At 43.5% G+C, this 284,852-nt stretch overlaps 1 protein-coding gene and 2 long non-coding RNA genes across 4 annotated transcripts in view; 2 read left to right on the top strand and 1 right to left on the bottom strand.

Annotated features, from left to right (window-relative positions):
* The first annotated feature begins 58,108 nt into the window (after window positions 1-58,108).
* On the top strand, window positions 58,109-234,926 carry LOC149437107 (uncharacterized). The gene is made up of 3 exons (XR_016308189.1): window positions 58,109-58,332; window positions 119,208-119,498; window positions 234,150-234,926. It is a non-coding gene; the product is annotated as an uncharacterized LOC149437107 (long non-coding RNA).
* Window positions 234,927-263,584: 28,658 nt separating this feature from the next.
* Window positions 263,585-270,765, top strand: LOC149437106 (uncharacterized). Its single transcript, XR_016308188.1, has 2 exons — window positions 263,585-263,998; window positions 270,484-270,765. It is a non-coding gene; the product is annotated as an uncharacterized LOC149437106 (long non-coding RNA).
* A 13,099-nt stretch (window positions 270,766-283,864) lies between these two features.
* OTX2 (orthodenticle homeobox 2) overlaps window positions 283,865-284,852 on the bottom strand; it is a 6,455-nt gene continuing 5,467 nt past the window's right edge. For both annotated transcript variants that reach the window (XM_089661145.1, XM_089661144.1), the window contains one exon: window positions 283,865-284,852. This exon is cut by the window's right edge and continues 613 nt beyond it. In XM_089661145.1, the coding sequence (XP_089517271.1) occupies window positions 284,845-284,852 (8 nt within the window). In that variant the 3' untranslated portion in view covers window positions 283,865-284,844.

Genomic DNA, 284,852 nt, shown 5'->3' with positions numbered 1-284,852 from the left:
CATAATGTGAACTGGCGTATTCTCTGCTTGCTGCTTTGCAGTGCTAAACAATGGTTGTGCTTGACTGCTCCTTCCCACAATGCAAGTCTATAGGTCTCCTGACTGAATGAAAACAGAGCACTCCCTGTGTGACTGATATCTTGTCTCAACAGTTTTTCAACTGCTTCCCGACCGCCCTATAGCAGAAGTACTGCTACAGGGTGGCAGGGCTGTGCAAAATCATGTACGGTATATATGCGTGATTTTGTATTTCCAGGTAAGGGGCGCAAAGGCCACCATTGGCGGCTTCAGTTGTTGATCACCGAGTCCCGGCTGGAGATTCCCCGCCGGCCACCCGGCAATCGCCGAGGAGAGTCTGTATGTAAACAATACTGATCTCTCCCATATCAGCACCAGCACGCTGCATAGCAGAGCAATAAAAACAGCATGCTTACACAGTAAATCACACACAGAAAACACAGTAAAACAGCACACAGTTAACCTTTTGATCGCCCCAGATGTTAACCCCTTCCTGCCTAGTATCATTAGTACAGTGTCAGTAGTTTTATTAGCACTGACCACTGTATTAGTGTCACTGGGGATGTCTGTGACAGTCAGTTCTCCCCCCATTTCAGAATGCCCGCCACAGTCCCATAGTCCCACTATAAGTCGCTGATCGTCGCCATTACTATTCTAAAAAAAAATAGACGCTATAATTTTCACATAAACCAAATCATTTACATGTATTGGGATTTTTTTGTTAGCAAAGACATGTAGCAGAATACATTTTGGCCTAAATTTATGACGAAATGTGATTTTTAAAAATTTTTTACTGGATAATGTTTTATAGCAAAAAGTCAAAAATAGTTTTTTTTAAAACGCACAGGCAATCAAATACCACCAAAGGAAAGCTATATTTGTGGGAAAAAGGAAAAAAATTTTTATTTGGTTGCAGCGCTGCATGACCGCGCAATTGTCAGTTAAAGTAACGCAGCGCCGTAATGCAAACAATGGCCTGGTCAGGAAGGGGGGTAAATCCTCTGGAGGGCAAGTAGTTAAAGTGATTGTAAAGGCTAAAGGATTTTTACCTTCATAAATCCTATGCATAAAGATAAAAAACATCTGTGTGCTGCTCCCCCACAACTCCCTAATACTCACCTAAGTCCCCTCTCGATTCAGCGATGTGCACAGAAGCCTTGGCTGTCCCAGGTCTCTCTCTCCTCATTGGCTGAGACACAGCAGCAGCATTGCCTCCCACTGTTGTCATTCACAGCCAGTGAGGCAATGAGGACAGAGTGGGGGTGGGGCCGAGCCGTGGCTCTATGTGTCTTATGGACTCACAGAACAGGAGTGAGCATGCACCAGTGCCCCCATAGCAAGCGGATTGCTATTGGGGGCACTGGTCAAGAGGGAGGAGCCAGGAGCGCTGATGGGGGACCAGAGAAGAAGAGGATTGGGGCTGCTCTGTGCAAAACAGAGCAGGTAAGTATGACCCGTTTGTTCTTTTTTTTTAAAAAAAACCTGTGATTTACACCACAGGCTGTACTCAAGGAGGTAAGGAGGTTAATTTAAAGTGGAAGTAAAGGCTAACAATAATTGTTGTTAAAATGCTGCCCCCCCCCCTCTACCTATCTACTGTATGCTGAAAAAAACTTTATAAAGGACATTTGTGGAAATACCAGTACAGTCACATAATTGAGAAAATCTGTCTCGCCAGTGTCTGGGAGCACTTGAGAATGGCTCTAAATTCCCAGGATATTGCCATCACCCGCTGCCTCCTATTGCCCCCTGTTGTTGGCGCTCTCTCCACAGCAGCAGCTACTCAATGACATGAGGGAGCCAGAGCTTCCGTATCATATGACTCCAGCGTGGTCATATTAAATCACATTTAGCTACAAGCAACCAGGCCCTATTCCAGTCCTCCGGATCCACAACCACTCCCAGGTCTCACTCCCGCTGAACGACATATGATAGAGAAGTATGCGACGAGCGTTTATTCAAAGCTCCATAAAGAAGGGAAATAAGGCCTGGGGCGCCCGGCCGCTGTTGGCAAAGCAGTTCAAAGGCAGGTTTCTGGTACGGGAAGACAGAAGTGCCCCGCAAAGAGAGCAGCCAATGCCGCAATTGAAGGTAACGAAAAAATTCCGCCGGAGGGACATCCCGTGACTCCCGAAGAGAATTCCAGGTAGGGAAGGACCGAGAGGTCAAAAAGTGTCGTACCTGTGAAAAACCATTGGTCACCCACCAAGAAAGCGCCCTTGGTTGATCCAAACCCGGTGGGAAGAGGGGGTTGTTAGTGATTGGGAGAAAAGGAAAAAAGGTGACATTAGGCCACTGGAGTAACGTACTGAGTCCCACACTTGTAAGCCATTGAGCAAAATCGGACTCAGTGCCGTGGGGCGTAGGGCAGGGGGAAGCCATAGAAGTGTCGATATCGCAATAGGGGCACAATTAGGTAATTCCAGGAGAACCCCGAGAGGTATGTCTGAGGAAGCATGCAACATAGATAGCGGGGCGATCTGGCTCACCTGATAATATTTAGTAACATTGGGAACCCCAAGGCCACCCTGGAGTCTATGGACAAAAAGCGTAGTTCTGGAAACTCTGGGGCGTTTATCAGCCCAGATAAGAGGCATAATCTTTATCTGAAGCAACCGAAGGAAATGAGGAGGAACCCGCACTGGGAGGGTGCGAAAATAGTATAACAATTTCGGCAAGATGGTCATTTTCACTGAATTAATCTGTCCTATCCATGACAGGTGCGGAAATTGCCAAGAATGCATAAGAGAGGACACAGAGCGAAGCAATGGATAGTAATTTGCAGCAAACAGTGAGTCTTGGATGTGGGTCAAGCAAATGCCTAGGTATTCAAGAGAAGAAGAAGCCCATGTACAGTTGTGTCCAAAATTATTCAACCCCCAATGCTGTAAAGGGGTTTAGGGACTATAGTGTACATTTGGAATTGTATTCAGAATCAAATCCTACAAGGACGTTGTAACTACCCAAATGCAACTAAAATGACATCAATTGTTTATGTAATACAGTAGTAAATGGTTCTTATGTGGTTTCTTCATTGCCACAATTATTCAACCCCTTAAAGACTACCACTCTGAAGAACAGAGGTTCATACAGGTGCTTTCCATCAGGTATTGAAAACACCTGTGGATGTCACCGAGCAGCAATCAAGCATAATAAGCACCAATTAGGCAGCTTTAAAATGACTGTGATACTCAGCTCCTTCTAGACATTTACTGGTGTGGTTACAAACATGGTGAAGGCAAGAGAATGGTCCAGGAAGACAAGAGAAGAGGTGATTTCTCTTCACAGGAAGGGCAATGGCTATAAGAAGATTGCAAAGATGTTAAACATACCAAGAGACACCTTAGGAAGCATCATTCGCAAATTCAAGGCAAAGGGCACTGTTGAAACGCTACCTGGTCGTGGCAGAAAGAAGATGCTGACTTCGACTGCTGTGCGCTACCTGAAGCGTAGAGTGGAGAGAAGTCCCCGTGTGACTGCTGAGGAACTGAGAAAAGATTTGTCAGATGTGGGTACAGAAGTTTCAGCCCAGACAATAAGACGCACACTGCGTAATGAAGGCCTCCGTGCCAGAACTCCCAGGCGTACCCCCTTGCTGTCTCCAAAGAATAAGAAGAGTCGACTGCAGTATGCCAAAAGCCATGTGGACAAACCACAAAAGTTGTGGGATAGTGTTCTGTGGACTGATGAAACAAAATTAGAACTGTTTGGGCCCATGGATCAACGCTATGTTTGGAGGAGGAAGAACAAGGCCTATGATGAAAAGAACACCTTGCCTACTGTGAAGCATGGTGGAGGGTCAATCATGCTTTGGGGCTGTTTTGCTTCTGCAGGTACAGGGAAGCTTCAGCGTGTGCAAGGTACCATGAATTCTCTTCAGTACCAGGAGATATTGGATGGAAACGTGATGCAGTCCGTCACACACCTGAGGCTTGGGAGACGTTGGACCTTTCAACAGGACAATGATCCCAAGCATACCTCCAAGTCCACTAGAGCATGGTTGCAGAGGAAAGGCTGGAACATTTTGGAGTGGCCATCGCAGTCACCAGACTTAAATCCGATTGAGAACCTCTGGTGGGACTTAAAGAAAGCAGTTGCAGTGCGCAAGCCTAAGAATGTGACTGAACTGGAGGCCTTTGCCCATGAAGAATGGGCGAAGATACCCGTAGATCGCTGCAAGACACTTGTGTCAAGCTATGCTTCACGTTTAAAAGCTGTTATAACTGTAAAAGGATGCTGTACTAAGTACTAAGATTGAATGTCACTTGGGGGTTGAATAAAACTGATAATGCTGTGAGCACAGAAAAGACATTTGTGGTTATTTCATTATAACTGTTATGTTATATTTGTCTGACCTACAAGTGCCTCTTTAATGTAAATGTAAGCAAGATGACTGAATGATCAAAAGCAATGTCAAACTGGCCAAAACACTCAATTTCAGTGGGGGTTGAATAATTTTGGCCACAACTGTATAAGGGAAATGGGACTGTAGGCGCGAAACCAAATCTGAGGCCAAAGTAATATTAGCACGACAGTCTTATCCAAATTGATACAGAGACCCGAAATCAAGGAGAAGCGCTCAAGAACCTGTTGCAAATTTGGAAGCGTCGTCAGGGGATTAGTGAGAGTCAAGAGGGCATCGTCTGCAAAAAGGTTCAACTTGAACTCCTGTCCCGCGTATGGAACCCCCGATACATTACAATCAGTCCGGAGCGCCATAGCCAATGGCTCAAGCGCCAGGACAAAGAGTGCTGGGGACAGGGGGCATCCCTGTTTCATACCTCGCCAAATAGGAAAGGAATATGAGCAATACCCAGCGTATTTAACGGAAGCCAAAGGGGAAGAATATAAGGCTTGAATCCAAGAAAGAATAGAATCCCCAAAACCCCAATGAGACAGCACAAACCGCAGATAGTCCCAGGATAGAGAATCAAAGGCTTTATATGTGTCTAAGGACAGTAAGAATCTCGGTATTTTCCGCTGTTGTGGAAAATGTATAAGATGGACCACCTTACGAACGTTATCAGCCGCCTGTCTCCCAGGGATGAAACCCACTTGGTCCCTGTGAATCAGGCTACGCAAATACTTATTGATACGACAGCTAAGAATCTTGCCTAATATCTTCAGGTCTTCATTAAGAAGAGAAATGGGCTGAAAGGCTTGCAGTTCCTGTACATCATCGGTCGTCTTAGGAATCATAGAGATATGAGCTCTAAGCGTGTCTGGAGAGGGCAAGGAGCCCTGTCGTAACTCATTAATATAATCAGCCAAGAAGGGTGCTAACAGGTTTGCAAATTTCTTATAATAGAGGCCGGAAAAGCCATCTGGACCTGGGGCTGCGGTGGACCATAGAGATTTAATAGCTTGTAGCACTTCCGGTATGGTGACACCGGCATTGAGGGCCTTCTGCGCTGCCTCAGATAGTCCCAGAAGTTGGAGGTCTTGAAAAAAGGCCTCTGCCTGAGCCACAGGGAAGGGATCTGGTTTAGCGTAAAAGGCGCGAGAGAAAGTCCGCAAAACGGGAGACAATCTGCTGGGGATTAGAAGTACAGCCACCCATGGGAAGTCGCAATCGGATCGGTTTGTGGGGTTTCCCCACAGAATTAAGCTTCCTGGCCAACATCGGACCAGGCTTATTCGCACAGGAATAAAATTTGTGTTTTGTCCAACGCAGGGCCCGTTCCGCCTCTGAAGAGGCGAGTAGATCCAACTCTGCCGCCAGGGTGTCCCGAGCGCATTTATGGGCCATGGATGGGAATGACTTCCAACGAGCATCCGCAGAGGTCAAAAGAGAATGAAGCTCCAAAAGTCAGCGCCCCCGTTCCCGCTTCAGAACCGCCGCCAGCTGTATAACCTGACCCCGCATCGTGGCTTTATGCACCTCCCACAGGGGAACTGCCGAAGAAACAGATCCTGAGTTTTCCGCGAGGTATGTGCGTACGAAAGATTCTATTTGTTGGCAAGTGACCTGAGTGGTCAATAAGGAATCATTAATGCGCCAGTGAAAGGGGGCGCCGTACCGACCCAAAAAGGGCCAGGAGGAGTACCAGGGGATCATGGTCAGACCAGGGCGAGGAGGGAATAGTTATCTGCCTGACCAAAGAAAGCTTCTGAACATGCATGAATATATGGTCAATTCTATAAAAACTGTCATGAGGGTTGGAGTAGAATGTAAAGTCGCGCTCAGTTGGGTGAAGTTCTCTCCAGACGTCCGCCAGCCCTGCCGTCCGCAAGAGAGAGCGCATACGTTCCTCTAGCACTAAGTCGTGAGAAGGGGCTGCCCCCTTTCCCACCTTTTACACTGCCTCGGCCCCTGAGAAACACCCCAGTGTTTCTCAGGGGCTGAGGCAGTGTAAAAGGTGGGAAAGTGAGGCGAAAAATACCATGGACCGGAGGACTGAGAAAACCTGGTCTCCTGTAAACATACCACGTCAATTTGATGCGATTTTAGGTGATGAAAAACTTTAGCCCGCTTCTGAGGCGAATTGAAACCTTGAACCTTCTGTGAGTATACTTTCAGAAGGGGTGAGGCCATGGCGGTATCAGCACAGCACGCTCAGCACAAAAAGCATAGGTCGGCCACCAGTTACCACTCCCAATGGCGTTCGGACCATGGCATCCCGAAACTCTGCATGAGGATAAAACAAAAAAAACAGAAAGGAAAAGAAAAAAAGGGAGAAAAAAAAGAAACAAGAAATATATACAGCAGTAGAAACGTGTCACGTCAATGGTGACATGCATCCTCCTACACCTGAATGATACCGGTTGGGGGTGACTCTACCACCGGACACATGGCTATCAATGAAAACAGCAAAAACATAAGCCCCCAGGGGGCAAAAAGGCAATTAACACAGTATAACAGAACACCAAAGTAATAACTAAGAGTCCCAGAAATGAGCACATCCACAGCAACCTTCCGATAGAAAACCCAGCTAAACTAGGGGCCAACCCCCTCCAGGAGGAAAGCCACAGGCCGCCGCAGAATCACTACACAGCCCAAGTGGTCCCCCACCCACCTCCCAAAAAGGCCAACACCCGATCAGGCCAACCTCCCACAGGAGCCCAAGAGAACCATCACCCCATACCCAAACGGGAATCCGAACAACGGGACCTAGACCCGAGATAGGCCAGGACAGCAAAAAGTCATAATCCGCGAGTCCAAGAGGAGACCCTCCCCCCCATTCAGTGATGGAACCCAAGGGAGTGGGCTGGATCAGGCCTAGCCTGGAACGCTAACAAACTGGAAAAGCCCTAGGGGCCAAACTCACAGTCCCATCAGGAGAGTCCAACGGTGAAACACAATGCGGGAGATCCAAGATGCATCTTCAGCCCGGAGAAGAGCAGGATGGACTTGATCGTTGAGGGGTCTGAGGGAGGGCCCTCTTCCTGTTGGACGACCGCTCCCAGAGGCGGCCCGGTGGAAGCGGCCTCACTGGGGATCCATTGGAGTGAGCCGGGCTCTGAGCAGCGGCCCCCAGCGGAAGAAGGTGCAAAGATTCCAGGAGAGAATGGGCCTTCTCCTGCGTAACAACAGAGTGACTGCAGCCCTGGTAGTTGAAGGTGAGGTGGAACGAAAAGCCCCAGGCGTATTTAATTCTGTGGTTCACCAGGACCGAAGTGAAGGGCTTCAACTGACGTCGTCTCTGCAGAGTGGTCTGGGAGAGGTCCGTGAAGAGCTGGTAGCGATGTCCCTGCAATCTGAGGTCTGGTTTGTTTCTGGCTGCCAAGAGGATGGTTTCCTTAGTGCGGTAGAAAGTGAACTTGATGATGATGTCCCTCGGGGGCCCATCCGGTCGTCTGGAGCCCAATGCACGATGAATGCAAATTCAAGCCAGTCGATGGGAATTGCGGGCGTCAGCTCCTGAAACAGAGCAGTAGCGGTGGAGGTGAGATCTGTGATCGTTTCAGGTATACCCCTTAACCGGAAATTGCCGCGACAGGAATGGTTCTCGAAATCTTCAAGTCGGAGCAGCGCGTCCGCTAATTCTTTCTTGAGGTCACACAACTCCTGCACGTGACCCTCAATGACCGTGGCTGCCGCATCCATTTTATCCTCAAGATCATTCGTCTGATTGCCCAACTCTCGAATTTCACACGAAAGTCGGTCGGCAAGCTTGGAGGTAGCGGAGGACAGTTCCGACTGTAGCATCACCTTGAAACGGTGCAGAAGCTCAGCATCCCTTAGGGTGGAGGGGAAGACCGTAGGGATGCTGCTGATGCCAGGTCATCTTCACCCCTGGGATTCAGCCCACCCGCGGGTAGGGGCAGCGGGGGACCTGAAATCGAGACCAGGCTTCAACTGCGGTCTCCGGGGGAAGACTCGATCCTGCGACTAGGACTCTGGAACTCTCCGGTGGCAGGCCAAAAATCGAGGCCGCAGCTTCACCCGCGATCTCCGGCGGGTAGGCCGCAAAATTGAAAACGGCTGCTGGGCGCTGGAAGCGCGGGAGGCGGCTGTTTTTTTCCCCATCGGGGCACCAGGGGACAAGGGGCCAGGAGAGGTTGGAGGAGAGGCGAGAAACCCCCCCACGAGAGCTTAAAATCAGCCGATGTGCCGGTGGTCAAGCAGCCAAGTTTAAAGAGCAGCCATTCCTCAGGCTGCTCACAAGCGCCCCCCCCGTGTTCATTTTTTATTTGCTCAGCCAGTGGGCTGATTGAAAAAAAAAATGAACGAGTTGCCCTATCCACGTATCTGCAGAGCTATCCTCCCTGATTGGCTGCATGTGCTAATTGAATGAAAATTTAACAGCAGTCTTAATCGAGTCTTTAGATCGACTTCTTTTGAACGGGAACTGCCACAGATGGATCAAAATTTGACTGGTCCCTGCTGAACCAACCAAATTTCGATCCATCTCTGGCTAGCTATATACTGTAGTTATCCTTTACTTCTAGTTTAAGGACGACTGTACCATTGTTTACTATTTCCGACACTGAGATAATGAGCAGTGACACTGGCAATGGGCTATTATATATGCATTGTGAGTCACAACTCCATGTTTCAGTGGCAACTACAAATCCACAAGTAGATTCCACAATGGCAGCTTCCTGTGACACAGGGCAAGTGCAGGAGAGGGACCCCTGTAAGTTGCCATAGTGAGGGGTCTCCATCAGATCCAGTTTTCTTTGATACACAAAATCCTCCTAATTTATAGAACCACCTTAAATTCTGAGTAATGCTTTTCTTTGGTTTGTCCCAGGTGTGTGTTTTTATTGTAAAAGTACATCCACATTGTTGTAATTAAAGTGTTCCTAAACCCAGGACCCTGCATTCACTGTATCTGGTCTCCCACAGTACACACAACATGGAAATTCAATTATTTTAGTAAATATTATTATTATACAGTATTTATATAGCGCCAATGGGTATGCTCAGGGCTGTACAGTAGCAGGGGGGACAGAACATGAGACAAGACAGTAACAATACAATACACGAGGGGTTCGAGGGCCCTGCTCTTTCGAGCTTACAATCTAGGAATAAATATAAACTGCTAAATACCTTTTCTCATCAGCTGTTAGAGCAGTCTTGTGACTTCTATAAGTGTTCAGCAGAGCACATGGTAAAGCTTGTAGAAAGAGTTTTTTTTCTGCTCTAGGGGGACGCAGAACCCCTGACCTCTGTCTGGACAGCGCTGATTGGCCCTGTGCTGATCACATGCACTCTCCCAAAAGAAGTCAGGATCAAACAACCTTTTTACACAATGCAGAGGATTAACCCCTTAGGTTCCACAGTGAGTATAACAAGCATGCTGTACTGCATATACAGACTGATTTTACTGTTGTGGGTTTAGTAACACTTTAAGCCAAGGGTACAAATGTATTCTATTTGAAACAAATCCATGATTGCACTATAAATAATACATACAAATCAAATGCATTTTACATTGTGTTTTAGTACATATTGTAAATTGTTACTGAAATTTTTACCTTGAAGCAGATCTTCACCCTCAATCGGATGTTGTCTACCCTCCACCTGTCCTCCCCTCTGCTGTGCAAATTGGGGAGGGGACAGGGGCAAGGCCAGACAGGTCAGGGGGAAGCCGCCAGCTGAACCCACAAGAGCTGGAAGCTTAGCAATGACGTCACATACAGTCATGGCCGAAATTGTTGGCACCCTTGATATTTTTCCTGAAAATCAAGTATTTCACACAAAAAAGGTATTGCATTAACACATGTTTTGCTATACACATGTTTATTCCCTTTGTATGTATTGGAACAAATATAAAACAGAGGCAGAAAAGCAAATATGACATAATGTCACACAAAACCCCAAAAATGGGCTGGACAAAAGTATTGGCACCCTTAACTTAATATTTGGTTGCACACCCTTTGGAAAACATAACTGAAATCAGTCGCTTCCTATAACCATCAATAAGCTTCTGACACCTCTCACCCGGAATTTTGGACCACTCTTCCTTTGCAAACAGCTCCAGGTCTCTCTTATTGGAAGGACACCTTTTCCCAACAGCAATTTTAAGATCTCTCCACAGGTGTTCAATGGGATTTAGATCTGGGCTCATTGCTGGCCACTTCAGAACTCTCCAGCGCTTCTTTGCCATCCATTTCTGAGTGCTTTTTGACGTATGTTTGGGGTCATTGTCCTGCTGGAAGACCCAGGATCTTGGACGCAAACCCAGCTTTCTGACACTGGGCCCTACAGTGCGACCCAAAATCCTTTGGTAATCCTCAGATTTCATGATGCCTTGCACACAGTCAAGGCACCCAGTGCCAGAGGCAGCAAAACAACCCCAAAACATCATTGAACCTCCACCATATTTTACCGTAGGTACTGTGTTTTGTTCTTTGTAGGCCTCATTCCGTTTTCGGTAAACAGTAGAATGATGTGCTTTACCGAAAAGCTCTATCTTGGTCTCATCTGTCCACAAGACGTTTTCCCAGAAGGCTTTTGGCTTACTCAAGTACATTTTGGCAAACTGTAGTCTTGCTTTTTTATGTCTCTGTGTCAGCAGTGGGGTCCTCCTGGGTCTCCTGCCATAGCGTTTCATTTCATTTAAATGTCGACGGATAGTTCGCGCTGACACTGATGCTCCCTGAGCCTGCAGGACAGCTTGAATGTCTTTGGAACATGTTTGGGGCTGCTTATCCACCATCCGGACTATTCTGCGTTGCAATCTTTCATCAATTTTCCTCATCCGTCCACGACCAGGGAGATTAGCTACAGTGCCATGGGTTGCAAACTTCTTGATAATGTTGCGCACTGTGGACAAAGGCAAATCTAGTTCTCTGGAGATGGACTTGTAACCTTGAGATTGTTGATATTTTGCCACAATTTTGGTTCTCAGGTCCTCAGACAGTTCTCGTCTCCTCTTTCTGTTGTCCATGCTTAGTGTGGCACAGACAGACACACAATGCAAAGGTTAAGTGAACGTCTCTCCTTTTTATCTGCTTTCAGGTGTGATTTCTATATTGCCCACACCTGTTACTTGCCCCAGGTGAGTTTACAGGAGCATCACATGCTTGTAACATTCTTATTTATCCGCAGTTGTGAAAGGGTGCCAATACTTTTGTCCAGCCCATTTTTGGAGGTTTGTGTGACATTATGTCGAATTTGCTTTCTTTCCTCCCTTTTTTTGTTTTGTCCCAATACACACAAAGGGAATAAACATGTGTATAGCAAAACATGTGTTAATGCAATACGTTTCGTGAGAAATACATGATTTCCTGGAGAAATATCAAGGGTGCCAACAATTTCGGCCATGACTGTATATAAGGATGTTGGCATGGGGGGGGGGTAAGAAGCGGATCTCAGCAGGACAACACTGGATCCGCTGGGTAAGTTAGTACCTTAAATGTGCAGAACCTGTACCTAGTTGAGCAGTGGTCAACAAAAAGTGGAGGGGAGGGTGAAGATCTGCATTTAAGGTAGTTTTGGATTTGACTTTCATGTTTTTACCTTCTTGTTGTCATATTTCTATGAAGGGAAAAGTATATTTGGATTTTCAGATTTCCCTTTAGTGGTCTGAGTTCCGCTACAGTCATGTGGCTTCCATGAATAAAGTATATGTAAATGGTAAATCTGTTTTTCAGTATATTTGACCTCACTGTACAAAGTTTTCTTAATTAAATACTTTTTTGATGAATCTGTTGTTAAGTTTTTTTACCTGGAGATCTTCAAATAACAGCACTTCCGTTTTGCAGGCTGATGCTACGCCACTGTCTCACAATTAGCAGGAATGTTGTCAGCCTGCCATACGCACTTCTTCAGTTGGCTGTTGGGCTGCTTATATGATAGATCTGATAGGCAGGCTGCATGTGCAGCTCAGTTTAAAGCACTGGAGAAGACCATGGGCAAACAAGTAGTCATTTTATGGCAGAAGAGACAGTGCAGTCTCAGTAGAAGGAATCTTCCAATAGGAACACAATCTTGGATCACCTCCGAATCTGGAACGCTGAAGACATCACTTCCGGGTTCAGGGGTGTCCAAGATGGCCGATGACATCACTTCCAGGTTCAGGGGTGTCCAAGATGGCCGATGACATCACTTCTGGGTTTGGAGGCGATCCAAGACAGCTGATGATATCACTTGCGGTGGCCAGGAAGTGATGTCATTTCTGGAGGTAGGGAGAAGGGATACATGGGTTATTTAAGGGTTCCACATTTTCCAGCTTCCTGCCTACTGAAAAAGCCCAAATCTGGAGCAAAACATGTATAGTTTGCATTTTCTCCCTGTGTCTACGTGGGTTTCCTTCGGGTACTCCGGTTTCCTCCCACACTCCAAAGACATGCTGGTAGGTTCATTGGATCCTGCCTAAATTGGCCCTAATATGTGTATGTATGAATGTAAGTTAGGAACCTTAGATTGTACACCCCTTGAGGGTTAGGGACTGATGTGAATGTACAATATATTTGTGTAAAGCACTGCGTAAATTGACGGCACTATATAAGTACCTGAAATAAATAAATATAGGTGGAAGGAGCTGAGCCCTAGAAGGTTTGAACTGATGACCATCTGGGAGAGCAGGGTGGTGAGCCTTGTAACGAAATTATACAATATATGCTGGCATGTTTCTTACATTTGTAAGTGTTTTTAATCTGGGCACTATAAATCGTTTTATAAATAGAGAGCACTATGATTCCACTTTTCTTTTTTCCATAATACATATTATATGAGAGCATCAGCTGGAGTGTATATTGTGGTGGTGCCTGGAGAGGAGCTTGAGGAAGACCACAGAGGGTGTACACAAGTCTGTCTATATGTTGAGCGCATAATGACCTATTAATGAGGTCATAAAGTGAGGTGAGCAGGTTTTTCACCTAATGGTGGTGGCACGGTTGGCACATTGCTCAGTGGTGTTATAAGAGATTTTTTCATGGGACTTTGATTATTGTTTTTTTATATGAGATATTAGTTCATTGCTCTACACTTTATTGTTATTCAGTTCCAAATGATCTTTTGACCAGTGTATGGCCAGCAAAGGAGGGGATTTTTGGATGAATGGCATCACAATGCATTGTGCTATACCTAGTGCACTACTGAGCATCATGGTAACACACAATAAGATGGCATGAATGGGCTCATAATGTAATATAAGCACAGAGGCGGACTGACCATTCGAGCATTCGGGCACTGCCCGAGGGCCCGGGTCAGTAGGGGGCCCCATAAAATGCCCCTGGTACCTTTTTATAGGCTTTTTTGGGTGTGTTTTGAGTGTGGGCAAAGACACAAGGGCCCCACAATCCCCAATTGGCCGGGGGCCCCATGAGTTGTCAGTCCGCCCCTGTATTAGCACATAACAAGAGATTATGCTATAAGAAATCTTGTAACATTTTTGTTATTGCTCTCTTGCGGCCATATAGAGATCCAAAACGCTTCCTGGAATATCACCATTGAAGACTATGTGAATTCAGTTCATGGTTAGCCCTGTAGTGCTTTTCAAGGTCATGAAAACTGGAATTTTAATAAAAAGTGTGTTGTCAACACCAACCAGATTCTTTTCTATGTTTTGTTCATGTTATAAAATGAAAGTAGATATCAATCAGCAATATAACACTTTAACAAACCTCCGCATTAACTGCCTAGGTGGTGCCCCCTGGTGTTACCAAATACCCAAATCCACTTTTGTCTTTAGCCTGGCTTTAAAAACTTGTTGCTAAGTAAACTGGATCCTATATTTTACTTTTTACTTTTTGTTAATTACATTCATATTTATACTTTCAACATTTGTTCTCCTGTTGATCTATTACTAATAATTAGCCGGCTCCTGCTGCCGCTGTGTAAAAGGAGACTTCAGCGGCTACTTTCTGAATGAATGTCTGTTTCAGGCATCTTTTATATGTATTTGCTAAAGAGCGTGTACAAGAGAAAATGCAAATCATTGTTCTTTATTTTCTTATGACAGTTAATTAATGGCAACCTGTTTTAATGAATAAAGTCACTCCGAGTCCTTCAGCATTTCCTAAGTAGAAGGCAGAATCTGTAGGGATGCTTTTTCTTCCAATTGTATAGCTTGTAGACTCCAAGAACTGTATAGACCCCTGTATAGAAATGCTCACTAATGAAGAGGGAGGGCTAGAAGCTTGTCTGCATTCATAGATCACCAGTGAGTCATTCGGCAAGAAAGGGCCCCTTACCAGGCATAGTCACAGTTCCGTGGCATTGTGCTAGCAAAAAGACCCGATCAAAGGTCTCCTGTGGAGCTTGCATGGTTCCCTTTCATTCTACGACCATAATTAAAACCACTAATTCTCTTTTAAAATGCTGCAGGATGCCATGTAGGCATCTGTCTCGGGTGTCCTTTGTGATGTCATAAGCTGTTAAGGACCAGTGCCGAAGGGCTTTTGAACGAAATGCCGGTCGTGAAGGTGATTCAAGACAAGGGTGCGTCTAAAGACTTGACAAGGCTTTGACTGCACAATTCGATCTGAATTTGCCCCTTGTCAGCTGCCAGTAAATAAATCTTAAAAGGGAGAAAGCTGAAGTTTCATTACCTGATCCATGGTCCTTTGTTGGTTCTGGCATCACACAGGGTGAAGCTCTTGCCTTGCCTTTCTCTAAATTTGAAGATGGCCAGTGGAGCCTGCAGTGTCTGGACAAGGTTCAGAGTCGAACCTTTTGATGAGTGTCAATAGTTGTAACAGTTCAGCTGTTCACAAGACAAATACATGGAGGAGCTCATTAATTCCCCTTTTGGCTTTGACTGCCTTTTGCCCTTTTATCACAAAATTATTAGGCTCCTACTCATCTTGGAGAAGAAAAAAAAAGATTGGATAGAAGTTGTTGAGTGCTAATTGGCTAAGACTTGTATTGAAAGGCCAGGGACTTTAACTGGCTTGAAAGTAACTTCCCTGCAGGGGAGAGGGAAAAATATGGTTCCTCCCTAAAACAAAAGCATTGATGGTCCGATGGGGTGTACATATTGTTTTCTTCATGGATCCATTTAAGAACAGGGCTGCATAAAATATGTCCCCTATGATACAGGAAATGAAAGAAAAGAAAATTCTTGGTTGGAAAACGGAGGTTCCTGCTGGCAGGTTGTTGTGTATTTTATCACAGCAGCTGAGAACCAGCTGCTACCTTAGTACGGAGACCATTGTGAATTTAATTATTTCCTGCCCTTTTATTTGGGGAGGGGGGAATGCTTAAATGTGGTCACGTGATCAAAAGATTTTTGTATAAATACAACTAGGCGACATAAACAGACAGCGCCACTGCACTTTATTGATTTACATCTTGAACTTGAAAGGATAAAGATATGCGTCAGTGATGGATTTTCTTACATCACAATACATAAATCTATTTTGTGTTCTATAACTTTGTTTAAAAAATGAATATTAACAATTGCACAGTTGGACATATGTGTCGTTTAGAAGCCTCTAGTTCGATAGTAGAGCTCCTATATGCAATTCCTAACATAAATCTTTCTTACCTTACCTTTCCAAGCCGAAGCATAGTCACATATTTGCTGCAATTTGGAATGCTGATCCCCCTCCTTCGGCAGACGCCTTATGATCAAACAGCTATGCTTTTTTTATCACATAAACAGCTCATGAAGGAACCTGGAGCACTGTTTTATTCTGAATGGAAAATAGGTCAGACATTTTGGTTTGTATTTATCCTTCAGAGCAAGATTCTTTTCCACAACAGTTCAGGCAAGTAGCACAAACCAAAACATGCCTGGGACACTTGGTAGCTACTGTGTGTTCTGGCCATTGCTCACCTTGGTCCCCATACAGCTAAATACTGCACTCATTTTCCAGAAACCTATTTGGAACTTTCAGTGAAGCTGGATCTTTGCCACACAAACAACATTGTCAGGTGACATGCTACCTTTACACTTGCAGTTGGGAGGCATTAAAAACAGGTGATAGAGACATGTTTTTATAGCCCCCCTTAAGCTGCAAAGGCAGTTGGAGAGGGTAGTATACAGTTGTGTTCAAAATAATAGCAGTCCAACATCACTAACCAGATCAATCACTGTTTTGGTATACATTATACTTTTACATGGCAAATAATTTACTAGTAGGTATAGTAGAGTAATAGAAAACCAACAGACCCAACAGTCATAACATGCATGCTGCTAATTCTGTGTAATTGAATCATTAATTGAAAGGAGCATATTCAAATTAATAGTGTGGAGTTCAATTATTGCATCTGTGAAAAAACAGGTGGCCCTTATTTAAGTGTTAAAATGTTGTACATGCTGGGTATAGTGCATTTCTCTCTGAAAATCAGAGTAAAATGGGTCATCTCCAGACATTGTTCAAAAGAACATTGTACTTTGATTAAAATATGGATTGGAGATGGGAAAATATGTAAATAAGTGCAGAAACTGATAGGCTGCTCAGCTAAAATGATTTCAAATGCTTAGAAGACGCCTATGTGATGCCAAGCTATCGGCAAGAAGCCCCCGCAAAGTCCCACTGTTGAAAAAAACAACACGTGCTAAAGAGGTTACAATTTGTCAAAGAATACACTGACTGACCTAAAGAGAAATGGCGCAACATTTTGTGGACTGATTAAACAAGATTGTTCTTTTTGGGTCTAGTGGCCGCAGACAGTTTGTCAGACGACCCCCAAACACTGAATTCAAGCCCCAGTACACTGTGAAGACAGTGAAGCATGGTGGTGCAAGCATCATGATATGGGAATGTGTCTCATGGTATGTTGTTGGGCTGTTGTTGGGCCTATTTATCGCATACCAGGGATCATGGATCAGTTTGAATATATCAGAATACTTGAAGAGGTCATGTTGCCTTATGCCGAAGAGGAAATGCCCTTGAAATGAATGTTTCAACAAGACCACGACCCCAAATACACCAGTAAGCGAGCAGCATCTTGGTCTCAGACCAACAAGATTGACGTTATGGAGTGGCCAGCCCAATCCCTGGACCTTTATCCAATAAAAAACTTGTGGGGTGACATCAAAAATGCAGTTTCTGAGACAAAACCAAGAAATAGAGAAGAACTGTGGAATGTAGTCCAATCATCCTGGGCTGGAATACCTGTTCACAGGTGCCAGAAGTTGGTTGACTCCATGAAACACAGATGTGAAGCCATTCTCAGAAACAGTGCTTATACAACTAAATATTAGTTCAGTGATTCACAGGAAAGATAAATCTTCAAGCATTTTTCATTGTATACAGTAAATGTTTGAGTTTGTAAAGAGAAATGCAGACACTGCTATTATTTTGAACAGCCTAATATTCCTTTTTCTTCACTCTCTGTAAAGTAATAACAAATCTGTAACATTTTTCTTCATGTTTTGATTTGGAATAGAATGTGTAGTGTTCCCAATGCATTTGTGTGTATGGAAATAAAAGCTATTAGAAGGATTTTGAGCTTTATTCACTTTTATAAACACACTGATATAATTTTTAACACAACTATACTTGCTGCTACAATGCTTTGCTTCTTGGCATGGCAAGAATTATGCCCCCATCACCTTTGGCAGGCGTCGGATGATTCATTCAAATGAATGGAGCCATGCTGCACCTGCGTGTAATAGCACAGTTGTGGCATAGTGGTGTGGGCTTTCAGGGGTTAAAACAGGCATTGACATATCGCCTCCCAGCACTCTGTCAATCACCTTCTAAAAAGCAATCCACTGTGGAAAAATGCACATTGGCTAAGTGGTTAGCACTTCCGCCTGGCAGCACTAGAGTCATTGGTTCAAATCCCAACCACGGCACTACCTGCCTGCAGTTTGCATGTTCTCCCTGTGCCTGCATGGGTTTCCTCTGGCTACTCCGGTTTCCTCCCACACTCCAAAGACATGCTGGTAAGTTAATTGCCTCCTGTCTAAATTAGCCCTAGTATGTGTATGTATGAATATGAGTTAGGAACCTTAAATTGTAAGCTCTTTGAGGGCAGGGACTGATATGACTGTATAATATATATGTATATATATATATATATATATATATATATATATATATACTGCAAACATTGATGGCACTATATAAGTATCTGTAATAAATAAATAAAATGCTAATGTAAACTAGCCTTCAGTTCTTTGCTCTTTCCTGAGACGGCTTTCCCATGCAGCATATGGCAACCTTTCCTTCTCTACCCTACTGCTTCATTGAACAGCTGGATACAAAGAAAATAACTTGTACTTCCTGGTATGGGGAAGCATGTAACTCAGTGCTGGTGATTGGCTCAGGTAAGTCCAGTTGAAGTGTGGAGATAGTTCTCATCCCCGTGGAAGTCCTGGCTAGAGCGTCTTGGAGCTTCTAATGACTTCTTTTCTTCACTTGTGCTAGATGAATGGGGATTCTTGGGGGAGCAAAGAAAAGTGGTGTATATGTTCCTAGGGAGGGGGGCATTTAAGCTGGCCATACACGGGTCAAATTCTGAAAGAATTTTCTTTCAAAAATCTTTTCTAAGAATTTTCGTTCGAATTTCGCATCATTAGTGGGCCATCGCAATAGCCGATTTTTAAGTGACTGTCAAATTTGAGTGATCGAGCATGTTGGATATTGTTTGAAAAACAAATGAATTTCTAATCAAATGATGGGATAATCGTGCGGGAAATATAATCGAAAAAAGAAATCAGCATGAGCTGTGACCTGGAAAGATAAGAAAATTCTTGGAAACAAAAATTATTTCTGTAGCAACATAAGGTGAAATTAAAGGCTTGGTTGGTTGAATTTCTAAATCAATGGTGGCGCAGTCAGATTACAAAATGCATGAAAATTTTGATTTTCTAAAGAAAATTAGTTTGGAATTCGACCCATGTATGGCCTGCATAAGGCCTTGTGTGGATTCATAGATGAGACCATGTAGAGACTACCCATACAACCAGAGTGGCAGAATCATTTTTAGGAAGAAGACCGTAGGCCATGGATAGCTCCTGTGGCTTTGTAGATTGGTTTTCTAATTTTCTTCAGACTACTTGGCAATGAACGGCCACAAACAACAGCTAAAACCATACATTTTTAAATGATCTTGGCAATTAAAGAATACCACCTTCTGGTGCAAACAAGTAGTCTACCATTGATCAACCACTCAAGCTTGCAGGTCAGCATAACAATCAGGTACCTAGAGAAGAAGGTCATCAATGACAGCTTCCATACTTCTCTAGGAAACTGTTACCTGAACTCCAGGCAAATGGCTAAGTACACAGTTTATGTTCATATATTAGCACTCTTTTATGTGCCAAAGAATTTGTATTTTGTCCATCCAGTCTGTCATTCATCACAGCCCTTTTCGGTAGGACAGAAGACCAGATTTTATGCTGTTTAAGTTCAGTAACCTTTACAGTTCTTTTATCTCCCTCAACCAGTGACAGGACAGCGATGAACTAATTTCACAATCCCTCTGCTCTCTCCTTCTGTCGGCATGTCCCATATTAGCACATAAGCACTGCAGCACATCTGATTAGCTCCTTGTGCTGCTTCCTCCTCTCCCAGTCTGAGATCTGCTGTACAGGGGATTGGAAGGTTAAATTCAGGTACTTACATTGCTTGCATTTAAAAAATACATTTGGAAATGTATTATTTAATACAGAACTGCATTGATTTATGTATTTTATATCTGCCTGTAGTTCAGCTTTAAAGCTGAGCTCCAACTTTCCATTAGTATTGTGCAATTGTACAGGCTCCTCCACTGTATTGAAAATGCTTACTCTGATTTCACTGTGCACTGTGAGCCCAGCTTATTTTTCCATCTGGAGGACATCTAGGGGTTTATTTACTAAAGCTGGAGAGTCCAAAATCAGACTCCCTTCAGCATAGAAACCAATCAGCTTCCAGGTTTCATTGCCAAAGCTTCATTGCACAAGCTGAGGTTAGAAGCTGATTGGTTTCTATGCAGAAGGGAGTCTGATTTTGGACTTTCCAGCTTTAGTAAATAAACCCCCTAGTGTCATCTAGTTCTTTCTTACCCAACCTTATTGCTCGAAGCCCGCCTCGACCATTCATTTCAGATCATTCGATCATATAGGCTCAGCATTACATAGGGCAGTCTACATGCAAATACAGCCTGCATAGGAATGCCCACTCCTCTAGACTGACTCCACCATCAAGGCATTTAATATTTGCATAATCTCTCCCAGGTGTCCGTCCACTGCTTGCATCAGGGATGATGGTTCCTGAGAAGAATACTGAGTCGGGGTGCTGTGATGCTTTCAGGAAGCTATGTACAGCACCCTGCTGGCCCCTCCCACCAGTCTTGATCTATTTAATTGCTTAGAAAAGCACAGAGACCCAGTGATAACATCTCTGGGTCTCAAGGTATGTAATGAAAACAGAAATGTTGTCTTCAAAAAAGGTCATTAGCAAATTGATGAGGGGGTGAGGGAAGGCAGAACCAGGGAGGGCAAAACAGAAGCAGAATAAACCCCAGCTTTAAAGGACAAGAGCCTCTTAGAAAGTAGTAATTTCTTTCACAGAAAGGATCATAGTCTTCTAAAATTATACTGGTATGCGACCATTGAACAAAAAAAACCTTGAAGTTTTTAAAAATAAATACACTGTACAAATACATTGAAAAAATAATCCTTAAAATTATAATAATGTACCTTTCAACTAACTAAGCTGTAAAACTGATGAACTTGCAACAATATATAAAGCCTGGTGTTTATTAACTAACCCCGCTTGTAACAAAACGTGTAACCTGATGTTTACATTGAAAACCTTAATAAAGAACAAGAACTCCCCTGATACTACCGTGAACAATAATCACGCTAAGTAGATCTTAATGAAATCCCCAGAGGCCATGTACCTTGCAGAAAGTGCCTGTGGCTCTCGCCAGCACCTGCGACCCTTGCAAGGCTCAGGCCTATTCACCAAGCCCCTGTAACCAAGCTGCACCTGACTCTTTTCATTCCAAGCTGTCCGAATGCAACATATTTTCCTATTTTCACAGTCCTGTTTGTTTTCTTGTATGAAACTTTTTTTTTTCTCTTTGCCCGATTACAGTGTATTTTTTTTTGTTTGTTTTATCGGGCCGTGCGTTTGTTGCTCGTGTCACTAAGGAATTATTGCTTCATTAGCATCTGCGCTGTAAAATACATTTAAAGTGGTATTATGCTAAGTAATTACTCCTACAGGATGAAAAATTAAAAATTCTTGCACAGCATGGAATCATTCTTGGCAAGCATAGACTTTGGTAGCAGATTTTCAATAGGACCACTTAACAAGTATGCATGGCAAGGAAACCATTACCAAAGGCAAATCCTTAGAGCAATATACACTTTTTGGCTGCATGAAATATTAAACCTGCTACAACAATTTTCATGCTTTGCATTCCTAAAGCAGATGCAGTGCAGCGATGCCAGCATTTAATTGGAAATAATCGGACTTGCCTTGTGTACTCTACCCAGCAGAGGGCATAACAGTTAAATGCTGAATGTGTGCCTTATGAGACACTGATAAGGTTTGTCTGTTATAAATAAAATATCTCTGCATTGTGTGATCTCATATATTTTGAAAAAACCCTTTGAAAATTAGTTAAAAGGAAAACATCACTGTTAAAGTGGACCAGTGCTCAATTGTTAATTCTTGTTAAGCTGGGTAAATTAAAGCTGAAGGCTAGCAGCCTCTGCTGCTGAGAATGGTTGCGCCACTTGCCTGCCCTCTGCTGCCTTATCCACCATTCACCAACTGTATTACTGCTCTCACACAATGCATTACATTCTGTGAATGGAGGAGGAGCTGTTGGATGACAGGTGACCAGAATGTGATGCATTATGAGAGTGTAGTAATACAAGCAAGATGAATGGCCAAGAGGGCAGAAGAAGGCGAGCTGCACAACCTTTCTCAGTAGCAGAGACTGCTGTTAACCCTTATAGCATCAGAAGACAGGCATACAATGTAGCATCGGACAGTAGGTATGTAGTACTGTATATGTAGTATCTGTGAAGGAGACACTGCAGGGTTGATTGTTACTAGAAACAGCCACCTGCAGATAATGGGATACACACTATTACAGATAACTAATATACTTTATGCTGTATCCCAATAAAAAAAATATACTAAACTTCAGCTTTAAGGGCTCGTTCACACTTGACTGTTTTACCAACGCTTGCCAAATGCCCCTATAGTGTTTGGCAAGCGTTGGTCCGGCGTTTGCGGAGCGTTTTTTAAAGCTCGGCAAACGCCGCATGCGCGGTTTAGCGGGGGTTGCTAGGCGTTTGGGCAGCGGTAAAAACACTTCCCAAACGTCTCTCTGCCGCCTGCACACAACGCTAGTGTGAACGTAGCCTAAGTTTAATAAAAGGGTAGATGATTTATTTCCTGGCACAAATGCTGCTACTGGTTCTCTTCAGTACTGCTTGCATAACCACAAGTCTGGATATTCAGTCATTAATTGCTGTTGTAGGGGAGGATCAGAATTCAGATTGGCTGGTTCTGATCTTCAGCTGACATCTAACGCCTAGGCTTTGGTCACGTGGCCAGTAAAGGAGAGAACATTTTCTCCAGGTTAGCCCTTATATAATAACTATGATACTTTGTCCAGCAACTGACATCCTTGAAAAGTATGTTTCTGATCTTTAATCTATCATGCTGGCTGACAACATAACAAATGCATTATAGTACTGGGACCTTGCAATACATCATGAGATATTTTTTATCATGGTCCAGGCAGATTTTATCCTTAATATGTAGAGCAGCAGGAGTGATCACACTGGGAAATTCATTCTTCTCCATGTTTCTTGATAAGCACTTCAGATTCAAAGGAAGGGTTCTTCTTTAAAGCTCACCTGAATTTTCAGTTTAAATCAGACAAATGCATTGCAGGTGTATCAAAAGTTGCGGAAGTCTTATGGCTAGTATGCATGATAAGAAAATTGTACAAAAATGTTCGTACAAGGAATGATATCTGATCTGATTAGTATAGTGCTTTCGACAGCTGATTACGACTTTTCGGACGACAAAAACCAAGGGTGCAAGCCACAAAAATGTTATCCTACATAAACACAACAGCCGATTTTCATATAATGTGTACAGTAATCATATGGAAATAATTGAATGATCAGAATCATAGAAAAGCCTTATATTTCCTCCTCTACTATGTTTGTACATAGCTACGTTTTTCCGTTGTCGGCAAAGAATTTTCTTACAAGTCAATACCATTCTGACAACATCATGATACGCATTTTAGTGAAAAATTGGACGATCGGTTGTCCAATTTCCTCATAGTGTGTACTAGACTTTACGCTTTGTTTTTTTTTTTTTTTTGTTTTTTAGAAAGCAGCCATGTCCTGAGTACAAAAGCCTGTCTCTTGCTAGCATGTTGTAGAGAAGGAAACTTGTTCTCTGTGTGAAAGCAGTGGTCTCTCTGGAGAGGTATGACACACTGCTAGCGGAGTCAGACTTATCACTCTGCCATCTGCAAAGCTTATGATTCGTACAAGTTTTCACACACATGCTCCAAAATCTTGTGTAAAGCCTTCCTAGAAGAGTGGTGGATGTTATAGCTGCAAAGGGTGTGGGGAGAGTCAAGTCTGTAATAATGCCCATGGTTTTAGAATGTAGGTGTGGTGGCCAGGTGTCCACAAACATGCGCCCATGCAGTGTAGCACATAGATAATGAGACCACTGGCTTTAGTCGGCAATTGCCGTCTTATCACTTTTGTTTTCCCACTGAAGCTGGCTCTGGAGGTCTCTGCAGTACTACTTCCCTTTAAAGCAGACATATAAATGGCTGCATAACTGGCCAATTAGTCAGTCTTAAGCAGGGGCGGACTGACCATTTGGAAACTCGGGCACTGCCCGAGGGCCCGGGATCAGTAGGGGCCCCATGAGATGCCCCTGGTACCTTTTTCATAGGCTTTTTTGAGTTTGGGCAAGGACACAGGGGCCCCATGATCCCCTATTGCCCATGGGGCCCATGAGTTGTCAGTCCGCCCCTGGTCCTAAGGACAGTTCATTCCCGTGCTTGTGACCACCCTCTAGTGCAGTCTTTCTCAACTAGGATTCCTACAGAGTTTGAAAAGAGTTTCTTAAGCAATGAGCAGCTTCTGCCTCTCAGATAAGTAGCCACTGTAATTGGGGGGGATTCTTCTTAATGACCGCAAATGTAAGAAGCATTCTTCTCTGTGGGCATCGCACTAATGATGTTGTCAATATTAACAAGGGGTTCCTGAACTTGGAAAATTATTTCAATGGTTCCTTCAGGTTAAAAAGGCTTGTGACTAAACCACCTTTAGGGCTCATTTGCGGTTTGGGGGTAGGGTTGCAGTAGAAACACACTGTTGAGATTCGTTTTTAACTGCTTCCCCTAGTAGCTCCCTCTCAAGCTGCAAAGCTGTACCCATGCCATGGTCGAGATGCTTTGCTTTGTGGCCACAGCAAGATTTAGACCCCCTGTCGCGATGGGCTGGCAATGCCTCCTGCCTACGGAGACCCATTCTGATGTACAATGCAGGCAGCTACAGGGGGGTGGCGTAGGCTTTGAGACCCTGTTCACATTTGAGCACTTGCAGCTCAAAAACGCTCAACAAGCAAAAACCTATTGTTTTCAATTGTCCTTGTTCATATCTGTGAACAAATGTCCTCTCGCTTATAGCAAAATGCCTGTCGTTCAGAAAAGTCCATGAGCTACTTTTCATGTTTTTGTCCCCATAGACTTCAATGGATATGCCTAAAAAGTGCAACATGAGCTTTTTTCAAGTATTTTTTTTTTTTCAAGCATATTGTTGCGCATTTTCTACTCCACACCTTTTAGTTGAAAACACCTGACAAAAGCTGCAAAAACATGCAATTCTGCTAAAAAAAAAAAAAAACACTCAAAAGTGCTTGAAATAAACATTTGAAAATGTGACGCTTAAGGTGTAAATGTAGCCTCAATAGTTTTGAAGTAGCAACATTACACCTTCTTGCTGCCTGTCAAATACCACCTAAAAAGTGTTCCACTACGGATTGCCCTTCAGTTTATCAATCTTCTGGCTTGTATAACAGATCCTCTAAATGGTTATATTTTACACCTTTCAAAAGATGTTTTTCTTGTCCTTGCATCTCCTCTGTGTCTGTGCCTTCTACCTTTTTCATGTCTGGCCACACCTGCTCCTCTGGATTATTAGGCCGATGTGTAATTTTTCCCCTGCTGCACAGTGTATTGATTATTGGCTGTAGGGAGGAAAGCACTTTCCATGCTCTGTTCATATCCCATAAGCAGGATATAAGATTTGTAAAAAATAGCTTTATTTCCTGTTTGAAAATGAAGTTTCTCACTGTTATGTATGCCAGCTTCTCTTTCCAATTTATGTTACATGGCGATTATTTTTCTTTTCAATTTTTTTTTAATCCATTTGCATGGCCACTTTAATCTTGATGAGACAGGCTTTACCTAGCCGTGTAATGTATGTCAAGGACATTGGTGCAGTGTATTCATCTGCTGTGATTTCAGCCATCAGACAAAATGATTCTGTATCACTAGCTTACCACTGAGCTGGGAGGGGAATGGGGGGGGGGTAATAAATGTACACTTATTTGGAGCTGCAGTTTAATTAACAAAGCAGTGCACTCCTTTAAACTGACAAACTGCTAGAAATGCACCGATGATTAATTGTATCAATTTTTCCTAATGGCAGAACAGCAGGTGACCAAGGCCAGTAGTACTACATGTGATGGTAAAGCCCGAATTGTACAGTTGTCACCAGATCAGAAGGTGAAGAGAAACCTTCCAATGGAAACACTTGTTCCAGTGACAGGGAATTTCCCTTCACTTTGCTGAAATTTCTTCTGTCCTCCTGTCAAATCCCCCCAGTGAGACAAAACAGCAATATAAGGCCTCATGCACACTAAATTAAATAATTTATTCTGGCAGTTGAATTAAATTAGTGCTCAAGCGCAAACGTGCCTAGTGTATAGGCGCGTTTACACACGTTTAAGCATTTTTTTCAGCCAAAACGCTGATGCTCCGGGGTGCCCTGGCAATGTTTTTTTTTTTTTTTTCGTCTGCCACTAAACTCACCTGCCAAAAACTGCTGCTAAAATCCTATGTTTGCATGAACACATAGGAAAACATGCAGGGGTGTTTAGAGACCGTAAAAAATAAAATGCCTGTTGCACCTAGGAGCAGCTGTAAAAACATCCAGTGTGCATGAGGCCTAAATCTGACATGGGTTCCAATCATTCTTTACTCTGTCCAAAAATAAAACAGAAATTTTAAGCTTGTATAACACTTTTGGAGCAGTCTAGTGCCTAACACTCTTTCTAACTTCGTGTCAGCTGGTTCACTCTGTTAGGCAATGTACAGTTGTGTTCAAAATAATAGCAGTCAGACATCACTAACCTGATCAATCACTGTTTTTGGTAGAAATTATATTTCTACATGGCAAATAATTTACTAGCAGGTGTAGTAGAGTAATAGAAATCCAACAGACCCAACAGTCATGACATGCATGCTGCTGATTCTGTGTAATTGAATCACTAATTGAAAGGGGCATGTTCAAAATAATAGCAGTGTGGAGTTCTATTAGTGAGGTCATTCATTCTTTGAAAAACAGGTGGCAATTATTGCCCTTATGTAAGGAAGGAAGGCAGCAAATGTTGTACATGCTGGTTACAGTGCATTTCTCTCTGAAATTCTGAGGAAAATGGGTCGTTCCAGACATTGTTCAGAAGAACAGCGTACCTTGATTAAAAAGTTGATTGGAGAGGGGAAAACATATAAAGAAGTGCAGAAAATGATAGGCTGCTCAGCTAAAATGATCGCAAATGCTTTAAAATGGCAACCAAAACCTGAAAAACGTGGAAGAAAGCAAAAAACTACCATTCAAATGGATAGAAGAATAGCCAAAATGGCAAGGACTCAGCCAACAATCAGCTCCAGGAAGATCAAAGAAGGTGTAAAGTTCCCTGTGAGTACTGTTACAATTAGAAGATGCCTATGTGAAGCCAAGCTATCTGCAAGAAGCCCCCGCAAAGTCCCACTGTTGGAAAAAAGACATGTGCTGAAGAGGTTACAATTTGCCAAAGAGCACATTGACTGGCCTACAGAGAAATGGCGCAACATTTTGTGGACTGATGTAAGTAAGATTGTTCTTTTTGGGTCTAGTGGCCGGAGCCAGTTTGTCAGACGACCCCCAAACACTGAATTCAAGCCACAGTACACTGTGAAGACAGTGAAGCATGGTTGTGCAAGCATCATGATATGGGGATGTTTCTCATACTACGGTGTTGGGCCTATTTATTGCATACCAGGGATCATGGATCAGTTTGAATACATCAGAATACTTGAAGAGGTCATGCTGCCTTATGCTGAAGAGGAAATGCCCTTGAAATGGGTGGTCCAACAAGACAACGACCCCAAACACACCAGTAAACATACAACATCTTGGTTCCAGACCAACAAGATTGGCGTTATGGAGTGGCCAGCCCAATCCCCGGATCTTAATCCAATAGAAAACTTGTGGGGTGACATCAAAAATGCAGTTTCTGAGACAAAACCAAGAAATAGAGAAGAACTGTGGAATGTAGTCCAATCATCCTGGGCTGGAATACCTGTTCACAGGTGCCAGAAGTTGGTTGACTCCATGCAACACAGATGTACAGCAGTTCTCAGAAACAGTGCTTATACAACTAAATATTAATTAAGTGATTCAAAGGAAAGCAAAATCTTCACACATTTTTCAGTTTATATAGTGAATGTTTGAGTTTATAAAGAGGAATACAAACACTGCTATTTTTTTGAACAGTCTAATATTCACTTTTCTTCAATTTTGTTAAGAGGAACAACACAAATTTGATATATTTTTCTTCATGTTTTGATTTGGAATAGAATGTGTAGTGTTCCCAATGCATTTGTGTGGATGGAAATAAAAGCTATTAGAAGGATTTTGAGCTTTATTCACTTTTTTCACAACACTGCTATTATTTTGAACACAACTGAATGTGTATTGGTTTTGTACATGGTTTCCTAATTTACTATGGTCAGAAATAAAAAATAACTTTTTTTTTATTTAGTTAAATATGAATTGAATTTTAATATATCAATACTGCTTTTAGGCCATCTGGTGGGACTTTAGGCTTTAGATGTTCTCCAGGGGGTCTTTTGCCCCTGTGTTTTAAAAAGAAAGTTATTTACTGAGTTCAATAGCTTAAGCCAATATGCATACAAATGAATGAGCACTAATTAGTGCCCTGGTAGTTCACTGAGAACTACAAGCCTTCCACCGTGGTGGCAGATGGGTCTTGTTCATTCTTTCACAGAATGCTGTGAATGATTGATATGACTGCGAGGAGCCTCACAGATCCGCACTGTTTTTAAAATGTGACAGCGGTTGCAGGGAGAGGATCCCCTGACCACTGTCACAGAGGGGGATCAGGGAGTTAGTGGGGCTGCTGCATTACAAATATGTTACACGTACACCCTAAATAATGGTGTAACGTAACATTTTACTGAAGGGGAACTTATCCTTTAATGAGAAATCAACTAAATACAGTCCATGCGCATCAAAACTAAAGGTGTTCAGAGTCTTTGTTTTCTTTAAAAAGTAGCTACAGGAGGTGTAAAAGTCATTTCCCTGCCAAAAAAAGACTTGCTATCTTTGTGGAAATAGTGGGCTCTCTGCAGAGGTTTGTTATGAACTCTCAATTCAACAGAGAGTATGTGCTTTGCAGGTTTCAGAGCTCTAGAGGGTGTGCCAGATGCCTGCAAAGAGAACACTGCTTCCATGTAGAGAGCAAGAGTTCTTCTCTACAGCATGCTGACAGGGGACAGACTTTTCTACTCTGGCTGTGGTTGCTTTTTAAAGAAAATTAACACTTTGTGTTTTGATATGCCTGGAATATATTTAGCTGATTTAAACTGAAAATGCAATTGGGCTTTAAGGTGAAAAAGAAAGAATATGTAAAAAGTCATTGTCACTTGATCGCACATAGTATTGTAAATGCTAATAGAAAGGTGAACAGTTATATAACACAATCTTCTTAGGACCGGAAAGTAAATATTTATTTATTGCTGGCTAAGGTGAAAGAAAGCTCCAAGCATGAGAAGGTTAATAAGGTTGGCGTTGAGTGGATAAGTAAATATTTTTTCACAGAAATACCTGATTGGTAGTTTGGATCCACAGAATAGGTGGCTTATGATTCTACTTCTATGCACCAGGTTAGTGCAACAAACAAATAATTAATTGTATTCAGATTACTCCTGCCTGTGCCGATAAAAAATGATGTATACAGGTCCCATTGTTGTTCCTACATCTCTCTCATCTAAATGTCTCTTTGTGACCCTGGCTTTGGCAAGAGGACTTGTTTCCTTGCCAGCCTTAAGCCCCAGCCAGTTGGCAATCCTCTCTAACATATTTTCCTTGCTCCTCTTGTAGTGGGTATTGGCTGCAGCCGAGGCCGGCTTTGAACTTTTCTTTTAAAACATCCTCTGAATCTCCAGCTGTGATGGAACTTATAGTTCCACAGGAGCTGGGCAGTTCATAATTTGCCACTGAAATCAAAGCCAATGCTGTCCAGTAGAAGAGGGATAGAAAAGTTTGTGGTTGCAGTTGGGTCTCTGCTTCTTGAGGGCCCAATTGCCTACCTAGTCAGATGCAAATGCCCTCTCTGCCATCATCTTGAAGTATGATGTTCCTATGGGCAGAGATAATGTACTGTGGCTTTCTGTTTGGCTCACACAACTATCAGAGGGCACAAAGTACTCTTTCCATCTATAGAGGTGTTCTGAAGGAGAGGGGACATATTGCATAAGGCCCATGTCACAGTAGTGATCCTGGTGCTGGAGGCGATTCACAGAGTCATAAGAGCAGATACTTACCTAGGGTATCACTCCCTCGCTGGTCAAACCAACTAGGTGAGGCTCCATCACAGTTTCATTGAAAGTAAATTAAATACTGCAACAAAGGAGTGCTATTGTGATATAACTGTAAGGTGCATTCAGGAGGAGGGGTTAGATTAGATATAGAATAGGGATTATTAGCAGTGTACAGGTACAGGAGGTAATGGGGTTGGCAAGTTAGCTGCAGATAAAGCAGGTTGGAAATCTGGAGTAATGGGTACAGGACTGAAGTCCATGCTCAGATCTTACACTTGGGCCAAAGTGTGTCAAACATCTCCACTGCGAGTGGCTGAACTACATGAATGTAGTTACCTGTGAGCATTGATTTCAGTTTATTACAAATAAATGATTGCCAACATGAACTTGTTAATCTTTCCAAAGAGAAACAGGGAGTTGCTATTCTGGTCCTGAGCATTCAACATTTGCTCATCTACACAAACCCTAAAATTGATTAGCATCCTCTTATAGTAGGAAATAAATGCAATATGTGGTCAATGTGCCCTTCAGAGACTTTTGTGGTTGATGGGGGTATGGCAAGACTCTTATAGATCTCTGGCTGCTGCCTCTCAGGGAGTGACTGAGAGGTGCTCTGGGGGATGATATTGAATAGGTTTAGAGGTGTGCCGGGTGTAGAAGTACGTCACAACAGAGGTTGGATTTCAAGCAGTTTATTGAGAAACCTGGTTCACAGGCAAAGATCCAATGCATTTTGGGGGAATCGCCTCCCCCTTCATCAAGGCTGTGTAGGTTGATGAGGTCAGTGCAGGTCTGGAATCACTTTGGGGTTAGCCTTTTTGCTGTCAAATTGGTGCCAATTTGGTGCTAAGGTTATCACCCAAAGTAGTTTTCCAGTTCCAGACCTGCACTGACCTCATCAATCTACACAGCCCTGATGGAAGGGGAGGAAATTCCCCAAAACATGTTGGCTTTTTACCTGTGAACCAAGTTTCCAAATAAACTTCTTGAAATCCTAGATTGTAAGCTCCAAGGAGTAGGGCCCTCCTATCCCTCTTGTATTGAACTGTATTGTCTCCCGTTATATTGTAAAGCGCTGAGCAAACTGTTGCCGCTATATAAATCCTGTATAATAATAATAAATCCAGCTTCTGTTGTGATGTACCTTTTCAGCTGGTGCACCTCTAAACCTGTTCAAAATGTAAGTATTAAAAGAGACGCTTGGGCTTCAAAAAAACAATTATACTCACCTAGGTGGATGAAGGATTGGTCCGTTGCTGCATCTATCCCCAATCCTCCTCTGAGACCGAGAACAGAGAGATCAAAGACCACTGATTTCTCAGTTCTTGGTCTTCAGTCTGAAGCCCTTCCAGCACTAACTGGAGCGCTGGGCTGTGGAGGAGGTAGTAGCAGCTCGGTCATGCTCTCAGCGGCTCACTGAGAGGCTGAACCAGCTGCCTGCAGCCTAACAATTTGGTTAGTATCCTTACAGAGCCTGGACTGGTCTTGCGAAATCAACTGACAGCAGGCTTTAGCCAGCTGTCAGATGAAAACAGCTCACAGGGCTGCAAAACTAAGTGCACTTCTGTGATCCACAGGAGAAGTGGGGTCAACAGAGCTTTGGCCCTACTTTTCCTTTAAAGCAATTTTAAGTCATTTTCATTGTTTCCATTATTTGTAAATCTAAAGATTTAATTCTAATAACATCTAGTCACTCTGACATGGAGGCCCTTTTTCAGGCACTTCCTGTTTCTAGTTGACAACACTCTTTTCCTGTTTTTTTCCCAATGAATTGTCACCTTTTCAACTAGGCCTCTGACTGAGACTATAAATGGTTGCGTCAAAGCACATTATACAGGCTTGAACCACTGTGTTCATTACCATGAAATCCAACCTGAGAATCCTTCTCAAGTGCATAAATGGAGACAGGAAGGGGCTGCAAAGAGGTAGCTGGAGATCATTAGCACTGAGATGATACAAAGGATGGGAAAAAGGTGAAATTTTTTTTTTAAAAAAAGGTAATTAACTGTGATACAGTGTTTTAGCCAACTAAATGTAATTACAGTGAGTCTTAAGGCTTATTTTTTGTTAAGAAAAAATAACAAGCATGTCTATACTTACCTGCTGTGTGCAGTGGTTTTGCATAAAGCAGCCTGGCCCCTCCCTCCAGTCGGGTGCCCCCATAGCAAGCAGCTTGCTATGGAGGCACCCACTGCTCTGTTTGTCCATTCACACACGGAGCCACGGCTCTGCCCCACCCCCTCCCTCTTCTCATTGATTCACTGGCTGTGATTGACAACATTGGGAGTCAATGGCTTCTGCTTCTGTCTCAGAGAAGAGGGAGTCCTGGGATAGTTGAGACTCCAGTGCACATTGTTGGATCGAGAGGGGGCTTGGGTGAGCATTGGGGCTGGAGGTGATGCAACTCATAAAAGGTTTTTCCCTTCATGCATAGAATGCATGAAGGTAAAAAAAACTTTCAGCCATTAGAACCACTTGAACTTTGACTTTAAATTGACTTTAATATGTAATATTTCAAAAGAGTTTTTTCTTAAGTTGTATTTTGTGCTATAATTAAAAAAAGAGAAAACATGTTCCAAACCAGTATACTGTACATTCCCTTTACCTTGCCATGCTAAGAATAGAAGTACAACAGTTTGTGGAGTCTTGTTGTATTACTACAAGTGTAAAAAGTCTTCTCTTTTGTTCTTGTTATCTGCTGAACCCTTTAGTTCCACAACAGCTAAAAAAGCTGCAATCTATTCATTTCCAAATGTATGCTGTGTTGTGATACGCTGCAACAGATACCCTTTGAAATCTTTACCATTTGCTCAGGCATACGCTCAAAATGTGTGTTAGATTTCATGCTGCTATGTTGCCCAAGTTAATTGGAAATTTGGTAAATCTGCTAAAACATTTAGTGGTTTCAATTTTTTTCCTGTTCTGCAAGGAACAAAAGTGCCAGTTTATCGTGTGTCTTTCAACAAGTTTAATTTAATTTGTAGATTAGTATTGGAAGTTGCATTTCCACTCTGCTGCATACAGGGCATTATGCGGACAAAACGTCCATTGTTTAGGCTTCTGTAACTCGTAGCTGCAGGTTCAGTCTTTGCGCCTGACATTGTGGCACTGACGTCCTGGGCTTTGTATCTTGGGCTCCTGTAGTATAATTTTCTTGCAGGTAGAACACCTTCTAGATGACATAAACACACAAGTGAGAAGAAATTACTTCAGTTGATTAAAAAAAAACAAACACTTCCAGCAAATTCAACAAGTACATATTGTTTTAAAAATACATGAGCATCTTTTAAAGTGCTACTAAACCCAGGACCCTGCATTCACTATATCTGGTCTCCCACAGTACACAGAACATGGAAATACAATTATTTTAGTAAATATAAACTGTGAAATACCTTTTCTTATCAGCAGTTAGAGCAGTCTTGTGACTTCAATCAGTGTCCAACAGAAGAACTGTTAAAACTTGAGTTTTCATTCTCCCCTGATTGTCCTATGAGGCTGCAGGACCCCTGACCCTCTGTCTGGACAGCGCTGATTGGCCCTGTGCTGATCACATGCACTCTCCCAAGAAAAAAAAACTCTAGCAATTCACCGCAAACCGAGCAGGTGCAGCTGGCCCCCAAGACTCTCTTCAATCAGGAGATGGATTGGAGACAGTAAGAGAAGGGGAGGATCAGAGAAGACAGGATAAAACAGCCTTTTTACACAATATGGAGGATTAACCTCTTAGGTTCCACAGTGAGTATAACAAGCATGCTTTACTGCATATACAGACTGATTTTACTGTTGTGGGTTTAGTAACACTTTAAGTGTTTTTTTTTTTGATCGAGTGGGGAATTGCTAGAACCTCTAGAATTGGGTTTTGACTTCTATCCGTGTTCCTGCTGGGAGATTTAGTATTTGTTCTGGTGACCATATTCTCTAAATTTAAGGGTTCCCCAGGTATTCGGAAGGTAGCAAGGCATGGTCAGCTTACCTGGCAGCCATTATTGTCCTCACAGACAAAATATAGCACAGAAATTGACAACACAAGCACTCCATCTACTTGTAAAACATTTATTTGCACATATCAGGTAAAAGAAAGTGTCTACTTCTAATGTGTTTCCACCAATCCTAGCCTTAGTTGTAGCCAGTTGTTAGCTATGACTAAAGCCAGAACTGGTGGAAACACATTAGCAGGGAACATCTTTCATTTACCTGATATGTGCAATAATAGGTTTTACTAGCTCCTGAGGAAATGACATACAGTTGTGAAACATGTAGAGCCACTTTTCAGTTCAAGTTGTACTAGCTCTCTATTGTGACAGCATATCTGTGTTCAATCAACCACAAGGTCATCTTACCCATCAGTGATCTATCTCGGTACCTCTTAGTTTACACAGTCATTTAGGAGCGGTATGATTTACACAGTCATTTAGGAGCGGTATGATTTATGTACTGAGGTGCAATTTTTTTCTATCTTGTAATTGTGGTTCATATTGGTATCAATTTTAGGAATAATTGTTTCCATCTATGTGTAACCATGTGATATGTATAATAAAGAGAACTAAGATTTTACATTTCTGTTTGATGTTTAACCACTTGCCGCCCAGCCTATGGTCAAATGACAGCCGGGAGAACATATCGTCCCTCCAGGAGGGCGTCATATGACGTCCTTCCCGGATTGCATTGTGCAAGTGCCCGCAGGGCCGGACTGTGGCAAGATCTGTCACCGGTCGTGTACCTCGGACATGGCCGATGACAGATCTGTGTACCGACCCTGTTGCCAATACCATATGATCTGCTATGACCAACAGTTGTATACAATGGATGGCTTCCTTTCATGCCATCCATTGTATACAAGTGTGTCTGGCTGTGAATGGTCACAGTGATCACATGCACAGGCTGGGCCACTTACAGCCCATCTGTGTCATGTGATTAGCCATGGCCAACAATCACAATAAAAAAAACCTGAATGAATCGATTTCATTTAGTTAAATGCTTGCTTATAGCAAAGAAATTCTTTGCTATAAGCAATCAAATTGTGTAAGAAAAAAAAAAAAAAGTACTGATAACTTCCCCAAAGTAGTACAATGTTACTATGGTAACATTATACTACTTTGGTCATAGTGTAATATGAAAAAAAATCTTAAAAAAGAGAAAAAAATGTAATTAAAAAAATATTTAAAAAATTATCAATTTTCTTTTTTTCGTACTGTCACCAGTGTCCCTGATCACTGCCACACCAGTTAAATGATGACGCTGTACTGCACTGGTGACAGTATGTAAAAAAAAATTATGACAAAAAAAACTTCAGAAAACTCACCATGCCTCTTATAAAATATGTCGGACTGTCTACTTTGCAAAAAGGGGTCATTTGAGGGATATCTGTACTGTTCTGACATTTTTGGGCCTCAAGAAATTAGATTGGCTGTCAGTACTTCAGGATTGGTCAATATTCAGATATATCCCATAGTTTGTGAACTCTATAACTTTCCTACAGTCTAAATAATAAACACTGATTTGGGTTATTTTCACCAAAGAAATGTAGCAGAATACATCTTGGCTTAAATTTATGAAGAACAATTATTTATTTTCAAACTTGTATAACAGAAACAAATAAACGTGTTTTTTTTTCAAAATTTTTGTTTTTTTTTGTTAATTTAGCAAAAAATAAAAACCCCAGCGGTGATTAAATACCACCAAAAGAAAGCCTTAGTTGTGTGAACAAAATGATAAAATGTTAGTTTGGGTACAATGTTGCATGACTGCGCAATTGTCATTCAAAGTGTGAGAACGCTCATACCTGAAAATTGGCCTGGGCAGGAAGGGGGTAAAAGAGCCCGGTGTTGAAGTAGTTAAATGCCTATAAAGTCCATTGAGCTCCAACTATTTCTTGACTAGTCATATAGGATGTTGCACGGTCTATGAGTGGCGTATTTATAGTACCACCCTATGGACATACATTTTATTCAGGTTTTACATATGAATGGAATGCTCAGTTCTCAGCTATTCTAAAGATAAATGATCTTGCAGGTGCCTATTTTATGGACTTAGGTAGCCTGAGCCCACAGGTTTCTTTATAAGGACTGATAATAAATCCATCTCAGGGGCGGACTGACAAATCATGGGGCCCCCAGGCAATAGGGGATCATGGGGCCCCTGTGTCCTTGCCCAAACTCAAAGCCTATGAAAAAGGTACCAGGAGCATCTCATGCGGCCCCCTACTGACCCCGGGCCCTCGGGAAGTGCCCGAGTTTCCAAATGGTCAGTCCGCCCCTGATCCACCTACAAGTACTCTGCAAGAGAAGAACTGGTATACTCACCTGTCTGAACCTTTGCCCCCATTTCAGTGCTGCAGCCTTCACCAGTGTCTTTGGCATTCAACACCGATGCCTGGGAGCCTTGGCATGCATTGGGGGGTACATCATCTACCAGGTTTTTATTTTTGCCTATTTCTCCTTTGTGGAGTTTTTTCACTACATGCCCTGATTACTAAAATCCCCTTAACTGCTACAGCAACAGCAATAAAAACTGTACAGGGGTTCTAACCCTCCACTTTGTCCTAAACAAAACCATTTCTGCTAGAGTGGTGTCTTAAAGTTATGACAAGTTGGGGATTTTGTACCTCTTTGGTAGTGCAAAAAAACTATGTCCTCCATGCAAGAGGTACATTTCCGTGCTTTTTCTGCCCACTTTAATTAAAACAAACAAAAGCTTACATTAACCACTTGCCTTCCAGAGGATTTACCTCCCTTCCTGACCAGGCCATTTTTTGCGGTAAGGCGCTGCATTACTTTAACTGACAATTGCGTGGTCATGCAACGCTGCACCCAAATGAAATTTATGTCCCTTTTTTTCCCTCAAATGGAGCTTTCTTTTGGTGGTATTTGATTGCCTCTGCAGTATTTATGTTTTGTGCTATAAACAAAAAAAGACGGACAATTTTGAGAAAATGTTTTTTTTTTACTTTTTGCTATTAAACATGTCCACTTAAAAAATTAAAAAAATCAAATTTCATCATAAATTTAGTCCAAAATGTATTCTGCTACATGTGTTTGCTAAAAAAAATCCCAATACATGTAAATGAATTGGTTTACGTGAAAGTTATAGCATCTAAAAATGGTGGCATATACACTGGATTTTTACATTTTTTCTTTATACCAGTAATGGTGGCGATAAGCGACTTATAGCGGGACTGCGGCGGGCATTCTGGCACTGGGGGGGAACTGTCTAACTGCCACTGGCATCCCAAGTGACACTAATACAGTGATCAGTGCTAATAAAAAGCACGAACACTGTACTAATGGCACTGGGCAGGAAGGGGTTAACATTTGGGGCAATCAAAGGGTTAACTGTGTGCTGTGTGTTTTCACTGTGTAAGCACACTGCTTTGTATACATCTGTATGGTTTACATACAAAATCTGTATTGTTTACATACAGACCTCTCCCCCATCAGTGATTGCCGGGTGCTAGTGGGGAATCACTGGCCGGGACCCGGTGATGGACAGCTGAGGCCACCGCGCGGTTAGAGCATGTGCGCCCCCTACCCAGAAATGCAAAATCATATATATATATGTGATTTTACACAGCCCATCCGCCCTGCAGCAGTATGGGCATAATTCCTGTTATTGACACACCGAGCCACTAGTCCTCTTACTGACACCAACGATGGGGCACTATTCCTTCCATTGACACCAACAATGGGGCACTATTCCTTCTAGTGACACCAATGAAGGGACACTATTCCTCCCAATCACACCAATGATGGGGCACTATTCCCAACACTGAAACTAACGATGGGCTACTATTCCTCCACTGACACCAGTGATGGTACACTATTCCTCCAATTGACACCAATGATGGGGCACTATTCCTCCCACTGACACCAATGACGGGGCACTTTTTTCTCCCCCCAATGCCAAAAATGCACTGTTTAGTCCCATTGATACCAGGAACATTTCTACTCCCAATGGCCACGATCTGTGCCCCCCCCCCCCCAAAGACTGGTCCTTTGTTCAGAAAGTTTGCAGACCCCTGCTTTAGAGTTTTAATGGAGAGTGTTGCTGAGCTGAAATCAAGACTATTGAGTGCATTAGGCATTTGATTGCTCAGATATTGTTACAGACTTAGGCTATGTTTTATATTTCTGTTATGCATAGGCAGTACTGCCCGTCACGTGTCCATACATAGGTGCCACTTAAATCCCATATAAAGAGCCTGATAAATGCCTATTCTTTAACAGGATCATTTTAACAAAGTTTACACATTGCACTCAGTGTTGGACAGCTGTGTATTCCCAGTGATCAGAAATTGATTGCATAAATCACTGTTTCAAGCTTTTATTATACAGTAAGTACAAGTGAGTATTATACCATTAGTGTAGGGACCATGGCATAAGCTGGTGTGTCCTATTTCCAATTTAGTGGGCAGTTACGCTGTAGACAGCCTGAGCTCTGACCGTTTTTCGTTTCCTGCATTCATATGGTTTCCTCTAAGCCTAGGCCATTGTTTTCTTCTGCCTGATGCTGGGGAGTGTTTTCCAGCAGGTAGAGCATGGAGATCCAATGTTATGGGCTTAGAATGTTAATTTCACCCTGACCAATCAGTGGGAATATTATCCCATAATCAGTAGTGATGTGAGCTGGGGAAGGAGATTAATATTCGGGGAGACCTTGAAAGATTCTTCCCTGCCAGGCTTTGCTTGTAGAATGTAGGATCCTGCCATGGACTTCCAGGTCTGCTGTCTGGGGAGGTGAGAAGATGGGGCTCTTTGTCTTCTAGGCCTGCTGTCTGGGGAGGTGAGAAGATGGGGCTCTTTGTCTTCTAGGCCTGCAGTCTGGGGAGGTGAGAAGATGGGGCTCTTTGTCTTCTAGGCCTGCTGTCTAGGGAGGTGAGAAGATGGGGCTCTTTGTCTTCTAGGCCTGCTGTCTGGAGAGGAAACAGTTCCACAGCCTATTGCCAAGGATTGACAATAGGCCTATATGAGGGCCTGGAAGACAGGAAGGTGACTGTGAAGGGGATCACCTCCAAACAAGTTTGCTCAATCCATTGTCAGTCTTGGCTTAAAGGATAAGTTCACCTTTTGGACAAAAATAATGAATGCATATTTTTTTGCAGGTACAAAAATGTGCATTTATTATTTTGTCCAAAGGAGCCAGGAAAGCATTGCACCAGTGATCAGTAGATTGCTGATGCCATACAGGTCACCTGCAGACCTGTCAGAATATCTGCTAGCCGTACGGTATGAATGAATGAGCTACCACGGCACTCCACATTGCTGTTGTAGTTCATTGTAAACTACAAGTCAACAGCCGCTAAGGCTGCCGGGGACCTGCAGTTCACTCATTCACAGAGATGTGTGAATGAATGACACAGCCGTGTGGGTGGAGCCCGACGTGGCCGTGTGGGTGGAGCCCGGCACGCCCGCGCTGTTTTCAAATCTGACAGTCAGTACAGGGAAACTTCTCCCTGTATTATCTGTCAGAGGGAGGGGGTCGGCGGGAGCGGCTGCAGCTATGGGAACATGTTACATGTTCCACCCTTACTTCCTTGCACTGGTTCTTTTGGGTATCTTTTGACCTTGGTCGCTAGGTAGATAATCACATGGCAATAGTAAGTTATGATGTAAAATCCTTGCTCGGCCTCTTCCAGTTTCTGGTTTGATTTCATACACTGGACTGTCTGCACACTTCTTTTTAAGAACAACAAGTATGGTATCTTCCCAAAATGATCTCAGTTTTCCTGGACCTCCTCTTTCAGTAAGTTTTCTGACTAGAACTTTGCTACCGGGTGGAAGTACAGCTCCATGCAATTTCTTGTCATAGTGTTCTTTTCCTCTCTGTGCAGCTTGAGTAGCTATTTTTGAAGCAACCTTATAGGCCTCAGACTTTCTATCTGTCCATATGTTCACTTATTAAGAGTAGGTCTTGTATTTTTCAGTTACTGGAGTGTCAAACATACTATCAATGGGTAGTCTTGGAGACCTTCCAAACAGCAGGAAGAATGGAGATTGTCCTGTAGCTTCACTTCGAGTACAATTATATGCATGGACTACCTTTGCTAGTGAATTTTTCTAGTCCTTTTTGGAATCTGGTGACAGGGTACGAAGCATTGATAGCAGGGTACGATTAAACCTTTCAACTTGCCCATTACCTTCTGGGTGATATGGCGTTGTGTGAGAATTTTGGATGTGGCAGTGCTTCCCTAATGTCAAAAACAAGTGATTTTCAAACTCTCTACCCATATCATGGTGAATTCTGGTAGGAAATCCGAATTTCAAGGCAAAATCATTGAATATTTTGTCAGTAACAGTTTTTGCGGACTTGTTCTTGGTTGCATATGCCTGAGCAAATCTTGTAAAATGATCTATTACCACTAAGATATACTCATATCCACCTTTACATTTCTCGAGATGAAGAAAGTCAATGGAAACCATCTCAAAAGGATAAGTTGTCATAATATTGTTCAACGGGGCCCGAACAGGCTTATTTGGCCGTTTGTCTTTCAGACAAGTACATTGGCGGGTGATGTAATGCTCAGTGTCCCATTGCATATGTGGCCAAAAGAATCTTTCTCTGATTAAATTTACAGTCCTTTCTACTCCTAAGTGTCCCATCTCTTCATGTAACTCCTTCCGTACTAAGTGATGGTACAACTTGGGCAACACTAGTTGAGAACCAGATGATGTTTTCCGTCTCAAAATGTTATTGTCGTCGAGGTAGAGTTTGGTTCATTGTTTCATAAGTATGAAAAGATCAACAGGTTTACCTTGTCGTTCCTGTTTGGATGGAAACTTGTTTTGGCTGTTGTACTTCCATACTTTTCCAATCACAGAGTCTTCCTTCTGTGCGGTTCTTATTGTCTCTTTTGGTATTTGAGTTCCCTTCTTTGGTGCTGCATTGGTTGTATTGTCAATTGTCATTGGACATAGCCAAGGTATCCTTTATTTTTGATGTGCTTGAATTGCTTGGGTTATGGAAGTACTGACTTTGGGGTCTACTTCTTGTGAACATTGTTGCATGTATTGTTCATGACTCAATGGCATATGAGAAAGTACATCTGCATCAGCATTCCTTCTTCCGGGACGATATTTAATAGTGAAGTTAAAGTCAGCTAGTTCTGCAACCCATCAATGTCCTGTAGCATTCAATTTTGCTGTAGTGAGGACAAAGGTTAGTGGATTGTTGTCAGTATATACAACAAATGATGGACAGTAATATAGGTAATCTTGGAATCTGTCGCATATTGCCCATTTCATTGCTAAAAACTCGAGCTTCCCTGAATGCATGATGTAGTTTTTTCTCAGCAGGTGTGAGAGTTCTAGACCCATAAGCAATCACCTTTAGTTTCTCCTCTTCCTCTTGGTACAATACGGCTCCTAGTCCTTCTTGCGAGGGATCACAGTGAAGAACAAAGGGTTTGGAATAATCAGGGTAACCCATAACTGGAGGATGAGTTAACACTTCAATGAGCTGGTTCAGTACTGCCTGATGATGGTCAGTCCAGGCTATAGACTGATAGGATGGAACTTGATCTTTTGACTTGGTTTCCTCCTCCTCTTTGTCTGGTTAGCTGGTGTTGAGGTTGTGGTAGGTGTCAAACCTGCTGACAATAGTTCATAGAGAGGTTTGGCAATTCTGGAGAAGTTTTGAACGTAAGGGCGATAGTAGGAAATAAATCCTAATAGTTTCCTGAGTTCTCCGACAGTCTTTGGTTGGTTGTTTCTAGAGATGAGCGAATTTCTCAAAAATTCGATTCGGCTGATTCGGCGAATTCCAGTATGAAATTCGATTCGATGCGAATTAATTCGCTACGAAGTTAACTTATTAAAAGGGTTTCTAGGCTTCAGAGAGCCTTTAAATTAGTGCAGAACACTGTACCTTTAATTTAAATGCCCTTGGAGATGAGGAAGGAGAAGGAGAAGGAGAAGGAGAAGGATGAGAAGAAGGAGAAGGATGAGAAGAAGGAGAAGGATGAGAAGAAGTAGAAGGAGAAGGATGAGAAGAAGGAGAAGGATGAGAAGAAGGAGAAGGAGAAGGAGAAGGAGAAGGATGAGAAGAAGGAGAGGGAGAAGGATGAGAAGATGGAGAAGGATGAGAAGAAGGAGAAGGATGAGAAGGAGAAGGAGAAGGATGAGAAGAAGGAGAAGGATGAGAAGAAGGAGAAGGAGAAGGATGAGAAGAAGTTAACTTATTAAAAGGGTTTCTAGGCTTCAGAGAGCCTTTAAATTAGTGCAGAACACTGTACCTTTAATTTAAATGCCCTTGGAGATGAGGAAGGAGAAGGAGAAGGATGAGAAGAAGGAGAAGGATGAGAAGAAGGAGAAGGAGAAGGATGAGAAGAAGGAGAAGGATGAGAAGAAGGAGAAGGATGAGAAGAAGGAGAAGGAGAAGGATGAGAAGAAGGAGAAGGAGAAGGATGAGAAGATGGAGAAGGATGAGAAGAAGGAGAAGGAGAAGGATGAGAAGGAGAAGGATGAGAAGAAGGAGAAGGAGAAGGATGAGAAGAAGGAGAAGGATGAGAAGAAGTTAACTTATTAAAAGGGTTTCTAGGCTTCAGAGAGCCTTTAAATTAGTGCAGAACACTGTACCTTTAATTTAAATGCCCTTGGAGATGAGGAAAGAGAAGGAGAAGGATGAGAAGAAGGAGAAGGAGAAGGATGAGAAGAAGGAGAAGGAGAAGGATGAGAAGAAGGAGAAGGATGAGAAGGAGAAGGAGAAGGATGAGAAGAAGGAGAAGGAGAAGGATGAGAAGATGGAGAAGGAGAAGGAGGAGAAGAAGGAGAAGGATGAGAAGAAGGAGAAGGATGAGAAGAAGGAGAAGGAGAAGGATGAGAAGAAGGAGAAGGATGAGAAGAAGGAGAAGGATGAGAAGAAGGATGAGAAGAAGGATGAGAAGAAGGATGAGAAGAAGGAGAAGGATGAGAAGAAGGAGAAGGAGAAGGATGAGAAGAAGGAGAAGGATGAGAAGAAGGAGAAGGATGAGAAGAAGGAGAAGGATGAGAAGAAGGAGAAGGATGAGAAGAAGGAGAAGGATGAGAAGAAGGAGAAGGAGAAGGATGAGAAGAAGGAGAAGGATGAGAAGAAGGAGAAGGATGAGAAGAAAGAGAAGGAGAAGGAGAAGGATGAGAAGAAGGAGAAGGAGAAGGATGAGAAGATGGAGAAGGAGAAGGATGAGAAGAAGGAGAAGGATGAGAAGAAGGAGAAGGATGAGAAGAAGGATGAGAAGAAGGATGAGAAGAAGGAGCAGGATGAGAAGAAGGACAGTTCTGTGACAGTTTCTGTCTATTTCTGACAGTTCTGGGACATTCACTCCATACAGCAGTTTCAACCGCTGTATGGAGGGAATGTCATAGAACTGTCAGAAATAGACTATTTCTGACAGTTCTGGGACATTCACTCCATACAGCAGTTTCAACCGCTGTATGGAGGGAATGTCATAGAACTGTCAGAAATAGACTATTTCTAACAGTTCTGGGGACATTCCTTCCATACAGCGGTTGAAACATTGTATCTATTTGTTTCCATAAATGGATCCATTTATGGAAACAAATAGATACAATGTTTCAACCGCTGTATGGAAGGAATGTCCCAGAACTGTCAGAAATAGTCTATTTCTGACAGTTCTGGGACATTCACTCCATACAGCGGTTTCAACCGCTGTATGGAGGGAATGTCCCAGAACTGTCAGAAATAGTCTATTTCTGACAGTTCTGGGACATTCCCTCCATACAGCGGTTTCCGGCAAAAAGTGTATGTGCAGAGTTCCTCTATTCTGCAGATACACTTAGAGGAGCTCTGCAGATACACTTAGAGGAGCTCTGCACATACACTTTTTGCCGGCTTGGAATTATTCTTATTTTCATCCTACTTCTTCTTCTTCTTCTTCATCCTCATCCTCTTCTTCTTCTGAGGATGAGGATGAGGATGAAGAAGAAGAAGAAGTAGGATGAAAATAAGATTAATTCCAAGCCGGCAAAAAGTGTATGTGCAGAGCTCCTCTAAGTGTATGTGCAGAGCTCCTCTAAGTGTATCTGCAGAATAGAGGAACTCTGCACATACACTTTTTGCCGGCTTGGAATTATTCTTATTTTCATCCTACTTCTTCTTCATCCTCATCCTCTTCTTCTTCTTCTGAGGATGAGGATGAAGAAGAAGAAGAAGTAGGATGAAAATAAGAATAATTCCAAGCCGGCAAAAAGTGTATGTGCAGAGCTCCTCTAAGTGTATGTGCAGAGCTCCTCTAAGTGTATCTGCAGAATAGAGGAACTCTGCACATACACTTTTTGCCGGCTTGGAATTATTCTTATTTTCATCCTACTTCTTCTTCTTCTTCTTCTTCATCCTCTTCTTCTTCTTCTGAGGATGAGGATGAAGAAGAAGAAGTAGGATGAAAATAAGATTAATTCCAAGCCGGCAAAAAGTGTATGTGCAGAGCTCCTCTAAGTGTATCTGCAGAATAGAGGAACTCTGCACATACACTTTTTGCCGGCTTGGAATTATTCTTATTTTCATCCTACTTCTTCTTCTTCTTCTTCTTCATCCTCATCCTCAGAAGAAGAGGATGAGGATGAGGATGAAGAAGAAGAAGTAGGATGAAAATAAGAATAATTCCAAGCCGGCAAAAAGTGTATGTGCAGAGTTCCTCTATTTCTGACAGTTCTCTGACAGCTTCTTCACATGTACAGCGGTTGAAACATCTGTATCCTAAATGGAAACTAATAGATACAATGTTTCAACCGCTAAACATGTGTTCCTTCTGTCAGAGAACTGTCAGAAATAGCGGAGCTCACTGCAGGGACACTTTTGCCGGCTGATCGGGAAATATTCGATTCGCGCACCCGAAGTAGGCAAAATTTCGGATTCGACGCGAATCGAATATTTCCTGAAATTCGACTCGAATTCCAGTTCGCCTGGTTCGATTCGCTCATCTCTAGTTGTTTCCTAAGGCAAGAACAGGTGCCGTGTCTGCCGGGTCCATAGAGTGGCCTTCTTTTGACACAACCTTGCCCAGGAATCTGACTTTATTTGAAAAAGTTCACACTGGCTGTTAATTTGACTCCGTGTTGTTGGTAACGTTGGGAGTACTGACCGGACATGCTGCACATGCTCCACATGCTCCTGCAATGATTTACTATGGACGAGGTTGTCATCTAAGTATGGCAGGCAAATCTCATCTCTCAGTCCTATTAAACATGTCTCCATACTGCGTTGGAACTCGGCTGGTGCAGAGCTCAGACCAAAGGGTATTCGGATCCATTCATACAAACCCCAAGGTGTAATGAACGCTGTCAATGGTCGACTGGCTTCTTCCACAAATCCTTGATGGTATGCTTTCCCCTGGTCTAGCACAGAAAACCATGAACTTCCTCCTAGACTGTCCAGCATGTCTTGGATCCTAGGAATTGGATTACAGTCAGGAATGAACTTCTGGTTCAACTCACTATAATCGCAACACAGTCTTAAACTGCCATCTTTCTTTCTTTTACGCACACAATGGGTGAGGAGTATGATGATTTTGATTCTGCAATCCATCCCCGATTTATCAGATCCTGCAGATATTCCTTAACTTCTTGGTGCAGTGGTTTTGGCACAGATATGTAGGTTCTTGTGACTGGTGTACTGTCTTTGAGACAAATCTCTAACTGTAAAGAATGAATACATCCTACATCAGAGTCATCTTTGGCAAAAGCATTGCATTCTTCCCTTAGCAATTCTTTGATGATTTGTTGATCTTCAGGAGGGAGGTGTTTTCAAAGGCACTGGCGGGACCCAGCGCTCCTGATTGTCATCCCCCACCCGTGGATAAGTCTCATTTGGATTTCCAATTTTCCCTTTTGGTCCTGCCTTGAGTGTCTGTGGTTCAGAGGTCACCGAGTTAGTAAACACATTTGCTGATTGCTTCAATTTTACTTGAGCTGGATATGTTGTTTTTATGGGCTCGACACATCCAATCTTTGTTTGACCTGGTAACACAATGTTCCATTTAGTTGTATTCCAAACTGGAATGGTCAGTTTGGAGAATTGTCCTCTTTGAAATGAGACTAATGTCTCACCAATATGCAGTCGGTAGGTGATAAGCCTCACTCGGTGTAAACAAAACTGTCTGAGCCTGCAAGGACGGTTTGGTGTGAGCACTACACTGGATGTATGTTACAGTATTTGCAGGGATTCTTTGGTTCTTAGTACCAGTCTTTACGATAGCACCACCGGTTTCCCTACAGTTGACTTGTAGTAAGCTTACAAGGACTTCTGCTTTGGGGGTTGGCAGTTCCAAAGCTGTTCTTAATATGTCCACAAAATCTGGGATAACTTTCTTCCCATCAGCAACTGTCTCTTTGAATGTTTCTTCAATTATATTGTAGCCGATAATTGGCTTCTCAGCTACTTTCTCATCCTCAGAGACTACTAGTGGTACTAATAACTGCTTGGTAGCATTACTGCTCGATGTACGTAAGCTGAAAGGTTACCTCAATCCAACCTGAGAATGGAATCTCTGTCTCATTGGCTGCTTTCCCTTGGAGTACCCTTGGTCCCAGCAGTTCTTCAAACGATCGGACCACAGTGTGTGGCAGTACTCGCTGTCTCCAGCTCTCATTGATAATGCTAACAGAGTCAGTATCCCATAAGGCCTGGACAGACTATTTCACAGTTCACAAGGCATCTCTTTCCACAATAAGACCCAGTAGCTTGTTGTGCTGTTTCAAGGTGATGCCATTCACGTTGGTTGGCAATTTTTCAACTGTCAAGAATAGCCTTTGAGCAGGGCAGGTTGGTGTTTTTCTCCAGGGGTCTGCGTTTAACTTTCCAGCCGGGGCTCTGATGGTAGGTTGGGGACTGGTTTCTTTACTACTGATACGAGTTACACTTTGGGACACAGGTTTGGTTCTGGCACAGGTTACTGTCGGTCCCTTAACAGCAACCTTCTCCCGTTTAACTGATTTTGTTTGGCCGCTCTGCATTGTCTCGCCCTATGTCTAGCTTGACCACAGTTAAGACAATGGTCACATGCAGTTCTCTGATCAGTCTTTTCACAAGATTGAAAAGTCCCTGTCCTTCGACCAACAGTTGCTCTAGATCCTCTAAAGCCATGCTCTTGTCGAGTTCTCGAATCTTGGAGAAGTGTTTTCTTATCGAATATTTCTTGTTGCAACTGTATTACTATCTTTTCAAGGTCAGAGTTACTCTTTGAAGGCTGTTGGAATGCCAGACTACTTGCTTGTGATGGAGGCAAAGAGAGGGTGCCTGGTTCCTGAGAACAATGGAGGATGTTGGCCTGGCACTCTCTTCCTTTCGTCAGGTTACTGTGCTGAAATTTCTTTTGTTTCTGCTCCCTTTCCATCTCCATGTTTGTAGCCTCATTCATCTTTTCTATGAGCAACTCATCTGAGATTGTAGGATCATCCAAGTGTTGTTTTATTGGAACTTGCTATGTTCACTTCTCAGTCCGGTACCCACCGTCCTTAAGAATTTCTTTTGTATAAATTCAGTGCCGTAGTGTTCATCTGAACCTTCCCCTTGTGAAACGAACAGCAAATGGTTCTTCAATGCAATGGCCCTAAATAGGAAGTTTTGGGGAGTCTCTTTACTATTCTGTGATATATTGATCAATTGTTGGTATAGTTCGAAAGCATTCTCCTCTTTATGAAGGCTTTTTAGGATTCTCTTGAGTGGCACTAGGGTCAGACCACTCTTCAGCTCTAGCATGCCTCTGAGGCTTGACCCGGGACTAATGGCTTTGACCACAGCTTCCACAAGCTCTGACTCTGGATATCCCTTTTGCAGTCCCATGTCAATCTGGTGCATGAGGTTAGTATAAGACAGCTTGTCTTTCTGTTCCTTTTCACCTATCTGACCAGCAATTTTAAAGTCCTTTCTGATTGTAACTTCTGGAAAGTTAGTATGGGAAAGTCTCTGAGCAACTAGATTAAGCTCTTGTTTTGCAGGACTTTCTTTTGAGTCTTTGTCTTTAATGCTAAGTTCTTTCATCTGTTCCTCTATCATCTTGGCTGTTTCTTGAAGTTTTTCCTGTATACTGTGGTACTGCTGTTTTAAATCATATAACTGTTGTTCCGCTTGAGGGTCTTTGCCACTATCGCTTGGTGCTTCCATGTTATCTTTCTTCTCTAACTCACCGATGAATTTCTTAGTTGCCTGCAGAAATTGTGTCACCACTTCTTCACTTTCAGTCTCTACCAGTTCATCTAACACCTCATTCACTATCCGCATGTAATGGTGCCGGGTTTTTCCTTTTGCCATACTTGCTTCGGAGACCTTTATAAACTGGCAAGTCTCCATGAGATCATCGACTGTCATGTGAATCAGGGGTTCACTGATTTCGTCTTGCAACTTTTCGATATCCATACTCCTAATGTTTTTCTGTTACTTCACCACGTACAGTGTAGTCATTCCTTTTCACTTCTGTGACCTTATGGCGTTCCTCTCACCCGGCCCCACGTTGGGCGCCAATTTTGTTGCACATACGGTAAATAATTCCACTGTGCGAAGGATGGGTCGGGTGAAACCAGAAGTGCTTTATTAGGAATGGCTGTAATAAACACAGAAACTCTTAATTACATGTGACCGGATATGTTCACTGTAATCACTGTCCTCTATACACTACTAAACATTTCCATATACATTAATAAGTATTCTCATATGCATTAATAAACATCTTTAATTGCAATACTGAATATCTATACCTCTGCAAATATGCTAGTAAACTATTCTGCATAACATTCGCGTATTACAATAGAGAAATCACATTCCCTGTATCTTAGCGCCAAATCGCATAGCTGCAATATATATTCATATTCATGCTGCAAGTAATCTGATTGCATCATAGTAACAGCGGCATTCACTGATCACCAGGGCACATGTTAAGTCATTTTGTCCTATTTATCATGTTAAACAGTATCCCGCTTACCTGTAATAAACAAAGAAACTCTTAATTACATGTGACCGGATATGTTCACTGTAATCACTGTCCTGCCAGAAACAAATTGTTAGATTTTTAGTTCCCACTTCTGTGTCTTCCTATTATCACAGGAAGTAGTTCTGCCCTCTTGTGATGATGCAGTAAAAATGCAATCTCTAATATCTTCTTTTGACAAAGATAGATTACAGTTATATTAGGTATTAGGCTTTGGATTTTAATTTTATGGGGTTTCCTATTTTCTACACCTCTTACACGCAGTCATGTTGGAACAGGAAGGGGCCATCCCTAAACTGTTTGCAAAAAGTTGGGAGCATGAAATTGTCCAAAATGTCTTGGTATGCTGATGCCTTAAGAGTTCCCTTCACTGGAACTAAGGGGCCAAGCCCAACCCCTGAAAAACAGCCCCACACCATAATCCCCCTTCCACCAAACTTTACACTTGGCACTATGCAGTCAGGCAACTACCAGTCTCCTGGCAACAGCCAAACCCAGATATGTCCATTGGATTGCCAGAGAGAGAAGCATGATTTGTCACTCCAGAGAACATGTCTCCACTGCTCTAGAGTCCAGTGGCAGCGAGCTTTACACCACTGCATCCGACGCTTTGCATTGCACTTGGTGATGTAAGGCTTGGATGCAGCTGCTCGGCCATGAAAACTCATTCCATGAAGCTCTCTACGCACTGTTGTACTAATCTGAAGGCCACGTGAAGTTTGGAGGTCTTTAGCTATTGTCTCTGTGAACAGTTGGCAACTTCTGTGCACTAACAAATAAAAAAGTTAAAAAGTATGTATATTTATTGAAGAATTGTTATTTTATCAAGATTGTTTGACCTCACAGTGTATGATCTAAATTTGGGACATTTTATTTAGTTACGGTTTTTTGTACAGTGTGTCAGCAGGGCAACATCACTTGTGTGTTTATAACTTCTGCACACTGCACACTTCAGCCTGCGCTGACCCCGCTCTGTCATTTTATGTGGCCTACCACTTCGTGGCTGAGTTGCTGTTGTTCCCAGTTGCTTCCACTTTGTTATAATACCACTAACAGTTGACCGTGGAATATTTATTAGAAAGGAAATTTCACGGATGGACTTATTGAACCGGTGGCAACCTATCACGGTACCACGCTTGAATTCACTGAGCTCCTGAGAGCGACCCATTCTTTCACAAATGTTTGTAGAAGCAGTCTGCGTGCCTAGGTGCTTGATTTGTTACACCTGTGGCCATGGAGGTGATTGGAACACCTGAATCCATTGATTTGGAGGGGTGTCCCAATACTTTTGGCAATATAGTGTATGTTTGGCTGAACCTAGAAAAAAAGCTGTCGGAGCCAGTCCAATCAACTGTGGCCAGGGTATTAACATGCACGAAGTGGAGAGAGTGACCACATGATAATATTAAGTCGATGACATTGTGGTCATAGGAGGTCAATGATGTCACAAGCATCCCCGCTCCATGCAGCTGTGGGGTGGGTATTGCCCCGGCCACAGCTGATTGGGCTGACAATGATAGCTCCCTTCTGAACTCAAGCTCATGCCTACTCATAGATATGCCTTGTGTGACGGAAGAGCAAAGCTAACAATTTGTGTGTAATATCACCGATTTAAAGACAATTTACTTTAATCTGATCGTGCTCCCAAAAAAAAAGCATCAAAAAGATTTGAGTTTCTCTTTAAGATTTATATTTGCAGATCTGATAACACCCAGGTCCATGCAATTTGCACATGTGTTTATGTGGACGAACTAGTGATTAAACTGGAAATTCCTAAATGGCATCTGACATTCTGGTCTCTAATGTGCACATCATTTCCCTAAATTCCCCTTTGCATCAGTCCTAATCAGATGAAAATTGATGTGAGTGAAAATAAATTGATGACCTCCTCATTTTGTGTGCAATTAACACCTAATTACAAGCGAGCCTGACCTCAGACTGATAGGATCAATGTGCTGCAATGAACAGATCTTATGCAGAACGTCCTCGTGGCTTCATATGAGCGCGCTCTCTGAAGTTCCATCTCACTCACAGCGCTGCAAGACGATTCCCCGCTGAGATGCGCGTTTAATTTATATTTATGTTATTCATTACCTTTTTATCACAATAATGTGATCTTTTTAAGTTTGCTTTTCTTTCAAGCGGCTGCATAAACTGATTTATTTATTTATTTGCTGGCAGTCATAAATAAATAGCCTGCAATAACAGAAGGCAACGGCATTAATGTAATGGAGCTGTGAAGATAGGAATATAACCTTGTAACCCTTTCATTAACACCATTATATGGTCTACTACAGAACCCAGATGCAGACATACCCAGATTGGACAGCAGTGCCTGCCCCTGATTTATGTCTTTTGTTTACATCATCAGGTCTAGTTTACACTTGTGGCTGGTGGAAGGGGGGATGTAAAACTAGGCAGGTGCGCCAAAGTTTTACTGTCCCCTGGCCACCCCTCTTAATCTAACACAGTCGCCTGAGAAGGTTGTACACATGCTGTGGCCTTGATGATTGCTTAGTGGCCACAAGAAACATTATACCCCCTGTCTTATTCGGTGAACAGTACTGCCATCAAAAGCGACCCACTCAAATGAATGGGGCTGGGCAGCAACCTCCCTGCAACCCCATGCAATGCATGCATTTTCAGGGTTAAAACAGGCAGTGAGGAGACAATATAACATCTTCCAGCTGCCTGTCACAGACCTCTGAACAACAATCCAACATGGATTGCTCTTTAGAGGATAGTGGAAATGTAAATGAGCCCTATTCATCTAGATGCTGCATCCCAAAAAGTCTAGCAGAGGGGCAAGGACTAGTCCTCTGTATTGCCTATAGGCTTCCTGCAACACATTTTGTTTCCCCCAGATTTAATTGTAAATGCCTTGCCATGCCTTCATATTGCATTGTTGTGCTTAGTTATGTGGCCAGAAATGATCTTCACTATGGTCACCTGGAGGTGGAGGAATTGCCCAGATTAGCCTATAGATAGACACAACTGTTGGAAGTGGTATTTCTCTTGACAAAAATGTAAATGTAAATTCATAAATAAATTCTGAAGCTTAAAGTGGACTTTCAGGCTAGATCTAACTAAGCTTAAAATGGTTCCCAACCTCCTCCTAACTCCTATTTTCACTGCCCTGTAAAAGAAAGATGCATATGCTTACCTTTTCTCAGGGTGCTCCGGACCAGTCATGTGATCGGCTTCCAGCAGGCGGCTTCAGGGGAGAGGATGGACAGCTGAAGTCAGATGCCCCAAAGTAAGCCTATGGGTTATGTCATGGCTCAGGCATTCCATCCGTTGTCCGTGATTGGCCCAGAGTAGGGGGAAGGAACAGTTTTTTAGTGATTGTAAACCCATGTGGTTTTGCACAGAGCAGTCCTGATCCTCCTCTTCCAGGGTCCCCCAATGGTACTGCTGGCTCCTCTCCCCTGATAAGTGCCCAGCATAGCAAGCCACTTATTATGGTGGCACTCATGTGGGCTCACTCCTGAGACAGCTCTGTGTTTTCATAGACAGAAGGATGGGGCTGCGGGGAGCTGCACTCCTTAATGTAGAGAATGCATGAGGGTAAAAAACCTTCTGCCTTTAGAACCACTTTAAGTTTAGGTAGATCTAGCATGGAATTTCACTTTAAAGTGGTTGTAAAGCTCAGACATGAAATATGAAAAAAGCATATTCCTCTATAGTGTGTACATGTCTCTGTTAGGGGGATTTCTGATTGCTGCTTCTTCTGCTATCAGCATGAATCACTTCTGACAAGTTTTCCTAACACCAAGAGAAAAATTGTGACAGAGCTCCAGCAGGTTGACAGCCTCAGCTCTGTTCATGTGTGCTGTGTGGAGGGGGTGTGTCCATTCCCTCCAATCAGTTCTCAGAGATCTCCTCACTAAGCTCTGCAGTGTGTAATTTCAGCTCTCCATCCCCTTTTTTTCTGAACTTTCAGACAAGCATTACAAATCCAGCAGTTTGAAGTGATGTAGAGAAGAGAAGACTGCAGATAGACAGGTACAACTTATGTAGGAGAATTTGTTTAATCGCTGTGCATCACCTGAGACTATTCTCTTCACTGGGTGGATGTAAGGGTTTACAGTCACTTTAAGGTATAACCAAAAGCAAAACTTTTTAAAGTTTTGGATAGAGTGGTGAGTGTTTAGAACCACTGCCTATCTGAGAGTGGATTGCTCTCACTAATTAATCACACTGCACCACACCACACCAGAAGTAGTGCATGCACTATTTTTAGAAACGCACTGCAACCAGATTGCATGGTACTTTTGTGCCACATGATCCAGTGCAGGCAAACGCACTGTGCCTTAGGGCTGTCATTAACATTGCACTGGCATCTCCTGCAGATCGCAAAGGCAGTGCACTTTGAATGCGGTGTGGGAAGTGTGCATGGATCACCGGTTTCCCACACTGTGTTCTAGTGCAAACGGGCCCTCAGTATCAATTTAAGTTAGCATCCGAGTGGTGATTGTCCTGGATCCCAGAATTCAGTTTCAGGAACACTGGGGATGATTTACTAGAGTAGAGAATCTAAAATTCTCTACACAACTAAATATTCACTGAGCTCACCTATCTGTGTTCACTTTAATCATCCAAACATGTGCAAGCTAAAATCCTGATTTTACCTTTTTATTTTTTTTACTAAACTCAGTGAACATACAGTACATTTTGCTAAGCCTCTTTTACTTTAGTAAATCATATCCAATATCTGCATGGAGTTTGTTTATGCTTTCTATTTTTACATAGGTATTTATTGTGTACTCTGGTTGCTTGCCCCAATCTAAAGAACACACTGGTAGTGGTAGATTAATTGTTTTCTAACCTAAATGGGTCCTGGAGTCTGTAAGACTTGATTGGTGTAGGGGCATTGTTCATTGGGGGGGGGGGGGGGGTAAAATTGATTCTATCTAGATGACAGGTTTCATCCAGTGTAAATCTGACCTGAGCTTCCACAACTTGGTGCCTCCATCCAAAGAGGAGACATTCCCTCTATAGCCTATAAGCTATAAACCCTAATAAATAAAAAAAAATGTGTCAGGCATCATGGATCAGTTTTTTATTCATCTGATATTTATCGTTGAGCAATTTGAAGCCTTTTTAAATGTAAAGCTAATCCTTAAGCTGATATGTCAGTGTCAAAAGTGATAGGATTTTACGATTCTCATTATGACAATGCATTGTTCCTTTTAAAACCTCCATGTTAATGTGGCATGCAAGGAGACACATTTATGGTGAGAGCGACATAGCCTCCCCATACACGCTGTTACCACTTTCATTTACACCAAACCCGCCTATATTTCTTTCTTTCTTTATTTTTGTGAATGTCACATTCGCCATGTTTTTGTTTTTTATCATTGTTTTGTGTGCAGCGGTTTTAGGAATAATCCTAAAACGGGTTACATGGCGCTCTGTTCTCATTAGGTATTGATGTTTATTTTGTTTCAGTCTTTCGGGCCGTAAAAGAGAAGATAGATAAATAGTGAATCACTGGCTGTTATCTTATTCTGGCTAATGTATTTGACCGCAATTAAAATGCCCAGCGGGAGCCAAAAAAATCCTTTTGAGGATTTTTCCCTCTCAGGAGAAGGGTCACAACCTGGAGTGTGCTATACGTGCGTTTTGTCTTTTTCTGTCAAGCTATTTCTGTTGCTGTCTTTTTTTGTCATTTACAATCCTATTTTTTTGTAAGCTCCTTGGCAAAAAACTGTGCTGTGCGTAGTAGGATATGGAGATATGGACACAATGAGGGCAAGGCGGCAGCATGAGCACCTGTTGACCAGTCACTGAGAAAGCGACCGTATTGTAGGTTAAATGAATATTAAAATGTAACCCTAAGCAAAAAGCTCAATACGCAGGTGAAATACTTATACATACGGTAACTGGTATGCTGGTCAAATGATTTGTAATTCTGTGCGGTCACTTTTTTGTTTCAAATGCATTATCATGCATTTTGTCAATTTATGCATCGACATACCTTCATTTACCTAGTCTGTCTGGACAGTATGGTCACCTGCTGACTTGGCACCATCCACAGGCATCTTAATGCTTCAATAACATACAGAAGTTGAATCCAGGACAATTTTATTTCCGCCCATTTCAAGTGGTATAATAACAATGTCATGTTTACCTGCTCTGTGCAATGGTTTTGCACAGAGCAGCCCTGATCCTCCTCTTCTTGGGTCCTTCACCAACGCTTCTGGCTTCTCCTCCTTGCCGAGTGCCCCCCCAGAGCAAGCAGCTTGTACGTTCTCACTCCTGACTCCCTCTGTGTCTGTAGGACACACAGAGTGTGACTTAGTCCTGGATCCCTTCTCACTGGCTGTGATTGACAATGGCTCTCGCTGCTGTGTCTCAGCCAATGAGTAGACAGAGACCCAGGAGAGCTGCTGCTCTCGTGCACATTGCTGGATTGATATAGAGCTCAGGTAAGTATTAGAGGGGGCTGTGGTGGGAGCTGCACACTGAAGGTGTTTTATCTTCATACATAGAATGCATGAAGGTAAAAAAAAACGTCAGCATTTAGAACTACTTTCAGTACAGAGGAAAATATTTCCAGTCTGTTTAAATAAAAGAAGACAATGGCTTTCCTAAGCCCTGTTTCAGAGAAGAATTAACTTTGACTAAGGGAACATGGGAGAGACAAGGAGGGTCTAGCTAGGACAAAACTGACTAGCACTAAACATGAGAAGAAGACAGTAGGAGATACCAAAACACATAAGTAAACAAGTAATGGCCCTAAACTGTCACTAGGTGTCAGCATACATCAAAACAATAGTAACCTGATGCGATTCATCGCAACACAGCAAAAGATAAAAGTGGGACAGCCAACCGGAACGGAACTGCACTGCAGAGGTCCCCATGCTGTGCAGAGGTTCAGAAGTTCGAGAGTTAAAGTCAAGAGCACATTGGAGTCCGCACTATGTGCACAACAGGGTTCCATGCTTCTACCGGGACTGGGAGTGGGAAATGCTGGACAGATGGCTGCAGTCAGTGTTTGGCATGGCCCGCCTAATTGCAAGCTACAGTGGGAAGATGTATATTTACATGGGGCCCGAGAGTAACTAAAGAACAGTTGTTGTGCAAGTGTACATGGTGAACATTCATCCCTAAGAGTAGAGGCCTGCCTTAAGGTTGAGTATTCCCTGACAGCAACCTCAATCTTGTCTCTGGGTATTGGTGAAAATGGCACAGGGTAAAGGTACTCTGTGTGTGAAGCAGAGAGAGAGAGAGAGAGAGACTATACAAGATGCCTAGCGCAGCCCAGAAGAGCCCACCCCATGGTAGGCCTCTAATGTGACCCTTGCTTGGTGCCCAACGAGGAGAGAAACATGTAGGATGTGACAAACAACCAGCACCCTGCCCTTACATCATGACTGCAGCTGCCCTGAACCCAAGACAGTTTAGCTGTTCACTATTGCCAATCAGTAGGTTTGTTTGGCTGTGATTTTATAGGTGATCCAGCAAAAGACAAAAACAACCCTGGTGTCACTGAAACCCTGCAGGACTGACCATAGGAATACTGTATGTAGAAAACATGAGCAGAGCCAAATGACAATGCCATTTGATACAAAGCACAACACAATCCACCAAAAACTCACTCAACCTGCAGAGAACTTCTATAAATTGCAGTAATTCCCCTGAGATCTGGGATCCCCCTTGTTAAAGGGGGCTACCAGATTGATAAACCTCCTGCCCACAGACCCCCACAACCACAGGGCCAGGGTTTTGGGGAAGAGGCCCTTGTCCCTTTAACATGAAGACAAGGTGCTTTGGGGGAGGAGCCCCCCTGCCCGAGATTCAAATTGTTCTGAACATTTGGAATTCATTAGAAAATTACTAAATTAAATTAAACTAAATGAAAATATACAAATTCTGATATGAATCAATGAAACTGCATTAGTAACATAACAAATCTATCCTAAACGAAACTGAGTTTTTCTGTTCTGAACATGTCTACTAAAGTGTGTAGTTGGACTGTTATTACCCCTTACCATATGCATAAATGTGTCACTGCAGTGGTGGGCCATTTTCCATGCTGCCACGTACTGTATATGTTACATGTTGGAAGAGTGCCCCCCAGCACTGTAACTGCACATTGTAAAAAAAAAAGGGGCCCATAATAAAAAAAAGGTTCTGATCACCGCCGTACCCCATAGTAACATCCTGATCACCACCATAACCCCATACCAGCATCCGGATTACCTCCATACCAGTGTTCTGATCACCGCCGTACCCCATAGCAACATCCTGATCACCACCATAACCCCATACCAGCATTCTGATTACCTCCATACCAGTATCCTGACTACCGCCATGCCAGCGTCCTGATCACCACCATACCTCATACTAACGCCCTGACCACCGCCATACCACATGCCACCATCCTGATCATTGCCCTATGTCATACCAGAGTCCGGCATTTTAGGGTCTCAATTTATCAATTTTCAAATATATATTCCATAGATTGTAGACTGAGCAAATGTCACTCAAAATGTGATAGTGCTGAAAGCTGAAAATTGGCCTGGACTAGAAGGGAGTGAAAATGTCTGGACTTGAAGTGGTTAAGAGACTATGCTTGGTAGCCACATGTTGCCTTGATTGAACCACAGAGACATTACTGTAAAGAGTCCATGTTTTGCAGCTTTCATATTTTGCATTATTCTGCAGTGTATTCATGCTCTTTGCCATCTTGACCCTGTTTTACACAGATTCTACTGTTGCAGCTGTTTAGTAGAATGCAAGCTGCAGCTAAGCTGACCATACACAATGCAAATTTTGGCACTTTTATGATGAACTGGCTCAAATTCGAGCTGTGGGTGATCCTGTCGGTATCTTTCTTCCCAACATCTTTTGATCTGAAAACTGTCTGCCAGATAGTGGCTGCATCCAACCAAATGCAGCTACTGTTTAGGTATTCTGATGGCCATGTATACTGCTTGTCAGAATACAGTAGCTGGCAGGGGAGATTCTTTCATCCATGCTATTTAGCGTGGATAGGAGAATCAGTAGACTTCTCCTGTTCAGTCCTAAGGACCAAACATGGGAAATCTTACAGTCTGTTCTGTATGTCATATCATTGTGTTGAGCAGGAAGCTATCTATTGGGTGTTCACTGCAATTGCAGTCTATTCTTTTCAGAAACAGGAAACATCTGTCCAGAGCCATTTTACCTTCCAGAAGAACTCACCAGTGAAGGCCTTCTTTATCTCTATGATACACATATACTTGTAAGTCTATTTATCATTTGTTAAAGTCATATATACTGTATATCTGGATTGCACTTCAATGTATTTGTAGGTAGCTGTTTGCTAGAAATGTGTTCATTGTATGCATTTGTAAAAGACATGTATACAAGCATATTGTAACTTCAGTGTATGTGATTGTTTTGCAATTTTGCAGAACTGTTCACTGAAGTAAATTAAGTTTTGGAATGAAACACAATGCTGCTTCTGTCAGTTTTGTTAGCTAGCTGTCGGCTAACTGTTATTCGGACAGCATACAGTGTATGGCCATTTTTACTCTCTCTGTCTGATCATTCGGTCTATCACTCATCCTGTTACATCTGAACGAATCTATAGGTTAATAGGCAGCACTCCAAGCAGCTAACGTTTTGATTTTCATATATTTATGAAAGATAGCATCATAGAAAGACAAAGCAGTACAACAGATTGCATGCACAAGATCTCCCCACAGTTCCTCTATCTAGACAAAGACAAACTACTCATTTATTACTTATTGTACCATTCACCCCTCCCTCCTAGATTGTAAGCTCCAAGGAGCAGGGCCCTCAAATCCCTTTTGTATTGAACTGTATTGTTACTGTATTGTCTCCCACTATAATGTAAAGCGCTGAGCAAACCGTTGGCGCTATATAAATCCTGTATAATAATAATAATGATAATTTACAAGCAACATACAGCAAATATCAAACATCAATACACATGGACATGGATAGATACCAGAAAAAACCTTCAGCTGACATAAGGGTGCTCAGGATCAGGTGGAGGCGGGAATCATAATGTTTCATAGTAAAAAAAACCCTTTCTCAAGTGATTAATCCACCTGGATCTGACTTAAGAAAGTGGTTTTTACTCCTTTATATGAATATATGAAAATCAAAATGTTAGCCATTTGGAGAACTCCGTTACTTATAGATTATTATTCCTTTGTTTTTCTTGAGGAAACCCAATATATGGTTCCAGTACCCCTATTCATACGTTTAATCCCTTTTTTTTTTTTTTTTTTACTAATTTTCATCTGAAAGAATCTAACAGAGATTAGCAGCAACTGGACTGTGGGATGTTGGGAAATTCCATTCCAAGGCTCAGATTGGCAAATTACCACAAATGGAAGCAAAGCTGTGACATTGTATGCATGAATTAATGAGCTGATGATCAATTAATTAACACCAATTTTGGTAGAACATTATCCCAGCTTGGTTACCAGACTGTATTCTAACTCAGGAACAATTAGGCCTTTCAATAAGTGCATGAAAAACATGAGAAGTGTTGTAGTTCATAACAGCTAATTAAACATTTACCAGGACAAAAAGTGAGGTGAAATCACTCTAGATTGGGCCATCAGCAACTTGAAAAAAAAACCCTAAAAGAGCATCTAAAGATTGTGCATTCTATCCAAAAATTTTAAAAATGGTCTTACACATATAAGACTTTGTTCACCAAAGGCTTCTATTTTAGTTTTGGTAGAGTGTTCTGTATATTGTATATCATCATTGTGTTGAGTACAGAGCCATCTATTGGGCATTAACTGCAACTGCACCTGTTTTTAATATTTCTTTAAATATGAGCAGGAAGTGTCTCTGTTTGCTAAAATAAAGATTTCCTATCCACCACTGCAAAGCCATTTAGCTTCCTGAAGAACTCCAGTGAAGTCCTCTATTCTCCCTTTGATACACATATGCCTTTTTACAGAAATATTCACAGAAGTAAATTTAGTTAGAAATTAAACACAATGCTGCTTCTATCAGTTTTGTTGGCTAACTTTTGGCCAACCATTAAGTGGACAGCATAGTAAAAAAGCATACATATACAGGTGAAGATATAGGAATTCACAGTAAAGAGGCATCTGTATACAGGCGAAGATAGAGAAGCCTCAAAGTATTATTATTATTATTATTATTATTATTATACAGTATTTATAAAGCGCCAATAGTTCGCTCAGCGCTGTACATTACAAAGGGAGACAGAACATGTGACAGAACAATACCAATACAATGCAAAACATGAGGGGATCAAGGGCCCTGCTCTTTCGAGCTTACAATCTAGGAGGGAGGGGGTGGTGGCACAGGAGGAGATAGCTGTGGGGGATGGAGTGGTAGGAAGAGTGGAGGAGGGAGGCAAGTTAGCAGGGGGTGGGGTAGGCTTCCCTGAAGAGATGGGTTTTCAGGGTGCGCCTAAAGGAGAGGAGAGTAGGTGATAATCTGATGGGTTGGGGCAGGGAGTTCCAGAGGATGGGTGACACCCTGGAGAAGTCCTGGAGGCGGGCATGGGAGGAGGAGACCAGGGAACTAGAGAGAAGGAGGTCTTGTGAGGAGCGGAGTGTGCGTGCTGGGCGGTACTTGGATATTAGGTCAGTGATGTAGTTCGGGGCAGTATGGTGGACAGCTTTGTACGTCAGCGTTAGGATTTTGAATTTGATCCGTTGCGCAATCGGAAGCCAGTGGAGGGATTGGCAGAGGGGGGTGGCGGAGACAGAGCGGTTGGAAAGGTGAATGAGTCTGGCAGCCGTGTTCAGGATGGACTGAAGAGGGGATAGCCAGCGGCGAGGCAGGCCAGTGAGGAGGGAGTTGCAGTAGTCGAGTCGTGATATGATGAGGGAGTGGATGAGCTGTTTAGTGGTTTCTGGGGTTAGGAACGTGCGGATTTTGGCGATGTTGCGGAGGTGGAGTCTGCACGAGTTTGTTAAAGATTGGACTTGGGGCTGGAAGGATAGGTTGGAGTCCAGAATGACACCCAGTACTCTGGCCTGCAGGGCGGGTTTGATGGTAGCGTTGTTGGATGTGACGGAGAAATCAATGGGGGGTGGTGTCCGGGCTGGGGGGAAGACAAGAAACTCGGTTTTGGAGAGGTTCAATTTAAGGAAGTGGAGCGACATCCAGTCTGATATGTCGCTCAGTAGGTGTGTGATTCGGGCTGAGACCAAGGGGGTGAGGTGGGGGGTTGAGAGATAGATTTGTGTGTCGTCGGCATAGAGGTGGTAGTTGAAGCCGTGAGAGTGTATGAGTTGGCCAAGGGAGGAGGCATAGATGGAGAAGAGAAGGCGCCCGAGGACAGAGCCTTGAGGGACCCCAACAGAGAGGGGGAGTGAGGGGGAGGTGGTAGCATTATAGGTAACGCTGAAAGAGCGTTGTGACAGGTAGGATGAGATCCAGAAGAGAGCAGAATCTCTGAGGCCGAGGGAGTGTAGTTTTTTGAGGAGGAGGGGGTGGTCGACTGTGTCAAAGGCCGCAGAGAGGTCAAGGAGTAGGAGCACTGAATAGTGTCCATTAGCTTTGGCGGTTAGCAGGTCGTTGGAGAGTTTGAGTAAGGCAGTTTCGGTGGAGTGTAGGGGACGGAAGCCGGACTGTAGGGGATCGAGGAGGTTGTTGTCGTTGAGGTGAGAGCATAGGCGGGTGTAGACTAGGCGCTCGAGGAGTTTAGATGTAAATGGGAGCAGGGAGATGGGTCTGAGGTTGTTCGGGTCATTGGGGTCCAGGGAGGGCTTTTTAAGTATGGGGGTGATGTGTGCATGTTTCAGAGGGGAGGGGAAAGTGCCTGAGGAGAGGGAGAGATTGAAGATGTGGGTGAGGGAGCGTAGGATGGAGGAGGAGGAAGGTCGTAGGAGTTGTGAGGGGATAGGGTCGAGGGGGCAGGTGGTGAGGCGGGCATCAGAGAGGGTCTTGGAGACTTCCTCGATGGTAGTAAGGTCAAAGGTGTGGAGTGTTGGGGGAGCTTCAGTATGAGGAATGTAGGGTGGGGTGGAAGAGGAGGTCAGAGCAGTGGTGGGGTCGTGGGAGAGGGGTGATGAGGGGGTAGCTGAGTGAGGGTGAAGGGGGTTGGAGAGAGTTTGAGCAGCGACGAAGTCCCTGCGGGTTATGCCGAGGGGGAGGGGGGATAAGGGGGTAGCTGTGTGAGAGGGGACAGGTTGAGAGGGCGTGTGAGTTGCGGCAATGTCCTTGCGAATTGTGTCAATCTTGTTTTTGAAGTGATTGGCAATCTCAAGGGCAGTGAGTGAGGTGCTGGGTGGAGGTGGGGGTGGAGAGAGTAGAGAGTTGAAGGCAGAGAAGAGTCGGCGAGGATTGGAGGAGAGGGCCTTGATGAGGGTCAAGAAGTAGGCCTGTTTGGCAGCATGGAGGGAGGAGGTGTAGGTGTGGAAGGCAGATTTGTAGCGGGTGAAGGCTTGTTTGGATTTGGTTTTGCGCCATAGTCGCTCTAGGGCACGACTTTGTCGTTTGAGGGTTTTGGTGTGATCAGTCTGCCAGGGCTGGAGCGGTCGGGGTCTGGTGTTGCGTGTGGTTAAAGGCGCTAGTGAGTCAAGGGCTGTTGAGAGCGCATTGTTGTAGGCGGTCAAAGCCAAGTCGGGGCAGGACAGGGGGAGGATGCGGTCGTGGAGTTGATCAGCTGCAGAGTGGAGGGAGGCAGAGTTAAGGTTGCGGAGGACATCTGTATACAGGCGAAGTTTTAGGAACTTCACAGTAAAAAGGCATCTGTATACAAGCAAAGACAGAGAAGCTTCACAGTAGAGAAGTATACATAGACAGGTGAAGATAAGGAGCTTCATTTGTTAGTGAAAGAATCCACACGAAAAGTGTACTTGGGACTGTACGCCACTTTAATTCATACTTCATGAATCCAGATAGGAGTATGGACATTCTGCATCAAAATTCAGAGACCAGGTCTCACATGTCTGGTTCCAGATATTCAGTGCGTTCCAGCAGGTCATCAGCCAGTTCTGCAGGTCTCAGAGCAAGAGCAAAAGCAGAAGCAGGGCGAGCAGAGACCTTATGTGCTTAAAAAGAAGCTGACTTGATGAGGCAGATAGCAGAGTTAGAAGCCAACTTCTTGAGACAGAAAGCCAACTGCATGAAGCAGAAAGCAGAGTTAGAAGCCAACTCCTTGAGACAGCCAGCTCCATGAAGCAGAAAGCAGAGGTAGAAGCTGGTATGCATGTGTTGCAAGCTCAAAGAGCAGCAGCAGAAGCCACGGTATACGAAACTGTGATTGGTTCAGAAGGGGATCCACTCCAAGATCTTGAGGAAATATAAACTCATGATTTAGTGCTAAGGACTCAGGATAATGTAAATAACCATGCTCCACACCAAGTTATGACAGAGTATGTTTCTATTAAGCCTATATCCAACACATTTCCTGACTTGACATACCAACAGCCCTCATCAGATTTGCCTGTACTGTCCCCCGCTTTCCACATTAAATCTGAAGATTTCCCAGCACCAAGGGTACATGTTCAAGAAAACAAAGATGATGTTAGCCCTCAGCATCCATCATGCGACATGGGTTATCATGTATCTTCCTTCAGAAATGGCCCGTTAGGATCCTCAGGGACAACTAATCTAGCAAGGCACCTAATTTGACAAGAATTGGTGAGCACTGGGCTACTAACATTTGATGATTACCCCGGGAACTATTGGGCATGGAAGATATCAGTCCAAGGCACCATCAGAGATCTCAGTCTTATGGCTAGAAAGGAACTAGATTTGCTAACAAAGTGGCTCAGACCAGAGTCATCTCAACAGGCCAAGAGAATCAGGTCTGTACACATTCATGATCCAGCTGCTGGGGTTAAAGTGGTATGGCAGAGATTAGAGGACTATTATGGCAGCCCTGAAGCTATTAAGGACGCTCTGTTGAAGAAACTGGAAGACTTCCCTAAAATCTCTAACAAAGACAGCCTAAAGTTAAGAGGTGACATGTTGGTGGAAGTCAATGCAGCAAAGACTGAAGACCACTTACCAGGACTGGGATACCTAGACACAGCACATGGGATTAAACCAATAATTAAAAAGCTCCCATACAGTCTGGATTTCTCAAGGCTCTAAGTACAAGGAAGATCATAATGTCTCCTTCCCGCCATTCAGTTTTTTCACCAAGTTTATTGTTAACCAAGCAAAGATTAGAAATGGCCCAAGCTTCATATTCTCGACATGCAGTAACCAGATGTCAGAAAACGCAGAGCAGATAGGAGCAAAGCATGGCCACAGAGCATCAGTGTCAGTCTGAAACAGAGATGTCAGCCACTGATACAGCTTTACATCTTAACAACTCTGAAAAGAAGTCCATGGACCAAACGGTTCATGCTTAATCCATAAAAAACACACTCACTGTCAAAGTGTCATGGGATCAGAAGCAAGCACATGAATGTAAAGCTTACCTGAAGAAAAATGCTATCTGCTTCAGATGTTGTGTATCCACCAAATACACTGATAAAGACTGCAAAGTCAATATAAGATGCAGAGAGTGCAGTAGTGACCAGCATACCTCGACACTGCATCCAGGTCTAGCCCCTTGGGCAACAGACTTCGGTAAACAACAAAGAGCAAGACAGGGAGGAAGATGAACCAACCCCATCAACTGATGTATCCAAGTGTACAGAGGTATATGCAGAAGGGACGAGGCCCAGATCATGTTCCACAATTTGTTTAGTGACTGTATAGCCCTCTAACAAACCTGACTGTTCAGTGAAAATGTATTAAGTGTTAAATGATCACAGTAATTGCTCATTAGCCAAGTCAGAGTTCTTTGACCACTTTAGCTCCACCCTATAGCAGAATTACTGCTACAGGGTGGACTCCCTGTGCTAAATCATGTACATACTGTATATGTGATCCGCCATCATCACGGGCCAGGGGCGCGCACGCCGACCTCGAAGTGCTGTAATTCAGTTCTGCACCAATCATTCAGCAGATTCAGGCCAGTGATGTTCGGCCTGGATCTGCTGATTGATCACTGCCCTATCAGAGATCTTCCTGTACCTGTGTTTATAGAACACAGGCACAGGAAAAGATGCAATCTTCTCTCCTTGGGCACATTCCATTCCAGAGAGAGAAGAAAGCAGATATTTGTGAGCAAAAACAGCACACTTTTACAGTAAAAGTACAGCTAGGTCACATTAAACCCCCTTATCGCCCCCCAGTTAACCTCTTCACTGCCCTGTCACCAATGTCATTAGTACAGTGTACATATTTTTTTACTGATCACTGTATTAGTGTCACAGGCGACTTCAGATAGTGTTAGATTGCCCGCCACTACATCAGGCATCACATTTAACCCCTTGATTGCCAGGAACACACTCAAACACACAATATACCTCCATAGCTAGTATAGTGTCTGAATGGGTAATATCTTTGATCAGATCAGAACTATACCAGCGTTTACAATAGTATAGTGTCCCCAAAAATGCAGGATTAGCAGGATCAGCCCCTATGCTTAACCCCCCCCTTCTCCCCCAGCAAGTGCAGTGTCAGTAGATAACTGTCACTTGACACATTGTACACAAAACTGCAGTGTTAGCAGAATCAGGCTTGATCTCTGCTAGCACATGCAGGAAAATTGTTTTGTAGCGGTTCAAGCAGTCCCTGACAGCCAGGTGCTCTTTTTCCCAGGAGTCACACTAGGTACCTATCAATTTAGTGGCCAAAAGGTCCAACGAAAGGTACTCTAATGAAGAGGCCTACAGGATTCTGACCATGTCAGGTGAGAGATAAGGGCAGTCCTCACTGACAGAATCAGGCTCAGAATACAAACCTGTAGACAGCAGCGGCACCCTGGCAAATAGCTCTCAGATGATTGAGCAAGTCCCTGCTAAAGGTCAGGCGTACCTGACCCCATTACCAGGTTGCTGAGGTGGTACAATTGCATGATGATTCTCATATGCTGCAGAGTGCCAGTACTAGTGCCGTTCTACCTTTTGGTGAACTGCCAAGCACCAGTGACCTAGTACATCCTTGTCTTTTACATACCAGCACTGCACTATCACTTGGCGATGTGGTGAGTCTCATAAGTGCAGTACAAGCTGGTGCAGTGACTAGCACAAGTAGTGTCCTGCAGCCACTAAGAATTCGCACACAGGCTCGTAGAGCCCATAGTGTCCTTCCGGATGTGCTTGAAAAACCTGATTGGCAGCCCACAAATTCTGCTGCACCCTTACTTCCCCCATTTACTTCCCAACCTGGAATTCAGGTGGAAACAGCAAATTTAACTACTCCCCTTGATTTTTTGGAGCTATTTTTCATGGAAGATCAGTATGGATTGATTGTGGATTAAAGCAATTTATATGCACAATAATTTATCGCCGCCAACCTAAATTCAAACCTTGCCAGACCACTTGCATGGAAACCTATTATCGTTTCCGAATTTAAAGTTTTTTTGGGCTTAACCCTCAACATGGGCATTACTAAAAAAATGAATGGCAGTTGTATTGGTCCACAGACCCGATTCATCATATGCCATGGCCAGGCATAGATATATGAGAATATTATGCAATTTATGCATTTCAATGACAATACACTCTGTCGTCCTCAGGGCGACCCTGAATTTGACCAGCTCCCCAAAATTTGTCCCTTCGTAAATCACCTTAACCACAACTTTGCAGACGTGTATATTCCCCAGCAAAACATCTGTGTTGAGTCCCTCATTAGTTTTTCTGGCCATCTTGCATTCAAACAATTTCTCCCCAGCAAGCGTGCCAGATATGGATCAAGATGTATAAGACCTGTGAGAGGGCAACAGGCTATGCAGATTTATGAAGGAAAAGATGGTCACGTGGAGCCCCCCGGATGCCCAGACTATATGGGGAGCAGTGGCAAGATAGTTTTAGACTTGGTGTCACTTTTCTTTCCATATAGGGTACCACTTATACGTGGCCACTTTTTTACAAGCATGCCACTATTTGGACATTTATACAATCTTGGAATTGGCACATGTGGCACTATGTGACCTAATCGCTGGGGCTTCCCCCAACAGCTTGTGAATATCCCTCTTAGAAAGGGAGCTAAAGCCTGCTTAAAAAAATTAGGAATTGCTCGCAGTGAGGTGGAAGGACAAATGGGATATTTTGGTCCTGTCTTCCATTCACACATACACGACCATCTAAATTGCCATGGCAGCTGGTGTTGTTGAGAAGCCCTTCTGTGTCCACGACTATAACCTTAACATGGGAGGTATGGACTTCAACAACCAGATGATGACTTCGTACTTAGTTTCCCGAAAATCTAGACACTGGTACACATAAGGGTCTGTATATTTCAATTGGCTCTACATAACACTTTTGTGCTTTACAAAGCAACTGGATGAAGTGGATCCTTCCTAAAATTCCTGGAAGAGCTCACAGCCCTTTTGTATCCAGAAGGTGCTATGACCCAAACCCCCAACCCAGATGCAGTTATCCGGCTGCATGAAAGGCATTTTCCCGATGTCATTCCTACTACCCCAACCCAAAAGGCACCCCAAAAAGATGTGTCTGTAGCAGACACGGAATTAGGTGTGACACCCGCTTTTTTTGTCTTTCCTGTCCAGGCCAACCTGATCTCTGCCTCAAGGACTGCTCCTGTCGCTACCATACACTAGTGGGGCACATACTGTATATGCACAGTGTCTCGAAAGATGTTAGGTAGTCAGGAAACTGGCAAATCACATTTTGAGAGACCCTACCATGTGGTCTCTGGTCATCTAGTCTCTCTCCAAGTTAAAAAAAAATAATTAAAAATGAAAAAAGAACATAAAAAGTAAAACAAAAAAGGCTGTCGTTTTATTGTTGTCGAGTTACTGTTTTATTGTTAACCATTGCTGTTTTCTTTGCAGGAATGCCATTCAGCTGCAGCACCGATCTATTTATTCTGAAAGCAACAGGGAGTCTTGCTCTCAGAATATACATAAGTGTGTGCAGCACTGCTGGATAAGATTCTTCATCCACGGTTAAAAAAGAGCATACAGTTAGGTCCATATATATTTGGACACAGGCACAATTTTCATACTTTTGGCTCTGTATGCCACCAAAATAAATTAAAACAAAAGAATCCAAAGGAATTTAAAGTGCAGACTTTTAGCTGTAATTCAAGGGGTTGAACATAAATATCAAGTACAAATTATAGGAACTGCAATCATTTTTATACACAGTCCCTTCATTTTCAGGGGTTCAAATGTAATTGGACAAATGAATATAATCATAAATAAAATGTTCATTTTTAATATTATGTTGATAATTCTTTACTGGCAATGACTGCCTGAAGTCTGGAAACCCATGGACATTACCAAAGACTGGGTTTCCTCCTTTCTGATGCTTTTCTGGGCTCTAAGTGCAGCTGTCTTCAGTTCTTTGTTTGTGGGTCTTCCTGCCTTTGCTGCATTTCGCTGAATCTGGGCTGACAAAATATGTCTAAACAGTGCAGAATTAATCCAGCTGCTTCTGTCTTCTGTCACATTGTCAATAAACACCAATGACCTAGTGCCACTGGAAGCCATGCATGCACATGCCATCACACTGCCTCCACCATGTTTTACAGATGACGTTGTATGCTTTGGATCATGAGCTGTTCCGAGCCTTCTCCACACTTTTTTCTTCCCGTCATTCTAGTCCAGATTAATCCGTCCAAAGAATGCTTTTCCAGAACTGGTCTGCCTTTTTAAGATGTTTTTTGGCAAAGTCTAATCTGGCTTTTCTATTCTTCAGGCTTATGAATGGTTTGCACCTTGTGGTGAACCCTCTGTATTTGCTCTCATGAAGTCTTCTCTTGATTGTAGACTTTGACAATGATACGCCCACCTCTTGGAGAGTGTCCTTCACTTGTCTGGATGTTCTAAATGAGTTTTTCTTTACCACAGAGATGATCCTGCAATCATCCACCACTGTTGTCTTCCATGGACGTCCATTCCTTTTTATGTTGCTGAGCTCACCAGTGCGTTTTTCTTTCCTCAGAATGTACCAAACTGTTGATTTGGCCACTCCTAATGTTGCTGCTATCTCTCTGATGGTTTTGTTTTGTTTTTAAAGCCTTACAATGGCCCATTTCACTTGCATGGACATCTCCTTTAAATGCATGATGTAGATTTACAGCAATAGATTCCAAATGCAAAAACCACATTTAGAATCAACTCCAGACCTTTTACCTGCTTAATTGATGAAGAAATAATGGAGTAGCCCACACCTGGCCATGAAACAGCTTTTGATTCAATTGTCCAATTACTTTTGGTCCCTTGAAAAGGGGGGGAGGGTGGCTAATCTTAAGAGCTGTAATTCCTAAACCCTTCATCCAATTTGGATGTACATAACCTCAAATTAAATCAGAGAGTGTGCACTTTCAGCCCATACCCATTATATAACTATATATTGAATATGTTTTGGTAAATACCTGAAAAAAATAAAATTTTGCCTCTGTCCAAATAAATATGGACCTAACTGTATTTGCCCAAGCATGGGGGCCTGGGGCGGCCAGTGGGTGGATCACACGTATGCTTCGGCATATATATTTTACAATATTTTTTGGCACATATTTCAATAAAAAAGTTGTTTTATTGAGTTACTGTTTTATTGATACTGTTTTATTGTTAACTGTTGCTGTTTTCTTTGCAGGAATGCCATTCACCTGCAGCACAGATCTCTTTATTGTGACAGCAACAGGGTCTTGCTCTCAGAATATATGTCAGTGTGTGTAGCGCTGTTGGATGAGATTTTTCATCCACAGTTAAAAAAGAGCATATCTGCCCAACCATGGGGACCTGGAGTGGCCAGTGGGTGGATTGCCCCTATGCTTTGGCATATATTTTTTTAAAACTTTTTTGGCAGATATTTTTTCACATTGATTGATGTGAATAGAGGTATCTGTTAGAACATTTCATGTGTGCCCACCATTAGAAGTGGGTGGATGCAGGGCAGTATATTCTAATGGTGGGCATACCACACACATTTTCTGGCAGAGATTTCTTCTTTCCCACAGGTTGTATAAAAAAAAGAACATAGCATATATACCCAAAAAGGACCAGTGACGTACTGGTACATCACTGGACTTTTGAATGGTTATACCAGGACGATGATGCCTTATCCTGGTATAATTCTTTTCAGCCAGCGATTGGCTTTCATGTAAAAGCAATCCTAGTGGCTAATTAGCTGCAGGATTGCTTTTTTATTAATATTATTATTATTATACAGGATTTACATCATCAATATACCTGAACCAGCATAAAGCATGGTTCAAGTATTTGCTGAGGGTGTCATCTGAGAAAATGAAACGTTCCCACCCCCCCAGGTACAGATTGGCATATGCCAGGGCACAGCACGTGCCCATGTCTACACCCTGCACCTGGAGGTAGTGGGAACCCATAAATGTAAATCATTTGTGTGTCAGAATGTGCTGTAATAGTTCTAGAATGAAACCACAAAACTGCCATTACACACGGTCCTGCTCAAGCAGGAAGGATCGCTCTACTGCGACGCCCTGCTCATGAGGGATGCTGGCGTAGAGAGCCTCCACATCAATACTCACGAGGAGGGTGTCGGGGGTTACAGATATGCCATCAATATATTTAGGTATGTAGTTAACTCTCTGTGTGAGAGACACTTTAGACTTACTTGAACATATTGATGGCCTATCTGTATCCCCCAACGCTCTCCTCGTGATTATTGAAGTGGAGGCTCTCTACTCCAGCATCCCTCACAAGCAGGGCATCGCAGTAGTGCGATCCTTCCTGTCTTTGTGCTTGAATTCGATCTGTCAAGAACAACCCTATTTGTTATTGTCATTGCTATATTTACTTGTTTAAATTGGTCCTGGCTATATTTTATACTGAGTGGATGTGAGGTCCGTGGTCTTGTTGGCGGTGGCCCCCACTGGTTGAGTGTGCAGCCGGCAGGCCGCGGTTGATTCTGGGCCAGCTCATCCAGCCCCTGCACCATGTGAGGGGAGTGGGTGTTGCCGGTGTGTCCACCCACGGCTTAGGGGTCACTTGCGGGACGTCTAAACAGGCGCGGCCTGCCTTGGTGGTGCGTCACCGCACCATCCATGTGGATTCTCTGGCAGGGAGTTGTGCGCATGTGCTTGGGGCCCCGCAAATGCGCAGACGTCATAACCGGCTCGGGATAATGTCACACATCATCATAGAGGGGGTGCCCCCGGTTGGGGTGCATATAAGCAGCGTGGGCTGGTGGGACCATTGTTGGGACTCCTGAATATGACGTTGTGAGACATTCCATGGCTCCCCCATGTACAGTGGTTATTTTTATCACTCGGTATGTACTTTGGTACATAAACCCATTAAATGAAAGAAGTATTTGTGAGGTCAGATACTGCTGTTGTATGAGAAGACCTGGTTTGCAATCAGTGTTTCAATTCATTCCAAAATTGTTCACTAGGGTGGAGGTCAGGTCTGTGCGCTGACCACTCAAGTTCCTCCTCATCAACCCCATCAAACCTTTTGGATCCTTTGTAGTAGCAGGACTATTGTTTGTTTTGTCAAACCATGTCTCTATAGACCTGGCTTTGTGCACATGAACTCAATAACTTGAAGGGAATTCCATGTATTTTTGCCAATATGGTGTACAAATAAAATATCATTTTTGGGTGGACTGAGCCTTTAAGAGTTGCATTCCTTCTTGTAGAGATATTCCTTCCATATTTTCCCCTGTTCATTTCTATTGGTTTGCGATCAAGCAACAGCCACCATAACTGCAAGGGTAAATGTCCCATTGTATGAAGAAGATGTTGACAGTCTGGTATGTCTATCTGTGTCCCCTGTGTTGAAAAGTGCCAATACAATACTTATGCAGTATCCTGTTGCTACCATATTGGCCTTATTGAAATTCCTGTGCCTTTAAGTGTCCTGCTTATTACTCTAGAGACCTGTAGAAGAGCAGAACATTATGAATAATCTGTATTGTCCTCAACACAGCCTATTGATGAGAAAAATCCCAGCTCCCTATTGTAATATTCAGTCACACATTTCGACTTGTGAACCCTTCTTAAACATCTCTGATCTGCATCTTTTACCATCCATCCCGTCAGATGCTGCGATTATTAGTGCCGCTGGCATTCCCAATAAACATTTGTAAAATTCATTTCAAAAGATGTTAACACTGCCAAAGCCCATGAGGCCCAGAGGGATTATACAAATTTCCATGTCAAATATTTGAAGCAAAGCACTTATAGGGAAACAGTGTTTTTTAATGTTTTGATGTCTTTGATTTCCATAAACTAGATTACTTTCTGAAATTACTTTCACACAGAGAAGAGTTCTTATTGCATTCCAGTCAGTGAGCTAGTGGAAGTGTGATGTGAATTAAAACAGGCGGGCGTTTGCATTGTCTTTTCTTGCATATATTCATTTATTTTTCGTAAGAAAAGGGCACGTCAAGTTTACATTGAGAAATAGCTCCTATGCTAGCTTTCTGAGCCTCACAATATGGCTGAATGGCATTTTTGTTTGTAACCTAATGAGAATGCTTTCGTTGCCTTTGTATGTGTTTAATAATGCTTTTATCTCTTAGCTCTTAAGAGATTTTGTTGGCATGCAGCTGTTTTTCAATATGAATGATTTCTTACACAGAGAAGTTTTTATATATGTACTGCCAAAATTGCAAGTTAAAAAAAAAAAACATTTGATCCATGAAAACATTGTCCTAATTACTTCCAGCATTTTAAATTCAAGCACGCCCAATTTGTACTTAATACCACTTGAATTTCTAGACCCGATTTAACTCCTAACTGGAACTGCAGTTCTTAACATTTGTTTTTCAAGCAACTTCTGTGTCTTAGAAAATAGCCTACTAGGACATGATAATAACACCTGTGCCATTGTAAAGGCCATTGAAAGGACAAGTTTCCTTTATTAAAGTTGCCATTTGAAAGCTTTGTTCCACCCCCTCAGTGTAGTATAGAAAATACCTACTATAGCCCTGCTCTGGAGATCCTTACTGTGCGACCCTGCCTGGTATTGTGTAACCTTTGCATGGAAAAAGTCCTAGTCCCATACAGTGCTTACAGCCCCCTCATCTCATGGCCTAATATTATCCTATGGTCATACTCAAAGTGGCCAGAGGACCATCTGTAACAGTAAATAAGGTAAGCAATCATGTTCTTGGATGTACACCTGTCCAGGACTTTTTTTGCCCAAAGGCTTAGCAGGGCCATACAGTGAAGGTCCCCAAGGTTTATATCTGCCCCATTCTCCAGCATTACATACTCGTATTTGATCTGTTTAGCTTGACATAAAGTATTTGTACAAAATATTCTTGAACAAACAAATGTGTGTCTGTATTTATGTTTTTACAGGCTGTTTGCAGCTCTCAATAGAGCAGGCTTACATTTATACACACCAGGGAATATGTCTTTGGACCAGTGATGCTTAATATAAAGCCATGCTACAAAACATTCTTAAACATGCCTAATTGGTGTTTGTTTCTATGCCTTTACAGACTGTTGAAAAAAGTTTGTTGTTTGCAGATCTCAGTAGCTCAAACTTACATTTTTACATACCAGTGAGTACATGTTTGGACCAGTGACTTATCCTATATCAGACAGTTTAATCTGAAATTTCATTTAAGGAAACTGAACCTCCAAACATGTCTGTGATCCTGGGGGAATTTCACCCTTTCACCATTGTCACTAGGGCAATAAGTTATGGAAAATTCAAAATTTTGCAGCTCTCTCCAGAACTAAAGGTAAGGGGAAATCTTCCAGTGACAATAGCTGTTCTGGTGTCAAATATCCAATAGGAGTTTTCCTTCCACTTTGGAAATATCTTACTCCCTGTTTTGACCCTGGGACAGGATTTTATGCAAAATTGTCCCAATGAAACATATAAAATACTAAAAAAAAAAACACTGAGGGTTTTTTAAACCATTCCCAACTACCTATTCTCCAAACATTTTGCCTTTAGAAATCCCCCTAGCTACCAGTAATTCAAATTCTAAAATAAACCGACTTGTGTATTCAGAAAAGGCATCCAAAAATATATTGGTACTGCTCCTGGAGGTAGAGCCTGCAGTATACGATATGTACAAAGGATAGTGGACAGCTATGAAGCACAGCCTTTGGCTAAAGACTGATGGTTTTGTAGTTGGAGATTACCAAAGTGTTGCCATAATCTGTGCACTCCATTTTAAATCCAAGAGTGCATTTCTGTTTTATAACCTTCGTAATGCCAATAAGCAGCAGTAAAAGAAGAACTAACGGCATAGCCCAGACTGATATTCTCCAGAATGCACTCTTGTCATTTTTAAAGCAGTATTAAACCCAATTGTTTTACTTTCTGTTACTATCACCTACAGTAAAGCAATCCACAGTTTAAAAGTCAATTGTGGAAAAAGCAAATATTGTCTAAATCCAGGAAGCATGTGTATTCTAATTTGAATCCAGGTGTCCTTTATGTATTCCTTCCAGATCTGTGTAACAAAGACAAGTCACTGCTGCTCTCTCTCCTTGTGCAGGGTGACTGGTCTTGTATCCGCCCCCTCATGTAATGTTCTTCAGGCAGTCTGTAGTAGGAGGGTATGCTAGGCCCCTCCCACAGCTCTGCTCTTTGCGTAGGATATGTGCAGCACTGTGATGATAACACCACTACTTTTACAAGGAATTATCTGGGCTTGTATGTGCAATTATTGCACCCAAAATGGATTGAGATCCTTTGTGGCTATTAAGATATATACAGAACATAAATGAAAATTTTTGTGCCTGGAGTTCACTCAAGGAGTTATCACTCACTGATGCACGCTGACAATGCTAAATATAAAGCTGACCTCCAAGCACACAACCATTTAGTTTACATGTAAAATGTTGCCTTTTAGGCAACATTTTATGCTGGATTACTGCACAGATCCCGAAGAAATACACAAAGCACAAGATTCAAGTAAAACAAATATAAATGCCTTTTTTATTTAGACAATTATTGCTTATTCCAGATTTAAGGTTTTGGCATCTAGGCGTCATTAAACTCTGGTCGTAAGAGGGTTAAGCCAAAACCAGTTTTCTCTTTTGTATCTCTTGAAATTCAATTTGACCACTGTTTAAAGGACAACTTCACTTTTACAAAAAAAATAAAAAACCTACTTACCCAAGTCTCTTAATGTTCTAACCTAATTAAAACAGTACTAAACCCCAAACCAAAAATGCAATATATTGCATCTTACCAATTCTTAGATATGATTCTTGCATTCATTTTCTTTTTTTAGGCTTTCTTTCTTTTCCCCTGGTGATCTGGCCAGTAGGTCTGTTGTTGTTCTCACCTGCAAATGTATCAGCTAAGACGGTTGAGAAAAAACATTTACCACTTACAGTGGTGCTTACAATGATCAGCTTTTATTTATTCATGCTAAACCTTTATACCAAAATAAGAAATACTGTTTGCTGTAACTGCTTTTGTAACTGAAGTGTGAGCTGGAGTTTGGCTTCAATTTATTAGTGTATTTCACCACTCCAGCCATGGAATGTTTAAGGTTTTACCCCCTTCATGACCAGGCCATTTTTAGCTATTTGGCACTGTGCTATTTCAGCTGGTAATTGTGTGGTCATGCAACGCTGTACCCAAATAAAATTTATGTTTTTCCTTTCACGCAAATAGAGCTTTCTTTTGTTGGTATTTGATCACTACTGAATTTATTTTTTTCGTGATATAAACGAAAAAGACAATTTGACAATTTTGAAAAATAATATTTTGTTGTAAAACACATCCAATAAACTCAAAATTAGTCATAAATTTAGGCCAAAAATGTATTCTGCTGCATGTCTTTGGTAAAAAAAAAATCCCAATACATGTATACTAATTGGTTTGTGTGAAAGTTATAGCGTTTACAAACTATGGTATAAATTGTGGAAATTACGCAGCTTTTACTTTCTAACTGACATTCGCATTTCTTGAGGTACAGTAATGCCAGGACACTACAAAAAACCCCAAATGACCCCTTTTTGGAAAGTAGAAACACCAAGGAATTTGTTGAGAGTCATGTGAACCCATGGAAGATTTTATTTTTTTCACAAGTTTTTAAAAAAATGACAAAAAAAAAAGTTTTCCTTTTTTTTTTTTTTTTACACAAAGTTTTCAATTAAAGGATTTATTCCTCACACATGCCATGGGTATATGTGAAATTTCACCCTACAATACATGCTGATATTTGAGGATACTACATGTGTGAGACTCTTTGGAAGCCTATCTGTTTACAGGGCCCTAAAAGCTGAATTCTGGATTGGGCAGTGAATGGGGGAAGTACGGGTACTGCAGAATTTGTGTGGGCTGCCAATCAGCATTTGCAAGCATGTCAGGAAGAACACTATGGGCTCTACAGGCTTGTGTTTGAATTCTTTGTTGACTGAAGGATGTTACTAGTGCTGGCCACCACACCAGCTTGGATTGCACTTATGGGACTAGCCACATTGCCAAGTAATGCGGCAGTGCTGGTATTTAAAATCTCCTAGGCTGGTGCTTGCCAGTTCACCAAAAGGTTTTGCGGCACTAGTACTGGCTCCCTGCTGCATATTGGAGAAGTCATGCGTTCCTAGAACTTCAGCTACATGGGTTGGGTATGCCTGATCCTAACAGGGACCTCTTCTCCATCATTCAAGTCACCTGTCAGGGTGCTGCTGCTTTCTACATGTTCGCATTCTGAGGTGGATTCTGTCAGAGAGGCTTTCCCTTCACTCTCATGTGACATGCTCAGAATCCTGTAGGCCTCTTCACTAGTGTACCTGTTTTGGGACATTTTGGGCTCTCAATGTACAGGTACCTAGTGCGACTGAGAAAAAGAACACCTGGCTATCAGGGACTGATTTAACCGCTACCAATAAAATTCACCTGCTAGTGCTAGCAGAGATCAGGCCTGATTCTGCTAACACAGCGGTTTTGTGTGCGATGTATCAAAGGCGACAGTGATCAGAAATTACACTGACACTGCACTCCTTGTTTGGGTGGGAGTGGGGGCGGAGGGAAAAAATGCAAGTGCTGGCAGGGAACGGGGCTGATCCTGCTAACATTGTGTTTTTGGGACACTATACTAAGGGGGCAGTAGTATAGTTCTGTTCGTGATCAATATATTGATCCATAGAAAACATTATACTAGTAATGGCGATGATCAGCAACCTATGGCGTGAGTGCCATAGTGTACAGGTAATCTAACACTAGCTGACCCTGGCTGGGAGGGATGCTAACTGACCCTGACACTATCTGACGCCGCTAATGGCAGTAATACAGTGATCAGTGAAAAATACTATACACTGACACTGTAGTAATGGCACTTGCTGGGTGATAAGGGGTCATCAAAGGCTTAAAAAGAGCAATCAAGGGGTTAACTGTGTCTAACATGTGTGGGTGCAGTGTGCTGCTTTTTACTCACGTGTGATGTCTTTCTTTTCTCTTTGGAACGAAAAGGTTCCAGGGAGAGAAGCGCAAGATAGATCCTGTGCTTGTATTTACAAATACAGGCACAGCTCTGCTTCTCCATTCATTGTAGGAGATCAGCAGAGTCCTGGGCAAAAATCATTGGCCGGGACCTGCTGACAAACATCTTCTGCAGTAAATGGTAGGGGGGTGTCAGTGGGGGGCGGGCAGATGCGCTCCGTACTCAGAAGAGTACGGAAGAGCACCGCTCATCTGAAGTACAATGCGGGCGGGCAGCAAGTCGTTAAATATTATAATCCATCTAACACTCCCCTCTCCCTAGACTGATGATGCCGCTGTCCAATCTATCTTTGTTGCTTCTTCATCCAGAGTGGAGGCACTCTAATATAGGTGGTATAACTGGTCAGATTACCAGGTAAAACAGAGGGGAAAAAAAGCTTTAAAAAGAAAACTAATGCAGCCACCACATCCAATGATTGATAAACTGCAATACATTGGAGAGGGATTAGAACACCTGTCAGTTTTTATTGCTGTATGTGCCCCATTAGGGAGAATCACCCTTTCTGTTTGTCCTGTTTACCATTATCATTGAAAGTGACAGTAAAGAAAATGCCAAATTTTGGGCGGTGCCCAAATAAGTATTACAGGGGAAATCTTCCAATGGGGACATTAGTTCTGGTGACCTAGGGGTCCCCAAGGGATTCCCTTAACTTGCAGGGATTTTCTCTCACTTTCTGTTAGGCTATGAGACAGGAAGTAAAGGGACATCTCTGAAATGTGACACAGAGGGAGAAAAAAATCTGATCGGGGTTACAGTATATCCCTCCCTTACAATATCCAAAATGGAAAAAAAGGTTTTGCCTGTAGTGCTGCTTTAGAACTCTCCCCATCCAGGTGCTTACCTACTTCGCTGCCACAGTGACAGCCTCCTCCATTAACCACTTGCCCTCCAGAGGATTTACCCCCTTCCTGCCTAGGCCATTTTTTGCGATACGGTGCTGCGTTATTTTAACTGAAAATTGCGTGGTCATGCAACGCTGCACCCAAATGAAATTTACCTCCTTTTCCCCCCACAAATAGAGCTTTCTTTTGGTCGTATTTGATTGCCTGTGTGTTTTTATTTTTTGCGCTATAAATAAAAAAAGACCGACAATTTTGGAAAAAAAACGATATTTTTACTTTTTGCTATTAAACATGTCCAATAAAAAAATGCAAAAAATTAAATTACGTCATAAATTTAGGCCAAAATGTATTCTGCTCCATGTCTTTGCTAAAAAAAAAATCCCAATATGTGTAAATCAATTGGCTTACGTGAAAGTTATAGCATTACATGGTGGTGGTATATATACTGATTTTTTTTTTACTAGTAATGACGTTGATCAGCGACTTATAGCGGGACTGCGGCAGGCATTCTGACACTGGGGGGAATTGATTTGGTGTCACTGACATCCCCAATGACAACAATACAGTGATCAGTGCTAATAAAAAGCACTGACACTGTACTAATGGCACTGGGCAGGAGGGGGTTAACATTTGGGGAGATCAAAGGATTAACTGTGTGCTGTTTTACTATGAGGATGTGTGTGGTGTTTCACTGTAAGCACACTGCTTTGTATGTTGTTTACAGGCAGGTCTCTCCCCCTTCGGAAATCCTCGAGGTCGGCAGGTGACGGCGGGGAATCATCAGCCGGCACCCGGTGATTGACAACCGAGGCCACAAATGGCAATGTGGGTAGAGCGCGCGCCCCCTACCCGGAACTGCAAAATCACATATATATATACACGTGATTTTGCCCATCCGTGCCACCCTGTAGCAGTGTTTCTGCCATAGGGTGGTGCAGAAGTGGTTAAAGAGATTTCTTTACTGAGACCATAACAAATCCTAAACAATGTTCAACTACATGAAAATAAGTGCTACTACCTCTCAGTGTTACTATGCGGTTTTAGCTCCGGTGCTCTGGCAGAGGCAGCTGACTCCTCATCCACACAATCCATACAAGCAAAGAAAATCCGGAACTCTGGTGTATACTCTGCAGTCTTGTGTTTATTGGCGGACAACTGGCCTTATTCATGACTGATTCATGAATAAGGTCAGTTTGGCTGAAACGCATTGACATTTGTGGCTGGCAAATTGTTTGCCAATAAACACAAAATTGCAGAGTATATATCGGAGTTCCGGCTTTTCTTTGCTTTTATTCTAAACAATGACATGGAGCATACCTGCATGTAGACAGTTATTGGCTGGAAAAGGCTGGAGGAGATCACCAGCACTGAGATGCAACGTGGATGAAAAAAAATGTGAAAACACTATTTTATCAAATAAAAAAAATTAAATTTTTAGGAAACGTGATTTAGCAAATTAAATAGCTTCTATTTAGGGTTTAAATGTACTTTATTGTTAACATTTTACTCAATGATCTGTAAAATCCAGCAGCAATTTCATTGTACTGTCAAAATATAAACAAGCATAGAGTTTTGGATTTTTTTTCCCCTCCATCCAAAAGCAGTTTTACTGCTTCTAAAACTTGCAGACTAACTAGCACAATTGCTACACAGGTTTATGCAGTAATTGTAGTTCATGTTAAGTGCACTTTGCGTACCATTATGCTTATGTAGTGAGGAACAAATCCACAGGATTCCCATGCAGCCACACTCATAATTATAGGACTGTGTCAGAAAAAAAAATAAATATAAAAAACACATATATATTCTGCAGAAAGTTACAATAGAAACATATGCAATTTATTCTGTTTTTCAACCAGGGACTAATTAAGGGTCTATTAACCCAGAAGGCCTCCCATAATTACTTAATGAGAATATAATGGAAAGGAGTTTATATAATGATATATGTACGTGTTCTCTGCAGTCATCTTTCTGATCTGAGTTAATAATTCTGCAGGAGAATATTCAGTGAAAAAAAGTACTTTAATTTAATAGGTGGAGTCACCTTATATTCAGGTAATGAAAAGGCAAAATTCCAAACCATTTAACTTCCTTTTTCAATAGGTCTCTAATGTAGGTGGTTGAAACCCATGATTGACTAAGGTCTAATTTAGGCTAAAATATCGACTTGTGAAAATGAAATGTAGCACTGAGTTTTCAAAAGTGCCCCCATGTTCAATAATTAATGAGTGTGACTATATTCAGAACATATCTACATAATACTGTGGCTTAATATACAGTTGCCCGCTAGAATTATATGTTAGCAGTAATTTAAATGGAAGAAATGTATTTTAAGATGACTATGTTTGTTCCCAGTGCTGTAATTTCTCTGTAAATGGCCTGTTCCGTGTAGAACATTGATAGACTGTTAAAGGGACATTGTAAAGCAAGTGAAACAAACTAAAAAGCAAAATACATACATTATGGTCCTGGCTTTTAAGACTTAGCAGTTTTTTCTTAAAGTATGTAATATATTTTTTGCAAGAATAGTCACAAATGTGGGGGTCTATATGTACTGGTAGCGGGTGTTCGAACAGCAGTTTTGGATTCAAATTGGTTGCAGCCAACAATATATTGTGTCCATTGTCAGATATAATAATTCATTTAAAGCAAAAAAAAAAAAAAATATTGTAAAGATTAATAGAAATTGCAATTTTGCCCAGCACTTACCACAAAACCACTTTCTAACAGAGAACTGGATGTTAAAGTGTATGTTAACCTTAACAGAAAACCTCCCCTATTTGGTCCCTTTTGGTTTGTTTAATGTACTATTTGATACGTTTTGTTATAACTGTTTGATAAATTAAAAAAATACCTGTTGATCTTGCCAGAAATATTGTAAGCTGATAACTTCCTGTGCTTTATGCCTGTGTTGCACTGTTATTAGTTACATTTTTCTCAGCTATCTTCAAGGACTACAGAACCATAACTCTCTATATTATAGAGAATAAGAGAAGGGTGAAGGCATGCAATCCTTTTTCTGTTGCCCTAATAAAGAAGATAAAGAACAATCATAACAGTGGCAGTGGAGGAAGGCTTTAGGAATTACAGCTCTTAAGAGTAGCCTGTTGGATTTTTAGACACATATAATACTTCTTCTAGTGTCTTGAGGCGATTATGAATGAAAGAGCCATTGAAATAAAAAATGAAGTGTGATTTTATTCTATCACACAATGGTGTAAAATAACAATGTAAAGCGTATTATGAACAGTTCCATGTAAAATGACAAGCAAACGTTTAAAACAAAGTCACCATTATCTGTCATGGCTGTCCTTGCCATGTGCGTCTCATGTCCTTGTCCGTTCTCTGAGTCCGAGAAAGAAGACGGAAGTAGACTGAAGTGACGTTAATGACTGTCTTGTCTTGCAGCACCTGTTGCAGCTTCTCAGACGTGTGTATGCAAGAGTGTCATGTTAGCGTAAGTGTGTGTGTGTGTGAGTCTCTCTCTGTCCGTTATCCGATGGTCTTTTATGAGGCAAATGTACGTCATAGTTAGTGATCTTAATACCTTCTATGGAAAGTATTACTGCTTAGCAAAGCCATTTCATATAAGGAAAGGATGCTATACATATGATGTTTGATGGACAGGAACATATGTATGCTGATGTACATAATATTATAAGCTAATGACGTAAATGTATCAATGTTTAGAAACGTATACTAAATATACACAGATACCATTAAAATACGTACTGTAATAGTAAGTCCCTTCTAATAACCTTGACATAACTACCAAATACTTTTATGCCTAAATATAGCATACTCAACCTTCAACTGGTATATCTTTTGGTCTCAGCTATAATTGAAGAATAGTAAATACTACCATTTGTCAAAGACCACTTACACATATTAATATTAATTATGACTAATCATAAAAACCAAATATTTTGCAAGCTTGCCATCAATATAAATGCCGAATCATAATTTAGATTTAACATGTCCCCCTTATTATGATTAGTTCAGAATTAATGTTTATTCAATGCACACTTCATTCATGTCCCATACACACCGTCTTATACCAAATGATCGTATATATTCTTCATAACTGGACCAATCAAAAATAACTTTCCTTCAGAACTCTATACCTTATCTTTCAGTTAACTTACTAAACATTCTTAATCATAATGTTAATTGATATATGATAATAGTAATAATAATAATAATAAAAATAATTAAATGATGTAATAATAATTAATGTATTATATTTCCATATTTGTATAATATTTTAAGGCTCCGGAAATATACTTTCCATTCTAAAATGTGTCATAAGTTTATATTGCTCCTATAAGAGTAATATATTTCTTAAATCTTTTAACAAAAGATATTCCAATAACTGGAATAACTCTATGAAGTTTTAACCAAAAAATATTCCATATATGAATATGTGAAAAATAAAAAATAATAATAATAATATTATCCCAATATGGATGTAAGTATCGGAATAAAAGGATCATTAAAATGTATATGTGACCTATAACAATATTTTCAATAATAAATTGTTTTATCACTAATAAATAGATTTCCTCTTGATGAATCTTTTCTTCATGCAATGTCTATACAATATCTTCTTTAAGTTCTGTAAAGTAGAAACATTCTTGTTGAATGTGATAAATCAGTCACAAGTGTGAAGTATTAAGCTCTTGTTCAATCTTCTTCCATATGAAGATCTCTTCTTTAACGTCCGAATTCCTTAAAGTTGGCTTGTAGGAGATTGTTACGCTTCATATTTGATTTTAGATGTCATTTCTGTAAAGAAATGCAGTATCATTACTTTGGCACAAACATTGCATTAGTCTTGCACCTTTTTCAACAAATATGAAAGATTATGAAACAATCAGTGTATGAGTTTGAAACACATATTGTGAAGTAACATTACTTCCTATTTCCTTTTACAGAAAACCTCTATATATCAATCAAAATACTGTCCTAATCCTGTCTGAAATTACCTAAACTAGAATACAAAAGTAGTGTGTTATTTAGGTATGACAGGACGCAATATTTCATCATAGGTCATGACCGCAAAACCCTGTTTTATTAAACAAAGAAAGGTTTTGTATCACCCCAGAGATGACAAAGGTTTATGCCTTTGTTCTCATCCCTATAATATTAGAAATATGCGTAACTGTTTTCTGTGCTGATGTCATTATTCTGGTGTTAGAGTGTTCTTCAGTAATGCATGTGTTGCTGTGAATGTGAGGTAGAGACTTGTCTGATACAGCTGTACCTATCACAATGTGTTTGGCTAACAGTGCTCTTATCCACTGAGGATACCTTTCACGACATTCTCTGAATGTATCTTCCTCAAGAATTCTTCTTAGTGAACTGTCAGGAGACTGTAATATGATACTGTGTGACTTTACTGTGCTTTGTGAAGCTTTGATTGCATAAAAGAAACTCAACAGTTGTTGTGCCTCTGATGTAAAAGTTCTTTCCAATGGTGATAAATTTCTGGAGAAGTAACTAATTAGTCTCTCATTACCTTCTTTTAATTGAGACAAAGTTACTGAAATTGCATTATCAGATACTTGAGTTTTCACAACAAAAGGAGCATTGGAACAAACCTCAATTGTACTTAATGCTGGCGCATTCTGCAAATCCTTTTTCAACACTTTTAAAGCATTATTCTCATTTGGACCCCATTGGTCAACTATGTTATTTTTACTCTTCAAAAGATGATATAATGGCTTAACTTTCTCTGCGAAACCATGTATAAACTCTTTGCAATGATTTATGTTTTTCAAAAATTGTTGCAATGCTTTATGTGTTGTAGGAACTGGAAAGGCAGTGATAGCTCTGACTGTTTCCTGCAATAATTGTCTTTTTCCTTGACTAATCTGCATGTGAAAGCATTTCACCTGACTTTTCATCAACTGAACTCTGTCTGGGTTTAATTTTAGGCCTGCATCCTGTAACAACATAAATAACTCAGACAAAAGAGTAATATGTTCGTTAACATTCTGCGTACTTAGCATAATTGTATTTACATGCTGAAAAATGCATTCTGGCCTTGAAAATTGTGATAGAATTTTTTCTATGGACTCATGGACTACACCATCACTGATGTCTAAACCAGCTACTAATCGAGTGAATGCATAGGTCTCTTTCTGAAACTTAAAAGCTAACTTGTATTGACAACTTTTAGCTATGGGGATCGAAAAATGACTGTTATCGATTTCCAAAACAGAAAACACTTTGGATTCGGCCTTTAAATGTAACTTGTAGAATGATCAGGAACAACTGCTTTGTTATTTTTAATATGTTTATTCAGTGTCCTGAAATCAACTGACAAAGAATATGAATTGTCAGCATTTTTGATAGGCCAAATACAGTTATTTACTACTGATTGTGTTTTCTTTAAAATCCCAAGTTGTACAAACTCTTGAATAATGGCAGAAAGTGGTCCTATTGATTCTCGTGGTAATTCATATTGATTAAGGGGTATGGGATCTTTTCCCTCAATATTCAATTCTGTATCTTTCAATGTTCCTATGTCATTTTTAAACTTTGACCACAAACTTGGAAAACGTTGTACCAATTCTTGTAAAGCAGAATTACCATCAGTATCAGGCCATTTTTGTGCTATAGACATTTTAGAGTTGAAACCAACATCACTGTATATAGAAGGATCCATTAACATTGATTTGGGCCTAGAAGGATTCCTCCAAATAACTTTGGTCATAATATCAATAATCCACTTGCCAAGAATATTCTCGGTGGCATTACTATACCAAATATCAATGTTAGTTTTCACTAGCCCAGGTATTTCAAATGTTACATTAGGCACCTGTCTAGCAGTGGAATGACCTGTATTATTAAAACCTTTTATTTTACACATGGGTGAATTTGGTTTCACAGGTACGTTTTCTCTGGTCAGATTAATCTCAGATCCGCTGTCAATTAGGAATTTGATCTTTTTACCATTTAGTAATCCGTCTATAAAAGGCCTTCCATTGTCATCCAATACAATTGGAGCGACAAATTCTAACGATATCGGGGATGAATGTGGACGTGATTCTATTTTTGGAACTGGTAATAAACCATTTCTGTCAGTGACAGCCCTTCTCACCCTGTTGTCAGAACAGTTGTTTCTAGTCAAAGTGTGAATTTGTTTAACTGTTGAAGCATAAGGCAATTCAGTTAAATTTTTATCATTACACAACACAACAGGTTGTACAAAAGCTGCTTTTTCACTTTTTATTTCCAGTTTCTTTATTTGTGAGTCAAATTTAAACTTCCAACAATGGCGTCTGATATGACCTTGTTTATGACAGTGAAAGCATGTGGTATGCCCTTTATGACTCAGTTGCTTGCATCTGTCGTTGTCATGCTTACTGGGACCTGTAGTTCCTGGCATAACTGTAATCTGACTGTTTTTGTCACTTTGAAGCGCAGCTACCTCATAAGTGAAATGGTTGTTTTTCAATTTTCTCCGGATTCTATCAATGAAACTTACTATATCATTCAAATTTTGTTTTTCCTCTGCTATGACAATGGTTACTGGGTCTAAATACGTGAATTTCTTTACAAAAGCTTTGATCAAAGCTGAGTCTTCCTCATTTTCTACTCCAAATATAATTTTATATGCTTTGGAAAACTTGTTTTTAAACTCAAAAGGGTCTTCGTCAGCAGTGGTCTGAAGTAATTCTAGCATTTCTACAGAAGGTACGTCTTCACCTGTTGAACATAACAGCAATTGTCGCAGTCTGTCTGTCGCGTCATTATGTTTTTTCTGATCTTTATCGTTAACAACAGAATTTTTAATGCGAGACATAAATTTAATTGGTAGCCACATCGGAAATAAATAATTTATGTCATGATCTGAAATCTGATGGCATTTGACATGCATTTCATATATTTCCATGTTGCTATAAATATCTTTATCTGGATCATAAGCAGGGATGTCTTTTAAAACTTTCATTAATTGATTATGTATTTGCAACTTAAGTTTTGCAGTTTTACATAACAATTCTTTATGTTTAATTTGTGTTTCGTCATCAGAGTCAATATCCGAACTTTCAGAGATATCGGACAGCCGTGGCTCTGATTTTAAATCACTCTGTTTGCCATCTGTGTTTATCATGGCAACCTGTTTACTGTCATTTTGCAATCTTAACAAAAGATTTGTCTTTGAGTCAATTTGTTCCTCAAGATTCTCTACGTAATTACAAAAAGTGTCACAGTTTGGGCAACTAGGAGCATCTTGAGACAAATTTTCATGCGTTTCTGTATTCTGTACAGTGTTACATTCTGTCTGTTTTAATGTACAAGCTTTTTTAACAGGTAAATCAACATTCAAAATCATTTTGTTGAATATTCTTGCTAAATTTAAGATGTTAGATATCTTTTTACGTTGTCTGTGCACAGTAAATCTAGATTTATCTATCTGAATATTGGCCTGTAAACATTCATTATACATATAGTGCCATAGCTGACTGTCTTCAGGATATAAAGAAACATCCTTAAATTCTAACTTGCTTTCATTTACTAAGTCATCAATAAATTCCATAATTGTTACTCACCGTAATCAGAAGATTTTCTCGTTTGACCCGGCTCAATCACTGGACTTCTCGTCCAAGTCTGTTTCATCGCCTGTTCTGCTAGGATTTTTGCACCGTGTGTTTCCCAAGACTTGACAATCACAGAATCGTGCGTTTTCCCCCTTAGCAAGGCATGGGAATACTCGGCGATGGCTGGCTCACCAAAATGTTGGATTTTTAGACACATATAATACTTCTTCTAGTGTCTTGAGGCGATTATGAATGAAAGAGCCATTGAAATAAAAAATGAAGTGTGATTTTATTCTATCACACAATGGTGTAAAATAACAATGTAAAGCGTATTATGAACAGTTCCATGTAAAATGACAAGCAAACGTTTAAAACAAAGTCACCATTATCTGTCATGGCTGTCCTTGCCATGTGCGTCTCATGTCCTTGTCCGTTCTCTGAGTCCGAGAAAGAAGACGGAAGTAGACTGAAGTGACGTTAATGACTGTCTTGTCTTGCAGCACCTGTTGCAGCTTCTCAGACGTGTGTATGCAAGAGTGTCATGTTAGCGTAAGTGTGTGTGTGTGTGAGTCTCTCTCTGTCCGTTATCCGATGGTCTTTTATGAGGCAAATGTACGTCATAGTTAGTGATCTTAATACCTTCTATGGAAAGTATTACTGCTTAGCAAAGCCATTTCATATAAGGAAAGGATGCTATACATATGATGTTTGATGGACAGGAACATATGTATGCTGATGTACATAATATTATAAGCTAATGACGTAAATGTATCAATGTTTAGAAACGTATACTAAATATACACAGATACCATTAAAATACGTACTGTAATAGTAAGTCCCTTCTAATAACCTTGACATAACTACCAAATACTTTTATGCCTAAATATAGCATACTCAACCTTCAACTGGTATATCTTTTGGTCTCAGCTATAATTGAAGAATAGTAAATACTACCATTTGTCAAAGACCACTTACACATATTAATATTAATTATGACTAATCATAAAAACCAAATATTTTGCAAGCTTGCCATCAATATAAATGCCGAATCATAATTTAGATTTAACATAGCCATCCCCCCTTTTTCAAGTGGAGTCAGCGCATGCTGAAACCACAGTGCGCAGAGGTTGACAACTGTCTGCAGAGTCAATAGCTAAAGACTCTAGAGCAGTGGAGCCGTGTTCTCTGAAGTGATGAATCATGCTTTTCTGTCTGGCAATCCGATGAACGTGTCTGGGCTGGGGGTTGCTTGGAGATCGGTACTTGCCTGACTGTATTGTGCCAAGTGTATAGTTTGGTGGAGGGGGGATTATGGTGTGGGCTTGTTTTTCAGGGGTTGGGCTTGGCCCCTTAGTTCCAGTGAAGGGAAATCTTAAAGGATAAGTTTACTTTGAAACATGTTACATGTTCCACCTGTTTTTAGGGTGAAACATGTAACCTGCTCCCGCAGCTGCACCCGCAGCCTCCCCTCCCTCTGACAGATAGTACAGGGAGAAGTTTCCCCATACTATCTGTCAAATTTGAAAACAGCGTGGCTGTGCGGGGCTCCACCCACGTGTCTGCGTCATTCATTAACGGAGTTCTGTGAATTAATGAACTGCAAGTTCTGATAGCCTTAGCGGCTGCGGGCTTATAGTTTTTAATGAACTATCAGTGCCGTGGCAGTTCATTGAAGCTTCCTGTCAGAATATCTGCTTGCTTGTACATCCCATTCGGACCATTCTCTGTAAACCCTAGAGATGGTTGTGTGTGAAAATCCCAGTAGATCAGCAGTTTTTGAAATACTCAGACCAGCCCGTCTGGCACCAACAACCATGCCACGTTTAAAGTCACTTAAATCCCCTTTCTTTCCCTTTCTGATGCTCGGTTTGAACTTCAACAAGTCGTTTTGACCACTTACTGCCATGTGATTGGGTGAACAGCAATTTGTGTTACCAAGCAATTGAACAGGTGTACTTAATAAAGAGTCCGGTGAGTGTGTATGTATATATATTTGATAACTGGCTGCTCCCACTAAAGACGTTTGTTGCATTAGCCTGTTAAAAATATTTATATACGAACAAATTCTACACAGTACCAAAGAACCTCACCCAATGCTTGAAGGTGGAAAACACACTTAGAAGTATTTCTCATGTGTACTGTTCCATCAACACCATCTTCCATTGACCAGAAAATGCTTTTAATCCTTGGGGTTTTTTTGTTTTGTAAATTGCTGTCCCATGATTATCCTTCAAGCTACAAGTATCAGAGTGTTCATACATTACATTACATTACATTACATTACATTGAGTTTATATAGCGCCAAAGGGTTTGCTCAGCGCTGTACAATAGAGGGGGGGACAATACATGAAACATTACAGCAGCTACGAACAGCACACGAGGGGTAAGAGGGCCCTACTCTTTCGAGCTTACAATCTGGGAGTGAGGGGGTAGTGGTACAGGAGGAAGTGGCTGTGGGGGATGGAGTGGTAGGAGGAATGAAGGAGAGCAGCATACAATGTGAGGTTACTTTAGTATTACATCCAAAAATAAAAATGTATTACATTGTTAGTTTGTTTTTCTTTAATTTAACCTGGTGATCCTGCCAGTAAGTCTGTAATTTTTCAACTTACTTTAACCGATTCCATACTGGGCACTTTTACCCCCTTCCCTCCCAGGCCATTTTTCAGGTTTCAGCGCTCTCACACTTTGAATAACAATTGCGCGGTCATACAACATTGTACCCAAACTAAAATTTTATCATTTTCTTCACACAACTAGAGCTTTCTTTTGGTGGTATTTAATCACCGCCGGGGTTTTTATTTTTTGCTAAATTAACAAAAAAAGACTTAAAATTTTGAAAAAAAAACATGTTTTTCTTTGTTTTTGTTATAAGTTTGTAAATAAATAATTGTTCTTCATAAATTTATGCCAAGATGTATTCTGCTACATGTCTTTGGTGAAAATAACCCAAATTAGGATGTACAGTGGGGATCGAAAGTTTGGGCACCCCAGCTAAAAATTTGTATTAATGTGCAAAAAGAAGCCAAGAAAAGATGGAAAAATCTCCAAAAGGCATCAAATTACAGATTAGACATTCTTATAATATGTCAACAAAAGTTAGATTTTATTTCCATCATTTACACTTTCAAAATAACAGAAAACAAAAAAATTTCATTTTTTAAATTTTTTTTCTTTTTAATTTTTTATTAAATTTTTTTTCTTTTTTTTAAGATTTTTTTTTCATATTTCACTATGTCCAAAGTAGTACAATGTTACCATAGTGGTAAGTGATTGGGGAAGTGATCAGTATTTTTTTTTTTTACACAATTTGCTTATAGCAAAGAATTACTTTGCTATAAGCAAGCATTAACCTGAATGACATCGATTCATTCAGGGTATTTTTTTTTTTTTTTTTTTTTGTGCTTAGCTGTGATTTAGCCACAGCTAATCACATGACATGTGCATGTGATCGCTGTGACCATTCACAGGTAGACACTAGTATACAATGGATGGCATGAATGAAGCCATCCATTGTATACAACTGTCATGTGACCTGCTGTGATTGGTCACAGCAGCTCAGATGGTACCGGCAACAGGGGCCAGTACTCAGATCTGTCATCGGCCGTGTCCAAGGTACACGGCCGGTGACAGATTGCTCCACTGCGTGGCTCTGCAAGCGCGAAAACTGCGCATGCCCGGGAGGACACCATATGGCGTCCACCCCGGAAATCTACAGCATTTTGCCGGCCGCCAAACGGCTATTGGCCGGGCGGCTATTGATTAACCACTTGACCTCTGGAAAGTTTTACCCCCTTTATGACCAGGGCATTTTTTTGTTTGTCAGCACTGTGCTACTTTAACTGTTTTTTTTTTATTTTTTGCAATATAAATGAAAAAATACCAAAAACACGTTTATATTTTACAATTCTGTTTTACAATTTACGTTTCTGTTTTACAGTTCTGCAAAGAAATATTCTTTCTTCATAGATTTAGGCCAAAATGCAGTTCACTGCATTTCTATGTTAAGTATAGTTACATACATAGTTACATGGTTTGTCCAGTTGAAAAAAGACACAAGTCTATCCAGTTCAACCAATAAAAAGGGGGAAAAAAAATATAATCCCATATACACATTCCTATACCCGTAATTGGTACAGAGGAAGGCAGAAAACCCAATAAAGCATTATCCAATTTGCTCTAGCAGGGGAAAAACTTCCTTCCTGATCCCTCAAGAGGCAATAAGATATTCCCTGGATCAACTACCTATACATGTTAGTATCCAGTTATATTATGAGTATCTAGGAAAAAAATCCAGACTTTTTTTTTTTTAAAACAATCTACTGAGCTGGCCAGAATCTACTCTTGAGGGAGTCTATTCCACATTTTTACAGCTCTTACTATGAAGAAGTCTTTCCTTATTTTCAGATTAAATCTTTTTTCCTTCAGACGTAAAGAGTGCCCCCTTGTCCTCTGTGAAAAAACGTGCCCTAATAATAAAAATAACTCTACACCAAGTTAATTAAATGGACCACTTATGTATTTATACATGTTGACTATATCTCCCCTTAATCTCCTCTTCTCAGTTCCTCTAATCTTTCCTCATAGCCGAACTCCTCCATGCCTCTTATCAGTTTGGTTGTCCTTCTCTGTACTTTCTCCAGTTCCCCAATGTTCTTTTTGTGAATTGGTGCCCAAAACTGAACTGCGTATTCCAGATGAGGTGTTACTAATGATTTGTACAGGGTAATATGATATCTCTCTCTCTGGAGTCTATACCTCTTTTAATACAAGAGAGGATTTTGCTCGCTTTACAAACCGCAGCTTGGCATTGCATGCCATTATTAAGCTTGTGATCTACCAGAACCCCCAGATCCTTCTCCACCATTGATTCCCCCAGTTGTACCTCCCCCTAGTAGTCATAATGCATGCATATTCTTAGCCCCCAAGTGCAGAACCTTACATTTATCAACATTAAACCGCATTTGCCACATAGTTGCCTAATTAAACAGTACATTGAGGTCGGCTTGTAAGTTGGAGATCTCCTATAAGGACATTATTCCACTGCACAGCTTGGTGTCATCTGCAAAAACTGAAATCCCAGACCCTATATCATTTATAAATATATTAAAAAGTAAGGGTCCCAACACTGAACCTTGGGGTACACCACTGACAACCCTAGACCATTCAGAGTATGAATCATTAACCACTAATCTCTGAATACGATCTTTTAGCCAGTTTTCTATCTATTTACAAACTGATTTTACCAGACTTGTAGACTTTACCTTACATTAGCCATGTATCCCTATACTGTGTGAAAGGCGTTTGCAAAATCCAAGTATAATAAGTCTACAGCCACCCCTCTGTCCAAGGTTTTCCTTACCTCCTCATAAACTGAAATCAGATTTGTTTGACAACTTCTGTCTTTACCAGTACATCACTGTGCCGCCCACTAGCAGTATCTGTACTGTTAGTAGGCAGCAAGTGGTTAACAGAACAAGCTGTCCAGGCAAAGTAGCAGTTACGGGGTTGAGATAAACTATTTAACACTGACAGGGGTAATTACAATGGTCAGCTTTTATTTATTATATATAATATATAAAAACTTTATCCCAAAAATTTTAAAAGAACTGTGTGCTATAACTACTTATAAAGCTGGGGTTTAGCTTTATTTTGTTATTTATTTCCATCTAAATCTGCTGGTCTAACATTACCCTCTCCCCAGACTGATAATGCTGCTGTTCAAAGGTGTCTGCTTTACTGCTTCATTCAGAATGCAGACAACCTACGGCAAGCAGGTGTGTTACTGGCTGGATCACTAGGTGAAATAAAGGAAAAAAAGGAAAACTAATGCAGCCACCACATCTAAGGATTGGTAAACTGCAATATATGACATTTTTGTTTTTGTTTTTTTTTAACTGCTTTAATTTTTAATTCCACCGTGTTCTCACTTTTCCAGAAATACCCCTCAACCATTTGTCTTACTCCTGGTACTGAGGAGGTTAAATAGAACTGTGGACTAATTTGCATGTGATCATGAATAATTATAGAGATGGATACATTTTAATGAAAATATAATTCCACAATTGCCTTGTAACTGACCGTGCAATTATGTGATTAGTACAATGTAATAAGTGATTACATGCTGAGTCTCGTCCTCTAAACTCATGTGTTACTTTCACATATGAGTTGAAATGCCAGATAAACAATATAGTTGGAAAAAAACCTAAACTGCTCATTTTAGGTGTATTTTGCAATTGCAATAGGCCCCTTTATGAAACGTCTGTGTGCACTTTAGCTACTTCAGCTGCGTAGTCTCATTGGCCTGTAGGACTCTTGTCTTTGCAATGAAGACTAGATCAATCAAAACCCGACAGAGGCATGTCTTTCTGTAACAGGAGATGAGGCAAGGACAGGCACATTCACTTTACAGAATACCGTCAGACAAAGGAAAAGCAGGGCCAAGGGTTCAATAGACAAATGTTCCCAAAAAAATGTGAATCTGATAATACATCTAATTTACAATGTATTTCCCTGTCATCCACCTGATGGAGATCATACTGAAGAAGGAACTTCTCTTACACCCATCCAAGGACTCTAGTAGTGGTGGCAGGGTATGTGAGGACACAGAGTGGCATGAGGGCAGTTGTTGCAGGTAGCACCTGATCAGAAGGCAGGAGCATAGCCACGACACAAGCTGAAGGTGGTCAGTGGTTGGGCAATGAGGTACTGAATCATAAGGCCAAGACAGCAGAAAGATGCAGGTCAAGGTCAGCACCAGCTTGGCAGCAAGGTACAGGACCAGAAGGCAGAGGGCATCTCCAGATACAGGCTGAGGTCAATTACCAGGTGGGCAATATGGGTCAAATTCAGAAGAAAAAAGCAAAGTGCAAAATACAGACCGGTCACAATAGGCAGATAAGTATCTAAACACAGGTCAGAGGCATACACGGAAGGCAGAAGTGGCAGGTCAGGTCACAGGCAAGTCAGGAACAAGCTGAAGGCCACTCAGCAAACTGTCCATGTCACGCTCCAGCTTATATAGGCTGTATGGCACCAATACCAGTGCTGAGCTCACACTTGCTTTGTGCATGCTAAGGGCAGAGATGTGATGGGTTTACTGCAGTTTGCCAATTGTGGCACATCAAACTGTTCACTCTTTTTATATTTCATTAAATCCTAATGTTCACCGCGTGGTGCAAGGTAGTGGATTGAACTGCGCAATGTGATGGTGAGAACCTAGATAGACACATAGGAGACAAGGCCACAGGGACTGTGCTGAAATAGCTGCCTACTACAGTCCCACCGCACCTGGTGTAAATGGGCCCAAATACATCTGCGGTAATACATATCAGGTACTCATTTTCTGAAATGAACCGAATCTTCCTTAACCCATTCCCACCTGGCTGGGCGGGCCTCTCTTCCATCCGAGTGGATGTCATATGACGTCACCCAGTCTGCAATTGGTGGTGGACAGAGCGAATCATCAATCAAGGTAAAGAGTCAATGACAGCGGCTCTTTACCACGTGATCTGCTGTGTCCAATCACATGATGTCAACAAATAGCGGTAAATCTCTGTTACTGGCTTCTCTTCTTCACACACAGATTCTGTGTGAGGAGAACACCGGAACAGTGGTTTACCACTTTCACCCCTTCAATACTGTGCCCTGATTGCCTGATCAGCCCTGTAATAAGAGTACCTGTCACAGCAGTTGTCATCAATGCAGTCTGTCAGTGTATCTGTCATAAATCACCCATCAGTACAGCCTGTCAGTGTACTTGTCACAGCAGCAGCCATCAGTGCAGCCCTACTCAGTGTACCTGTCATAACAGTCCATCAGTGCAACCCTAATCAGTGTACCCCTAATCAGTGTACCTGCCACAGCAGTCATCAGTGCAGCCCTAATCAATGTACCTGTCACCAAAGTCATCAGTGCAGCCTACCAGTGTACCTGTCACTGCAGCCATCAGTGCAGCCTATTAGTGTACCTGACACCACAGCCATCAGTGCAGCCTATCAGTGTACCTATCATAGCAGCCATCAGTGCAGCCCTACTCAGTGTACCAGTCATAGCAGCCCATCAGTGCAGCCCCTAATCAGTGTGCCTGTCACCGCAGTCCATCAGAGCAACCCTAATCAGTGTACCTGCCACAGCAATCATCAGTGCAGCCCTAATCAGTGTACCTGCCACAGCAGTCATCAGTGCATCCCTAATCAATGTACCTGTCACCTCAGCCATCAGTGCAGCCTATCAGTGTACCTTATACAGCAGCAGTCAGTACAGCCTATCAGTGTACCTATCATAGCAGCCATCAGTGCATCCCTACTCAGTGTACCTGTCATAGCAGCCCGTCAGTTCAGCCCCTAATCAGTGAGCCTGTCACCGCAGTCCATCAGTGCAACCCTAATCAGTGTACCTGCCACAGCAATCATCAGTGCACCCCGAATCAGTGTACCTGCCACAGTAGTCATCAGTGCAGCCCTAATCAATATACCTGTCCCCGCAGTCATCAGTGCACCTGTCACCGCAGCCATTAGTGCAGCCTATCAGTGTACCTGTCACTGCAGCCTTAAGTGCAGCCTATTAGTGTACCTGTCACACAGAGCTGTCAGTGCAGTCTATCAGTGTACCTGACACCACAGCCATCAGTGCAGCCTATCAGTGTACCTGTCACTGCAGCCTTCAGTGCAGCCTATCAGTGTACCTGTCACACAGAGCTGTCAGTGCAGTCTATCAGTGTACCTGACACCACAGCCATCAGTGCAGCCTATCAGTGTACCTTATACAGCAGCAGTTAGTGCAGCCTATCAGTGTACCTGTCATAGCAGCCCATCAGTGCTGCCTATCAGTGTACCTGTCACCGCAGCCATCAGTGTAGCCTATCATGCCCCTAGAATGCCTAAAGGTTCTCCTTGGATGTTTGGCCTCTCTGTGGCTGGTATGTGAAAAGTCTCACACATATGGTATTGCCATACTCAGGAGGAGCTGCAGAATGTGTTTTGGGTTGTAATGCTTGGTATGCCCATGCTGTGTGTTAGAAATATCTTATAAATGACAACTTGTTGTAAAAAAAGAAAAGTAATTTTTAATTTTCTTTACGCATTTTCCAAAAACTTGTGGGAAAAAAAATTATATGTTCAAAAGACTCATTATGCCTCATAGAATATATGTTGGGGTGTTTCTTTACCAAAATAGGGTCATTTTGTGGGTATTTCTGCTGTCCTGGTACTCCAGGGCCTTCAAAGTGTGATAGGTAGTCAGGAAATTAGATGTGTCTTATCAGGAGATAAAAGGGGGACACTGGAAGAAGGGGAGGATCAGAGAAGTCAGGTTCAAACAGCGTTTTTACATGCAGAGGATTACCCCTTAGGTTCCACAGTGAGTATAACAAGCATGCTTTACTGCATATATAGACTTATTTTTTTTTATTGTTGTGGGTTTAGTAACACTTTAATTTCTTCATTTTCCAAAGAATTGTTGGAAAAAATCACAACTTCAAAACACTCATCATGCTTCTTACTAACTACCTTGGACTTTCTACTTTCCAAAAAGGTCATTTGGTGGGTATTTGTACTGTTCTGGCATTTAAGAAATGAGGTACATCAGGATTGATCAATTTTCAATGATACATACCATAGCTTTATAACTCTCACAAAGACTAGGTAATATACACTGATTTGGGTTATTTTTTACCAAAGATATGTAGCAGTATTTACTTTGGCCTAAATTAGGAAAATTTATTTTTTGTGCAAAATGTTATAAGAGAAACTAAGAAAAATGCATTTTTTTTCACACATTTTTGGTATTTTTTCGCTTGTATCATAAAAAATAAAAACCCAGCTGTGTTTAAATACAACCAAAAGAAAGCTACAGTGGGGATCGAAAGTTTGGGCACCCCAGCTAAAAATTTGTATTAATGTGCATAAAGAAGTCAAGGAAAGATGGAAAAATCTCCAAAAGGCATCAAATTACAGATTAGACATTCTTATAATATGTCAACAAACGTTAGATTTTATTTCCATCATTTACACTTTCAAAATAACAGAAAACAAAAAAATGGCGTCTGCAAAAGTTTGGGCACCCTGCAGAGTTAATATCTTGTACTGCCCCCTTTGGCAAGTATCACAGCTTGTAAACACTTTTTGTAGCCAGCCAAGAGTCTTTCAGTTCTTGTTTGAGGTATCTTTGCCCATTCTTCCTTACAAAAGTCTTCCAGTTCTTTGAGATTTCTGGGCTGTCTGTCACGCACTGCTCTTTTAAGGTCTATCCATAGATTTTCAATTATGTTGAAGTCAGGAGATTGTGAAGGCCATGGCAAAACCTTCAGTTTACGCCTCTTGATGTAATCCCCCGTGGATTTCGAGGTGTGTTTAGGATCATTATCCATTTGTAGAAGCCATCCTCTCTTTAACTTCAGCTTTTTCACAGATGGCATCAAGTTACCATCCAAAATTTGCTGAAATTTTATTGAATCCATTTTTCCTTCTACTCGTGAGATGTTCCCTGTGCCACTGGCTGCAACACAACCCCAAAGCATGATTGATCCAACCCCATGCTTAACAGTTGGACAGAGGTTCTTTTCATTAAATTCTGTGCCCCTTCTTTTCCAAACGTACCTTTGCTCATTCTAGCCAAAAAGTTAAATTTTAACCTCATCGGTCCACAGAACTTGTTTCCAAAATGAATCAGGCTTGTCTATATGTTCATTTGCAAAGTTCAAACGATGATATTTGTGTTGAGGACGTAGAAGAGGTTTTCTTCTGATCACTCTTCCATGAAGACCATATTTGTACAAGTATCTCTTTATAGTGGAATAGTGTACCACAACTCCAGTGTCTGCCAGATCTTTCTGGAGGGATCGTGCAGTCAAACGTGGGTTTTGAATTGTTTTTCTCACAATCCTGCGAGCTGTTCTGTGTGATATTTTTCTTGGTCTTCCAGATCTTGCTTTAACTTCCACTGTACCCGATGACTGCCATTTCTTAATTACATTCCAAACAGAGGATATTGACATCTGAAAACGCTTTGCTATCTTCTTATAGCCTTCTCCAGCTTTGTGAGCATCAACTATTTTCAGTTTCAGTTTTCTAGACAACTGCTTAGAAGAACCCATGGTGCTGATTGTTGGGGCAAGGTCAGATGAGTCTGGGCATTTAAAACCTTTGAGATTGACATCACCTGGTCTTCCCAGACGATGATTGAGAACAATCCATGACACTGGCAGGTCTCAGCTTGGCAAAGGGGGCAGTGCATGCTATAAATTCTGCAGGGTGCCCAAACTTTTGCAGACGCCATTTTTTTGTTTTCTGTTATTTTGAAAGTGTAAATGATGGAAATAAAATCTAACTTTTGTTGACATATTATAAGAATGTCTAATCTGTAATTTGATGCCTTTTGGAGATTTTTCCATCTTTCCTTGGCTTCTTTATGCACATTAATACAAATTTTTAGCTGGGGTGCCCAAACGTTCGATCCCCACTGTATATCTGTCTAAAAAAAAATATATAAAAATTTAGTTTGGGTGCAGTGTTGCATGACTGAGTGATTGTCATTCAAAGTGTGAGAGCGCTGAAAGCTGAGCATTGGCCTGGGCAGGAAGAGGGTAAAAGTGTCCTTTATGGAAGTGATTAAATTACCATAACTGTTTGTTACAAACTGCTTGTTAGTTGCCAAGGTTGTACAAAACTATTTGTAGGTAGAGCCATTATTGTGCAGAAATTGGGCCCTAGGCACTGAGGCAGCTTTGTTGTTCCCATCCCTTAAGTTGATATTGACAAGGACAGCAGTTGGTACAGAGAAGCCACCTCATTTGCTGTGTCTGTACTGACATGCCCTATCCTATCCTCCTCAGACACCCACAATCAGTACTTCCTTTGTGAAGTGGCAGCTCTGATCAATTGCGCTCAGTTCCCAGGTCCTTTAGCATACAAGGCAAAAAAGGCCAAAGTGTGCCCCTCCTCATGTGTTGTGAACTTCTTCAGCAGCAAAGATTGCAGGAACTCCCCTTTTGCACCCCAGTCCTGTTGAAGAGCCCAAGGCAGGTGCTTCTTCTGCCTACCACTTGGCCCTGGCCTGATTTCGCTATACACCTCCTGGAGCAGGAAGGTTGTAGCTGCCCTTGTCAGAGCCTGGGTCAGAACCTGGGCCTTCTGCGGTGAGTGGCAATGTTTCTTCTTGCTGAGCCACCTGGAATGCTGGACAGCTCCCTTGACAATTATTTGGATGATCCTACCTTGACCTTGTTTGTCATAAACCTTGAACCCCCCCTTGCTCCTCCCATGAACTTCCTGATATAAGCCATGTCTCTGCACTTCCTGTTTGCCAGCTTATTGTGCTCTCTAGTCAGTATCTTGCTCCTTGTCATCTCTGTTATTATCCATATTTTGCTACCACTAGTTATTAACCCTTGGCTTGTTCTCGACTACACTTCTGCCTGATCCCAACCTGCGACTGCTGATTACCAACCTTGGCTTGTTTACTGACCACGCTTCCGTTTGATCTTTACCTGCTTATATGCTACTGGACCTCTGCTTGCTCACTTCCTGGTGGGGTGATCCTGAGGACTGCAACCTGGTGCTAACATGCAGCAAAATCCATCTCCACCATCAGGAGCTCTGGTGAACACCGGTTGGTACTTAGACTCTGCACCTCGGGTGATCCCACTCCTTCGCCACTGTGACCTGCCTGTGTACCTATCCTGCTGGTTTCAGGTGAGCCTTTCCACTGCTATAGCAACTGGTCTTCTAGCCTGACCCCTGATCGTGACAGCCCCCTCCTGGAAATCCACTTGGCTCCAGAGTCCTGCCAAGGATGCCTTGAGTCTGATCTGGCTCAGCAAGTAAGAGGCTTTTCCTTCATGCATAACCCAAGCTTGTTCTGAAACAGAATCTGCAGAGACAGGTTTCTCCCAATATACCAATAAATTGCATCTATAACCAATCTAAAAGAATGGTGTAAAAATTCAAATACACCAAGCAGTGTGCAAATTATCTTCTGTGCAATTAATTCATTTATAAAAAAGTTAATTCAGCAAAGTCCCAAAGTTCATGAATAAATACATTTAAAAACAGTGTAAAGTTCATACAAAAATATTCATTCAATTGTGCCACAAAAAAAATAAAAATAAAGTGGATAAGGTAATAAAATGTTTTGTGCTCAAACAATCCAAACAAACTGCCACTGTGCAAAATGTATACAGTCATTGTAAATTCACCATGTGTCCTTTCATCGCACATGGAACACTCACCAGCTGTACTGTATATGAAACAAAAAAATGTCAACCCAATCAAAATAATTTGGCATCTATATAGTTAATCCTCCAAATGCTCCTCTGCAGACTGTTAGGGAAAGGTCAATATTCCAATAGTATCCGGTTTTCCAGGACCCAATCAGTTATACACTATATTGCCAAAAATATTGGGACATCCCCCCAAATCATTGGGTTCAGGTTTTCCAATCAGTTCCATGGCCACAAGTGTATAAAATCAAGCTCTTAGGCATGCAGACTGCTTCTACAAACATTTGTGAAAGAATGGGTTGCTCTCAGCAGCTCAGTGAATTCAAGTGTGGTACTGTGATAGGCTGCCATCTGTGCAATAAGTCCATATGTGAAATTTCCTTGCTACAAAATATTCCACGGTCAAATGTTAGTGGTATTGGAAGCAACTGGGAACAACAGCAAGTCAGCCACAAAGTGGTAGGCCATGTAAAATGACAGAGCTGTGTCAGTGCATGAAGTTGCCAACTGTCGGCAGAGTTAATAGCTAAAGACCTCCAAACTTCGTATGGCTTTTCATATTAGCACAACAACAGTGCGTAGATAGCTTAATGAAATTGGTTTCCATGGCCGAGTAGCTGCATCCAAACCTTATATCACCAAGTGTATTGCAATGCGCCGGAAGCACGCCGCCTCTGGACTCTATAGTGACAAATCACGCTTCTCTGTCTGGCAATCCAATGAATACGTCTGGGTTTGGTGGTTGCCAGGAGAGCAGTACTTGCTTGATTGCATTGTGCCAAGTGTAAAGTTTGGTGGAGGGGGATTATGGTGTGGGGTTGTATTTTAGGGGTTGGGCTTGGCCCCTTAGTTCCAGTGAAGGGAACTCATAAGCATACCAACATATTTTGGAAAATTTCATGCTCCCAACTTTGTGGGAACAGTTGGGATGGCCCCTTCCTGTAAAGCAAGGTCTATAAAGACATGGTGTTTGGGGTGGAGGAACTTGACTGGCCTGCACACCTCAACCAGTCCTCAACTCAACCCGAAAGAATACCTTTGGGATGAATTGGAGTGGAGACTGCAAGCCAGACCTTCTCGTCCATCATCAGTGCCTAACCTCACAAATACGCTTCTGGAAGAATGGTCAAACATTCCCATAGACACACTCCTAAACCTTGTGGACAGCCTTCCCAGAACAGTTGACGCTGTTATAGCTGCAAAGGGTGGGCCAACTCAATATTGAATCCTACAGACTAAGACGGCCGTTGAAGTTCATGTGCGTGTAAAGGCAGGCGTCCCAATACATTTGGCAATATAGTGTGTATGTGTTTGTGTATGTGTGTGTATATATATATATATATATATATATATATATATATAATTACAGCCAACCTGATACTCCTCCTGAGTATGGGTATTCCACATGTGTAAGACCTGATTATGTACCTGACATTGCATCATGTGTATCACAAAAATCAACCATCATAGTGTACTGTAATAGTCACCACTGTTTGAGTGGTCAGATAATATGGCATAGTGTAACTTCACCTACATCAGTTCCCTTTTCCTAAAGCCAAGCAGGCCTAATCTACTGGTACATGGCTGCCCCCATAGCATAATGCTATGCTCACAAGTCAGGATGTACAAGAGGCTGAACAAAGGGTTGTCTGCAATAGATAGGTGGGTTTGATGTCTCACTAAAATGTAGTCAGTAGACCATGCAAATTAGTCAGTACTGGTGGCAGGCAGAGCTGTGGTCAGCAAACAGGCAAATAATCAGTTCAGACAGCAGGAAGAAATTGGTTCAATTAACAGGCCAGGATCAGTTCAGGCAGCAGGCAGAGACATGGCCAGTATATAGTGTGATATTCTGGGGGTATTGCATAAGCATAGTAGTCTATTTGTCAATGGTAACTGGTACACATTGGTAGAGGCCTATTACCACCCAAAGCTCTTTGAAGCCTCCTACTCCAGACCCTGATCCAAGAATTATGAATCCCAGAGAAAACTAAAATGTTAGTTTTCTCCACTCTGAAACACTACTCTGGAGCCCCTCTGCAAAACTGAGAACCCTGTGTTGTATTCCATCCCACTATTAAAATAGCAGGCCTTGCACTGTCACAGCAGGCAAAAGATCAATCCAGGTGGCAGGCAAAAAACATTGTTGATAAACAGACCAGGATCAGTTCAGGCTGCAGGCAGAGACAAGGTTTGTATGCAGGCAAAAGATCAATCCAGGTTGCAGGTAGAAACATGATCAATTGATGGGACAAGGTCAGTTCAGACAGCAGGGAAAAGCATGGTCATTGTTCAGGCATAGGCTCGGTCCAGTCAGTGGTCTGAAAAGTGGTTGAGAAAACCGCAAATGGTCAGTATGTAGAAATGTGCATTGGGATTGTGCATTCTCGTAGAGGTGACATATGGTCCCACACAATTTTTTCCACTCCTTCCCATATAAGTTGGACATCCAGGGGGCTCCAGGTGGCTATCTTTCCCTTCATAAACATGGGAGTCATATGTGTACTCTGCGGCCCTCTCACAAAGTTTACCTATCTTCACCCTGTATCTGGCACATTTACTTAGGATATATTTTTTCATGCCCAGCCTGTCAGTAAAATGTATGAGGAACTCATCAATGCAGTTATGTTTGTCAGAAATATAAATCTGAGAAACCTTTGGGGATAAAATTGATAAGTGGCCTAATTTTGCAAAGCTTGTTACTGTATATGCAGGGTTATCTCGGGGAGGGCACAGAGAATTGCCACTAAAATGGAGGAATCCTATAAATGTTGAATAATATATCCTTGTTACAATAGAGGAGTACATTGGCATATAGTGAATGTGGTTTTTGGACCAATAGGTGTGAAGTTAATTTTTCTTTGTTCCATAAAGGTAAAGTCCTGAAAAATTTCAAATTTCTTAGCTGTGATGCGCTTCCACTCATATGGGCGGACATAAAATGAGAGATTATTGGCAATGTGCTGCTAAGCATACAGATTACATTGGACTACAATTAAATTGAATAAATCATTGGTAAAAAAACTGAATTTGTGTAAAATTTTTGGTTTCTGCCTGAATGCCTGGTTGTATTGTAAATGGGGGGATGATAGGTGCTGCTGAATTAGAGGGAAGCCATAAAGGATTTGAAAGTGCATCTGGGATACTAGTATAGGCCCTAATCCTATGTGGCTGATGTGACACCCCACTACTTGTACTTTCATCTGGTTGTACTGCACTGCTGGTGGTTGCCTGCTGCTGTTCAGTACAACTGATCCTTTTTGTAGGGACCCTTTCCTCTGAATCAGTTCCTGAACCGCAGCTGTCCATGGGTTCATATTCAGAATTCGAATCAGACAGTGGAAGTTCTCTGCTACTCTCATCTGTCATGCTAAGAATCTGAAAGGCCTCCTCACTTGTGTACATTGTTTTTTGAACATGGTGTTCAGGTTACGCTGGCTTTGATGATAATTTACTTGTGCGACAGTGATCAGAAATACTGTCTCTGAATCCTACACACCCTAACCTGTGGGAGGACACACAGTAGATTATATGAGACCGTGGGCCATTTTACTGATGGAATGCCCTTTCCCCAGTTGGGGATAAGGTTAACATCACTTTAGATATCTGAGCTGCTGAGATAATCGTAAGCCTTTGGCAATTCAATATCTATATAGGTTTTTGGAGTTCCTGGAACCTTATCAATACTGGACACTCCACTTTTGCCACCGTTCACTGGTCCATTCCCTGCATGGTGTAGTTTGATGTTTTACAGCAGTTGTGGCCACAGCGATCCCAGTATACACCAATTTTAAGACATTCCTGTGATGATATAAGGGTTTATTAATGGTTCCAGCAGTGTCCTCCTCCCCATGGATTTAGTGTATTTTTTAAAATTCTGTGCTCAAGTAGGAAACTCCATAGCGCCCTTTGTGCTCCAAAGGTCCAAACTGTGGGGACTCCCATTCTTGGAAGTTTGGTCATCCTAGTGAATGATGGTCTTACACAGCCGCTGATATACATTTTGATTAGATAGAGTATGTATAGAGGATGGCATTGTTAATGAGCCATCGAGATATATGTTTCACGGTGGTTAAAACATATGATTGCAAAATTTATCAGTGCTATATTTGTACTACAATATGCATGGTATTTTAATATAACAAATAAATATTAAAGATTTTATGCAATTACCTGTTTATGTGTTTGGCACCTTAAAAATCTCAATGATGTGCAAGAAAGTGTTGATGTTCCTCCTGCCGCAGTCAGAATGGACAACTGCCAGAGAGGTAAAGGGTTCCAGCACTGTCTAGTGTGAATTCACCCTAAAGGTAGCCTGAACTGAAAAAGGCAGATAAAGAAGGACTGCACTACATGTTTTATAACAGAAAATAATGAAAGCAGTTTTTTTTTTCAACATTTTTGGTCTTTTTCTTTTATATAGAAAAAAAAAACAGTGGTTATTAAAAACCGCCAAAAGAAATCTCTTTCTGTCTCAAAACAACGGTATAAAATTAATTTGGGTACAGTGTTGCATGATCAAATAATTGTCTGACAAACAATCGCAGCACTATGAACTGAAAAATGGTCTGGATTTGGGGTATTACATGCTGGTACTCACGTGGTTAATAGTAAAGTCAATTCACAGGGACTAGTACACAGTCTATGGGCTAGAAAATGAAAGCTTCTGTCTGAGGCTTTTCAAACAGACGTTTTGCATTGCAACCTCGACATTGGGCTGCATGCCGTCATTCAGGTGGGTGGTTGTGGGGTTAGTAAAACCATGGCTCATGGCTGGGTTTTACCACCCCCTAGCCACATGTGTGGACAAACCTTAAGGGTTGTTGTCTGCTGAAATTTGTGCATTCACGTTTTAACCTTCTTTTTAGAAAAGATCTTGTATATACAGTACTTTGTCTACTGTTCTATGTTTCAGGAAGCTTGAAAACAGTGAAATTTTAAGCAAAACAAAGGCAAAAAAAATGTTGTGCTGTCCAACTAGATTATTTTTAGTATTATCTACTATTTTAAAAATGGAGTCTCACATAAACTTAGAAAATATCAGAGGAGCCAAGAAACCTTGAATGGACGTTGCATTAAAGCGACATTTAAATGCATTGTCACTTAGACTTATTTAAACAACATAATATAAAACACTGAAATGACTCTCACTGATTAAAACTTAAGATTGGAAGTTTAATTTGAGGCAGGGGGTTAAGCGCTTTTTGCCGTAAAGGAGCATCTGGCTTATGCCCAATAGCAGTATGTAATATTAGCCCAGCACTTCCAAGTAAATATTAAACAACTTTTAAAAATCCATTTTTGCAGCTAAGTTCTCATAAATGAATTGACATTAAGATTAAATTAGCATGTCTTCAAGTCACTCCGAATATGAGTTATGAGATGGGCAGACTCTTCACGACTTATCATGATTAGGAAAAATTAGAAGGGCATTCCTTTCTAATCTGTTATTTCCATTACTGGTGGAGTCCAGTGTGCTGGGTCACCCACTAATCTCCTTGCCCTAATTCTTTGCCTCTTTCCTCCCTAGAGTTCCTGTTGCACTTCGAATGATTTAGAATAGGGTTGGGCTAGATGTTCGAGTCGAACATAAGTTCGACTCGAACATCGGCCATTTGTGTGTTCGGCGAACACACGAATGGTAAGGACTTTTAGCGTTCTGCCTGCCGCTCTCCACAATGTACTGCGCCCTGACAGTGCATTGTGATTGCCCAAAGCAATGCACTTGTGGTGCAATGCTTTGGCCAATCACAGCGCATGATGATGTCACAAGGAGGTGGGGTAACTCTGCTCCCTTGTGACATCATCACAGTATTTAAGAACTGTCAAGCCAATGCAGCTGTCAGATGCTGGGAGCCAGCGTTGAGAGCGGAGAGTTTTTTTTTTTTCTTTGGTTGGTTTCTGCAGTGGCTGTGGGCATCGTGCTTGATGTTGAATCTACTCCAGGGAACTTTTTTTTAATTTTTATTTTTAATAAAGGACATGTCAAAGACTGTCTACTGTCATTTTTTTATACTACACTTTTTTTTGTGAATGAGTAGCGTTACCATGTACCCCATACTCATTCACATGGGGGGAGCGGGATCTGGGGGCCTCCTTGTTAAAGGGGGCTTCCAGATTCCAATAAGCCCCCCAGCCCGCAGACCCCCACAGCCACCGTCCATGGTTGTGGGGAAGAGGCCCCTGCCAGACTGCATGCTCGGATAAGCATCGGTATGGATTTTTAATAAATTTTGGCATGGGGGTTTGCCTCAAAATCCATACCAGACCCAAAGTGAATGTTTTCCCTACTAAAATACAGCATTAATTAATAATATAACTCATGCAGTTTTTTAGTAGCTGTGAAGCATCTTACTGCATACTCAAATGCGGTAAGGTACCGCTTGGTGAATTTTCCCTGTTTGAAGTTCGCGGTAGAACTTTCCTTAGGTTTGAATGTTCAACCACGAACTTGAACAGGGGAGTGGTCGGCCCATCACTAGTTTAGAATGTACCCTTTGTAATGGTTGCAGTATTTATGGAGACCCTGGAACCATTAAGGGAATTATGGCAACTATGCAGGTTTACTTGTGGAATATGATATTTAGCTTTAACCACTTGCCCTCTAGAGGATTTACCCCCCTTAATGACTAGGCCTCTTTTTGCTACTCGGCGCTGCACTGTCAGGGATTGCAGGTCTCGCCGCGGCACACGGGTCTGCGCGTGCGCAGATTGCCTAGGCGCACCAATGTGCAGGCACTAGGACCTGGGCGCCCGCGGCGGCAATTGCAGCCACGCATGCGCACTCGCGCGTGCCACCAATGAAGGTGCAGGGCGCACTATTTAAACTAGCCAGGCGGTGTTCAGATTGCCGCAAGGTCTAGTTTCTGTTTCTGAAGTAAGATCCTAGTTGCCGACTCTGCCTGTCCTGATTCCTGCTGACCATCTCCTGCTCTGATCCCTGGCTCGTTCCTGACTATTCCTCTGCCTACCCCTTTGTTATTGGACCTCCTGTTGCTGAACCTTGGCTCGTGACCCGGTTACTCTTCGCCTACTGATCTGCCTCCACTGTTACCGACCCGGCTTGTCTGACCACGCATACTCCTGACTGTCATCCATCCATCCCGCACGAGTCCAGGACCTGTCAGCCCCTTCACGTCAGGCTCACCTCTGGCACATACCCTCCGCGGGACCCCTCTACCACAGTCGAGTGCACTCAGGGACCGCAACCTGGTCTCAGTCTTGCATCAAGTCCATCCCCACCATCAGGGGCTCTGGTGAAAAGGCAGACTGGGGCTTAGACTCCGCATCCTGGGGAATCTCGTTCTGTGGGGAACTAGAGATCCCGCCCGGCCGTGCCTGACATGCACTAATTCAACTGATAATTGCGCAGTCAAGCAATGCTGTACCCAAATGAAATTTACGTCCTTTTTTCCACAGAAATAGAGCTTTCTTTTGGCGGTATTTGATCACCTGTGCGCTTTTTATTTTTAGCGCTGTAAATAAAAAAAGACCAAAAATTTTGAAGAAAAACTATATTTTTTACTTTTGGCTATAAAAAATATATAGTAAACTCAAAGTTAGTTATAAATTTAGACCAAAATGTATTCTGCTACATGTTTCTGGTAAAAAAATCCCAATAAATGTATATTGATTGCTTTGTGTGAAAGTTATAGCGTCTACAAACTATGGTATAGATACTGCAATTTACACCATTTTCTTGCTATACAGAGCTGCACTATTTTAACTGACAATTGCGTGGTCATGCAATATGGTACATAAATTCAATTTATGTATAGAGCTTTCTTTTGGTAGTATTTTATCACCTGTGTGCTTTTCTCATTTTTGTCACAAAAAATATCCCAAAAAACTAAAATTTCATCTTAAATTTAGGCCAAAATGTATTTGTCAGGGATCTCCTCGATCCCTGCCGCGATGGTCCCGGCGCAGGCGCAGTGCACCGCCCTGTGCAGGGACACGGCCACTAGGTCCGGGCCGGCCGCGGCGTTCGAGTTCGCGCATGCGCAGTAGAAGCCGCGGCCGCCCGCTGGGCACCAATGGCAGCGCAGGGCGGGATATTTAAATGGCCCTGAGCTGTCATTCAGTGCCTTCTGGTCTTCCCTGCATCCTGTGAACCTGTGATCCTGTACCCCTTGTAAGTTTTGACCCGGATTGAACCTGACCTTGCTGCTTTCTCCTGCTCTGACCCTTGCTTTGCCTGACCTCTCTCCTGGATGCCCCCTATTGGATTTGACCTGCTGTTGCTGACCTGGCGTGTGACCCGACCATTCTATGCCCGCTGCCTTGTACCTTGCCGTCCTCTCTGTTACCGACCCGGCCCGTCTGACCTTGCTCATCCATCCATCCATCCCTTGCAGTGGGGTCTTCCGACCTCCTCACATCAGACTCTTCCCCGTGGGAGCCCCTTGTGCATACTACTACCACTGACGGGCGCACCCAGTAGTCACGACCTGGTCTCAGGGAGCTCCAAGTCCATCCCCACCATCAGGGGCCCTGGTGAACAAGCACCCTGGGACTTAGATTCTGTGCGCTGGGGACGCCTATTCAGTGGAGTGCTAGTAGTACCGCCGGGCGGTCCCTTACAGTACCAGAAGGCCATGACTGAGTCTAGAGGAGGTCCCTCGCCGCTTGAGGAGATCTGCAGGCACCTGTCTAATTTGACACAGGCCGTATCGGCCCTGCAGGATAGATGTCAGCAGATTGAAACCCAATTCCAGACCTGCACTATATCCGTTCCCGTCCCACAGGCCGCGGTCCCCGCACCTCCAGCTGTAGCAGCCCCTGTGCTGGTGTCTGGGGCATCCGCACCACTCCCGGCGGCCGACCCCCAAGTACCCTTACCGGAACGTTTCCACGGGGACCGCACACGCTTCAGATCATTCTGCGAGTCCTGCCTCCTCTATTTTGAGCTACAACCCCGAACCTTCGTGACTGAATCCGTGAAGGTGGGGTTCGTCATCTCCCTCCTGCAGGGTGAACCCCAAGACTGGGCCCATCGATTACGGGGAAAAAATGACCCTCACCTCAGTTCGGTTGTCAGTTTTTTTGATGCAATGGCCATCCTTTATGATGACCCGCAGCGGGCAGCTTCTGCTGAAGCTACTCTGTACACGCTCCGGCAAGGCCGCCGAGCGGCGGAGGAGTACGCATCTGAGTTTAGGCGGTGGATGGGGGATACTCGCTGGAACGAGTTCGCACTCCTGCATCAGTTTCGTATAGGCCTATCAGAAGGCCTGAAAGATGAGCTCGCCCGGGTGGAGGTACCTGAGACTTTAGAGGACTTAATAGCACTGACCATTAAAATTGACCGTAGACTGCGGGAACGCAGGTTTGAGAGGTCCGGCCAGGGTCATGGAAACCCCTGGGGATCATTTCAAGGTCCCAGTCAAACACCTAGGCCAATCATCCAAAACCGGCCACCTGGAGATAACCCCGAACCCATGCAACTCGGCCTGGCACGGCCTAAACTATCCCCAGAGGAACATCTGCGCAGACGATCCCAGAACCTGTGCCTCTATTGTGGCGAAGCTGGTCATATGGCACGTTCCTGCCCGCAGAAACTGAGTAAGTGCACCTCTTCTTCCTTATCCATTGGCAATGTTGGTCCATCCCAATACTTAGTGGTACCCCTTTCCTTTCAGCTTCCAGAAAGGACCGTGGAAGTATCGGCCATAATTGACTCTGGGGCATGCAGCTGCTTCTTGGATATTAATTTTGCTCACCAGCAGGGTATTCCTCTCCTATTGAAACAGAAGGGGTTGAATATTTATTTGGCCGACGGTTCCCGAATAAAATCGGGGGTAGTGAACCAGGAAACCCCCTCCATCACCACTGTCATTGCCGGCCAGCACCAGGAACTCCTCCGCCTGGATGCTATAGCTTCACCCCTCTTCCCAGTCATTCTGGGGCTCCCATGGTTACGGGCCCATAACCCCCAGATTGACTGGGAGACCGGAGTAATCACGTTCCCTTCCCCATACTGTCGGGTATACTGCCGCACTTCGGGCCCGGGGGCCCCCCAAATCCTCTTGTGCTCTGAGGGGGAAGCTGAATTAAAACAAGTAATCCCTGCAGTCTACCATGGGTTTCTAGATGTGTTCAGCAAACGGGGAGCCGATACTCTACCCCCCCACCGCCCTTATGACTGTCCCATTGACCTGTTACCCGGCTCAGAAATTCCTTTTGGGCGAATCTTCCCCCTTTCAGAGCCCGAATTGGGGGCCCTAAAGGAATATATCGAGGATAGCCTCCAGAAGGGGTTCATCCGCCATTCCACTTCACCGGCGGGGGCGGGAATCTTCTTTGTTGAAAAGAAAGACAAAACCTTAAGGCCGTGTATCGATTGCAGGGAATTGAACAGGGTCACGATAAAAAACCGTTACTCACTACCGTTAGTACCAGAGCTGTTCCAAAGTTTAAAGTCAGCAGTGGTTTTTACCAAGCTGGATCTGAGGGGGGCGTACAACTTGATTCGCATAAGGGAGGGGGACAAGTGGAAGACGGCCTTCCGCACCCGCTTCGGTCATTTTGAATATCTGGTCATGCCGTTCGGGTTGTGCAATGCTCCGGCCACTTTTCAACACTTTGTGAATGATATTTTTAGGGACTTTCTGGATGTCTTTGTGATCGTTTATTTAGACGACATTCTGATTTTCTCCCCGTCTTTGGGGGAACACAGAATACATGTAGCAAAAGTATTGGGGCGGTTGCGGCAGCATGGGTTGTACGCCAAGGCAGAGAAATGTTGTTTTGAACAATCCAGCATTGCCTTCTTGGGCCTGATTATCTCCACCGCGGGGGTCGCGATGGATCCCCAGAAGGTCGCTGCAATACTGGATTGGCCTGACCCACAGACAGGAAAGGCGTCCAACGATTCATCGGCTTTGCAAATTTTTACCGGAAGTTCATCAAGAACTTCTCGGGTCTGGTCTCCCCCATTACTCAGCTAACCAAGCTGGGAACCCGATTCAGATGGACACCAGAAGCGCAGGGAGCTTTCGAAGCCTTCAAGAAGCTGTTCACTTCGGCACCCATTTTGGGTCACCCAGACGCCGCCCTGCCCTATATCTTGGAGGTAGATGCATCGGAGAATGCGGTAGGCTCCATCCTCTCCCAACGAAAAGGCACCAAGGAACTGCTCCACCCTGTAGCGTTCTTCTCACGGAAGCTTACCCCAGCAGAGAGGAACTATGATATCGGTGATCGAGAGCTACTAGCGATCAAAACGGCGTTAGAGGAATGGAGGTACCTGCTGGAAGGTGCGGTGCACCCCATCTTAATATTTACTGACCACAAGAACTTAGAGTATCTGAGAACCGCCAAGCGTCTACGCCCGCGACAGGCGAGATGGGCACTATTCTTTTCAAGATTCAACTTCCACATTACGTACCGGCCAGGATCAAAGAACACTAAGCCGGATGCGTTATCACGGATGTACGAAGACGCCAAGGAGATCCCAGTACCCGACACCATCCTGTCCTCGGGTAACTTCTTGGTCCTTCAGTCGGACCTTCGTTCCAGGCTAATGGAGGCATCCACAAACTTCTCTACCCCAGGCGGAGGGCCGATCCAGAACAAGGGGGGACTCCTATGGAGGGAAGATCAAATTGTGGTGCCGGAAGAAGCCCGAACCCTGGTCTTGGGGCATTGCCACGACCACCCGATGGCGGGGCACTTTGGCCCAGAAAATACCCTGGAACTTCTCCGACGCTCATTCTGGTGGCCAGACATGGCTAAGGATTGTAAGGGCTATGTAAGGTCCTGTGTCACCTGCCAGAAGAACAAGCCATCAAGAAACAAGGTTTGGGGTCTGCTGCGACCCTTACCTATTCCTGAACGACCTTGGCAAAAGATCTCATTAGACTTTATAGTCGAGCTTCCGCCATCCCGAGACCACACGGCAATCCTGGTGGTCGTGGACCGCTTGTCCAAGATGGCCCACTTCATCCCGTTGAAGAAAACCCCCTCGGCGGCCGAGACCGCGCGAGTCTTCATTCGTGAGGTAGTCAGGTTGCATGGGGTCCCCGAAGACATTGTCTTGGACCGAGGGGTCCAGTTCACGTCCAGATTCTGGAGAGCACTGTGCAAAGCCCTGGACATCAAATTATCTCTCTCCTCTGCGTTCCACCCTCAAACTAACGGTCAAACCGAAAGGACCAATCAGACCTTAGAGCAATACTTAAGATGCTATACTTCGTTTACTCAAGATGACTGGCTGCCACTTCTACCTCTAGCGGAATTTGCGTATAACAACGCCCGCCACTCAGCAACAGGGCAGTCCCCGTTCTTTGCCAACTATGGCTTTCACCCAGTCTTCCTCCCGGATTTGGTTTCGGAATGCCCAGTACCAGCAACACAAGATGTGGTAACGTTCTTCGCTGCGAACAATAAGAAGCTTCAAGAGGCCATCAGTCGGGCCCAGGAAGACTACAGGAAAGCATTCAACAGGAAACAGAGAGGAGATCTGGTATTGCGGCCTGGGGAGAAGGTTTGGCTGGCGACGTCCAATTTAAAGATGCTTTGCCCGTCAAGGAAATTGGGACCCAAATTTATAGGCCCCTTCTGCATTAAACGGATGGTTAACGAAGTAGCCTACGAACTCGTCCTCCCTGACACGCTCAAGATCCACCCGGTCTTCCATGTGTCCCTGCTGAAGCCAGTGGTCCCAGATGCCTTCCCTGACCGGGAATCTAGACCCCCGGAAGCGGTAACGGTCGAGGGAGAAGAAGAGTTTGAGGTTGAAACAATCCTGAAGTGTCGAAGGAGGGGAGGCCAGACCCAATTCCTTATCAAATGGAAGGGCTATGGCCCTGAGGACAATTCCTGGGAACCAGCCCATAATGTCCATGCACCCAGACTTGTCCGGAGGTTTTTTCGCGATCACCCGTGGTGGAGAGATCGGGTGGGCATCCGGAGGCTGCCCGTAGGGGGGGGGCAATGTCAGGGATCTCCTCGATCCCTGCCGCGATGGTCCCGGCGCAGGCGCAGTGCACCGCCCTGTGCAGGGACACGGACACTAGGTCCGGGCCAGCCGCGGCGTTCGAGTTCGCGCATGCGCAGTAGAAGCCGCGGCCGCCCGCTGGGCACCAATGGCAGCGCAGGGCGGGATATTTAAATGGCCCTGAGCTGTCATTCAGTGCCTTCTGGTCTTCCCTGCATCCTGTGAACCTGTGATCCTGTACCCCTTGTAAGTTTTGACCCGGATTGAACCTGACCTTGCTGCTTTCTCCTGCTCTGACCCTTGCTTTGCCTGACCTCTCTCCTGGATGCCCCCTATTGGATTTGACCTGCTGTTGCTGACCTGGCGTGTGACCCGACCATTCTATGCCCGCTGCCTTGTACCTTGCCGTCCTCTCTGTTACCGACCCGGCCCGTCTGACCTTGCTCATCCATCCATCCATCCCTTGCAGTGGGGTCTTCCGACCTCCTCACATCAGACTCTTCCCCGTGGGAGCCCCTTGTGCATACTACTACCACTGACGGGCGCACCCAGTAGTCACGACCTGGTCTCAGGGAGCTCCAAGTCCATCCCCACCATCAGGGGCCCTGGTGAACAAGCACCCTGGGACTTAGATTCCGTGCGCTGGGGACGCCTATTCAGTGGAGTGCTAGTAGTACCGCCGGGCGGTCCCTTACAGTATTCTACTACATGTTTTTGGTTAAAAAAAAATCCCAATAAGTGTATATGTATTGCTTTGTGTGAAAGTTATAGCGTCTACAAACTATGGTATAGATAATGGAATTTACACAGCTTTTCCTTTCTGACTGCCCATCACATTTCTTGAAGTGCTAAAATACCGGGATAGTACAAACACCCCCAAATGACCTCTTTTCGGAAAGTAGACACCCTAAGCTATCTGCTGAGAGGCATATTGAGTCCATGGCAGATTTATTTTTTTTCCACAAGTTTCTGGAAAATTACACAAACATTTTTTTTTTACACAAAGTTGTCATTTAAATGATATATTTCTTGTACAAGCCATGGGCATATGTAGAATTACACCCTAAAATACATTCTGCTACTTCTACCGAGTATGGGGATACCACATGTGTGAGACTTTTTGGGAGCCTAGCCACATACAGAAGCCTGAAATCCAAAAAAATATGTTTTTGTTTTTTTCTTCATTTTCCAAAAACTTGTGGCAACAAACAAGATCAAAATACTCACCAAGCTTCTTATCAAATTCCTTAGGGTGTCTACTTTCCAAAAAGTTGTCATTTGGGGGGGTTTGGTGCTATCCTGGCATTTCAGGGCCTCCGAAACTGTGATAGGTAGTCTGGAAGTGTAATGAGGAAATAAAGCCCTTTAAAAGACTGAAGGTGCTTATTGGATTTTGGGGTCCTGTACTTGGCTAGACTGCCAAAACGTCTCTCACATGTGGTACCCCCATACTCGGGAGAAGTAGCAGAATGTATTTTGGGGAGTAATTCCACATATACCCATGACATGTGTGAGCAATAAATCATTTAAGTGACAATTTTGTGTAAAAAAACCCCGAAACTTTTTTTTTTTTCATTTTCCAAAAACTTGTGGTAAAAAAATAAATTCTTCTATTGATTCAACATGCCTCTCAACAAATAGTTTGGGGTGTCTACTTTCCAAAAAGGGGTCGTTTTGGGGGGTGGGGGCATTTTATGCCCAGCATTAGAAGTTTATGACACACATCACTCACTCTTCTGACCACCTGAAGATCAAGCCTTTCCGGACACTTTTTGTTCACATGAAAAAAATCAGTATTTTTTGCTAGAAAATTAATTTAAACACCAAACATTATATATTTTTTTAAAGCAAACACTCTAGTGAATAAAATGGTGGGTGCTGCAATTTTTTTCTGTCACATAGTACTCACGCAGCGATTTTTCAAACACAATTTTTAAAAAAATAAGACACTTTTTTTTACTTTTAATGCACAAAAACACAATATATTGGCCAATGATTTGGTAAAATATAAAAGATGATGGTATGCTGAGTAAATAGATACCAAACATGACATGCTTTAAAACTGTGCATGCCCTGTGCAATGGCGACAAACTGCATATGTTTTTAACATCCATAGGCAACATTTTAAAAGCCTTTACAAGCTACCATTTTAAATTTACAGAGGAGGTCTAGTGTTAGAATTACTGCCCTTGATCTGACGTTCGTGGCAATACCTCACATGCATGGTGCAACTGCTGTTTCCATACTGTCACAGGGTCAATGCTCACGAACGCAGGTGTGGGGGGGGGGGGGGTGACGGTACTTTTTTTTTTCTTTTTTTTAAGTTACTTTGATTTTTTAAATTATTTTTACACTCTTTTTTTTTTTGATCACTTTTAATGCTATTACAGGGAATGCAAATATCCCCTATAACTTCAAAGGGCATTGTCATATATTCTTTTTTCAGAAATCTGGGGTCTATCAGACTCTAGATATCTCCTCTGCCCTTACATTATCTAATCAAACCAAGATCGGTGTGTTCAGATGCTTTCCCAATTTTCATATGCCACTGTTTATATCCTGCGAAACTGAAGTGATGAAATGCTCGTAGCGTCTGATTTCTAAGGTATAGAAATGATTGGCACCACTCTGGTCTCTAATCAGCTCTATGGTCAGCTGGCAGAAACACTGGCTGCATTCTCAGGTTCCCCCGATGGCACGGGACTGCCCGAGAAGGACGTGGAAGGCAGAGGGGGAGGGGGGGCATTGTCTCCCACTGCTTGTAAAAGCAATCCTGCAGCTAATTAGCCACTAGGATTGATTTGACATGAAAGCCGATCACCAGATGAAAACAATGATACCAGGATAATGCCTGCAGCTGTAGGCATCATCCTGGTATAACCATTCAAAGTCCAGTGATGTACCAGTACGTCTCTGATCTCAGTGGGCTGAATGAAAAACAGAGAAGAAATCTCTGCCAAAAAAAAAAGTGTGTGGTATGACCACCATTAAAATATACCGCCCTGCATCCACCCACTTCTAATGGTGGGCACACATTAGGTCACACTTTGCCGCATGCGCCATTTCCAAGATTGTACAAATGTTTAAATAGTGGCACGCTTCAATAAAAATTGTCCACGTATAAGTCGTACCCCATATGGAAAAAGGATGACACCAAGTCCCAAACTACCTTGCAACTGCTTCCCTTGTAGTCTGGGCATCCGGGGGGCTCCACGTGACTATCTATTCTCTTGTAAATCTGAAACGTATAAGTATAGCCTGTTGTCCCCTCACAGGTCTTCTACATCTTGACCCCATATATGGCACGCTTGCTGGGGAGAAATTGTTTGAATGCAAGGCGGCCAGAAAAATTAATGAGGGACTCATTAACGCAGATTTTTTGGTGGGGAGTATAGACATCTGCAACTTTTTGGTTAAGGTGATTTACGAGGGGCTGAATTTTGTGCAGCCGGGCAAATTCAGGGTCACCTCAAGGACGACAGAGTGTATTGTCATTGAAATGCATAAAACGCATTATCCTCTCATGTCTATGCCTGGCTATGGCAGCAGAGAACACAGGCATATGATAAATCGGGTCTGTGGACCAATACAACCGCAATTCATTTTTTTAGTAATGCCCATGTTGAAGGTTAGGCCCCCAAAAAATATACATTTGAAAACCGTAAAGGGTTTCCATGCGAATGGTCTGTCAAGGTTTGAATTTTGGTTGGCGGCGATACATTGTTGTGCATATAAAATGCTTTGATCCACAATCAATGCATGCAGATAATCCATGGAAAACAGCTCCAAAAAATCAAGGGAATTAGTTAAATTTGCTATTTTCACCTGAATTCCAGGTTGGGCAGTGAATGGGGGAAGTACGGGTGCTGCAGAATTTGTGGGTTGCCAATCGGAAGGATACTAGGAGCTCTATGGGCCTGTGTGCGAATTCTTGGTGGTTGCGGGACAATACTTGTGCTCGCCACCGCACCAGCTTGTACTGCACTTATGGGACACACCACGTCGCCAAGTCATACTGCAGTGCTGGTATTATTATTATACAGGATTTATATTGCGCCAACAGTTTGCTCAGCGCTTTGCAATATAATGGGAGACAATACAGCAACAATACAGTTCAATACAAGGTTAGGAGGGCCTGATCCTGGGAGCTTACAATCTAAGAGGTATGTGAAAGACCAGGATGTAAAAGACCGCTGGTGCTCGCCAGTTCACCAAAAAGTAGCGGGGCACTAGTACTGGCACTCTGCTGCATATGAGAGTCATCAAAATTTACCGGCAAGTGCTAACAGAGATCAGGCCTGATTCTGCGAACACTGTGGTTTTGTGTGCAATGTATGAAGTGACAGTGACCTACTGACACTGCACTTGCTGGGGGAGAAGGGGGGGGTAAGCGTAGGGGTTAAATGCAGGTGCTGGCAGGTGCCAGGGCTGAACCCACTAACGCTGTATTTTTGGGGACGCTATACTAATGTGAACGCTGGTATAGTGCTGATCTGATCAAAGATATTTATCCTTTCAGACACTATACTAGCAATGGAGGTTTATTGTGTATGAGCGTCTTCCTGGCAATCGTGGGGTTAAATGTGATTACTGGTGTACTGACGGGCAATCTGATGCCATCTGGGAGGGGCGTGAAAACCACGGGAGAGCGAATCACGTATATATATGTGATATTGCGCACCTGTGCCGTAACAATATTTCTGCTATAGGGCGGTCAGGAAGCAGTTACATAAGCGGTTTGTGTTACAGCGCTGTGTTAATTTAACTGACAATTGCGCGGTCATGCAACGCTGCACCAAAATTAAATTTACATATTTATTTTCCCACAAATTGGGCTTTCTTTTGGTGGTTTTTGATCGCCTGTGCGTTTTTTATTTTTTGAGCTATAAAAAAAAAAGCCAGACAATTTTGAGAAAAAAAACAATATTTTGGACTTTTTGCTATAAAACATGTCCAGTAAAAAAAAATTAAAAATCAAATTTTGTCATAAATTTCGGCCAAAATTTATTCTGCGACATGTCTTTGCTAAAACAAATCCCAATACGTGTAAATTAATTGGTTTATGTGAAAGTTATAGCGTTTACAAATGACGGTATAGATACTGGATTTTTTATACTAATAATAATGGCGATCAGCGACTTATGGCGGCAATCAGCGACTTATGGTGGCAGTCAGCAACTTATGGCGGGACTGCGGTGGACATTCTGACGGGGGGGGGGGACTGACTTGGGGTCACTGACATCCACCAATACAGTGGTCAGTGCAAAAAAAAAAACACTGACACTGTACTAATGGCACTGGGGAGGAAGGGGTTAACTTCTGGAGACAATCAAAAGGTTAACTGTGTGAGGGGAGTGTTTTTCTAGTGCTCTGTGACACACTGTCCCAGAAGGCTGTGACCAGTGATCCCAGAACAGTGAGCTGAAAGCTGACAGGGAGGAAAGCTCCATTGAAAACAATACAGCCTTCCTCTCTGTCAGTGATTGCCGGCAATCGCCGGGCTCCGGCGGCTAATCACCAGCCGGGACCTGGTGATTGACACCCGCGGCCACGATCGGTGCCGCGGGTAGGGCGGTCGCGCGCCTTGTGGCCTGGTTTCTTATTTTGTAGTATTTGGATTGTCTGCCTTATTTCTATTTCTGTGTCACTTTGTTGCTTATCTTCAGGTGACACTGATGTGGAATTTTCCCTCAGTTTGAAGCTTTTGTGTTCATGAAATTTTTAACACACTGAAGTTTTATTGACAATTACACTTCTACTGATGGTTACTTTGTGTCTTGGTGTAGAATTCTGTATCCCTTTTTGAGTTTCATTGTGTCAGGGACATGTTGGCCTGCAGGTACTCGCACTGTTGTGTGTGGCCGTGCGCATATGTGCGGCGTATGCGCACAGAAATGTGCATTGGCTAATTCTGGCGCCAACTGGCCTGTATAGGTGCAGCAGCAGCACTAGTGCATTGCTGTCTGATCTGCAGCTCCCCCCCCCCCATATTCCTGTGCCTGATCCTGTGACTGATACCAGTGTTTACCCCAGCTTGCTTCATAGACTCCGCCTATCCTTCTGTATCTGCCTGATCTGCTTCCACCATCACTGACCTTGGCTTGTGACCTGACCATTCTTCTGCCTGCCGTTCATGCCTGATCTGCTTTTCTGTTACCAACAGACCCTGCATACAGTCTGCTACCAGCCTGCTCCACTGCCTGCCTGCTCTGCTGCCAGCCTGCTCTGCCACCAGCCAGTCTGGATGTGACATCTGCCTGCTACCAGCCTACTCTGCTGTCAGCCGGTCCAGCCATCCCATCTGCCAGCGAAGTGCCAGCAATTCCGCACAGACTACAGAACTGACCAGGCACTCATACCCCACCGTGCTCTTGTGTTTGCTGTCCCACCTTCGGTGGCCCTCGAGCTGGAGCCGTACGAGAGGCCTTCCTCTGCCGTCAGGCTCACAAGTAAGGTAGGTGACACACTGTACCCCATAAGTACTCCTTCCTTTGTGCAAGCATCCCATTTTGTAGGTTTTTCTTTTGGGATGTGCACTCCGGCTTTGCTTCCAAAAATGTTTAGATGGTTCAAATTCAGGGCCTTTCCATTCCATTAGATTGCAAGCTCCAAGGAGCAGGGCCCTCCTATCCCTCTTGTATTGTTGCTGTATTGTCTCCCGTTATATTGTACAGTGCTGAGCAAACTGTTGGCGCTATATAAATCCTGTATAATAATAATAGTTCCTTCTGAGTTTTGTCAGTTGATTTTCCTGGCAGTTGATTTTGGAGATAAGATGCGGGCATAACTGCCTCCCCCCAGTATGTGGTTAGCATATCTGCATCAAACAGCATGGTTCTTCCACTCTCACATAGAGTATGGTCCATTCTTTCTGCAACCCCATTTTGTTCTAGGTTGTATGGTACAATAGTTTGAAATGTTATCCCATGCTTTCTGAGAATCACCTGCGTGTTATCACTATATGTGCGCAATACACACGCATTATGCCAGATTTGTTGCTTACTTAAGCCAAATACTGTTCAAGTTTTTCTGGTACTTCACTTTTGTTGTGTAACAGATATAGTGTAGTATACCTGGAGTAATCATTTATAAAAGTGAGAAAATACCTCTTCTTTCCTGGAGTCAATTTTTCCATTGGACCACAAAGGGTTTTTATTAGCTCTGCTGTTACTCTGGTTTGGAAAGGCTTTTCTTGTCTTTGTTTCTTGTATACAGCTAGTGCATTTCATTGTTTGATCACATGGACTATTTTTTCCACTTGCATAGTCATTCTAAGTTAATTTCTTTATTATGTCAGGACTTCTGTGCCCAAGTCGTCTGTGCCATGTGTGAATGCAGTTTGAATGTTTTCCCCCTTGGCAGTATTTACCACTTCATTGCAGTTCAGCTGCTACAGTTCATCTGTAATTTAGCCTTTGCAAGTAAGATATCCCCTTTTGTGATGGCACAACTGTCATCTTGGTAGGTCACTACATTGCCTTGTTTTGTGAGCTTCTTTACTGACAAAAGATTAGCTTGAAGAGCAGGGACATATAGGGCATTTTTTGACAGTTATCTCTCCACTGACACTGTGGGAAATAGAACAGTCAAGAAAACCATCTCCTATTCCTTCTGATTCCATTATTTGCCCATTAGCTGTAGTGATTTGTTTCTGTTTTACTCTGGTCAAGGTGAATAAAGAAATTTCTGTCATTTGTCATGTGGCTCATAGCTTTTGAATCAACACACCATGCCTACAAAGATGAGGTGCAACTTTTCAATTGGAAAATATACGGTATTCATTGTCTGAAGAAAACTCAGTTTCTTCCCTCACAGTTTTGGCCTTTTGTAGTTTAGTTTGTTTTTGCATCCTAGCTTTCTAGATTCGGCAATCTGCCTTTAAATGGCCTTGTTTCTTGCACGCAAAGCATTCAGCTGTTTCTTGTTGCATGTTACTGTTTGTATTCTTTTTTTTTAAAGCAGACTCTGCGATACAAGAACCGTCACTATTAATGCTTTCTGTTTCATGCTTATATTCATCCATAAGCTTGCCCTTAACATATTCCACTGTCAGTTCCTCATCTGGGCATGCATCAAGTGCTGTGATAAGCATTTCATAACTTTCTTGTAAATCACTAAGTAATAGTGCTGAAACATGAAAATCTTTTATTTTTTCTCCTATACCTCTCAGGCATTTATCCATTTCCTAGGTGAGCCCATAACCCTGCATATCCTTTCATCAGCTCGTTATAGCTTTCTGATCAAATACAGTTTATTGCTGATACAGTATTAGCTCTTTCATGCACCTTTTTTAATTGTTCACACATTTCTTTAGCAGTTTCACACTTACATGTATGTATGATTTGATCATCTTCTATGCAAAGAGAGATTGTGCTCTGAGCTTTCTGGTGTTTCTCTATCCACCCATCTGAACGGTATTCTGTCCTGACTTAATTTATACATTTCCACATACCTTCTCTTACTAGCATCATTTTCATCTTGAATTTCCAAGACTGGTAGTTCTGGTTTGTCAGGTTTGCAAATGAAAACTTTGTTGAAGCTGTGTTGCTGGCCATTTTCTTTTATTATATTGCAGTCTTCTTTCTGTTGCTGTATCTTACACTTATTTGCTGTAGTTGGCTATAACTGGGCCCAAAACCCAGAAATTCTGTATATACAGTAGCCCTACAGAACAGACAGTGCACAGTTCACATATGTTTTTCTGCTTGCTTCACTGCAACAAGGAAAGCAGGAAACTGTGATCAGAGAAAAGACATAGAGTTTACCATAGTTGCAGCTACAAACTTATAAACGCTGCCATCTACTGGTTGAAGAAAAAATCTCTACTGAATACTGATGTTGTTGATGCACAAAATACATGAACACTGTATTCCAACATCATGGTATCCTGGCAGGTCAGCAGGTATTTTTCTCCACTTGCAGCATTGTTAACCAATTACCAACCACACTATAGCCAAATGATGGCTACAGTGCGGTTGTCCAGTTTTGGGAGAGCATCATATGACGCCCTCCCAGAACGCACCCTCCTGCGCCCCCGGCGGTTTCCATGATCACTGTGTCCTACGGACCCAGCTGATCACGTGATGTGGTAAAAGGCCAATCACAGCAGCCTTTTACCTCGTGATCAGCTGTGTCCAATGACACAGCAGATCACCGGGTAAATACACTGTCACAGCGTGAGGAAAGTACTGCCGATTACCAGCAATTGTCTGAGGACGGGTCGGCACCGATCAGTTGATCAGTGCCCTGATGATCAGTGCCCAGCAATGCCACCCAACTGTGCCCATAAGTGCTCAGCAGTGCCTAGTAGTGCCACCTACCTATACCCAGCAGTACCACCCAGCAGTGCCCCCATCAGTGCCACCCATCAGTGCCCAGCAGTGCTGTCAGTCAGTGTCAAGCAGTGCCATCATCAGTGCCACCCATCAGTGCTGCCTATCAGTGCCCATCAGTGCTGCCTATCCTTGCCACCTCATCAGTGCCACCTATCAGTGCCCATCAGTGCTGCCTATCAGTGCAGCCTCATCAACACACATCAGTGAAGGAGTAAAATTACCTGTTTGCAAAATTTTATAATAGAAACAAAGAAAAACGTTTTTTTTTTACATTTTGTGCACTTTTTTGGTTTATAGCGCAAAAAGTAAAACACCCAGCAGCGAGTAAATACCACCAATAGAAATCTCTATTTGTGTGAAAAAAATGATAAAAATGTCATATAGGTACAGTGTTGCATGACCGCGCAATTGTCATTCAAAGTGTGACAACACTGAAAGCTGAAAATTGGCCTGGGCAGGAAGGGGGTATAAGTGCCCGGTAGGCAAGTGGTTAAGGGGATACAACATGGGGAATTGTGCATGTATTGCAGAGATATACTGCATATGTTTTGTTTTTTCCCCAGACATAGATTTTAACTATTAGCTGGCTCCCAAACACCCCAAACTGGGTCCTACTTTGTTTTGTAGTAATGTAGGGGTAGCTGCTGAGCATTGCTGGAGATTAATACTCCCAGAGCTTTTGCTTTTCAAACAGACTTTGGAGAACAATTCTTCTTAATCTGAGCAGTGTTTCAGTATTTTCAGTCTTCATTGTTGGAACATACATTTATAGTGGTATTAAACCCAAAAACAAAAGTATAATTTAACCACATGCCGCCCAGCCATTGTAGAAATACGGTGGCAGGGCGGCACGGCTGGGCAAAACCACGTTTTAAAACATGTGTTTTCAAAACAGGTAGGGGGCACGCGCAAGGCGTGCCTCCTCCCTACCTGTCCCGCCGATCACAGCCGCGGATGTCAGTCGCCGGGTCACAGCCGGTCGTGACCGGCTATGTCCCGGCGATTAGCGGCAATCACTGACAGAGAGCACAGCTGCAGTAGCTGTGCTTTCTGTCAGTTCCCTGACAGTTCCTGACACACTGATCGGGACAGAAGAGTTTATCTGTCCGGATCAGTGTGTCCCCCTGCAGTACACACCCCCGCCCCTAGTAAAACACTCCCCTCACACAGTTAACCCTTTCAGTGAATAATAAAGTTAACCCCTTCCTCCCCAGTGCCATTAGTACAGTGTCAGTGTTTTTCTTTTGCACTGATCACTGTATTGGTGTCACTGGGGATGTCAGTGACCCCAAATCAGTTCCCCCCCAGTGTCAGAATGTCCGCCGTAGTCCCGCAGTCCCGCCATAAGTCGCTGATCGCCACCATAAGTCACTGATCGCCGCCATTATTAGTATAAAAATCAATAAAAAATTCCAGTATCTTTCCCGCCATTTGTAAACGCTATAACATTCACGTAAACCAATTAATTTACACGTATTGGGGTTTATTTTTAGCAAGGACATGTCGCAGAATACATTTTGGCAGAAATTTATGACTAAATTTGATTTTTAATTTTTTTTTTACTGGACATGTTTTATAGCAAAAAGTCCAAAATATTGTTTTTTTTCCTCAAAATTGTCAGCCTTTTTTTTTATAGAGCAAAAAATAAAAACCGCACAGGCGATCAAATACCACCAAAAGAAAGCTCAATTTGTGGGGAAAAAAAGGAGGTAAATTTAATTTATGTACCGTATTGCATGACCACGCAATTGTCCGTTAAACTAGCGCAGCGCTGTATAGCAGAAAAATGGCGTAAATTGCAGTATCTATACCATAGTTTGTAGACGCTATAACTTTCACACAAATCAATCAATATACACTTATTGGGATTTTTTTTACCAAAAACATGTAGCAAAATGCATTTTGGCCTACATTTATAACTAACTTTGAGTTTACTATATATTTTTTATAGCCAAAAGTAAAAAATATAGTTTTTCTTCAAAATTTTCGGTCTTTTTTTATTTATAGCGCAAAAAATAAAAAGCGCACGTGATCAAATACCACAGAAAGAAAGCTCTATTTGTGTGAAAAAAAGGACGTAAATTTCATTTGGGTACAGCATTGCATGACTGCGCAGTTTCACCTGGTGACCCAGCCAATAACACACTTCCTGTCTTAGGGTGGCTCTGTTTTGGATGGAGGAGCAATGGAGACACCTTTGGACTGCAGTATTGTCAATCTGGTGTGATGGTGTTAGATGCACTGACAAATTTAGGTGAACAAATTAAAGCTGAACTCAAGCTAGCACATTTGAACATTTTTTAAGCAGTTACAGCAATAGTTTCTTTTTCCACTTTGAGATAAAGGTTTTACGAAATTGAATAAAAGCTTATTATTGTAAGCACTCCTTTCAGTGGCAAATGGTTTGTCTCAACCTTCTGACTGTCACTTTTGCTTGACAGCTTGGCCTGTTAAAAGACATTGAAAAATAACTGACTTAAAGGCCAGATCACCAGGTGAAACTAAAGGAAGAAAATCCTAAAAAAAGAAGACAAATGCAGCCACCACCTCTAAGGATTGGTAAGCTGCTATAATACATTTTTGTTTTTGGGTGTAATATCACTTTAAGTAGCATAGTCACTTTATTGGAGTGTAAAAGCCAACAAACAAATTCAAATGATAGTTAACAGCAATCAGATAGTCCAAAACCATCTAACAAACGTAAATTGAAGTGTTGGAGGTTACTACAAGTTACTGGAATCTGCATATTTCTTAGCACTGACATCTGCATATACTATATTAGATCTTTAAAAGTATCAACTGCAGTATGTTACATTGTCTGGTGTTTATTTCCCTTTGACATGTAAGGCTACAAAGCAAAGCCATAGTGTTCCCAACATTGGGCAGATCATACTCCTGCTCATACTGTGGTTTATTTTGAGTGCTTATCTTAAGGTATCTGATATGACAAAGATTGAGAGAGGATCAGAAGACCCCCAACTATGAGCTCATTCATTTGTGAATCTCTAACAACAAACACAAAATCCCCTAAGCCCCTGAATCAACGCCTCTATTATTGCTGTGATGTATTGACCCAATGCAATTGCACTAATCTCCATAATATAACAAAGTGTTTGAACTGTTTCTCTCCTTTTTTTTTGTCACTTTGTCACTTTTCTGAAGCCTTTTGTTCCAACTTCCAATAAAACTGTAAAGCCTTACAAATAAACTTGTTTTGTTGAGAAGTAAAAAATCATCTCTTCTGGGTGAACTCTATACTTTGCATAGATTTTTTGTAAACTTTATTGTAGATCTTACCTGCTTTTGTATTGTAGATACTCAGATAAGACACACTCTTGTTAAATTATTTTAAAACAAGTACTAAGAAGGAGGGGCCTTTTCTATAATCACTTGTTCAGTCTTGGTGCACCCCTGTGTTCCATTAGACATGCGGTACGCTTAGAAATTATATCACTCAACATGAAATTCTTATTGTAGAGAACCTAATGACATGACCAGAAATACCAAATGCCATATAAACGGCTGCATGTAATATATCAGCAAGCTCCAAGAGCCCTTCTGGTAGATCAGTCTGTCAATTACAGGAGCAGAGGGGTGCGGATAGTGAAAATCACATATACAAAAATGAATAATTTACCATGATCTTGAAGAAGATGAAATTGTATTTTTCTACGTTGGCTATGTGCTGTACAATTTTCATCTGGTTCCTGATGAACCAGTTGAAGTTTGCTTAGTGGGTGGTCCTGTCTGCTTAACAAATTGTAGGAGAGGGGTGCAAAATTGTTGGTCATACAGCAGCTGCATTCAATCAGATGCAGCAGCTGTTCAGGTATTCTGACAGCTGGCACAATTGTCACAGTAAGAGCTTGTTCCATTCACACTGCATAATGCCCCACAGGCTGACCAAAAAAAATTCTGTACATGTATGGCAAGGTTTAATCAATTACAAAAACTCATAGATCCCTACAGCAAAATATTTGAGAATTTAATGAATGGGTCGGTCCACCCAAAAGGGATATTTTATTAATAGATGGAACCTTGTGGGCTGAGTCAGTTCCTGGGTAAATTTCTTACGTACTCCAGCAGCAATAGCTCCACTCTTTATTTCCTGATTTTTATTCAGCTAGGAGTTTTGAGTTTTGTCTCACCCTCTTATGTGCAAGCTCCTCTAATTATATTACCGAAAAGGTAAAAGATAAAAAAGGTAAAAAATATACTAAAGAGGATTGGAACCCCTCAAAATGGCCACAGCAGGCCTAAAAACTGAAGCTTAGATATCCCAAGAATAGAGTTCTGAAGAGGTATAAGTTACTGTCCCATGGTTTAAAGCCCAACTAAAGTCACAGTCACAGTTATTCATAGTTATATAGTTACATAGTTAGTCTGGCTGAAAAAAGACAAAAGTCCTTCCAGTTCAACCATTAAAAAAAAAGTTATAATCCTATACCCACAGTTGATCCAGAGGAAGGCAAAAAAAACCAGCAAAGCATGAACCAATTTGCTCCTGCAGGGTAAAAAATTCCTTCCTGATCCCCCGAGAGGCAATCAGATATTTGCTGGATAAACTTTACCTATAAATGTTAGTATCCAGTTATATTCTGTGTATCTAAGAAAGAATCCAGGCCTTTTTTAAAGCAATCCACTGAGCTGGCCAGAACCAACTCTTGAGGGAGTCTATTCCACATTTTCACAGCTCTCACTGTGAAGAAACCTTTCCATGTTTGGAGATTACATTTCTTTTCCTCCAGACGTAAAGAGTGCCCCCTTGTCCTCTGTGATGACCTCAGGGTGAATAACTCTACACAGAGTTCACTATATGAATCACTGATGTATTTATACATGTTGATCATATCCCCCCTTAATCTCCTCTTCTCAAGAGAGAATAAATTCAGTTCCTCTAATCTTTCCTCATAGCTGATCTCCTCCATGCCTCTTATCAGTTTGGTTGTCCTTCTCTGTACTTTCTCCAGTTCCCCAATGTTCTTTTTGTGAATTGGTGCCCAAAACTGAACTGCATGTTCAATCTCACAGACATTGTGCTAACTTCTATTTTCGAAGTTTCAGTTAAATTTTCCATTTTTATTAATTGTGCAATGTGTCTAAATATGCAATAGACATCATTTGACCTTGTTGTCCAGTGACCTCCATAATCCCACAGACCTGGTCAGTTACACCCCTAATATCCTCAGTACTTCAAATGTTCCATAGGATGCTTGTGATGAGTGGTTTGTCAGTTACTCATCTATGCCAGCACAGAGCACTGGAGTGGGATGTGAGGGGGGATTCCCTCTAAGAGGAAAAAGTATTTTAGTGCGAAAAAGTGAGAGTCAGTTACAAATCATAACACATGGCAGTACAGGACATTGACGAGGAAAAAATTTTTTATGTGACTTTAACTGGACTCTCTTTCACAATGAATGGACTGACCCTTTAAAACCCAGGTCAGCAACCCGTGGACCACGATCTACCAGTCGATCGTGGCCTGGTCACTGGCAGTTCACCTGGGCTCCCTGACCTGCATTCACGTGGATGGATGGTCAGCATGGATGAAGGTGCAGGGGAAGCTGAGGAACTACTTCTAGGCACTGTGCTGGCCACGGAGGGAGCAGGACCAGAGGCAACAGTTCTGCAGTGGCATCAGCCAGCTGCATAAGCCAATGCCTGGTCTAAAGTTCCGGCAGGACTGTCAGGTGGAGTGATACCAACAGCACTTCACCCCTTATCCCTGGTAGCCGTGGGATCCAGAACGGTAGCCACAGTGAAAAGTCAGTGTCTTACACTGAGCAATAAGACACAGTAGCATTTATATGGGCACAATAGCAGTTATATGGACACTATAGCATCTTTATGCTATTGTGCCCATATAGTTGCTGTTGTATCCATACAGATGCTGTTGTGCCCATATAGATTCTATTGTGCCCTTATAGATGCACAATAGCAGCTATATGGGCACAACAGCGTCTCTATGAGCAAGTAGTATCTATATGAGCACAATAGCAGCTATATGGGCACAACAGCATCTATACGGGCAAGTAGTATCTATATGAGCACAATAGCAGCTATATGGGCACAACAGCGTCTATACGGGCAAGTAGTATCTATATGAGCACAATAGCAGCTATATGGGCACAACACCATCTATACGGGCAAGTAGTATCTATATGAGCACAACAGCATCTATACGGGCAAGTAGTATCTATATGAGCACAATAGCAGCTATATGGGCACAACAGCGTCTATACGGGCAAGTAGTATCTATATGAGCACACCAGCAGCTATATGGGCACAACAGCGTCTATACAGGCAAGTAGTATCTATATGAGCACAATAGCAGCTATATGGGCACAACATCATCTATATGGGCAAGTAGTATCTATATGAGCACAATAGCAGCTATATGGGCACAACAGCGTCTATACGGGCAAGTAGTATCTATATGAGCACAATAGCAGCTATATGGGCACAACAGCATCTATACGGGCAAGTAGTATCTATATGAGCACAATAGCAGCTATATGGGCACAACAGCATCTATACGGGCAAGTAGTATCTATATGAGCACAACAGCATCTATACGGGCAAGTAGTATCTATATGAGCACAATAGCAGCTATATGGGCACAACAGCGTCTATACAGGCAAGTAGTATCTATATGAGCACAACAGCATCTATACGGGCAAGTAGTATCTATATGAGCACAATAGCAGCTATATGGGCACACCAGCGTCTATACGGGCAAGTAGTATCTATATGAGCACAATAGCAGCTATATGGGCACAACAGCGTCTATACGGGCAAGTAGTATCTATATGAGCACAATAGCAGCTATATGGGCACAACACCATCTATACGGGCAAGTAGTATCTATATGAGCACAATAGCAGCTATATGGGCACAACAGCATCTATACGGGCAAGTAGTATCTATATGAGCACAATAGCAGCTATATGGGCACAACAGCATCTATACAGGCAAGTAGTATCTATATGAGCACAATAGCAGCTATATGGGCACAACAGCATCTATACGGGCAAGTAGTATCTATATGAGCACAACAGCATCTATACGGGCAAGTAGTATCTATATGAGCACAATAGCAGCTATATGGGCACAACAGCATCTATACGGGCAAGTAGTATCTATATGAGCACAATAGCAGCTATATGGGCACAACAGCGTCTATACGGGCAAGTAGTATCTATATGAGCACAATAGCAGCTATATGGGCACAACAGCGTCTATACAGGCAAGTAGTATCTATATGAGCACAACAGCATCTATACGGGCAAGTAGTATCTATATGAGCACAATAGCAGCTATATGGGCACACCAGCGTCTATACGGGCAAGTAGTATCTATATGAGCACAATAGCAGCTATATGGGCACAACAGCGTCTATACGGGCAAGTAGTATCTATATGAGCACAATAGCAGCTATATGGGCACAACAGCATCTATACGGGCAAGTAGTATCTATATGAGCACAATAGCAGCTATATGGGCACAACAGCATCTATACGGGCAAGTAGTATCTATATGAGCACAATAGCAGCTATATGGGCACAACAGCATCTATACAGGCAAGTAGTATCTATATGAGCACAATAGCAGCTATATGGGCACAACAGCATCTATACGGGCAAGTAGTATCTATATGAGCACAACAGCATCTATACGGGCAAGTAGTATCTATATGAGCACAATAGCAGCTATATGGGCACAACAGCATCTATACGGGCAAGTAGTATCTATATGAGCACAATAGCAGCTATATGGGCACAACAGCGTCTATACGGGCAAGTAGTATCTATATGAGCACAATAGCAGCTATATGGGCACAACAGCATCTATATGGGCAAGTAGTATCTATATGAGCACAACAGCATCTATACGAGCAAGTAGTGTCTATATGAGCACAATAGCAGCTATATGGGCACAACAGCATCTATATGGGCAAGTAGTGTCTATATGAGCACAATAGCAGCTATATGGCCGCAACAGCATCTATATCAGGGGTCGGCCAACCACTGATCGCAATCTCCCTGTCGATCATGAGCAGGTGGCTGGTAGATCGGCGATCCTGCTTTGCCGACCTCCAGACTATTCCTCCCCCATTGCAGAGCTGCACAGGTAGGAACTACCATGTAGCCTTCGCTCACGTCTATCTCAGGTGCTTGTGTGTGACATCATATGGGATGGGTGAGGGAAGAGGGCAGGCTGGGATCAGAGTGCCAGGAGAAAGCAGAGTCATGTGTCACTGGTGCTTCCTTTTTCTGCAGGCGCTTCTCTTCTCTGTGGTGAAAGTTTCTTCTCTCCTGTGAGCCCCTGTACACACATCACTGCTCTATTGACTGACTTCATCCTCTGCCCTACTAACGGTCACCATCCTCTACCATACTGTCACCATCCACTGTGCTACTAACTGTCACCATCCACTGTGCTTCTAACTGTCACCATCCACTGCACTACTAACTGTCACCATCCACTGCATTGACTGTCACCATCCACTGCACTACTAACTGTCACCATCCACTGCATTGACTGTCACCATCCACTGCACTACTAACTGTCACCATCCTCTGCCTTACTGTCACCATTCAGTGCACTAATAACTATCACCATCCATCGCAGTACTAACTGTCACCATCCACTGCCTTACTGACACCATCTACAGCCCTCTGTCACCAACCACAGCCCTACTATCTGTCACCATCTACTGCGCTACTGAACTTTCACCATTCACTGCACTACTAACTGTCACAATCCACTGCCTTACTGACACCATCCACAGCCCTCTAACTGTCATCAACTACAGCCCTACTAACTGTCATCATACACTGAGCTACTGAACTGTCACCATCCACTGCCCTACTAAATGTCACCATCCACTGCCCTAATAGTTGTCACTATCCACTGCCCTACTAACTGTCACCATCCACTTTCCTACTAACTGTCACCATCCGCTGCACTACTGTTGTCACCATCCACTGCCCTACTAACTGTCACCATCCACTGCTTTATTAACTGTCACCATCCACTGCTTTACTAACTGTCACCATCCACAGCTCTACTAACTGTCACCATCCACTGCGCTACTAACTGTCACCATCCTCTGCCCTACTGTCACCATTCAGTGTGCTAATAACTATCACCATCCACTTCCTTACTAACTATCACCATCCACTGCACTACTAACTGTCACCATCCACTGCCTTACTGACACCATCTACAGCCCTTGTCACCAACCACAGCCCTACTAACTGTCACCATCTACTGCACTACTAAACTGTCACCATCCACTGCACTACTAACTGTCACAATCCACTTCCTTACTGACACCATCTACAGCCCTCTAACTGTCATCAACTACAGCCCTACTAACTGTCACCATCCACTGCGCTACTGAACTGTCACCATCCACTCTCCTACTAACTGTCACCATCCGCTGCACTACTGTTGTCACCATCCACTGCCCTTCTAACTGTCACCATCCACTCTCCTACTAACTGTCACCATCCGCTGCACTACTGTTGTCACTATCCACTGCCCTTCTAACTGTCACCATCCACTCTCCTACTAACTGTCACCATCCACTCTCCTACTAACTGTCACCATCCACAGCCCTACTAACCATCACCATCCACTGCACTACTAACTGTCACCATGCGCTGTGCTACTAACTGTCACCATCCATTGCACTACTGTTGTCACCATCCACTGCCCTACTAACTGTCACCATCCACTGCTTTACTAACTGTCACCATCCACTGCACTACTGAACTGTCACCAACCACTGCCTTACTGTAATCATTCACTGCCCTACTAACTGTCACCATCCACTGCCCTACTAGTTGTCCCCATCCACTGCCTTACTAACTGTCACCATCCACTACGCTACTAACTGTCACCATCCACTGCTTTACTAACTGTCACCATCCACTGCACTACTGTTGTCACCATCCACTGCCTTACTAACTGTCACCATCAAATGCCCTACTAACTGTCACCATCCACTGCGCTACTAACTGTCACCATCCACTGCTTTACTAACTGTCACCATCCACTGCACAACTGTTGTCACCATCCACTGCCTTACTAACTGTCACCATCCACTGGACTACTAACTGTCACCATCCACTGCCTTACTAACTGTCACCATTCACTGCCATACTAACTTTCATTCAATGCACTACTGACACCATCCTCTGTGCCACGAACTGTCACCATCCACTGCATTACTAACTGTCACCATCTACCGCACTACTAACTGTCACCACCCACTGCTTTACTAACTGTCACCATCCACTGCACTACAAGTTGTCACTATCCACTGCCTTACTAACTGTCACCATCCACTGCACTATTAACTGTCACCATCCACTGCTTTACTAACTGTCACCATCCTCTGTGCTACTAACTGTCACCATCCTCTGTGCTACTAACTGTCACCATCCACTGCGTTACTAACTGTCACCATCCACCACACTACTAACTGTCACCACACACTGCTTTACTAACTGTCACCATCCACTGCACTAGTAGTTGAACTTGTCACCTTCCACTGCCTTACTAACTGTCACCATCCACTGCTTTGCTAACTGTTACCATCCACTACACTACTAGTTGTCACCATCCACTGCCTTACTAACTGTCACCATCCACTGCCTTACTAGCAACATCCACAGCCTTACTAACTGTCACCATCCAATGCCTTACTAACTGTCACCATCCACTGCCTTACTAACTGTCACCATCCACTGCCCTACTAACTGTCATCATTCACTGTGCTACTATCACCATCCTCTGTGCTACTAACTGTCACCATTCACTGCGCTACTAACTGTCACCATCCACTGTGTCGCTGTCACCATACACTGCACTACTAACTGTCACCATCCACTGCTTTACTACCTTTCAACATCCACTGCACTACTAGTTGCCACAATCCACTGCCTTACTAACTGTCACCATCCACACCACCCACTGCCTTAATAACACCATCCACAGCCCTACTAACTGTCACCATCCACTGCGCTACTAACTGCCACCATCCACTGCCTTACTGACACTATCTACAGTCCTGCTAACTGTCACCAACCACAGCCCTAATAACTGTCACCATAATCTGTCCTAATAACTGTCACCATCCTCTGTAGTACTAGCTGTCACCATCCAGCGCCCTACTGACTGATCTTTTCCTCTGCCCTACTAACTGACACCCTCAACTGCTCTACTGACCCCTGTACACTGTTCTACTGACCCTGTCCTTTGCCATACTGACCCCTATAATCTGCTCTACAAACTGATGACTCTTGTACTCTGCCCTGCCTATTATTGACCTCTATATACTGCCCTGCATTCAGGAATAAAACTAGTTGAGCACGGCAGCCAGCAGTAGCAGATGTTCTACTAACTGTCACCATACACTGTGCTACTAATTGTCACCATCTGTTGCACTACTGTTGTCACCATCCACTGACCTACTAACTGTCACCACCTGCTGCGCTATTAACTGTCACCATCCACTGCCTTACTGACACCATCCACAGCCCTCTAACTGTCACCATCCACTGCCTTACTGACACCATCCACAGCCCTCTAACTGTCACCATCCACTGCACTACTGAACTGTCACCATCCACTGCCTTACTGTAACCATTCACTGCCCTACTAACTGTCACCATCCACTGCCCTACTAGTTGTCACCATCCACTGCCTTACTAACTGTCACCATCCACTGCCCTACTAGTTGTCACCATCCACTGCCTTACTAACTGTCACCATCCACTATGCTACTAACTGTCACCATCCACTGCTTTACTAACTGTCACCATCCACTGCACTACTGTCGTCACCATCCACTGCCTTACTAACTGTCATTATCCACTGCTTTACTAACTGTCACCATCCACTGCACTACTGTTGTCACCATCCACTGCCTTACTAACTGTCACATCCACTGGACTACTAACTGTCACCATCCACTGCCCTACTAGTTGTCACCATCCACTGCCTTACTAACTGTCACCATCCACTGCACTACTAACTGTCACCATCCACTGCTTTACTAACTGTCACCATTCACTGCCCTACTAATTGTCATCATTCACTGCACTACTAACTGTCACCATCCTCTGTGCTACTAACTGTCACCATCCTCTGTGCTATTAACTGTCACCATCCACTGCATTACTAACTGTCTCCATCCACCACACTACTAACTGTCACCACACACTGCTTTACTAACTGTCACCATCCACTGCACTACTAGTTGAACTTGTCACCATCCACTGCCTTACTAACTGTCACCATCCACTGCGCTACTAACTGTCACCATCCACTGCACTACTAGTTGTCACCATCCACTGCCTTACTAACTGTCACCATCCACTGCCTTACTAACAACATCCACAGCCCTACTAACTGTCAACATCCACTGCCTTACTGTCACCATCCACTGCCTTACTGACTGTCACCATCCATTGCCCTACTAACTGTCATCATTCACTGTGCTACTAACTATCACCATCCTCTGTGCCACTAACTGTCACCATCCACTGCGTTACTAACTGTCACCATCTACCGCACTACTAACTGTCACCACCCACTGATTTACTAACTGTCACCATCCACTGCACTACTAGTTGTCACCATCCACTGCCATACTAACTGTCACCATCCACTGCACTACTAACTGTCACCATCCACTGCTTTACTAACTGTAACCATTCACTGCCCTACTAATTGTCATCATTCACTGCGCTACTAACTGTCACCATCTACCGCACTACTAACTGTCACCACCCACTGCTTTAATAACTGTCACCATCCAATGCACTACTAGTTGTCACCATCCACTGCCTTACTAACTGTCACCATCCACTGCACTACTAACTGTCACCATCCTCTGTGCTACTAACTGTCACCATCCTCTGTGCTACTAACTGTCACCATCCTCTGTGCTATTAACTGTCACCATCCACTGCGTTACTAACTGTCTCCATCCACCACACTACTAACTGTCACCACACACTGCTTTACTAACTGTCACCATCCACTGCACTACTAGTTGAACTTGTCACCATCCACTGCCTTACTAACTGTCACCATCCACTGCGCTACTAACTGTCACCATCCACTGCACTACTAGTTGTCACCATCCACTGCCTTACTAACTGTCACCATCCACTGCCTTACTAACAACATCCACAGCCCTACTAACTGTCAACATCCACTGCCTTACTAACTGTCACCATCTACCGCACTACTAACTGTCACCATCCATTGCCCTACTAACTGTCATCATTCAATGTGCTACTAACTATCACCATCCTCTGTGCCACTAACTGTCACCACCCACTGCTTTACTAACTGTCACCATCCACTGCACTACTAACTGTCACCATCCACTGCTTTACTAACTGTAACCATTCACTGCCCTACTAATTGTCATCATTCACTGCGCTACTAACTGTCACCATCCTCTGTGCTACTAACTGTCACCATCCTCTGTGCCATTAACTGTCACCATCCACTGCGTTACTAACTGTCACCATCCACCACACTACTAACTGTCACCACACACTGCTTTACTAACTGTAAAGGTTTTAAAAAAAGGCCGCTAAACCCCATTGATGTTTGTTCTCTTTCATGTTAGTCAGATCGACCTCCAACTCTCAAAGGTTGCCTACCCCAGCTGTAAAGTGCATCTAAGCCAAAACTGTTTTGTAGGTGTGGGCATGGCCCTGTGTTGTGTATGGTCTGGTCCTGCCTGCATGTAGATAGATGGGTAAGCCCACATGTAGGTAAGTAGGCCAATGATAAGTAGGTGGACAAATCCACATATAGTTGGGGGGGCAGCTGAAAAGGGGTCAGGCTGGTACCGGGCACTTGAATTTGCTTAGGGGACCTAGGCTGTATCAGGGATTGTTTCCCACTTCCTAGTTTGGGTATCAGTTCCAGGATGAAAATGCCACAGATACAATACTATAGAATTTTATTAAAATGTTTACAATGCACTTCCAGTCCTTCAAAAACTCTCAAAAAGGCATGCTGAGAGCAAACTACAGACATATACCTTAAGGATGCAACTGATGGTCTGGAGTCATACCACCTAAGACAAAATTGTCACACTACATCATCACAGGACGAGCTTGATGTCCTTTTCCCATCACATTGTTCTTTTTCTTGAACAGTATGCTCAGAAAGGACCTGGGAACTTCAAACCAGCTCAATAGCTCTGGAAAAGCAGTTCCAAAACAGCAAGGCTTCCCATTATGGGCACCCAACAGTAACTCAAACCATAAAAATTCAGAAAGGAGCACTAATATTGAACTCTTCTCATGGAAGAACAAACTGACAGCATCTGAACGTGCATTACTGTGATACTATGAAATGTATTATAAAAATACAAATGCATACTCACAAGCCAAAAAAGGCATAAAAACAGAGACAAGGAATCAAAGGATGCCAGTCATTGACAACATGGGTCCTCGGGTGAAGTGCTAACGCATTTCGAGAGTCGAACTCCCTTCCAGATGGACTGATCTTGAACGCATGGGAAATAATGTATTATGAATGAGCATAAATGTAACTTTAAGTCTGTGCATATAAAATGCACAAAGATCGATCCGCTCCTTTAAATGGCAACAACTTCAAAAAAATCAAGCACTATAGATGGTTGACTGTCAACCATCTATAGTACTTGATTTTTTTGAAGACATGGCATCCTTTAACTCCTTGTCTCTGTTTTTATAACTTTTTTGGCTTGCGAGTATGCATTTGTATTTTTCTAATAAATTTCATATTATCACAGTAATGCACGAGGAGAGTGCGCCCTGTTTTGTTCTTTTCTGTTAGTATCAAGATTCCCCGATCTACCAAGGGCAGCACCTCAGCAAGTGCTGGATTCCATATTTTGAGTGGAGCAAGAGAGATTTGAGCGTTAGTTTCTGATTACTGTTGGATTTGACAGCATCTGATGTCAGGTTGTTCTTCCATGAGGAGAGGCCAATACTGGTTCCAATGTAGAACTGTGAAGTCATTGATCCATCCAAGTTTCATCCTGTGTTGAGCCCTGATAAAGGGGTTGCCCCCGAAACACTTTGGCTGTTTTTTAATGACTTTTTTTATCAACAAATAAAATGATCTTGGACTCTCATTTGATTTTCATCTGGTGCTCCTTTCTTTATGTATATGGTTTGAGTAACATTGTTCCATCTACTCCCTTGCTGTTCTGAGCAAAAGAGATTATACAACATTGCTGCAAGTGATAAGAACAATTGCTTCTTTGATCAGGTGTTGTAAATAAAGTCTCCATGTTGTGTGTGTATAAATATATCAATCTACCTCACCAATGAAATACATATTTTCCAATCAGCTCATATGGTCCAGAATAGATCATTCCTAGATTGTAAGCTCCAAGGATCAGGCCCTCCTAACCCTCTTGTATTGAACTGTATTGTTGCTGTATTGTTTCCCGTTATATTGTAAAGCACTGAGCGAACTGTTGGCGCTATATAAATCCTGTATAATAATAATAATAATTTTACTCTATACTCAGATTAACCATATCCAAGCAGGAACAGTCTAGATAGAAATGATCAATATTTTACTTTGGCAAACCCAAGATAACTTCTCAAGCTTGACCTTTGTTGGCAAGCACCATGGATAAAAAACACCTGCATCTGGACAGAAGGTTGCCATGGTGATCAGATGCATGAAAAAGCAAAGATGGAGAAGATTATGAAAAGCAAATATTTGTTTATTTGTTGGCACTGAAGAAAAGACAGTGTAAGGTCTTAAAACAGGCCTCTGTGCACCCTACCTAATGTGGTACACGCTTTAATGCTTGGGTGAGAATGAGCATTTGGTCCACCCTTCCTTGGAGTGTTTGCTGGATGTGTCACAGTATCTGTCAATCAGCTGCCACTTCTCCGTCAACTAAAAGGACCATCATCAAAGGAAAAAATCAAAGAGAGCTAACTGCAAATGTTATCTCTGCAAAGTTACATTTCATTTTGACATGAAAGTGTTTGCTTTAAACGCAAGCAAACACGCTACTTCATCAGAACGTCTAAGCTGCTGCCTTTCCCTCTGATCACACATTCCTCCAGGCCCACAGACAACGGAGCTGACCTGCTCCGATGCCCTTTTCTTTCTGAAGCATCACACAGGGAACAGCTGGAATGATAAACTCTAGGGATGCCTACATCTTAAAGCTGAACTCCAGGCAGACCCAATATTGCAGCTCTGTGAAGCCCGTCTTCAGACAAAAATCAACCAAGTAACCCCCCTCCCCTCGCTCCCTTCCAACCCCCTCTCACCTATTCAGCAATATTTTTTTTTCTTATCCTGTAAACTATTTTTTACCCACCAAGGTCTACCATCCTGACCCCTCGCTGGATTTGTTTTGTTTGCAAGGGAATGTTAATTCAAAGCTGGAGGTGTGCCCATGCCAGCTTGTCCCCAATGGTCCTCTTTTGCTAATATCACCACTGAGACTCTGTTTCTAAATCCTGAGTCAACCATACTGCTAGACAGCCAATTGGAAGTGTCCATGTCATTCAAGCAGTGACATAGATACCAAAAGAAGGACATGCATTCCTGAAGAAAGATAACAATCAAGACAATAACATGATTTGGAAATGGGAAAGGATTTGGTATTTTCGGATGCAACGGAATAAATAATGCAAAATTTGGTGGTCCCAAATTTTTCAAACCTAAGAATTGCATTAGACTGTGGAACTGAACTGATTGACTGTGAAAATTATAGACTCAATTTAAATTACAAATTTATTTGAATCTAAATTATCGAATGAATTAGAAAATTGAATTCATTTCCGCATAAGCCCAGACTACTTTTGAATCATGTGCATGGATTTGTTGGCATTTGATACTGTATCCACACAGAGATTCGTGTACAACTGAATCTTCGAAAATTGATTTGTAATGAAACGCACAGGTCTAATATCAACCTCTTGTAATTGCTGTAAAGCAGTTCTCAGACTAAGAGAGGGAAGCAGATCAAGGAGACATTCAGTTGTGCTGCAGACCTAATGTGCATACTGATTGGAGGAGATAGTAAAGTGATAGATGCCATTTCTCATCTCATTATCTAGTCACAAGTGCTACCTTAAATATACTGCATGTAAGTCCTCACCTTGTAAAACAACCCATTCAGTTTAAAATAGAAATTAATGGCAAAACATTTATGTATACATATAAAAATCATTATAAATACCCTGTTTTATAAGTGATAACATATCCTCTTAGCAACTTATGCAGCTGAGAACGAAGAGGTGGGGCAGGAGAAACAGCAATACAATGAACTTCCCATTGAATGGCTGCGGGAGGGGGCATGTGAGCAGAAATTCGATCATTGGAGGGAGCACAGCGAGCTCCCAGCACAGCTAGAGAGCTGACCATGCTGTGCTTTCATGTCTAGTGTGGTTAGGAAAGAAGAGGGACTGGTAGGAACACCAGGGATTTCACACAAAGGAAGCAGTACAAAGAGAACAGGATGCTCTTTCATACAAGTACATGGTACACCAGGCACATATTAGGAATATGAACTATTGGGTTTGTATACTCTTTAACTGCCCCTCCAGACATGACTAAAGGACTTAATCTGGCTTGCCTCTGGACCGCTCTGGCCACCACCCATCTTAACACCTACAAATTACCGCACTATACTAGTCTGGAGTTAAATAACCATGGCAGCCTTTTATTAACAAAATATATAAAAACAACAGATCAATAACTTAACATGACAGTGCAAGAAAAATGGAGCCACAAGGTCCTATTAACCACCTCCCGTTCGGCCATTGAATATAAACGGCCAGACGGTGGCAGTGCAGGGTTGGGTGGCCGTTTATAAACGGCTTCCCCACACTCTGCTTGTGCGTGCTCCCTGGGAGCGCGCAGCACTGCGATCCGGTGCCCGCTATGTCCTCCGGACACAGTGGAACACCGATTGTCGTACGGGACCTCTGTGCGAGGTCCCGATCATGTGCTCACTGATTGGCCAATCAGTGATCACATGCAGAGTAGTAAGCAAGATGTCACTTCTGACATCATTGCTTACTACATGTGAAATCTGTGAATGATCACAGAGGTCACATGGTACAAGGCTATTCTCAACAGCCTTGTACCATGTGACAAGCTGTGACCAATCACAGCTCACACAGTAGTTCTCAATGGCTGCAAGAATCAAAAAGCAATCAGTGTAAAAAAAAAAAAAATCTTCATCACCCCCCACAAGTAGTACAGTGTCACCATGGTTACACTGTACTGCTAGGGTGACAGTATGTAAAAAAACAAAAACACATAAATAATAATATAAAAAAATAAAATAAAAATGTAAAAAAAAAGTTTAAAAATTATAATTTTTGGTTATAAACTAATTTGGGTTATTTTTTTTTTTACTAAAAAGATAACGGAATAAATTTTGGCCAAAATTTATGATGAAATATTATTTATTTGCAAAATTTTATAAGAAAAACACTTTTTTTCAAAATTTTTGGACTTTTTCATTTATATAGCAAAAAAAATAAAAATCCCAGTGGTGAATAAATACCATCAATATAAAGCTTTATCTGTCTCAAAAAAATGCTAAAAAAGTCATATGGGTACAGTGTTGCATGACTGCGCAATTATCATTCAAAGTGTGATAGCACTGAAAGCTGAAAATTGGCCTGGGCAGGAAGGGGGTAAAAGTGTCCAGCTATGAAAATGCAAACAGCCTTTTCATCAGACCTCTGATGAAAAGGCTGTTTGCCGTGAAACGTGTCACAGCCCCTTCCTATAGCTCTACGCTACGTCTTGACATCACTTCCGCACGGCGGCCATCTTGGCTGCGCTCCAAGCTGGCTCTGCTACGTGACCCAACCCACGCTGGTGTGTGAGGGCAGGAACACCCGTCCAGAGCACGGTTCTTTACCTGCACCACGACACCTGGGACACTCGCCTGCCCTTCTTGCTCCTCCATTGGGACCCACTAAGGAGCGCCAGCCACTGCGGGAGCCTTGGCCCCTGGTACCTCAGCCATCCACTCCAGATGTCTAGCTCAGATGATGTCCTTTAACTATTACCTGATGTCTGTTTTACACCCACATCTTATGAGTTTTTAAATCTTGTGTGCAATAAACTGTTACCTTTTACTACACTTAGTCTAGCGCACCTCTCTCTCCTCTATTCTAAACATGTATTATACTCAAAGAAAAGTATTCTTACACTCACCCATCCTCTACTTTGATACTCTCAATGTACAACCTATTTGAATATCACAGGCACCACTTCTGAAGGTGCCTGGACTGGTGCTTTTCCTTTCCTACATGTGAAGAATGGCCACTGATTCCTTTGGAAAGGCTGTCTACTATTGGGATGCATAGAATGGAGAATTCGGAGAAAACCATAGAGGCATGAAAAAGACAGTATGAGTTGCTTGAGGATGGGGACAAGAAAATATGCAGGTCTCCCTATAGTCCTGTACAGCCAGGCAACACGCATCTTCACACAGGCTTGCCTTCAGAGTCAGAAATCAGTCCTTGAGCTTTGGTTTTGCTGTTTTATTTAGGGTATTTGAACTGGGATAGGGTTAGGGGTGTAGAGGATGCCCATGGAAACTGATGAACCGAGGACAACTTTCTGGAACTGTTTACAAGCCTTCTCTGCAGCACAGTCTTTGTTGGTGAGCTAGCCAGTGTATCCTTAATGTACCACCCCAGACCCTAGATGAACTACTCTTCTTCGCCCAGCAACCTGAAGGTATCCCTGAACAGGGGTTCTGGTGCCTGTCACTTTAAAAATGGACAGTCCCAATTAGGCAGCAAATCTGGTTTCCTACCGGAGTGCTCCTTCCCCTAGCCACCCAGGTGGTGCAGGGGTACTCGCTCAGATTCTCCTGTACCACTGGTGGGTTGGTAGCTGCTTCCAGGCTTTTTCAGCTTTGCCACTCCTTCCCTGCCATACAGGTAGTCCTCACTCTGTGGGCCAGTAAAAATCTGAGCATCTCCCTTTCCACTTCCAGGCCTGCAGGTAGGCCACATCCCATGGGGCCTCCTCGCAGCCTCCTTCCTTCAGCCTCACATCTTCCTCATTGTGTTCCACCCAAACTCTCCTGCAGCTGAGCAGGTTTAAACCATTTTAAGGGTGTCCCAGCCCCTTGCAAAGAGGTAAGCACACATAAACTCAACATACAGAGAGGTGTACGTGTATACAAGTAAGTACTAACTAACTCAACATACAGAAAGATGTACAGATACATAGGTAAGTGGACCAACTCACCATATATAATGTACAGATGCAAAGAAAAGTACACATAAACTCATTGTTCATGGGAACTTTCTTAAGTACCTGTCAATCTTTCTGTATGATGGAGCAAATAAATGTTTCTCACTTTTATTATATAGAATGAGCAGTGGTCAGAGTCTACTAGATTTAGGGTATAAAGTTGAATGGAGGACTGCAGTTCTATGAAATCCAACTTCTTTTGTGCAACAAATTCATATACAGTACATGATCTGCAACCATGCAGCAGGAGAAATCAGCTTTCTAATGTGTTTCATGCAATAGAGCCCTTAGTTATAGCATTATCAGAATGACTTTATTACACATGTGGCTCACCCAGATATATATAATGTAATGTGTTGTGTTCTTAAGTCTAAAAACAAGACAGTCCTTTTAAAAAAATGATAATGTTTGGTTATTTGGTAACTTTTTTCTATTGGTAGTTGGGGGAGGGTGGTAAGAATAGGCAGCTGAACCACAGTGTAAAATACAGCTAGAGGAGGCTATTCACATGCCATGGTGGGGATGCTTTGCGTCACAACCACATCAATTTTAATGCAATATACTGAGTTGAAAGGCAGCACCACCAGTCACACTCGGCCATTCCAATTAATAAGGCCATGATCGACCTTGTGATTCATTAGCCTCTTATAAACTGCCATTTCACAAAATAAAAATTAAAAAAAAAACTAAAACAGGCATTCAAGAGGCAGCAAGATTGCCTCCTGAATGCCTAACAGTTTCTGCTTGGTGGCACTCTGAAAATCAATCCATTGTAGAACGCTTTTCAGAGCATTGGCTAGTGTGAACCTAGCTTTAACCTAGCTAAAACTAAGGATTCTTATTATTATTGTTATTATATGCAAGTTATCCTTGAATTGCTTTTATTTCAGCAGTTGTTTACCAGGGGTTGCTGCTACATTTGTCTGATATACAAATAATTAGAGATGAGCGAAGAAATGAAAAATTCGATTCGACTGATTCGGCGAATTCGTGGACAATATTCGATTCGAGTCGAATAAATTCGCTGTGAATTTAACTTAAAAAAGGGTGTTTCTAGGCTTCAGAGAGACTTAATATTAGTGCAGAACACTGTACCTTTAATTTAAATGCCCTTGGAGTCTGCTGGGGAAGAGAAATAATACTGTCTGTCAGTATGACATGCAGATGAGTGCCGTCGATCTTAGAATCACTGCACACTTCACTCCTTTGGCCAGTCACGGGGCCAAAACCAGTGTTTGGAGCCACAGTGTGGCGGTGGAGGCAGCAGCAATGGGAGGCCATACAGCAACCTATGACAAAATGGAAACCAGCAGGAGCGTGAGGAGACCTGAAAGTGGCACATGGCAGAGTGGGAGCAATGGGAGGCGGTACAGGGACCCAGGTCACACTGTGGGCCCAGCAGCAGCGTGACCAGGCGGTACGGGGGCCCATGGCCGATATGGGGCTTGGTGGCACCTATGGAAGGCCTGTAATCTGCCAGCAACCTATGACAAAATGGACAACCGCAGGAGTGTGAGGAGATTTCAAAGTGGCACATGGCAGAGTGGAAGCAATGGGAGGCCGTACAGGGACCCAGGTCACACTGTGGGCTCAGCAGCAGCGTGACCAGGAGGTACGGGGGCCCATGGTCGATATGGGGCCTGGCGGCACCTATGGAAGGCCGCTAATCTGCCAGCAACCTATGACAAAATGGACAACCGCAGGAGTGTGAGGAGATTTCAAAGAGGTACATGGCAGAGTGGAAGCAATGGGAGGCCGTACAGGGACCCAGGTCACACTGTGGGACCAGCATCAGCGTGAACAGGCGGTACGGGGGCCCATGGCCGATTTGACCTCATTCATCCCATAGTCCTGCCGACTCACGAATAGCGTGGCCTCCTCAAAGGGCCTGAGCAAGCGCAGGTGTCACACATGAGCTGACAATGGCTGACATCTAAGTTACACAGGGAGTACCTTTATCCGCTTTTAACATCAGGAAATCTGTGATGGCCTTTAGCTGTTCGTAAAGGCGGTCTAACATATGTAGGGTTGAATTACACCTTGTTGCAACGTCACAGCATGAGGAGTCGGTACGGGGGCCCATGGCAGATTACATGTCTGGCAGCAGCAATGGGAGGCCCGTAATCTGCCAGCACCCTATGTCAAAAAATTTAACACACCAGCAGTGTGAAGAGACCTGAAAGTGGCACATGGCAGCAGAGTGTGGCGATGGAGACAGCAGCAATGGGAGGCCGTACAGGGACCCATGAGAGACTCTGGACTTGGCAGCAGCATGAGGAGGCGGTATATAGGGGCCCATGGCAGATTAGGGGCCTGGCAGCAGCTATGTGAGGCCCGTAATCTGCCTGCACCCTATGTCAAAAAATTTAACACACCAGCAGTGTGAAGAGACCTGAAAGTGGCACATGGCAGCAGAGTGTGGCGATGGAGACAGCAGCAATGGGAGGCCGTACAGGGACCCATGAGAGACTCTAGACTTGGCAGCAGCATGAGGAGGCGGTATATAGGGGCCCATGGCAGATTAGGGGCCTGGCAGCAGCTATGTGAGGCCCGTAATCTGCCTGCACCCTATGTCAAAAAATTAAACACACCAGCAGTGTGAAGAGACCTGAAAGTGGCACATGGCAGCAGAGTGTGGCGATGGAGACAGCAGCAATGGGAGGCCGTACAGGGACCCATGAGAGACTCTGGACTTGGCAGCAGCATGAGGAGGCGGTATATAGGGGCCCATGGCAGATTAGGGGCCTGGCAGCAGCTATGTGAGGCCCGTAATCTGCCTGCACCCTATGTCAAAAAATTTAACACACCAGCAGTGTGAAGAGACCTGAAAGTGGCACATGGCAGCAGAGTGTGGCGATGGAGACAGCAGCAATGGGAGGCCGTACAGGGACCCATGAGAGACTCTGGACTTGGCAGCAGCATGAGGAGGCGGTATATAGGGGCCCATGGCAGATTAGGGGCCTGGCAGCAGCTATGTGAGGCCCGTAATCTGCCTGCACCCTATGTCAAAAAATTTAACACACCAGCAGTGTGAAGAGACCTGAAAGTGGCACATGGCAGCAGAGTGTGGCGATGGAGACAGCAGCAATGGGAGGCCGTACAGGGACCCATGAGAGACTCTAGACTTGGCAGCAGCATGAGGAGGCGGTATATAGGGGCCCATGGCAGATTAGGGGCCTGGCAGCAGCTATGTGAGGCCCGTAATCTGCCTGCACCCTATGTCAAAAAATTAAACACACCAGCAGTGTGAAGAGACCTGAAAGTGGCACATGGCAGCAGAGTGTGGCGATGGAGACAGCAGCAATGGGAGGCCGTACAGGGACCCATGAGAGACTCTGGACTTGGCAGCAGCATGAGGAGGCGGTATATAGGGGCCCATGCCAGATTAGGGGCCTGGCAGCAGCTATGTGAGGCCCGTAATCTGCCTGCACCCTATGTCAAAAAATTAAACACACCAGCAGTGTGAAGAGACCTGAAAGTGGCACATGGCAGCAGAGTGTGGCGATGGAGACAGCAGCAATGGGAGGCCGTACAGGGACCCATGAGAGACTCTGGACTTGGCAGCAGCATGAGGAGGCGGTATATAGGGGCCCATGGCAGATTAGGGGCCTGGCAGCAGCTATGTGAGGCCCGTAATCTGCCTGCACCCTATGTCAAAAAATTTAACACACCAGCAGTGTGAAGAGACCTGAAAGTGGCACATGGCAGCAGAGTGTGGCGATGGAGACAGCAGCAATGGGAGGCCGTACAGGGACCCATGAGAGACTCTGGACTTGGCAGCAGCATGAGGAGGCGGTATATAGGGGCCCATGGCAGATTAGGGGCCTGGCAGCAGCTATGTGAGGCCCGTAATCTGCCTGCACCCTATGTCAAAAAATTTAACACACCAGCAGTGTGAAGAGACCTGAAAGTGGCACATGGCAGCAGAGTGTGGCGATGGAGACAGCAGCAATGGGAGGCCGTACAGGGACCCATGAGAGACTCTGGACTTGGCAGCAGCATGAGGAGGCGGTATATAGGGGCCCATGGCAGATTAGGGGCCTGGCAGCAGCTATGTGAGGCCCGTAATCTGCCTGCACCCTATGTCAAAAAATTAAACACACCAGCAGTGTGAAGAGACCTGAAAGTGGCACATGGCAGCAGAGTGTGGCGATGGAGACAGCAGCAATGGGAGGCCGTACAGGGACCCATGAGAGACTCTGGACTTGGCAGCAGAATGAGGAGGCGGTATATAGGGGCCCATGGCAGATTAGGGGCCTGGCAGCAGCTATGTGAGGCCCGTAATCTGCCTGCACCCTATGTCAAAAAATTTAACACACCAGCAGTGTGAAGAGACCTGAAAGTGGCACATGGCAGCAGAGTGTGGCGATGGAGACAGCAGCAATGGGAGGCCGTACAGGGACCCATGAGAGACTCTAGACTTGGCAGCAGCATGAGGAGGCGGTATATAGGGGCCCATGGCAGATTAGGGGCCTGGCAGCAGCTATGTGAGGCCCGTAATCTGCCTGCACCCTATGTCAAAAAATTAAACACACCAGCAGTGTGAAGAGACCTGAAAGTGGCACATGGCAGCAGAGTGTGGCGATGGAGACAGCAGCAATGGGAGGCCGTACAGGGACCCATGAGAGACTCTGGACTTGGCAGCAGCATGAGGAGGCGGTATATAGGGGCCCATGGCAGATTAGGGGCCTGGCAGCAGCTATGTGAGGCCCGTAATCTGCCTGCACCCTATGTCAAAAAATTTAACACACCAGCAGTGTGAAGAGACCTGAAAGTGGCACATGGCAGCAGAGTGTGGCGATGGAGACAGCAGCAATGGGAGGCCGTACAGGGACCCATGAGAGACTCTGGACTTGGCAGCAGCATGAGGAGGCGGTATATAGGGGCCCATGGCAGATTAGGGGCCTGGCAGCAGCTATGTGAGGCCCGTAATCTGCCTGCACCCTATGTCAAAAAATTTAACACACCAGCAGTGTGAAGAGACCTGAAAGTGGCACATGGCAGCAGAGTGTGGCGATGGAGACAGCAGCAATGGGAGGCCGTACAGGGACCCATGAGAGACTCTGGACTTGGCAGCAGCATGAGGAGGCGGTATATAGGGGCCCATGGCAGATTAGGGGCCTGGCAGCAGCTATGTGAGGCCCGTAATCTGCCTGCACCCTATGTCAAAAAATTTAACACACCAGCAGTGTGAAGAGACCTGAAAGTGGCACATGGCAGCAGAGTGTGGCGATGGAGACAGCAGCAATGGGAGGCCGTACAGGGACCCATGAGAGACTCTAGACTTGGCAGCAGCATGAGGAGGCGGTATATAGGGGCCCATGGCAGATTAGGGGCCTGGCAGCAGCTATGTGAGGCCCGTAATCTGCCTGCACCCTATGTCAAAAAATTAAACACACCAGCAGTGTGAAGAGACCTGAAAGTGGCACATGGCAGCAGAGTGTGGCGATGGAGACAGCAGCAATGGGAGGCCGTACAGGGACCCATGAGAGACTCTGGACTTGGCAGCAGCATGAGGAGGCGGTATATAGGGGCCCATGGCAGATTAGGGGCCTGGCAGCAGCTATGTGAGGCCCGTAATCTGCCTGCACCCTATGTCAAAAAATTTAACACACCAGCAGTGTGAAGAGACCTGAAAGTGGCACATGGCAGCAGAGTGTGGCGATGGAGACAGCAGCAATGGGAGGCCGTACAGGGACCCATGAGAGACTCTGGACTTGGCAGCAGCATGAGGAGGCGGTATATAGGGGCCCATGGCAGATTAGGGGCCTGGCAGCAGCTATGTGAGGCCCGTAATCTGCCTGCACCCTATGTCAAAAAATTAAACACACCAGCAGTGTGAAGAGACCTGAAAGTGGCACATGGCAGCAGAGTGTGGCGATGGAGACAGCAGCAATGGGAGGCCGTACAGGGACCCATGAGAGACTCTGGACTTGGCAGCAGCATGAGGAGGCGGTATATAGGGGCCCATGGCAGATTAGGGGCCTGGCAGCAGCTATGTGAGGCCCGTAATCTGCCTGCACCCTATGTCAAAAAATTTAACACACCAGCAGTGTGAAGAGACCTGAAAGTGGCACATGGCAGCAGAGTGTGGCGATGGAGAAAGCAGCAATGGGAGGCCGTACAGGGACCCATGAGAGACTCTGGACTTGGCAGCAGCATGAGGAGGCGGTATATAGGGGCCCATGGCAGATTAGGGGCCTGGCAGCAGCTATGTGAGGCCCGTAATCTGCCTGCACCCTATGTCAAAAAATTTAACACACCAGCAGTGTGAAGAGACCTGAAAGTGGCACATGGCAGCAGAGTGTGGCGATGGAGACAGCAGCAATGGGAGGCCGTACAGGGACCCATGAGAGACTCTGGACTTGGCAGCAGCATGAGGAGGCGGTATATAGGGGCCCATGGCAGATTAGGGGCCTGGCAGCAGCTATGTGAGGCCCGTAATCTGCCTGCACCCTATGTCAAAAAATTTAACACACCAGCAGTGTGAAGAGACCTGAAAGTGGCACATGGCAGCAGAGTGTGGCGATGGAGACAGCAGCAATGGGAGGCCGTACAGGGACCCATGAGAGACTCTAGACTTGGCAGCAGCATGAGGAGGCGGTATATAGGGGCCCATGGCAGATTAGGGGCCTGGCAGCAGCTATGTGAGGCCCGTAATCTGCCTGCACCCTATGTCAAAAAATTAAACACACCAGCAGTGTGAAGAGACCTGAAAGTGGCACATGGCAGCAGAGTGTGGCGATGGAGACAGCAGCAATGGGAGGCCGTACAGGGACCCATGAGAGACTCTAGACTTGGCAGCAGCATGAGGAGGCGGTATATAGGGGCCCATGGCAGATTAGGGGCCTGGCAGCAGCTATGTGAGGCCCGTAATCTGCCTGCACCCTATGTCAAAAAATTTAACACACCAGCAGTGTGAAGAGACCTGAAAGTGGCACATGGCAGCAGAGTGTGGCGATGGAGACAGCAGCAATGGGAGGCCGTACAGGGACCCATGAGAGACTCTGGACTTGGCAGCAGCATGAGGAGGCGGTATATAGGGGCCCATGGCAGATTAGGGGCCTGGCAGCAGCTATGTGAGGCCCGTTATCTTGCAGCACCCTATGTCAAAAAATTAAACACACCAGCAGTGTGAAGAGACCTGAAAGTGGCACATGGCAGCAGAGTGTGGCGATGGAGACAGCAGCAATGGGAGGCCGTACAGGGACCCATGAGAGACTCTAGACTTGGCAGCAGCATGAGGAGGCGGTATATAGGGGCCCATGGCAGATTAGGGGCCTGGCAGCAGCTATGTGAGGCCCGTAATCTGCCTGCACCCTATGTCAAAAAATTAAACACACCAGCAGTGTGAAGAGACCTGAAAGTGGCACATGGCAGCAGAGTGTGGCGATGGAGACAGCAGCAATGGGAGGCCGTACAGGGACCCATGAGAGACTCTGGACTTGGCAGCAGCATGAGGAGGCGGTATATAGGGGCCCATGGCAGATTAGGGGCCTGGCAGCAGCTATGTGAGGCCCGTAATCTGCCTGCACCCTATGTCAAAAAATTTAACACACCAGCAGTGTGAAGAGACCTGAAAGTGGCACATGGCAGCAGAGTGTGGCGATGGAGACAGCAGCAATGGGAGGCCGTACAGGGACCCATGAGAGACTCTAGACTTGGCAGCAGCATGAGGAGGCGGTATATAGGGGCCCATGGCAGATTAGGGGCCTGGCAGCAGCTATGTGAGGCCCGTAATCTGCCTGCACCCTATGTCAAAAAATTAAACACACCAGCAGTGTGAAGAGACCTGAAAGTGGCACATGGCAGCAGAGTGTGGCGATGGAGACAGCAGCAATGGGAGGCCGTACAGGGACCCATGAGAGACTCTAGACTTGGCAGCAGCATGAGGAGGCGGTATATAGGGGCCCATGGCAGATTAGGGGCCTGGCAGCAGCTATGTGAGGCCCGTAATCTGCCTGCACCCTATGTCAAAAAATTAAACACACCAGCAGTGTGAAGAGACCTGAAAGTGGCACATGGCAGCAGAGTGTGGCGATGGAGACAGCAGCAATGGGAGGCCGTACAGGGACCCATGACAGACTCTAGACTTGGCAGCAGCATGAGGAGGCGGTATATAGGGGCCCATGGCAGATTAGGGGCCTGGCAGCAGCTATGTGAGGCCCGTAATCTGCCTGCACCCTATGTCAAAAAATTAAACACACCAGCAGTGTGAAGAGACCTGAAAGTGGCACATGGCAGCAGAGTGTGGCGATGGAGACAGCAGCAATGGGAGGCCGTACAGGGACCCATGAGAGACTCTGGACCTAGCAGCAGCATGAGGAGGCGGTATATAGGGGCCTATGGCAGATTAGGGGCCTGGCAGCAGCTATAGGAGGCCCGTAATCTGCCAGCACCCTATGTCAAAAAATTAAACACACCAGCAGTGTGAAGAGACCTGAAAGTGGCACATGGCAGCAGAGTGTGGCGATGGAGACAGCAGCAATGGGAGGCCGTACAGGGACCCATGAGAGACTCTGGACCTAGCAGCAGCATGAGGAGGCGGTATATAGGGGCCTATGGCAGATTAGGGGCCTGGCAGCAGCTATAGGAGGCCCGTAATCTGCCAGCACCCTATGTCAAAAAATTAAACACACCAGCAGTGTGAGGAGACCTGAAAGTGGCACATGTTTGAGGCATGATTCATGGCGGATTTAGTCAGTTGTGTCAGGAACTGGTGGTTTGAAATCCAGACTAATCCACGCCTGATTCATTTTCACAAACGTGAGTCTCTCCACACTTTGGGTGGACAGTCGTGTCCTCCGCGGAGTTACAATACCTCCTGCCGCACTAAACACGCGCTCCGATGCCACGCTACTGGCCGGGCATGACAGCCTTTCAAGGGCAAATTCAGCTAGTTGGGGCCAAAGGTCAAGTTTCGTTGCCCAGTAGTCAAGGGGATTGTCTACCTCGGTTGGCAGGGTGCTGTCCAAGTAGGCCCAAGCCTGTTGTTTGAGCTCCTGCTCCAGGTCCACCTGATGCTGCTGCTGCTGCTGCGGCTGGTTAGTAGTTTCCTCACTGCGCTGGTGAAGAAAGCTACTCATCATCGACTGCAGACTGAGGCAGCCGCTGCTGGTGGAGCTGCCACTGCTCCTACCACCCCACCCCTCCCCTGCTGCCATGCCAGCGGAACGCGAGCGCACAGGGCCCACAGTGTCTGAGGATGGACGTTGGCGCACAAAGGCAGAGACCAACTGACTACATAGGTGGTTTTTATAGTACGTAATTTTGGCCTCCCTCTCAGCAGGTGTGAAAAAGGCCACCATTTTGGACCGGTAGCGAGGGTCCAACAAGGTGGACAGCCAAAAGTCATCCCTCTGTCTGATGGTTATTATTCGGCTGTCGCTACGCAAGCAACCGAGCATGCTATGGGCCATTTGTGCCAAGGAATGCGAGGGACTCCCTGCCTCCATCTCCACAGCATACTGCCACGGTACGTCTGGGTCCTCTGTCTCCTCCTCCTCCTCCTCTACCAGATGCTCCTGCTCCTCCACTCCTGTCCGCTGAGTGGAAAAACCACCCATTTCACTCAATAATTCCTGAGCACAAATGTCCTCCTCTACCTCCTCCTCTTCTTCCTGTCCTGCCCCCACAGGGGTCATGTGGCGTTGAGATCTGTGCGCCACGTCTACCGCACCCTGACCAGCCATTGTTAACAGCATTTGTTCCAGGACGTGCAACAGAGGAATGACGTCGTTCATCCCATAGTCCTGCCGACTCACGAATAGCGTGGCCTCCTCAAAGGGCCTGAGCAAGCGGCAGGTGTCACGCATGAGCTGCCAATGGCTGACATCTAAGTTACACAGGGGAGTACCTTTATCCGCTTGTAACATCAGGAAATCGGTGATGGCCTTTCGCTGCTCGTAAAGGCGGTCTAACATGTGTAGGGTTGAATTCCACCTTGTTGCAACGTCGCAGATCAGGCGATGCTGTGGAATTCCGTTCTGCCGCTGCAGCTCAATGAGGGTGTTCTTTGCGGTGTAGGAATGGCTGAAATGCATGCACAGTTTACGTGACATTTTAAGGATGTCTTGCAGTGGGATGGTGGATTTTAGGAACCGCTTGACAACCAGATTGAACACGTGAGCCATGCATGGCGCATGGCACAACCTTCCTTGACGCAGAGCAGACACCATGTTCTTTCCGTTGTCAGTCAACATGGTTCCGATTTTTAGTTTGCGCGGAGACAGCCATCTGTCGATTTCTCTGTTCATTACACTCAGCAGTTCCTCCCCTGTGTGACTACGTTCGCCAAGGCATACCAGGTGCAGCACAGCGTGACACCGTTGCGCCCTGCACATGTGATATGCCGGTCGGGTAATGGGACTTGGCACGGGGGTGGCGGCTGAGGACACGGCGGAAAAAGAGGTGGTAGAGGCGGACATGCTTGCTGGACCAAGGACGTGCAAACGTGGAGGCAAAAGCGTCGTGACCTGTCCAAGTTGCTGGTGCGGCTGTGCTGGCACCACGTTCACCCAGTGGGCCGTAAATGACATGTACTGTCCCTGACCGTAGTTACAGCTCCACACGTCGGCGCTGCCGTGCACTTTGGCAGAGACCGACATGCTCAAAGACTGGCCCACCATCTCTTCTACATGTGAATGCAGGGCTGGCACTGCCTTTTGGGCAAAGAAATGACGGCTTGGCACTCTCCACCGCGGCGCGGCACAAGCCATCATTTCTCGGAAAGGTGCTGAGTCCACCAGTTGGAAAGGGAGGGACTGCAGCACCAGCAACTTGGACAGGAGGACGTTCAGCTTTTGCACCGTCGGGTGCGTGCTCGCAAACTGTTGTCTCTTGGATACGGATTCCAAGAAAGACTGTTGACGGAATCCGAGAAGAGGAGTAGCAGGAGAAGGAGCATCTGAACGAGCGGAAGATGCCAATGAGCGACAACTCCCCTCAGCAGAGGTGTTGGAGCCTTGACTGGCTGATAGAGGGCGATTGACGACGTCGGGTGACGGAGCAAGTAACGGAGCGGGTGATGGAGCGGGGGCTGGGGCAGGCAGAACCGCCGTATGTTTATCACGGTTTTCCCAGGCCACCGAATGGTGACGCTGCATATGCTGACGCAACGCTGTAGTCCCAACATGGGCCCCCTGGCCACGCTTGCATTTCTGGCCACATAGTCGACATACGGCTACGTTTACTTCCTCGGGCGGCTTGAGGAAAAATTGCCACACCACCGAGTAGGAAACTTTGCCCCCGCTACTCTTCACTGGCTGACTGCTACTTCCTCCGTGCGCACCGGCACCACTACTGGCCGTGGTGGTAGGCTGCAGTGGAGCTGGTGCTCTACTCCGTGGACGTTTGGCTCCACTGACACTGATGCGACCCTGCTGCTGTCTCCTGTGCAACCCACCGACTGTTTTGCTCGCTGCCAAGCTGCCACCCTCTTCTCCTGATGATGCGGAAGAAATTGCCTGATGACGACGAGGCTGCCAAGTGCGATCAACCTCCTCATCATCAAGTAGGGTCTCCGCCTCACTACTAGCCCCCTCGGCTGCGTCTGGGTCAGGAGACAGACCTGTCTCTAGACCGGCTACCGAGCCACTCTCCTCGCCAGTACTTGTTCGCTTGGCTGCTGAAAAGGCCGATGTCTCCCCCCGTTCCTGACCGCCCTCTGTTAGCTCTTCCTCACTGTACAGTGGGGCTGAGCCCACAGCATGCGATACTTCGCTTGGTGAGGGAACAGCAAAGGACAGGGGCAGGTAGAGGACACGTGATTTCAGTGGGCTTGCTCCCGGGCCATGCCAACTAACGGTTGTGTCTGACGTACCCACCGACCGTTGACTGTAGGTGTCAGAGGTGACCTGGGAAGAGGGAGACGACCGAGCCAACCAATCAATGACGGCAGGGTTGTCGGTGGAGACACGACCGCTGGATGACACCGGGAGCACTGGCCTCTGGCTGCGAATACTGCTGCCTCGACCCCTTCCTCTGCTGCCACGTCTGCTCGCTCCTAAAACATTGCCTCCTCTGCCACTCCTCTGCATGTTGTCTGACATACTATTTAATTCAACGATTAGGTGTCCCTGAGTAACAATTCTCTGGCACTCAGTAACAATTCTGTCTGTCCCTGAGTATGAATTCTGTGGCCCTGAGTAACAATTCTGTGTCTGTGCGAGTAACAATTCTGTGTCTGTGCGAGTAACAATTCTGTGTCTGTGCAAGTAACAATTTTGTGTCTGTGCGAGTAACAATTCTCTGGCACTCAGTAACAATTCTGTCTGTCCCTGAGTAACAATTCTCTGGCACTCAGTAACAATTCTGTCTGTCCCTGAGTAACAATTCTCTGGCACTCAGTAACAATTCTGTCTGTCCCTGAGTATGAATTCTGTGGCCCTGAGTAACAATTCTGTGTCTGTGCGAGTAACAATTCTGTGTCTGTGCAAGTAACAATTTTGTGTCTGTGCGAGTAACAATTCTCTGGCACTCAGTAACAATTCTGTCTGTCCCTGAGTAACAATTCTCTGGCACTCAGTAACAATTCTGTCTGTCCCTGAGTATGAATTCTGTGGCCCTGAGTAACAATTCTGTGTCTGTGCGAGTAACAATTCTGTGTCTGTGCAAGTAACAATTTTGTGTCTGTGCGAGTAACAATTCTCTGGCACTCAGTAACAATTCTGTCTGTCCCTGAGTAACAATTCTCTGGCACTCAGTAACAATTCTGTCTGTCCCTGAGTAACAATTCTCTGGCACTCAGTAACAATTCTGTCTGTCCCTGAGTAACAATTCTCTGGCACTCAGTAACAATTCTGTGTCTGTGCGAGTAACAATTCTGTGTCTGTGCAAGTAACAATTTTGTGTCTGTGCGAGTAACAATTCTCTGGCACTCAGTAACAATTCTGTCTGTCCCTGAGTAACAATTCTCTGGCACTCAGTAACAATTCTGTCTGTCCCTGAGTAACAATTCTCTGGCACTCAGTAACAATTCTGTCTGTCCCTGAGTAACAATTCTCTGGCACTCAGTAACAATTCTGTCTGTCCCTGAGTATGAATTCTGTGGCCCTGAGTAACAATTCTGTCTGTGCGAGTAACAATTCTGTGTCTGTGCAAGTAACAATTTTGTGTCTGTGCGAGTAACAATTCTCTGGCACTCAGTAACAATTCTGTCTGTCCCTGAGTAACAATTCTCTGGCACTCAGTAACAATTCTGTCTGTCCCTGAGTATGAATTCTGTGGCCCTGAGTAACAATTCTGTGTCTGTGCGAGTAACAATTCTGTGTCTGTGCAAGTAACAATTTTGTGTCTGTGCGAGTAACAATTCTCTGGCACTCAGTAACAATTCTGTCTGTCCCTGAGTAACAATTCTCTGGCACTCAGTAACAATTCTGTCTGTCCCTGAGTAACAATTCTCTGGCACTCAGTAACAATTCTGTCTGTCCCTGAGTAACAATTCTCTGGCACTCAGTAACAATTCTGTGTCTGTGCGAGTAACAATTCTGTGTCTGTGCAAGTAACAATTTTGTGTCTGTGCGAGTAACAATTCTCTGGCACTCAGTAACAATTCTGTCTGTCCCTGAGTAACAATTCTCTGGCACTCAGTAACAATTCTGTCTGTCCCTGAGTAACAATTCTCTGGCACTCAGTAACAATTCTGTGTCTGTGCGAGTAACAATTCTGTGTCTGTGCAAGTAACAATTTTGTGTCTGTGCGAGTAACAATTCTCTGGCACTCAGTAACAATTCTGTCTGTCCCTGAGTAACAATTCTCTGGCACTCAGTAACAATTCTGTCTGTCCCTGAGTAACAATTCTCTGGCACTCAGTAACAATTCTGTCTGTCCCTGAGTATGAATTCTGTGGCCCTGAGTAACAATTCTGTGTCTGTGCGAGTAACAATTCTGTGTCTGTGCAAGTAACAATTTTGTGTCTGTGCGAGTAACAATTCTCTGGCACTCAGTAACAATTCTGTCTGTCCCTGAGTAACAATTCTCTGGCACTCAGTAACAATTCTGTCTGTCCCTGAGTAACAATTCTCTGGCACTCAGTAACAATTCTGTCTGTCCCTGAGTATGAATTCTGTGGCCCTGAGTAACAATTCTGTGTCTGTGCGAGTAACAATTCTGTGTCTGTGCAAGTAACAATTTTGTGTCTGTGCGAGTAACAATTCTCTGGCACTCAGTAACAATTCTGTCTGTCCCTGAGTAACAATTCTCTGGCACTCAGTAACAATTCTGTCTGTCCCTGAGTAACAATTCTCTGGCACTCAGTAACAATTCTGTCTGTCCCTGAGTAACAATTCTCTGGCACTCAGTAACAATTCTGTCTGTCCCTGAGTATGAATTCTGTGGCCCTGAGTAACAATTCTGTCTGTGCGAGTAACAATTCTGTGTCTGTGCAAGTAACAATTTTGTGTCTGTGCGAGTAACAATTCTCTGGCACTCAGTAACAATTCTGTCTGTCCCTGAGTAACAATTCTCTGGCACTCAGTAACAATTCTGTCTGTCCCTGAGTATGAATTCTGTGGCCCTGAGTAACAATTCTGTGTCTGTGCGAGTAACAATTCTGTGTCTGTGCAAGTAACAATTTTGTGTCTGTGCGAGTAACAATTCTCTGGCACTCAGTAACAATTCTGTCTGTCCCTGAGTAACAATTCTCTGGCACTCAGTAACAATTCTGTCTGTCCCTGAGTAACAATTCTCTGGCACTCAGTAACAATTCTGTCTGTCCCTGAGTATGAATTCTGTGGCCCTGAGTAACAATTCTGTGTCTGTGCGAGTAACAATTCTGTGTCTGTGCAAGTAACAATTTTGTGTCTGTGCGAGTAACAATTCTCTGGCACTCAGTAACAATTCTGTCTGTCCCTGAGTAACAATTCTCTGGCACTCAGTAACAATTCTGTCTGTCCCTGAGTAACAATTCTCTGGCACTCAGTAACAATTCTGTCTGTCCCTGAGTAACAATTCTCTGGCACTCAGTAACAATTCTGTCTGTCCCTGAGTATGAATTCTGTGGCCCTGAGTAACAATTCTGTCTGTGCGAGTAACAATTCTGTGTCTGTGCAAGTAACAATTTTGTGTCTGTGCGAGTAACAATTCTCTGGCACTCAGTAACAATTCTGTCTGTCCCTGAGTAACAATTCTCTGGCACTCAGTAACAATTCTGTCTGTCCCTGAGTAACAATTCTCTGGCACTCAGTAACAATTCTGTCTGTCCCTGAGTAACAATTCTCTGGCACTCAGTAACAATTCTGTCTGTCCCTGAGTAACAATTCTGTCTGTCCCTGAGTATGAATTCTGTGGCCCTGAGTAAGAATTCTCTGGCACTCAGTAACAATTCTGTCTGTCCCTGAGTAACAATTCTCTGGCACTCAGTAACAATTCTGTCTGTCCCTGAGTAAAAATTCTGTGGCCCTAATAACGTTTCTGTGGCCCTAAGTAACAATTCTCTGGCACTGAGTGAAAATTCTGTCTGTCCCTGAGTATGAATTCTGTGGCCCTAACTAGCGTTTCTTTGTCCCTAAATAACGATTCTGTGGCCCTCATTAACAAGTCTGTGTCCCTGAGTAATGGTTTTCTGTCCCTAAGTAACTTCTCTCTGTCCCCAATTCTCGTTTCTGTGGCCCTAACTCTGTCCCTGTCCCTAGTACAGAGCGGTCTGCCTCTGTTCAATGACTGCAGGCAAATGAAGATTTCCAAAATGGCCGCTATATATACCTCGACCATTACACAGTGCTGGCTGGCTGGCTGCTGATTGGCTGATGCGATCACATGTCGTTGAGGAATGCATTATGGGGCAGCGCGCCTTGTCTGCGCGCCTTCCCCGACATCCCCGCTCCGTCGCCGCACATGTCAGCCGCCATTTTCGGAAAAATTTCGATTCGCGCGTCCGAATTAGGCTGTTTTTCGGATTCGGCACGAATCGAAATTTTTCCGATATTCGACTCGAATTCCACTTCGGATACTTCGATTCGCTCATCTCTACAAATAATCATAGCAGAGGGGGGCTCATGCAATCTGTGTATTACAGGGGAACTAAAGTAATTTTTTGTATTTCTTTGATATATATCTGTTTAATGATGATAATATTATACAGAAAAGAAGGGAAACATACAGTAAAAGTCACATAAAACAAGTAATTTCAGGTAAACAAAAAAAAGAGTTCATTTTGTTGGAGACGGATTAATCAGCGGCTAGATCTATTTCATTTTATTCATGAACTGTGTCATTATCAAGGAAACTGTTGACAAAAACATCAACAAAAGGAGGCCTTGAGTTCGCAATACGCTGTCTGGTCCTTCCTCCCAGTGATTTCCAGTAACCTCTGTGGCATTTACTTTTTAAATTAAATAAACCTCATCTAGTCTAGATTTCTGGTCAGTGGTACCAGCCCCCTGCAGATGGGTCTGAAGGATTAACAGAAAATCCTTCTGGATCTAGCTCCAACAGATGGACGGCAAGTGTCTGATAAATATTAGGACAAGGTCTGTTTCCTCCTGTTTCCTAAAGATATACAGTATATATTCTGCACACTGTACTTTTACACCCCCTTCCTTGTTTGTTTATAGAAAAGCAAGTCTAAAAATATACCAGATATTTCATTTAAATTCCTAGATTTACACACCTTCTTAGCCATTCCATACTTAAATATTTTCATATTGTGTTTTCGTTGTAGGGCAGTTTTCAATGTAAAATGTGATATGTAGAAATCACACCACATACAGTATCTATGGAATGAAAACATACACACAACTCTGTTTAACCCCTTCATGACGGAGGGCAAAGCAAATCCTAATGCCTGAATGCTAGTTTTGCAACTTTGACATGCGTTAGTAAAACTGTACATACTATTGCAACTTTTTTTTTTTTTTAATGGTTGAACTGGATGGACTTTTTTTTCTTTTTTCAGCCAGACTAACTATATACCTATGTAACTACTTAGGTGCCTTTTTTTTTTTACAGAACAAATTCATCTGTAATTTGGTGTTAAATGGTAATGGATAGCTCCTGAATTTTTATCATCAAAGGAAAAATAGCACAATATAATACAAAAAATGTTGTTTGTACCCGTAGTAGGGCCCAGAAACAATAGTGCACATTTTGCTTTTTTATCCTATCTAAAACATTCTGACAGTAATACTAATTTGAAAAATGTTTTGGTTTTTTTTTTACCTAAAATACACTGACCTGACTTTTGACCTTGATCATTGACCCTGACCTTGACCCTAACCCAGCCCTGACACTGACATAGATCAAACCCTCTTCTTTCTCTTTTCTCTTTTCTCTTTTCTTTCTTTCTTTCTTTCTTTCTTGTTTGATTTTCTGCGCAGTGATTGGCCAATTGGAACCACCCGCACAGATGTGATCCTAGCCTGACCCATGAGGCCTGGCCAAAATACTCTCAATGTTTACATTCCTATAAATTGGCTTATTTCTAGGATATTGGCTACAACAAAATGACACTGAGGGGTTGAATTACTAAAACTGGAGAGTGCAAAATCTGGTGCAGCTCTGCATGGTAGCCAAACAGCTTCTAACTTCAGTTTTTCAATTAAGCTTTGACAAAAAAAAAAACCCTAGAAGCTGATTGGTTTGAATGCAGAGCTGCACCAGATTTTACACTCTCCAGTTTTAGTAAATCAACCCCCTTCTTTGAGGACAACTAAAGTGTTAAACGGCTCAGTGGCCATTTTGTTGTAGTCTAGAAAATGAAATGTGACTGGAGATTCTTTGCTGTGCACAGCACACCTGCAGCTTATAAATGAGCAAGCACGCTTGGTCCTGCAATACTGGGGGTGAGCACACAATGACTGCCACATCCTAGAAATAATCTGGGACATAGAAATGTAAACATTTTATAAATGACACAATGTATTTTAAATTACCGGAGCCGCTTGTCTGCTCAGGTCAGTTTATGTAAAACGGTTGAAATAAAACGGGACTCAGCGAGCGCTTAATAATGAAAGCAGCTGATACACTAAAAAGGAACCATATACCTTCTAAAAAACTAGTACAATTGTAGAAAGTGCAGCGCTAATAATAAGACTGGATAAATAACTGGATATTATCCAAATAAAGTGCTTAGTAACAACAAAACAAAACGCTTAATATCCAGATAAAGTGCTTAGAAAATAACCGCCATAGGAAATCATTGATATTCAAATCAATGAATAAATATTAATTAATAATGTCCAGATATATAATGAATAAAAACAGTCCCAATAAGTGTAAGTGATTCAGATATGAACTAATAAATCTTGTTATCCCAGTGGCATATAAACAAATATTTTGGTGACGTGTGAGGTATAGTAAAAATGCACACTCACCAGATGCGCATTTTAATTGCGCAGTGTATAAATATGTTGTAGTCAGCCAGTCTCTGCACCAACATGGGACTTTGTTTCTTTTCAGCAAGAGATAGAGCTATGACTGAGGCCACCAACAACAGACATGAGGGTGTTAAAGTTTTGCAGCTCTAGAAGTTTCTCTGCTGCTTGTATAAACTGCTTAATAACAGCTGCCTTTGTTGTGGAGTAGGTTTGCTGAGCACCATAAACTGGATCCACTGAGAAACACGATTAAACAGGGCTATGAATCTTTCCAAGAAGGGGTTTCCCACAGTACAACCATGAAGGACAAAGCTGTGATAATCCTGAAACACAGTGTTGCTTCCCAGTCTGTCCTGCACAGAAATCTGGTTCCAAGTTGAACCAGTTTGGAAAGATTCATAGCCCTGTTTAATGGTGTTTCTCAGTGTCTGTTGTTGGTGGCCTCAGTCATAGCTCTATCTCTTGCTTAAAAGAAACACAGTCCCATGTTGGTGCAGAGACCACTGTAACGGTAACTGCTTATGTGACGGGAATCACTTTGGGTGGGGGGCCCATGGAACACAGCCCCCTTTAGAGAGATGGGGAGACCCCTGTCTCAGCTCCCCATGTCTGGTGCTGTCTCCTCTTGTATGGTCAGCAGTGGTGTCTGTGGATCTGTGTTCGGACAGGGAAGCGGGAGTCTAACGGAAATACCCTAGTGCAGTCAGGGTCTGGTTCCGTTACAACTACTAAGGCCCTTGAAAACAAGGACACTGGAAACACCCATAAATGATCCCATTTTGGAAACAAACACTCCAAGGAATTTTCTGAAAAGCATACCTTTAAATCTCCAGGAACCCAGGTGACTACCCCAGTGTTCAGAGGAGGGATATCCACACTAGGCTGTATTCCATCCCACCTAAAGGGGACCTCTGGCTGACTTCTAACCACCCCAGAGGAAAGATATCTACACCAGGCTGTATTTCATCCCACCTCAAAGGGGACCTCTGGCTGACTACAACATATTTATACACTGCGCATTTAAAATGTGCATCTGGTGAGTGTGCATTTTTACCATACACCGCACGTCACCAGAATATCGGTTTAGATGCCACTGGGATAACAAGATTTATTAGTTCTGAATCACTTACACTTATTGGGACTGTTTGTATTCATTATATATCTGGACATTATTAATTAATATTTATTCATTGAATTAAATATCAATTATTTCTTATGATGGTTATTTGCTAAGCACTTTATCTGGATATTAAGGGTTTTGTTTTGTTATTACTAAGCACTTTATTTGGATAATATGCAGTTATTTATCCAGTCTTATTATTAGCGCTGCATTTTCTACAATTGTACTATGTAAAAAGGTGAACTCCGCATTCAACTTGACTGCTACAGCATACTTGTGTATGGTTGCTAATTGTGTGCACCTCTTTATCCATTTCCCCACTGTCCTATAGCACAAATAATGCTACAGGGCGGCAGGGCTGTGCAAAATCACATATATATATATATATATATATATATAGATATATATATAGATACAGTATATACGTGATTTTGTATTTCTTGGTAGGTGGTGTGCGTGCCCTGCCTACGCCGCCATTGGCGGCTACAGCTGTCAATCACCAGGTCCCAGCCAGAGATTCCCAGCTGGCACCGGATGATCGCTAACTATCACTGACGGGGGAGAGGTCTGTATGTAAACAATACAGATCTCTCCCCTGTCAGCTCCAGCACACTACTTTGTATTGCCTCCCTAGTAAAGCACACACACAGCACACAGTAAAACACACACAGTTAACCCTTTGATCTGTATTAGTGTCACAGGGGATGTCAGTGACAGTTAGTCAATACCCCCTTAGTGTCAGAATGCCCACCGCAGTCCCGCAGTCCCATTATAAGTCGCTGATCGCCGCCATTACTAGTATAAAAAAAACACAAAATTTTCAGTATATATACAGTACCATCATTTGTAGACACTATAACTCACGTAAACCATTTAATTTACATGTATTGGGATTTTTTTTTAGCAAAGACATGTCGCAGAATACATTTTGGCCAAAATTTATGATGAAATTTGATTTTTTTAAGATTTTTTTTACTGGACATGTTTAATAGCAAAAAGTCAAAAATATTATTTTTTTCAAAATTTTGGGGTTTTTTTTGTTTATAGCGCAAAAAATAAAAACGCACAGGTGATCAGATACCACTGAAAGAAAGCTCTATTTGTGGGGAAAAAAAGGACATCAATTTAATTTTGGTGCAGTGTTGTATGACTGTGCAATTGTCAGTTAAAGTAATGCAGTGCTGTATCGCAAAAAATGGTCTGGTCAGGAAGGGGGGTAAATGCTCTGGAGTGCAAGTGGTTAAATAACCCCAGTTTCAAAAAAGGTGGGACACTGTGTAAAATCTACATAAAAACAGATTTCAATGATCTGCAAATCTCATAAACCCATTTTTTTTTACAATAGAAAATAGAAAACATCAAATGTTTAAGCTGGGAAATGTACCAATAAGAAAATAACAAGGTAATGTGAAATATTAAATCACAATAACAATAGCAACACATCTCAAAAAAGTTAAGATAGCGCTATGTTTACCATGGTGTGGCATTCCCTCTTCTTTAACCACTTGCCTACAGGGCACTTATACCCCCTTCCTGGCCAGGTCAATTTCCAGCTTTCAGCGCTGTCACACTTTGAATGACAATTGTGCGGTCATGCAACACTGTACCTATATGAAATTTTTAGAATTTTTTTGTGACAGATAGAGATTTACTTTGGTAGTATTTAATCACCTCTGGGGTTTTTATTTTTTCTTAAACAAACCAAAAAACAATGTTTTTTCTTAGTTTTTGTTATAAAATTTTGTAAATAATTGATTTTTCTCCTTCACCGATGAGCACTAATGAGGCTGATGGACACTGATAGGTGGCACTGATGGACACTGATGAGGAGACACTGGTAGGTGGCACTGATGGGCATTGACAGGCATCACTGATGGGCACTGAAAGGCAGCACTCATATATGGCACTGATAGGTGGCACTGACTGGCACTGATAGGTGGCACTGACTGGCACTGTTAGGTGGCACTGATAGGCAGCACTGATGCACACTGATAGGTGGCACTGACTGGCACTGATATGCGGCACTGACTGGCACTGATAGGTGGCACTGATTGGCAGCACTGATAGGTGGCACTGACTGGCACTGATGGGTGACACTGAAAGGCAGCTCAGATGGGCACTGATATGTGGCATTGATATGCACTGGTAGGCACTGATATGTGGCATTGATGTGGCACTGATGGGCACTGGCAGGTGGTATGGATGGACACTGTCAGGTGGCACTGCTGGGGTTACACAGATCATCAAGGCACAATGATGCTGGGATCTATTTTACTACTTTTCTTGTTATCATTAACAAATTCCAAATTACTTAGCACAAAAATATGATACTTGGTTCTGTATTTTCTAAAGTAGGCAGTACTGGGAAGTGGGTAGAAGGTGGAACCAAGGAATGGTGCTCAGACGTGGGTAGGGGGCAGAGACAAGGGTGACTCAGATAGGGGGGAGTTCCTGCATCTATTCTCTGAGAAAAAAGCCCTGGTCTGGAGAATGTGTTGCCCATGCTTGCCAAAAAGAATGTCAAACTTTGATTAATCTGACCACAAAGCAGTTTTCCACTTTGCAACAGACCATTTTTAATGAACTTCAGCCTAGAGAAGACAGCTGCATTTCTGGATCATGCTCAGATATGGCTTCTTCTTTGTATTATTGGATGGCACAGTGAACTGTGTTCACAGACAATGGTTTGATTGATTGAGTTAACTCTTAATTTACTGCAAGGGTCTTATCACTAGAAAATCTGTATGATCAATGGACGTATTGATTATCTGAGTAGTCCAAAACAGTGGCTATAATCTGCCAAATATTTGAGGGCAGTTCTGCTAATTTGCTTGTTAATGAGCTGACTCACATTAACCACTTGCTGACCAATCTAATCTTCATGATAACTGTGACACTGTTCAGCATACTAACCTGCCTCAACCACCTTACCTGCATCATAACTAACTCAGAACATTAACAGCCGACTGTTACACAAGATTATTATTATCATTATACAGGGTTTATATAGCGCCAACCGTTTGCACAGAGGTTTACAATATAAGGGAGACAGTACAATTACAATACATTTCAGTACAGAAGGAATATGAGAGCCCTGCTTGTGGAGCTTACAATCTAAAGATAAACTACATTAATTGTTCTGAAAATTACATTACTTTTAGCAATTACAACAATTAGCTTTTCAGCACATTTGCAGTATATGACTTATATCCTTGGCTGCACTACACCTTACTAAGGGTTAAAGCAGTGGACTGTGGTACACCCAACTGTTCAGTCTTGAGCAGTAACACATGTACCACAAATCATTAGTTGTCTCACAGATAAAATACACCTTGTAGTGTGAAAGTGGGGACTTCTTCATTTCTTAAGTTCAGTAGTGTAAATGTTGATTATACCATTGAAGCATTGTAATAAAAGGTTTTGAGTATTGAGTATCTTTCATTGGAGGCTATTTCTGCTGTAGGAATAGAATTCAATATAAATTATTTATTTGGTTTTATTCAATTTTGCTTCTTTAGTTATTCATTAATATTTAGTTAAAATTGATCAACCTTTTCGGGACTATTTGGCACCTGTGGTAGTGCTGTGAATAAAATTATTTAGAAGTTGTCATATACAGCTTATGGTGTTCTGCACATTTGCAATGCTGCCACTGGCTTACTGACTGGACGTCCAGATATGAAGGGAGTGGTTTGTTTTTAATATGATTTTAATAAGGGTATAAGATGTTGTGCGTTATGTTCTGAGTCTATTGGTTGGTATATTTTTTAAATTTGTCAATAAAGAATTCTGCTATTTTGGAACTTCTGTATAATTTTCTCAAAGCCAAGAGAGCTGCTATATGTAACCACTTTTTGAATCCTGACACTAGTCCAATGTTTGTGTATGCTACTGTTTCTAATGCAATGTCATCTGAGGGCCCAAAGGTCATGGACATTCAATATTGCATTTCGGCCTTGTCCCTTGCGCAAAAAGGTTTCTCCAGACTCTCAGAAATTTTTAATGATGCGAACTGTAGATGATGATACTGTATATTTAAAATCTCCAATTTTACATTGAGGAATATTATTCCAAAGTTGTTCAACAATTTTTAGATGTATCTTTTACCAGATTGGTGATCCTCTGCCCATCTTTACTTCTGAGACATTCTGTTTCTCTAAGATGCTCTCGTTATACCCAATCATGCTACTGACCTGTTGCCGATTAACCTAATTAGTTGCAAAATGTTCTTCCAGCTCTACCTTGCTAGTACCACTTAGTTTGCCAGCTTTTTGTTGCCCTGTCCCAGGTTTTTCTGAGACGTATTGCTGTCATCAATTTTTTTAAGTTTAAACATTTGATATGTTTTCTATTTTCTATTGTGAATAAAATATAGGTTTATGAGATTTTCAAATCATAGCATTCTGTTTGTATGTAGAGTTTACACAGCGTCCCATCTCTTTTAAATTGGGGTTGTACATACTACATTACATTTGTCACACGACTAGTTAGCACATTTCTATCATAAAGACAAGTCTTTATGACACGCACTCAAGTGCTGCCATCATGAGAGACTGACAGGCCATTCTGAAGTGGCTTATTAAACACTTAGTAAAATCAATCTCATAGAATAACAGTGAATATGGAAGAAATAAATGACTGGAGGCGGTGTTTTTTTCTTGAGAAAACTAGACCTCAGGTGGGAAAATATGTAGGCCTTGTCTCATTTCCAGCCTACAATGAACATTAAGTAAACAAAAGAAGACAATAAACCATTTGTATCCTTCACCAGCCTCCAAAGACTTTTCACACACGCGGCTGTGTGACCCTCTTCATTGCCGGTTGCTATTTTCAGCTCCATCACTGCCACCAATTGTGAACTTAGGCACCTTTTCTCACAAAAGCTTGTCATTACTTGAATGTACTTAACACCCTATAAACCACTTGTAGATTATTAGTGATTCCATTGGATACAGAGACCTCTGACAATGCTCTGTCAAGCCTTGCCGAAAAAAATTCAAAATCTACAAGATCCAGACACAAAACAAATAACAGTGAAATTAAACAAATTAATTTCACCTTTGGGCTGTGTAAAGAACATTTTCTGAGCAATTAATTTATAAGAAAAAAGTTAGACTAGTTAGGATGACAGGGGCACAAAAAGTAAAAAATGGTAAACTGTTCAAATATCACTATACCTTAGTCTACTCAACTACAAAAAGTTCCAAGTTATGGCAATCAAAAATATAGATATGCAGATTTAAAGTACTGTAACGGTTATGTGCCTGAGGTTGAATTTGGGTTCTTCTGCCTCTGGGGCTGTGGCTATGTTCACTCTGGGGAATCTGAGTCTTGCATTATACACTTTGCATAGTACCTCTGCTCCAAGTACTCTCTAGTTCCACCTGTCTCATAGCTGCAATCAATACACAATCATATCAGCTTAAATTGCAGGACTTCCTTTGGACTATACCCGTTTGTTGGATCCGTTTCCGTGGATGTGCTATACGCCTGAGCTACTGAACTTCTGGATTTTGACCTTTGCCTGATTCCTGGTTTACTCTCTTTGCCTGATGATTCCACCTTACTCTGCCAGTCTGTGTATGACCCCGTCTGTCCCCAATCACAATTCTGGATTCTGACTTTGTACCTTGCCATCAAGATTTGTTGCTAACCTGGCCAGCCTAACTACGCTAATGCCTCATTCCACAGCCAAAGCTCCACTTTTAACTATACCTTAAAACAGTGACAGTGGACCCAGCTGAGGTGATTAATGCTATTTTGCATCAGGGACAATTACTTGACACTCATGAAGTACATCTGTATTCTAACTGGACATACTGACTGCTGTGATAAAATCCTTGCTGTTAGCATCCTCTGATTCAGTTCAGACTCCTGCTCCAGTCCAAGCTGCCTCGTCAGGGCCTCTCAAACTCCCTCTTTCTGAAAAGTTTGGAGACAATACTGAAGACTGCAGAGGGTTTCTGAACATTTGCCATTTGCACTTCCGCAATAACCCTGGGACATTCAGCACAGCCTCTGCCAAAGTGACTTTCATAATTTCTTTGTTAAAGGGGAAGGCACTGTCATGGGTCTTTCCTTACCTGGAATGCAATGATCCTTTGCTACAGAATGCGGATAAGTTCCTGTCCTTATTTCACACTGTGTTTGACAAACCTGGCAGAGTTTCAGCTGCTGAATGATCACTTTTGGATATATAGCAAGGTACCAGAACTATCGTACAATATGCTGTAGAGTTTTGCACCCTGGCTACTGAGTGGAATGCTGGTGCTTTTCATGCAGCTTTTTGCAAATGCCTCACTGATCTTATCAAAGAGTAACTGGTTTATAAGGATCTTCCAGATGATCTTGAAAAGTTCATAGAGCTGTGTGTCCATCTGGATATTTGCTACCATGAAAGGTGTCAGGAGAAATCACAGACTCACACGCTACCTTAGCCAGTGTATTGGTTGGCTCCTTCCTTCCAAACATTGCACGTCCAAACCCGAAACTTCTGTTGAGTCCATTTCACCTGCAGAGCCCATGGAGCCCATGGAGCAGCTTGCCCTCCCCTTCCAGTAAAAAGGGAGGGTCTAACAAATGTTGGAGGAGCTGGGCTGAACCTTACAAATGCTTCCCCCAAAACTAAGCTCTTGGTATCCGTTACGTTCCATTTGGCCTCAAACTGTATTCTGTGAGGCTTTCATGGAGCAGTGTGTATATTCCTAAAATAGGCTTTCGCCAAGGAAAACAGCATTCCTTTTGTCCCCAAGCCACGACCCCTGAGCATCACCACAGTAAATGGACAACCATTAGGAAAAGGAATAGTGGGATTTGAGATCACCATAGTCACCCTACAGGTTGGTGCCCTCCATAAGGAGGAAATTAACCTAGCTCTTATTGACACTCTATTCCTGCCTGTAATCCTTGGATGTCAGTGGTTGCAACTACACAACCCTTCATTTGATTAGCATAACTGGGAATTAACCTGGGAATTAACCTTCTGGGGCACATACTGCCAGCAGATCTGTGTACTTTGTCCCAAAAGGCTATCTCACAACATCCAAACCCAGAACTCCAGTACCTTGTTGAAGTGGATGCATCTGAAGTAGGGGCTGGTGCAGTGCTCTCAAAGACAACTAAAAACTGGTAAAATTCACCCAGTAGCCTCTTGCCCCCCTCCTGCTGAGGTTAACTATGATGTCGGGAACCGAGAACCACTGGCGATTAAACTCACAATATCTGTATGGAAGCATCTCTTGGAAGGGATGTCGAAGTCCTTCACAATACTGACTGACCAAAAAAAACCTTCTGTACCTCCAAACAGCAAGACGTCTGAATTCACATCAGGCGCAGTGGGCTTTTTTTCTTTTCCTACTTCAACTTTATTCTTTATGTTCCAGGACACAAGAGCAAAAAAGTAAGTGCTCTATCCCGACAATTTGAAACTTCCGAAACTGATCCACCCACCGAACAGTACATAATACCACCTCACAAGATTGTTGCACAGCTCTCTACAGTACTCTGCGCTTAGTCTCTAGTAGCATCTAATCTGACATGCAAATGGACCTCTAACTACCAAGTGGCTGTTGGATGCCCAACCTGCTTCTAGCCTATGCTGGCTACTAAGCCCTGAGCTAAAATTAGCTATAGAATCTCAGACCAGGAGGGACAGGGTTTACTAGACTAAAATGAGCTGCTTACAAACTCTATTAAACAATAAACAGCTTAACCTGCTAACATACAGCAAGGTGACGTCTAGACACGCACACTGGGTCACAGATTGAACTTTCCCATATAGTGCATGGGATATATTAAGAGGGAACAGATATATTTCTATCACCAGTAATTAAATATATACACCCAGAAACTATGGGCAACAATTGCAAACTATTAACACTTGGCTAATAGGCCTTGCTTCTGGTCTGGAATAGCAACATTTCTTTCATGGGGAGATGTGGTTTCAGCTACTCTGTCTCTCTTTCCACTTCCTTCTTCTGGGGTTTCTAACCCAGCTACACAGAGACAGGAAGTGATGTAGATAAACAACTTTCTCATATTAAGTGCAGAGTTATTTACAAATACAGTCAGAAGAGGGCAGCATATCTCGACAGTACCTAGTAGACTTTAGGGTCAGAAAATGCTCAGCAGACTTTTGGGTCAAGTTACCAAAATGTAGTTAATTAACCACCTCCCGTCCGGCCGTTGTATATAAACGGCCGGACAGTGGCAGTGTGTTTATAAACGGCCTCCCCACCCCCTGTTTGTGCGCGCTCCCTGGGAGCGCGCGGCACCGCGATCCGGACACAGTGGAACACCGATTGTTGTATCACTGATTGGCCAATCAGTGATCACATGCAGAGTAGTAAGCAAGATGTCACTTTTAACATCATTGCTTACTACGTGTGAAATCTGTGAATGATCACAGAGGTCTTATGGTACAAGGCTATTCACAACAGCCTTGTAACATGTGGCAAGCTGTGACCAATCACAGCTCACACAGTATTTCTCAATGGCTGCAAGAATGCTGCCAGAGAGAAGGAGAAATGATTGCTGTTACAGCCTTTATGGGTGTAAAAGCTATCAGTGTAAAAAAAATAAAAATCTTCATCGCCCCCCACAAGTAGTACAGTGTCACCATGGTGACATTGTAATGCTAGGGTAAAAAAAAAAAACATAAATAATATTATAAAAAAAAAAATTTTTTAAAAATATATAATTTTTGGTTATAAACTAATTTGTGTAATTTTGTTTGCTAAAAAGATAACTGAATACATTTTGGCCAAGATTTATGATGAAATATTATTTATTTGCAAAATTATATATAAGAAAAACACCTTTTTTCAATATTTTTGACTTTTTCATTTATATAGCAAAACAAAAATTAAAATCCCAGTGGTGAATAAATACCACCAAAATAAAGCTTTATCTGTCTCAAAAAAATGCTAGCAAATTCATATGGGTACAGTGTTGCATGACCGCGTAATTGTCTTTCAAAGTGTGATAGCGCTGAAAGCTGAAAATTGGCCGGGACAGGAAGGGGGTAAAAGTGTCCGGACATGAAGTGGTTAAACTCTGTATTTTAGCTTATGTTCATCTTTTCTTGCTCATTCTACAAATCTTTGAAAATGTAATATATTGCAGATTGCCATTCCTTAGATGTGGTCACTGTATTAGCTTTCTTTTTTTACAGGCTATATACATTTTCTGCAGGTATAGAAAATAACTTGTTGATCCAGTATTCCTGTAACACCATGTGCCCTGAAATGAAATCCCAAGCAATGTTATCACCTTTCCCAGTTTTCTTTTGTTAAAGTGTTACTAAAGTCTATTTTTTTTTTTTAAATAACAAACATGTTACACTCACCTGCTCTGTGCAGTGGTATTGCACAGAGTGGCCCCTTTTCTTAGCTCTTCCTCTTCTTCATGGGCCCCCATAGCAAGCCCCCACAGTGTCTGCTTACTCTCGAGCTGTGTGTCTATAGAACCACGCTCCATAGACTCACACAGTGGGACATAGCCCCACCCCCCACTTCCTCCTCACTGCATTTGATTGACAGCAGTTGGAGCCAATGGATTCTTCTGCTGCTTGAGTGATGTGTGAAGAGGAAGAGAGGAGAGAAGAGATGCAGGTGTGCACAGTGCTGAATCTATTTTCCCCTCTCTCCTCCTTCACACAGGGGAGGGGGGGGCAGAGAAGTAGAAAACATTTTTTACCTTAATGTAAGAATTGTATTAGGGTAAAAAACGTTTTTAGCCTTAGTATCACTTTAAATGTAAAATACATCCAACCCATGCTAAGAAAAATGGTTTGTAGTTCTAACACACTTCCTGTCGTAGGGTGACACTATTGCTCTTCCACAGATACATGACTGCTGGACTTGCAGAATATTGAGCTTAATATTTACCCCTAATCCATAAAACCACTACCACCCCTTCAAACTTTCCCCACCTAATGACCACATGACTCTCTTTTTGGTGTAAAACCGGCCATAGCAGCCGTTTATTTAACATAACTCAAACATAACACTTCTTACAGTACACTCAAATAATAACTGACAGTAATAATCCCAACTGGGTCAAAAGGTCTCCGAAGGCACCGTTACTTACATCACAAACTCGGCTGTATCTGACACCCAATGAAAAGGCCCCCAGCCGCTACTACACCGCCTCGGGGACAATACAGTACCACAGTTACGTAATCCTATATACAGCCAATGAACTCCCACATTACCAACGTGACCTTATAATTGGGAAGGGACACCCATACCTACAATGGGCCCAACCCATAATCCACCAAATTCTCACTCCAGCACCACCTTCAAAGACCCATAGACCCCTGCCACAGCACACGAGTGTGAACCCTTACACTCGTGTAGCCCGCCAAACCAGTAACGCTCGCTGTATACCATCCTCTAGGCCTAACGACCACAAGTCAATGCCAACAGCATTGAGATGCACCCCATCTGCACGCAAATCCCGCCAGGACTCCTCCTCTAACTCATGATGCCGAACTGCTATGCCACCATTCCGCACAAAAAACCATGCCACCTCCCTATTCACCTTTATCCGGACCCGGTTAAGTTTGTCGACTGAACGGGCCTGGCGCCAATAAGCACGGGCCACCATGTCAGACCAGACCAGCACAGTCTGTGGGAAAAAGGACCAAAGGCGCAAAAAATCAAATTTAATGTCTCGGATCACTTCCCACATAGAGCGCAACCCGAGGTCATCGCCACCCACATGTAACACCAAAACGTCCGGAGGCCGGTCTAAACGGGAATAACAATGAATCTCAGGTATTACCCTGGACCACAACATCCCCGGCACAACAAGCCAATGAAGTCTGGCCTCCCCCCTATCAAAACCCAATTGCCGACCCTCAGGCCGAACATCCGCCCGCTTAGCCCCCCAAAAGACATAAGAATGGCCCATGATCCACACCAAACAGACATCTGAACCTGCAAAGAAAACAAACAGAAAGGAGGGAGGAGGTAGAAAACCCTCAACAAGGCCCCCACAACACAAACAAAACACAAGAATGGACAGTGACAGGTACCGTTAAGACAAACACAACACCACCAACAGAGCACCCCCACCCGTCTGAGGACGCACGTATAACCGAAACCTAGCCGAATCCCAACGCCCAATACGTCGAACGACGTGATCACCCAGACCCCACTGGGCGGCCTCCGTAGCCGCCCCAATGCGAAAAGAATGGGACGAGTAGTGCTCCACACCCAACCCGGCAGACTGCAAACACCATTTAAACACTGCCCCAAACGAGACAGTGCCATCCCATTCGCATGCATAAAGAAAACCCCAGGAAGATCGGGTCTCAACTCGAGAAATTCCCCAACAGCCTGAACAGGACAAATCCGGGACATTGGAATCTCGGACAACTCAACCCAGGTTCCCCCGACCCAAGCGATCCATTATTGACCTGCGCAGAAAAATACGCAACCCACCACCCTGCAAGACCACCTCATCCACTGCCAAACCACCCTCCCCCCACTTGTTCCAACTAACCAACTCCCCAACCCGAAAAGCACCAAAAAATGCCAGCACAAAAGTCGCCCGGAACAAAGTTGCCTCATACAACGAGGAACAAATACCATCCAACTGGTCCACCACCGCATGAAGAACCTCAAAAGAAATCAGCCGCCTAGAATCGGGAATTGAATGGCCTTTTTGGTACCTCAGCATAGCCTGCCGAACAAGGAAATCTTTGGTAACATCACAGCGCCCCGCCAATTTCAAGCGGAAAGCCAACCCCGCCAGCTTCCGGGACATCAAAGATGCCGAAACACCAGTTTCAAAATTTCTACTGATGAAATAAAGTAGGAGGCACCGGGCATCATCCACCCCGAACCCACCCCCTACCTCACCCCAGCTACAGTCATTCCCGCCAAACCTTTTCATAGAAAGCCCAAGTGGACGCACAAACCGATGTTTGGATCAAGGCCGCAGAAGAGGCAAGGCGATGCTCCACAAATGATCCGGGCAAGCGATACTGCGCTGTTCCGCTTCCGGCGCCAGCTGACAGAACCGGTCCCACTGAAATCGAGACAGAGCATCAGCTTTCCACACCCGGAACATGAACAGCCGAAATAAAACAATTAAGACGTAAACAGTCCAGAACCAAACTCTGCAGCAAACAAACCACCGGCCGAGATGAGGCCGAAACACTGTTAATGGCATGTACCACACTCAAATTGTCACAATAAAAACGAATCCGTTTATTCCTAAAAACGGCACCCCACAAAGAAACGGCCAAAACACTCAGGAAAAGCTCCAATAAGGTCAGATTGCACAACAAACCCACCTCGGACCTGCGCACTACTGACCCTGAAAATAGGCCCCAAAACCGGCAGAGCCCGCCGCATTCGTAAATAGTTCCAGATCAAAGTTAGACACCTCCCCATCCAACCAAAGTGATCTGCCATTGTAGGTATCGAGAAACATCCTCCACACCCCCAAGTCGTTCCGGAGTTTGCTATTCAGCTGAACCCTGTGATGCGGGGGCGCCACACCAGCCATGGCAGCTGCCAAGCGCCTGGAAAATATACGCCCCATGGGCATGATGCAGCAAGCAAAATTCAACTTACCTAATAATGACTGTAAATCACGAAGTCGAATTTTCCTGCACTGACCCACCGCAGTCACCAACCCCTGGAGCTCCTCCAATTTATCCAGAGGCAAACGACATTCCATGGCCTCCGTATCGATAACAATGCCCAAAAAAACCAATTCCGTGTGCGGACTCACGTCTTATCCAGAGCCAAGGGAACGCCAAAATGCTCAAACACATGCTCCACCATGTTCAGTAGCGACACACAGATGGAACTTCCCGGGGGGGGCCAATGCACAAGAAATCATCCAAATAATGGATGACGAATGCTAGCCCAGAAACATCCCTAACCGCCCATTCCAGAAAAGAACTAAATGTCTCAAATAGGGAACAAGAAATGGTGCAGATCAATAGGCAAACAACGATTGACCCCGGCCCCATAGCCGCACTGAAAGAACCACCCACCACCAACGGCAGAAGAGGCTCCAGAGAACTGCGGCCCAGCTACCGTAAACCACCTGCGGGGGCACCCCCACAGCAGCGTCTCTACCTCCCATGGAGCCAACACCGCCCCCAGATGCCGGAGCCTAAACCACCGACCACGCGGCCAAAGATGGCGCTGAAGCCCTGGCCACCACCCTCGCCTCACAACGCACCAGCACATCCCTAAAACCCACCAGCAGCATACCAACAACCCCATCAGTGCCCCGGGAACCCCCCAGCGACGACGCATCAACTCCAGTAACCCCAGACCTGCTCGCCACCTGAAACCCCGAAGCGCTACTCCCCAAGTACCCAAAACCCCCAAACAGAGAAGAAGAGGAAGACAACGGAAAAACAGGCCCAGACGTCAACTCAACAGGCTGCATCTGCCCACCGGGACGAAGGGACCGCATCATCTTCAGAGCTGCTGAGCTCCCCCTCAGACCTCCGCTCCTCATCCTCTGGTTCCCAGGCAGCACCACGTGTTGCTCCAGAATCGTTCACGGCTCCTGGGCCCAGGAAGCGCACATAAAGTATGGCAGCAGCCACCGCACCGGAGCCCAGAGCCGCTGGATCATCCCTCCCTCGCTGGGCTCGCTAAGAGGCAAAGGAACTCCCAGCAGCCGAAGCCCCGTCCTGTGTCAGGGGACGCTGTCCGGCTGTGAACCCTGGGCGGCGCACGGGGGTGATGTCAGTAGCCCCCACCCCCCTCGATGAGCTCGCTGGGTGGCCAAGGAAGGCCCAGCAGCTGCAGGCTGGATCGGACGGAAAGGCCGGGTCCCGGCTCCGGAGGCCGGGCGGTGCACAGGAGTAACGTCATCCGGCGCCGCCCCCACCGCGCTCCTAGCCACCGTCCTGTGAGAGGCCCACTAGGCGGCCGAGGGAAGCCCAGCAGCCACGGGCCGGAGTGAAAGATGCCGGGTCCTGGCTTCAGAGCCCGAGCTGCGCACAGGGGTGAGGTCATCACCCGCCGCAGGCCTGGAGCTCCAAGCCGCCAAGACCCGCCCACTGCGGGCTCGCCGGACTGCCGAAGAGGGCACTGCAGTCGCCGTCTTGGCCTGTGGAGTGGCGGCATCCACCTGCACCCGCCGTGATGCTGGAGAGCTGGATCCTCTTCTTCTGGGGGGCGCGGTCCCAGCCCCCCCGAAGGCTGGTCATCACTTGTCCCACGCAGGGCCGCCACTGCTACAGACCTGGAGCTTGCAGAGCCAGACGCATGGTAAGAAGGTGAGTTGACAGGGGAGCGGGTGGTTGTGGAAAGTGCTCCCACCGGGGTCCGCCAGCGACAAGGATTCCTCCCAGCCCCCCCACCAGGAGAAGCAGGCCGACGCTTCATTGGCAGAGCTGGAGGGTCCCCTAAGGGGCTTCCAGAGCAGCGCTGAACCCGCACTGTCACTTCTGGGCTAAAGCGCACTGGAGGCATGGACCACCGAGCATGTGTGTGCCCAGGAGAGGGGCCTGGTGACACGGGACTGGGTTCTTGCAGCATTTCCGACAGCCTCTCAAGCAGCCACTCCGAGCCATTGACTTCCGCCGCTGCCCGCAATTGGGATAGCATCCCATCCAAGTCACTCATGGCCCACTGTTTTCTTTGCAGGTGCCAGAGAAGGAAGAAGAAACCACCCCCGTGCTGGCACAAGCTCCGACTGACCTCCGACAAGACCCAACCCCCCTCCTAATATTGGCAAGACCACCCCTCAATGTTGCGTACTCCAATCAGGTAAGTAACCACCCCCTTACCTCCTGCATATACTCCCACCCAAAATACACGCTCTGCCTCGTCTGCACGCCCCAGTAATGCTGGCCCTCCCTTTTAGCTTCGCTCAGTCCAGGTCTTGTCTGTATGGTGAGTGAATGTTGTCACCCTAGGACAGAAAATGTGTTACTGGCAAGATCAACTGGTAGAAATAAAGGAAAAAATCCTGAATAAAAGAACACTAAAAGTATATTAATTATGATATTGAGCTACACTTGAATCATAGAAGTCCCCCAAGGTTTTTGCAGCTTTCACAAACCCACTGTGCAGTAGAAAGGCTGGAAAAGCAAAAATATATGTAGCCAAGTGCTGGACTACAGAAACATGCAGAAGGAGACATGGAACTCCTTACAATCAGTTTACTTTCCTTTTCTGATGGATGTTATGATGCACTATCCCCTCCAGTCAGCAGGGGGGGAACTAAAGCCAGGAAACATATGGATTTCTATGCAGAACACTGAAGATCATTGAAATTGAAGTCTGGCACAGCAACCACAGAATGGAATTAATGGACCCTATACACTATAGTTCCCAGAGTTTACCGAGGAAGAGGGGGAGTGGAAAAAGAGCTTTTCTGGACTGTATGAGAGATTGCTTCCTCTTGGTGCCATAGCAGTCCATATGAGCATGGCTGTACCAGCAGAGACTGGAGCCTGAATCCTAAGGGCTCAGACAGCAGGGGCAGTGCTGCATGAACTGTGTTATTTTCATCAATACCACTTTTGCTGCAGGGGAACCAAAATGTCCTTTTATCCTCTTCTCACTGGAGTCATCTGTGCAGAGGCAAAGGGTCCCTTTGTAAAGCTGGAGTCTACGGCTACACAAGGACTGGTGAAAGGGCTCACTGCCCTTTATTTGCATACTAATAGCAGAGACTGAGTTACTGCAAACAGGACACTTAGTACATAGCACCTATACAGTACCCATACTGCACCAACACTGCACCTATACTGCATTCTGGTTTATCAAGACTGTTGTTACTTGCACCAACACTTCCTAAATGGCCCCAACTATAGCCAAAGAACACAATAATGGACTACAGCCGATAATGCCATTCTACAAGCTCCCCCCTTTTTCTACTACTTCTATAAAGGATACCTCCATACAGATAGCATAGTCACCCTTAATGCACTTTGTGTAGTCTCCTGAACACAGTACATTTAATCACATCACTGTGCATTATTGCACTCAGTTGACCTTGTTACTCTTTATGCTGATCCTGGTACATAGCATTATTCTGTATCTCGCTAACTACTGGATTTACTGTATGATGAGTTGCATTACTACTACTGCCAAATAATTTTCATGCCTGTTTCATTAATATATATATATATAATATATTACTGTATCATTACTGTATATGACATATCGTGTGACGGTATCTTGAGATCTGCCTTCCCCAAGCTGATTGGTGTTTGCTCTGTGATACAGTATCATTATAGTGTACTTGGTGTTGCCTTTAGTGATATATGTAATATTGCTGGCTTTGTGCGCTTAACCTGGAAAGTCAAAGTAGGTTGAGGCAGAGAACAATGGACCTATCCTATCAAGCGGCTCCTGTGGGGGTAGTGCTACATTAAAAAAGAAACAACAGTGCAAACCCTAATGCAGTGAATTCTTCCAATGCAGAAATTAAAAAATTTTAAAAATGTAAAATAAGAATTTACTGTGTCTGGGGGTTTGTACTTTTTATTTTAATTTTGAACAAAAGAAATCAAATGCAGCCACCACTTCTGGTTATTGGTTATCTTTTTGTTCTTTGGTATGGCTATACGTAAACTCCTTTACCTAGAGTGTCAGAGTAGGTTGAGGCAGAGAACAATGGACCTATCCCATCCAGCGTCTTCTGTGGGGGTAGCGCTACACTAAAAAAGAAACAACCGTGCAAACCCTAGTGCAGTGAATTCTTCTAATGCAGAAATAAAAAAAAAAGTTAAAAATGTAAAATAAAGATTTACTGTGTCTGGGGTTTGTACTTTTTATTTTAATTTTGAACAAAAGAAATCAAATGCAGCCACCACTTCTGATTATTGGTTATCTTTTTGTTCTTTAGTATGGCTATACTTAAACTCCTTTACAACACACATGCAGCAGCAACAAAAGGGTAAGCTTGAACTCCCACATGGCACACAAATGTGCTGCTGGATGGCTGATGTTCATATGCAGAGAGTGCATTCACTGTGCGTTCTCAGCACAAGGACCGAGCTGTCAAAGACTAAATAAAGGTAGCCGGCTGGACTGGCTTCCGATCATGTGACAAATGTATGTAAGTGGCAATGTTTATCATTTAGTCCACCAAACCTCATTTTGGTGGACTAAATTGGTGGACTCCTTCTGCTTTGGGTGCAAATTTTAGCCCAATTGCTCTTGTGCAACCAGTTAAGATGAACTGTTTAGCAGCAGCTACATTGCAACAACTGTAGCTGAAGTCAAAGGTCAAAATTATTATTATGTAAAGAATAAATTGCGCCATGTATTTATGTATTATCTGGCTCTCAGTACATTTATTGGTGCAGATTTTAGCGGCATCGCTCTTACGCATTCAGTGAAGATGAACTGTTTAGCAGGAGCCGCTTTGCAACAACTATAGCTGAGCCGAATGTCGAAGGTCAAAATTATTATTATGTAGAGATTAAACTGTACAATGTAATTATGTATTACGTGGCTCTCGGTACATTTATTAATTTCGAAGTACAAACTGGCTGCAGCTAAACAAACAGGAGGACTGATTAATTTGAAAAGGCATCTAGGTAACAGATTGTGATCAAAGAGGGATCTGATCCTGTTAGATTGAAATGTGTTGTTTTTTATGCTGCATAGAGGACATTGAGCAGCATGCTTCATCTTTATCAATGCTTTCCTCTGAAGGAAGGAAAAACCTTGCAGATATTAATCAGTGCTGAGGCAACGCCACTCAATAATTACCCACTGTCTCATGTTAATCCCGGAACTAAGCCCCTTCCCAATCCGTCTTTGACCATTTTCCCTCTATTGCACAAAGCAGGAATACATGTATGTGGAAATTGTCTTGTGCCTGTCTTTATTGAGGGGAAATGAAGCAGTTGTTCACCTGTTACTGTATATATGAATCTGTCGGCTTCTGTCATTGTATAGTACAGCTGTGTATACATTGCCATCTGTGTAACACAATCATGTATGTGTACTGCACAAATTACCCTGCAATATTTATATGTAAAATAAGAGAGCATCCTGGATATCGCACTACATCACTTGTAACTGAAATAATTAAAAAAAGTAATTCTAGACAGAACCCTGGCAAAGGAATAGCACCCTGAAGCATGTAAGTGACAATTATCAGCTTGGAGGTAGTAACACCTAGCAACGTTTGTAGCATTTGCAACACATAAGGCTAGGTTTACACTGCTACATTCTAAATTTGCTCTGATTTTTTGTCTGATTTTCAGTGAGGATATGTAGTGCAATTTGGATACAACTTGAATGCAACTTCAATGTGGTTTGCATGTTCTATGAGGCAAATGAATGCAACTTCAATGTGGTTTGCATGTTCTATGGGGCAAAAATCACACTGGAATCACACTAAAGTAGTACAGGAACCTTTCCTAAAATCTCACCATGCTGAGTTGCATTGATGTGAACAGGTATGCTTGAAACCATTGTAAAATATGCGTGTCAGTGCTTGGTGGAAAGGAAGAAGGCAGCTAGCAATGAGGTCAATATGCAAAACCCTCTGGTATAAATAAATAAACAGCAGCACCTGCAGCAATTAAAAGTTATCAAAATCTATACCAATAAATAAATGTGATAAAAATATGCAATTAACCAATAATATATTTAATCTGCAAAAAGTCTATAAAGTGCAAATGATCAAATTCCTCAAATATATCGAAATATAAAAAGTTAATTCTTGTGTGTTTATGTGTATAGAGATATAAAAGGAACAAATTTACTAAGTTCATAAAAATAAAGTGCATCAGCTCTCCACCAATTATATGTGAGTTAACGAATAGCTTTGTGATCGCCAAAATGCAAACTGTCACCGATACTCTGCACTCACCAAATAAAATGGTTGCATAGATAATAGCAGCAACTGCACTTAATTAGGCAACAATCCACTTCGGTCATGGTCCCTTTAAGATAGCAGCCCAATGACTGCAGAAGAGACTTTAAATGTAACACCACCATCTGCAGGATCTCTCATGTTGTAGTATTTATTAAAATAAACAAATAAAATACAAGTAAAGCATGTAAGCGCATTTTAACATCAGCACTTACAAAGATTGCTGCCACATAGACTCCAAGCCAAGGCTGTTAGGGTCTACCTGTATTGTAGGTTTCATTCTATGCGACTCAAGTCTCATCTGAAAATGAACTAGTGTACACAGAGCCTTAAAGGAGAAGTACAGCCAAAGCAATTTTGGCTGTACTTCTGTGGATCACAGTTTGTTCTGCACTCCTGTGACCCGTTTTCAGCAGATAACTGTTGGCTGACATCACTCAGCCGGTCCAGGCTGGGGAAAGATCCGGACTTCAAAGTTGGGATCCACCCCAGAGTCTGGAGCAGCACCTGACTCAGCCACTCAGCAAGCTGCAGAGAGCCTAAGCCAGCAGCTCCCTCCAAATCCCAGCTCTCCAGTGAGCGCTAAGGGGGGGGGGACAGAGCAGAGAGCAGTGACTGACTGACACCGCTCTCTGGTCAGAGCGGCTGTGAGAACTCAGCAATCAGCGGTCATGTGACTGATGTTGCATCCACCTAGGTAAGTATAACTGGGGGAGAAAATAAGTCCACACTTCTCTTTTAATCTGCTTGTGGACAAAGTTTACATCCTAGACATGTCTCCTTCTCTATAACCGACATCAAAGAAGCCAAGACTCCACCAACTTCCTGTGAGGACAGGGCAGTAGCTTTGAGAACCAAACTAAAATAATAATGTGTTGCACTAATAAATTCAAATAAAAAAACAATTCTTGTTCTCTGCAAAAAAAGAAGTAAACAAATATTGATACATAAATTAGGAAAAGCATATGGTGAATAAAGTAAGGCAAAAATGACATGCAAGATGTGCAAACAAGTGTAACAGTGTCTCTTCCTGAGATCCTATACTTGTAGTGCCACCACTGAACACCTTCACCCAAAGTGATAATGGGGTAATCACTAACTGCAAAGAAATGCACTCATATAAAGTTAAAATAAATACGCATATAAAATTAATTTACCAAGCCGGGATGGATATCCACTTCCTGGAACATGATGATGTCAGTAGGAGACTCCGCCCAACACATTTCATCAAAAGATATCTTCCACGGCAATGGGCGCCATACTGCGTCATCGCATATAAATACACTACCTGATAAACCAAGCCTTGCTCTCATCACAGACCTAAGCCTCATTTTGGATAATATGTGGATTTGTCTCAAGCCTCATTTCCAGGTTACGGCCAAGCCTTATACTGGCTTCCAAGGTGTTTATCATACAGGTTGTATAATATAACCGGCATCAAACTGAAACCTAATATAGATATATAGCAAGACTGGAGACCTAACCGACCAATAGATACTGTATATACATATAGATGACATAAAAAATAGCTATTAAATATTAGAGCCATACCCTTTGTATAAAAAAGTTATCCCCTACATAAAAACTTGTACAAAATATTTTCCACATAAATGACGGGCTAACTAGCACCAAGTGAATGTAATAAAAAAACAACATAATCCACTAACATATATAAAAATATTACTTTGCACTGTACTACAGTTAGAGATGAGCGAATCGAAGTAGGCGAAGTGGAATTCGAGTCGAATATTGGAAAATTTTCGATTTCGCGCCGAATCCGAAAAATAGCCTACTTCGGACGCGCGAATCGAAATTTTTCCTAAAATGGCGGCGGACATGTGCGGCGACGGAGCGGGGATGTCTGGGAAGGCGCGCAGACAAGGCGCGCTGACCCATAATGCATTCCTTAATGACATGTGATCGCATTAGCCAATCAGCAGCCAGGCAGCCAGCACTGTGTAATGGTCGAGCTATAAATAGCGGCCATTTTAGAATTCTTCATTTGCCTCCAGTCATTCAAGAGAGGCAGACCGCTCTGTATTAGGGACAGAGTTAGGGCCACAGAAACGTTACTTGGGGACAGAGAAACGTTACTTAGGGACAGAGAAGCATTACTCAGGGACACAGAATTGTTAATGAGGGCCACAGAATCATTACTTAGGGCCAAAGAAACGCTAGTTAGGGCCACAGAATTGTTACTCAGGGACAGACAGAATTGTTACTGAGTGCCAGAGAATTGTTACTTAGGGCCACAGAAACGTTAGTTAGGGCCACAGAATTGTTACTCAGGGACAGACACAGAATTGTTACTGAGGGCCACAGAACTGTTACTTAGGGCCACAGAAACGTTAGTTAGGGCCACAGAATTGTTACTCAGGGACAGACACAGAATTGTTACTGAGGGCCACAGAACTGTTACTTAGGGCCACAGAAACGTTAGTTAGGGCCACAGAATTGTTACTCAGGGACAGACACAGAATTGTTACTGAGGGCCACAGAACTGTTACTTAGGGCCACAGAATTGTTACTCAGGGACAGACAGAATTGTTACTGAGTGCCAGAGAATTGTTACTTAGGGCCACAGAAACGTTAGTTAGGGCCACAGAATTGTTACTCAGGGACAGACAGAATTGTTACTGAGTGCCAGAGAATTGTTACTTAGGGCCAAAGAAACGTTAGTTAGGGCCACAGAATTGTTACTCAGGGACAGACACAGAATTGTTACTGAGGGCCACAGAATTGTTACTTAGGGCCACAGAAACGTTACTCAGGGACACAGAATTGTTACTGAGGGCCACAGAACTGTTACTTAGGGCCACAGAAACGTTATTAGGGCCACAGAATTGTTACTCAGGGACAGACAGAATTGTTACTGAGTGCCAGAGAATTGTTACTTAGGGCCACAGAAACGTTAGTTAGGGCCACAGAATTGTTACTCAGGGACAGACACAGAATTGTTACTGAGGGCCACAGAACTGTTACTTAGGGCCACAGAAACGTTAGTTAGGGCCACAGAATTGTTACTCAGGGACAGACACAGAATTGTTACTGAGGGCCACAGAATTGTTACTTAGGGCCACAGAATTGTTACTCAGGGACAGACAGAATTGTTACTGAGTGCCAGAGAATTGTTACTTAGGGCCACAGAAACATTAGTTAGGGCCACAGAATTGTTACTCAGAGACAGACAGAATTGTTACTGAGTGCCAGAGAATTGTTACTTAGGGCCACAGAAACGTTAGTTAGGGCCACAGAATTGTTACTCAGGGACAGACACAGAATTGTTACTGAGGGCCACAGAATTGTTACTTAGGGCCACAGAAACGTTACTCAGGGACACAGAATTGTTACTGAGGGCCACAGAACCGTTACTTAGGGCCACAGAATTGTTACTCAGTGACAGACACAGAATTGTTACTCAGGGACACAGAATTGTTACTGAGGGCCACAACCGTTACTTAGGGCCACAGAATTGTTACTCAGGGACACAGAATTGTTACTGAGGGCCACAGAACCGTTACTTAGGGCCACAGAATTGTTACTCAGGGACACAGAATTGTTACTGAGGGCCACAGAACCGTTACTTAGGGCCACAGAATTGTTACTCAGGGACAGACACAGAATTGTTACTGAGGGACACAGAATTGTTACTGAGGGCCACAGAAACGTTAATCAGGGACACAGAATTGTTACTGAGGGCCACAGAACCGTTACTTAGGGCCACATAAAAGTTAATCAGGGAGACAGAATTGTTACTGAGGGCCACAGAACCGTTACTTAGGGCCACAGAATTGTTACTCAGGGACAGACACAGAATTGTTACTGAGGGACACAGAATTGTTACTGATGGCCACAGAACCGTTACTTAGGGCCACAGAAACGTTAATCAGGGACACAGAATTGTTACTGAGGGCCACAGAACCGTTACTTAGGGCCACATAAACGTTAATCAGGGACACAGAATTGTTACTGAGGGCCACAGAACCGTTACTTAGGGCCACAGAATTGTTACTCACGGACAGACACAGAATTGTTTCTTGAGGGACACAGAATTGTTACTGAGGGCCACAGAACCGTTACTTAGGGCCACAGAAACGTTAATCAGGGACACAGAATTGTTACTGAGGGCCACAGAACCGTTACTTAGGGCCACGTAAATGTTAATCAGGGACAGACACAGAATTGTTACTGAGGGACACAGAATTGTTACTGAGGGACACAGAATTGTTACTGAGGGCCACAGAACCGTTACTTAGGGCCACAGAATTGTTACTTAGGGACACAGAATTGTTACTGAGGGCCACAGAACTGTTAGGGCCACAGAATTGTTACTCAGGGACACTGAATTGTTACTGAGGGCCACAGAACTGTTACTTAGGGCCACAGAATTGTTACTCGGACAGACACAGAATTGTTACTCAGGGACACAGAATTGTTACTGAGGGCCACAGAACCGTTACTTAGGGCCACAGAATTGTTACTCAGGGACACAGAATTGTTACTGAGGGCCACAGAACTGTTACTTAGGGCCACAGAATTGTTACTCAGGGACACAGAATTGTTACTGAGGGCCACAGAACTGTTACTTAGGGCCACAGAATTGTTACTCGGACAGACACAGAATTGTTACTCAGGGACACAGAATTGTTACTGAGGGCCACAGAACTGTTACTTAGGGCCACAGAATTGTTACTCAGGGACACAGAATTGTTACTGAGGGCCACAGAACTGTTACTTAGGGCCACAGAATTGTTACTCGGACAGACACAGAATTGTTACTCAGGGACACAGAATTGTTACTGAGGGCCACAGAACCGTTACTTAGGGCCACATAAACGTTAATCAGGGACACAGAATTGTTACTGAGGGCCACAGAACCGTTACTTAGGGCCACATAATTGTTACTCAGGGACAGACACAGAATTGTTACTGAGGGACACAGAATTGTTACTGAGGGCCACAGAACCGTTACTTAGGGCCACAGAATTGTTACTCAGGGACAGACACAGAATTGTTACTCAGGGACACAGAATTGTTACTCAGGGACACAGAATCGTTGAATTAAAGAGTATGTCAGACAACATGCAGAGGAGTGGCAGAGGAGGCAATGTTTTAGGAGCGAGCAGACGTGGCAGCAGAGGAAGGGGTCGAGGCAGCACTATTCGCAGCCAGAGGCCAGTGCTCCCGGTGTCATCCAGCGGTCGTGTCTCCACCGACAACCCTGCCGTCGTCGATTGGTTGGCTCGGTCGTCTTCCTCTTCCCAGGTCACCTCTGACACCTACAGCCAACGGTCGGTGGGTACGTCAGACACAACCGTTAGTTGGCATGGCCCGGGACCAAGCCCACTGAAATCACGTGTCCTCTACCTGCCCCTGTCCTTTGGTGTTCCCTCACCAAGCGAAGTATCGCATGCTGTGGGCTCAGCCCCACTGTACAGTGAGGAAGAGCTAACAGAGGGCGGTCAGGAACGGGGGGAGACATCCGCCTTTTCAGCAGCCAGGCGAAGAAGTAGTGGCGAGGAGAGTGGCTCGGTAGCCGGTCTAGAGACAGGTCTGTCTCCTGACCCAGACGCAGCCGAGGGGGCTAGTAGTGAGGCGGAGACCCTACTTGATGATGAGGAGGTTGATCGCACTTGGCAGCCTCGTCGTCATCAGGCAATTTCTTCCGCATCATCAGGAGAAGAGGGTGGCAGCTTGGCAGCGAGCGAAACAGTCGGTGGGTTGCCCAGGAGACAGCAGCAGGGTCGCAGCAGTGTCAGTGGAGCCAAACGGCCACGGAGTAGAGCACCAGCTCCACTGCAGCCTACCACCATGGCCAGTAGTGGTGCCGGTGTGCACGGAGGAAGCAGCAGTCAGCCAGTGAGGAGTATCGGGGGCAAAGTTTCCTACTCGGCGGTGTGGCAATTTTTCGTCAAGCCGCCCGAGGAAGTAAACGTAGCCGTATGTCGACTATGTGGCCAGAAAGTCAAGCGTGGCCAGGGGGCCCATGTTGGGACTACAGCGTTGCGGCAGCATATGCAGCGTCGCCATTTGGTGGCCTGGGAAAACCGTGATAAAGATACGGCGGTTCTGCCCGCCCCAGCCCCCGCTCCATCACCCGCTCTGTTACTTGCTCCGTCACCCGACGTCAATCGCCCTCCATCAGCCAGTCAAGGCTCCAACACCTCTGCTGAGGGGAGTTGTCGCTCGTTGGCATCTTCCGCTCGTTCAGATGCTCCTTCTCCTGCTACTCCTCTTCACGGATTCCGGCAGCAGTCTTTCTTGGAATCCGTTTCCAAGAGACAACAGTTTGCGAGCACGCACCCGACGGTGCAAAAGCTGAACGTCCTCCTGTCCAAGTTGCTGGTGCTGCAGTCCCTCCCTTTCCAAGTGGTGGACTCAGCACCTTTCCGAGAAATGATGGCTTGTGCCGCGCCACGGTGGAGAGTGCCAAGCCGTCATTTCTTCGCCAAAAAGGCAGTGCCAGCCCTGCATTCACATGTAGAAGAGATGGTGGGCCAGTCTTTGAGCATGTCGGTCTCTGCCAAAGTGCACGGCAGCGCCGACGTGTGGAGCTGTAAGTACGGTCAGGGACAGTACATGTCATTTACGGCCCACTGGGTGAACGTGGTGCCGTCACACCAGCAACTTGGACAGGTCACGCCACTTTTGCCTCCATGTTTGCACGTCCTTGGTCCAGCAAAGATGTCCGCCTCTACCACCTCTTCTTCCGCCGTGTCCTCAGCCGCCACCCCCGTGCCAAGTCCCATTACCCGACCGGCATATCACATGTGCAGGGCGCAACGGTGTCACGCTGTGCTGCACCTGGTATGCCTTGGCGAACGTAGTCACACAGGGGAGGAACTTCTCAGTGTAATGAACAGAGAAATCGACAGATGGCTGTCTCCGCGCAAACTCAAAATCGGAACCATGTTGACCGACAACGGAAAGAACATGGTGTCTGCTCTGCGTCAAGGAAGGTTGTGCCATGCGCCATGCATGGCTCACGTGTTCAATCTGGTTGTCAAGCGGTTCCTAAAATCCACCATCCCACTGCAAGACATCCTTAAAATGTCACGTAAACTTTGCATGCATTTCAGCCATTCCTACACCGCAAAGCACACCCTCCTTGAGCTGCAGCGGCAGAACGGAATTGCACAGCATCGCCTGATCTGCGACGTTGCAACAAGGTGGAATTCAACCCTACACATGTTAGACCGCCTTTACGAACAGCAAAAGGCCATCACCGATTTCCTGATGTTACAAGCGGATAAAGGTACTCCCCTGTGTAACTTTGATATCAGCCATTGGCAGCTCATGCGTGACACCTGCCGCTTGCTCAGGCCCTTTGAGGAGGCCACGCTATTCGTGAGTCGGCAGGACTATGGGATGAACGACGTCATTCCTCTGTTGCACGTCCTGGAACAAATGCTGTTAACAATGGCTGGTCAGGGTGCGGTAGACGTGGCGCACAGATCTCAACGCCACATGACCCCTGTGGGGGCAGGACAGGAAGAAGAGGAGGAGGTAGAGGAGGACATTGGTGCTCAGGAATTATTGAGTGAAATGGGTGGTTTTTCCACTCAGCGGACAGGAGTGGAGGAGCAGGAGCATCTGGTAGAGGAGGAGGAGGAGGAGACAGAGGACCCAGACGCACCGTGGCAGTATGCTGTGGAGATGGAGGCAGGGAGTCCCTCGCATTCCTTGGCACAAATGGCCCATAGCATGCTCGCTTGCTTGCGTAGCGACAGCCGAATAATAACCATCAGACAGAGGGATGACTTTTGGCTGTCCACCTTGTTGGACCCTCACTACCGTTCAAAAATGGTGGCCTTTTTCACACCTGCTGAGAGGGAGGCCAAAATAACGTACTATAAAAACCACCTATGTAGTCAGTTGGTCTCTGCCTTTGTGCGCCAACGTCCATCCTCAGACACTGTGGGCCCTGTGCGCTCGCGTTCCGCTGCCATGGCAGCAGGGGAGGGGTGGGGTGGTAGGAGCAGTGGCAGCTCCACCAGCAGCGGCTGCCTCAGTCTGCAGTCGATGATGAGTAGCTTTCTTTACCAGCGCAGTGAGGAAACTACTAACCAGCCGCAGCAGCAGCAGCAGCAGCATCAGGTGGACCTGGAGCAGGACCTCAAACAACAGGCTTAGGCCTACTTGGACAGCACCCTGCCAACCGAGGTAGACAATCCCCTTGACTACTGGGCAACGAAACTTGACCTTTGGCCCCAACTAGCTGAATTTGCCCTTGAAAGGCTGTCATGCCCGGCCAGTAGCGTGGCATCGGAGCGCGTGTTTAGTGCGGCAGGAGGTATTGTAACTCCGCGGAGGACACGACTGTCCACCCAAAGTGTGGAGAGACTCACGTTTGTGAAAATGAATCAGGCGTGGATTAGTCTGGATTTCAAACCACCAGTTCCTGACACAACTGACTAAATCCGCCATGAATCATGCCTCAAACATGTGCCACTTTCAGGTCTCCTCACACACTGCTGGTGTGTTCCATTTTTTGTCATAGGGTGCTGGCAGATTACGGGCCTCCCATAGCTGCTGCCAGGCCCCTAATCTGCCATGGGCCCCTATACCGCCTCCTCATGCTGCTGCCAGGTCCACAGTCTCTTATGCCATGTGCCACTTTCAGGTCTCCTCACACTGCTGGTGTGTTCAATTTTTTGACATAGGGTGCTGGCAGATTACGGGCCTCCCATAGCTGCTGCCAGGCCCCTAATCTGCCATGGGCCCCTATATACCGCCTCCTCATGCTGCTGCCAGGTCCAGAGTCTCTCATGGGTCCCTGTACGGCCTCCCATTGCTGCTGTCTCCATCGCCACACTCTGCCATGTGCCACTTTCAGGTCTCCTCACACACTGCTGGTGTGTTGAATTTTTTGACATAGGGTGCTGGCAGATTACGGGCCTCCTATAGCTGCTGCCAGGCCCCTAATCTGCCATAGGCCCCTATATACCGCCTCCTCATGCTGCTGCCAGGTCCAGAGTCTCTCATGGGTCCCTGTACGGCCTCCCATTGCTGCTGTCTCCATCTCCACACTCTGCCATGTGCCACATTCAGGTCTCTTCACACTGCTGGTGTGTTGAATTTTTTGACATAGGGTGCTGGCAGATTACGGGCCTCCCATAGCTGCTGCCAGGCCCCTAATCTGCCATAGGCCCCTATATACCGCCTCCTCATGCTGCTGCAGGTCCAGAGTCTCTCATGGGTCCCTGTACGGCTTCCCATTGCTGCTGTCTCCATCGCCACACTCTGCCATGTGCCACTTTCAGGTCTCCTCACACTGCTGGTGTGTTCCATTTTTTGACATAGGGTGCTGGCAGATTACGGGCCTCCCATAGCTGCTGCCAGGCCCCTAATCTGCCATAGGCCCCTATATACCGCCTCCTCATGCTGCTGCCAAGTCCAGAGTCTGTCATGGGTCCCTGTACGGCCTCCCATTGCTGCTGTCTCCATCGCCACACTCTGCCATGTGCCACTTTCAGGTCTCTTCACACTGCTGGTGTGTTGAATTTTTTGACATAGGGTGCTGGCAGATTACGGGCCTCCTATAGCTGCTGCCAGGCCCCTAATCTGCCATAGGCCCCTATATACCGCCTCCTCATGCTGCTGCCAGGTCCAGAGTCTGTCATGGGTCCCTGTACGGCCTCCCATTGCTGCTGTCTCCATCGCCACACTCTGCCATGTGCCACTTTCAGGTCTCCTCACACACTGCTGGTGTGTTGAATTTTTTGACATAGGGTGCTGGCAGATTACGGGCCTCCTATAGCTGCTGCCAGGCCCCTAATCTGCCATGGGCCCCTGTACCGCCTCCTCATGCTGCTGCCAGGTCCACAGTGTCTCATGCCATGTGCCACTTTCAGGTCTCCTCACACTGCTGGTGTGTTGAATTTTTTGACATAGGGTGCTGGCAGATTACGGGCCTCCTATAGCTGCTGCCAGGCCCCTAATCTGCCATAGGCCCCTATATACCGCCTCCTCATGCTGCTGCCAAGTCCAGAGTCTGTCATGGGTCCCTGTACGGCCTCCCATTGCTGCTGTCTCCATCGCCACACTCTGCCATGTGCCACTTTCAGGTCTCTTCACACTGCTGGTGTGTTGAATTTTTATACATAGGGTGCTGGCAGATTACGGGCCTCCTATAGCTGCTGCCAGGCCCCTAATCTGCCATAGGCCCCTATATACCACCTCCTCATGCTGCTGCCAGGTCCAGAGTCTGTCATGGGTCCCTGTACGGCCTCCCATTGCTGCTGTCTCCATCGCCACACTCTGCCATGTGCCACTTTCAGGTCTCCTCACACACTGCTGATGTGTTGAATTTTTTGACATAGGGTGCTGGCAGATTACGGGCCTCCTATAGCTGCTGCCAGGCCCCTAATCTGCCATGGGCCCCTATACCGCCTCCTCATGCTGCTGCCAAGTCCAGAGTCTGTCATGGGTCCCTGTACGGCCTCCCATTGCTGCTGTCTCCATCGCCACACTCTGCCATGTGCCACTTTCAGGTCTCCTCACACACTGCTGGTGTGTTCAATTTTTTGACATAGGGTGCTGGCAGATTACGGGCCTTCTATAGCTGCTGCCAGGCCCCTAATCTGCCATGGGCCCCTGTACCGCCTCCTCATGCTGCTGCCAGGTCCACAGTGTCTCATGCCATGTGCCACTTTCAGGTCTCCTCACACTGCTGGTGTGTTGAATTTTTTGACATAGGGTGCTGGCAGATTACGGGCCTCCCATAGCTGCTGCCAAGCCCCTAATCTGCCATGGGCCCCTATACCGCCTCCTCATGCTGCTGCCAAGTCCAGAGTCTCTCATGGGTCCCTGTACGGCCTCCCATTGCTGCTGTCTCCATCGCCACACTCTGCCATGTGCCACTTTCAGGTCTCCTCACACACTGCTGATGTGTTCAATTTTTTGACATAGGGTGCTGGCAGATTACGGGCCTCCCATAGCTGCTGCCAGGCCCCTAATCTGCCATAGGCCCCTATATACCGCCTCCTCATGCTGCTGCCAGGTCCAGAGTCTCTCATGGGTCCCTGTACGGCCTCCCATTGCTGCTGTCTCCATCGCCACACTCTGCCATGTGCCACTTTCAGGTCTCCTCACACACTGCTGGTGTGTTGAATTTTTTGACATAGGGTGCTGGCAGATTACGGGCCTCCTATAGCTGCTGCCAGGCCCCTAATCTGCCATGGGCCCCTATACCGCCTCCTCATGCTGCTGCCAAGTCCAGAGTCTGTCATGGGTCTCTGTACGGCCTCCCATTGCTGCTGTCTCCATCGCCACACTCTACCATGTGCCACTTTCAGGTCTCCTCACACTGCTGGTGTGTTGAATTTTTTGACATAGGGTGCTGGCAGATTACGGGCCTCCTATAGCTGCTGCCAGGCCCCTAATCTGCCATAGGCCCCTATATACCGCCTCCTCATGCTGCTGCCAAGTCCAGAGTCTGTCATGGGTCCCTGTACAGCCTCCCATTGCTGCTGTCTCCATCGCCACACTCTGCCATGTGCCACTTTCAGGTCTCCTCACACACTGCTGGTGTGTTCAATTTTTTGACATAGGATGCTGGCAGATTACGGGCCTCCCATAGCTGCTGCCAGGCCCCTAATCTGCCATAGGCCCCTATATACCGCCTCCTCATGCTGCTGCCAAGTCCAGAGTCTGTCATGGGTCCCTGTACGGCCTCCCATTGCTGCTGTCTCCATCGCCACACTCTGCCATGTGCCACTTTCAGGTCTCCTCACACTGCTGGTGTGTTGAATTTTTTGACATAGGGTGCTGGCAGATTACGTGCCTCCTATAGCTGCTGCCAGGCCCCTAATCTGCCATAGGCCCCTATATACCGCCTCCTCATGCTGCTGCCAAGTCCAGAGTCTGTCATGGGTCCCTGTACGGCCTCCCATTGCTGCTGTCTCCATCGCCACACTCTGCCATGTGCCACTTTCAGGTCTCCTCACACTGCTGGTGTGTTGAATTTTTTGACATAGGGTGCTGGCAGATTACGGGCCTCCTATAGCTGCTGCCAGGCCCCTAATCTGCCATAGGCCCCTATATACCGCCTCCTCATGCTGCTGCCAGGTCCAGAGTCTCTCATGGGTCCCTGTACGGCCTCCCATTGCTGCTGTCTCCATCGCCACACTCTGCCATGTGCCACTTTCAGGTCTCCTCACACACTGCTGGTTTTGACATAGGGTGCTGGCAGATTACGTGCCTCCCATTGCTGCCCGTAATCTGCCATGGGCCCCCGTACCGACTCCTCATGCTGTGACGTTGCAACAAGGTGGAATTCAACCCTACATATGTTAGACCGCCTTTACGAACAGCAAAAGGCCATCACAGATTTCCTGATGTTAAAAGCGGATAAAGGTACTCCCTGTGTAACTTAGATGTCAGCCATTGGCAGCTCATGCGTGACACCTGCGCTTGCTCAGGCCCTTTGAGGAGGCCACGCTATTCGTGAGTCGGCAGGACTATGGGATGAACGACGTCATTCCTCTGTTGCACGTCCTGGAACAAATGCTGTTAACAATGGCTGGTCAGGGTGCGGTAGACGTGGCGCACAGATCTCAACGCCACATGACCCCTGTGGGGGCAGGACAGGAAGAAGAGGAGGAGGTAGAGGAGGACATTGGTGCTCAGGAATTATTGAGTGAAATGGGTGGTTTTTCCACTCAGCGGACAGGAGTGGAGGAGCAGGAGCATCTGGTAGAGGAGGAGGAAGAGGAGACAGAGGACCCAGACGCACCGTGGCAGTATGCTGTGGAGATGGAGGCAGGGAGTCCCTCGCATTCCTTGGCACAAATGGCCCATAGCATGCTCGCTTGCTTGCGTAGCGACAGCCGAATAATAACCATCAGACAGAGGGATGACTTTTGGCTGTCCACCTTGTTGGACCCTCGCTACCGTTCAAAAATGGTGGCCTTTTTCACACCTGCTGAGAGGGAGGCCAAAATAACGTACTATAAAAACCACCTATGTAGTCAGCTGGTCTCTGCCTGTCTGCGCCAACGTCCATCCTCAGACACTGTGGGCCCTATGCGCTCGCGTTCCGCTGCCATGGCAGCAGGGGAGGTGTTAGGAATGGACTGGCCAGCAATGGTGGGACTCACCTGCCTTTTGATCTGCAGTACCAGGGCTGGCCAGCGGGTGCTCCCAGCAATCAGAGACTCAACCTTTCAGCCAGCTAACACCTGGAACTGATGATGCTGGGGTATTTAAGGGATGGCCAGACCCACAGACTCTGCCTTGGTGTTGTGTTTGTCCTGGGCCCTGTATCTGTCCTGCATCCTGTTTCTGTCCCTCTGCCTGACCCTCTGTACTACGCTGCTTGTTACCTGTTTTGATCTCTGGCTTGTGACCCTGACCATCCTTCTGCCTGACCCTCTGTACTACGCTGCTTGCTACCTGCTGAACCTGGCCTGTGACCCCGACCATTCTCTGCTTGCTCCCCCTGTACCTACCTGCCCAATTGATATTGACCCGGCCTGCCTGACGACGCTTGCTTGTATGTACTGTTATCTGTGGGTGGTTTGGTTTGGTTTGTTTGCACTGTATTATGTTTAGTATTGCACTGCGTTTATGTTTGTATGGTTAGTGTTAATAAATTGTATTGTTTATCACATATCTGAAGTCTGCGTTTCCCTGCATCAGTCACACACCTCTGGTCATACCTGGGAGCCCTGACATTACACCAAGGCCAATCCTGACCAGAAGTGGCTGCACAGGGAAGCCATCTTGGCTTGTTGATGGGAAGGATGGATCTTGATGAGGTTGAATATTTATATCTGCTAGTGTTTGATGACAGGGAGTATGCTTATCAAACTCTGAAGGAGTATACCCGGGATGAACTGCTAGAATGTATACGGCTCGCTCATGTTCTAGTAGATCAGGGCACAGAGTTCTCTGAGGTACAGCCTTTGATTGAGGTTTGTGCTGAGTTGGTTTCATCTGGTTCCCCCGAATGCAGGGATGAATTTTTGCCACCATTTAGTGCAGACCAGGTAGAGTCCCTGGTGTGGTTATTAGAGGATGATGTGGGTTACTTTCTGGAGCGTTATTCCACATGTTCACCACAGACACTAAGAGATTGTATAAACGCAGTGCAGTCATTGACCAGACAGGCTTTGTGTAAGCTCAGCTTTGTTCAACCCATACTGCAGACATGGACAGATTTGTTGCACCCAGCCTCAGTCAGCTTACAAAGACCCAGTCCTGCTTCTAATCTATTTCCTCAAAACTCTATTCCTGCATTCCCAACAGCTCCTCCTGCCCTGCTATCTACCGCATGTCAGTACCCTGTTCCCACTCGCTGCACCTATCCTGCCTTTAACCCTGTAAAAGAGCCCTCTGTAGCAACCGCTCCCTCTCCTGTTCCATCCTCCAGTTCTTCTCTGTCTCCAGCTGCTCCATTCGTTTGCAGACCTGCGTTTACTTGCAGTGCTCCAGTAGTTAAAACCAGAAAAAAGCGAAAATTCTTTCCAACCAATACCATCCTGCCAGTATCCAAACCGGTGAGCCTGCCTTCCGTGGTTCAGCCTGAAGCCTCTACTCAGCCTGAAGCCTCTACTCAGCCTGAAGCCTCTACTCAGCCTGAAGCCTCTACTCAGCCTGAAGCCTCTACTCAGCCTGATGCCTCTACTCAGCCTGATGCCTCTACTCAGCCTGATGCCTCTACTCAGCCTGATGCCTCTACTCAGCCTGATGCCTCTACTCAGCCTGATGCCGGTACGCAGCCTGATGCCTCTCTTCGGCCTGATGCCTGTATGCGGCCTGATGCCTGTATGCGGCCTGATGCCTCTACTCGGCCTGAAGCCTCTACTCGGCCTGATGCCTCTACTCGGCCTGAAGCCTCTACTCGGCCTGATGCCTCTACTCGGCCTGATGCCTCTACTCGGCCTGAAGCCTCTACTCGGCCTGAAGCCTCTACTCGGCCTGAAGCCTCTACTCGGCCTGAAGCCTCTACTCGGCCGGACGCCGGCATTCAGCCTGATGCCTCTACCCAGCATGATGAACTGATCCAGCCTGACGATCCTATTAGGCCAGTTGACTCGATGCCCGCTGTTGATCCAGATGATTCGGTACCTGATCCGGTGCCCGCTGTCGAGCCAAATGACCTGATGCCTGGTGACCCAGTGCCCGCTGTCATACCTGGTGACCCGATGCCCGCTGTCGAGCCAGACAATCCGGTACCTGATGACCCGGTGCTCACTGTCGTGCCTGTTGACTCGGAGCCCACTGCCTTGCCAGATGACGCGGTGCCCGCTGTCGAGCCAAATGACCTGATGCCTGGTGACCCAGTGCCCGCTGTCCAGCCAGACGATCCAATGTCTGACCCAGTGCCCGCGGTCATACCAGTTGACTCGGAGCCCACGGTTGTGCCTGGTGACTCGGTGCCCGCCGCCCCGCCTGGGGGCCTGAGACCTGTCGTTCCGCCTGGGGATCCGGCGCCCGCCACTCCGCCTGAGGGTCCGAGACCTGTCGCTCCGCCTGGGGGTCCGGCGCCCGCCGCTCCGCTTGAGGGCCCGAGACCTGTCGCTCCTCCTGGGGGTCCGGCGCCCGCCGCTCCGCCTGAGGGCCCGAGACCTGTCGCTCCGCCTGGGGGTCCGGCGCCCGCCGCTCCGCCTGAGGGCCCGAGACCTGTCGCTCCGCCTGGGGGTCCGGCGCCCGCCGCTCCGCCTGAGGGCCCGAGACCTGTCGCTCCGCCTGGGGGTCCGGCGCCCGCCGCTCCGCCTGATGGCCCGAGACCTGTCGCTCCGCCTGGGGGTCCGGCGCCCGCCGCTCCGCCTGAGGGCCCGAGACCTGTCGCTCCGCCTGGGGGTCCGGCGCCCGCCGCTCCGCCTGAGGGCCCGAGACCTGTCGCTCCGCCTGGGGGTCCGGCGCCCGCCGCTCCGCCTGAGGGCCCGAGACCTATCGCTCCATCTGGGGGTCCGGCGCCCGCCGCTCCGCCTGAGGGCCCGAGACCTGTCGCTCCGCCTGGGGGTCCGGCGCCCGCCGCCCCGCCTGGGGGCACGATGCCTGTCGCCCCGCCTGGGGGCACGATGCCTGTCGCCCCTCCTGGGGGCCCGATGCCTGTCGCCCCTCCTGGGGGCCCGGCGTCTGCCGCCCCGCCCGGGGGCCCGGTCGCCCCGCCCGGGGGCCCGGTGCCTGCTGCTCTGCCCGGGGGCCCGGTGCCTGCTGCTCCGCCCGGGGGCCCGGTGCCTGCTGCTCCGCCCGGGGGCCCGGTGCCTGCTGCTCCGCCCGGGGGCCCGGTGCCTGCTGCTTCGCCTGGTAATCCGATGTGCCTCTGCCCGGAGTCCTGCCCGATGTGCCTCTGCCTGGAGTCCTGCTTGATGTACCTCTGCCTGGAGTCCTGCCCGATGTGCCTCTGCCCGATGTGCCTCTGCCCGATGTGCCTCTGCCCGGTGTGCCTCTGCCCGGTGTGCCTCTGCCCGGAGTCCAGCCCGGTGTGCCGCTGCCCGGAGTCCTGCCCGGTGTGCCAGTCTTTGATATCCCGCCAGTTACCAGACCCGGGCGGTGGAACATTTTGCCCAGCTAGGACTGTTTGGAGCGTCCTGAGGCCGCTCCTTGGGGGGGGGTACTGTTAGGAATGGACTGGCCAGCAATGGTGGGACTCACCTGCCTTTTGATCTGCAGTACCAGGGCTGGCCAGCGGGTGCTCCCAGCAATCAGAGACTCAACCTTTCAGCCAGCTAACACCTGGAACTGATGATGCTGGGGTATTTAAGGGATGGCCAGACCCACAGACTCTGCCTTGGTGTTGTGTTTGTCCTGGGCCCTGTATCTGTCCTGCATCCTGTTTCTGTCCCTCTGCCTGACCCTCTGTACTACGCTGCTTGTTACCTGTTTTGATCTCTGGCTTGTGACCCTGACCATCCCTCTGCCTGACCCTCTGTACTACGCTGCTTGCTACCTGCTGAACCTGGCCTGTGACCCCGACCATTCTCTGCTTGCTCCCCCTGTACCTACCTGCCCAATTGATATTGACCCGGCCTGCCTGACGACGCTTGCTTGTATGTACTGTTATCTGTGGGTGGTTTGGTTTGTTTGCACTGTATTATGTTTAGTATTGCACTGCGTTTATGTTTGTATGGTTAGTGTTAATAAATTGTATTGTTTATCACATATCTGAAGTCTGCGTTTCCCTGCATCAGTCACACACCTCTGGTCATACCTGGGAGCCCTGACAGGAGGGGTGGGGTGGTAGGAGGAGTGGCAGCTCCACCAGCAGCAGCTGCCTCAGTCTGCAGTCGATGATGAGTAGCTTTCTTCACCAGCGCAGTGAGGAAACTACTAACCAGCCGCAGCAGCATCAGGTGGACCTGGAGCAGGACCTCAAACAACAGGCTTAGGCCTACTTGGACAGCACCCTGCCAACCGAGGTAGACAATCCCCTTGACTACTGGGCAACGAAACTTGACCTTTGGCCCCAACTAGCTGAATTTGCCCTTGAAAGGCTGTCATGCCCGGCCAGTAGCGTGGCATCGGAGCGCGTGTTTAGTGCGGCAGGAGGTATTGCAACTCCGCGGAGGACACGACTGTCCACCCAAAGTGTGGAGAGACTCACGTTTGTGAAAATGAATCAGGCGTGGATTAGTCTGGATTTCAAACCACCAGTTCCTGACACAACTGACTAAATCCGCCATGAATCATGCCCCAAACATGTGCCACTTTCAGGTCTCCTCACACTGCTGGTGTGTTCCATTTTTTGTCATAGGGTGCTGGCAGATTACGGGCCTCCCATAGCTGCTGCCAGGCCCCTAATCTGCCATGGGCCCCTATACCGCCTCCTCATGCTGCTGCCAAGTCCAGAGTCTCTCATGGGTCCCTGTACGGCCTCCCATTGCTGCTGTCTCCATCGCCACACTCTGCCATGTGCCACTTTCAGGTCTCCTCACACTGCTGGTGGGTTCCATTTTTTGTCATAGGGTGCTGGCAGATTACGGGCCTCGCATAGCTGCTGCCAGGCCCCTAATCTGCCATGGGCCCCCGTACCGACTCCTCATGCTGCTGCCAGGCCCGTAATCTGTCATGGGCTCCTGTTGTCGCTTGTTGGCATATTCCGCTCGTTCAGATGCTCCTTCTCCTGCTACTCCTCTTCACGGATTCCGTCAGCAGTCTTTCTTGGAATCCGTTTCCAAGAGACAACAGTTTGCGAGCACGCACCCGACGGTGCAGAAGCTGAACGTCCTCCTGTCCAAGTTGCTGCTGCCAGGCTCGTAATCTGTCATGCGCCCCTGTACCGCCTCCTCATGCTGCTGCCAGGTCCAGAGTGTGTCATGGGCCCCCGTACCGACTCCTCATGCTGCTGCCAGGCCTGTAATCTGTCATGGGCCCCTGTACCGCCTCCCCATGCTGCTGCCAGGTCCAGAGTGTGTCATGGGTCCCTGTACGGCCTCCCATTGCTGCTGCCAGGCCCGTAATCTGCCATGGGCCTCCGTACCGACTCCTCATGCTGCTGCCAGGCCCGTAATCTGTCATGGGCCCCTGTACCGCCTCCTCATGCTGCTGCCAGGTCCAGAGTGTGTCATAGGTCCCTGTACGGCCTCCCATTGCTGCTGTCTCTATCGCCACACTCTGCCATGTGCCACTTTCAGGTCTCCTCACACTGCTGGTGGTTTCCATTTTGTCATAGGGTGCTGTATGGCCTCCCATTGCTGCTGCCTCCACCGCCACACTGTGGCTCCACACTCTGGTTTTGGCCCCGTGACTGCCCAAATGAGTGAAGTGTGCGGTGATTCTAAGATCGACGGCACTCATCTGCATGTCATACTGACTGACAGTATTATTTCTCTTCCCCAGCAGACTCCAAGGGCATTTAAATTAAAGGTACAGTGTTCTGCACTAATATTAAGTCTCTCTGAAGCCTAGAAACACCCTTTTTTAAGTTAAATTCACAGCGAATATATTCGACTCGAATCGAAATTTTTCCACGAATTCGCCGAATCAGTCAAATCGAATTTTTGAATACTTCGCTCATCTCTAACTACAGTCATACATTTTTATGCAGGGGATAACTTGTTTATACAAAATGATGTGGCTCTAATTTATAATAGCTATTTTTTATGTCATCTATATGTACAGTATGTATCTGTTGGTCAGTTCGGTCTTCAATCTGGCTATATATCTATATTTGGTTCTGTTGTGCAATGGAACTATACAAGATACATTTTAGAGGTGATGTGATGTCAATAAAGTAACATTGATTTTATCCTTATCTTCTTGTGTACTGAGTTTCTGTGCCTAAAAAGTACATTTCAAATTTTTCATCTCAATATATTTGGTTCCGGTTTGATGTTGGTTATAATATAACAGACTTGTATGATAAATATCTTGGCTGTAACCTGGAAGCGAGGCTTGAGGCAGATCCACATATTATCCAAAATGAGGCTTGGGTCTGGTTTATCAGGCAATGTATTTGTATAAGATGACGCAGTATGGCGCCCATTGCCCCAGAAGACGTCTTTTGATGATGAAATGAATTGGGCGGAGCCTCCTACTGATGTTGATGATGATGGGAATCTGGATATACTTATCTAACTGATGGTGTCCCCAATTGATACTGAGGTGGTTTGGAGGGTGACCTTGATGACCAAAAAGATTACACAAGGGCTTTGTGACCGCTCTTGATTTAAGAGGGTAATGGGAAGTTGGTAAGTGACTACCCCATTATCACTTTGGGTGAAGGGTTTCAGTGGTGGCACTATAAGTAGCGGATCTCGGAAAGAGATGCTGTTACACTTGTTTGCTCGTCTTGGATGGAACTTTTCATTTTGGACTTACTTTATTCACTTTTCCTAATTTATGTATCAGTATATGTTTATTCCCTATTTCTGCACTGAGAACACATATTTTTTATTTGCATTTTCTTAGTGCAACTCATTAATATTTTAATTGTATTCATTAGAAGGGATATCTTCTTTTTCTGTTTGCTGCATTATTCAATTTTGATTTTATACTTTTTTTTACTTGAGCACAGGTGCTCAGTTTTCACAAAATAATTCACTTGGAAACCAACCTAGTTATATTTAAGTGACCAAGAATTCAAATGTAATGTATGTGTAACTATCGGCTTTAAAGAATAACTTCAAAAACTTGCAGGTAAAAAAATGAGCATTTACAAATTTTTTTTTTGGAGCCTGGAAAGCATTGCACCAGTTATCAGCAGATCTCATGTGCCATGCAGGACTACTGAAAACCTGTCAGTATAATCTGTGTGGTTGTACCTCTTACGGGCAGGCAGAAACACTGTGATAGGAAGAATCAATAAACTACTAAGTGCTCAACCGTGCCGTGGTAGTTCATTGACAACTACAAGCCGACAACCACAAAAGCTGTTGGGACTTGTAGTTTATTAATTGACAGAACTCAGTGAATGAATGATGCGGCCACATGGGCAGAGCACCACATGACCGCGCTTTTTTCAAAAAGGGACAGCAGGAACGGGCAATTTCTCCCCGTACTACTGTCACAGAAAGAGAGGACTGTGGGCAGTGGCTGTAGCATGTTCCAAAAAGTGAACTCATCCTTTAAATATTTCAATAATTCAGCAATTTCTGTGCTCAGTTACGTTTTAATGCCCCCATTCACACCTGAGTGTTTTTAAGCTTGAAACATGGAGCTAAGAACACTCAATATTAAAAATCCTATTGTTGTAAATGGTTCTGGTCCACACCTCAGCACTCAGGCACCTGTTGCTAGATGCCTTTTGCACAGAAAAGTATAGGAGTTTTTTTTTTTCAGGCAGAATCAGCCATTTTTGGCCATATAGACTTTAATGGGAGCACTGAAAAAATGCATAAAAATGCGTTTTTCAGACACATCCATCATGAAAGTCTATGAAATTAAAAAAATCCATAAAAATCCAAAATCGGTATAGAGGCCCTTGCAGAGGAAATAGATCAAAACAGCAGACCTGTGAGTACCACTATACCTGTTCTGTATTTATATACTATATATGTATACCGGTAATATAAATCCAGAATAGGTATAGTGGTACTCATAGGTCTTGCAAAGGAATTAAACAAACCAATCAAGACAGCATTATTATTATTATTATTTTTGATGTTTTGATGAAGCTCAATCCAACTTTCTCAAGGTCTTGATGACTGAGCTTCATCAAAATGTGAACAAATGAATACGCTGCTGTTGTGATCTATCTCCTCTACAAGACCCATAAGTGCCTCTATACCTGTTATGGATTTGTATGGATTTCTTTAAACATAAAGAATATATATTTAGAGAGAGGGAAATAAGCAACAAGCATTGAGTAGTGGGTAAGACTGTCACATTCTAGCCAGCACGAATGTCAATTTCAGGGTTTATAGTGCCTGTGTGGCTGAACATTTGTTTGCTTCCAATGGGTTTTGCATTCCCATGGGTTTTGCATTCCCATGCAAGTCTTTTAAAATGCAAAACCCACTGCAGGTCAGAATGAAGTCAACTGTAGGTTAACTGCAACTCAGAGGCATCTCAAGCTGATGCCATTGCCTCAAGCCCAAAGCCCACTGGCACAGGCCCCTATTTGTAGCAAGGCAGTTCATACAGCTGCCTGCCCACTCAGAGGTGTATCCAGCATAAAAACACAATTGAGTCCATTGCTGTCTGCTTAGCTTTGTTCTTACTACCAACTGGAGTGGTACAGTGTGTGGTATGGGGGAGCAGATAGTTGACACACCTGGAATACCTGCCACAGCTAGGAAGCGGCAACACAGTAGTGTTTCGGCACATGGGCAACTGCAAAGGTAAGTATATAACCACTTTATACACAGGTTGGGCTTTTATTACATCATAGTTACATAGTTAGTCTGGCTGAAAAAAGACAAAAGTCCATCCAGTTCAACCATAGAAAAAAAAAAGTTATAATCCTATACCCACAGTTGATCCAGAGGAAGGCAAAAAAAAAACCCAGCAAAGCACGATCCAATTTGCTCCTGCTGGAAAAAAAATTCCTTCCTGATCCCCCGAGAGGCAATCAGATATTCCCTGGATCAACTTTACCTATAAATGTTAGTATCCAGTTATATTCTGTGTATCTAAGAAAGAATCCAGGCCTTTTTTGAAGCAATCCATTGAGCTGGCCAGAACCAACTCTTGAGGGAGTCTATTCCACATTTTCACAGCTCTCACTGTGAAGAAACCTTTCCATGTTTGGAGATTAAATCTCTTTTCCTCCAAACGTAAAGAGTGCCCTCTTGTCCTCTGTGATGACCTCAGGGTGAATAACTCTACACCAAGTTCACTATATGAACCACTGATGTATTTATACATGTTGATCATATCCCCCCTTAATCTTCTCTTCTCAAGAGAGAATACATTCAGTTATTCTAACCTTTCCTCATAGCTGAGCTCCTCCATGCCTCGTATCAGTTTGATTGTCCTTCTCTGTACTTTCTCCAGTTCCCCAATGTTCTTTTTGTGAATTGGTGCCCAAAACTGAACTGCATATTCCAGATGAGGTATTACTAATGAATTGTACAGGGGTAATATGATATCTCTCTCTCTGGAGTCTATACCTCTTTTAATACAAGAGAGGATTTTGTGACTTTTGACTCTGTGGTGAAAGGGTCACTTTATAAGTTTGTTCGTTTTTCTGTGCCATAAACTGTTTTTGATGAATCACAGAAAAAATGAAAACCTGTATTTTATGGGTGGTCTGTATTAAAAGACAGTGGAAGGGAATATTTTAGGCAGGGTTTAACATATTCTTCAAGCAGCGTGAGGCATCAGGCATTGACACTGCATATACTCTGTTCTTCATCTCATACAAATGAGAGTATTATGATAAGCTTTTAATTGTATCAATAAAATAGAGGGTGAAAAGTTGAGAAATGTGAGGAATTTCTTAATTGGTTTTAATACATCTCTGCTGATTAGGATAAATGAAGCAGAACATGAAATCTTATAATCTTAGACAAGGAGCAACATGTGTTTAAATCAATCTCTTGCCCACTTTTCTCCAGTTGCTTGTGTTGGTAAAGTAGACCTAACCTCTATTTAACACAACTCTTTCATATCTGCCCCACAATTTACTATTATGTTCTGAGAAAGAAAAACATATTTGTCTATCAACAGATGTGAGCTATGTTTGCCTTCTGACACTTGTCCATAGGTGTATTTGACCTGATTGTCTTTGGTAATTTGTACAGGCTTTTTTTTACCATTTGTACAGGCATGTTTGTGCATTTTTGCAGGTGTTTTGCGTGTTTTTTTAAATTATTTTGTAGCGAATGGAAAGATGGTTATCAGGAGAAAAAAGTTGCAATATGCCCATTTTCGCATGCTTTTCAGGCATTCCCATTGAAGTTTTCTGGTACCAAAAAACAGTTGAAGTGTGTAGGTCAAAAGAAACTCATGTACTGTATCTTTTTGAGTTACATGTTTCAAGCAACACTATGCTCAGGTGTGAACAGGCATAACTGAAACCCATGGGATTTTGGATGTTGAACCTTTTTGAGCTTGGAGCTTCAAGCTACAAAATGCTTGGGTGAGAAGGGGGCCTTATAGGCATCATCTACATTCAGATACAGCTACTGATTGGCCTGCTCTGGTTGAATGTCAACCTTTGACAGAAAGCATGTGACCTACCAACATAGCTGTTTTTGGGTTCCATCCTGATGGAGCCAGGGGCTGCTTATAGTAGAGTATTAATCAATGTAGGTCCATGGGGCCCAACCTGTGGTCCTTTGGTACTTATTGTGCATCCATTGGGCCCTAGTAGGCAGTTGTCAATGTCATCCCTTTCTAGGTGCTTACCCATGATCAGTGAAGGAAAAATATTCATTACACTGATTTCTGTTACATAAATGGTTTCACCTTCTTAACACTTTCCTGATTTGTGCAGTTTTAAGGCTTGACATGTTGGGTATCTACTAACTCATCGCAACCTCAGCTTGTATGTTTTACTAAAAAAATGCTTAATTTATGGAGTGTGTGTGTGCACTAGAGTTAACTTATTTTTTTAACCGAAAATTTGCATTTGAAATGCGCTAATATCATACAAAAATAGTAAAAAATTGTGTAAAATGTGCACAAAAAAGTGACATACAAAAATTGCAACTACCACAATTTTATTCTCCAGGGTCTCTGCTTTCAGAAAATATATACTGTTTGGGGGCTTGAAGAATCACTCATGGAAGACTTTGTCTAATGGAAAACAAAGGATAATATGTGTGCAAAAAAGATATAGTTGTTTTCTTTAATTGAGGATCTTTTTCATACTTGGAGTAGTTTAAACCATTTAATTTAGTGTTCTTTGTATTTGTATTTTTTGCTTTTATTTTTGTGTATTTGATTGTTATTTGTGAACTGTCACTTTACATTTTGCTTCACTGTCTGTGTTTTTCTTTCTGTGAACAACGGTAAAATTATGAGGCAAATGGGGGGCTTATTTGGCACAAAACCAGGTCAAGGACAACTGAAAGGAGTCTCTGTAACCTTTATGGGTCATTTAAAGCCCATTGTGTTGTTAAAAACCGATACAAAAAAATCTTCATTTGCGTTTCCCTTTGACTCCATTGCATTTAATAAAAATGGTGAAAATACAATAAAATCATTCTGATTTTTTCTGAAGTTTTGGGGAGATGAAAAATCTCAGTTTGTTCACTGCTAGTGGCTCTATCAACTATAGCATAAATCCCTATTTACAAATATGCAAAACTGTTCTTTTTTATTAAAATACCATTTAAGTTTTCTGGTCTGTTTGTGATTAGTGAGTCCTACAGGCAAAAAAAGGGAAGGAAAGAAATACTTTTAGGTGTATTTACTTAGAACTGAACCTCTTTTTGAATGGTTCAAATTTTAAATTTTGGTATCCAGAAGGGAGTGTCCATTCAAAAGGGAAAACAATACTGACTGCACAATTTTGTGCACGGGTATGAAATGTCAGTGAGTTATCAACTTTGACAGGGCAGACACAAGAATGACACATGGCCCTTTTGTCCTGTAAGTTGTTCAATCACAATATGAGGATGAAAGAGCAGTTAAACAGTCATTTAGGGAAAAAGTCGATTTAATGAGGGTTTGGGTATGCAAAAGCGGGTCTCGATGGAAGCTTGATGACCAGAGATTCCACAAAAATATGTGCCAAAAAAGTTTGAAATTACATATTGTAAGGTTATGGTTATTCCATTAAAGAAAGAATACACAAGTAGACTTTTTTTGCCAAACTCTGAAATCTGATTGGTTGCATAGGTAAATGCACACTCTTCAATCAAGGTACTGCATTTCATATGGTAAGTGGTCTTTATTAAATGGTATTTCCACTTTACACAGTAGGCAGTGGGAGTGGGGGATATTTATCAAGTAAATCACAATAATAATTTGATGCAAATCATGCTGCCTATCATTTAGTAATGCATATTTGACAATGTTTGTTTGTATTTGTAACCCCCGTAGTTGGGATCCTAGCAGCCAACTGAGACAAACGTGCACAGGTCTCTGACAGATTTAACACTAATAACCAGCAAATTTTCACTTTAAATAGATGCAGAATTGAGGAGTTGTCAAGGACAGGTTTTATTCTGTATTTTTACAGCAGCAGAAGTAAAGTAAAGTTAAAGTAAAGCTGTGTCATAATCTGTCTCACTGTTGCTTTTTAACATTCTCACTAAATAGATTCTCTGTGGCTGCAGGGAATTCCACAGAACTCATATAAATAAGATATCTTTCTGACTTTAACGTGGCTGCAATGTTTACTGGATGATGAAACCCATATTAGCAGCACTCTAAATGATGTTACACAGCACAGCCTCATTTGGAGGGCAAGAGACCTATTTTTTTGCTGCAGTTAAAGTGATTGTAAACCCGTATATTTTTTTTTAATAACTAACTAGTTTTACTTACCTGATCTGGGCAATGGTTTAGCACAGAGCAGCCCTGATCCTCCCCCTCTGAGTGCTCACCATAGCAAGCTGCTTGATATAAGGGCACTTGTGTGGGCTCACTCCCAGGCCGGCTCTGTGTGTCCATAGACTCACAGAGTGCAGCTCGACCCTGCTCCCTCCTCACTGGCTGTGACTGACAGCTGCAGAAGCCAATGGCTCTCACTTCTGTCTCTGAGCCTATGAGGGAGAGAGCCACTGCTCCCGTGCACATTACTGGATCGAGATCGGGCTCACGTAAGTATGAGGGGGGACAGGGGGAGGCAGCTGTACTCAGGAGGTAATGCAGAGAATGCAATAACATAAAAAACCTTCAGCCTCTAGAACAGTGGTTCTCAACCTGTGGGTCGCTACCCCTTTGGGGGTCGAACGACCCTTTCACAGGGGTCCCCTAAGACCATCAGAAAACACATATTTCCGTTGTGTAAAGAGCAGCTGCTGTGTTGAAAGCAGCTACTCTGTTAAAAGCAGCTACTGTGTTGAAAGCAGCAGTATTGGAGGTAAAACGACACTCATGAATTATAATTACTGGGTAAATAATTTTATGGTTGGGGGTCACCACAACATGAGGAACTGTATTAAAGGGTCACGGCATTAGGAAGGTTGAGAACCACTGCTCTAGAACGACTTTAAGTAAAATGTACAGCTTTCGTTCCTTCTCCAGCCTTTGACAGATATTTGTATGTAAGATAGCTGTCAGAAACCTTGTGCACCAAGTGCTCATTTTTGTACACAGGTGTCATGGTGTACTTAGGCGCCCCACAGATTCTGGTATTTGGCAGCCTATTTAACCACTTCCTGTCCAGCTCATGTAGATAAACGGCTGGAAGGGAGTGCTGCCGATGCAGGTGGATGTTTTTAAACATCCCCCCACATCCATTGTCTTTGCGTGCTATCTGGGAGTGGGGAACACCGATCGCTCTATGTGAGGTCCCGATTCATGTGATCACTGATTGGCCAATCAGTGATCACATGAATAGTAGTAAACAAGATGTCACTTCCTGACATCATTGCTTACTACTTGTGAAATCTGTTAATATTCACAACAGCCATGTGACAATCTGTGACCAATCACAGCTCTCACAGTATTTCCCAATGGCAGGAATGCAGCCAGAGAGAAGGAGAAATGATTGCTTTTACAGCCTTTAAGAAAAAAAAATCTTCATCACCCCCCCACAAGTAGCACAGTGTCACTATGGTGACACTATACTGCTAGGGTGACATTATGTAAAAAAAAACCCATAAATAATAATATCAAAAAAATAGTTTTTAAAAAATGTCTTGAAAAATTATAATTTTTAGTTAGAAACTAATTTGGGTTATTTTTTTACTAAATAGATGAATAAATTTTGGCCAAGATTTATGAAGAAAGATTATTTATTTTCAAAATGTTATAAGAAAAACACTTATTTTCAACATTTTTGGACTTTTTCATTTATATAGCAAAAAAATCTCAGTGGTGAATAAGTTTTATCTCAAAAAAATTCTAAAAAATTCATATGGGTACAGTGCGGCATGACCACGCAATTGTCATTCAAAGTGTGATAGCACTGAAAGCTGAAAATTGGCCTGGACAGGAAGGGGGAGAAAGTGTCCAGACTTGAAGTTGTTAAACCTGAGGTCTGCCTAGCCACATTTCTGAATTGTCCTCAGCTCTGATCCCTGTGTTCTATGTTCCTGAAAAGCTGCTGATCTTGCTACTGATCTAACTATGTCTGATGCTTCTCTTAGGATTTCCTTTGCCTGTTATGCCTGCTGCTCATCTGTGTTTTTGGCCTGAACCTCTGACCATGACTCTTCCACCTGATTTTGTACCATGCTCCCAGCACATTGCCAACTCCTGCCTGTCCCTGACCTTGAACCTGATTGTGATCCTGTAGCTGCCTAACTGCTGCTGAACACAGCTTGTGATCTGACTCCATACTGCCACTGGGTGGCTCTGTTTATGTCTGAGCTCAAATTCCCTGCTCCTAATTTCCTGGCAACTGCACCCTTTTGCTGTCCTAGCACTCCCTGTTTCCACTATCAGGGGTTTAGATGGAAATTGTGCAAGAGGCCATCCTAGTCATCTTGGGTTCCACATATTCAATTATATGACAATAGCATTGGAACAAAAGAAGTGAGAATTCATTCTGATGGATATACAGTGGAGTGTGTTTTTACTTCAAAGAAGCAGATCTGTGATACAAATATAGTGTGGGTGGACCTTGTTCTGGTCCAAGGGTGCTACCTTCTTGATTGCGATCACCCAGAAAAACATTACATTTTCAGATGTGTATTGAGGAGGGCCTAGTACAAACGTTCAATTCAAGTGAAATTAACTTTGTACTTGATGCTCCTTACTACACATCCAAGTGTTTACCAGCCTTTGACTGGACAGTGAAAGAAGAAGCAGTAGACTGATGAGCTCATATGTCTGTCATTCTGCTCTCCTCCTATCAGCATGCTCCATCCATGTTCCTTTTTTTAAATAAAATACCAGTGAGCATTATATAGGTTCTCATTGTCTTTTAACACGTAAATACACATTGAATCATCCATCCACCCACCTAAGCTGCTGAGGTTATCCAAGAGACCTTGCTTATTAACCTCTTCACGCTGGCCGAATGCAAATGTGCAGCCTCTTGGTGTCTGGGCCTAGACGCCGAGCGGCCACACATTTGCGTTCTATTAAAAAAGAACATATGTGCTGAGAGTGCACGCCCTGCGTGTTCCCAGCACACATGTCCGGTACTCATGGAAAGGTCCCGATCTCCTATTTCGATCGGGACCTGTCCCGATCATGTGACTGCCATGATGGCGTGACATGGTGGTCACATGACCCTAAACCCCGCCCCACCTCCCAGCTTCTGAAACCCTTAAAAGGCCGGGAGGCGCCGGCATGAAGGGGTTAAGATGGAAAAGAGTCCATCTAGTTTTGGAGCACATTTTGAACTTTGTTGTGGGGGAGAGTTGAGAGTTTACAGTATATCAGTGTAAGTTGTATGGGACTACTACATTCACAATTATATGAACTTTTACTGTTTTATTGTTTATGATTGGTTTGTTTATGATTCTGTTATTTTTCTGATTATTTGATGATTGCAGAATACACATACAACATCAGATTATTTATTTTATTTCATTTATTTCAGATACTTATATAGCGCCGTCAAATTATGCAACACTTTACATATATATTGTACATTCCCATCAGTCCCTAACCCTCAAGGAGCGTACAGTCTAAGGTCCCTAACTCTCATTCATACATACACATACAATTTAGACAGGAGCCAATTAACCTAGCAGCATGTCTTTGGAGTGTGGCAGGAAACAGGACTACCCAGAGGAAACCCATGCAGGCACAGGGAGAACATGCAAACTCCAGGCAGGTGGTGCCATGGCTAGGACTCGAACCAACAACCCCCAGTACTGCCAGGCGGAAGTGCTAACCATTTTGCCACTGTGCTGCCCATTACAAGCATTGGTATTACTCACGGATAAAGTATTGGTGATAGCACAGCAGTTATTTTCTTATACACATTCAGGTAATTTTTTTATACTTCATGCTTGCAGCTTTAATTATTCACACGCAGCACAACTGATTGCATCTTGTGCTGCTACTCCCTCACCTAGTCTGAGCTCTGCTGTACAGAGAACTGCAAGAAGCTGATACCAAGCCATATTCAGTTGCTTACACTGCCAATATGCTCAAGGATCTATTGATGAAATACAGACCTGCATTTATGTGTGCCTTTTCTATCTGTATGAAATTTAGCTTTAAACATATAAATTCCCAAATTATTTGCACACCAAAAGAAATCTGATGGGTATAAAATCTAGTTTAAAAATGACTATGATGTTGTTTTGCCATAAAGGTTGAATTAAGTGGAAATTGCATTGATATATTCCAAACAGAATAGTCTGAAATAGCATGCCTAAAAATCCTGACCTCCATTTTAATAGAGATACGTTAATTTTCCAGTGTATAAACTGTCATTGTCACTGGTGACAGGATCTCATTAGTAAGTACAACTGCATAATTGATGCTACTAGTTAAATGAGCTGTCCCCTTGTCCCCGTGTCTCACCCTCGCCCACTATGGCAGATGGAGCAAGCAGCCCGCCGTTCAGTTGATGCACTGGTCTGGAAACAACACTATACTATTGGAGTTTGACTGACTCAGGCAGGAGACAATAGTTCTCTCTGTAAATGAGGTTACTGACTCGCTATAAAAGCTAACACAACTTTCTTTTGTTACCAGTTCAGTTAAGTGTTTTTTAATTGTCACGTTACTTTTATTGCTATGGAGGGGCAGATGATGTGTCGAAATTGAAACACTTATGATAGCCATAGAAAATAGTGCAGCGCTAAAAAGATCATAAATCTAAATAATACTTAAATAAATACAGGAATACATAAACCATGCAATGACCATACAAAAAAAAAAAAAAACAATAAATGGTGATAAGATCAATATTGATCTCTTAAGTGTCCAAACTCTCTAAAGTGCCCAAAATGTGCGTACAGAGGTCCTCTCTACAGCCTCTTTAAAGTGCAATCAAATAGCACACAAATAAATTTGTGCAAACAAATAACCCCTCAACACCTCCTACATAAGTAGGTCAATGATGAATCCCCAAAAAGTGGGGAAATAACACACAAAGTGATTTGTGCAAAATAAATAAATTAAATTTAAATCCAGTGACTAAACTAATAAATAAATACAAAATGCTACCATATAATAAGAAAAAAATCTATGTGAAAAATAAAAAATATTGCAATTTATAAAGTCTCTAAATGTCCATTATTCTTCCAATAAATCGTGCTTCAAAAAAACTTCCATGCAGAGTGAAAACTTGTGAGAATTGTGATCGTGTATACATACATATCCACGGTGGCTAAATTGCCCCCTCACCTCCTTTTAGCGACCCACTGGGCCACCTCACTTTCAGGATCACTCCAGTTTCCTTAACAGGCAATAGCTGGTATAAGATGTTATCCACCTGTGATCCCCCTCTCTGGTGGCTCTCACGGTTCTCCAGTCCTCTCCCGATATATATATATGCTTTATAACAGACTCTCCCATGCAAGCCATGGTGAGAAACAAAAGAACCTCCATAGTGTAGTAATTTTTAAAATTATTAGCCTTTATTTGGAATAAAAAATGCCCACTCACTTGTACATAATAGGTTATTCGCATTGGAACTTCATGCTAGAGTGTACTGCATGGGTTAGGAAAAAGGGTGTTCTAAGATGGTGTCCATGCCAGATGTGCGTCACTGCGTACCAGAATCTGCGTCACCGCGTATTTATTTAAGTATTATTTAGATTTATGATCTTTTTAGTGCTGCACTATTTTTTATGATTATATTACACTTGCTAAAAAGGTACCAGTTTAGAGTGTTGGCCGCTTTAATATATAGTTATCACTTATGATAGCCATCTTATTCTTTTACGTTGGAGAAAAAAATGTATATTATAATGTAAAAAAGTAAAACATTATTTACAGTATCTATCTCTCTCTCTCTCTCTCTCTCTCTGTCTATCTATCTATCTATTTATCTTTCATTAGCTATTAGAAAAAATTATATTCCTGACTTTGTGTCAAACATTTAACCAATTCCAGGAAATTCGGGTGAACCTATATTATGTCATGACTTCCTATCCAATCTGATAATTAAATCTAATAGTATGTCTAATACACTTCGGTGGTTTGTACTTAAAACTACATAAACAGAATCATCTTTGGGGCATTTAGAAGACTGTGGATGTTAGATGATGTACTATGTATTCTTACTAGAATACAGTAGAAGCTCTACACTGTTCTCTCTGTTCTAGCAGATTTCTAAATGTATCATGCCAATAAGATATTGTGTTCTAGTTGTTGTTCGCATCTCTATACCATATTTTTCTCTCCATAAGACACAATCCCCTCCCCTCAAAAAAAATGGGGGGAAATGTCTGCGCGTCTTATGGAGCAAATATTGACCAAGACTCCCCCCACCTCCCCTCCCCGCCGCCTTGTTAGAATACCGGGCCGGCCGCTCGACTCTTCTATGGCAGAAGAGAGGAGGAGTCCAAGTCAGCAGTGATGCAGCGCCAGGCAGGGCCCAAAGCAGCTGCCCCTTAAAGCGGAGTTCCAGCTGAAAAAAAAAAGTCAGCAGCTACAAAAACTGTAGCTGCCTACTTTCAAAATACAGACACTTACTTGTCCCTTGGTCCAGTGGTGTCCTTATCACCGCTGGTTTCACCAGCCGTCTTCTCTCCCTGGTTCCGGCATCTTTAGTGTGGGCACCAGGCTGTGACAGCTTGCGGTTTCACAACCGGGTGCCCACTGCGCATGCGCAAGAAGTGCTACGCTTTGTGAATGGCCCCGTAGTCTTCTGGGACCTGTCACGTGTCCCAGAAGACTACGGAGAGGGAGGGAAGACAACTTCCGCTTCCAATTATCTAGGCGATCGCAGTGGAAGTGGGAGCGGGTACCCGCTCCCCAAAGGTGCCAATCCTTAATGGGGAGTGGGGGTCAAAGCATTAAAGCAGAACTTCCCCTTTTGGGTGGATCTCCTCTTTCAACCCACGCCACCCTTAGATTGGGGCCCCGATCACTGCACTGCAGAGCCGACAGGGTACGCTGAAGACATCGTTGTGAGCCCAGCCCTCAGAGAGGATGCTGAGCCCGACTGGCCAGGTATGTCCTCCCCCCTCCATAGACTACCTGTGGACTGCTATACCAAACTGTATATATGTGCATTGCTGAAAGGTCTCTGTTCATTCCCTGTACTATGTCTGCAGTCTCTGGTCATCTCCTGTACTATGTCTGCAATCTCTGGTCATCTCCTGTACTATGTCTGCAATCTCTGGTCATCTCCTGTACTATGTCTGCTAACTCTGGTCATCTCCTGTACTAGGTCTGCGGTCTCTGGTCATCTCCTGTACCGTGTCCGCAGTCCCTGGTCACCCCTCTACTATGTCTGCAGTCTCCAGTCATCTCCTGTACTATGTTCGCAGTCTCTGGTCATCCCCTGTACCATGTTCGCAGTCTCTGGTCATTTCCTGTACTATGTCTGTAGTCTCTGGTCATCTCCTGTACTATGTTCGCAGTCTCTGGTCATCTCCTGTACTATGTTCGCAGTCTCTGGTCATCTCCTGTACTGTGTCCACAGTCTCTGGTCATTTCCTGTAATATGTCTGTAGTCTCTGGTCATCTCCTGTACTATGTCTGTAGTCTCTGGTCATCTCCTGTAGTACATCCGCAGTCTCTGGTCATTTCCTGTACTATGCAGTCCATTGGTTCAGAAATTTTTGTTTTCCTCCTCTAAAACCTAGGTGCATCTTATGGTCAGGTGCGTCTTATGGAGCGAAAAATACGGTACTTTATACTGTAGCTCCAAACTTTCTCTCAATTGAAGGGACAGTCCCACCTATGGAACTAAATTCAGCTGTTCTTCATTCCTTTCCAAATCTTGCTCTGGTATACACATCAGTTTAAGTAAAATGTAATTACCAAAGTTGTTTTCTGTGGACCACACTTTCTTTCAATCTTTAGATTATTGCTTTGGATATTTTTAAACACTTACATAAAGAAATACATGGATGAACAATCCACAGTGAGTTTACATACTCATTCATGTGCTTTATTTCTGTGCTAAGACATGCCCTCCAAAGGTTTGAGGTCTATCTATCTATCTATCTATCTATCTATCTATCTATCTATTTATCCATCTCTATTTCTATTTTCAATCATTCATTAGCTATTTAGACAATTTATTTTTCTTTCTTTGTGGTAAAAGGTAACCAATTTCAGTAGATGTGGATAAACTAACATTCCATAGGATATTATGTCATGTTTTCCCATCACATCTGATAATGAACTCTAGTAGCATGTTTAGTAAACTTTGCTGATTTCTTTAGCAAAACTACAAAAATAGAACCATCTCTGGGGCATTTAGAAGGCTATGGCTGGTAGATGACGAACTATGTATCTCTATTGAAGGACAGTAGAAGGTAAACACCTTCTAGACTATGGATTCGTTGACATTCAGAACATGCCCCTTACAACATCAGCATTTCCAATAATGTCTGTACATTTTTTTGCCTGGGCATTTCTTTGAAAGCCTTATAAAGTTGTGCTGAATAAGCGAATGGACTAGCTATTGTGAAACTCAACAATTTAATTAGACTCCTTCAAAACACATGTATCAATTAGTTAATCGGTTAAAGAGGGCCTTATTGTTAGAGCGAGGTCATTCGGAATCTGAAGGCTTCTTGAGGGCAACAAGCTGAAGAATAGCCGCACTGATATACTAATTAAGCTCATAAGTCCTGGGCTGTTCAGTTAGCTGAATCTCCACTAGCCCCGTTATTCTTTGATTTGTCATCAGTCCATCGTAAAGGTCTGCTAAATCTAAAACATACGTTTGTTTCATTAAAATGTCGTATGTGAAAATATATGGGAGTTAAGGTAAAACTTAAAATTCTGTAACAAAACTTTAGGATTTAACATTGTCTGTACAGGTGAGCACAACCTATTTCTGAACAGTATCAGACATTTCAGCCTGGTGAAAAGTATTGTTCTTCAATGGAACCACTGAACAGGAAGGTAAAGTAAATGTGTCTAATGAGGGCAAAGTAATATGCTCTCCTGATTGCCCACCTTCTCTTCCCCAGCTAATTCCTACCTTGCCTGCAACCCTGTTCACATGCACAAAATTGTAAGCCCTATGTATGCTTTGTTATATTCTATGTTCGAGCATACTCAGAGGCAATGACCTTCCGTTTGCCCCCATATGATAGTGCTCTTGCCAAATTATTGGATGTTCAGGTGTGAAGACGTTCATTGTGGAATGTATGAGAGAACACCACATGCTTTCCCATTTCCAAAGGCATTGAGGTAGGCATTAATGGGAGGAGTGTCTTACCAAAAGAAACTGTCTCTTTGCCCTAAATAGACAAAGCAACAGATTTAATTTAATTTAATATATCCATGGACTTGATACCTAAGATTGTGCCAGGATGGGATATTGATCATGATGATGTATAGGGTAAATATGGCTTTGGAAGACCTCTTGGGTAAGGCTAAAATGGAGTAAAAATTAGTCAGCTGGGTAGGGATAACTTAAATTCAGATTTGAGAAAATAGCGTATTTTGGGGTGTTTGCTGTTCTTTTGCTTGTTCTGCAAATGTCTGACCACCATTGGATATCTATGCACTCCTTCAGCTATGTACAGAAAAACATCACCCTCTCATAAAAAATAACTAGTTGATATCCCATACACAAATAACTTTGGTGAATGCTTTCCTTTAAGTGTTACCAGCAGATGTGTTACATAATAATCTATGCTATTTTATGTTTATGTGGACTAATAAATATAAAGAAAATGAAATGAAAATACTGTATGTGAATGTCCAGACCTTTACCTTTCTAACAATATTTTAAATGCGGACTCTTTAAAACATTAGAAAAATGAAGCTCTTTAGTTTAACATTTCTGCTCTATTTCAAGGCTTTAGATAAAACCACATTTTGCGTGTTGGACATTTTTAATGTCTTTCTTTGAAAAAAAACCTTTATGTTGTCTGCAATCCCTAACATTTTTGTGACCTCTTTCAGCAGAATTGACATAGTGGAAAAGTGAGTTCATTTAAAAGATAATTTGGGGTTACAGTGAACTAGGATGAAACATTTATAATATTTTAATTATAAAAAATGACTTGCAAAGTTAATCTATAACTTAACATCAGTTTTTGTTTAATTTATAAGTAGACCTCTGCTGCATTTTATATATCCAGCTGCAAAAGTGCTGCAATTTCCTGAATGCTTGATGTATCAGGATTTTTTTTTGGATCTTGGGATCAAAAAGTATCGAGTTCACTAGCAATATTTTCTTTTAGATATTCAGAATAAAGTTAATTGTCAATTGGACAAAGTTGAGAACCTTCATGCAATAAAGTTTGTGAATATACACTTTAGTAATCCAATCATGTAAGAAACAAATTCTTGGCTTTGAATTCATAATCATGTGCAGATGAAACAAGTAAACAGGAATTTAAGTTTCATAGCTGGATAATCTGTTGTGTGAAGATTCTCAACTTCAGTAAATCAGCCTCTCTGTGTTTAAATTGTAGACCTCCCATAGACATGAAAACAGATGCAATTTCCATTCATAAATCCTACATTTGGTTAAAAAAAGAAAAGTGAGGTCGGCAATGTGTTGAGGATAGGAGTAAGAAGGCAAACATGATCTGGAAATTCTTGAAATGCACATCATAGCTACATCTGAAGCTATGATTCAAATGGTCTGGTTATGTCTCCACATCCTCCTGTCCCATGACATCTATAGCCAGCTTAAAAATAGAAAAAAGTAAAATAAAAATAAAAGGCAAGGAGGAAAGCTCCAAGTGTGAAAATCAGTAGCCCATTTAGATTTTACTTTTCTGAAGTCAGACCAGTATAAATGGATTCCAAATAGTTGCTAATCAAATCAACGTATGATAGATTCCAGTTGGTTTCTAGGTTTCTCAAGTTTGCACTTAGCGTTCCTTGCTTTTATTCATAAAATTTCAGTGCTAGTTTTGGTAAAAAATGCAAAAATGCATTTGTAAAAATAAACAATGTGTTCCAGCTGCTATATTCACCTCCTCTCCACTGCCCTTACAGGCTCACCTAGTCACAAATCCAGCTCTGTTCTTCTTCCAGGTTGAATGACACACATCAATCAATAGTATTAAACAAATACAGGAAAAAAATCTAGGTGTGTACCAACACTGTTCTACGTGTGTACTTTTTTTAATACAGACTAAATAATTTTTATTGTTGACATTTTTGATTAATGCATAACTAAATTTTGGCACTTTCAATTTATAGCCAAGTTAATATTACAAATGTGACTTTAAGGTATATGTAAGCCAAATAACTCTAAGGGGGAGATTTACTAAAATTGGAGCACTCAGAATCTGGTGCATTTGTGCATGGTAGCCAATCAGCTTCTAATTTTAGTTTGTTCGGTTAAGCTTTGACAATAAAACCTGGATTGCCTCTATGCACCAGATTTTGCACCATAAAATTTTAGCAAATACACCCTGAGTATGTGACCTTGCAGTGTATATATATATATATATATATAAAACATACATTATTTATATATACACTGTATGTTTATATAAAACATCCATTTCAAAGCACAATGTAACAGTAATTAAGTTCATACGCAAATGGACAGTGCAGTACACTCATTAAATGTCTTCGACTGTTTAGTCAGTTGCACTGAGGCATTGTTGTGGATGACAAGACTTGTATGGCGAGGTACGGCTGCTCTAAAGCTCCTTGTAAATGGCTTCTTTGTGTTTAATTATTAGGCAGACGAATCGTGCTGTACAATATCCAAGTTCAAGGCAGGTGGAAGTAGGAGGTGGCATCTGTCTAAAAATTAAATGCCACGCTTCTCCCATCTGCTGTAATGACAATGTTATGACTGCTTGGCTTCAGCCATCCCTGTTTGGTACAAGCACAAGTCGGCCATATGCCCCAGACTATTGCACGTGCCATCGATGTGACACTGTCCCCAACGCATGCACCAAGCAGTAGGGAAAGCAGGAGGGTGGAAGGTCAGGCACGTGCTAGTTTGAGCAGGTGTCAGTCAATACAGTCAGGCTGGTGCAGTCAAACCAACCAATCGATGGAGACTTTGTGAGTCTGTGGCAAGATGGTGTGCTGCCCCAGTTGAATATTTCAGGGTGTGCTTCTTGCAGACCAGGCAAATAAGTAGATTTAAAGCACATGGCCATTCATTTTATAATCCTGTCTTAGCCTAGCCTGGCTTAGTGATCGCTCACTGACAGATGATGGGAGCTTGACAGCTGGAGCATCTTATAGAAGCCCATACAATAAAATAAAAATTAAATTAGTGACACACTTGGGGAGGTTTGTTGTGCAACAGTCATACAATCTGTTACCAACAAACATAGTGCTTATTTTAGGTTTTCCAAGATTGTAAAAGTCCTTGAAAAGGTTACATTTTGGGAGCAGAAGTCCAGTCTCAAAATTATTGCTCGAATAATACATTTTGACTATTTTGTCTGGCTTTAGATAACCCCTACCAATTATGTCCACATCTTAATTCTGAACTCACAGTATTTAACAGTATGTGGATGTACTAGTATGGATGTAACATGTGGTAGCATGTTTGTATTAAACTGTTAAATCAAAAGTGTATTTAAACTCAAGAACAAAAATATATTATATTGTTGCTTACTGTTCTTTAGATGTGGTGGCTGCATTAAATTAGTTTTCTATATTCAAGCTTTGTACCCCTTTTTTTTATTTTGGTGATCCTGTGAGTAACACATTTTCTGCCCTAGAGCAGTTTTTTTAACCAAGGTGCTTTGGACATGGAAAGCAGTTTTCCCTGGATTAGTATTTTGCGCTTCCAAGTTGTGAGACAGCCACCAACAACATTTTGTGGAAATCTGATTGGATTGTGGAAATATGATGTATAGGAGAATCCTGATGTATAGGGGATACCTTGATACGAAGGGGGACTCTCATGAATAGGGGGGCTACTGATGTGATGGGTGGAGCTTCTCTTGTGATGAGAGTATTTTATGATGTGTGGACTCTGGTGTGCTGGTGTGATGTGGGGGATTCAAACGTGATGTGGGAGACTCTGACATGATGGGTTTTTGATGTGTTGGAGGAACTTTGAAATGTTTGGAGGGAATCTTAAGTGTTGGAGTGATCTCTGATGTAAAGGAGGGGCTTCCGGTGCCAAATTAATTTCATCAAGGCAGTCGTGTACATTCCCATTGAAGGTAAGTATCATTTATGTCAGGGATGTCCCAAGATTTTGTGTACTTTTAAAGGGTGTTTTGACAGAAAAAATGGTTGAAAATATTTTCCTAGAGTAGCTTTTCTTATCCTTTTCAACACAGAGGAACCCTTGCAATAACTTTCTGGTTTTAGGGAACCCCTGCTAAACATTACTATATCTACAATTCATGATACATCAGTGTGGTGGTCAGTGGAAAGAAGTCTTCTTACACTTGTGGTCAATGGGATGAATTACCTAATTACAGATTGCTAAAAAGATCAATGGTGTCAGTGAGAACTTATCTGAGAGCAGAAACTATTCATTGGTCCAAAAATATTTAGACAGTATAAAGGTGAATAAAGCACCTGGACTGGATGGCATACACCCACGGGTCCTTAAAGAATTGATCTCTTTAATTTCAAAGCTATTGTTTCTAATTTTTAGGGACTCTTTAATGACTGGTATAGTACCACTGGATTGGCGTAAGGCCAATGTGGTGCCAATATTTAAAAAGGGGTCAAAATCTTTACCAAGTAATTATAGACCTGTTAGTTTAACTTCTCTAGTTGGGAAGATACTGGAGAGTTTAATAAAAGACCACATAGATGAGTTCTTGCTGGAAAAAAATGTTTTAAGCAACAGACAGCATGGATTCATGAAAGACAGAAGTTGTCAATCAAATCTGATTTCGTTTTATGAGGGGGTGAGCAAAACCTTGGACAGAGGGGTGGCGGTGGACATGGTATACTTGGATTTTGCAAAAGCGTTTGACACAGTTCCCCACCCAAGGCTAATATGTAATGTAAAGTCTAGGGGCTTGGAAAAATCTGTATGTAAATGTATGTGAATGTAAATGGAGCAAAATCCTCTCTTGTATTAAAAGAGGTATAGACTCCAGAGAGGGAGAGATATCATAATACCCCTGTACAAATCATTAGTAAGACCTCATCTGAAATATGCAGTTCAGTTTTGGGCACCAATTCACAAAAAGAACATTGGGGAACTGGAGAAAGTACAGAGAAGGGCAACCAAACTGATAAGAGGCATGGAGGAGCTCAGCTATGAGGAAAGATTAAAGGAACTGAATTTATTCTCTCCTGAGAAGAGGAGATTAAGAGGGAATATGATCAACATGTATCAGTGGTTCATATAGTGAACTCGGTGTAGAGCTATTCACCCTGAGGTCATCACAGAGGACAAGGGGGCACTCTTTACGTCTGCAGGAAAAGAAATTTAATCTCTAAACACGGAAAGGTTTCTTCACAGTGAGAGCTGTGAAAATGTGGAATAGACTCCCTTAAAAGTTGGTTCTGGCCAGCTCAGTGGATTGCTTCAAAAAAAGGCCTGGATTCTTTCTTAGATACACAAAATATAACTGGATACTAACATTTATAGGTAAAGTTGATCCAGGGAATATCCCATTGCCTCTCAGAGAATCAGGAAGGAATTTGCATACCAGCAGGAGAAAATTGGATCATGCTTTTCTGGGTTTTTTTACTTTCCTCTTGATCAACTGTGGGTATAGGATTATAACTTTTTTTTTCGTTTTTTTTTTAATGGTTGAACTGGATGGACTTTTGTCTTTTTTCAGCCAGACTAACTATGTAACCCCCAGCAACCTCTGGAGGAACCCTAGTTGAGAACCCCTGTCCTAGAGCGATAGAGGAGAAACATTATCACCCTAGGACAGGACAGCAGAACTATGTTCCTTTCTCTTCTTCTCCATAACATTGGGTGATGTGCTTATAGCCTAAAAATAGCTGGGATCAATGTAACTGCCAAGAGCACAGAACATACTCAGGTCACAAGAACTCTGGTGGGATCAACAGATATATTTTGCACTTGTCGAACAGAAATATCAAAATGCTTTTAATGACATACTTAACAGAACAAAAAGGAGCAAATAAAAAGTTTATTGTTAGGGTTTTCATATGCTTTAGTTTTTATTGATGAAGAATATGCATTGCTGTTTTTTACATTGTTCTAGAGATAAGTGAATGGTATAAGTTAAACCAAGATCTAAACCAGATCAGGCTGTAGTAAATGGTGGATAGCCAAACATTTTTTTCTGATCACTAACAACTTAAGCAAACCTCTTTTTTTAACTTTATAAGGTTTTTTTTTTAACACTTGAGGTCTGTGCTGATAGCAGGTGAGGCATATGGGCTGATATCTCCATTGCTTAAGCCCTTATAGAAAGCAGATCTTCAGCTGTACTGCATTCAACCTTCATAGCCTTCAACGCTGGCAGAAGAAGGGCACCCAAAAAGATGTACCTTCTTCATAGTACCAGTCTATCATTAATGAAGCATACTTATTTTTGTTATTTACACTGTTGACACAGACAGTAAAGCCTTAAAACTACTCCATGGTCTGTATGTTCTCCAGCAATGGCTGCATGCCATGGCTTAAAATGAGCATCCTGATGGTGACAATGGCTGGATATATCTGCACAGTGAGCACAGCCACTTATAACCTTAAATGGAAGCCCATGTGACATGGTGACAACACAGAAAAGAAACTGGAAAACAGGGGCAGAGCGATGTCACCCTACACCAACAAATGGCTGATCAAAGTCTTTCATGGCAGGATCACCAGGTGATTATTTAAATAAAGGTTGTAAAAAATATTGAAAATGGCCTGAAATTACACTAACATTTTGAAAACACGTAATTTTAGTGAATGAAGTTCCATCAAACATATCAAGAATAACAAAAATTCCCAACCCAAACCCTTGCCCTGTCCTAGGCACCCTATGATGCTTAGAAATACCATCGCCATTGTTCCCCCACTGTCACCCACACAAAATCCCTAGCAGTTGACAACAATTTTCAATATGTGATTTCTGCATTGAGAGGAGGAAGGTGACATGTTCCTCTCTACATGGCAGTATCAGTAATCTAAGAGGTAAGTATGTGCATCAGAGGGTGTCTATAAGTAGGTATGTGAGTGTCTTGCAGATTTTTTTTTTTTCATTTCTGCTTTAACATGGTCTAACCTGTGTTCTTCCTTACTCTAGTTAATTAATCTTTCTCTGTAACTGAGATCCTTTCTTGTATATATCTTGTTAGTTTAATTGCTCTTATCTGGACTCTTTCCAGTTTCAGGGGACCATTTTTTAAGTTGGCAACAAAAAAGCATTATGTTCAAGATAAGCATACCTGATTTACATGTGAAAATGTTAGTTTCTTGGCTTATTCTGTCTTCAGTGCGATCTGACCATTATATACAGAATTGGTCTGAATTCAACCTACCAAAGAACCTTCTCCCTCACTGTGTCACAATTATGTTAAAGCTACACTCAAGGCATACATCTTAATGCACAGAGGAAACACATATAAAGGAGAAGTTTTACCTGGCGAAGGACTATTTCTGTCCATCTAATTCTGAGATTTACACAGCTCTGCCACAGAGCACAGCCTTGTCTGGTAGGAGACCTTGTTTTTCATGCTGAAGTTCAATACCACTTATTGGTGTTGTCCCCCCCCTTAGTCTGTGACAGGACAGTGAAAGAAGAAGCAGTAAACTGAGGAGCTCATATCTCTTTCACTCTGCTCTTTTCCTTGTCTGAAAACTTCTTGCACTGCAGTACAATGGAGTCTGATCTGTGCTGTACAGGGACTGCAAAAGGCTGATACCAAGCGAAGGCTTTACCCTTCATTTTTTTTATTTTTAGATTTATGCTTTTATAAGTGTGAGATGGGGAAACAGCTCTCATTGTTTGAACACTGTGTGGAAGTAAATTAATGTTTTGACTGACATTCTGCATTTTAGCCACAAGATGTCACTGTTTTTCTAACACAGCCTCAGACTGCATAGATATTTGTATATTCATGAAGAAGTGGGGTTTTGCACACAGAGTTGGAGAGAACAGGAAGGAGAGGGAGAAGCCATTTTTTGGAACATGGTGAATAAGGGGCAGTGTGAGCTGAGAATCTGATGACATCCAGGTGTGAAAGCGTCCCTCAGTAACCAGAGATTGCTGCCAGAAACGCTGATGAGGTTGCTGCCAGGAATGCTGATGATATTGCTGCCAGGAAAGCTGATGAGAGCAGAGGAACTAAGCAACATATACGGCAAGACCGCATGCTTGTTGGAGAGACATTTGTTCCTGTCAGGAATGGACTGGCCAGCAATGGTGGGACTCACCTGCCTTTTGATCTGCAGTACCAGGGCTGGCCAGCGGGTGCTCCCAGCAATCAGAGACTCAACTTTGCAGCCAGCTAACACCTGGAACTGATTATGCTGGGGTATTTAAGGGATGGCCAGACCCACAGACTCTGCCTTGGTGTGTGTTTGTCCTGGGCCCTGTATCTGTCCTGCATCCTGTTTCTGTTCCTTTGCTGACCCTCTGTACTACGCTGCTTGCTACCTGTTCTGATCCCTGGCTTGTGACCCTGACCATCCCTCTGCTTGACCCTCTGTACTACGCTGCTTGCTACCTGCTGAACCTGGCCTGTGACCCCGACCATTCTCCGCTTGCTCCCCCTGTACCTACCTGCCCAATTGATATTGACCCGGCCTGCCTGACGACGCTTGCTTGTATGTACTGTTATCTGTGGGTGGTTGGTTTGGTTTGTTTGCATTGTATTATGTTTAGTATTGCACTGCGTTTATGTTTGTATTGTTAGTGTTAATAAATTATATTGTTTATCCCATATCTGAAGTCTGCGTTTCCCTGCGTCAGTCACACATCTCTGGTCATACCTGGGAGCCCTGACATTACACCAAGGCCAATCCTGACCAGAAGTGGCTGCACAGGGAAGCCATCTTGGTTTGTTGATGGGAAGGATGGATCTGGATGAGGTTGAGTATTTATCTCTGCTAGTGTTTGATGACAGGGAGTATGCTTATCAAACTCTGAAGGAGTATCCCCGGGATGAACTGCTAGAATGTATACGGCTCGCTCATGTTCTAGTAGATCAGGGCACAGAGTTCTCTGAGGTGCAGCCTTTGATTGAGGTTTGTGCAGAGTTGGTTTCATCTGGTTCCCCCGAATGCAGGGATGAATTTTTGCCACCATTTAGTGCAGACCAGGTAGAGTCCCTGTTGTGGTTATTAGAGGATGATGTGGGTTACTTTCTGGAGCGTTATTCCACATGTTCACCACAGACACTAAGAGTTTGTATAAACGCAGTGCAGTCATTGACCAGACAGGCTTTGTGTAAGCTCAGCTTTGTTCAACCCCTACTGCAGACATGGACAGACTTGTTGCACCCAGCCTCAGTCAGCTTACAAAAACCCAGTCCTGCTTCTAACTCTACTCCTGTATTCCCAACAGCTCCTCCAGTTACAGCCCAGTATACTTGGCTATCTACCGCATGTCAGTACCCTGTTCCCACTCGCTGCACCTATCCTGCCTTTAACCCTGTAAAAAAGCCCTCTGTAGCAACTGCTCCCTCTCCTGTTCCATCCTCCAGTTCTTCTCTGTCTCCAGCTGCTCCATTCGTTTGCAGACCTGCGTTTACTTGCAGTGCTCCAGTAGTTAAAACCAGAAAAAAGCGAAAATTCTTTCCAACCAATACCATCCTGCCAGTATCCAAACTGGTGAACCTGCCTTCCGTGGTTCAGCCTGAAGCCTCTACTCGGCCTGAATCCTCTACTCGGCCTGAATCCTCTACTCGGCCTGAATCCTCTACTCGGCCTGAATCCTCTACTCGGCCTGATGCCTCTACTCGGCCTGATGCCTCTACTCGGCCTGAAGCCTCTACTCGGCCTGAAGCCTCTACTCAGCCGGACGCCGGCATTCAGCCTGATGCCTCTACCCAGCATGATGAACTGATCCAGCCTGATGATCCTATTAGGCCAGTTGACTCGATGCCCGCTGTTGATCCAGATGATCCGGTACCTGATCCGGTGCTCGCTGTCGTGCCAATTGACTCAGAGCCCGCTGTCGTACCTGGTGACTCGGTGCCCACTGCCTTGCCAGATGACGCGGTGCCCGCTGGCGAGCCAAATGACCTGATGCCTGGTGACCCAGTGCCCGCTGTCATACCTGGTGACCCGATGCCCGCTGTCGAGCCAGACGATCCAATGCCTGGTGACCCGGTGCCCACAGCCTTGCCAGATGACGCGGTGCCCGCTGGCAAGCCAAATGACCTGATGCCTGGTGACCCAGTGCCCGCTGTCGAGCCAGACAATCCGGTACCTGATGACCCGGTGCCCACTGTCGTGCCTGTTGATTCGGAGCCCACTGCCTTGCCAGATGACGCGGTGCCCGCTGTTGAGCCAAATGACCTGATGCCTGGTGACCCGATGCCCGCTGTCCAGTCAGACGATCCAATGTCTGACCCAGTGCCCGCGGTCATACCAGTTGACTCGGAGCCCACTGCCTTGCCAGGTGACGCGGTGCCCGCTGTTGAGCCAAATGACCTGATGCCTGGTGACCCGATGCCCGCTGTCCAGTCAGACGATTCAATGTCTGACCCAGTGCCCGCGGTCATACCAGTTGACTCGGAGCCCACTGCCTTGCCAGATGATGCGGTGCCCGCGGTCGAGCCAAATGACCTGATGCCGGGTGACCCGATGCCCGCTGTCCAGCCAGACGATCCAATGTCTGACCCAGTGCCAGCGGTCATGCCAGTTGACTCGGAGCCCACTGTCGTGCCAGATGACTCGGCGCCCGCCGCTCCGCCTGAGGGCCCGAGACCTGTCGCTCCACCTGGGGGTCCGGCGCCTGCCGCTCCGCCTGAGGGCCCGAGACCTGTCGCTCCGCCTGGGGGCCCGAGACCTGTCGCTCCACCTGGGGGTCCGGCGCCCGCCGCTCCGCCTGAGGGCCCAAGACCTGTCGCTCCACCTGGGGGTCCGGCGCCCGCCGCTCCGCCTGAGGGCCCGAGACCTGTCGCTCCACCTGGGGGTCCGGCGCCCGCCGCTCCGCTTGAGGGCCCGAGACCTGTCGCTCCACCTGGGGGTCCGGCGCCCGCCGCTCCGCCTGAGGGCCCGAGACCTGTCGCTCCATCTGGGGGTCCGGCGCCCGCCGCTCCGCCTGAGGGCCTGAGACCTGTCGCTCCATCTGGGGGTCCGGCGCCCGCCGCTCCGCCTGGGGGCCCGAGACCTGTCGCTCTGCCTGGGGGCCCGAGACCTGTCGCTCCACCTGGGGGTCCGGCACCCGTCGCTCCGCCTGAGGGCCCGAGACCTGTCGCTCCGCCTGGGGGCCCGAGACCTGTCACTCCACCCGGGGATCCGGCGCCCGCCGCTCCGCCTGAGGGCCCGAGACCTGTCGCTCCACCTGGGGGTCCGGCGCCCGCCGCTCCGCCTGAGGGCCCGAGACCTGTCGCTCCATCTGGGGGTCCGGCGCTCGCCGCTCCGCCTGAGGGCTCGAGACCTGTCGCTCCGCCTGGGGGCCCGAGACCTGTCGCTCCGCCTGGGGGCCCGAGACCTGTCGCTCCACCTGGGGGTCCGGCGCCCGCCGCTCCGCCTGAGGGCCCGAGACCTGTCGCTCCGCCTGGGGGCCCGAGACCTGTCGCTCCACCTGGGGGTTCGGCACCCGCCGCTCCGCCTGAGGGCCCGAGACCTGTCGCTCCACCTGGGGGTCCGGCGCCCGCCGCTCCGCCTGAGGGCCCGAGACCTGTCGCTCCACCTGGGGGTCTGGCGCCCGCCGCTCCGCCTGAGGGCCCGAGACCTGTCGCACCACCTGGGGGCCCGATGCCTGTCGCCCCGCCTGGGGTCGGATGCCGGTTGCCCCGCCTGGGGGTCCGATGCCGGTCGCCCCGCCTGGGGGTCCGATGCCAGTCGCCCCGCCTGGGGGTCCGATGCCGGTCGCCCCGCCTGGGGGCCTGATGCCTGTCGCCCCACCTGGGGGCCCGATGCCTGTCGCCCCGCCTAGGGGCCGGATGCCTGTCGCCCCGCCTGGGGGCCCGATGTCTGTCGCCCCGCCTGGGGGCCCGATGCCTGTCGCTCCTCCTGGGGACCCGGCGCCCGCCGCTCCGCCTGGGGGCCCGATGCCGGTCACCCCGCCTGGGGGCCCGATGCCGGTCGCCCCGCCTGGGGGCCCGATGCCGGTCGCCCCACCCGGTGGCCCGGTGCCTGCTGCTCCGCCCGGGGGCCCGGTGCCTGCTGCTCCGCCCGGGGGCCCGGTGCCTGCTGCTCCGCCCGGGGGCCCGGTGCCTGCTGCTCCGCCCGGGGGCCCGGTGCCTGCTGCTCCGCCCGGTGACCCGCTGCCTGCTGCTTCGCCTGGTAATCCGATGTGCCTCTGCCCGGAGTCCAGCCCGATGTGCCTCTGCCCGGAGTCCAGCCCGATGTGCCTCTGCCCGGAGTCCAGCCCGATGTGCCTCTGCCCGGAGTCCTGCCCGATGTGCCTCTGCCCGGAGTCCTGCCCGATGTGCCTCTGCCCGGAGTCCTGCCCGATGTGCCTCTGCCCGGAGTCTTGCCCGATGTGCCTCTGCCCGGAGTCCAGCCCGATGTGCCTCTGCCCGGAGTCCAGCCCGATGTGCCTCTGCCCGGAGTCCTGCCCGATGTGCCTCTGCCCGGAGTCCAGCCCGATGTGCCTCTGCCCGGAGTCCAGCCCGATGTGCCTCTGCCCGGAGTCCAGCCCGATGTGCCTCTGCCCGGAGTCCAGCCCGATGTGCCTCTGCCCGGAGTCCAGCCCGATGTGCCTCTGCCCGGAGTCCAGCCCGATGTGCCTCTGCCCGGAGTCCAGCCCGATGTGCCTCTGCCCGGAGTCCAGCCCGATGTGCCTCTGCCCGGAGTCCAGCCCGATGTGCCTCTGCCCGGAGTCCAGCCCGATGTGCCTCTGCCCGATGTGCCTCTGCCCGGTGTGCCTCTGCCCGGAGTCCAGCCCGGTGTGCCTCTGCCCGATGTGCTTCTGCCCGGAGTCCAGCCCAATGTGCCTCTGCCTGGTGTACCGCTGCCCGGAGTCCAGCCCAATGTGCCTCTGCCTGGTGTACCGCTGCCCGGAGTCCTGCCAGGTGTGCCAGTCTTTGATATCCCGCCAGTTACCAGACCCGGGCGGTGGAACATTTTTCCCAGCTAGGACTGTTTGGAGCGTCCTGAGGCCGCTCCTTGAGGGGGGGGTACTGTCAGGAATGGACTGGCCAGCAATGGTGGGACTCACCTGCCTTTTGATCTGCAGTACCAGGGCTGGCCAGCGGGTGCTCCCAGCAATCAGAGACTCAACTTTGCAGCCAGCTAACACCTGGAACTGATTATGCTGGGGTATTTAAGGGATGGCCAGACCCACAGACTCTGCCTTGGTGTTGTGTTTGTCCTGGGCCCTGTATCTGTCCTGCATCCTGTTTCTGTTCCTTTGCTGACCCTCTGTACTACGCTGCTTGCTACCTGTTCTGATCCCTGGCTTGTGACCCTGACCATCCCTCTGCTTGACCCTCTGTACTACGCTGCTTGCTACCTGCTGAACCTGGCCTGTGACCCCGACCATTCTCCGCTTGCTCCCCCTGTACCTACCTGCCCAATTGATATTGACCCTGCCTGCCTGACGACGCTTGCTTGTATGTACTGTTATCTGTGGGTGGTTGGTTTGGTTTGTTTGCACTGTATTATGTTTAGTATTGCACTGCGTTTATGTTTGTATTGTTAGTGTTAATAAATTATATTGTTTATCCCATATCTGAAGTCTGCGTTTCCCTGCGTCAGTCACACATCTCTGGTCATACCTGGGAGCCCTGACAGTTCCGTTCAGAGTCACCAGCAGATGCAAAGCAGACCCGGGTTGGTAAGATCATGCACGCACCTCATTTCAGTGTTGGCGCCTTGAGACTGAGTCCAGGCCTATAGTTAGTTAGTTAGGGTCTCTGTTTGTGTCAGGCCACAAGTGTTGTTACTGATTATTGGAAGGACTGCACAACTTAAAGTGACATTTCACATTGGAGAGCTGATAAAATCCTACAAACTCAAGCCAGACTGGCATTTTGCTCAGAAGGAATGCTCAGGCACATGCTACAGGACCAGTTATGGGAGAGGAAATACTGTAGATTTGTGTAAGATTGTAAGCTGTTGTGCTGCACCGCAGGCTAGCCCATACCGTACACCCATACACTGATTCCTGCTCTTTTAGGGTAATAACAGGTAAGGTGTGGCAGCTTATTTGTGCCCGCCAGTAGGTAAATTACTACACTTTCTACCTTAATCCATCAGGAGGCGCTGTGCTGTGCAGCACAAGGGTCTCAGCCTTTGGGCTGGGTGTATGTAAATTTATGGTATGTTTCCAGCATTTGTGGTTGTGCTTATTTGCCACATCTAAATAACATTCTGAAGTGGCAAAAGCTGGTGTTGGGGTTGCTTTCCTCGTTCGTGACTTCACTGTATCCTGGGGAGCCCACCCCGGTACACGGCTTACATAAGTCATTGGTGATCGCTAAATACTTCAGTACATTCATGCTTACAGACTTCCTTGGGGCTTGCCTGTATATAGATAACATAGTACCCTATGAATGATGGCAAACTTTTCTGTATCTGCCACTCTTTTGTATATAATGGGAGATGGTTAACAAAGAGTTTTGAGGCTTATCTTAGCCTCTGCTCCCTGACCTTTAAATTTTTTAGTTGTTCAGAAATGGCAAAAAATAGGAAAAAAAACAGCTGTAATTGAAAAATTTTGGAATCTGTGCTATCTAGAGGCCAAACAAAAAATTAAATCAGATCAGGCTGTCGTAGATGGTGCATATCCAAAAACCTTTTCTGATCACTGAGAGCTTGGGTGATCCTTTTTTTTAACTTTGGAAGTTTTTTTTTCAATATCTGACATCTATGTCAATAGCTTCCATGTTGACAGGTGAGATATATGGGCTGATATCGCCATTGCCTAAGGTCTTCTAGAATACAGAATTTCAGCTGAACTGAAATGAACTTTTATAGCCTTCAACAGTGGCAGAAGATGGGCACATAGTAGCAATCACACTAATCTTTATAATCACACTAATCTTTATAGCCAGCATTTTTCAACGGTTCCATATATTAAAGAGGAGCTTCAGTCAGGTTTCCAAAAATTTAAAGTCAGCAGCTAAAAAAAACTTTAGCTACTGACTTTTAATAAACAGACATTCCCCTGTCCAGAGATCCAGTGCCCTCCTCACCCGGGCCAGTTCTTTGCCAAATTTAGGTACTCTATCTGCTTCCCCCCAAAAAATTCCAAATATGGCAGAAGGGGGAGGGGTGGGGCAGTGGAAATTCTCCTTTTGGGTGAAGTTCCACTTTAAGGTTTAACTATTCTTAGCTGGTTTGGGTTTTTTGGGGAATTTTGGTGTTATATTGTCAAATACAGGACAACATAATCCCAGCATTCCCAAAAAATCTTTTTGTCCAGACTTCAGTTTTATGAATACTATGCCAAATAAACCATCTGCATCTAAATTTTACAGTTTTATGGAATACTATTCCTCTGTGGTCTTTTTCCAGCTGCTTTACAGAAGAACTGGGGTAGTGGATATTTCTTGGTGAAGTGGCTGACTCTGATAGTGATCCAATTTTATTCTTCCCACACTGCCTTGTACCAATTGTTTCAGATGCTCAAAATGAACCCTTGCAGTTTCACTTTAAAAAATGAACTATTTTAAGTTTTAAGTCATAAAGGTTTTAATATTTCTAAAGTATCTTCTTAACACATTTCATGAACGATGATCACTTCTTGGGAAAATGTGGATAGTAGATACATATCTAGGATACATAAATAATACATTGTTATAAAGCATTCATAATTTACCAAATACTATTGGAAACAGCTCAAATTTAGATACATCACCTCAATAATTGAACGTGAAGAAAGAATATGTATTTAAGAGAGTCGTAGATGGACTATGCACAATTTTGATCACAAAAATGTCAAAGGAATCCACAATCTTACACACTCCGTAGCAAAAGGCCCTGAAGCCAATCATAAATTGCAGAACATTCAAAGAAAACCATTCTATAGCCTAATACTAGGTTAAATGTTCAACATATATCCTCCTTATTTACATACCTATATTGGAGCACTGTAGGCATAACTACACTGTGGTTAGACCTTTGACAAAAGTTTTATCAGCAGTCATATGAATCTTTGTGGGGTCTATAAGTATGATACATTAGAGCAAGCTGTTATAGTTATACAATATTTTTTATATACATCCCATTGTCATCTATGAATTATATTTTTCTATTGCTGGCGTATCTTCTATTTAGCACCCACATTGTAAAACTATATCACCTTAAAACCAATCCATATACTGTAACCACATGTCCTGTGCAGTCCTGAAAACATAAAACTAACAGGCATATACTACAGCTACAAAGCTTCAGCTTGTGTATTAATGTTCCATAGAGCAGGTCCTTACTCACAGGCTCCAGTGTGGCATACAGTTGCAAGAAAAAGTATGTGAACCCCTTGGGATTACGTGGAGTTTTGCATGAATTGGGCATAAAATGTGCTCTGAACGTCATCTAAGTCACAACAATAGAAGAACACAGTCTGCTGAACATAATACTACACAAACATTAGATGTTGCCATGGTTTAATTGCACATAACATGTAAACATTCACAGTACAGGGAGGAAAAAGTATGTGAGGCCTAGCTTAATGACTTCTCCCAGAGCTAATTGGAGCCAGCAGTGAGCCAACCTTGACTCCAATCAGTGTGATGATATTGGATGTGTTGCTGACAGCTGTCCTGCCCTTAAAAAACACACACCTGTTTTGGGTTTACTGGTTTCAATAAGCACTGTCTGATGTGAACCATGCCTCGCAGAAAAGAGCTCTCAGAAGACCTACAATCAAGAATTGTTGACTTGCATGAAGCTGGAAAGGGTTACAAAAGTATCTCCAAAAGCCTTGATGTTCATGTGTCCACGGTAAGACAGACTGTCTACAAATGGAGAAAGTTTAGCACTGTTGCTACTCTCCCTAGGCGTGGTCGTCCTGTAAAAATAACTGCAAGAGCACAGCGCAGAATGTTGCATGAGGTAAAGAAGAATCCCAGAGTGTCAGCTAAAGACCTACAGAAATCTCTGGCACATGCTAACATTTTTGTTGACACATCTACAATAAGGAAAACATTAAACAAGAATGGAGAACATGGCAGGACACCACGGAGGAAGCCATTGCTGTCCAAAAAGAATATTGCAGCACGTTTGAAGTTTGCAAAAGAGCACCTGGATGTTCCACAGCACTACTGGCAAAATATACTGTGGACAGATGAAACCAAGATTGAGTTTTTTGGGAAGAACACACAACACTATGTGTGGAGAAAAAAAGGCACAGCACACCAATATCAAAACCTCATCCCCACTGTAAAACATGGTGGAGGGAGCATCATGGCTTGGGGCTGCTTTGCTGCCTCAGGGCCTGGATGGATTGTTGTCATTGATGGGAAAATGAATTCCAGAGTTTATCAAGACATTTTGCAGGAAAACGTACGACCATCTGTCCGCCAACTGAAGCTCCGCAGAGGATGGGTAATGCAACAGGACAATGACCAAAAGCATACAAGTAATTCAACAAAACAATGGCTGCAACAGCACAGAATACGCCTTCTGGAGTGGCCCAGTCAGAGTCCTGACCTCAACCCGATTGAAATGCTGTGGCATGACCTTAAGAGAGCGATTCACACCAGACATCCCAAGAATATTGCTACACTGAAACAGTTTTGTGAAGAGGAGTGGTCCAAAATTACTCCAGATCATTGTGCAGGTCTGATCTGCAACTACAGGAAACATTTGGTTGAGGTTATTGCTGCCAAAGAAGGGTCAACCAGTTATTAAGTCCAAAGGTTCACATAATTTTTCCTCCCTGCACTGTGAATGTTTACATGTTATGTGCAATTAAACCATGGCAACATCTAATGTTTGTGTAGTATTATGTTCAGCAGACTGTGTTCTTCTATTGTGACTTAGATGACGTTCAGAGCACATTTTATGCCCAATTCATGCAAAACTCCACGTAATCCCAAGGGGTTCACATACTTTTTCTTGCAACTGTATGTGAATGGCACCCCAGGTGGAGTCTCCATAGAATGCAAGGCACAATAAGAGCATTATCTTCCCTACCATACATGTTTTGTGATACTCCCCCCATCAGGCTATGCCTCTCCTTCCCTGGTGTTATGCAGTGGACCATTGCCCACAGTGGGTATCCGCATCTAGTTTCCAATTGTGACAGATGTTTATCATAATCTTAACCTCTAAAGTCAATGTACACTCTATCCAAAACTAATAATTTGTATTCCTGTTGAACTATAATATGGTGTAAAGTTGCATGTCTTCTTAAATGGAGATTAAGGTTACTGAACTGTATAGAGTATATGTGGTCATATATCCTGTGCCAAAATGTTCTTTTGATCCCTATGTAGCAAGCCCCTCACTTGCAGGGCTACAGATAGGTTGCTCCTGGTGTATTACAGTTGGCAAAATGTTTAGGGTTAAATATTTGCCCATTTGGAAAAATAATGTGTTGCTTTTAATTGATAAAGTGGAAATGTGAGTAGCTCCAACATCTGTTAGTTCTTTTGAGCTTGAGCAGATCTTTACAAAAATTTCTGCCTCAATTGATCAAACTATTTACTTGGTATACTAGACAACATAATGCTATTAAAAAAGTATTAAAATTTAATGTATTACTTTCTGTTTCTTACAGGATTTTTTAAAAACATCCTTGAGATTGTCTACAGAAAGGCTATAACAATCAAGGATAGAGTACTGTATAACTGTTACAAAGGCAGCAATGGAAAAGATCTGCTCAAGCTCAAAGGAAACGCGTTACCAAGGCTACGGATCTATTCCCTTGACACCACTTCCGGTTTCCTGCATTCCACAGTGGTTTCCCTGATGTCACTTCCAGTTCTGTGATCTTCTCCCTGTCCCTGGGAGCTGGTGCCTCCATGCAGCGCTGACATCCACCCTGGTTTAGGCTCCATTGGACCCTGGATGCCAACCCAACCATGCCATCTAAACAGTGGCTAACAGAGTGGCTATGGTCCCCATCTAATTCCAGGCTTTTTATCTTCTTCACACATGTGAGTGTTTTATGTATGGATTATTAAATTACCTCTCAATACTGCACTTAAAGGCACCCCCTTGTGGTTTCTTTTATTTATGCAGTGATATATTCCAGTCTCCTGGTGTAGCTGCCTTTAGGTGCTTTTTATGAACTTCTAAGTTATTCATGGACTTTTTATGGACTAACTCTGTGTTATTGTTTGCCAGTTATTCTACACGTTTTACTTTAGGTTTGCGCCATATGCTTATTGTATATTTAAATAGGATATTGTGAATTAGATAGAATTAGTAAATTACATATACTTCAATTGATTGAGATGTGAGATATGAGCTGCCTAAATACACATCTTCTGTGAGGTTCCCATCCTGGACATATGGATTCGCACACACATGAGTGGGACATGTGTTTTTTTTATTAAGTGGCAGATTATTTTCATGAAAACTGTACTGTATTTGTTATTAAAATTATAAAGGTTTATTGCAACTTGGATGACAGGCAATCATGGTGATCACATGGTATGGGGGCTAAGAATATGCATGCATCATACATACTAGGGGGGTACAACTGGGGGAATCAATGGTGGAGAAGGATCTGGGGATTCTGGTAGATCACAAGCTAAATAATGGCATGCAATGCCAAGCTGCGGCTTCTAAAGCGATACAATCCTCTCTTGTATTAAAAGAGGTATAGACTCCAGAGAGAGAGAGATATCATATTACCCCTGTACAAATCATTAGTAAGACCTCATCTGGAATATGCAGTTCAGTTTTAGGCACCAATTCACAAAAAAAACATTGGGGAACTGGGGAAAGTACAGAGAAGGGCAACCAAACTGATAAGAGGCATGGAGGAGATCAGCTATGAGGAAAGATTAGAGGAACTGAATTTGTTCTCTCTTGAGAAGAGGAGATTAAGGGGGGATATGATCAACATGTATAAATACATCAGTGGTTCATATAGTGAACTTGGTGTAGAGGTATTCACCCTGAGGTCATCACAGAGGACAAGGGGGCACTCTTTACATCTGGAGAAAAAGAAATGTAATCTCCAAACATGGAAAGGTTTCTTCACAGTGAGAGCTGTGAAAATGTGGAATAGACTCCCTCAAGAGTTGGTTCTGGCCAGCTCAGTGGATCACTTCAAAAAAGGCCTGGATTCTTTCTTAGATACACAGAATATACCTGGTTACTAACATTTATAGGTAAAGTTGATCCAGGGAATATCTGATTGCCTCTCAGGGGATCAGGAAGGAATTTTTCTTCCCAGCAGTAGCAAATTGAATCATGCTTTGCTGTTTTTTTTTGCCTTCCTCTGGAACAACTGTGTGTATAGGATTATGTTTTTTTTTAATGGTTGAACTGGATGAACTTTTGTCTTTTTTCAGCCAGACTATTTAACTATTTAACATGGTTTTGTTTGTAAACAAGTCTGCTGCAATAAGCTTCTGTTGAGTTTCTGATTCTCTACCTTCCTTCATGCACTGACTAGGGGAGAGAGAAAGGTCAAGCTGAGGCACAGTCTTAAAATTGGAATTACACTGCAGACACTCTGTTGACAGTCAGACAAACTTTTTCTATGGAAAAAAGTAGCTCTGAAAAATGTGGTCAAAAACGTAATAATACATGAAATCTTTTTGTTAATTTAATGGGAAAGGTCTTCCTAAACAATCAGATAAGGACTTTTGCACTCTGCATATGGACTGCTGATAGGCATATTAGGTCTAACAGTACTAATTTGGGCTTTAACGATTACATAACTGAAACAAGAGACGACATACCAATAAGTTACTGAGAATTTTTGTTTTGCTTAATGAAATGGCTCCAAATGTGACAGCATTCATGAAAAGATTAATTACCAGGAGTAAGGGAGGAACAGTGCCAGGATTTGATAGGATTTGTACATAAACCAAGAGCCTGCTGTGCTCCCAGGTCCATAATATGCAGTACTGATCTCACCGCTATTGTTTCCTTCAGGAGAAACAACAGATTTCAGCTGATGTTCCAAAGGGCATTTAAACAAAATTTGTGTACGTGAAAGAACACAAACCATTGGAAATAATGACTTTCTGACAGGCCTGTAGTGAACTGTGGCATAAGATAAGTAGTTCTCAGCAACATTACAATCTTAATCAAAATCTCAAGGTTCCTATTTACGATGCAAGTTGATATACTTACAGATACCTTAGAGGTAATACATGGAAACATTTCATCTTCTGGTAACAGATTAGACCCTTGCATAAGCTTTTTTATCAAAGTGTACATCCACCATTCTGTGCATATTAATCTCCCAACTACTGTCTATGTATTAATCTATGTATTAGTAATAATTAGCATTTTGTTATCTTTATTCATTTACAATTAGCTAGGCAGACCAGTGGTTGGAAATGTCCAACCAACTGGCCACTAGTAACCTCAACTCCTATTTTGAAGTAATCTATCATAATAGTGCTTCGATCAAGGTTACCCCTATTTTCTTACTTCGGCCGAGAATGCAAGCACTCTCTTCATTTCACCCAAGCCATATCTTCAGTTCATTCAAATGAAAAATGGTACCTGCACAACATATATTAAAAAAATGCCTTATTAGTTGAGTGAAAACTCACAGCCTGTCTGGCTTCCTTGTTCTTTTGTAATAATGAACCTGCATGATTTTGTCTTTGACTACAAAAATTCAATTAGTTAGATTGGTTACAGACATTGGTCTGACATTGACAAGTTTATAAACTGATGTTTCATTTTCATAAATTCATCAAAATCTTTATTTCACCAATACATATTTAATACATAGTGTTTCCATTACATTCTGCATACAGAATTTACTGGGCTTTCTTAGAAAAAGCCCAAGCACTACATCAGCTTTTTTATGGCCTCAGATTGAAAATCCCATCTCTGCTTGGAGAGAAGGATGGTATGTGTTCCCTCTGTGCATGCTGATATCCTGCTATTCACAGAATAGTAGTTAGCTAGCTCAGTGATTAAATGTATCTACTGACTGAAAATGGTAATTGTGAAACATGAATGTGCAACATTTTATATTTACCTTTCTAAAGAAAATTCCCATGAAAGCATCCATTCAGGTAAAATGATCTCTCATGGATTCGGTGAAAATATACAGGTGAAACTCGAAAAATTAGAATATTGTGCAAAAGTTCATTTATTTCAGTAATGCAACTTAAAAGGTGAAACTAATATATGAGATAGACTCATTACATGCAAAGCAAGATAGTTCAAGCCGTGATTTGTCATAATTATGATGATTATGGCTTACAGCTCATGAAAACCCCAAATCCACAATCTCAGAAAATGAGAATATTGAGAAAAGGTGCAATATTCTAGGCTCAAAGTGTCCCACTCTAATCAGCTAATTAAGCCATAACACCTGCAAAGGGTTCCTGAGCCTTTAAATGGTCTCTCAGTCTGGTTCAGTAGGCATCACAATCATGGGAAAGACTGCTGACCTGACAGTTGTGCAGAAAACCATCATTGACACCCTCCATAAGGAGGGAAAGCCTCAAAAGGTAATTGCAAAAAAGTTGGATGTTCCCAAAGTGCTGTATCAAAGCACATTAATAAAAAGTTATGTGGAAGGGAAAAGTGTGGAAGAAAAAGGTGCACAAGCAGCAGGAATGACCGCAGCCTGGAGAGGATTGTCAGGAAAAGGCCATTCAAAAGTGTTGGGGACTTTCACAAGGAGTGGACTGAGGCTGGAGTCAGTGCATCAAGAGCCAACACACACAGACGGATCCTGGACATGGGCTTCAAATGTCTTTGTCCTCTTGTCAAGCCGCCCCTGAACAACAAACAACGTCAGAAGCGTCTTACCTGGGCTAAAGAAAAACATACCTGGTCTGTTGCTCAGTGGTCCAAAGTCCTCTTTTCTGATGAGAGCAACTTTTGCATCTCATTTGGAAACCAAGGACCCAGAGTATGGAGGAAGAACGGAGAGGCACACACTGCAAGATGCTTGAAGTCCAGTGTGAAGTTTCCACAGTCTGTTGATTTAGGGAGCAATGTCATCTGCTGGTGTTGGTCCACTGTGCTTCATTAAGTCCAGGGTCAACGCAGCCGTCTACCAGGAGATTTTGGAGCAGTTCATGCTTCCTTCCGCAGACGAGATTTATGGGGATGCTGACTTCATTTTCCAGTAGGACTTGGCACTAGAGATGAGCGAATCGAAGTAGGCGAAGTGGAATTCGTTTCGAATCCGAAAATAAGCAGACTTCGGATGCGCGAATCAAAATTTTTCCTAAAATGGCGGCGACATGTGCGGCGACGGAGCGGGGATGTCTGGGAAGGCGCGCAGACAAGGCACGCTGACCCATAATGCATTCATTCATGACATGTGATCGCATTAGCCAATCAGCAGCCAGCCAGCCAGCACTGTGTAATGGTCGAGCTATAAATGGCGGCCATTTTAGAATTCTCCATTTGCCTCCAGTCATTCAACAGAGGCAGACCTGGCTGTATTCAGGGAGAGAGTTAGGGACACAGAAACGTTAGTTAGGGACACAGAAACGTTACTTAGGGCCACAGAAACGTTACTTAGGGACACAGACACGTTACTTAGGGCCACAGAAACTTTACTTAGGGACACAGAAACGTTACTTAGGGACACAGAAACGTTACTTAGGGCCACAGAATCGTTACTTAGGGCCACAGAAACATTACTTAGGGCCACAGAAACGTTACTTAGGGCCACAGAATCGTTACTTAGGGCCACAGAATCGTTACTTAGGGCCACAGAAACGTTACTTAGGGCCACAGAATTGTTACTTAGGGACAGACACAGAATTGTTACTGAGGGACACAGAATTGTTACTGAGGGCCACAGAACTGTTACTTAGGGCCACAGAAACGTTACTTAGGGCCACAGAATTGTTACTTAGGGACAGACACAGAATTGTTACTGAGGGACACAGAATTGTTACTGAGGGCCACAGAACTGTTACTTAGGGCCACAGAATTGTTACTCAGGGACAGACACAGAATTGTTACTTAGGGACAGACACAGAATTGTTACTGAGGGACACAGAATCATTACTTAGGGCCACAGAAACGTTACTTAGGGCCACAGAAACGTTACTTAGGGCCACAGAATTGTTACTTAGGGACAGACACAGAATTGTTACTGAGGGACACAGAATTGTTACTGAGGGCCACAGAACTGTTACTTAGGGCCACAGAAACGTTACTTAGGGCCACAGAATTGTTACTTAGGGACAGACACAGAATTGTTACTGAGGGACACAGAATTGTTACTGAGGGCCACAGAACTGTTACTTAGGGCCACAGAAATGTTACTTAGGGACACAGAATTGTTACTCAGGGACAGACACAGAATTGTTACTTAGGGACAGACACAGAATTGTTACTGAGGGCCACAGAATCGTTACTTAGGGCCACAGAAACGTTACTTAGGGCCACAGAAACGTTACTTAGGGCCACCGAATTGTTACTTAGGGACAGACACAGAATTGTTACTGAGGGACACAGATTTGTTACTGAGGGCCACAGAACCGTTACTTAGGGCCACAGAAACGTTACTTAGGGACACAGAATTGTTACTCAGGGACAGACACAGAATTGTTACTGAGGGCCACAGAATTGTTACTGAGGGCCACAGAACTGTTACTTATGGCCACAGAAACGTTACTTAGGGCCACAGAAACGTTACTTAGGGCCACAGAAACGTTACTTAGGGCTACAGAAACGTTACTTAGGGTCACAGAATCGTTACTTAGGGCCACAGAATCGTTACTTAGGGCCACAGAATCGTTACTTAGGGCCACAGAAACGTTACTTAGTGCCACAGAATTGTTACTTAGGGACAGACACAGAATTGTTACTGAGGGACACAGATTTGTTACTGAGGGCCACAGAACCGTTACTTAGGGCCACAGAAACGTTACTTAGGGACACAGAATTGATACTCAGGGACAGACACAGAATTGTTACTTAGGGACACAGAATTGTTACTCAGGGACAGACACAGAATTGTTACTGAGGGATACAGAATTGTTACTGAGGGACACAGAACCGTTACTTAGGGCCACAGAAACGTTACTTAGGGCCACAGAAACGTTACTTAGGGCTACAGAAACGTTACTTAGTGCCACAGAATCGTTACTTAGGGCCACAGAAACTTTACTTAGGGCCACAGAAACGTTACTTAGTGCCACAGAATTGTTACTTAGGGACAGACACAGAATTGTTACTGAGGGACACAGATTTGTTACTGAGGGCCAAAGAACCGTTACTTAGGGCCACAGAAACGTTACTTAGGGACACAGAATTGTTACTCAGGGACAGACACAGAATTGTTACTGAGGGACACAGAATTGTTACTGAGGGACACAGAATTGTTACTCAGGGACACAGAATTGTTACTGAGGGACACAGAATTGTTACTCAGGGACAGACACAGAATTGTTACTCAGGGACAGACACAGAATTGTTACTGAGGGACACAGAATTGTTACTGAGGGACACAGAATTGTTACTCAGCGACAGACACAGAATTGTTACTCAGGGACAGACACAGAATTGTTACTGAGGGACACAGAATTGTTACTGAGGGACACAGAATTGTTACTCAGGGACACAGAATTGTTACTCAGGGACAGACACAGAATTATTACTCAGGGACAGACACAGAATTGTTACTGAGGGACACAGAATTGTTACTGAGGGACACAGAATTGTTACTGAGGGACACAGAATTGTTACTCAGCAACAGACACAGAATTGTTACTCAGGGACAGATCAGAATTGTTACTGAGGGACACAGAATTGTTACTGGGGGACACAGAATTGTTACTCAGGGACACAGAATTGTTACTGAGGGACACAGAATTGTTACTGAGGGACACATAATTGTTACTCAGGGACACAGAATTGTTACTGAGGGACAGACACAGAATTGTTACTCAGGGACAGACACAGAATTGTTACTCAGGGACAGACACAGAATTGTTACTGAGGGATAAAGAATTGTTACTCAGGGAAAGACACAGAATTGTTACTCAGGGACAGACACAGAATTGTTACTCAGGGACAGACACAGAATTGTTACTCAGGGACAGACACAGAATTGTTACTGAGGGACACAGAATTGTTACTGAGGGACATAGAATTGTTACTGAGGGCCACAGAACCGTTACTTAGGGCCACAGAAACGTTACTTAGGGACACAGAATTGTTACTCAGGGACAGACACAGAATTGTTACTGAGGGACACAGAATTGTTACTGAGGGACACAGAATTGTTACTCAGGAACACAGAATTGTTACTGAGGGACACAGAATTGTTACTCAGGGACACAGAATTGTTACTCAGGGACACAGAATTGTTACTGAGGGACAGACACAGAATTGTTACTCAGGGACAGACACAGAATTGTTATTCAGGGACAGACACGGAATTGTTACTCAGGGACAGACACGGAATTGTTACTCAGGGACAGACACGGAATTGTTACTGAGGGACACAGAATTGTTACTCAGGGAAAGACACAGAATTGTTACTCAGGGACAGACACAGAATTGTTACTCAGGGACAGACACAGAATTGTTACTGAGGGACACAGAATTGTTACTGAGGGACATAGAATTGTTACTGAGGGACACAGATTTGTTACTGAGGGCCACAGAACCGTTACTTAGGGCCACAGAAACATTACTTAGGGACACAGAATTGTTACTCAGGGACAGACACAGAATTGTTACTCAGGGACAGACACAGAATTGTTACTCAGGGACACAGAATTGTTACTGAGGGACACAGAATTGTTACTGAGGGACACAGAATTGTTACTCAGTTACACAGAATTGTTACTGAGGGACACAGAATTGTTACTGAGGGACACAGAATTGTTACTCAGGGACAGACACAGAATTGTTACTGAGGGACACAGAATTGTTACTGAGGGACAGACACAGAATTGTTACTCAGGGACAGACACAGAATTGTTACTGAGGGACACAGAATTGTTACTGAGGGACACAGAATTGTTACTGAGGGACACAGAATTGGTACTCAGGGACAGACACAGAATTGTTACTCAGGGACAGACACAGAATTGTTACTGAGGGACACAGAATTGTTACTGAGGGACACAGAATTGTTACTCAGCGACAGACACAGAATTGTTACTCAGGGACAGACACAGAATTGTTACTGAGGGACACAGAATTGTTACTGAGGGACACAGAATTGTTACTGAGGGACACAGAATTGGTACTCAGGGACACAGAATTGTTACTCAGGGACAGACACAGAATTGTTACTCAGGGACACAGAATCGTTTAATTAAAGAGTATGTCAGACAACATGCATAGGAGTGGCAGAGGAGGCAATGTTTTAGGAGCGAGCAGACGTGGCAGCAGAGGAAGGGGTCGAGGCAGCACTAGTCGCAGCCAGAGGCCAGTGCTCCCGGTGTCATCCAGCGGTCGTGTCTCCTCATGCTGCTGCCAGGTCCAGAGTCTCTCATGGGTCCCTGTACGGCCTTCCATTGCTGCTGTCTCCATCGCCACACTCTGCCATGTGCCACTTTCAGATCTCCTCACACTGCTGGTGTGTTCCATTTTTTGTCATAGGGTGCTGGCAGATTACGGGCCTCCCATAGCTGCTGCCAGGCCCCTAATCTGCCATGGGCCCCTATACCGCCTCCTCATGCTGCTGCCAGGTCCAGAGTCTCTCATGGGTCCCTGTACGGCCTCCCATTGCTGCTGTCTCCATCGCCACACTCTGCCATGTGCCACTTTCAGATCTCCTCACACTGCTGGTGTGTTCCATTTTTTGTCATAGGGTGCTGGCAGATTACGGGCCTCCCAGAGCTGCTGCCAGGCCCCTAATCTGCCATGGGCCCCTGTACTGCCTCCTCATGCTGCTGCCAGGTCCACAGTGTCTCATGCCATGTGCCACTTTCAGGTCTCCTCACACTGCTGGTGTGTTCCATTTTTTCTCATAGGGTGCTGGCAGATTACGGGCCTCCCATAGCTGCTGCCAGGCCCCTAATCTGCCATGGGCCCCTATACCGCCTCCTCATGCTGCTGCCAGGTCCAGAGTCTCTCATGGGTCCCTGTACGGCCTCCCATTGCTGCTGTCTCCATCGCCACACTCTGCCATGTTCCACTTTCAGATCTCCTCACACTGCTGGTGTGTTCCATTTTTTGTCATAGGGTGCTGGCAGATTACGGGCCTCCCATAGCTGCTGCCAGGCCCCTAATCTGCCATGGGCCCCTGTACCGCCTCCTCATGCTGCTGCCAGGTCCACAGTGTCTCATGCCATGTGCCACTTTCAGGTCTCCTCACACTGCTGGTGTGTTCCATTTTTTGTCATAGGGTGCTGGCAGATTACGGGCCTCCCATAGCTGCTGCCAGGCCCCTAATCTGCCATGGGCCCCTATACCGCCTCCTCATGCTGCTGCCAGGTCCAGAGTCTCTCATGGGTCCCTGTACGGCCTCCCATTGCTGCTGTCTCCATCGCCACACTCTGCCATGTGCCACTTTCAGATCTCCTCACACTGCTGGTGTGTTCCATTTTTTGTCATAGGGTGCTGGCAGATTACGGGCCTCCCAGAGCTGCTGCCAGGCCCCTAATCTGCCATGGGCCCCTGTACTGCCTCCTCATGCTGCTGCCAGGTCCACAGTGTCTCATGCCATGTGCCACTTTCAGGTCTCCTCACACTGCTGGTGTGTTCCATTTTTTCTCATAGGGTGCTGGCAGATTACGGGCCTCCCATAGCTGCTGCCAGGCCCCTAATCTGCCATGGGCCCCTATACCGCCTCCTCATGCTGCTGCCAGGTCCAGAGTCTCTCATGGGTCCCTGTACGGCCTCCCATTGCTGCTGTCTCCATCGCCACACTCTGCCATGTTCCACTTTCAGATCTCCTCACACTGCTGGTGTGTTCCATTTTTTGTCATAGGGTGCTGGCAGATTACGGGCCTCCCATAGCTGCTGCCAGGCCCCTAATCTGCCATGGGCCCCTGTACCGCCTCCTCATGCTGCTGCCAGGTCCACAGTGTCTCATGCCATGTGCCACGTTCAGGTCTCCTCACACTACTGGTGTGTTCCATTTTTTGTCATAGGGTGCTGGCAGATTACGGGCCTCCCATAGCTGCTGCCAGGCCCCTAATCTGCCATGGGCCCCTATACCGCCTCCTCATGCTGCTGCCAGGTCCAGAGTCTCTCATGGGTCCCTGTACGGCCTCCCATTGCTGCTGTCTCCATCGCCACACTCTGCCATGTGCCACTTTCAGATCTCCTCACACTGCTGGTGTGTTCCATTTTTTGTCATAGGGTGCTGGCAGATTACGGGCCTCCCATAGCTGCTGCCAGGCCCCTAATCTGCCATGGGCCCCTGTACCGCCTCCTCATGCTGCTGCCAGGTCCACAGTGTCTCATGCCATGTGCCACTTTCAGGTCTCCTCACACTGCTGGTGTGTTCCATTTTTTGTCATAAGGTGCTGGCAGATTACGGGCCTCCCATAGCTGCTGCCAGGCCCCTAATCTGCCATGGGCCCCTATACCGCCTCCTCATGCTGCTGCCAGGTCCAGAGTCTCTCATGGGTCCCTGTACGACCTCCCATTGCTGCTGTCTCCATCGCCACACTCTGCCATGTGCCACTTTCAGATCTCCTCACACTGCTGGTGTGTTCCATTTTTTGTCATAGGGTGCTGGCAGATTACGGGCCTCCCATAGCTGCTGCCAGGCCCCTAATCTGCCATGGGCCCCTGTACCGCCTCCTCATGCTGCTGCCAGGTCCACAGTGTCTCATGCCATGTGCCACTTTCAGGTCTCCTCACACTGCTGGTGTGTTCCATTTTTTGTCATAGGGTGCTGGCAGATTACGGGCCTCCCATAGCTACTGCCAGGCCCCTAATCTGCCATGGGCCCCTATACCGCCTCCTCATGCTGCTGCCAGGTGCAGAGTCTCTCATGGGTCCCTGTACGGCCTCCCATTGCTGCTGTCTCCATCGCCACACTCTGCCATGTGCCACTTTCAGGTCTCCTCACACTGCTGGTGTGTTCCATTTTTTGTCATAGGGTGCTGGCAGATTACGGGCCTCCCATAGCTGCTGCCAGGCCCCTAATCTGCCATGGGCCCCTATACCGCCTCCTCATGCTGCTGCCAGGTCCAGAGTCTCTCATGGGTCCCTGTACGGCCTCCCATTGCTGCTGTCTCCATCGCCACACTCTGCCATGTGCCACTTTCAGGTCTCCTCACACTGCTGGTGTGTTACATTTTTTGTCATAGGGTGCTGGCAGATTACGGGCCTCCCATTGCTGCTGCCAGGTCCGTAATCTGCCATGGGCCCCCGTACCGACTCCTCATGCTGTGACGTTGCAACAAGGTGGAATTCAACCCTACATATGTTAGACCGCCTTTACGAACAGCGAAAGGCCATCACAGATTTCCTGATGTTACAAGCGGATAAAGGTACTCCCTGTGTAACTTAGATGTCAACCATTGGCAGCTCATGCGTGACACCTGCGCTTGCTCAGGCCCTTTGAGGAGGCCACGCTATTCGTGAGTCGGCAGGACTATGGGATGAACGACGTCATTCCTCTGTTGCACGTCCTGGAACAAATGCTGTTAACAATGGCTGGTCAGGGTGCGGTAGACGTGGCGCACAGATCTCAACGCCACATGACCCCTGTGGGGGCAGGACAGGAAGAAGAGGAGGAGGTAGAGGAGGACATTGGTGCTCAGGAATTATTGAGTGAAATGGGTGGTTTTTCCACTCAGCGGACAGGAGTGGAGGAGCAGGAGCATCTGGTAGAGGAGGAGGAGGAGGAGACAGAGGACCCAGACGCACCGTGGCAGTATGCTGTGGAGATAGAGGCAGGGAGTCCCTCGCATTCCTTGGCACAAATGGCCCATAGCATGCTCGCTTGCTTGCGTAGCGACAGCCGAATAATAACCATCAGACAGAGGGATGACTTTTGGCTGTCCACCTTGTTGGACCCTCGCTACCGTTCAATAATGGTGGCCTTTTTCACACCTGCTGAGAGGGAGGCCAAAATAACGTACTATAAAAACCACCTATGTAGTCAGCTGGTCTCTGCCTTTCTGCGCCAACGTCCATCCTCAGACACTGTGGGCCCTGTGCGCTCGCGTTCCGCTGCCATGGCAGCAGGGGAGGGGTGGGGTGGTAGGAGCAGTGGCAGCTCCACCAGCAGCAGCTGCCTCAGTCTGCAGTCGATGATGAGTAGCTTTCTTCACCAGCGCAGTGAGGAAACTACTAACCAGCCGCAGCAGCAGCAGCAGCATCAGGTGGACCTGGAGCAGGACCTCAAACAACAGGCTTAGGCCTACTTGGACAGCACCCTGCCAACCGAGGTAGACAATCCCCTTGACTACTGGGCAACGAAACTTGACCTTTGGCCCCAACTAGCTGAATTTGCCCTTGAAAGGCTGTCATGCCCGGCCAGTAGCGTGGCATCGGAGCGCGTGTTTAGTGCGGCAGGAGGTATTGTAACTCCGCGGAGGACACGACTGTCCACCCAAAGTGTGGAGAGACTCACGTTTGTGAAAATGAATCAGGCGTGGATTAGTCTGGATTTCAAACCACCAGTTCCTGACACAACTGACTAAATCCGCCATGAATCATGCCCCAAACATGTGCCACTTTCAGGTCTCCTCACACTGCTGGTGTGTTCCATTTTTTGTCATAGGGTGCTGGCAGATTACGGGCCTCCCATTGCTGCTGCCAGGCCCGTAATCTGCCATGGGCCCCTGTACCGCCTCCTCATGCTGCTGCCAGGTCCAGAGTGTGTCATGGGTCCCTGTACGGCCTCCCATTGCTGCTGTCTCCATCGCCACACTCTGCCATGTGCCACTTTCAGGTCTCCTCACACACTGCGGGTGTGTTCCATTTTTTGTCATAGGGTGCTGGCAGATTATGGGCCTCCCATAGCTGCTGCCAGGCCCCTAATCTGCCATGGGCCCCTGTACCGCCTCCTCATGCTGCTGCCAGGTCCACAGTGTCTCATGCCATGTGCCACTTTCAGGTCTCCTCACACTGCTGGTGTGTTCCATTTTTTGTCATAGGGTGCTGGCAGATTACGGGCCTCCCATAGCTGCTGCCAGGCCCCTAATCTGCCATGGGCCCCTGTACCACCTCCTCATGCTGCTGCCAGGTCCACAGTGTCTCATGCCATGTGCCACTTTCAGGTCTCCTCACACTGCTGGTGTGTTCCATTTTTTGTCATAGGGTGCTGGCAGATTACGGGCCTCCCATTGCTGCTGCCAGGCCCGTAATCTGCCATGGGCCCCTGTACCGCCTCCTCATGCTGCTGCCAGGTCCACAGTGTCTCATGGGTCCCTGTACGGCCTCCCATTGCTGCTGTCTCCATCGCGACACTCTGCCATGTGCCACTTTCAGGTCTCCTCACACACTGCTGGTGTGTTCCATTTTTTGTCATAGGGTGCTGGCAGATTACGGGCCTCCCATAGCTGCTGCCAGGCCCCTAATCTGCCATGGGCCCCTGTACCGCCTCCTCATGCTGCTGCCAGGTCCACAGTGTCTCATGCCATGTGCCACTTTCAGGTCTCCTCACACTGCTGGTGTGTTCCATTTTTTGTCATAGGGTGCTGGCAGATTACGGGCCTCCCATAGCTGCTGCCAGGCCCCTAATCTGCCATGGGCCCCTGTACCACCTCCTCATGCTGCTGCCAGGTCCACAGTGTCTCATGCCATGTGCCACTTTCAGGTCTCCTCACACTGCTGGTGTGTTCCATTTTTTGTCATAGGGTGCTGGCAGATTACGGGCCTCCCATTGCTGCTGCCAGGCCCCTAATCTGCCATGGGCCCCAGTACCGCCTCCTCATGCTGCTGCCAGGTCCAGAGTCTCTCATGGGTCCCTGTACGGCCTCCCATTGCTGCTGTCTCCATCGCCACACTCTGCCATGTTCCACTTTCAGGTCTCCTCACACTGCTGGTGTGTTACATTTTTTGTCATAGGGTGCTGGCAGATTACGGGCCTCCCATTGCTGCTGCCAGGTCCGTAATCTTCCATGGGCCCCCGTACCGCCTCCTCATGCTGCTGCCAGGTCCAGAGTCTCTCATGGGTCCCTGTACGGCCTCCCATTGCTGCTGTCTCCATCGCCACACTCTGCCATGTGCCACTTTCAGGTCTCCTCACACTGCTGGTGGTTTCCATTTTTGTCATAGGGTGCTGTATGGCCTCCCATTGCTGCTGCCTCCACCGCCACACTGTGGCTCCACACTCTGGTTTTGGCCCCGTGACTGCCCAAATGAGTGAAGCGTGCGGTGATTCTAAGATCGACGGCACTCATCTGCATGTCATACTGACTGTCAGTATTATTTCTCTTCCCCAGCAGACTCCAAGGGCATTTAAATTAAAGGTACAGTGTTCTGCACTAATATAAAGGCTCTCTGAATCCTAGAAACACCCTTTTATAAGTTAAATTCGCAGCAAATCTATTCGATTCGAATCAAAATTTTTTCACGAATTCGCCGAATCTGTCGAATCGAATTTTTGAATAATTCGCTCATCTCTACTTGGCACCTGCCCACACTGCCAAAAGCACCAAAACCTGGTTCAATGACCATGGGATTACTGTGCTTGATTGGCCAGCAAACTCGCCTGACCTGAACCCCATAGAGAATCTATGGGGCATTGCCAGGAGAAAGATGAGAGGCATGAGACCGAACAATGCAGAAGAGCTGAAGGCCGCTATTGACGCATCCTGGTCTTCCATAACACCTCAGCAGTGCCACAGGCTGATAGCTTCCATGTCACGCCGCATTGAGGCAGTAATTGCTGCAAAAGAGGCCCAAACCAAGTACTGAGTACATATGCATGCTTATATTTTTCAGAGGTCTGATATTGTTCTATGTACAATCCTTGATTTATTGATTGCATGTAATATTTAAATTTTCTGAGATTGTGGATTTGGGGTTTTCATGAGCGTAAGCCATAATCATCACAATTATGACAAAATCACGGCTTGAACTATCTTGCTTTGCATGTAGTGAGTCTATCTCATATATTAGTTTCACCTTTTAAGTTGCATTACTGAAATAAATGAACTTTTGCACGATATTCCAATTTTTCGAGTTTCACCTGTATAATTTATTCAGAGCCCTGGAATGATCCCACATTTTGTTTTTGGAGGAATGAAGTGATAGGATTGGCCTCCCCCATCTTTCTATTATTGCCCTTCAATGGAATGCTCTTGTTCCCTTTAGGGCCGAAGCTCACCCAAAAAGATATTGTGAAACAGTCATAACTTCACTAATATCTATGACAAACTTTAAAAACCAGAATTCTTTAAATACATCTCTTCACGTGGGTCTGGTGAGAATTTCAGAAGATTTGACAGTACAAAAGCCTAGACAATTTCAATAATATATTAAACATATGGTATCTGTTTCACACACTGATAGCCACTGTTTAATTTAAAAGCAGTTACAATGGTCCTAAATCTGCTGAGTCTCCAGGATTAATTATGGACACCAGACAGCAGCCCTGATCCTTTCTCCCTCATGAAGCTCCCGGATAAGGCTGATAGCATGGGATCAAAAAGACCCCGTTTTGTGTTGAGCAGAAAACACCATCTATCTCTTCTCTAGATCTGCAAATCATCCCGTTAAAAAATCAAGCCACTTACTCTAACAAGGTCAGTAATTAGGAACAGTACAAAGAAAGCCCACGACTCTTCAGTCCTGGAAGTTCCCACCAGCACTGGTAATCAAAGAGCAAGTCATTTGTCACTTGTCAGAAGTTGTTTGACCGAAAAGAGCGAAAGTGGGAGATGTCAGTCTCTTCTGAATAATAAATTCATTGGAGATCATTGCTATTCACAATTGAAACTCTTGAAATATGGAAAGACTCAATGGATCAATCCACACAAAGCTTAACGTTTTGTATCCAAAGGGTATTTAACTAGTTAAAGCCATATTCCAATCAAGATTGAAACATGAGCCTCAAAAGGTACAGAGGGGTTCAGTTTTTGTCTAGCTACAGCAACTGCACCGGTCCACCCCATTTCCTTTTAAAAGTAGTCTGATAACTGGGAACCCCTTCTGCTTACATATCTCTAGTGCAGAATAGGTATTCACAAACACACACAATGTAGGTTCCTGGCTATTCCATACATTGATAAAACTACATGTTATAAAGAGGGTTATTTACTAAATCTGGTGCAGCTCTGCATAGAAGCTAATCAGCTTGCAGGTTTTATTGCCAAAGTTAAAGTGAACAAGCTGAAGTTAGAAGCTGACTGGCTACCATGCAGAGCTGCACCAGATTGTGCACTCTCCAGTTTTAGTAAAACTCCCCCAAAGTGTCAATACTTAGTTTCTGCACCTGCCAGATTCAAACCTATATTGGAAGTAGTGTTGGGTTGAATGTTCGAGTCAAACTTAAGTTCAACTCGAACACTGACCGTTCATGTGTTCACTGAACACACAAATGATACCAGCATTCTGTGGGCTCGCAGTGCCCCACAATGCACTGTGCCCTGACAGTGCACTGTGATTGGTCAAAGCAACCACAGGTCAGCTGCAATGCTTTGATCAATCAAAGCACAGGATGACGTCACAAAGGTTGTGGTGAACCCCTCCCCCTTGTAATGTCATGACAGTATTTAGGAACTGTCATCACGGCATCGCTGTCAGACAGCGGGAGCCAACATCACGAGCATAGACGTTTTTTTTTCTTTTTTCAGGTAGCGGTGGTGGCGGGCATCGTGATTGACGTTGGATCTACTTCAGGGGACATTTTTAAAATTTTTATTTTTAATAAAGAACTTGTCAAAGACTGTCTCCTGTCTTTTTTACACTTTTTTTTGTGAATGAGTAACGCATACTCATTCACATGGGGGGACTGGGATCTGGGGGCCCACTTGTTAAAGGGGGCTTCCAGATTCCGATAAGCCCCCCACTTGCAGACCCTTCACAACCACAGCTCAGAGTTGTGGGGAAGAAGCCCTTGTCCCCATCAGTATGAGGCAACTGTCGGGCTGCATGCTCGGATAAGTGTCTGGTATGGATTTTGGGGGAACCCCACAACATTTTTTTTTTAATTTTGGTGTGGGAGTTCCCCTCAAAATCCAAACCAGACACAAAGGGCTTGGTAATTATGAGAGGGGGGACCCCATGTCATTTTTAAAAATTATTTTAAATTGTTGGGCAATGCCGACAATTCTTTTTACATTCTGCTGTCAGCAGGGAAGCCCACTGACAGCTGAAACAATAATGAATGTTTCACTACGAAAATACAGCATGACTTAATAATATAACTCGTGGTATTTTAGTATTTGAGCGGTACTTTACCACATACTCAGATGCGGTAAGATACTGCTCAGTAAATTGTGTTCAAAAATTCACGGTCAAACACTCTGTAGGTTTGAATGTTCGACCGCGAACCAAACAGGGGGGTGTTTGGCCCATCACTAATTGGAAGTATACAGTAAAGCCCAGTTGATCTCAGTTTAAGTGATTCTAAACATTTGGATTAAAAAAAAAAATAACAAACATGTCATACATACCCTTTTTGTGCAGTGGTTTTGCACAAAGCAGCCCCGATCCTCCTCAGCTTTCCCGCTGGCAATCCTAGCCCCTCCCCCTCCCACCAAGTGCCCCCAGAGCAAGCAGCTTGCTCTGGGGGCACTCATGCAGGCTCAGTTCCAACCCCCTGCTCCCTCTTCACTGGCTCTGATTAACAGCAGCAGTAGCCAATGAAATGTATAACCGGCAGCAGTAGCTAATGAAATGTATAACCAGCAGCAGTAGCCAATGAAATGTATAACTGGCAGCAGTAGCTAATGAAATGTATAACCGGCAGCAGTATCTAATGAAATGTATAACCAGCAGCTCTGCTAGAACATGATGGGATGACAGCAGTACTTATGTGCCAATCCTAGCACATTACCTTGTTTACTTTTTTTATGTGAATTTTATTGAAATGCCATTCATTAAATTCTATTGGCCACAGAGCAATGTGGTGTCTTGCACACCATGTTGCACTGAAAAAAAATACTGCAGCATGGTGGTATGAAAAGACCAGATAGGAAACAAGACATTTTGCCTTTACTTGTGGTGGGACTGTGGGAAAGGCTGCCCAGCACAGTGCCACAGCACCTGGTATGAATAAACCTTTAAACTGATTTAAACAGAAAGCTTAACCACTTCCTGTTCACCCTATAGCAGAAGTACTGCTACAGGGTGGCACGGGTGCGCAAAATCGTGATTTTGCCCTTCGCGGCCACGGCTGTCAGTTACCGGGTCCCCACTGGTGATTATTCATCGGCACCCAACGATTGCCGAGAATCTCCGACGGGGGGGGGGGGAAACTGTTAATAAACAAAACAGTTCTCTCTCCTGTCAGCTCCTGCACACTGCTTTGCATGGCTGTACCTAGCACAGCCATGCAAAGCAGTATGCTTACAGTGAAGCATAAACACACAGCCCCACAGTAAAACACACAGCACACAGTTAACCCTTTGATTGCCCCACATGTAAACCCTTTCCTGCCCAGTGCCATTAGTGCAGTGTCAGTGACACCAAGGCAGTTCCCCCCAGTGTCGAAATGCCTGCCGCAGTCCCACTGTAAGTCGCTGATCGCCACCATTGCTAGTAAAAAAAAAAATCCCAGTATAAGTACCGCCATTTGTAAACACTATAACTTTCACATAAACCAATTAATTTACACGTATTGGGTTTTTTTTTTTTAGCAAAGACATGTAGTAGAATACATTTTGGCCTAAATTTATGATGAAATTTGATTTTTTTTTTTTTTTTTACTTGACATGTTTAATAGCACAAAGTCAAATATATTGTTTTTTTTCTTAAAATTGTCAATTTTTTTTATAGTGAAAGAAATAAAAAATACACAGGCAATCAAATACCTCCAAAAGAAAGCTCTATTTGTAGGGAAAAAAAGGACGTAAATTTCATTTGGGTGCAGCGTTGCATGACCACGCAATTGTCAGTTAAAGTAGCACAGCGCAGTAACGCAAAAAATGACCTGGTCAGGAAGGGGGTAAATCCTCTGGAGGGCAAGTGGTTAACCAAAAAAAAATAAAAAAACTCTGTAGCGCAAATGAAGAAAGAGTGATTAGGTCCCAAGCAAGAAGCCGTAGTCTCTGTATGGTAGATCCAAGTGTGTTAATCCACTTCTATAATGGCTGCAGCTCTTCTAATAGGGTATTGGATGTCTCTGTGCACTAAAACAGTGAACAAACAGAAGGCGCCGCCATCTAAGTGCATCAATTTAATTAAAAACAAGTAAAGGGAAGGGTTAAAATACACTCACAAGGATGACAGTAAGGACTGATGATATGTCCATTTACTCTCATCCTTGTAAGTGTATTTTAACCCTTCCTTTTACTTGTTTTTAATTAAATTGATAAACTTAGATGGCAGCGCCTTCTGTTTATTTCTTATTATTTTTAACCAACATAAAACATTTAACATCCACCTGGATACAGGCATGTGGCTAGTTCTACAATAGATGGTATTTTTCATTGCCCGTTCTTCTTTCCAGAGTTTGTCAGCTCCAGCAAGAAATATGGATTGCCATAGCATAGATGAGAGAGACTTTCAGAGCACAATACAATCTTTATTAAAATAGATCACTAAAACAATATAATACTCACATATAATCCTGAACATCCTGCATTCAGAAAAAATCACTCAACCTTTTAGGATCTCTGTTTGCCATACTACCAAACCATGTGCATGCACAAGCCCTCTGCATCATGATATCACTGTACTGTTACTCCGCTTAACGCATTTCGTCACATCTGGACTACTCAAGAGCAGTAACATTACAGTTTTCTTCATGTATTTAGTGAACTCACTAGGCTCCCATATTGAAACAGCATCATGGTTTTTTAATTAGGCTGGAGTTGCTTTTTAAAAGTAATTTCCCAAAATCCCAGGATACCATTTGGCCTGCTTAGTTCCTTGCAAGCACAGTCTATCCGCTATTGTTTATTGCACCATGCTGCTTCTTTTAAATAAGTGTACATGTAAATATGCATAAAAGGAAAATTATTTTCACCCAATGAATGCTTAACCTACAGTCCTAGCCTTTAGTGGTCTCTGTGCTCTGTATGCTTTATAATGTATCACGATAACCGTGAATTTTATTAGACAATGAATATCCTGTTTTCTGTTTCTTTAGTCTTTTCTTTCCCTGTACTGGGCTTGAGTGATTTGTTTTTCACTTGCCATTCCCGTAATTCTGCCATTAATTTTGCTTCCACTGAGTTCTGTTCTCTTTATATAAACATGCAATTTTTCCAACCTTTTGATGAAAAGCTTTTTGTTGTCATAAAATTGCCCATAACTTGTATGCAATTATAGCTTTGCCATTCCACTTAATGGAACAAATTCCACATTGCCAAAAAACACTTTTATCTAACAAGCAGAAAAATGTCCAGTTCCCTCATTTTATCATCTTTTTTTTTCTGTTGATCATACCTCTTTCAATAATGAAATTTAAGCAGTAGACCTAGAACAATTTTTTATTACCTGATCATTTTGAGGAAGTTACAGCATTTTGGATTTTTAGCCAGGAAGAAAAGGGTTAGAATCAGTATTTTAATTATCTATCTCTATGTCTTCCTGTCCCTGTAATAACCAGACTTCTGCTGTCTTGTAAGGGTGTCACAGGGACAGAAAATGAGAGAAAGCCTCCCTGAGGGGGTCATAACCAAGACTAAACACCTGCAATGAAATATAATTCTTCCCCACTCTGTCCAAAACAGAACAAAAAATGACTGAAGTTAGACTTTCAGGAAAATCTGGCCCTCAAGTAACATAAGACCTGCCATGGCTGAGGTCCTTCTAGAAAAGCTAGTTGCCTGGCTATCATACTAATCTAATGGCTTCAGCTCTTTCTGGGTCATTGACTGGAAACAAATATGCAACAAATGAAATCAAAACTCCTTCACTGCATGCTTGTTCTGGTCTATTAACTCAGGAACTACTGCATCTATTAGATTAGTATGAAAGCCAGTAACCTAGCATTTTTAGAAACAGGGGGCAGCAATGGCAGCCTCCTCACTGCTGACAATACAAAGTTTCCTCTAATAAATGTGGAAACTGAGGACTTAATTTTAGAAAGTGCATGATCAAGAGCTTTTATCATGAAGCTACACTTTAGGCATAATTATACATATATTATTCTCTCTCTCTCTATTATTTATTCATTTATTTATTTTACAATCTAGGGGAGGTAAAGCAGCACAATGAGTCAGTTGCACAATGAGTCAGTTGCAGTGCTCATGTGCCAAAAGAGAAAATGGAATGATAGAGAGGTGAACTCATCAGTCTCTTACTTCTCCTTTCAGATGACTTATTCTTTCTTCACTTTATTGATCATGCTAATGAACCATGAGATGTAGGTATAATCATTTTCTCAATGTTCTCTAAAAATTATTTCAAGGGTTCCTCAGGAGTAAAAAGGTTCAAAAAGGCTGCCCCGAAGATATGGAAAGTTGAGCTGAGACTCTACACTACTCAGCTACCAGTGCAATGAGATCATCAGAGATTGTGCCTTCTTTATTTTCTGTTATATTCTGATGTTCAGCTCAAATTATTCTGACCTCTCATCTTTGTTTTTGCGTAACTATGGGGACATTTCTGGCATCAAGAGCCATGGCTCACACCGCTATGAGCAATTCCATCACTAAAAGGACAGCTAAACCCATGAACCTGGACCTGGAATAAGAAAACAACTGCTGCAAAAGTTACATGTAGTGCTCAATCTCAGTTTTCCAAAGCTCGTGTACACAAAAACTGTGCGGAGGGAACTCCATAAGCAAAGCATTCATTGACGAGCTGCAATTGTCAAATCACTAGTGAACAACTTTAATGCTCAGAAGACAAGAGAGTGGTGCAACACCCATAAATCATGCATTATCGATCAATGGAAGACTGTAATATAGTCCAATGAAGAGTTTCACACTGTTCCCAACCATCGTACGTGTTTACGTGTGACAAACACTGTGCAACCTTACAACCAGGACTGTCTTGTACCAGCGGTGAAGCATGCTGGTGGCGCAATCATGGTTTGGGCAGCCATATCTTGGTATTCTACTGGTCCCATCATTATCTTGAAAGGTAGAGTCACTGCCACTATGTACAAATTTTGCCCCAGCATGTGCACCCCATGGTACAGACATATTTTCCCAAAGACAGCTCCAATTACAAAGACAATAATGCTCCAATTCACACAGCTGGTGTTGACAAATCATCATTTGACAAGCATGCAGATGAAGTCTCGCACTTTCCCTGGGTCCTGAAGTCGCAGGACCTCAAAACCATTGCCACTATGGCAATTTTGGAGAACAAGGCTCAGGCTCGTTTTCCTCCTCCAGAATCTCTGCGAAAACTAGAATAATTTCTGCATGAAGAGTGATATCAGATTACATTATCCATCTTCCAAGACTTTTATTTGCCAATTCCTAGGAGAATTCAGGAATTCTTGTCCAACTCTTGAACGTTGTCCAACACCATATTAGGTAACAATTTAGTTTTTTCACCTGGTGTTTCCATAATTTTGTTCAACCCTTGTATCTCCCCAATAGGGTCCCTAAAAGAGACATAAGATATTGTTAGGTGTTTAGTTCTTCAGCATTTACTTTTAGGTGGGTGGTCCATAAATGCATTTTGCCTTGTGAACCAAATTCACTTTTTTTCTCAAATATCTCCGCAATATGCACATTATTTACATATACTATGTATATATATATATATATATATATATATCAGCTGCAAATGTGTTTGGATATTACATATCAATATAATCTACTCAGATGCACCACAGAAGAAAATCTATATGTCTTGTTTGCATGAGAAAATTGTATTGTAACTTAAAATGGATAACCTGCCAGGTTACAGTTGCTGTGAAGGATTCCCTGTGCTTTAATCTAGCAGTTTTACTCCTAATTAATTCTACCCTTGCCTGCTTCTATGTTCCATGAGTGTATTTTGTTTGGAGGAGATTAAGAGCCATACACTTCATTAGCAAGGTGTAATTTATAAGAGGGGCCCTCTCCATCCACCTGCTTAATTGGGTTAATGAAGCATCTCTGTGGGCTTTCCACTAATGCAACAAGCTATTCAGTTCTCTGTAGACCTATACATTATATGTTTCAAAAAGCACAGGAGTGATGAAAAATTGAACACAAGGGTATAGTGGCCCTGCTGTCTCCCGCCGCTCTCAGCAATTGACATGACATGACAAAATAGTTTGTGTAAAGCTGATTAAGACAAGGCTTTGTCTTAAGATATGAATTTATTATGCAATTATCAAAAAGATATTTTTATACAGGAAGTATTATGTTATTTTACATTGCCTAGACCTTTGGCTGGCTAATAATGGCTACTATTCAAAATAATATTACAATGACTACGAATCCAAATCTGGGGGTTACTTGGTTCTATCATATAATCAGCCAGTACCATGTCAGCAGAGTTGCTACATGGAAGAACTGGGCTGGGGACAGAGGTGCATATGCCCCTTTCGCAGGGAGAGTACAAATAACATATGTTGGGCTGGTGGCCCTCCTAGAGATACTTCAATATTTAGACCTTAACCAAAGCAGTCAGTTACAGCTGCTGGGAGTTATACAACTATCTGATCCCTGTTCAAACCTGTAATCACAATGCCTACGAAATGGCTAAGAAATGGGTCTTCCAGTATTACCTTCCTATGTGGCTCTAAAATGTTTCCAGACTGAATGTATAGAGCTGCAAAGGAATGCAAAATTGTGTGATTGTGTTGTGCTTATTTGACAAAGGAAGCTAAATGATGATGCGTGAGGATGGCATGAGTCCATATCATATCCACATAACAGCAGTCACATTGTATAGCTCATAACATACTTCATCATTTACAATACATCCCTTACAATCTTCTAAAGTCCAAAACCAAAATGAGGTCATTGAAGTAACACCTGGCTACTAGTATGCAGTTACAGCAGAAATCTCTTACCAGGACAAAATCCATGTGATCAAAATCATACCATTGAGTGAGAATTATTTGACCAAAATCACAATTTATTTAAAAGAACCAGAAACTGGTAACCAAAATCAGATCCATTTTATTCATATTTTTGCCACTGGAACCAACCTGATCAGTGAGAGTGTGAAATTAGGGTGTCCCACCATAGTGTTAAGGTCCAAATACTAGTTTATTCCAATCAAAGGTCATTCACATTCAGAAACTAGTTACCAATTCAGAATCATGCCCTTGTAGCCAAAACCACCCTACTGGTATCAAATAATGTCAACAGAGCCAGAAGTTTATCTCATGCCCAGGAATCACATTAATAGAATAGTAACCATTTCTCCAAAACTGGTCTTTTGACTACAGAGTCTGCAGAGCTGAATTTTGAACCTGAACAACAATTCATACTGTCCACCTTTAAGGGATGTTAAAGTGTATCTGTAGCCATCACTTTTTGTTTTTGACAAAGTAGTAGTAATTGGTTACAACCCTTCTCAAGTTTATATTGTTGTGTATGTCTCTGTTGGGGAGACTTACCCTCTTTAGAAAGTGATGGGAAATTCAAAATTTTTGAGTTGTCATCAGAAGAGGTAAGGAAAAATCTTTCACTAAGAGTACTTGTTCAGATGACAACTGTTTAAGAGGGGATTTCCCCTTACTTTGTTGTCTCATTGAGGACATTTTCTTTTCCCGGAGAAGCAACAAGAATTGAAGAAAATTTTCCTCAACGGGACAATGGCAGCAAAATATAAGCCCATTAGAGTCTTAACCTTGGTCTTCTCTACCCAAAACTAAAACTAAAGGTTCTGATTATACAAACACTTTAACCGCCTACCCCCCTGATGCATACAAACACACACACAGTGAGGTTTATTTGATGAGGGCAAATAGGCATTCTAAGGGAATGTACTTGTAGCTAAGTGAGTGCGTTGAAGCTCTGCTGACCTCCATCATCTAACCATGTGCAAGCAAGTATACTTTTTTCCCATTTCCCTTTCTTGTGATTAAGTATTTAAAAAATTGAACATTCCCTTGCCTTTATTAAATCAACCCCAATATGTGTGTACCTGAATGAAATGTGATTGGTCTTATCACAGTCCTAGCAAACTCAAATAAACTGATCAGTGGAAATAACACACGCTCAGTTAACGACTTGAGCAATGTTGAACTTTGCTTGCCCACAACTTGAAATTTCCTGTGGCTCCCTTGAAACCCTATACTACAACAGCAAGATCCAGTTGATACTTATTCACAGGGATAATGAGATTTTCCATGTCACCATGCTTGGAAGTAATACCTTATCAACTCATTTAATGTTCTAGCATGTAGTCATTAAAGTCTGTGTAGTAGGGGTGACTCATAATGGCCATCCGCCAGTACTACTACTGAAACATATTTAAAATATTGTTATCTGACCTGTTGGGATAATTGAAAGTTCAGCAATAGCTATGGCACATTGCCTAGAGAATAGACGTACAAAATACAATGCCCAGACATTATATGTACAATAGTGCAATTAGAAACTCCAAGTTACTAGTTAAATATACTTAAGGTATCCAATAATTCCATATATACTGCTTAAAGTAAACTATAGTGACTTTTTAGTGAAAACATCTTTTCTTTACTTAATTTTTTTTAAATTCTTACACTTGATATTTTTCAATGTTTTAGATTGAATTAAATATTGTAATCTGTAGATTGGCCACTAGAGGGAGCTGTTAGTGGTTCAGTGCAATCACTCGGCCCATTGTTTAAACGATAACTCTACATTTAGTGCTGTAATGACCCACCATCATCCCAGGACCATCAAACATAACATTCATCGTTACAACAATCCATGTTAATAATGCAAAGCTCAATGATGAAATATACTATTCTTCATTCCTTTTGTAAACAGAGACCATTCCTTCAGGAGATATGGAGGTAATATTTTCTGCATCATATAAACATGTCATAGATATATATACTGTATATTATACAATATATCCTACATTACATGCCTCATGCGTGTCAATTGTACATAAACTTACATTTACTGTGTACCGGCTATATTCCTCCAAATTTTGGGAAAATAGTGAGTATACATTAATGTATGCTTGTGTGCAAGAGACACAGTATGAGGCATGTAATGTAGAATATATGTGTAAGAAATATTTATACATTGTAGGAACTGCTACTTTCATGTCTCTTGAAGAAGTGGAGAATAGGATAGCCCATCACTAAGAAAGGTATTATCAACATGGATTGTTGTAACAATTAATACAATGCTTGATGGTTATAGACATGCACTGTATATGATGGGATTTTAGAAGGAGATTATAGCTATAAGTATATAGGGTGATGTACTAAGTCTTTTAATATCAGGGGTTTATTTATGTTGATAAATAAATAGATGTAGCGCCCGTTCCCTAGGCTTTCTAAATGTAGGTTTTGGTGCTGCTGTACCCATCTGACCAGCAATTTATTTTCTGGTCAGGTCTCCTCAAGCTTGGATGCTCATTTCTTCTGCCTGAAGAAGCTTCCAGAAATAGTGTAGGAGGGATTGCCACTGGGTTACAAATATTTATCTAACTACAGCCAATCCCTGAGAGGAAGGTCCAGAAGGTGCATCTCGGAGAAGATAAATGTTTGTGAATATCATGTGGTCTCTCTCCTGGGCCTCTGCTCTCGAAGGCAGCCTGTGTTACTGAAGAACTGTTGCTGTTAGGCCTCCACATATGAAGGCCTGAAGGGGTCTGTATTGTGGAGAATTTGCTAGTGGTATCTGCCTGTGGAAGCTTGGCTGGAGAGGTGGAAGCCCTCTTGCATGAAGCTCAAGGTTGGAAGTACCTTTTGAGGTTAGATGCCAGAGGTTACTGTGGTGAACTGGTGCTGTTCTTCTAGAGCCTCAGATTGTTGGCTGACCCCCTTTTCTCTTACTGTTGGAACCAGGAAAATGTCCTCTTATAACCGTGAGTGCCAAGACTTTTCTGCACCCTTATCCCTCTCTGTATTCAAGTACTGCAATACATTTTCAAAAAGACACCCCCTAGCCTGAGCCTGAATTTTGTTGGTGTGTTCTGCAACTGGTACCTAGACTAGCAGCTACTGTACAGGTAAAGGAGACCTGTCTATTTCCAGCAACCACTTCAGGGGTTATTGCTACATGAATAATAATTTTTTAGTAAATACTTTGGTTGTCTTTATTTATGATGGCATGTTTAAAGTCCTGTTATCTACTTTATAGAATTTTGTTGTTACATTTACTACAAACACTTCTTATGTTGTGAAGTAGAGGACAGGGCAATATGTTGAGTAATTCAGCAAAAGACTACTAGGCATGGCAGTATTTCTAGTGATTTCAGTCCATAAAATGCACTGTGTTGTCAGTCCACCACAGGAAATTAAGATCTAAGTTCACTTAGGCCAGGACCAACAGGTATTTTTCTGTACTGTAGGGTCTTTAAAGGGATGAACATGGGGTAATGAACATATATTGCAGAGATGTCCTGAATATATTTTTGTTTTAATTTTGCCCTGAAAAAAAACTTTGGAACCAAACATCTTAGTGGTGTCATTTCCCTTTCCAGCACATCATTTTCTACTACCTGCTATGAAATTTGACTCAATTTCATCTAAAAAAATATTTTTTTAACTACCTGTTCTCTCTAGCACAAATGGTCTGAATCCCATAGAAATGCTACTTTATTGTTTTTTTTTTACATTAATGCACTCACCTGAATGACCTCAGCTTGAGCAAATTCTGCTTCCTGCCAAATGTAACTAGAGAATGTTCACCTGCACCTGTGTATGTTTGTCTTGAAATAGAGAAGGAAAAAGGATGTTGCCATAAAGAATACTGAAGTTGTTAAAGGCAAATATATATATATATATATATATATATATATATATATACTTTTTTAAATTTCTACACACTTATCGTTTTACATACTGTTCCTTTATTCTCTATAGTCCCCATCTGTGGTGAATGGACTCATGTATTCATCCATTTTTTATTAATCCATTCACCTACCATGGTTCATACATCATCTGTGTACCCTCCTCATCACCCATTTATCCTAATCATCATATATGTCTCATGTAATTTAACATTTTTTTAATCCATAAGTTATAATTGATATATACTATCTAATTTGCTCTTTGACCAGCATGTAGCCCTATGTAGCAAGTTATCACTGTTAAGCAGCAAACCCGCCTGCGTACCCGATTCTCCTCCCCCTTTCCCCCTTCCCCATTTCCCTCCCTCCTTTCCCCTGTATAGTTTTTTTACCACATACATTTCATTTATATTATATATTTCCTTAAATATCTCTTAGGGTCCTTTCAGACAGGCGTTCCATTTTTTTTCTTCAGTTCAGTCACATTTTTTCACAGAAAAATCGGATGAGTTTACATCCGTTTTTTCATGTTTTTTAATTCGTTTTTCATCCGTTTACATCTGTTTTTCATCAGTTTAGATCCAGTTTACATCTGTTTTTCATCCGTTTACATTCATTTTCATCCATTTACATTCGTTTTTGGTTCGTTTACATCCGTTGACATCCGTTTTTCATCCGTTCTCGTTATTTTTGCAGAAGCAAAATAGGGTTTTCTTCTGTTCAAAAAAACAGATGTTAACGGATGCGGACATTAACGGATGTAAAAAGATGTTCATCCGTTTACATCTGCATGTCCATAGAAATACATGGGGGTCCGTTTTTCATCTGTAAACGGACAGATGAAAAATTGACATAAGGAACGCCCGTGTGAAAAGGGGCCTTATATATATTTTTTACCAAAATTAGTTCTCCCCATATAGTCCCGCTTTGTTCTTTCCCTTCTCCCCTTTTAATCCACCATTATTTCCCATCTTGTCACCATGTTACTGTCTCCCCGTTGTCCACACTATTTTTGGTCTCCGGGAGGCATGTACTATCATCTCCCCAGGCCGCCCCATCTCCGCCCCTCTACCCTATTTATTAGGCTCTTCCCTTGTCTTGGTATCAGTCATGAAGAAGGAGCTCTGTGTATTCTCCGAAACGCGTCACCACTCCACGCCCACGTCATTTTCGGTCTGCGTCCCTCTGGACAGCGTGCGTTCCAGTGGTCCCGGAAGAGCGGCGGCCATCTTACATCTCATCCCAAGCTTCCCCTGCAGCTGCTGGCCGGCACAGCGGGTCCCTGCACAGTGGATAGAGCCCCGCACTATGACGGATCACTCAGAGCCTGTTTTTACTTTTATCCTGTAAGTGTTTTTAACCGTTCTTATTAAAGTGAACCTGGACATACTGCACTTAGAAGCTCCTTCCTGTTTATCTTTCTTCACATATAGAGTTTGCTTCAACTTTGAGAAGTGCTGCCCAGTGCCTGTGCTCCAGTTTATTACCCATCACCGGCTGTCATTTCTCCACAGCATCCTCCACTGGTGCACCCTGCAAATATCTCCTACTTATCTTCTATGACCATCTACTGCTTGTTTAGAGACCGGCAAAGGACCAACAGAGACGACTGTGAGTAGGTACAAATCAGATATACTTTTATTTGACACACACTGTATGCATCTGTGGGGGGCCAGCTTACAAGTCAAAGACCACTGAAATTTCTTATGACTGTATAGCTGTTTTTTAATCTTGACACAGCATGATTAAGATCAGGCACTAACATCATTGGCTAAAAATTGCACGAGTCAGGTCTGTTCTTCCTGAGATAAGTCCTGAGGGTATGGATCGCCCATTAGACGGGCCCCTCATATGCTTGGTTTTGCCACATAGCTTAGTTTCTTGACACTGAATTCTGAGTTAAAATGACTATGCAGAATTCCATACATACAGTATAGGAGATACGTTTTTGAAACATAATAAAAATGAGACTTCAAAATGGCTAATATTCATACAAAATGGTGGATAGCTAGATGGTTCATCAATGATCAATAGGCCTCTTATACATGCTGTTTTGGTAAATGTCTCACAATAAATAAAAAAAGAACAGCAAAAATGACCCTACTCACATTAACAAATTAATTTAACTGCATTGTAAAACGAGAGTAAAATTTTATGACTTTGAGAGTCATTATTAAACCCCATAGTAATGTAGGAAATAAACCAGGAATGAGATGACGTAAATGCTAACTGGCACATGAAAGGAAACGTGCTGAAAAAACTAAGGAGGCTGACATTACCAAACTCATTCTGAAAAAAACCCACAAAAAATGAGTTTCCTGACCATCTTTGGCTTCTTTATTTCCTGAGATCTTGACCCCAAGCAAGCATGCAGCAAGTGATATCATAGTAAAGTCCTGATCTGCGCTTGTCCTGAGTTACTGAGGCATACTTTCTAAGGGTGTAGAGGCTGTTCACTTTGTCAGTGAAAATAAAGTGAAGCAAGCTGAGCTGTGTTCACTTTAACACTCAATCGTGTGTAGCGATCATGATTGGGTATTCAAAGCAAACACAGGTTCTGCTATAGATTAAGGGACCAGGGGCAGACTGACCATTTGGAAACTCGGGCACTGCCCAAGGGCACGGGGTCAGTAGGGGGCCCCATGAGATGCCCCTGGTACCTTTTTCATAGGCTTTTTTGAGTTTGCGCAAGGACACAGGGGCCCCATTATCCCCTATTGCCCAGGAGGCCCCATAAGTTGTCAGTCCACCCCTGTAAGGGACCATTTATATTTAACGTGTTATTTTTCATGTTAGCATGTGTTGCGTTAATGCTAGGATTGCCACCTCATGCCTTTAAAACAGAACACATAATAATTACACAGTTTTGGAGGCTAATTTAATGCAGAAAAGGTGCTAGGTGAGTTTAATTACCACCTTAATCATCCACAGGACCTGTGTAATTATTATGTGTTCTGTTTCAAAAGGATGAGGTGGCAACTATACTTAATGCCGAATGAAACCATTCGTTGCCAATGTACCTAAACATCCCAAAAATCAGAAGTGCCAAAAAACTTTTAATGCAAAGCGCAATGGTGCTTGTTCCCACAACGCATAGATGTAAACAGGCCCTAATCCAGAATGGAGCCCTAGGTAAGGTAGCTGCTTTAGCCCCCATCCCTATAACTGACATAAAAAGGGCATCAGAAACCAACTGTCTACAAGTGCATCTGCCCTTGTTAAGTGATAGGCAGGTGCACAGATGTAACGGATGGTACTATGGTGTCCTTTTATGACACACAGAATAGCTGCGATTCAGAGGATCACAGCTATTCTCTGGTCATTCACAGTTTATGACACTCAGGAGAACATGTTCAGCCCTTCTCTGGAGATCTGTGTTCTCCTCCAGATTCTCCAGCCCAGAGCTGGAGAATCGGAGGGACCGCAAACTAAGCAGAGATAATTTACCTCTGTTTAGTAAACTGATCTTTTACTGTAATCTCGCGAGATTATAGTAAAATCAGCTGTTTTCCAGCGTTTGTAGACCGTTCTCCCTTCGTTTGGAGAACTGATCTACATATGCTTCATAAACTGCATTCACAGGAGAACTATGTTCTCCGAGAATGCCGGAGAACTGAGCAGCGATCTATTACTGCTGGTTCATAAACGGACACCTATCTTCCTAGTTTACTTCTCTGCCTTCTCAATGTTCTTCCTAGGTTGCCTTGTGGATAAACCAAGTTTAGTAGTAAAGCCATTGGTTTCCCAAGACTGCCAGGCAACTAGCATGCTTTCCTTCATGCAGGTTTCCTATTTGTTGTTTTTCTGGCACTAGGGCTAGCAGGATTTGCTACCGCATAGAAAAACCCACAAACCGCAACAGGTGCTAATGGCACAGGAACCTGCCTTGAGCTGAGATGACGGCTCTCACAAAGCATTAGCAGTCTGTTAAGACCACTTAAACGCGTTATGATCTTTTACTAAAAATAATCCTGGAGAAATCAGCAAGCCTGTAGACGATCCTTGCATAGACTACACAGCTGATGCTTTTTCATAATTTAGGGAGGGTGAGCTGGGGAAAAGGGCCTGCATTTCAGTTTATATTCAGATCAGATAAGCGCCTGTATTTTTCTACAAATGTTACTAAAACCTCTTTTACATAAACCAATTAAGAATTTATATACTGAGCCTACAAAATTATTTTATTATTATTTTTTAAAATAAGTAAAGTGTTTTCAAACAGACTTTGTATTAGAGATAGCAAATACTTAAAAGGTAAAAAATAAATGGCAAAATAAAAAAAAATAATAATATAGTATGTATGATTGCTACACAAGTAATATGTAATTGAATTTTATTAAAAATGACCTTTCCTTTTCGCTTTGCAGCACTGTAATTTTCTGTAAAATGCAATGCAATGTGGCAACCTGGAAGCGTTCTGTACACAGATGGTGTACAGAACGTCGCCCAGAAATGTAATTTCCTGCTTGTGTGATTGGTTCACTGGTTTTTCTAACAGTCTGAACTAAGATACAAGTCAGATTTTGGGAATCACCTGCAATAAAAATGAAATTTTTGGTCAGATACTCCCAATGGGAAATTGCATCTAAAGGGATGCAGACCCTAGCATGTTCCTCATTAGAACCCCTCAAGTGCACCAGCTGATTGATAATTATAAAATCACTCCCATACAGATTCACTTTGCACATCGACACAGACAAAAAGCTATTTTTTCAGAATAACAAAAGATAGGAATCTTTCAAAATTTGTTAAAATCCTAGCAATGTACACAGGTCACCTAGAGGGGAATTTTTTTTTCTGAACAAATGTCTGGCTGCTATTTAATGTTACTTCATCTATGTAGAAAAGAAAACACTCTCCAGTCAGTTATATGCATTGCAAGGAATTAAAGAATTACGAAACCCAAATACTTAAAGGGTAACTCCACTTTTGTGAAAAAAATACCTAGAAAATAAAAAAATATAAATTTCTGAACAAGCCATAATTGAAATAATTTAATGGTAATACAACTTGCCAATCCACTTCAATCTGCAGCTGTCATAATTTTCTGTAAAATTCAATTAAATATGGCAAACTGGAGGCATTCTGTACACAGTTGGGAAATAAATGTCATTTCCTGCTCTCTGATGATAGCTCTCAGATTTTCCCAGAAGTCTGCTCTAAATTTTAGGCACTAACATTTATTTAGGCAATAAAAATTTCAGTTTTGGTGAGATACTCCCTAAGTGTTAAGTACTTCTAAAGGGATGCAGACACTGCAGCATTTCTTATCAGCAGAGAGCGCATCTGGTGATTATAATGAACCAGACCTTCCCATTCAGAATTAATCTGCAAAGCAAATGGTGAAACAAACAGGTTGATTTTGTTAAAATCCTTGCATCACCCAAAGGGATTGTTTTTTCTCAACAAAAGTGGAGTGACACTTTACACCAAATAACCTGCTGCACATGTTCCCATAAGGTCAAAATATTTCATTTTCTTTTTTAAAAGTCCTGTTTTCAATTAAATCATACCAACAATGTATATCCTCAGGAAATCTCTGTCCTAGGGTAACAAAGTAAAATCAGCTTAGCTGTAGGGTTGTAGTCGGGTACAGTCTACATTCTCTACTACAAGTGGTACATGTCCAGAACGGCAATGCAGCTGGAGGAGGAAGTCAAGAGAAACTTGGTTTCTCTATGGTTTCCTTGACAGACAGGAGCAGTGATCCAGCTGGTTATGTTGGATCCAGGTGACCCTGGCAGCCATCTTTGGTCATGCAGAGTCTTTTTAGGTTCCTGCCCCCAGGTTTTGGCTCACATTTTTTGAGTGGCTAGTTTAGGGATAGATCCTCCATCTGGCAGGGACAGCACAGGTGGTAGGGAGAGGTTCCGGAGGAGTAGGGAAAACATAGTGCCTACATCTGATCTTCAGCAAGGTCTTCTTGGGCCTGGCATCCATTAAACAGGAGATGTCTACATTCAAGCAAGCGTGTCTATATTCCCATTCCACACCTTCCTGGAAACGGGAATAGTGAGTGTTGTAGTGACCAGTGACTAAAAGCTGGATATACTGGAAATTCACTGATAAGTGCACATATTCGTCAGCACACCAAGGATCTCCAAATGCGGTCCAAACAAGCTTTTATTGCAGAATGATCACCAGGGGCGTATTTACCACAAGGCAATCAAGGCATTTGCCTAGGGAAGCATTTTCCGGGGGGGCAGCATCGCCCCACAAAAGAAGGGATGGCAGAACGGACACACGCAGCATAAGGACCAGGTGGGATCTGAGAGAGGCTGCGGGCTGCTTTATGGTGTATGAAGAGCCCGACTCTTGTTCCTGGGAATGTCTGGAGCTGTGAAGATGAGTCTCTCTTGCTGGGGTGGGTTGCCAGTGTATGGGGGGGCGGTGGTAGTGGAAGGCTCTCTTGGGTGGGGGTGGGGCGTTGTTGGTCAATGTCAGGCTCTTTGTGGAGGAGAGGGGTGTTGGTCCATGTCAGGGCCTCTCCGTTGGGTGGAGCCGATTTTTGTGTTGCCTAGGGCAGCACGAAACTTAAATACACCACTGATGATCACATCACAAAGGAACAAGTGCAGCGTTTCGGAGCCACGCAGAATCCCTTCGTCAGGCATGTGATAAAGTGCAGTAGTATGACTCAGTGACTCAGTGCCGTGCAGTACAAATACTCGTAGTGAGGGATTATCTTGTTCCATGCAATATTACATCACATAAAAACTCAAAATAATCATATAACAAAAGTGTTTGGTGGACATGTGTACAACTTATGTGTTTAAGTCAAAACATAAAGCATGCATATTACATATGCGTTTTTGTCAGAACAATATATCTGGTACAATCCACACCATTAACTGTGATTAAACAATGACAAATTCCAAATGTCCAATAATCCAGCCGTGTTTTCAATTGTATTAAATACTGCATATTATATTCTTTGTTTATGTAATCACCACATACATGTACCCATTCAGCGGCAGTGATATGCTCTCACCTTTTTAATAGACCTCACAACTAGTGATGGGCCGAACACCCCCCTGTTCGGTTTGTGGTTGATCATTTGAACCTCAACAAAAGTTCGACCATGAACTTTGAACTTAATGCAAGTCTATAATACTCGAACTTGTACATTCAAAAATTCCCATTTTGAAGGCTTATGTGCAAGTTATTGGCCATAAAAGGAGTATGGGGACTCAGGTACTGCCCTGAGAGGCATAATTCAGTGAAATTTTTTTTTCAAAAAGTACCATTTTTAAAGGGGCAATCATATTTCATTGCTTAAAGTAAAAAAAAAAATCCTTTAAATATCATGCTTGGGGGTCCCCTTAAACTACCTGCAAAGCTGCACATCTGTACAATGTACAGAACCTGCTACAGCAGGACTGACATTTTTTTTTTAAATTTAATTTTTATTTAAAAAAACAACATGGGCTACCCCCCTCCTCCCCAATCCATACCAGAACCTTTAGGTCTGGTAGGAAGGTTGGGAGGGCATGAATGTGTTGATGAACTTAAACTTGCTCTGTTTGCTGGCCAAATTCAAGCATACAGGCACAGGGCTGCGACCTGACCACACCACCATTGCAGATCTTTACATGGTGCTCACTTATTGCATCTCAGTCAGGAGAGGAAGTTGCTTGTGCTCCAGGTATCAGAAGACCCCACACAGGGGACAGAGATCCATGGATGTTCCACCTGTGCAAGAAATCCCCTACAAGTGGTACCTGCCTCCCTTTGAATTAGAGCCTTTGTCCCCTGTGAGCTATGAGGATGCTAGCCTCAATCCTGTGCCTATGGACAATCCAGAGATCCCACCTCCACAGAGTGCTAGCTGGTTCCATGGATCCTACTGACAACTTTGCCCCTAATCTGTATGTGGGGGATACAGCTGGCTCTTCTGACCCCCAGTCACTTGAGGCTGTGGAGTTCCTAGTAGAAGATGAGGACTCTATGACCCCACAAGAGTCGGTGGGGTCCACTACCCAATTAAATCTAACTGTGGGCAATTACCTGCAAAATATTCTGTTGTTCAAGGTTTTACTTGCAATAATGTTTCTGGTATTACTGTTTTATACTGTTTTTTGCTTTGTTTGATACAGAGGACAGCATCTGTCAAAGGGGGGAGAAGTGTCGGTAGGTGCATTCTACATTCTTCACTGCAGGTGGTACTTGTCCAGAACAGCAATGCAACTGGAGGAGGAAGTCAAGAGGCACTGGGTTTCTCTATGGTTTTCTCTGTCCCCTGGAACAGCAATTCGGATGATTACACTGGATTCAGGTGACCTTGACAGCTATTTTGGGTCACGCCCATAGGGGAACCTCCCCTCCGGGACTGTTGTACTGGTTTAAAGTTTTGCAATACATCATTTTCTGCAACCCAAGACTTTGTGTGCTTTCTTCCGCTGCACCATACTGCACCTACCCAACATTGTTGTCACTATTACCCTGGCACTCATGAGTTGGGCTATAAGCAGCTGTGCCAATTCATAGTGCCATGTTCAGTCGCTGCTGGATTGAGCACACATCCACAGGAAGTTCCCTCAAAGAGTTTAAAGGATGTGCACAAGATGTTACAGGTTGAAGTTTATGCGCACAAGGCCTTAATGGCAGGGTATGCCTTCTGTAATCACATGACTAGCCCACATGCTTCATTAAAAGAAATCTTACTGGGTAAAATATTATCCAGTTATACACTTGGAAAATATATTCCCTTTAAGGTCATGGCAAAGGTCAAGGGGACACTGTTTCCATCTGGAGGAAAGGTAGCAAAACCTTTGCACACACAAAAGGCTTCTTCGCAGTAAGAGCTGTGAAAATGTTGCAGAGGCTTCCTCTAGCCAGCTCAGTTGGTTGCTTTAAAAGAAAAGCTGGATGTATTCCTAAATGAACAGACTACAGTATATTAACAGTTGTAAGTAATAACACCAGAGTTTGTTGATCCAGGGAATATTCAACTGCTTTAGGTTAGCCTTTCTCAACCAGGGTTTTGTAGAACCCTAGGGATCCTCCAGAGTTTGCAAGGGGTCACTTGAGGAATGAGAAATTTCTGCATCTCAGATAAGTAACCACTTACAGTGATCTGTAAGAGGGGAGTCTTCCCTTTGACCACAAATGTAAGGAGCATTCTTATCATCCCACTTATGTTCTGTGAGCTGTTAATATGGTAATAATTAGCAGGGTTCCCCAAGACCTGAAAATGATTTCAAAGGTCCCTGTGGAGTAAAAAGTTTGAGAAAGGATGCTTTAGGGGATCAGAAAGGAATTTTACCATTAAATGTCTTTTTCTTGCCTTGCATGGGTTGACCTGCTTGTAGTTTGTATTATCCCTTTATAAAATGTAAAAATAATAAAAATATATATGTCTTGTAATGCACGCAGCATTCAATATTTGAATTTGACTTGGCATCAGCTTCTTGCAGTCCCTGTACAGCAGAGCTTAGAGGGGGGAGGGAGAAGCAGCAAAAAGAGCCAATCAGGTATATTGCAGTACAAAGAGCATGTGATAGGATAAAAGAGCAGAGGGACAAAAAGATAAGCTCATCAGTCTGCTGCTACTCCTTTCACTATCCATTCACAGTGTGGGGGTGGGGAGGAGATCTCTTAGTTAAGGTAAAAATCCATCATAGAAAGATCAGTTTCCCTCCCCTTACAGGTGGTACTATTCTGTGAGGCATAGCTTTGTAAATCTCAGAATCGGATCAACCGAAATACAAATCCTTTTGCAGGTAACACAGCTCTCATATACTGTATGTATTTCATGATTGTTTGTCTGGAGTTGAGTTTTAACATCTTGATGTAATTTCAAAAGTCATTTTCAACATTTTTTAAATCTGCAGATTCAAATAAAAAATACCTTCATGCCACGAAGGTCTCTCCTAATATTAGGTGACAATGCTAAGCTCCATCTCCTAATCCTGTGTAGTCACCCTATCCATGGACTTCCAATAGAGACTTCAAGTGGGCATCTCAACACACATTACAATGGCATGTTCACAGTTATAGAAAATGAAACATGCCCTTAGAAATGCCCTAACAGCCATCACTGGAAAGGATGTAGACAGGAAGCAGCTACAAAAAGGCTTAAGAAGATCAGCAGCACTGAGATGCAAGATAAGAAGAAAAAAATAGAAAACATATATTTTATTAACAAGAAAAACCCATTCTTTATGTTATATAGTACTGTAGAATACAAATGTAATTTAGTTAGGGTTTGCATCAAGTTTAATCCCAACCCCTGATCTTTCCAATTCCAGCCCATGTAATGACTATATACAGTACATGCGCAGTGTACACAGCACTTTTTTTTATTAAACTCCACCCATTCTAATGCCAGGAACTTGGAATATCCCCATAACATTCTTTCCAATTTATAGCTATGATAGAAAATATCCTCTGATGTATCATAACAAAAAGAGGAAATTGGAAAAAAATAAGTAGTGAGAAGGACTTATATGTCCTAGTTAGCAGCAGAGTATAGAACAGTTGTTCTATATGGGGAGGAATTGCCGAGATGATGATGTATGTGGCAGGCAATTCATCTTAAAATAAAGGGGGGCATCTTTGAGTCTGATTGACAGGCAGCCAGCTGTGACCAGCTGTGGCGATGCTTTGAAGAAAAAAATGTCCTTTCAGCAAACAAAAAGTATATATAATATGAGAAAAAAAAATGTTGATCAAGGGCATATTGTCCTTCAAGGATTGGAGCAGGACACCCGCTGCTTTAAAATAAGTATCAAGGGGGAGAAAAAAAACTAAATAGACAGTTTTGCCAGCCGCGGCCAAGCACCCGCCTGACAATCAGAAGGATCCTTGTCAGTTAATCCAGCTCAGAACTGGATTAACTTTTCAAAGAAATACAAATTTCTGCAAGACTGTGCAAGTATGTGTGGAATTCAGGCGGAGACTTTCATTTTAATGAACTAGGATGAACTCAAGTGTTTGTGGATCCATTATGCAGATAGGTGATGCATCTCTAGGCGGTTATAGTGTGATCACATTGTGTGGGTGTGTCTAGGATACAGCTGATGGTCCAAAATGTAGCACATCCTCTATTCACCTTGGAGTAAAATTTGTATCTTAGTCATGTGCAGCAATATTAGGCTTATCTAAGCCTGACAAAAAGCAATGATGGTATGCAAAGTGGGGTAACTCATAGCAACCAGGTTCCACTTTGTATCAGCACTCAGAAGGAAGATAGATGCATATTACTTGGTTTTGTGGTTGTGTGGGTAGTTGAACGTTGTAGATGGCAGGTTGCATCAATGGAAAGCCTCTTTGATGGCCCTTTAGGATTTATGAGATTTAGGACAATATCATCAACTTACAGCAACCAATTATCAACTAAAACAAAAGTAGAATTGAATTAAGTGAATAAATAGGACTATGATGGATAGGTTATAATCAAGTTAGGTTAGTTAATGTACCCTCTTAAGTAATGATCAAGTGTATCAACCATGGTTTATAGGACCAGTGAGCTATTTTTGAGTTCAAATGTCCGTCAGGTTAATGATATATGAAAAAATTTAACAATTCCCCAATAAATCTGATATCCACTAAGAGCAATCTTAAATTTAGGGCTTGGAAAACCATTAGTAAATCCCTTTAGTTAACAAGGGGTTTAGGATGTGATGGTCCATGAATGTTTAAGAGGTTCAGACACCAAAGATTGGTTATTAACCTATGGGGCGACTTTAGGTGTCCATTGGAAAAGTAAAATGGGAGGCAGGAGAGTACCTATAGTGAAGATAGAAAGTGACTTAAATGTAATGATTACATTTAAAAAGTTTATAAATTGGATGAAAAGGAATAAGCTGAAGTTGTAGTAACCCTTTTGGGTAAAAGCACACAACCTTCCATTAGCTTAGCTGGAGAACACCCTGTGCCCACATAGAATTTTAAAAGGTGCTCTTGATGTCATTGTCATGGGGGTCCCAATCTTGGATCCTCTGTGGGGTTCCCAGGCAGGTGCTAAACTAGGTAAGTTAGATGACAAAAAAAGACCGTTGGTGGTCCAAGCAGTAGAGGAGCCCATTGTAGAGTATGTTTAAGGATGGATCAAAGTCATCTGGCTTTCTGAACATTGAATTGCTTTATAAAACAATAAAAATAAAAAATAAAAAATATATAAATATATATATATATAATAAAGCAATTCATTGTTCAGTAAACCAGATGACTCTGATCCATCCTTCAACAAATGACAATAGGTGCATCTTCCACTCAGTCCACAGGCGGGCCTTTTTAAATATCTTCTAATTCATTCTGGCTAACAAGAGTCTTAGATGTCTCTCATGTGCTGGATGGTTTTTCATTTCTAAATTCTTTTTTAAACATCTGTCATCTGAGAATATTTTTTATCTAAATGGTTGGAGATAAGCTGCCCAGTACACATTTAAAGGCCCCTGTGCACAGGAAGAAAAAAATGTTTGTTAACAATATGGTGGTCATATGACTTTTTTGCTAATCAATATACTCATTTACTGGAGAATGACTGGTAAGTATTATCAGTGCTGCCAATGGGGCCAATTGGGGTGGCTTGGTGGAGGGGTGACACTGAGGCAGTAGTGTCCATACTGGATAAAAACACAGGCTAAGCATTTTGGAGCTCTCTGCTTGTCCACCATGTCTGCCACACAGGCAGACTCCGTTCCTGAGCTTCTTCAGTGATGCTGAGCCTGTTAACAGTGCAGGTTTAGCATCACTAAGCACAGAACTACCAGCCACTCCACCTCCCTGTTGCAGTGGCCTGGCACAGACATTTTGCTGCGCCTTCACTATTAACTGGCTCTGCTTTATTAAGCTGGCTGTTAGTGTATGCGTGGGTATGGGGGTTCAGAAACAAACACACACACCCATTCACAAACATAGGCAGTGCTACCACCTCTTTAGGTGGCCATCTTTGCATGTTGGGGCACCGCAAGATACATCTGCCCCCAAGCATGGCCCTGACTATTATTGTTAGTTGTTGTTTACTGCAGACAAAACATTAATGGACAATATTTTTTACCACGTTCTAAATATACCCCAAATACTCCAGGTCCCATGTGTCAAGTCTCATGAGTGGAAAAGTTCATCTGGTTGTTGTGCCTCTTGTCATACACAGTAAGCTATCACAGTAGGATGAAAGGAATTGTATTTACTGAACAAAAATTAATTCATTTGTATTGGCACCTGTAGAATTGGCATAATGGAATAAAATTTCAAAAGATCTGATGTCGACTTGGGTGTTGCTATAAATTTTAAAGTGCAAATCTAGATGACAGGTCAAGTATTTAGCTTGTTACTAATGCTATTGAATAACTACTGCAAGTGGACTAAGTTACAAAGTTTATTATCTCACCTTTATCTAGCTTCTTAGTAATCCATTGCATCCAGCTTTTTGTGCAGCTCCTCACAGGGTCAGTAGGAGTTTACTTCCTGAATTTTGCACTGCTTAACCTCATCTGTCTCTTCATTACCAAACTTCCAAAATTATGTTGGAAATTGATGGTGTCTGTGAAAAACGTCTTAGTACTCCTTGATATCTTTTGTTTGCATAAGGTTTTCTGTAGAGGTAGCAAGGAAGCCACAGAGGGTGTTTCAGCATGACAAGCAGGCGTGTTCCAGGATCATCACATTACTGAAGGGCATGGAGTGGGCTTGTGTACTATAACTATATACAAATTGGAAGTACTGAGGAGGTAGACTGTACTTACTGTATATACAATATCTCAAGATTTAATTTTTCAATTTTCATTGGAGTGTAGCTTTAAAAGCACAGAATGTCAAAAATTTAAAATAAGCACTTCCAATCACTAACATTTCATATCAACAATGAACAAATCTTCCAGCATGCTAGTTACCACTGTTACTGCCCTTAGATTTTTTTTTTATTTAAATACAGTAGTAAAATGTGAGAGAATATATATCTTTATTGTATATGCCCAATGAGAAATCATTCACACTTGAGGGGACAGACCGATCACGGTTGACCCATGTTGCTTGTCTTTATTTCTGCAAAAGTACAGTTATTGGATTTGTATTTGAAAAATCTGGCCAAGTATGTTCAACAATAGTAAATTGTACCGGCTTTTACACAATACTGTACATACCATGCCTTATGAATTCCTTATGTTCTAATTTTTATGCTATACATAACTGGTGATATAATTTACTGATCTGGATTGCATGTTATAACTTTGGTTCTGTGTGTTTTTTATTTTATTATTAATATTTTTTTTTTTTTTTAGAGACCTGGACAACTCTCGTTTTAGTCAAAATCTGCATGAGAGACATATATATCTCATTATAACTTTTAATCTGATAGGCAAAACTTGCTGTCTGTATTGTAGAAAATATCAGAATCTGGAGGTAACTCACACTAGAGGAAGAAAGGTTTCACTTTTCCGCAAAAGTAACATCTGCAATAATTTCATAAACAAACATATTGCATGTAAGTTAACTACAGAACTTTTACAGTATTCTACAGAGAACTTCCAACTGTAAATGCAAAATGTATTTATTTTGTGCAATTTTATGTGAGTATTGGTGTATTATTTTATCATTTATGGCTAATAAAAAAAACACTAACTACTAAATAATAAAACACTAAACAAACTTACAATAATAATAATATTATGAGAATATGCATTATTTTGTTGTAAATATATATATATATTTTTTTGTTTTAGATATACAGCATGTTGTAGTCTATCAAACAGGGTATTTGTTATGGCTTTATAGCACAGCAAAAATGGCCGTCACATTTTCCTTGGAGAGATATTTACTCTAGGCTATTAGTATGTGTTTATTTAACAAAGAAAAACATATTTTACTTCAAGTAACAATTCCAATTGCAAGTATATACTATAAAGTGCAGCAGCTACTTGAATTTAAACAGCCTACTTTTAAGTTTCTGCTTTAGAGAATGGGGGTTTAAACGAGTATTCAAAGCAGTTCGTTATTGTTCAGACGCAAATAAAGTATGCATTGTGTCAGACACATTTATTATGCTTATTTGAAGTAAGAAAGTAATTATTTCCTGCAGTTAATAAAGAATATTGAACAAATCAGAATGTCTTAAACATTCCAGTGGATCTACAGTGGCTGGAGCCTAATAAAAGTGGAATTAATCTGGAAGCCGGTGAGAGCGTTCATTAAAACCCCTCCTTGCCTATTAAGCACATTTTGTTCTATAAACCCTGGAGTTTGCCAGACCTTAGGGGAAGGGAAGGCTTGTGTGTCTGCACTGTTGTATATTGTTGTGTGTGTTTGTGAGGAGCAGGTTACAATCGCTACTAAGCCGGCATTAGAAAAGGGGGGGGGGGGGGTCCTGTAACAAAGAGAAAAAAAAACAGTTTGCTAGTTTTAGTGCAGTGCATCTGTCCTTTAATGTATTAATATAATAAATGTAAGTAGAAAATGTATGTGTGTGGGTGTATATATATTTATTTATATTTACACTGTATATCTTTTAATGGTATAATTACATAACTCACAATTGTATAAAAAAAAATTTTTAGACACAATTCATTAAAAAAAAATTAGAAGGAAAACACACACTTTTTAAAAATCAAGACAGACTGTCCTAAATTTGATTTTTTTTATTTTATAAACTAAAAAACTAGAAACTAAGAAAAACTATAAAAGAGAAGGCTAGAATGAACACTATTCACACTACTTTGTGATCACTTCAAATACCCAGTTACTTCCTGGGCAAAAATCCTATTTTTGAATTGCTCTGATGTTGATTGGGAGTTTGAAGTGGACAGTGTTAAAAATTACGCCTGCAGTTATTCAGTCTATCCTACAAGAGTGAATCCACAGCCAGGTAATAGACATTGATGAGAGGGATGTAATTCACCTGTATGGGCACCTGGAGTGCTGCAGCCTTGTTTAAAAGTTGATGTTCTCACCTAGCTTGTATTCAGATTTAAAAAAAAACATTTTCAAAGCAGTGTTGTGTTTGTTGGAACATTAAACCTAAGCTTCTCGTAAATGACATCCCTTCTTTCAATTTTCCTATACTTAGTTTGAAAATGACCAACCGATAGCACATATTCCAACATAGCCCGTAACTTGTACACAGCAGACAATTAGAAAGGTTGAACTGATGCAAATGCACAGAGTAAAATGGAATTGCAGTGCTGCAACACTTTTTAAACTAGATAAAAAAAATTAAGAAATAAAAAAAGTCTTAATGTATGACTACATATGTTTTATTAGTAGAAATGTCAGTGTTTTATGCATTGTAAATTTAAATATCCACATGGAAATATTGTAAAGATGTTCTGAGAGTGTGATGGCAATATATAACAAATATAATATGGTTATCTTAACAATAGCTAGTACCTTTCATGTACCTGTCCATTGTTTAAACTTGATAAGTCAGAGAAATCTGCTTTTTACGTACATGTAAGAATCCTGAATCTACTTAGCCCAAAGCATGAAATTCATTTTAAGCTCTCTGCTGTGATCACGCAAATCAGCATAAGACTCTCACGCATCCGAAAACACAGAGTAAGTAGATAAAAAAAAATGTATTTGTTCCTTTTGGACCATATGATGTTGCAATAAATCTATTTAAACTTAATACATAGAGTGGTGTTGGGGATGTATTCTGCTACAGAAGCATCAGCCTCTAAGAGCCACCCTGTCTGCTAATCTGGTCATCAGTCAGCACCAAGCACCCCCAATACTTTAGACGTTCCTGCTTAGATGGGTACATGATCACCCATCCATTAGGAGTTAGTAATCCACTATCAAAGAGCCTGAGTGCTATTTGAATATAAGCAGATTTTTTATTAATGGTTCATGAGACTAAAGTCTAAATTGAGCTCGAGAGTCAATTTAAATAGTCCTAGCATTCGTTGTAAGTTTCCAACTTAAGTGTTCTAACAAATGACGATCAGGACAGACCATAAAAAGCATCATATTCAGTGTATCAATAGTTGATGGTTCCAAATGTATGCTTTCTTTGCTCTGAAGCAACTGAGATGAATACTTGTAGATGTATTAGCTAAATTTCAGCTAAAGTGAACAGTTCATTGTGTTAAATTGTAGTAGCGTTTACATATATTAAAAAGAAGAATGAATGTGTCCGTATGATCATATCCATACAGTAAATGTACGCATAGAAAAAAAATTAGAGGTGACTGATTTTTATAGGTTGTGTAAATTGGAACTAAATATATATATATATAAATAGAATATATATGAGAGTGTTATTGTGCAACTAAATATAAAATATGCACAAAATAAGAGAACGTGCACATGAATGTTTACGTAGAAATATACAAAATGCAACTATTACACTTTAAGGTTTTGCCTGTATCCTTTGATCCTTGAATCTCTAACATCCAGTGCAAAAAAATTGTATATATTCAGCACTGTGACAAGGGTTAAACAGATGTTACTTTTTTTCTGATTGGCAGTTGGTTGGTCAACTTTAACCTTCACTTATAATATTAAAAAAAAAAAAATTCAATGCTCCATTTAAAGTATGATTGGTAATGGTGTAATGTTAAAATAAATTTGAAGAAAAAGCATTAAGTACCATCAGAGAGGTACACATGAACTTCTGAAGCAATGTGAATGAATTCTTTTTTTTTTTTTTCTTTTTGCTTTTCAGTGGCTGTCAGCCTATGTGGCTCTAGCGTCAGGCTTAAGATCAGCCTTTGGAACTGTCCCTTAAATACTTCCACCTCCTCCCACGGTAATACTAATAGAAAGTTAACGAGAATTCAGTCTTTTTTCCTCAAGCGCTTACGCTTGTGCTCTACTTTCCTTGTAACAAAATAACCGCACAAACTCAGATGGTTGGAATCTGCCTGCACTATCGTTCTTTACACAGGATCTGACAGGGTCTAAATTAGAGCCACAGGACTAATGCCGTTTGGCAATTGGACACTTAAGTAGGCTCAAAAAGGCCATATTTTTCCACCTTTTCTCCTTTTATTCATCTTTTCTTGTGTTCCAAAAAAGGCCCATTATTCAAATGCATTTTCACAGGAATAAGCTTAATTAACAAGAAATAAAGCTATTTATTTTAAAACCCCTGGGCGTGTAATGAGAATTGTACTGCACTGCATCCTTGGAACTATTTGTTTACCATATTTGATGGAAATTAACTTAAGATGAACGAGGTATGTCTTTTTTTCTTTTTTTTTTTTTTAGTAAGAATCTGATCAATGTTAAACTCCTGTTGGCATGTTCTCACACCTCAGCTAAATGTGAAAGGATAGACTATACAATACGGTACACTTTAAAAGAACACAAAAAGGAGGGGTGAGGGGGGACTAGCTCTTGTGCAGCCTTTGGCCACTAGCCACCTCCTAGAAGCCGGGAGGGGCCTCTGCTTTGGGCAGATGTATATGCATTATCCCAAAGGCTACCAACATTTTAATCATTTTCAAGCCTTCTTCAACCCGGAAATATCTGAAATGTTTTTTGTTCCTCTATTTTATGTACTTTTATTCTAGCAAAACTTTTAATCAAAACATTTTTTTCCCAAAGTGTTTTTATTCCTACACAAAATCAATGCTTTCATATAGTATAGTGTATCTTTAATGTTTCTTTTGAACGAAATAAGCAAGGTGTAAACATTTGGTGCAGCAAAAAGTCCTTTTGTTGTAATTGTATATTTAATCAAATGTAACTCCACAAGGAACTAATTCAGATCACTTGCATTTTTTCACACACATTTGAATTTAAATTTTGCTTTTGAATAAAAATTTTTTTTTTTTTAATAATGTCAGACCTTGTATGATAAGAATTATTATATTTCAAATTACTGTTAAAATAATAAAACTTCTTTTTTTCAATTTCAACATAATGTTTTATTACAGCTTTCAAGCTTACCTTTGCCCAGAATTATCTGGAATCTTTCTAAATCTTCCATTTTGCGCACTTTTATCCTTCTAGTATTTTTTTCAAGTTTTATTTATTGTACATTCAAAATTATAACATTTTACATTAATTGATATTAATGATAATTAATTGAATTAATTGATATTTATTTTGCATGTTTCTACAATACCTTTTAGTAGTTTTATTCTTTTATAAATTTCAAGGTTTGTTTCTAATTAGAAAGTATAACTTTAACAATGTTTTAAACTCATTTGAAGATTTTTTTCCTTTGTAAAAAAAATGTCTTGTGTTAAAGTCAGCAAAATACTTGTCTTGCAGGTTAGGGATAAAAATTGAAAGTGCTGTGGAGAAGTGAAGAAAACTAGTTCCTCGAAGAATTTTTTAATACCTCCTGTAATGTGCATGGTTGATCATGAGTTTTAGCTTTTTAAAGTAAACTTAAGAATTAATGTAAACTTAATGGTTATTAATACATCAGGACACAATGCATTTAAAAAATGTATATCAAAAACAGTATGCACATCTTGTATACTGTTATGATAAAAGAAAAAAAAAAGAAAATTATATATACATATATATTATAGTGCTATAGATAAGGAGTAAAATATGTTACTTCATAGAGAATTACATAATTCTGATTATACAACTAATGCCCAAGTTATTTAAGAAATGTTTAGCAAGCAAGAAATGAATTTGTTTCTGCTGTATCAATAACACATCACAAATTGAAAGTATTTAGAACCACAAACTGTTTGTGTACCTAGCTAGTTGTACACCTAAAGGTGCAAAATTTTATGCGTTTCAAGTATTTACAATTTGGTATTTGGAATAAAATTATTTGATGGGGCTTGAAAAAAATGCATTTATTGGATATAAATATCGCACAAAGGAAAATTTGTTGGTTGCTTCTGGTGTAATACATTTCCATCAATTCGATGTGAATGTATATTTAATAACAAAGCTAATAGAAATAAGAATTTTTTTACATTTTTTAATCACTTTTTCTACTAAATAAATTTAAAAGAACAGTTTAAATGCATTTTTGTATGTTTAAATTTAAAGAAAATGTATTACTTTTGAATTCCTTATCAATAGCAAAGTTTGTTTAAATGAAAGTTTGAAGATTTTTTTTTTAATCATACTAATTTCCACATTTTTTTTCCTTTAACAGTTTTCCAGCTGGTACAGACAATGTTAAGTATAATTTATTTTGGTAAAGAGAAAATAGTTTTTCTTGTTATTCAGAGTTGGGGTTAAAATTCCACGTATTGTGGAAAAAACATGCCTTGCTGGGATCCTTTCTGTCATTCCTCTTGTAATGACCGTGCTGATAATGAGTAGTATGTTTGAGCTTTGTGAGGTAAATTTAAAGGTCATTATTACATCAGATTACAAAAACATGCTATTAGCACATGACTGAGGATATCCAATATCCAAGGTACACACACTCGTGTGTTTATATATATATATATATATATATATATATATATATATATATATATATATATATATCTCACACAGACCCATTTTTTTAAGGATAGATAGTAAAATGGGTGTAAAATATTGTACTATAAATGCCCTATTGCTATACCCTAATGTGGGTATTCCTCTTGACAGTGTGTTATAGTAATAAGGATTACTCAACATTCACTTCATGCCATGAAAGAAATGGAAAATCTAATGTTAATTAAAGTCTATCAGGCAGCCACACTGAATATAGTTTTTCCTTTTTTATAAACAATAAATTAGCATGGATCAACAATGAATATATAATTAGAAAATGAACATATAGCAACATATGTGCTGAAACATATCTGTATGCCTGGAGGACAGAAAGTATTCAATTAGTTGCATATCTTGGAATATTTATGTTTTCCCTGTTGGAAGCAAATTAGGTATTTTAATGGAGCTTGAAAGATGCAGATATTGGATACTGACATTAAGTAGGTAAGTAATGACTAGTTGCAAATAACTTCATATTTACACTTTTAATCAGACCCGAACTTGTTGCTAGGGCATGCATAATTTATAGAAAATGGTTATGAAAAAAAATATTTGCAATATTTGATGTAACTGCATATGTTACCTGTGGGGTAAAACATATGGTAAAGTTTTTCTTGTACCTTTGAGCTCTTGTAAGAGAAGTAGAAAAACTATGAGGCGCTCCTTTTGTTCAGTGCATAAAATTACAGGTTTTCACATTCTGAAACGCCCTTTTGTTCAGATATTAATTACGCTTCAAATCTTTTTTTCTGTCTTTGTTGAAAAAAAAAAAAAAAGTGTAGATTTGTGGCAAATCAGATACCACCACTGTGGGCAAGAAAACTTGAAAAACAGGGCAGTCCACTCATATCTTAATGTACATGGTAATTAAGCTATGCTAAGCAAACGTCTTGCTATGCTATCCTATGCAAAAGTATTAATTTACAGCTGACCAGACAGATAAAAAGAAAAAATATAAAATAAATAAAGCTAAAGTCTTGACCATTTTAAGTAGTGTATCTGATCTCAACACACCAGGCAAAAAGTTTGAGCATGACACCAATTATAAAAGTTACTCAGGTGTTTAAGCGTTGCATACTTCCCCATACCAATAATTAGTTACAGTGCACAATCAAAGAGGAAGACATAACATTGTGCTAGAGCCATTTTAATAGAATCATACATATTTGCCAGATCCAGAAATGAATAAAAAAAAGGTCTATGCATCATATATACTTCGGTAGATCTTCCTTCACATAATCGAGAATAAATGCCAATGATTTTCCATAATCTAATAGGGTCAAATATTAATCAAAGTCTTTTTTTTTTTTAAGAAACTGATATTTTTCATCAGCCAGAATCCATGTTGTTTCAAATTTGAGGGAAAATATTTAAGAATAAACAAACTTTCTTTTCAGTTCAGCCACGGCAAAGACGCTCTTTTTGAATGATAAATAGGGTCTCTCTGAATTGGGAATGTTACTTAGAATCTATTGAATCACAGCAGAACTCCTTGTGTTTTGGAGTTCACAGTTGCATATAATACAGGAGATCACAGCTTTAAAGTCTAGCACAGATTAAAAAAAAAAAACACAGATTTACCATTGATAGAAGACACACACTGATTGTCTTTTTTAAAAACTACATAATGACTCCTTATAAACATTATTTTGTTTTGTTTCTTTAAATAAAGTAGTGCATCTATGACAATCAGTAACGCACAAATTCACTCAGCCCTGAAATGTTCAGTGCCATCTAGTAGTCACGTGGCCATTCCATTGGTCAACCCAAAAGTTGGCTAACACTGGGCACCGCTCTGGGTGTAGACAAGCACCTGAGCTTGGACTTAAGTAACTGCCTGAGCTAGAATGGACTTCATTTCAAACTTTTATCCAACACTTTGCTAAAAACTATGGTGATCACAACTGTATCAAGACATAAATAGGTGTCTATTTTTTTTCTCCAAGACTTGAGAAGTTTGTTGAGATCCACTCCAGTACTTGCCAGCAAGGGGATTTGTGGACAAGAAAAACAATGTCTTTTATGTTCTTCAGCCAAAGACCTGGCGAGGATCTGGAATGTTCTAATGTATTTGTCACCAAGAAAAAGTTCCCCACTTGCTAAAATGGATTTCACAAAA

Source organism: Staurois parvus, unplaced genomic scaffold (assembly GCF_062004578.1).
Source record: "Staurois parvus isolate SC_StPar_1 unplaced genomic scaffold, SC_StPar_1.0 ptg001316l, whole genome shotgun sequence".
NCBI classification, from domain to species: Eukaryota; Metazoa; Chordata; class Amphibia; order Anura; family Ranidae; genus Staurois; species Staurois parvus.
The sequence above is the reverse complement of the archived record's forward strand: the minus strand, read 5'-3'. Positions and strand labels throughout refer to the sequence as shown.